Raw genomic sequence first — 288,358 nt, 5'->3', positions numbered from 1 at the left:
CACAGCTGGAGTTAGCTCCACGCGGCAGGCCGGGTTCACGTGGCTCCAGGCACGTCTCTTTTTCTGGGACCCAGGGGCCCGCCTGGAGTATGTTTTTCCCATAATGATGGACGATATGCAAAAGGACGACAAAACCGGGCAAACTCATTTCAGACTTGTATGTGTGGCAAGTCTTCTTCCATTGGCAAAGTGAGGCACGTTGCTGAGCCTCACTGAGGTCAGAAATTACACTCTGGCCACCGTGAGTTCAGAGCCAAGCCCAACATGGACAGAGCGGGGGAGTGTACTCCTCCCATGAAGGCTGGGGGCGGTGGAGAGAAGGCACTGTCGGGAGTGAATATTGGCCACGAATCTGACCTGCCACATTTAAAGTATGTGGAATCTGAGTCAAAGAGCATGAAGCAATTTGCCTTAGGCCACAGGGCAAGGGGTAGGCTGGGATGTGAACCTGAATGGTGTGGCTTGGGAGCCGGTGTTACACGGCATCCCTCCACACCGGTGTGCTGTATCCACACCCAGGCCGCCATACCCCACCGCGAGCTGTCTTAAGCCGCCTGTGGTGGCAAGTCTCCAAGAAGTCCCTGATGGTCCTCACCTCCTGGTGTTCACTGCCCTCCCTCACCTCCTCCATGTCAGCTACAACTGACCTTTGTGACTAGTAAAATACCGAGCAAGTGGTGGTGTGCCATTTTGGTTTTCTCTTTGGAGTCTTGGATTGCTCACTCCGGGGGAGCCGTCCTGTAGAAAGGCCCACGTGGAGAGGAGCTGAATCTTCCCCCCTTAGTCAACACCGACACACCTGCCATGTTGAGTGAGCCACCTTGGAAGTGGATCCTTCAGCGTCTGGTCTTCAGATGCTTCTTTTGAGTTTTCTAGAAGAAGCTCAATACTGTGGATGAAGGATAAGCTGTCCGTTCTGGATTGTGTGTCCTGTTTGGATTCTGGACCTGAAGAAACCCTGACATGGAACGAATGGTTGTTTCAAGTCACCACGTTTTGAAAGGATTTATTACACAGCAAGAGATAACATACAGCCTCTCCTCAGTACTGGAGATGCTACCCAACACTCAACGGCCGCGCTGAACTTGGAACTCCAATATTCTGACCTCTTACCCCGTGTTGTCTTACATTATGAACCAGGATGAGGACTCAGGTCTGTGAACTGCATGCTGGGAGCTGGGTAGTCAGTGCACGGTAGATCTGAAATTGGTAGGGAATCCTGAAAGGTGAACCAAGGCTTAAACACTGAAGGTTTAGAAACCATGGTTAGTAATAGAATCACAGCAACACTTTTGTTGTGTCTCCGGTGGAAGTCAAGACTTCCCCTAGAACACTTGCCTCTACAGGTTGCCTCCCAAGCCACGAGGGGCGTGGCAAACAGCTCACTCCTGACGATTCCCTTCCCTACCTGCAAGCTTACCTCCTAGACTCAGAGACAGTCCTGGCTCCCTTCATCCGTGTTGCCTTCAAATAGGATGTTCAGTTCCATCTTCCATTTTAATCTGTCCTTCACTTCACGGAAATAACTCTGTCCCTCATTAGCTCTTGAGCATATTCACAGTTACCCCTTAAAAAACAGTTCTTGGGGTGCCTGGGTAGCTCGGTGGGTTAAGCATCCCACTTCGGCTCAGGTCATGATCTCATGGTTCATGGATTCGAGCCCCGCATCGGGCTCTGTGCTGACAGCTCGGAGCCTGGAGCCTGCTTCGGATTCTGTGTGTCTCCTTGTCTCTCCGACCCTCCCCTGCTCATGCTCTGTCTCTCAAAAATAAATAAACGTTAAAAGAAATTAAAAAAAAAAAAAGACCGTTCTTGTCATTACAATCAATATCAGTCCATGTGGAAATGAGGAGACACCGGCTTCTGCCTCCACACAACCAAGAGAAAGATAAGAAAACCCCATTGGCTTTCTACAATTTTTAAGTAAGTAAACCAGTGCCTGCCCACAATAAAAGAGGAAGCCTGACAGCTTTGGCGGGGATGCTGGCAGCTGGGGAGGCAGACTGTTCTAAATATATCATCATTTAAAAAAGCAATCACTGCCAGACTTGCTCTCTCACAATTTACCTCTGTCCCCCCGTGATCGCTCTGATGTGGTACACGGGGCACATCTCATTAGAAGCGCTTATATATGCAGGACGAATGTTTTCCCCTTGAAGATGGCGCTGCTAAGCATTCCAGCAATTTGCTTGATTCAAGAGATCACGTTGGGGAAAGATCAATCTTGGCCACACGGTTCATTAGTGAGATCAGTCAGGGGCTTGATGACTTCCGGAAGAAATCTTTTAAATCAACAGAATGTCCTGTGTGTGATTTCTTCGGCCTCGAACACTCTGCAGGGGGTCAGGGGTTAGAACGTACAGTGTGATTCTCTGCCTCCCACACAATCGGCGGGGACACATGATCTCCACGTGTGTTCTTTTAACAGAGGAGGGAAAAATCTCCACAGCACACATGGTGCACACCTCCCCCCCCACATATGGGTAGAATGTTCTCTGTTTTAGATAAGCATTGCTGTGATAAACGTTTAACACGTTTTGGATTTAACAGAAGACACTGCAGGGAGTCCTAAATTAAATTCAGGAGGTCCCCAGGGGGGCACAGGTGAAAAACCCAACCTTAAAACCTTCGGATGTGAAACATCGGAAAATAAGCATATTACTATCTGGGTATTGTTTGGTGTGTTATTTTAACAATCATTTTAATCCTAAGCATAGGCCCTTGTTATGCAATCACATCATGAGTTTACACTCACGGACACTCGCTGTGAACTAAGAATTTTACATTCACTGACCGAGCTAATTCTCACCACTACCAGATAGTAGAGATACTAGCATGTGTACCTGCAGAAAGCTGATGTAACTTGCCTAATGCCACGCAACCAATAAAGGGCATAGCAGGAGCCCACCCTGAAAACGGTCCACCTCCAAAATCCGTGTTCTTCCACACTGCCTGACAGTCTCTTGCGGAGGCATACCCTTGTGCAAATTTGTATTACGCCTTAAAACGCATTGCAATAAATGTGTCTGAACTTGATCATGTCATGAGTCATTAGCAAATTACGGTTCCTGTCCTTCCTCATGGCAGTTCTATTTCCAGTTTATTTATTCTTCAAAACCCAGTTCAAATAGCACCGCCCGTCAGCTTTCCCCAACCCCCACCCAGGACTACGCTCTGGCCTTTATATTCTGCCCCTTATATTTCTCCTTATTGTTGGGTTCTGTTGTATTCATTTGCTTGTACAAACTCCTTTAGGACGGAACTAAAATCTCTTCAACTTTGTTCGTGTGCTGGAAATTTTAGATTCATTAAAAAAACTCAACGTATGGAGGTAAAATTAATATGCAATAAAACACATAGCTCTTAGGTATGAGCTAGGTGGGGGTTTACAAATGTACTCACCTATGTACCTAACATCCCAATCGAGATGAGGAACATTTCCATCACCCCATCTGCCCCTTGGCAACCAATGCCCTTCAAGCAACCGCAGATTGGAACCCCCATCTGCGTGCCGTAAAAACACTTCAGACCCATCTGTCTTCTTTAGTCTGCTTAATGCTACTGGAATCCTTCTGGCTCCTCAGGTTATAAAACCCAAAGCCTTTTTTTTTTTTTTTTTTTGTCATATCCTTTAGTTCCTCATATATCACATATATATATTTTTTGTCATATCCGTAGTTCCTCAACTAGCAAACTTCGCAGAGTATCTATATTCCAAGCCAAGGATCTTGGCCAAGGATTGAGTCATGAGCCAAAGCCAGTCAACGCCATATTCCCCTGGTTCTTTCTTCTATCCGCCTACTTCCCCCATACACTGTCCAGTTCATGTCCTCCTCATCTTTACGCTGCTACTCCCCAGCCGTGGGTTGGGTCTTGCCACCCTCCCTTCTTTGACTCCATCACCCACAGGGCTCCCGGCTGCTGTCATAAACATCCCATATCTCCCCACTCCAGACAAAACACAACATACAAAATAACGTCTCAACCCCTCGGCTCGCCTTCAGGAACTTTCGTAGTCTGGCTTCAGCCTGCCTCTCCAGCTCGTCTCCTTTGACCTGCTTCCACGAGACCTATACTCCAGCCGCTGCAGGCCCCTGGCCCGTTTCCAAAGATGTTTTGTTTCCCTCGAACTCTGTGTCTTCACTTAGGCTGTGCTTTCTGCTGAGAATGTCGTCCTTCGCGCCTCTGGAAGTCTTACCCATTTCCAGTGCCCTGTCCTGCAAGGTCTGTCGAGGGGCCCTTCCTCTATTCCTTGGCGTGCTACGTCTGTGTACCCACATGTTGCCCTCGCAGCCTGTGTCTCGCGTTCCTGAGGACTTTGTTTCCCTGTGTGTCTTCCAGCAACATCATTAGTTTCACACCACAGAGGAGTCCATGTTAGGAGAATAAGAGAAGAGAATGTTCTTTCCAGAAGAGTAGGCAGGGTTCTGATGTTTTGTTTGGTTTTTTTTTTCTGCATGTTTTTATACTGCGATACACGGGTGATATTATTTCTCTGTTCAGTTGGCGGCTGGGGAGCTGGGAGCTAAACATAATGCCCCCTTCGCCCAAACATAGAGCTTATAGGATAAATTCTGTATGCTGTGGTTACCCTTGGTTTCATCTCCCGTTCCTTATTTTCCTAACATAAGGAAACATCTCCCGTTTCTTATTTTCCTAGCATATTTCTTGTCGATTTTAAAAAAAATTGTTTTTAATCTGTATTTATTTTTGAGAGAGAGACAGAGTGTGAGCAGGGGAGGGGCAGAGAGAGAGGGAGACACAGAATCCAAAACAGGCTCCAGGGTCTGAGCTGTCAGCACAGAGCCCGACGCGGGGCTCGAACTCACGAACTGCGAGATCATGACCTGAGCCGAAGTTGGACGGTCAACCTACTGAGCTACCCAGGAGCCCCTCTTGTTGATTTTTATCCTCTGCATAGGTTTTACTGTTTCTGCTCATAGTAGGCACTCAGTTAATTTGTTCAGTGAAACAATTCATTGTTTTCATTGGCATGTGGCAGAGAAAAAACAATCACCAAAGCTCTTCAAGAGCGAATGGATGTTTGATTCATCTTTATACCGACCCCCACCCCCAACAGCCTAGCACAGGGCTTGGCCCTGAGTAAAAACTCAATAAATGTTAAATTTCACTGAATTAAAAAAACAAGAGAGGGCACCTGTAGAGCTCAAAATCATCAGTAAATGGTTATAGTAAAATCCCTGACGATAAATTTGTTTCTATTATAGGATTATTATAAAACTATGGAGACCCTGAACTCACATTAAGAAAAGAAGCATAGGGACACCTAGGTGGCTCAGGCAGTTAAGTGTCCGACTGTGGATTCCGGCTCAGTTCATGATCCCACATCCGGGATCGGGCTCTGAGCTGACCGTGGAGGCTTCTTAGGATTCTCTCTCTCCCTCTCCCTCTGCTCCTCCAGTGCTCCCACACCTGTGGGTGCACACGCTCTCACGAAGAGAAAGAAAGAAAGAAAGAAAGAAAGAAAGAAAGAAAGAAAGAAAGAAAAAGAAAGGAAGAGAATGAGGCACCGGCTGGCTCAGTCAGTGGAGTATATTCCTCTTGATTTTGGGGTTGTGACTTTGAGCCCCACCTTGGGCACAGAGCTTACTGGAAAAAAAAGAAGAGGAAGATTCTGGTCTTTAAGCACCGCATTTCATGCAGAGCATTATGGAGCCAGGCAAAAGCCCGCCGAAGAATGAGCTGCGACTACGGCACCGGAGCGTGTAAATGTGGGACGAAGGAGCGCGCGAACGTGCGGGAAGAAGGAGTGCCTGTAAATGCGGGATGAAGGAGTGTCTGGGGAATCTGTCAAAAGGCTGATGGCTTCTGCCACAACAAAACAAAAAGACAAGATGGAATTGGTGAGTCTTTATATGCCTCTTTATGTGCTTACATTAATCCTGTTGTATGGAAACTGAAGATTTACGCATTCATAAAGAAAACAGGTAAGAAGGAAAGCCAGAAAAAGTAAAGACTGATATAAACGTAAAATAAAAGGGGGGGGCACCTGGGTGGCTCAGTTGGTTGAGCATCCGACTCTTGATTTCAGCTCAGGTCGTGAGATCGAGCCCTGTGTCAGGCTCTGTTCTGGGCATAGAGCCTGCTTGGGATTCTCTCTCCCCCTCTCTCTCTCTCTCTCTGTCTCCTTCTGCCCCTCTCTCCATGTGCTCTCTTTCTAAAAATAAAAAATAAAAAATAAATTAAAATAAGAGGAAATTGTTTCTGTTGATTGTGGTGCTGGCTTTCATTTCCCGTCTCCCACTGGAAAGAGACCTTGGTCCCCATCCGCCGTGAACCGCTCTAACTCTGGGTCTCTGTGTGGGTCCCCCTGAGTCTATCAGATGCAGACACCCGCAACCCCCCTCTCCTGAGTCAGCAGGACATGATTTCACCACCATAGGCAGAGAAGTTCCTCGAGCGCCCATGCATCGGGAGCACACCACCCTTCTTGGAGAGGACAGAGGCTTGCCGGTCAGTTCCAGATCATGGGTGGAAAGCTGGAGGCGAGGGCATTCCTGAGAATGAGTCCCAGCTTGCTCTTCCCTGAGCCACGTGTCCCGTGGATCTCAGAAGCCACTTAGAGACACAGTGTGTCTCAACGGCCAGCCCATCTGTGCCGTCTTCACTCCTGCCATCCACGTATCCCCACTGATGACGTAGAATCTCCGAGAAGGACTCATGGCGTCCATTTGGGTGCCCAATCTTGGGACCTAAACTCATCTACCCTACCTCTCGGAGGGAGGTTCAGCCTCGTATCCATCCTGCAAACATAAACCAGGTCAGTGAAATGCATGGAAGCCCAGAAAAGCAGCGGAGGAAGGTAATCTAGAATCCTTGCATCATGGGGCAGCTTTACGAGGGGGCTCTGAAACGGGCCTGCAGCTTTCTGTATGCGCTTCACTTATGGTCACTCTGTGGGCAGCTAAATAACTTAGCTCTATCATCATGTGGTTTTTATTGCAGTAATTTTTTTTAACCTGAGAAATCGTGGTGGTTTTTTTCTTTTCTTTTTTTCCTGCAGAAAAACATCAAATATTCCAAACATAGAAACCTGCCTATGGGAGCTTGGTTTCCATCACTTTCCGTGGTGTCTTTGATATTCAATCCTTGCCCACCAAAGCTTGTAAATCAGAGTTTCTCCGGCTCGGCTCTATTGACATTGGGGCTGGATACTCTCTCTGGGCGGGGGGGGGCTGTACTGTGTTGCGGGGGGCGGGGGTTCAGCACACGTCTAGTCTCTGTCTTCTGCATGCCAGGAGCACGCTTCCTCCCCAGGAGTGACAACCAAAAATATCTCTGGACATTGTGGAATGCTCCCTGGGGAGCAAAGTGCCCCAGTTGAGAACTGGTGCTGGAGAGGACAGGAGCTGGGAGAGTCTGGGCCAGAATTGTCCTCTCGGGTGGTGGTTTCGGCCACAAGGCTTCACACCAAGGCACGACCGCATCCTCTTCCTGCTCACAATAGCCATCTCTTCGGCCTCTCCTAGGCCACCAGGGAGGCTGTGAGGCACCGAGCAGCAAGCTTCAACAGGGAGAGAGGCATTATTATTATTATTATTAGAGAGAGAGAGGACACAAGCGAGTGAAGGTGGAGAGAGAGAGAGAGAGAGAGAGAGAGAGGCAGGGCTCACCGGATGCAGGGCTCGAACTCATGAACTGGGTGATCATGGTCTGTGCCAAAGTCGGATGCTTAAGTGACGGAGGCATTTTTAAAAAAATGTTTATTTATTTTTGAAAGAGAGAGAGAGACAGAGTGTGAGTGGGGGAGGGGCAGAGGGAGAGAGGGAGACGCAGAATCCCAAGCAGGCTCCAGGCTCTGAGCTGTCAGCACAGAGCCCGACATGGGGCTTGAACTCCTGAACCGGAGACTATGACCTGAGCCGAAGTCAGAGGCTCAACCTTGACTGAGCCACCTTGGCGCCCCTGGACTTTTTTTTTTTTTTTTAATGTGACTTGCATTTATGGATCCTCAGGGAATTTTTGCAGACCTGAGGCCCGGAGGCAAGAGCTAGGAAGACACGAGTGGAGAAGGCAGGCCAGTTTTCACGTTCCCTTAGGCCAGGCTGACAATACTAGTGTGACCTGTAGAAAGCTGGGCCTTTGGCATCCACAGGAAATGCCGTTTCCCCACAAAGCCACATGCAAAAACATTAATCCGGTGCCTACTAAATAATAAAAGTAATTACAACTGTGCAGTTGCCCAAAGGGGGTTTTCACTCATAGCCCAGTGTAACAGAAGTTGTTAAACCCTCTCTCCTCCTTCTCTCTCTGTTACTATCACACACAGATGGCAAATGTCCTCATCGTCTCTTTCTCGCCATCCACCCACCCCTCCCCAGTTTGCTCTCAAGATGGCGCTCCTCACGGGCTCTTATTTCCTGCCCCATCCCCCTGTTCTTGCCCCCATTTCTCCCTTCTGTGGGGCTCCCTGTCTGGTGTCATTCCTGGTGGCTCTCACCATGATTAACACAACGAAAGCTTCGGGCTGATAGCAGACTGGAGGCTGCTGGCTCCTCCACTGGGGACTGGAGGTGATGGAGAACAGGTGGAGGAAGTGACACCTGTGTCTCTTAAGTGTGAGCATTTCTAAGACACTTGGTCATACACGACACAAACTACGCCCCACCCCGCCTGTTAATATGAGAATTAACTCTGTGGTCTTTTTATTAAATGACGATGTTGTTTTGAACCCTGCCTCGGTTTCTTTATTTTTTTATTTTTTAATGTTATTTTTGAGAGAGAGAGACAGAGAGAGAGTGTGAGAAGGGGAGGGGCAGAGAGAGAGGGAGCCACAGAATCTGATGCAGGCTCCAGGCTCTGAGCTGTCAGCACGGAGCCCAATACGGGGCTGGAACTCATGAACTGGGAGATCATGACCCGAGCAGAAGTCCAACGCTCAACCTACTGAGCCACGCAGGCTCCCCCCAAACCCTGCCTCGGTTTCTATTGCTATCCCTCAAATCACCACCAACTTCGCTTGCAGCCACACCCACTCATCAGCTCACCGTGGTCGGGGCAGAACAGGGCATGGTGTGGCCGTGGGCTCTGCTCAGGTCTCACCGGGCTGCAGTGGAAGTGTCAGCCTCACCCGGGCTCTGGGGCCGTGGTCGTCATCTGAAGGTCTGGTCCTTTCCTAGTGTGCTTGAGGCAGAATGCAGTTCTTTGCGACAGCAGACGCGAGGCCCCTGCTTCCCTGCCTGCGGTCAGCTGCAGGTTGCTTTTAGCTCCCGGAAACCATCCACATTCTTTGCCTTGTGGCTTCATCTCTGAATCCAGTAGCAAAGACTGGGCCTCACCAGATTCCCTGTTACCTTTCGAGTCTCTTTCCAGGAAAAACCTTGTCACCTTTAAGGTCTCACCTAATTAGGTCAGCCCCACCAAGGATAATCTCTCTTTCTTAAAGTCATTGATTTGGGATTTAATTGCAGCTGCAAAATCCCTTCACGGACCCACCTAGGTTAGTATGTGACTGAATAACTTGGAGAAGGCGTGTGTATGCCAGGGGTCAGGCATGTCAGAGGCATCTCGGAATTCTCCCTATTACAACCCCTAATATGAAAATGGTGGTCTCCCGCCACTTGAAAGTTACCACGTTAACAAGGAATCATTGACTGATTAATCGATTCGTTCATTCACTCATTCCTTCTGCTTAAACCAGCACGGAACATGCAATACTCCCTTAATTCATATTCACTTACCTAGTGTTTCTGAGAAGTGAACTAACTGATGCGAAAACTATTGATTATCAAGCGTATCTCAGACGCTAGGTGTAGACGAGACAACGACGAAGTGTCAGAGAAGAGTCCTGTTCCAGTGGGCGACTGAATGAACGCGCACTGCAGACTGTCTAGACTGCCAGGTCCTCCCTGGACTTGCTTTGCATTGAATAAACACTTATTAGTTGCTGACTTCTCATGATAAGGCCGAATCCTTAATTATTTGTTCCTCAATAGAAACAGAATTGTTCAAGGCAACTGATGAGACAGAATCTGTCTCAATCCAACAAACTTGCCGATTCCTCTGCTATGTTATCCTTCAGGTAAGTGGAAGCAAGTCTAGGCCGTGGGTATTAAATCCCTTTGTCTTGATTGAGTGGCGGTAAGAATAAGATGGTGGAGATATGAGGGTGGCTGGGGAGGTTCTAAGGTTCCTGGGCTGATCCCTATTGGAGACCCCAGTGCAGGGACTGGAGATCTGGAATAAAGAGCTTGGTGGGAGGTCCAATAATTCTTATAAGGGGGTCAGAAGTAGGTCTTATAGCCTGGGCTGGAGACAGGAACCCAAGAGCCAGGTCTTGGAGAAGAATGGCAGGGGGATGTATATTGTGAGGTGCAGCCATTATAATTTATTTCTCTTGGGTGGTAGGAGCAGATGGGTCCTTTGGTGGCTGGCTGGGCTTGAAGATGACATCTGGATACGCAGGGCCACATCCCTATCTCGAAACCCAGGGATTTCACTGGGGAGAGACTTTGTCCCCACACCCCCTCTGGGAACATTTGGCAACGTCCGGATACATTTTTGGGTGTCCGCAAACGTGGGTGAGGGTACATTGCAGCATCTAATGGGTAGAGGCCGGTGCACAGAGTGGCCCTGGGCAACAATTATCTGCCTCCAAATGTCAAGTGTGAACCCTGCCCTAGCCAGATCTGTTCCCAAGAGGGTGAACAGAAATTATAAAAGACTTTTGACTTCCCATTAGTCAAATAATTCCTGGTATATATAATTTGGAATATTTAGTTTTCATTTTTTTCTTATTTGTTTAACTTTTTTTAAAGAATCTTTTTTAAGTTTATTTATTTATTTTGAGAAAGAGCACAAGTCAGGGAGAAGCAGAGAGAGTCAAAGAGAGAGAGAGGTATACAGAGAAAAAATCCCAAGCAGTCTCTGCATTGTCAGCACAGAGCCCAACGTGGGGCTCGAACCCACCAACTGTAAGATCACGACCTGAGCTGAAGTCGGACACGTAACCGACTGAGCCATCAGGAGCCCCTTATTTGTTTAATTTTTATTCAGATCTACCTTTATTGCGAAGAAGGCACAATTTTAGGTTTCAAAGCAGAGTTAAACCTTGGGGAGTGAAGTGAATTTTCTGGTGTCCTTAGATTCTTCCTTGTTACAACCCTCTAAAAAATGTTTTTAGTCCTCCTCCTTCTGAAGCAAGGTCAGCATGCCGAGCCTAATTTAATTGTCCTTTGACTCTGGAACACGCATTGCCAGGGGCCAGGGGCCAGTGGGCTAAAAGTCCTCCCCTGTGCTCTCAAAGCTGATTTCCATTTATTGGCCCCCAAGATACACTCTGGAAGTTGTGTGTTCAGTGAAGTCCAAGATACTTTCTCCTGCTTCATCATTTACTTCTTTTCTGAAATCGGGTTTTGTAATGCATAATTTTGATTGGAGTATGTTCTGGCTTAGTGTTTCAGTGGCTGCCTGAAGGAAAGCACACTACAGACTTCCCAGTAGTTAAAAAAATTTTTTTTGAGGTTTAGGACAAATACTATCTCTTATTTAGGGAGAGGGTCAAAATGAAATACGGATGTTCACCCAACCTGGTGAGTACTTGGGTGGAGGCCCAACCTCCTTCAGCTTTAGAGGGAACGGTGTTGGATAGACAGCCCTCGATGGCTTTTCCTATACTTTATACACTTGCACTAATTAATCCTTCACCTCGGATGTGACACCCTAGAGGTGGTTTAGAAGTGATTTCCCAGGCTTAGAGAGGAGGTTGTGCGGTCCTGCGTGGGTATGATGGTGGGCATTGCATTTTGGAGGCTGCATGGCCAGAGCAGATAAGTGTTAGGGCCTCAGGGGTAATTTTTCTAATAGGAAAAAAAAAGTGCTTCAGGTAATCAGTCTCTTGTTTTCCTTTCCTTTTTCTGCTTTTATCCTTGGTCTGTTTGGCAGTTACCCAAGTTATAAGACTTGACAGTCATTCCTGTTTAATAATCTTGCTTTGAAACTCAAGAAGTACCCCGCATGCAGCCCTGTCAACAGGGAATCATTAACGCTGAGCAGAAAAAACGTATATACTTAATTGTTTTTATTGAAATAAATGCCCTATGTACCCCCTGCTATTTAATGAGCACACATAGGTTAACGAAGATGAGGACGCCTGTTACGGCTGCCATCTTTGATTACTTCGCGTTTGCATTTGAAAGTAGAAAAGAGGCTTGTTTTTATATGAGAAACAGGATTTCACCTTTTTGGTTTACTCCCCCCCCCCCACCGCCCCTGTCTCTACCCCAGCCTATTTCTCAAAGGGAAATGCAGTGGATTAACAGAGGAGGAACGAGGACATCCAAAACCTTCTTTGTGGGCATCTATTTATTCCCACTGGACAATTGGTGTTTCAAGCAAAGCTAAGATATTTGCAAAACTTTTCAGTGTTCTATTAGATTTTAGTCAGGCTGTGGTACATTCCTGTCCCATAGGAAAAACTGGGAATAAGATTTATATAGAATACAGAAGACTGTAACCAAGGGCCTGCTATTCCTATGTGAGAAGACAAAAATGATAGCCTAATTGTTAATACCCTAAATTTCACGACCTAAGGCCAATCTTCCCTTTCCTCCTCACTCTCTCCCTCCCTCTCTCCTTTTTTTTAGCGCTTTGCTTAAGTACCATGAGAATAGGGGTGCCTAAGCGGCTCAGTAGGTAAAGTGTCGGACTCTTGGTTTCGGTCAGGTTGTGATCTGATGTTTTGTGAGTTCGAGCCCTGCGTGGGGCTCCACACTGACAGTGCAGAGCCTTCTTGGAATTCTCTCTCTCCCTTGCTCTCTGCCCCTCCCCCACTCACTCTCTCTGTCTCTCTCAAAATGAATAAACTTAAAAAAAAAAAAACCACAAGAAATAGCCCTGTTTCCCCATTCTTGATTCTGAGATTAAAGGTTTCAGAGGGCGCCTCTTGCTAGCATGAGGCTCTCAGTTTTCCAACAAGATCATCACGGTTTATGAAGCTTCTCCAATCCATAGACCGCAAACTGAATTCTGCATCCTCCCCACCCAACTCTGCTCCTTTTCCATCTTGTTTATATAAATGGATCCATCCTCCAACCCGTCTGCCTGCCTAAAACCTTTAAAGCACTTTTTAACAAATTCATCGGTCTCTATACATACAGAAAGGTGCAAATACGAGAAGTCAGCGGCTCCCTGACTTTCACAACCTAAACGCTCCCATGGAACCAGCTCCAGATGAAGAAGCAAATCACTACCTTACTGTCCTGGTAAGTTGGACTCCTAGGAGTTAACTTCTTCCAGATATCATGAACTCCCTCTTCTCCATTTCATCCTGGAACCCTCACCCTCCTTCTGGTCCATTTCCTCATTGGTCTCCCAGGCCCCAACCACGGCCCTGCCCATCCATCCTCCCTCCCACTGCTAGCTTCAGGCTGGACCACAACCTGTCATGTCTGTTCTCTGTTTGAAAACATAGCCTTGCTCCCTAGTGCTCTGGTGTGAAAACTCAGTTTCTTCATCTAGAATCCAAGGTCCTTGGGACCCCATGAGAACATATTCCCGGTGCTAGTCCCTCCCCCACCCCGTTTTGCCTCATATGGCTTATGATTGAGCCAAATGGAAATATTCACCGTTCTGGTAATAGAAATAATAACAATGATAGTTGACTTGTCTTAAATATTTAACATACATGAGGCTCTTGATTAAGATGTAACAGATTTTGGGGCGCCTGGGTGGCTCAGGCAATTGAGCGTCCAACTTCAGGCTCAGGTCATGATCTCGCGGTTCGTGAGTTCAAGTCCCACATCAGGCTCGCTGCTGTCTGCCTGTCAGCGTGGATCCCGCTTTGGATCCTCTGTCCCCCTCTCTCTGCCCCTCCCCCGCTTGTGCTCTCCAAAAAATAAACAAATATTTAAAAAAAATTTTTTTAACGTTTATTCATTTTTGAGACAGAGAGAGACAGAGCATGAATGGGGGAAGGTCAGAGAGAGAGGGAGACACAGAATCTGAAACAGGCTCCAGGCTCCGAGCTGTCAGCACAGAGCCCGACGCGGGGCTCGAACTCACGGACCGCGAGATCGTGACCTGAGCCGAAGTCGGACGCCCAACCGACTAAGCCACCCGGGCGCCCCTAAACAAATATTTTTTAAAAAGTTGTAACAGATTTTAATCTTCACAGCGACCTTATGAGATAGATGGTATTATTAACCCGCTTCACTGGAAATTGAGTCACCTACCGGAGGTCACACCATGCATCCCATGTCTTAGAACTTGTAATTCTAAGACTTTGGGACTTGTGCTCTTGAGCAGGACAAGTGCCAAGGTTTTCTGCACGTATGATTTTGCTCACGCTATTCCACCCTGCCGGGCATGTATAATCAATTTTGTTTGTCCACACCTGACCGACTCTGTAAGACTCAGCTCCCATGTGTCATCTTGCAATGAATTCTTTCCCTTTCCTTCAACTAGAAGTTGTCTCTGAACATTCAGAGCATTTCACCTATGCCTCTTGTGACTCATTCATTCATTCATTCATTCATTAAAGGTATACAATTGATTTTCATTATTTGCAGTATTGATGTTCTATAGAATCTCCACGAACACTGAATAAGCAAATAGTGAACCTCTGCTCCCAGGGGACATATGGGGTCAGGTTCCTACAAGGCTCTGGTCATGACTTTCATCCACTTCTCAGTACCTAAACTTGTTTTATACATGTTTCTGTTCAAAGACATCTTATTTCATATCTATTATTGATTTGTTCACATTGAACCGATGGCCGAGAGCACTATGACCCATGACTGGAGGAAACTTATCTAAAACGTATTTTCTCCACGAGGCACCATCCAGCCTTCTCGTGCTGAGGAGCACCTGACAGCACATCAGCATTAGGGGGCCATTTTCGAAAGTGAAATCACCCACAGGAAGCACAAAAAAAGCAAAAAACGTGGCACCAGGTGGACTGTGAAAAAGAGGCTTGCTTACATTCTCAGAGCTGAAACAAGGCAGAGTGTTACTCTGAGCTCGGCTGGCAATGTACGTGTCAAGGGACTCAAAAATTTTCTCTGCTGTATACGTGTCCTTGAATGACTTTGAAACCACCATGCGTGTTGACTTCGGGGTTACAAAAAATGTTAGCGAGTAGGCAAATTTGCAGATTCAGAATCCGTGAATTGTGAGGACTGACTGCATTCATCTCAATCTCGTATAGGTGTTATTTAGTGAGTGCTTCTCTTTCCTGGTAAATTATAATTTCCTTGAGAGAATGAGCTTATGTTTTATTAATCTCTACACTTCCCCAATACTAGCCCAATGCCTTGTTCATATTAAGTGCTCAATAAATTATTTATTGCATTAATTACAGAGAAGAGGAGAAAGTACCTATTGGTTAAGGGGTCCATAATGTTATTTCTTCATTGCATCTGGCTTTCCTTCAGATATTTTTAGTTCACTTAGTGAATTTTTTTAATGTTTATTTATTTTTTATTTATTTATTTTTTTAATATATTTTTTTTAACGTTTATTTATTTTTGAGACAGAGAGAGACAGAGCATGAACGGGGGAGGGTCAGCGAGAGGGAGACACAGAATCTGAAACAGGCTCCAGGCTCTGAGCTGTCAGCCCAGAGCCCGACGCGGGGCTCGAACCCATGGACCGCGAGATCATGACCTGAGCCGAAGTCGGCCGCTTAACCGACTGAGCCACCCAGGCGCCCCAATGTTTATTTATTTTTAAGAGTGAGAAAGAGTGTAAGCAGGGGAAGGGCAGAGAGAGAGGGAGACACAGAATGAAAGCAGGCTTCAGGCTCTGAGGCATCAGCACAGAGCCGACGTGGGGCTCAAACTCACCGAATCATGAGATCATGACCTGAGCCGAAGTTGGATGCTTAACCAACTGAGCTACCCAGGTGCCCCTAGTTTTAAGATACGTTCAGTAATGTATAATGGTTGCCCCATCTCCAAAAGCATTTTTTTCTTATTTTAACACCAAAGATATTGGGGATGAAGGATGGGTATTTTTATCTCTTGAAAATGTGCTCCAAATACAAACAGCCTGGTAAGGACACAATCTGGTGAAGCTCTTCCAGCCCCCTGTGATTTAGAAAATCACGCCCCGAAAAAAAAAAAAAATTAAAAAAAAAAAAAAGGGGCGCCTGGGTGGCGCAGTCGGTTAAGCGTCCGACTTCAGCCAGGTCACGATCTCGCGGTCCGCGAGTTCGAGCCCCGCGTCGGGCTCTGGGCTGATGGCTCGGAGCCTGGAGCCTGTTTCCGATTCTGTGTCTCCCTCTCTCTCTGCCCCTCCCCAATTCATGCTCTGTCTCTCTCTGTCCCAAAAATAAATAAACGTTGAAAAAAAAAATTTAAAAAAAAAAGAAAATCACGCCCCGTGTGCTTAGTGGATCGATGATCCTGTAAAGTGGTGGGAGTGGGGTGCAGCTGAGGGGAGCTGGGGGGGGCCGGTCACAGGCTGTGAACCACAGGACATTTTTAGTTATGGCAGAAGCGTGGTTTTTGCCAGGGGTGATGCTACTGATTATCTTTTTCATTATTCTTGCTTTGTGCCTCTTATTCATGAATAAGAACTTAATGATTCTTTCCTACTTTTTTTCCCCTCCATTTAATAAGTTTGGCTTGCTTCTCCTCCCTCACCACTCTTTGCATTTTGAATGGAATACAAAAATAATGAGGCTGTTTTGTTCAACGTCAATGAGCTTTAGCTATGTAAACCTTATATCAAATCAAATTTTTTTCCATTGCCATAACGGCATTATCTATATAAAGATCATGTGATTTTCCACTGCCTCGGAGATGGATAATTGCTAAGCAACAAAACAGGTAGCTTTGGGAGTAACTTAAGAATCTGATGCTCAAGGTTATGTTTTGAGGACGGATATTTAGCCAGACTTTTCTTTTTAAAAGAATTTTTTAATGTTTATTTCTTTTTGAGAGAGAGAGTGACAGAGTGCGAGCCAGGGAAAGGCAGAGAGAGAGAGAGAGAGGGAGACACAGAATCTGAAACAGGCTCCAGGCTCTGAGCTGTCAGCACAGAGCCCGACACGGGGCTCGAACCCACGAACTGCAAGATCATGACCTGAGCTGAAGTTGGGTGCTTAACGACTGAGCCATCCAGCTGCCCCTAGCCAGACTTTTCAAAGCTCAACAATAATGTACATTCATGTATCGGGGCTTGTGTCAAATCAGAATCCAATGGGGCTCTCTGGTTTTCCACTCTTTTGCCCCATTATTTTCCATAGGGTTAAATTTTAATAACTACAATACAGGATAACGTGATTAGGCAAATAGAAATAAACGTACTGCAGATTGTAAGAATGGTCATGATCTTTCTGCCTGCTTGTACACACGCACCTTGGTAACATGGCTTTGCAACTATTTCCATCAATAGCTCAAATCTACTCTCCCTCCCTTTCACTCTAATCTGGCCTTGTGACTTGCTTTAGCCAATAGAATGTGATACTGAAGTGACAATATTGTCACTTCCGGGCCTAGATGTTAAGATATGTGCCTCTTCTCTCTCAGAGCTCTGCCCAGCCTTCTGGAGGATGACAGATTATACAGCACAGAGATCAAGCATTTTAGAAGCAGCCAATCTCCAGCTCACATGGAAGCCAACTACACATTCATGAGCCCAGCCAAAACTAGAAGATCCACTTGGCTGAGCCCAACCCAAATTTGTGACCAAAATGAATCGTAGTTGCTTTAGGTCATTAAGTTTGGGGAATGTTTGTTATGCAGAAAAGCTGACTGATACAACTATTCTAAAGAATCCAAATTTTAATCTAGTGAGCATACAAGACTTCTGACCTGAAAATTATTTTCTAACTACTCTAAAACAGCAGTGTTTTCAGAGATTTAAAAACTTTTAAAACTGCTTGATTTAAAAAAAAAAAGTTTGACTTAGGCAATTTCAGTAGTCTTTCTGCTGGACCAATCAGAATTGTTAACCCTTGCCCTGTAATAATGAAAGTCTATGCATTTCTTCCTTGTAGTTACCAACTGAATTGGACATACTGAAGAGGAGGGGGAGGAAACCTCTGAAAAGGACTTTTATTATCAGGAAATATTACAAAGGGAAACCAAACAACACACCCCAAACAACTTTGCTCCCTCCATGGGATTTGCAGTCTGTAAGCCAAATGGGAAGAAAGAGAAAGCTTGTGTGCAAGTTCTAGTGGGAGATTGTCCCTCAACAAGAATTGTGAACTTTTCATGAGAACCTCTCCACACATTTACCTGCTTGTGAACATTAGGTAAAATATATTTACCAGTCCCAATTAGAATGGCTTTTATAGCAAGAACCTTTCAAGTAGGAAAGGTGAAAACTCTTACAAAATTGTTTGAGTCATGAATTACATCAAAATCATTCTGAGATGTTTTAATACTATGTCTTCATGGAGACACATTTTGGTACCAATTACTCTGAAGGAGATCAAGAACTGTTAGCTGTGGAAAGTGGGGAGAGATTGATGGAAAGAAGCAGATATAATTGATTTTAGTGAAAGCGTATTCACACGAACTGACTCTGAGATGCCCTGCCTTTAATTCCCTCAGAAGACAAAAATCTGGTCTTCAATAGCACAGGCAACTTGACATTCATCTGTGAAAACGTTTATGTCTATTTTTGATGGTTATGTGCATTAAGCTTTCATTATTTTCCTAGTGATGATTTACAACAAAATTAGGGGCACCTGGCTGGCTCAGTTCGTTAAGCGTCTGATTTCAGCTCAGGTCATGATCTCCTGGTTTGTGAGTTCCAGCCCCACATCGGGCTCTTTGCTGACAGCATGCAGCCTGGAGCTTCAGATTCTGTATCTCCCTCTCTGTCTGCCCCTCCCCCTGCCTGTGCTCTGTCTCTTTCTCTCTCTCTCTCTCAAAAATAAATAAACATTAAAAAATTCTTTTTTAATAGTCATGCATGGTCATGGTATAAAATTACAAATATCCAAATAGTGAAAAGCAAGCCTCTTGCTCTCTCCAGTCTCTCAGACATCCATTTCCCCTCGCTCAAGGCAACCACTGTTTACATGCTTGAGTTTGTGTGCATTCTTATAGCGATTTTGTATGGTGGGGGCAGACATTTACAAGCATGTATGTGTGATAGACAATAGGATGTGCTCGGCAAGCCTCATGACTGGTTTTGTTTTTTCTGGCCATGAAACTAGGTGATGTTCCCAGCCTCCCTTGCAGTTGTATGAGGTCTTGGCCGGTCGTTGGGAAAGGTGCTCTATGCCACTCCCAGACTCTGCTCCTGGAACCCCCATCAGACCCTCCCCACATTCTTTCTTGTCTCCCCGCTTTCTGGAGACCCTGATAGGACTGTCTCATGACTGGTTTGGTTTGCTGTACTAGTGAAATTACTTCACTGGTTCTCAATTGGGAGTGCCGTAACCTCCCTGCAGGGCACATTTGACAATGTCTGGAGGCAATTTTAGTTGTCACAGCTCCGGGACATCTAGGCAGGGATACTGCTAACCATCTGACAAGACAGCCCCCCTGCCCCCAGCAGAAGATTCCTGCCCCATATGTCGCTAGTGCTGCCCTTCAGGGCCCCTGGCTTACCCTGTTTTGTATACATTCTCTTCACTTCTCAAATGGGAGCATTTTATGCTATTGATAGCATCCTGCTTTTTCCTCATGTTAACTTTTTTTCTCGTTTGCAAATATTTTCTCCCATTCCATACCTCATGTTAACTTCTTGAGCAAAACATTCAACTCTATACTCTTTTGTATTACTTCTCCCGCAAAGATGCCTTATTTCCTCTTGAAGCGTGCTCACTCAGGGGGGTAAGCAAGGAGAGCAGCTAATGGGGTCTGGGGGAGCATTTTGGAAATCCATTAACAGTAGTAACCATAATTATGTATTAGGAGGCACTGCGTATGCGTTCCAAATTATTTCTGGCCTCTGGGCCCAGGTTTCACAGCATCTGAGGACAAGAGGAAATCTGAACTGAGTCTGCCCAGCTAATCGGATGCAAAAATGGTGAATCTATTTAAACTAATATGCATAGCGATGGTCACCAACTTGCTCCCTTCAAGGCGTCTTGGGGAGACCCCTCTGAAAGGTGGCTCAGATCAGAGGTTGTTCTGGTTCTAGAAGTTTCTCTGGACATGATGAGTTAAGCAGGGGTGTCAGGTTCAGTGTCCCTCGGCCTTTTTACCTGCTTAGACATGATTGTGACACTTCTGACATGTACCTTGTAGCACACGACTCATGTCAGCTGCCTGAATGAAGCCACCCCACCTCCACGTCCTGGTAGATTAACATTCCTTCTCAAAAATCTTACTGTTGGGGCCATCTTGCCGGTTGGTCCCATATATGGTATTGTCGACCCCTACCTTATGTGGCTGGGCCCTGCCTTGCTGTACTTGGGATATTTCACGTTCATCTAAGTATGTCACAGATTTGAGAGTGTGAAGTGATCTTTAAAAAAACTTTTTTTTTTTTTAATTTTTTTTTTCAACGTTTATTTATTTTTGGGACAGAGAGAGACAGAGCATGAACGGGGGAGGGGCAGAGAGAGAGGGAGACACAGAATCTGAAACAGGCTCCAGGCTCTGAGCCATCAGCCCAGAGCCTGACGCGGGGCTCGAACTCCCGGACCGCGAGATCGTGACCTGGCTGAAGTCGGACGCTTAACCGACTGCGCCACCCAGGCGCCCCAAAAAAACTTTTTTTTAATGTTTATTTATTTTTGAGAGCAAGAGAGACAGAGCATGAGCACGGGAGGGGCAGAGAGTGAGGAAGACACAGAATCTGAAGCAGGCTCCAGGCTCTGAGCTGTCAGCCCAGAGCCCGACGTGGGGCTCAAACTCACGGACTGTGAGATCATGACTTCAGCCGAAGTTGGACACTTAGCCAACTGAGCCACCCAGGCGCCCCGATAATCTCCCTATCTTAAAGTCAGCTGGTTAGCAACTCAGCAGCTAGCAATGTGAATCCCCCTTTGCCAGGTAACACGTAACCTACCCACAGCTTGTGGTGGAAATCTCTGGGGAGTCATTATTCTCCCTTTTACAAAGTCTAAGAAGTAAGAGGGAGGGTGGTGGGGAATCGTACAGGAACTTGCAGGGGATACTTTATAGTTTTTTTCTTCTTCAGTTTATTTATTTATTTATTTATTTATTTATTTTAAGAGAGAGAGAGTGTGTGTGAGTAGGGTAGGGGCAGAGAGAGAAGCCCAAGCAGGCTCTGTACTGTCAGCACAGAGCCCAACGCAGGGCTTGAACTTGTGAGCCATGAGCTCATGATCTGAACTGAAATCAAGAGTCAGACACTTAACCGACTGAGCTACCCAGGTGCCCCTGCTCTGGATAATTTTGAGCAAAGGCACCATCTGACTTCTTCTTAAAAGGATCCTCTAGGCACTGTGCGGAGAATAGGCTCTAGGGGCCAGAGTGGAATCAGGAAGTCAAAGTAGGAGGTCCTCTCCAACCTTGTTGTCCAGACACAAAAAATGCTGGCTCCCACAGGGCGATACGCTGCAGGTGATGAAAAGCGGTTGGATTCTGAACACAAGGATAAGGGTGACGATAAGGACTGATGCAGATATCATCAAGGAGGGCCCCAAATGTTTCCACCAGGAAGCTGGAAGGACGGATCTACCAACAGCTGACCTTGTAAATAGTGTAAATTTTTACACATTGATTTATTGTTTTGCAATGCAGTGTGTGTGTGTGTGTGTGTGTGTGTGTTGTGGGCGGAGCTTCTAAAAAGAGTTATTGGGGCACCTGGGTGAGTTGGTTAAGCGTCTGACTTCGGTCCAGGTCATGATCTCTCAGTTTGTGGATTCGAGCCCCACATCAGTCTCTTTGCTGTCAGTGCGGAACCCTCTTCACAGATCCTGTGTCTCCCTCTCTTTCTGCCCCTCCCTTGCTTAAACTCTCTCAAAAATAAATGCACATTTTTTTTTAAAAGAAAGAGGTATTATTTATTAAGTCGTCCATTTTCTAGTCCAGGAACATCCTTGTATTGATGTTGAATAAATGTTTGGTTTATGCGGAACCCATGACACCTTCTTTCTGCGGCTTGCATTCACAGTGGAATTAGACCCTAAACTCTTAGCTGAGCTCACAGAAGCATCAGGCTTCCTCTGTGTTCTCTCCCCTTTCCTAGACATTCCTGCTCCCAAATGACTGGCACTTCCCAGAGCACACATGTTGGTTCTCCACCTGGAATACACCGTCCTAACAGTGAGTGCAGAGACTGGTTATGCTAGAATTTCCCAGGGAAGGTATTAAATAGACAGCTTTGGAACTTATTAAAATCCAGTGCACCAGAAGTCCTGGGAGTGAGTTCCAGGAACCTGCACAAGACAGGATCCCACCTTTCCGTCGCCGCGCGGGTGTGACCTCAGACCAGCAGCATTAGGCCGCTCCTCGCTTCTCACTGTGGGAATGTCATGCTTCACCTGCCAATCTCTCCCGGTCTGTCTTGTGCACCGAATCATGACCTCCTCCAGACCTGGTCTTTTGTGATCTTGCATGCGGCAGTGGGAGGAGTGTGTGGGTAAGGGGATGACATTACAAAAAAAATTCTTGTTTAACATTTATTCATTTTTGAGAGACTGAGTGAGCAAGGGTGGAGCAGAGAGAGAGAGAGAGAGAGAGAGAGAATACAAAACACGATCCAGGTTCTGAGTTGTCAGCACAGAGCCCAATGCGGGGCTCCAACTCAACAGACCGCAAGATCATGACCTGAGCTGAAGTCCCACATTTAACCCACTGAGCCACTCAGGCGTCCCAGGGGGTGGATGCCATTTAAAGGAGTCCCTTTGTCCTAGGGTGGTGCCCTCAGACTCCGAGGGGACCCTTAAGCCCTGACTGGCCCCAGATGCAAAAGAATTTTAAGCTCCCGATGTCTTCTTGTCTGCTGGATTTGTAAACTTGACGGGAAGGTGTTCAACCGTTGCCCCATGTATTGCTCTGTATCGGGAACTCTCTGCACCGCTGCTCACTGACTGTAGATCCCTCTCCGGAGTGACTGCTTGTCACTAGTATCCTCTCTGTCTCCCCTCCCTCCATGCCTAGCAGAATGCTTTGCTATGTAAGTGCTTCAACTTACATAGCAACTAAATAAAATCTACTCAACTAAATAAAATTTGAGAACCTAGGATGAACAATATCATATGTTTGAAGGCACTGACTTTATTCTCTTTTCTAATCAATGTTTTTTTAAATGTTTATTTTTGAGAAAGAAGGAGAGAGCAAGGAGGAGGATCCCAAGCAGGCTCCATGCTGTCAGTGCAGAGCCCGATGAGGGGCTTGAACTTACAAATAGTGAGATCATGCCCTGAGCTGAAATCAAGAGTCAGTCACTTAACCGACTGAGCCCCCCCCCTCCCCCGCCCCGCTGGGCACCCTGGCACTGACTTTCTCTGACAGAGTTGTGCCACAGACCCACTGGATGGTCTGCTGGGGTTTTCTCATTTCTTGACCACGTACCTTGTTGCTTTTGGAGGAAGTGGGGATAAGGGCAATTAATCCCCCAGCTTGATTTTTGTTGTCACTTTAGTGAACTCGATCCATTCACGGGGGTTCCCTGAGCCTGTGGAGCGGTGTGGACTGTATAAGAGATAAGCGTAATTCCTCAGACCCCAATATCTGTTTACATTGGCTTACTTTACAAGACAGGGCTGGGCTGGAAATGTAGACACAATGTTAGACTACTACAGCAGGGAAGTTTCTATTTGTATCTTTCCCAACAGGCGTGTTCGCATTTTGTAACCCAGAGTAGCCCACTGTTTGGCATAGATGGGTTAATTGGTGTGACACAGGTCCTTTTACGCTGGTCTTGCAATCTCTCTGCAGCCCTGGGAGTCAGCTATTTTTGGCGGCTGTCCTTGGCTGCGCGCCCCTGCACCTTACGAAAAGTGACTCTTTGCGAAGAGACATCCAGCTAATGCGTGCTCAAGGGTTTACTGGAGAGCCTCTGGGCTTCGCTACAAAACCAAGCCAAGCAAAACCTGGTCTGCCTGACCTTGAATTGGTTTACCATGTGTCTCTTTCTTATCCAGAGAATCTCCGAGGAGTCCTTCACTTTGAACAGTGCATCCTCAAATCAAACAAAGATTTCTTAATAAAAGGAACAGGCAAAATGTTGCCTTTTGCTTATCCACCCTATCACCAGCGTTCCTTAGGAGTCCCTTGACATTTCCTCCTGCTGACTCAAAATAATGATGAACGAGAAGCCAGAAGGATAAGAAAGAGAAGAAGAAAAGACCAGCCAGGCTGAGACTCTGGGGAAGAGCCAAGTTTTGCTTGCCCCCCCCCCCGTTTTTGGCTGTTGTTTCAAAGAAAGCTTTGTCCCATCAGACCTGCAAGGAAGTCTGGCTGGCGGGTGGCATTCAGGGAACTGGGGCTTCTCCATGAAATGTGTAGGTTACAAAATGGTTCTGAGGACCCTGAAGGCTTGTGGGACATTGCACAATGAGACATCGGGCCCGTTATGTGTGCGGTGGGTTTCACTTCCTGTGCATTTCTCTGAAACGCTTGCCAGGTTACCAACCGTTATCACCATCCTGCAGAATTTATGAAAGCTTCTAGGCAGTCATTTGGACCATGTCTTTATTTTCTTCCTATTTTGCCCGAAAATGTTTTCTTTTGCACTTGGGACTCCTTGCGCTCTTACATTTTAAAATGTATTCATCAGTCGGCTAAGAGTCCAACTTCGGCTCAGGTCATGATCTCACAGTTGGTGGGTTTGAGCCCCTTGTCAGGCTCTGTGCTGACAGCTCAGAGCCTGGAGCCTGCTTCGGATTCTGTCTCCTTCTCTCTCTGCCCCACCCCCGCTCACACTCTCTCTTTCTCTCTCTCAAAACTAAATAAACATTAACAAAATAAAAAATAAAATGTATTTATAGTTCAAATAACAAAACCGGGGCGCCTGGGTGGCTCAGTTGGTTAAGCGTCCGACTTCGGCTCAGGTCACGATCTCGCGGTCTGTGAGTTCGAGCCCCGCGTCGGGCTCTGTGCTGACCGCTCAGAGCCTGGAGCCTGTTTCAGATTCTGTGTCTCCCTCTCTCTCTGACCCTCCCCCGTTCATGCTCTGACTCTCTCTGTCTCAAAAATAAATAAACGTTAAAAAAAAAATAAAAAAATAAATAAGTAACAAAACCAACACGTCACCTGTGGCAAAATTAAAATTTCAGGGAAGGCCGACAGAGTTTTGCCAGATGGGATCCTTCACAACAATGTGCTGATAAAGCAAAGACCACATCTTTTTCTTGCTTTTCCTGGAGCTAATGAGTCACTACATATGCATGACTTGGTAGACAGAAGGACAGGAAAATGGTATTTTAGACAGTCAGAAATGGAAGAAAATGTGTATTGTGTTCAATGAAAAATAATTACCCCCCAAAGAAAGTTGTTTGCAATGACAGTGAAAGAGTTAGGTTTAAGAAAAAATTTGCCAGGGGCGCCTAGGTGGCTTAGTAGGGTGAGTGTCCCACTTCAGCTCAGGTCATGATCTCATGGTTCCTGGTTTCAAGCCCCGCGTCCGGCTCTGTGATGACAGCTCGGAGCCTGGAGCCTGCTTCAGATTCTGTGTCTCCTTCTCTTTCTGCCCCTCCCCCTCACACTCTGTCTTTCTCTGTGTCTCAAAAATAAATAAACATCAAAAAAAATTTTTTTTTTAAAGGAAAGAAAAAATTTACCAAATTAGCAGATTGCTGTCTCGAGACTATAACAACAACATTTTATATGGGAAGGATTTTTTTAAAGTTGGAAAATAGTCACTTCCTAAGAAAAGAGGGGCATGTGTTTCCTGAGCATAAGGTATTTGCATTCGCAGTTTTTGCTCCTACCTTGCAAACTGGGATTGTGCCAAGAGAGTGGAAAGGCAAGAACACAAAGGGCGATTGTATTTTTCAATATCTGGCTCTGGAGAGTGGAGAAGGCTAGGAAGAAGGAGGTGATTAAGTCCTACATGCAAACCTTCCATCCAGCATGGCCCCAGAGGTGAGTGTAGGGTCAGGAGACGGGTACCCACGCCCTCAGAATGCTGCTGCCTGACTCCACACATCCGAGGCAGGTGTGGACAGCTTCAGACAAGGCGTGTCTATGGCTCTGTGCCGTTTCGGCCGTGTGATGTGCGTGATGTGTAAAAGCAAGCCCAGCAGCTGGAACCAGATGGAGTTCATAGCGTTTCCGGAAGGAGCAGTGTTGTTCTCTACTGCCCAGGGACGGTCAGTCGGCGGGGGTGGGGGGGATACACTGGGCGGTGGTTCTCAATGGTTGGGTGTGTTGTGGCACCTGAGCTGTTTGTTCCTAACGCAGGTTCCCAAGATGTCACCCTGGAGTTCTGCTCTACAAAGCTGGACAAATGGGTGAAGGAGTGACAAACCTGGGGCCAATCTTTACCCATCATGCTTTGCCATTTACAATCTGTCCTGCTTTGGTCCTTTGCAACTCACCAGCAGGTGATTTCATTACCTTTCGAGCAAGGGACAACCTGGTTTTGGGGAATGCATGTTTCTTTGGCCGGGACAGAAATTATATCTCCTTAGTTCTCTTTGGCTGTTTTACAAATCGATAAAAAAAAAAAATGTACGGTAGGGGGGCACCTGGGTGAATCAGTTGGTGATATGCCTGACTTCGGCTCAGGTCATGGTCTCAGGGTTCTTGCAGTCGAGCCCTGCTTTGGGCTCTGTGCTAAGCCCTCAGAGTCTGGAACCTGCTTCGGATTCTGTGTCTCCCTTTCTCTGCCCCTCCCACGCTTGCACTCTGTCTCTCTCCCTCTCTCTCAAAAGTAAATAAACATTAAAAAAAATTAAGATAGGGTAATGGGGCACCTGGGTGGCTCAGTCAGTTGAGTGGCCAGCTTCGGCTCAGGTCATGATCTCCCGGTCCGTGAGTTCAAGCTCCTCGTCGGGCTCTGTGCTGACAGCTCAGAGCCTGGAGCCTGTTTCGGATTCTGTGTCTCCCTCTCTCTGACCCTCCCCTGTTCATACTCTGTCTCTCCCTGTCTCAAAAATAAATAAAACGTTAAAATAAATAAATAAATAAAGAAAGAAAGAATTGAGGGGAGCCTGGGTGGCTCAGTCGGTTGGTTAAGCGGGTTAAGCGTCTGACTTCCGGCTCAGGTCATGATCTCGAGGTCCGTGAGTTCGAGCCCCACGTTGGGCTCTGTGCTGACAGCTCAGAGCCTGGAGGCTGTTTCAGATTCTGTGTCTCCCTCTCTCTGACACTCCCCTGTTCATGCTCTGTCTCAAAAATAAATAAAATGTTAAAAAAAAATTAAAAACAAAACGAATAAAAGTTAAAAAAAATCGATCAAAAAATGTTTGGCAGGAGCAACAAAATGAACTATTTTTTTTTAAATATACACTGTATGTTTTTACTGTATAGATGTTAACAATGTAAAAAAAAAACATTGGCAATTGAGAAAAGCAAATGTGCTGAAAACGTGATTGTGCCCCTAAAAGAGTGAATTATTTGTGGAACTGATTATTGGGTCATCCTCATCACTTGGAAAATGTTGAATTTACCGTTTACTTTATAAAATATTGCTGATGCTGCAGTTTCAGGGCCTGGTGACACTTCCATCACGCGCGGCCCTGTATGCCCAGGTTGGACATCCTCTGCAGCCACCGTATTGAAATCCTTCGTAATTTTATGCTTGGCTTTGTGTTTGCAAAGTGCAGTTGCCTGGCCAATGGAGCAAGGAACCTGGGAGCTTGGTGGGTGCCGTGTCCAGCAGCTTCTCTGCCTCCCCACCGTGAGCGCTGTCTGCAGCTGGCTTCCCTGTGCCCACCAAGGTGCTGCTGCTACCCTGTGCCCCTGCGGGCATGAAGGGGGCATTGGGGTCCTCGGGCGTGTGCTCTACCTGCTGCCTCGTGGGACCCTGGGCACCTGTGTGGGTCCACACGGACCGTGGGAGGATCACAGTGCCCAAGGAAGTGCAGTGTGAAAAGCAAAAGATACCACGACCGGGCAACGAAACTGTGGGAGACAGTCTGCTTCTGCACTGAGGCCCCCGCATTGACAGTTTGCACCGTGCCCCCCGAATTATGTAGTAGATCTGAGCGGAAGTCGTATGTGGACACGTCATTACACGGCCGTAGACTGCTCGCAGGTCACAGCAACTAAAGAAGATGGTTCATTTCCCCACAAACAATTCAGAGGAAACAATTCAAAGGGCCAATTCCTTCTCTTGAATTCCTGACATAGTTCTATAAGGGTTGCGAGTTTTTTTTGTTTTTTGTTTTTTAATCCATCAATGATATTCTGTTTAATTTAAAATTTTTTTTTTTAAATTTTTTTTTTTTTCAACGTTTATTTATTTTTGGGACAGAGAGATACAGAGCATGAACGGGGGAGGGGCAGAGAGAGAGGGAGACACAGAATCGGAAACAGGCTCCAGGCTCTGAGCCATCAGCCCAGAGCCCGACGCGGGGCTCGAACTCACGGACCGCGAGATCGTGACCTGGCTGAAGTCGGACGCTTAACCGACTGCGCCACCCAGGCGCCCCTAAAATTTTTTTTTTTAACGTTTATTTATTTTTGAGACAGAGAGAGACAGAGCATGAACGGGGGAGGGTCAGAGAGAGAGAGGGAGACACAGAATCAGAAGCAGGCTCCAGGCTCTGAGCTGTCAGCACAGAGTCCAACACGGGGCTCGAACCCACGGACCGCGAGATCGTGACCTGAGCTGAAGTCGGACGCTTAACCGACTGAGCCACCCAGGCGCCCCAGCTGTTTAATTTTAAAAACCGCTAATCATCCTTTGTTTCCCCTGATAACGGCTCTGTGCAGGGGCAAACGGATGGAATTGTGCCTGCTGGTGCCCTGTTGCTCACAAGCCACAGACTGTCGCCGACCCAGCCACATCTCTTTCGTGACGTGCGGGCTTCTCTCCAGGTAGTTGAGGCTGTTTGAAGGTGCAGCTTCAGGGAGGGAAGGAAGCATGTGATCCCCAAAGTCAGGAATCTGCACTTATGTGGCAAGAAGAGAGGGACTCGGGAGGCGTCCGAGGCAGAGAGGGACTCAGGAGGTGCCCACGGTCTGGTCCCGTCAGCAGCAGGAGCTCCTGAAAAGGAGTCTCTTGAGCCGCAGTGGCCATGAGAAAAGAGGCCGCCAACACCTCAGCTTTGCTAATTTCATTGAACTCTTTGTCAGGCCTTGCCTCCAACTGAATTGTAAGCCTTGATCCAGTGGGTCTGCTATGGCCTTCCTCTGGGAGGACTGGGGAGCGTAGGCCTGGCGCTCTCTCCCACCCCAACAAAACAAAGTATAACTGGCACGAAGCAACTTTGGAAACTATTTTGAAAAAGTGTAAATTTTAATGTAGCTAAAAACCAGCAAAGCAGAAACATACCTCTGTATACTTTTAAATTAGCGTTTCTCAACTGGGAGTGATTTCCAAACCTGTGATGGTCGGACCACATCCCAGACTAAAGAAATCCCAGTCTCTGGCGGTGGGACCTGGGCGACCGGAGTTTTGAAAGCTTTGGGAGTGATTCCAACGTGAGGCCATGCTAGAGCGTCAGGGGACCTGGGATACAGTTGTTGGTGTGAGTGGAGTCAGAGATGGAAACCAAAGCCCACATCCCAGACACCCTCTGGATTCTTAATGAGACACAATGTGAGAGCAAAGCCAAGCAGGAAGAACTTTCCAAGGGGGCAGGACTCAGGGTTGGGGGGTGGGGAGCTGCATCGGGGAGGCCTGAGGCGGACACGGGTGGACAAAATGGCAGGAGGCAGGATGAACACGTGGACATTCACGGGGGCCAAGGTACATGGGGGGAGACAGGCCGTGTCATTCCCAGGCCGAGGCAAGAGGGCCCCAGCTGAGGCAGTGGCTGGCCTTCATTTCAGAACACTCGAAGCCCAAGTCAGAAGACCCTCAGGCCCAAGTAAGAAGGACCCACAATCCCCCGTCGACTAGCCATAGACTGAGAAAGAGGGTTCAGATTAGCGGGACTGCGCGTGGAGTCACAGGGCTATGGTACGTACTCCCCACAGGACTCATGTTGACGGGTGTGTGTGCAAGTCCACTGAGCACAAGTCGGCCTGCAGCTAAATGTTGATGACATTCTCAGAGCCACCGTCCCTGAGCTAATGTTGGCTGGGGACCTGAATTGTCTGCTTTGGGTTAATAATATAGAAGGGGAAGATATCAGGGAAGAAGAGGCAGGAGCATGTTACCCTTATGAATTATGGAGAGTTCTCTCCTTCCAGCTTATTTTATTTATTTACGTTTGCTTATTTATTTCTGAGACGGGGGAGGGGCAGAGAGAGAGAGAGAGAGAGAGAGGGAGACACAGAATCGGAAGCAGGCTCCAGGCTCTGAGCTGTGAGCACAGAGCCGGATGCAGGGCTCGAACTCATGAACTGTGAGATCATGACCTGAGCTGAAGTTGGACGCTTAACCAACTGAGCCCCCCAGGTACCCCTCCTTCCACCTTATTTCAGAGTTAGCTATGAGACCCGTTGAGTGGATGAGGACACTGGAAACATTCCTAACACTGAAATCAGAATTTCCCTGTCCTGGCACTGTTAGTGTTTGGGGGCAGATTGTCCTCTGCTGGGGGCCGTCTTGGGCACTGTAGGGAGTCGAGGAGCCGCCCTGGCCTCCACCCACTAGATGCCAGTCGTACCCCTCCCCCAGCCGTGACAATCAGAACTGTCTGCAGTCATTGCCTAATGTCCCCACCGGACTCATAGTTTTCAAACTGGGGAAGGAGGGATGGCTTCTCAAACAACTACTTGGGTGTGAATTTAGTGGGGTCGGTGATGATCAGCATCGAAAAATGACACGTAAGTGGAACAAGAAAAAATAGTATGTCACACGTGGCAAAGGTGAGGATGATGCAAACAGCTCAGCTAAGTTTGGTGAGCTCAGCTCGAGGAAATTCTAGCTTGAGGAATTGGGGGTTAACTGCATAAATCCGTCAAAGAGACAGATTTATGGATTATTTCACAGCATATGTGGGAAAAGCAGTGAAGCAAACCATTGCAAGGACTGCGCCCAAATGCTAACATAAAGTGAGGAGGACTTAGGTCCAGGTAGGCACAGGATCTCAGAGAAAAATCTCCAAGAAAAAGCCAGTATCTGGTACAGATTCACTGTAGCATGTGCTAGTCCTAGGGCGGCCTATTTGGAAGGTATTTTATCTTTAATAGGTCTGTGTCAGCGTCCCCTTTTCACTTAGAGACAGTGCCTGAACAAATTGTCTCTTAAAAATGCTTTTTAAAAGCATTAAAAAAAAAAAAACACTTTTATTGAGGGGTGCCTGGTGGCTCAGTCGGTTAAGTGTCTGACTTCAGCTCAGGTCACGAGCTTGCAGTTCACGAGTTTGAGCCCCGTGTCAGGCTCTGTGCTGACAGCTCGGAGCCTGGAGCCTGCATTCAATTCTATGTCTCCCTCTCTCTCTGCCCCTCCCCTGTTCATGCTCTCTCTCTCTCAAAAATAAATAAGCATTAAAAGAATTAAACTTTTAATTGAGATATAATTAATATGCTATAAAAATCCCCCACTGTAAGTACACAATTCAGTTTTGATTTTTTTTAATATAGAAGGTTGTACCATCATGACTATAATATAATTTTAGAACATTTCCATCGCCCCAAAATGAAACCCAGTACCCATCAGCTGTCACTCTCCACACAGCAACAACCATGAAGTTGCTTACTATCTCTCCAGTGGTTAATCTTTTCTGGACATTTTGTATGAACAGAATCATATGATAAGTAGCCTTTTGTGTCTCAGTGTAACATTTCTGAGGTTCAACTATGTAGCACACACCAGGAATTCGTTATTTTTTATGGCTGAATACCATTCCGTAATAGGGATAAGACTACAACTTGTGTGTTAACCTGTTGATAGACATTTGGGTTGTTTCCACTTTTGGCTTTTATGAATAATGTGGACATATGTTTTCTTTTCTCTTGAGTAGATACGTACAATTGATCATGTTCTAACACTGAAGTTGTTGATTAAAAGAACAAAACTCCAGGGCACCTGGGTGGCTCAGTCGGTTAAGTGTCCAAGTTCGGCTCAGGTCACGATCTCACGGTTCGTTGGTGCGAGCCCCACGTTGGACCCTGTGCTGACAGCTCGGAGCCTAGAGCCTGCTTCCGATTCTGTGTCCTCTGCTCATTCTCTCTCTCTCTCTCTCTCTCTCTCTCTCAAAAATAAACATTAAAAAAATAAAAGAATAAAAGAACCACCTCCCACTGTGTGTTTCAAAGGGGTAGGAGAATGGCTGTGGAATTCATTCTCATTCACTACACAGATAGGAGTGAGGTTGGTTAAAGGGAAGTCTATTGTTCTAGCATTTCTCCTTATCATATGCAATACTAAAACGTGGGGTGAAGTAAGTCAGGGAAACAATTTGCTCACACGGTTCACGTGATTGGCACAAAAAGAGGGAATCATTTAAGCCAATGACCCCACTGAGGGACCGCCGAATGTGATGCCTCCCAGGCCTGTGAAGTTTGTCATTAATGGGAGGTGACTGTATTCTTTGCAGGAGAGGCCTCCAGCTTGTCCCGGCACATTTAGATTTGTGCCTTTCAAGGCCTTCAATTTACACGGAATCGGTGAGAGCCACCATTCCCCTAAAATGTGCATGTGTATATAAATACAAAAGCTGTGTATTTAGCAGAGAATGTAGCAGAAGGGAAAATTTCCACTCCTTACCATAAACACTCAGGCTTTGCTGGATATCCCAGGGAACGTGGCACAGAGAGTTTCCCACCCAGGCTGCTTGCAAGACTGAGAGATCTGCATATCGTCCACACTCTCCAGGCACCCTAAGCATCCTTTCCACCCCCGCTAGGCTGCTCTCCTCTCTGATCTGAGGTCTCAAAGGACAAACAGCAGCCCTTGGCTTGGTCACTCGACCAATGCTTCCTTTCTGTAATACCCAGAAAGCTTCAAAGAGCAATTCCAAGCAACTCCAAAAGCAAGCAAAGTCAACACGCTTATCCACGGCAGGAGCGAAGTGTATTCCTTTCTTGCACTGAGACTCACAGTGGGAAAGGTTACTTACATAACTACGCGAGGCAAGGCGGTATAATTTAGCATCTATTTCTTCACGTTTAAACAAAAGGAACGTTCTCCAACAGGGAAATGGTTAATAAATGCTGGCATGTAACATTCCATGCTGTCAAATTTGAAGCCATCATTAAAAGCATGTCTTTGAACAATATTTAGTGACCTAGAAAAATATTTTTAAGGCTGGGTAACAAAATCACAACGCTAAGCCATTTCCATCCTGAGAGCCCTATTTTATTATTCACCTCCTTCCTCCCCCCAACTCGCATTTTTGGATGGAAAACTGTTCTGCCCAAAAAGGCATGTCGCGCTAACGCTAACGCTGGTTTTCTCCGCGAATTTCTACTTCCTGGGACAGAAAATTGGCCACGTTGTTATCTTCTGCGAGGAAGAGTGAACAACCGTCAGCACGTGCAACGGTGAGCCTACAGTGGGGTGACAAAGACTTCCTCCGGTGGCGGAAGAACTCGGCTCGTCCCCAGGTCCCCATGACCAGGCCAGGCTGTTCGGGGGCGATCTAGGGGAGCCCCCAGTCCAGCGCGCAGCAGTCTGGGGGGGGGAGGCAGTCTCCCGCGGGGGTCCCCCCCATTCCCAACGACCCCAGGCCAGGCTGCGCAGGGGCGTTCTGGGGGTGGGGGCAGCCCACCGCTGCACACAGCATTGTGTGTGTGTGTGTGGGGGGGCGCAGCCTCCCGCGGGGTTCCCCCTCCCCTGCGGGGGTTTAAGGCCGGGCCTGGGCAGTTGCCAGCGGCTCTCGGGCGAAAACAGCCCCCTCCTGACGTGCAGCAGAAACTGAGCCCCCCCCCCCCCCATGCCGGCTGAACCCGGGCGAACCCTTTGGGCCTGGCTTTCCCTTCCGTAGATGCTGCGCCTCCACCGTTCAGAACTCCCCCCTCCTCCAGGAGCTCCCCCTCTACCTCCTGTCCCACACGTGCACCCGCCCCCAGGCCCTCCTGCCAGCCCCCCACCCCCAACCTGGCGCATCCTCCGGGGGCCCCTTTCCTGTTTCTCAGCTTGCTTGGGACCGCAGTCCCCCCCCCCCCCCCGTCCTGGGACTTAGGATTCCACCCCCTCTTCCCCCCACCCCCAAACGGTGAGCCGTTTGGGGAGCACCGCACACTGTGAAAGCCCGGCAGGCAGGCGAGGGGGCGGGGTGCTGCGAGTGCGCTGCTCTTCGAAGGTCATCGGTAACTCCTTCGGCTCTGCTGGGCGCCTGCGTTGACCTCTTAACAAAGAACAGGTTCGGCTGCCGGCCCCCTCACCCCACCGGGAGGCCAAGGGGGCCACGTGACCTTTCTAAACCCGTCCGCCCACCGAGAGGCGATGAGGGAGGGGGTTGTGGGGGCGGGGAGGGGAGGAGAGGGAGGAGGAGGAAGCCTGTGCTTGCTTGGGGAAAGCTGAGAGAACTAGGGGAGGGCAGAGGGGGACTGAGGGGCAGGGAAGGGGCGCAGAAACCGAAGGAGGAGGGGGCACAGAGGTGGTGGAGGGAGGGGCATAGAAAGTGAAGGAGGGGATGGGAAGAGGAGGCAGGATGGACAGTGAAGGAGGACAGGTATGGGTAGAGGGGGTTGGGAGGTGGAGGAGGGGGATGGGAAGAGGAGGGGGATGGGAAGAGGAAGTGGAGGAAGAGGAGGGGGATGGAAGGTGGAGGGGGGGATGAGAGGCAGGGGAGGGGGATGGGAGGTGGAGGAGGGGGATGGGAAGAGGAAGTGGAGGAAGAGGAGGGGGATGGAAGGTGGAGGGGGGGATGAGAGGCAGGGGAGGGGGATGGGAGGTGGAGGAGGGGGATGGGAAGAGGAGGGGGATGGAAGGTGGAGGGGGGGATGAGAGGCAGGGGAGGGGGGATGGGGAGAGGAGGGGGATGGGAGGTAGAGGAGGGGGATGGGAAGGGGAAGTGGAGGAAGAGGAGGGTGATGGGAGGCAGGGGAGGGGGATGGGAGGTGGAGGAGGGGGATGGGAGGTGGAGGAGAGGGATGGAAAGTGGAGGAGGGGGATGGGAAGAGGAGGGGGATGGGAGGCAGGAGAGAGGGATGGGAGGCAGGAGAGGGGGATGGGAGGAGGGGGATGGGAGGTGCAGGGGGGGATGAGAGGCAGGGGAGGGGGATGGGGAGAGGAGGGTGATGGGAGGTAGAGAAGGGGGATGGGAGGCAGGATTGGGGGATGGGAGGAGGGGGATGGGAGGCAGGAGAGGGGGATGGGAGGAGAGGGATGGGAGGAGAGGGATGGGAGGTAGAGGAGGGGGATGGGAAGGGGAAGTGGAGGAAGAAGAGGGGGATGGGAGGAGGGGGATGGGAGGAGGGGGATGGGAGGAGGGGGATGGGAGGAAGGGGATGGGAGGAGGGGGAGGAGGGGGATGGGAAGAGGAGGGGGATGGGAAGGGGAAGTGGAGGAAGAAGAGGGGGATGGGAGGAGGGGGAGGGATAGGGTGGAAAGAGGAGAAGGAGGTGTATGGAAAGTGGAGGAAGAAGGGGACAGGAGGCCAGAGAGAAGGTTTGGGGCTCTGCCCAACCCCATTCCAGAGACTCATTAAGATGCAATTGCCAATTTTTTTTTAAAACCAGACTGTATAAATTTACAGTTTCCTTTTCAGCTGAAGCAGACAATGTTAAAACACATTAGATTTTCTGTTTCAGAATGCAAATTAAACATAGCGAGCTCTTGGAAGGCTTAATTAGGGCTTAAGAAAATATGAGATTTAAAACACGGATGCTTGAGTAAGGCCGATTCCAGCCTGGTAGAAATATGGTCTGTTTTTTTTTTTTTTGTTAACTTTAAGACAGAATTGCTTAATAATAAAACGGCCCCTGCCTTCCTCCAGCATAACAGGAAGTGCTGCTTAAAAAAACACTTTAAAAAAAAAAACCCCCAAAACAAAAAACAAGCACTTGTCCAGGGAAGGCGGTGGGTTTGAGGGGACTGGGCGTCCCCAGGGGCTGAGCTGCCTGCCGGGTCATCACAGTCCCTGAAACTCGCTCACCCAACAGCCTAAGCAGTTGGAATCCAGGGGTCCCCAAGCCCTACCCCTCCTCTCATCTACAAGTGATTTTCCTAAATACCTTCCTGTAAACTAGGTTCCCTGTGTGTTCTGTTCCCTCCCTTCAGCCCCAAAGCCAAAACAACAAAAACAACCAACCCAAAAAGCACTCCCCCCAACACAAAAAACAAACAGAAAACCCACCCAAACTGTGCCTCAGCTGTTCTTGATGATATTATGTGAGGTTCGGGGGCCATTTTCTGCTCTTTTCTCTCCCTGGAGAGATATTTAAGGCCTTTAAATGCCATTCTGTGCACACAGAACTTAAAAATGGTCTGGCACAGGGGGAAAATTGGCAAATGTATAGTTCACAATCTGTCACCGTCGCGTGAAGCCAGATTCGGTAAGCGCTCCATTGGCTTCTCCAAGCCAGGTCGTGCCGCGTCTCAGAAGGGTCTGGGGACTTGTCAGTGGAGGAAGAAGGGTCTGCGGACTCGGGCGCCCTGTGCGGGGCTGCTGGACAGGGGTGGTCCCGCACGCCTCCATTGCAGTCTGCAGGCCCAGAAGTCTCGTGCATTTTAACGGCCTGAGCTTTCAAAATTGGGAAGAAAAAAAAAAAAAAAAGGCATCCTGAGAGCCTGAGCGTTTCTGTAGGGTGTCTGAGTTTTGATAGTGGTAGATTGCGTTTGTACTGGTCTGCTAGGGCTGTTGTGTCGAAGTAACAGAGTGTGGGGGCGTAAACAATAGGAATTTATTCCCTCACAGTTCTCAAGACTGGAAGTCTGCGGTGGGGCTTTCCGGAAGCTTTGGCTTCTCCAGAGGCGGCTCTCCTTGGTTTGAGGATGGGCGACTGCTCCCTGTGTCCTCACATGGCCTTCCCTTTGTCCCTGTCTGTGTCTTCATGTCCTCTTTATACAAGGACACCAGCCAGATTAGAACCCACCCTAATCACCCCATTTTAATTTAATCACCTCCTTGAGGACTGAGTCCAAATGTGGTCCAATTCTAAGGTAGTGGGACTTAGGATTTCAACAAAGAATTTTGGGGGGACACAAGTCAGTCCCTAACAGGGTTGGGGAGGAGCCTTCAGAGGCTTGCTACAGGAGAGGCGGTGAGTGGGGAGGGAGCTCACATCCCTCCTCAGCCTGGGGTGCCCTGCGGGTCTGGTCCACAGAGAGAAGGGAGATGCGGAAGGGAGAGACCTTGTGGCCCAGGTGCCAGGGCAGACCTGGGCCATGAGCCCCGAATGACAGCTGCAGTTGTAATTCTCTCTTCTGGGAGATGAGAGATTTTTCAAAAAGAGATTACTTCTGTATTCCATGTTCACCACACCCTGAAGGGCATGTGCAAAGGCTGCCAGAGCCAAGTTTTTCCTGAGTAGTCTCTTTTTGGCAGGAGTTGTCTTACGAATGTTTGTGTCCCCAGAGTTTACTGTAGTGCTTGGCACCTAGGAGGGAACCAAGGTATGTTTGTGGAATAACCATGTGGGTTTTCAAGATGTTAATTTAATCTTCGGCGATCGGGTGTGACAGAAACCACAAAGCCTTTTGTTGTGAAATGGTAACGGGTAATTATTAAAAGGAGAGTTCTGTCTTTCTTAGCTGCTCTAACTGGGGAGACGATGTAGATGTTCTGATATGGTGCATTTCCTCAAGCTGTTCTCAGAAAGGAGATGTCCAGGGGCGCCTGGCTGGTTTGCTCGGTGGAGTGTGCGACTCTTGATCTTGGGGTTGTGAGTTTGAGCCCGACGTTGGGTGTAGAGATTACTTAAGAATAAAATCTTTTTTTTTCAACGTTTATTTATTTTTGGGACAGAGAGAGACAGAGCATGAATGGGGGAGGGGCAGAGAGAGAGGGAGACACAGAATCAGAAACAGGCTCCAGGCTCTGAGCCATCAGCCCAGAGCCCGACGCGGGGCTCGAACTCCCGGACCGCGAGATCGTGACCTGGCTGAAGTCGGACGCTTAACCGACTGCGCCACCCAGGCGCCCCAAGAATAAAATCTTGAAGGAGGAGGAGGAGGAGGGGGAGGAGGAAGGGGAGGAGGAGGAGGAGGGGGAGGAGGAGGAGGAGGGGGAGGAGGAAGGGAAGGAGGAGGAGGGGGGTAGGAAGGGAAGGAGGAGGAGGAGGGGGAGGAGGAAGGGGAGGAGGGGGAGGAGGAAGGGAAGGAGGAGGAGGAGGGGGGGGAGGAAGGGAAGGAAGAGGAGGAGGGGGAGGAGGAAGGGAAGGAGGAGGAGGAGGAGGGGGAGGAAGGGAAGGAGGAGGAGGAGGGGGAGGAGGAGGAGGGGGAGGAGGAAGGGAAGGAGGAGGAGGAAGGGGAGGAGGAAGGGAAGGAGGAGGAGGAGGGGGAGGAGGAAGGGAAGGAGGAGGAGGAGGGGGAGGAGGAAGGGAAGGAGGAGGAGGAGGAGGAGGAGTAAGGGAAGGAGGAGGAGGAGGGGGAGGAGGAAGGGGAGGAGGAGGAGGGGAGGAGGAAGGGGAGGAGGAGGAGGGGGAGGAGGAAGGGAAGGAGGAGGAGGAGGGGGGGGAGGAAGGGAAGGAGGAGGAGGAGGGGGGAGGAAGGGAAGGAGGAGGAGGAGGAGGGGGAGGAAGGAGAGGAGGAGGGGAGGAAGAGGAGGAGGGGGAGGGGGAGGAGGAGGAAGAGTGGGAGGAGAAGGAGAAGGAGAAAGGAGAGGTCCAGAGGCTAAAGTCTATTAGAGCTGTGGTTTCAACAGCCTTATTACCTTTGATTCCAGTGTGGGATGGCTGGAAAGAGTTGATCTCAGGATGCTTTCAGATTTCCCTGGGTCTGCCTTCACGTCCAGGGTTGCAGCACCTGCAGAAGCATAGGGGATTTGGTGAATGACAGATGTAATTAGGAGATGTTCTTGGTTGTGATTATCTTGGAGAGATCCTCGAGTACTGACTGGCATGGCCAGTTATGGGCAGAGTTTGTCCTTTCCCTCTGGGGCAAATCCATCTTGTCCCGGACCCTCCGGGCCCTCCGGACCCTCCGAGGGCATTCGTGATCTTCCTCCTTTACTTACGTTAAAGAGCTCACGGAGTTCCATTTGTCCCCAGAGGTTCCAGGACAGAATTTGCAGGTCACTGGGCAAAGGCTGAGGAAGTTGGGTCAATTTGGCACCCTTCACCGTGCTGCCAAGCACAATGTCACATTCTCTTCTACGGAACCATGCTGGCAGCAATCCATTACCAGTAAGTCGATAGAAATTATATAATTCTGTGTATAAGCTGTGGCCCAGATGTCCAGTGGGTAATTAACAAGAGGCCAGAGGTTGGGGAAAATGGCATCATTCACTCATTCTTTCAGTCTTCTTGTGTCTTTCTGAGTTCTTCGGTCTTTTTTGTTTGTCTTTGCTCTTTATTTGGTAAGTGGCTTGTTTGAAGTATAGGAGTGGGAAATGAAAGGAAATTACTGCTTGATGATGGCACCAGAGAAAGGTGGAAATACCTGTAGTGGACGTTGGAGGGTTTTGTCTGACTCCATGTTCATTACCTGTCTTCCGGTTAAAACAAGTAAAGTTTCTTTAGGGAACATTTGGCTGTCACTCTCAGACCCCGACAGAGCTCTGGGGGTGAATTTGGGGATCAGGTCTGGCCAAACAGCGTGTTACATCCCTTGGCTACAGTGACTGCTTAGGGAGGAGTCTGTTACTGATGATTATCTGGAAAGAGCCGGAGATGGGCTTTTGCTACAATTACTGACAAAGGGGTTTGTTTCTTTCTTTGGTTATTTGTTGGCTTGCTTGCTTGCTCAGCTGGTAACATGTAAACCTAGTTATGATAAAATTCATCTTCTTTATCAGTGCTTGAGACTGAAGACGACAGTGAGCACTGAGAAACATGGAGCCAAGGAACAGAGAGAGACCCTGTTAGGTAGCATTTGAGTGCCTAGATCTAGCCACACCTGAAGGCCACACACGGACTATTCAATTATATGAACCAACGTGTTCCTTTTTTGTTTGTTTGTTTTTCTTAGCCAAATCTGATTTGGGTTGCTAATGCTTGTCCCTAAAAAGTATTTCCTGGCTTATTAGAATGATACTCCCTATTTTGTAGAGAATTCAAATGGTAATTAAAGGTTATTAGTGTCACAGAGAGTTTACCTCTTTTCCTTTCATTTTTTATTATGACATATGACGTCTGGACATAAGGGAACATTCAAAATCTATACATTTTAATGAGTTATACAAAAAAGGACAACTAGTAATCACCTGAGTTGAGAAGGAGAATGTTGTTAGCTGCTTAGGAAACCCCCATGGTTACCAACCTGAAGTTTTATCACTTTTCAGACTTTGGGGACCCTCATCTCCTTGCTTTTCTCTGTAGTTTTACTCCGTGTATGCACCCCCAAACTGAATGAACTTTGTATTAATGGAACTGTGCTGCATGTATCTTGGGGGCGTCCTACATTTGTCCGCTGACATTATGTGGGTGATGTTCCTCTCTGCTGTAGCTATTGCCCACCCATCTTCAAGGCTATCGGAGCATTCACCATATGACTGTACCACAATGGATTCATCCATTAGGGAGTATTTTTGGTACCCGATGTTTATAGTAGAGAATTTATTGAAGTTGATCGGTCCAACAGAGCTCATATTGGAAACAAACTGAAATGCTATGTACCGCTCTTTGTGGAAGCCCGATCTTGAATCAGCCCAGCCATCTGCCGTCCTTGGTCCACATCCAGACTGCTGATGGCTGCTGAAGAAAAATTGCACAGCCGAGTGAATTCACGTTACTCCAGATCATGATCTTCAGCCCCAGCTGCGCCCTCGTGAGAGCCCGCGATTCCGCCAGTCTGCCTTCAGCTGCCCCCCCCACCCCCTCCAGACCCAGCCTCTTCAGGCTGGCGTGGTTTTCTCCCTGCTTTTCTCCACACACTTACAGTAGATGACCTTGACCAATGGAGGCCATCAGGTGTAACACTGTCCGTTTCTTAACTTGGCAACGATGAATCTCCTCTGCATCCATACCTACCTCCCCGGCCATCTCTGGGGCCCAGCTTCTTTTCCGGTAACAGCTGCACCTGTGCCCTCCCCCATCCTAGGAGCTGCTGTCCTTGGCTCCGTGAGCTCCCTCCGGCCCACACCTACCTCTGACAATGTCTGTGAAAGGCCTTTGCCTTTATAACCTTGCCTTCATTGGCCAGCGTCACGACTGGGTCTTTGAAGTTCTCACCCGGACTGTTGCCACAGTCTTCCTAGCTTGCACGTGCATCTTTTAGGTCCAGCCATCTTTCTCTATAGAAGCTGGAGTGCTATTTCTGCAATGCACACCTGATTAATGAATCTGTATTGATTTCCTTGGGCTGCCGCCACAAATGACCGTAAACTCGGGGTGAGGGGATGAAGGGGGGTTATAACTGCAGAAGTTTATTCTCCCGTTGTTCCGGAGGCCATGAGCCTAAGATCACGGTGTCTGCAGGAGGGGTTCCTCTGGAACCTGGTGGGGAGAATCCATGCCATGAGCTCTCTCAGCTTCTGGTAGCTACTAACAATCCTTGACTTGTAGACTCTGTTTTGTAGAGAATTCAAGTGATAATTGAATGTTATTACTGTCACCACTCCAATTTCGGCCCTGGTCTTTGAATGGCCTTTTTGGTCTCTGTGTCTCACGTCCCCCTGTCATTTCTGTTATAAGGACACACGTCCTTGGATTTAGGGCCCACCCCAAATCTGTGATGTCCTCATGTCAGTATCCTAACTTTATTAACATCTACAAAACCCCTTCTTTGGTTAGGTTCTGAGGTACCAAGGTAGCACTTGTTACCTATGCATACATTTGTATGTTTTTAAATTAAAAAAAGTTTTTTTGAAGTTTATTTATTTATTTGGAGAGAAGACAGACACAGTGCAAGTGAGGGAGGGGCAGAGAGAGGCAGTGCAGAGCGGGACGCAGGACTTGAACGCGTGAACCGTGAGATCGTGGCCCGAGCTGAAGTTGCACACTTAACCGTCTGAGGGACCCCGGTGCCTCTTGGCCCCGTGTATTTGAGGCTGCCGTGGAACCCACTACATGCCCCCTTGGTACGGATCTGCCGGTGTCACCCCTTTTCCCTTCCGGTCTCCTCCCTTTAGCTTGGAACACCTTCCCCAGCCCCCACAGACGTGTGCCTCCTCTGCCCTGCCCCGTGTTCCTCCCTGTGAAAGGATCTTGCTCACCAGTGCTCCCCTTTGTTTTCATTAAGTCTCAGCCCAGACATGCCCCCCCCCCCCGCCTCTGGACTACCCCATCTGCCTCCAGGTCCACAAAGGGCCCTGTGTGGACATCAAGAGGTCTCGCCACTAATGAATCACAAAACCATGAAAAACATCCCCAAAGCCAACCGAGGCAGGAAACGTGTGAAATTTTGTAAGGAATGCTTAATCATAGGGGAAAAAAGCACCAAAATACGCCTACTCATAAGTTGGCTGTTAGTAGGAAAAGATTTGTAAAATCCTCGTTAAAGAATTGGATTGCTTATGAAAATAACAACGCCAATTTCCCAGCATACAGAAATTGCTGAAGAGTGTCCACATAGGAGAAATGTGTGTGGCTATGGAATTTGAGGAGGTAACTGGTTGTTATGGTAATATTGAAGTGGAATTCTGTTTGTCTCCACCTTAGTCTACAATAACTGGATCGTGATGTGAATAGTCTAGATAATCGCATGTTTTTTTTTTTAATTTTTTTTCAACGTTTTTTATTTATTTTTGGGACAGAGAGAGACAGAGCATGAACGGGGGAGGGGCAGAGAGAGAGGGAGACACAGAATCGGAAGCAGGCTCCAGGCTCCGAGCCATCAGCCCAGAGCCCGACGCGGGGCTCGAACTCACGGACCGCGAGATCGTGACCTGAGCTGAAGTCGGACGCTCAACCGACTGAGCCACCCAGGCGCCCCAACAGCATATTGAAATTATAATCCTGTTCGGGGGCACCTGGGTAAGTCAGTCGGTTAAGCGTCTGACTCTCGGTTTTGGCTCAGGTCATGATCTCATGGTTCGTGAGTTCAACCCCTGCATCAGGCTCTGTGCTGGCAGTGCGGAGCCTGCTTGGGATTCTCTCTCTCCCTCTCTCTCCGCCCCTCCCCTACTCACACTGTCTCTGTCTCTCTCAAAATAAATAAGTAAACTTAAAAAAGTTTTTCTTAATGTTTATTTTTTGAGAGAGACACAGTGCGAGCAGGGGAGGGGCAGAGAGAGAGGGAGACACAGAATCCAAAGCAGGCTCCAGGTTCTGAGGTGTCAGCACAGAGCCCCACACAAGGCTCGAACTCATGAACCAGGAGATCATGACCTGAGCCAAAGTCGGATGTTCGACCGACACCCACCCAGGCGCCCCTTAACTTTTTTTAAGTATACACTTCCATGGTATTAAGTACATTCATGAGTGATTTTATTTCATCTTACTGAGGAATTCTAGAATGAATATAGCATAACTTAAAACTGTCTTGAAAGTGGAGATAGCAGGCAGGGTCCTTTTTTTTTTAGCCCACCAGAGAAAGAAATCTTCACGCCCGCTAACACATCTGAGAGTCTGACAGACTATCTTGCCCATGTTTTCCCAGCACAGAGAGACAAGGACACCTGTTTATAAACTCAGTGACGTGGCTGGCTGCAGTCGGTCGTTCCTGCAGTGCGTTTTTTGCTTTCTGGTTTGTGGGATGAGAGAATCTCCGGATGCGGTGGGCAAGCTGTCCGGAAAACAAGACTGCAAGAATGGTACTGACCCAATGGACAGCCTGATGACTGTCTGCAGAACCCTGGAGACTTTACAAGTCCTCCTAATGCCGTTCCTTGTAACTGACACTGTGAGAAAATATAGCTGAAATAACAGGAAAAACACACAGAAGTTTGCAGATTCGGGTGTCTCTGGTGGGGGTGGAGTTATTTCACCCTTCTCCTGGATTTTTTTTTTTAAATTTTTTTTTCAACATTTATTTATTTTTGGGACAGAGAGAGACAGAGCATGAACGGGGGAGGGGCAGAGAGAGAGGGAGACACAGAATCGGAAACAGGCTCCAGGCTCCGAGCCATCAGCCCAGAGCCCGACGTGGGGCTCGAACTCACGGACCGTGAGATCGTGACCTGGCTGAAGTCGGACGCTTAACCGACTGCGCCACCCAGGCGCCCCTTCTCCTGGATTTTAATACCCATTTGACCACCTAAATGTGTCCACAGTTAAAAAAAATAGTTTTTGTTCGACCTGAAAGATAACTCTTATCCTGCACAGAAACCTCTTTTGAGTGATCATTAAATAATGGATTGATGGGAGAGTGCTTCGAATCTTGAGCTCTGCAAGTAAATTAATTTGAAAGAGAATGACATAAAGGTTGTCTGTTCTTTCTGTGGAAAGTTTCTCCCAGATGATTTTTCAAGATGAGTAAAAGGAAAAGTGCATAACTGTAGCTGTCACCGGATCATTTTCTCCTTCATTTTCCGGGGTCCATTCTTCCTTGTTCAAACTGTGTTGACAGCTTTGATCACGCTGCAGTTGCCAAGTGGTTCGCTCATCTGCCGAGTCCCCTGACTGCCATACCCAACCGTTCGCTCACCCGACAACACTCTGTTGCACACGATCTGATTTTCATCCTCGGCTTTGAACTCTGTCAGAGTTGCCTGTGGAAGAGGACACATTGAGAAGGCTCCATGGTGGAGGATATTGAGTTGTATCACCAATCTTTTGAGTATAGGGAAGACAGACAACACACAGGGCTTGGTCTTGACAACTTGGATCTTTGTGTGGATTCCCAGACAGCTCTCAGGTGCTAACATTACTCCGGTCATCTCCATGCATTCCGTAGTTCTGCATGTCAAGGCTTCCAGAAGTGCTGGCCTACTTCCTTAGAAGCAAAAAGGAGACAGTGATTTTTTAAAATATTTTTTTCCATAGGAATAAAAAAGGTTGCTTGGAGTCCACTCTTACCGCGACTCCTCATGGTGCAGACTACTTTTTTTTTTTTTTAAGTTTATTTATTTATTAATTTTGAGAGAGAGAGAGAGTGAGAGAGCATGAGCCGGGAAGCAGGCTCCGTGCTGACAGTTGAGAGCCTGAAGTGGGGCTCAAACTCACGAGCTGTGACATCATGACCTGAGCTGAATTCAGATACTCAACCGACTAAGCCACCCAGGTGCCCTCAGACTCTTTCTTTTCTGTGCGAGGTATTCCTAGTGTCTTGGTAGGACAACATGCATTTTTTTTTTTAAAGGAAAACTGTCTGAAGAGGAAGACAGCATCTATATTCAAGTTTGTACACTCATGAGTTGATGGTGGCATTGTGGACTCGAACTAAGGGACGCAGCCTGCGCCTTCTGTGTGACACCTGGTGGAGCCTGGGCTGGATGAATTTGGCACTAATTGATCTCCAAGGCCAGGGAGTGCATGCACACCAGCAATTTTCAAAATCAATTAAATGCTGACTTGAGGAACCCAAGCAGACCAGAGGCCCTAGGAAAACATCCCCTGCATTCACTGCCTCCCTCTTGAACTTTAACTGAGCAGGAAGATTCAGCGGATGAGGCATACGTGGCCAGATAAAATCAGGACACCCAGTACCTGAATTTCAGGTACACAACGAATGGTGTTTCCTGTCTCAAATATTACTTGGGATATACTTAGAATGAGCACAAAGTCCATTATCTCACATTTCACCTGCATGAAGCTGGAGCCTTCGTTGAAAAATTCATTCTTTTTTCTTCCTTTTCTCCTTTCACTTAGCAAGCCCTTTTGAGCCACAGGGACCAGTGTGGTGGCCGCTAGTCTTAAGTGGCTATCAAGCTCTCAAACCGTGGCTAGTCTGAATTGTTATGTGAGGTACACTTTTCAGACTTTGTACGAAGAAAAAAAAAAGGACAATTTGTTAGTAATAGCTTAAGTATCGATCGCGTGCTGAAATGACACTATTTTGGTTATATTGGGCTAAATATATTAAAATTAATTTTACTTATTTCTTTTTAATTTTTAATATGAATACTATATAATTTGGAATTATGTATGTGGCCTCCATTATATTTCTGTTAAGACAGTACCTCTTTAAAATTAAAAAAAAATTTTTTTTAATGTTTATTTATTTTTGAGACAGAGAGACAGAGCATGAATGGGGGAGGGTCAGAGAGAGGGAGACAAAGAATCTGAAGCAGGCTCCAGGCTCCGAGCCGTCAGCACAGAGCCCGACACGGGCTCGAACTCACAGGCTGTGAGATCATGACCTGAGGCGAAGTCGGATGCTTAACCGACTGAGCCACCTAGGCGCCCCTTTAAAAATTTTTTTTAATGTTCATTTATTTCTGAGACAGAGAGAGACAGAGCATGAGTGGGGGAGGGGCAGAGAGAGAGGGAGACACAGAATCAGAAGCAGGCTCCAAGCTCTGAGCTGTCAGCACAAAGCCCGACATGAGGCTCGAACCCACAAACTGCGAGTTCATGACCTGAGCCGAAGTGGGACGCTTAACCAATTGAGCCACCCAGGTGCCCCAAGACAGAACCTCTTTAGAGCAGGGGTTGGCAAATGTTTTGTGTACAGGGCCAAATTGTAATTACTTTAGGCTTTGTGGGGGATTAAGTCTCTGTGGAATGTTTTCAGCTTGGTCCTTGTACCATAGGCCATTTGGAAACAAATGGGTGTGGCCAAGTGCCAATAAAACTTTATTGATAAAAACAGGCAGCACTTCATTTGGCCCATAAGTGTGGTTTGCTGATTTTGAGAGGTGTAGGATTTTTATTTTTCAATTAAATATCTACGTGTCTCTTAGCCTCATTGATTTGGACAGAGCAAGAACATATTCATAAGTGGACAATTTACCTTTCTCAAGATGGTTCAACTACTAACTAGGAAGGTATTGACAGGATATTGATTTTTTTTTTTTTTTTTTGTAAACAGAGGAGAAGAAAAAGCATGAATAGGGCCACTGGTGCATGACTCTTTACCTGCCACAAAGCCCCCTGGATACGTGCAGGGGGATGTGTAGGTGGGCTGTCCATCCATCCTTCAGAGGCAAAGAGAACCCAGGATACACATTTTGTCCTGAGTGCTTTAGAAATGTAAGGGTAGGCTTCACGCACAATCCGTTTGAAAACTAGCAACACCGTCTAACAGATGTTAAAGAGATGCATGAAGCAACAGTAACGGGGGCTTTGATGCTGAGAAAGTGAAAGGAATTTTTACAAAGAGCTGTTGGAGTAGTAAATCCCTTTTCTCACCCAATTAAAACGTTTTATCTACTGAGAGCAGGGAGTGACATAATTTAGAAGAATTGATTTCCATGTGATTGGAAACTGTCCTGAAATGTGAAAGCTGTTCAGGATCACATACAAAAAGAAAAAAAAAATAGCAGTGGCAGGTGCAGATATGTTTCTGAGAGGTGGGCTGGGGAATGAGACCCATCAGCCACGATCTGTAAATAAACGAAGTGCTTGTATGTTTCTTTTACTGATGAGGGAGGCTTAGAAGCGCTTCTGGAATAAAAAGATCACAAATGAAAGCATAATCCCAGGAAATTTCTAAATTAAACTTTGATTTATTACCTGTTTCATGCTTTTCTCTTCAGTGTTGAGGGAAACTGGAAACAATTTATGTCCCTTCAGTTTTGTGGTCCGAGAATTGTGCCTGAGTGTCAATGTTTAAGTTGAATTTCAATTTCCATTGTTACTTTTCCCTTCTGGCCCTGGCACATGTAAAGGTAATTGTGCTGTAACTAAAGTAATTGCTTAAGTAGCTGAGAACTCCTGTGGCATTAGATTAGGGCCGGTGATGGGGTGCACTTTTCAAACGTAAAAGTTTACAGCCTTTGGGATTGCAATGAATGGCTTGTTCACATGACTTCCATGTCTTGCTTTTCATTAACTTGTCCAAAGTCTAGATGTTCTACCTGAAGAAAAGTAAGTAAAATTTAGTGTATACTACTGTGCAATGGGAACTTTGTTCAGGACTTTACATACATCGTTTTACTTCACCATCAGAATTGCCCTTTGAATTGTACTAGAATACAAAACCTATGGTAATAGAAAACATACAAAATACTTGGTAATGTAAATTAATACATAAATAATAATATAAACAGCTATCCCATTTTATTCTCCAGTGAATCCCTCTGTCATTAAAACTGCTTCCCAAGCGATATACATCGAGGCACAAATGATCAGTCTGTTAATCTCCAAAACATTTGTTGCCTTTTAGAAATTGCTGGGGGCCTCTTCTACGCAATATGGCTACCATGGGCAAAGTGACGGCAGGATTTGATAGAAACGATTCCGTGAAGCTATTCCAGGGGTGCTATGCTCTTAACCTTGGGGTCAGCTCCCTCCCAAGCCCCGATTCATATGTTCATGCAATCTAACTACCAACATGGTGGGGCCTTTGGGGCGGTGACCAGGTCATGAGGGTAAGTCTTCAGAAGGGGATTAGTGCCCTTATACAAGAGACCCCAGAGAGCTCCATACCCCTTCTGCCACGTGAGGACACAGCGAGAAGGTGCCCTCTGTGAACCAGGAAGTGGCATCTGCGCAGACAGAATTGTTACCATTTAATTTGGCAAAGATTGACATCTCAGGCAATGTTGGCGTCAAATGGCGTTACTACTCTGGGTGTATCTGCCCTGGAGCGCACGGAAGTTTTATTTTGATAAAACGTGGTAGTAGTTTACCTATTTGAGTCAAAACTGGCTTAAAGCTGAACATTTACGACAGCAGAAGCACCCTGACCAAGTCCAGGAGGTTTTACATCAGCAAAGAAGACAATGCCCCAACTCTTACTGGTGTGGTGTGGAAGGAAAGGCATTTTTTGAAAAGTCGGAGCAGTACAGAAATTTCATTTAAAATTTGGTACAAATCCTTCCTGGGGTGTTGCTTCTGTGCGGGTGCATTGCTGCATTGTAGGCCTCGTGTGTAACCGTGTGTTTGCGCGCCTTGCCCTGAGGTGGGCGGGGTGTGTAATTGTGTGTTCGCGAACCTTGCCCCTGGGTTGGCGGGGTGTGTAACCGTGTGTTCGCGCACCTTGCCCCGAGGTAGGCAATGTGTGTAACCGTGTGTTCGCGCACTTGCCTTGTCATAGGCGGCGTGTGTAACCGTGTGCTCGCGCACTTTGCCCTGAGGTAGGCGGGGTGTGTAACCGTGTGTTTGCACACTTTGCCTCGTTGTAGGCGGTGTGTGTAACCGTGTGTTCGAGCGCCCTGGGTTGGCGGGGTGTGTAACCATGTGTTTGCGCGCCTTGCCCTGAGGTAGGCGGGGTGTGTAATTGTGTGTTCGCGCACCTTGCCCCTGGGTTGGCGGGGTGTGTAACCGTGTGTTCGAGCGCCCTGCCCCGAGGTAGGCGGGGTGTGTAACTGTGTGTTTGTGCACTGCTCCAGTGTGGATAGTGTGCATGCCCTTTTGTGTGTGTGCGAGTATGCATGTGCGCTTTGCCTCATTGTAGGGTACTTGAGCTCATGAGAAGCTGCTTGGGTTTGTATGACGATGGTCTCAATCTACGTTCTAAAAGTGATTTCACCCTTGTTGGTATCCCGTTCATGCACAAGATCACTGAAGGTGTTTGCCATCAACTCATATTGAAAAATGTTCTTCCTTTACTGTTACTTGAGGGGCTATTTCTTGACTTTTGCACACCCGTGACGCAACTAGAAGGCGTTCCTCCCCTCTGCCCTCATATGCACACTTCCCAAGCTGAGCCTGAATCTAATGAAATGATTTAAGTTAGCTTCCACGAGGCAAAAATCTTAGGTCTATACTCATGCTTAGAAGTGGAGTAAAAACAGATCTGGGAAAAATTACTAAGAGTTGCTTGTGTGGTTCCCATTACATTCTCCCTGACTGCTGAGATGGAGGGGGGAGGCTGTCTGGGGTGGAGGGGACCACGGAGTGGATAATGTATTACAGAAATGTGGCCTTGTTTGTGCTTGATTATGATGATAGCGGTGTAATTTAGTGCATAGTGTGAGCTCTGCTAGAAATGTTAAAGCTTCTGATCCAGCCAAGCTTTTCCCTTAGCTTGCTTGTTAATCAGCCTCAAAAAGCACTAGAACCTTTTGCTAAGTTAGTCAAATATCAAGAAGAATAATTACAGCGTGTAAAAATAGCAAGAGAATAGAACGGGAGTTAAAATGTGTTTTGCAAGCCAGGGCGTGTAATCTTCCTTTTCCTTCCAAACATTCCTCGTGGTGTCTTTTCCTGGGTTCTCACTGTACTAGTGAGGATGGGCTATGTAATGACACAGTAATGAACAAAGACCAGTGACTTTAAAACTTCGTTTATTTCTTGCTCTTGCTACATGTCACTGCATGTTGGCCTGGGGCCCGTGCTCATTGTAGTCACTTGGGGACTGACGTTGATAGAATGAGGAGATGGGGGGAAGTGACCACCACATTGTAAAATATCCCCTCGAAACATCATATTTCCCACCCTCATTGGTGACAACATGGTAACATATGAGTTCAGTTGAGGGAGGATGTTTAATCCTTCTTCAGGGAGGGTCCTTGAATATTGGTGACCAAAACTATAAGCTACCACACTAGTTATCAGGATCTAATACAGTAAAGTGTTTAAATATATGACTTAATCATGCCAACGGCACACCTAGTAAGTCTGGCTTAGTAGTAAATATGCTGTGCTAAGAAGCCAAAAATAATGTGCCCCAAGCCATAAAGTCACCCTGGAGTCTTTGCTCATTTTCTCCACGTGAGTGATCAAAAACTAGCAATGCTTTGAAAATATCTGAACGTCTAGGGGCGCCTGGGTGGTTCAGTCGGTTAAGCATCTGAGTTTGGCTCAGGTCATGATCTCATGGTTCGTGAGTTTGAGCCCTGCATCAGGATCCGCACTGATAGTGTGGAGACTCCTTGGGGGTGTTCTCTTTCTCCTTCTCTCTCTGCCCCTCCACTGTACACGCTCGATCTCTCTCTCTCTCTCTCTCTGTCTCTCTCTCTCTCTCAAAAAAAAAAAAAAGGACCTTAAAAAATTTCTTAAAAAACAATATCTTAATGTCTAGGTCCTAAATGTTTCACACTTGATTTCTTGTAAGAGTTTTCTTTGAAAGGCAAATTAATTAAAAAAATTTTTTTTAATGTTTATTTATTTTTGAGAGAGACAGAGACAGAATACAAGTGGGTTACGGGTAGAGAGAGAGGGAGACACAGAATCCGAAGCAGACACCAGGCTCCGAGCTGTCAGCACAGAGCCCAAGGCGGGGCTCGAACTCACGAGCTATGAGATCATGACCTGAGCCGAAGTCGGACGCTCGACTGACTGAGCCACCCAGGCACCCCGGCAAATTAATTTTTAATACAGAAGTAATATAATTTTTTTGGTAAGAATTTAGTAAAAAGAGAAAAGTATAAATGAAAGAGAACACAATTTGCTTATCTGTCCACTACCCTGAGATTGAGAATTTCAGTTCAAAGGATACACACACACACACACACACACACACACACACGCACAATAGATGCCACTGAATTAAAAAAAAAAGACATCCCATTTTAAAAGAATTTGTATTCCTTTGATAATGAAAAGGTTGAGCATTTTCTCAACAGATGTTTAGAATCATGTGCATCTATTCTCCTTTGTTTTGTTTGTTTCTTTCTGTGTAGAGCTATTTTGAGTGCAAGTGACAGAAACCCAATCTAAGTGGCCTTGGTGACAAAGAGCATTGGCTCACGTAGGTGAGGACGGAGGTGCAGCTGGTTACTGGAGTGACTGGAAACAGTGATTCCAAGGCCACCAGTTCTTACAGGGGTGCCCGTCCATCACCTCCCTTTTGAAACTGGCTTTATTCTCTGCCCCCGGAGCTGCTGCTTCTGACAAGCAGTGGATATGGTGGCCAGCATGTCCCAGGCATAGGTCTTCAGCTGTGCTGACTGGGAGGGATTCCATCAGACCCCAGGGACCCAGCTTGGACCCAGAGTGCACTTGTAGGACCAATCAATGGTGGATGCCTTTGTTTGAGCCCAATAGTTGGAATGGAGAGTGGGAGGTTCTAGAAGAGGGGCATTTGTTCCAGGAGAAGAAAGATCGGCCTGCCCTTCACCATTGCACCTTATAAAAACATATTCTACTTAAAGTAGATGTAAGTCCTACATTAATACATACTAGCTGCTGGATTTTCAAAGAATGTGTAGAAAGGACAGGTTCCCCTCGTACGTCACCTGCAAATTCTGCTCGCACATACCCACTACTGATTGGAAGATAAACTTCTCAACTATTTTCTGTGCATTTACAGATAAGTATGTGTACAAACCCTCTAGAAACGACTGGGTGTTAGGGGGGAGAAGTGATGGATTATGGATTTGTTTCTTAGGGCTGCCATAATAAAGTACCAAAATCTGGATGGCTTAATACAACTGAAATTGATTGTTGTGCAGTTTTACAGGCTGGAAGTCTAAAACCAAGATGTCATCAGGGCCATGGTCCCCATGAAGGTTCTAGGAGATGATCTTCCTTTCCTCTGCTAGCTTCTGCTGAGTGCTGTCCATCTTTGGCATTCCTTGGCTGGTACATGCCTCACTCCAGTCACATGGCCACCTTCTCCTTGTGTGTTTTCACACCGCCTGCCTTCTGTGTGTGTCCAAATTTCCCCTTCTTATAGGGACACCAGTCACGTTGGATGAAGACCCAACCTAATTACTCAATGTGGCTTGATTACCTCAGTAAAGATCCTGTTTCCAAACAGGCCACCTTCTGAGGTCCAGGAGCCTAGAATGGCAACATATCGTGTTTGCAGAACATGATTCTTCCTATAACAAATTGAAGATAATGATTTTTAAAAACTCAGTGGTATCTTCATGGATATATTGCTTTGCAAATCACTTCTTTTTGGGGTGACAATAATCTTGGACCACTTTCAACATTAGCACATTCACTTCTGCTTCGTGTACTGTATCGCTACACAGATTCTATAGTGTGGCTCTTTCAGAGTGTGTTTGACGTACAGTCTTGTGAACAAGGTCAAGTGTTTCGCTAGGGTGAACATCAAGAATTTTAATTGTGGGGTCAAAGGCCATGGTATTTAAACTTTCAATAGATGTTGTCAAATGACCTTCAAAATGTTCTTCCACAGTTGGGGCACAGGGTACCTCATCCACATGTTTTCACTAAGATCTGATACTACTGAATGTTTGACTCAATTTTTTGCCAATCTGAAATGATACTTCATTTCACTTTTAATTTGATTACTAGTTAGGGTGAGCATCTTTTCATATCTTTTTTAAAATTTATGTTTTGGTGGGGCGCCTGGGTGGCGCAGTCGGTTAAGCGTCCGACTTCGGCCAGGTCACGATCTCCCGGTCCGGGAGTTCGAGCCCCGCGTCAGGCTCTGGGCTGATGGCTCAGAGCCTGGAGCCTGTTTCCGATTCTGTGTCTCCCTCTCTCTCTGCCCCTCCCCCGTTCATGCTCTGTCTCTCTCTGTCCCAAAAATAAATAAACGTTGAAAAAAAAAATTTAAAAAAAAATTTATGTTTTGGTAATGTTTATTTTTGAGAGAGAGAGAGAGAGAGAGAGAGAGACAACGAACTAGCAGAGGAGGGGCAGAGAGAGGGGGAGACACAGAATCCGAAGCAGGCTCTAGGCTTTGAGCTGTCAGCACAGAGCCCAACGCGGGGCTCCAACTCGTGAACTGTGAGATCATGACCTGAGCCAAAGTCGGACACTTAAGTGACTAAGCCACCCAGGTGCCCCATCATCTTTTCATCTCTTTATCAGTTTTGTAGACTTCCTGTTCCGTAAAGTGGCAATTTGTATCCACTCCTTTTAGGTTCCTTCCATTGAGTGTTGCTACAGATTTGTGACAGTTCTTTAGAGAGTGAGCATATTAACCTCTTTGTAGTCTTTTTCTGCAATGCTTTTCCTTTTAATTTGGAATTAAAAAAACATTTAAATTAAATATAGTAAAATCTACCCATGTTTTCTCTGTGATTTCTTGTATTGCTTTCGTGCATGGCAATTCCTTCCACATCAGTCTTGGTTTGCATGACACCATGTTAACATTGAGCATTTTCATCTATCTGGCCCTTGTGTGGCTGAGTTCTAACTTTGGTGGTCTCAACTGACGAGAACAGGGGTGGGCAAACTTTTCTGGAATAGGGCCACATTGTAAATATTTTAGGTTTGAAGGCCATATGGTCTCTGTGGCAACTCCTTAACTCTGCTGTTGTTGCTGGAAAGTGACCATAGACAATATCTAAATGAATAGGCATTATCTGTGCACCAATAAACACTACCCCCCCCCTTTTTTTTTTACAGAAACAGGTGGCAGGCTGTAATTTGCCAATCCCTGGATTAGGCAACTGCCAAATTTCCTATTCAGGCAGATTATTTAGGCATACCAGTGCCTTTTACTTAGATATAAGCAATAAACACATAGTGTAATGGTAGCAAAATCAGATGACCCACAACAAATTAATGGCTTGGCGAGAAATGGTTTTTGTACACAAAGACTTAACGAATCATATACTTACGCAATTACTATCACATAACTAAATCCCTTCTAGGCATTTGGGTCTGATATTCCTTTACTTGTTGGAAGACAAATGGATGATTCCTGTGACAGGGGTTTTATAAATGCCTTACACTGTGTGAGATTCTATTTTGCAAAGAAAAACACCAATAGAGTTATTCTGCTGACGTGGGAAAACTGGTAGCTGCAGAGAAATAGGATTAGCTGTCATGTTAAGGAAATAAACATCTTAGTGACCCAATTAATGGAAAAGCAACCGTGGAATTGATGAAATTTAACTACAAATGCATCCTCTTCTCTTAAACATTTTGATTTGCTCATTGAATGGTTACAAATGGACTAGACAGCATCCAACACAGTCACTATGTCTAGACATTGATCCAGCCCAAATTATTCTTGGCGGGAGCCCTGAAGAGTCAATGGTGGTGAGGTTTCAGAACCTCTGGGTTAAGTGTCATTTGGAGGATTGGTTACACTGCACATTACTGCTTCTGCAGTTCAAGGTTTCCTCCTGGCTACAGGGGTGACAATATGATCCACTGAGTAAGTGAGTAAACTCGTGATCCCATGTTTGTGTCTGGAATCAAAAAGTCTCTGGGGAGTAGTGCCTGGGAATCTGCAATGAGATGAGAAGACTTTGTGATCCTTCTGAGGTATCTGTGTCGTTTAAGAGCTGCTTATATGAAGTTTCATCCCCAAATTAACTTGCAGTGAATCGAATCAATTGTAGGAGCTGTTCTCAACTTATCCATTTTATGTCCAGGGCAAAGAGTGTTGGGGATATTTATGTCTGATTGTAGGAAATGACTCACTGGAAAAAATGACTTTATGTTTTTTAACTTCACTTTATCTTCCCAGCTTGGTTGTTTCAACCATATCACAATTCTGTCTCTAAAACGTTCTGATGGTTACTGAGACCAGGATTGTTACTAAAATTAACTCCAACGGTCCCTTCCAGCTTTATTTTACTCCTGATTTCCTTTTGGTAATATTAATCTGAAGTCATTTAACAAAAATGAAACAAAACAGTCATGCAAAAAATGAGTAAAAATAAGCATTCTCTTGTATTGGCATTTTTTTAAAAAGAAAATGCTGCAGCACATGACTTAGCAGAAGGACGAAATGAATTTGTCCATTTTTCTCTTGTGTGACTCTTTTGATAATATTTTCCTTTTTTTTGGTAGTTTTATGGTTTTATTAACACAAATATGATGAACACACAAGCTGTCTATCCATTTTCTTTGCCACCCAGCCTGGCATTGGAATTGGTGACTCTGATTGTCAGAGGGGCTGCTCTTTCCACAGTGGCTTTGTGGTTCTTGGAGAAGACATGTGGAGTGACCTCTGCACAATGGGATGTGTTGTGCATCAGCAGCGCTCCAAGCTCCTTGACGTTGTGGACTAGGAACTTCCGGAAGCCACTGGGCAGCACGTGATTTGTTTTCTTGTTGCTCCCATATCCACTGTTGGTCATCAAGCTCTGTCCCTTGAATCTTCTGCACAGTCTAACGTCAATGTCAGTTGTGTGTGATTCTAACAGATTGGTCTGACTGGTATCTGATGAAGTTTTTGGTCCTTTTTTTCTTTTAATTTTTAAGTATTTTTATTTTTTAATTTTATTTTTTGAGGGAGGGAGGGAGAGAGAGAGACAAGGAGAGAGAGAGAGAGAGAGAGAGAGAGAGAATGGGAACAAGCTGGGGAGGGGTAGATAGAGAGGCAGGGACCGGGGATCTGAAGCGGGCTCTGCCCTGACAGCAGAGCCCAACGCGGGGCTCAAACTCATGAACCATGAGATCATGACCTGAGCTGAAGTCGGATGCTTAAGTGACTGAGCCACCCAGGTGCTCATTATTGGTCCTCTTTGTAATGATCTTGGTCTTTACCAGAGGTCTGAGGGCAGCCATGAGGCTGAGTAGGAGATGGCTGTCACCTCCACCAGGCGGCACCAAGGGACACAGTGATCATATTTTCTTATTAGCATTGCTTCAAAGAGAAATGACATTGCTTCCACGTTTTGACCTCACCTCTTACAAAATGAATTTGCCTGGACTTGTTAAAGTATTTAGAGATTCTGTGGTAATACAACACATTTTCTTAAATATTTGTGTTCTGGGTCTTCTTAGTTGGACTCTCAATGTTTAAGGGCAGCTCATGTGTTGTCTTCCTGGAGCTGTGCCTCTCACAGCATCTGCCCCTTAATACACATCCCCTGCAGGACTGACATTTGTGTATTGTAAGGGACGTCTTCATGAAAAATTCCAGCTGATCTGTACGTTAGCTACCTTTGATTTAAAAGCGTATTTTTTCGACTGAAAGATGAGATGAGCACTTTGATTTCTTCTTTCTTGTACATCTTTAAAAAATCCAGATGCTAGAGGCTGATTGTATATCTTTTATACAACCTGAATTTCCACACATACAGTAACACCCCCCCCCCATCACTTCGCTTACATCAAGTTTGGGTGTTTGAATGCCAGCTGATGAGTGCTGATTTTGAACTCTCCTACTTAAAATTTATTTATTTTTTTCCTGAGAGTGTTCACTTTCTGGTTCCCAGTAAGTTTGATTTCTCTTTCTATTCTGGTGGGCTAAAAGCCTCAGAGATTCTTTGTGCCATTGTTTAGAGAGGGGGAAGAATTGACTGGCTGTTATCTACAATCTATGTCTGATAGAGACTGCTTTGCCATAAAAGAAGCAAACAATAAAAAAACCCACAAGTGCAGGACGCTAAGTCTTAAAATATTCCCACTGAACCAAACCAGACCAAAGCAAAACAAGTCGGTTTAGAGTGTTGACAAGGGGCTCAGCCAGCTGTAGGTATCTTTTTCAAGGGCAGGGGTATGGTACTTGGCTTCTAGGTGAATTTTCCAACTGAGTTGGTGAAATAATCTTCAAAAGTCAAGTTTAAAATTCTCTGTTTAACTTTCTGTAAACCTTTCTGCTCATCTGTGGCACAATTATTGCCAACAATCTCTCTTACAAACAATAAAATAACTTTGTTCTCTTGATAATCTCTGCTTAAAATAAATGGAAGGAACTACGTTTTGTGTGTGTGTGTGTGTGTGTGTGTGTGTGTGTGTGTGTTTCCTGGAGTGGTTTTTTTTCTTTTCTGCTTTACTTTTTTTTTGGGGGGTTTGCTTATTGAGGTATAATGTATACGTGGTAAAATTCACTCTTTTTCAAATGTGGAGTTCAGAAGCCTTCAACCTACATACAGCTCATGGGTGCAATCTGGCGCACTGCAGACTTGAGTAGTTGCAACAGTTTTGATCTGCAAAGTCGAAAAGATTGACTATTTAGTCCTTTATATAGTCTGTGGACTTAGCAGTAGTCTTATGAATTATACCAATTTAAACAGTCATGTAACTATTACCACAATCAACATATAAAAAATTTCCATTGTCCTTAAAAATTGAGGAAGCTGTAATTTGAGGTAAGAAATGGTTTTAGAGAAGTAAACTTCTACTCTATATTTAATTTGACTTTAGGTTTTTAGCATCTTATGTCATTATGTACACATGATATATTGGACATTTGTAGTTGGTCTTTCCTGCAGTGGCTGGCCACTTCTCTGCTCGACAGAACCCTAATTTCCTCCTGAGGAATTTAGTCCTCCACCATTTTTGTATCATATGTGTGCGTGGGTTGGATCCCAGCCAAAGCTCCTTCCATCCCTGCTGGCTCCAGGGATGACTTCATGCATTCACATGTAGCAGAGTCAATGGGATGCAAGGACTTCTGGGAGAGAAAAGCCTCATTCACCCATGCATGCTGCCAGGAAAGAGTCTTTGCTTTGGACTTGAATGAGGAAGCACCTTGAATGGCTGACAGCCATTGGGGCCCATGACAGATAGGGTGACTTGGTGTAGAAGCGAAACTCAGGCTGCCTGGGCGGAGCTGAGAAGTGGAGAGAAAAACCCAATCCTGGTCATGCTGGCTTTTTGAGCCCAGATGCAACTTTTGCCTCTCGCTAGCCTTACTGCCAGGCACTCCAGTAAATTTCCTTGAGTGTGCAAGTTGGCTGAAAAAGGAATTTCTATCATCTGTAACTAAATGAGCTCCACTTGATGCCCATTCTGTAACACTTAGGGAATTACAAAATTACAAAAACACCCGATATAGACATTTATGCTATAGTTGAGGATTTGCTAATCCTCCTCAGCTCTCTGGGAACAGGAGCTGCCTTGGCATTTCTAAGTCTGTGAATGCAATTCTCACTCATTCCTTTCTTCACCTGATATTTGCTTGAGACCTGCAATGTGGCCAGAGAACCCCTAGTGACCAAAATGGACACAGCCTTTGTTGTAGTGGGTTAACAGCCAAAAAACCCAAATGTGCACCGGTCAGATGGTCATAGGTGCTATGAAGACAGATGGAAGATGGCATGCTACTATTTCATGGAGATGGCCAAACATGGTTTTCTCGAGAAGGCAACATTGGAACGGGGATGTGAACGAAGGGAGGGTGTCGGCTTGGAGACTCGAGGGGGGGAGCAAGTTCTAGCCAGAGAGAACAGCCGGGGCATGGCCCTAGATAGCAGTGTGTCAGTTTGACCAGAGAATATGCGGATGTGGCTGTGGGGCGACTGGGTGGGGCGGGAGAAGCGGTTGAAGATAGAGGTAGAGACTCACAATTAATGTTCAGGACTAATGGCTCCGTGTGGAATCACAAGCAGGAAGGCGAGCAGTTGGAGATGAGTATTTAGGGAAACTGTCTCAACCGAAGGGTAACTGACGCCTTGTGGATTAATTTAAGGTGCTGTGGCAAGCAAGGGGATGTCTGTTTGGGAAGGAAGGAAATTTTGGTAGCCCTCAAATAGGGTTACGTAGATTTGTTGATCGGGACAGCCTGGTGTGGGTTTCGCAGGTGAGTTAAGGATGTGTGGCCGGTTTAGGCTGGACGGACTGCAACTCTTCCTGCTCCCCACAGCGATGCGGGGGTGACAGAAGGGAGCCCTCCCCTGAACCACCTGCCGCCCAAGCAGCCACATCTCTGCTTTCACATCCAAATTGTCAGTTGTTTGCTCTGATATCTTCTTAACAAATGCTGCCTGGAAGACGTGCAGAGTCCCAGGACCTGTTTCACTGTAAATGCAGCAAAATGCACTGACAATCAAGTCCCCAGCTTTGTGGGGCAAACATGTCAATAAATGTAACAAGGCAATTCTAAGCCTGATGAGTGGGAGCTCCGAGCGAATGCCTGGTGATTGAGTCCAAGAGGGAATTCCCATTTTGGATGCTCTAAGGATTCATATCAAAGTCATGCACCTTTGCTATTCTTTGCTTGAAATATACTGAACAGAGACTCCCGGTCCAAATGTTCCATCTTACATTATGCATATTGAGTGCTTTCTCTGGCTGACGGTTCAAGAAAATGATAGTCTCTACCCGCAAGGAACTAGCATCTAATTGGGAGAGGCAGATAAAATTAGCCAATAATTTCTGGGAACTTGTTGGCCTGAAAAGATGTGAGCGAGGCGGCTATTAGCAGTCACTTCTGACTCCCCTCTGCCCCCAGCCCCTGGCAGCCACTAAGATACTTTCTGTGTCTAGACTTGCTATTCAGAATATTTCACATACGTGGAATCATACAATGTTTTGTGTATGCTGACGCTTTTGTGTTTGCTGCCTTTCCCGTAGCATAGAGTTTTTAAGGTTCATCCATGTAGCAACATGAACCAGTATTTCATTCCTTTTTACGGCTGAATAATGTGCTATTGGATGGGTATGCCATATTTCATGTATTCACTTATCAGCTGATGGCCATTTGGTTTGTGTCTGCATTTCGGCTGTTATGAATGTGCTGCTTGAACATTCGTGCACGAGATTTTGTGTGGACGTATACTTTGAGTTTTCTTGGTGGATGCCTAGTAGTGAAATTGCTGGGCTGAAAGGAGCTTTAAAGTTGAGTGGGATTAGGCATTTGTTTAAAGAGGAATATCTGGTCCAAGACTCGGAGACCTTGTTGAGCAGACTACCCTTCTGGACAATGGAGAGGTATGAAGCCCTGGGAAGGACTGTGCAGAGTCAGTCTCTCTTCCTCGGGTCCAAAGAGTAATACTTATGGGGTTGCCTGAACTGGTATGGAGAGGGAAAGCAAGACAGTTAGACAGAGACAGAGAGAGACAGAGGTACAGAGGAGGGATGGGAAGAGGGAGGGGGCATGTGTGCGACCAAGTTTTTGCTTTTAGTTCACTCCTTAGAACTGAGATGATAGATTTGACTATTTCTGGAAAGTTCTTTAATCCAAGAGTAAAGAGTTTTGTAGCTGCTACCAAGTGAAAAGTCATAGGTCACCTAACCCACAGTGTCCCAAACAGCTTTGGCCGGACTAGTTCTTGGATCTTGTGTAGTCCATGTTCCTTATCTAGCACTTGTGGCTCTGTGGAAGGTTGATAAGAGTCTTTTTAAAGAAAGTACTTGTTTGCTGTTTTCTCCTGCTTTCCTTCCAGGTGTCTGTAAATATGTCACACTACCCTTCTTCTGATGGCACCAAACTTCCGCCATGAAACTACAGGAATGGGGAGATGATTTCAACTGTTTATTTAGAGCAGAGGTGAAAGTTCTAAGGAAATCTGTAATCTCCCGTCTTTCTCTCATTTCTGCAAATCGGAGATTACTTTTCCCCTCTTTCTTGCAGGGCTGATGAAACCAAGCAAATAGAAGAACATTTCAAGAGGCCAGCCTCTTTCTGTGTGGCAGGCATTTGCTTGGAAGGAAAGGAGAAGTGAGGAACATGCTGTGAAGGGAAGGGTTCCCCTTTGATTAATCTGAGCTGGCGGAGTGTTTGTGGGTGAAAATCCTCCTGGGGCGGGGTACTCGCGAGGCTCCTAGAAATGACTGCTGTAATTTACGACTAGTCTGTGGATTCATACTTCTCCTTGGTTCTCATAGTTTACAAGTGACAGAATACGCATACTAATTAGACCGTCATTTGGAAACTCGGGAAAAAAAGGATTTACCATGAATTTTCAGACTCTGGATGTAGTACACTGTAATAGTTTTCATCACACTTTTGGGGAGCCTTTTCTTCTTCCCTTGATTACTTCTGATGCGTTTGCCCAGTACGGTGATGGGACTGCAATGGAATGAAATCATTTCTCTTGTGTGGGATTGTGAGAGTGAGTTCCATTAAGAGAAGGTTACACCACAGACTCTATGCAGCAACAGCTGCGTGGATGGAAAATTCCAGAGTCTTTTTTGTTGCAATGTTTTCCATTTTTATATGTGCAAGGAAATGTGTGCTTAACTGAACTCAGCTGTTTGAAAATTCACAGAAAGTATGAGATAATACCTGTCTTTGCCATTTATGCAATTTTAAATAATAGCACGAAAGATGTGCTTGGCTTACAAGAGTTTATGAAATACATATTTTGTGACCAGTGCTGTGCCAAACACCGAGGGAGGTTTAAAAAAGCACAGTGTTTAAATTCTGACTGATACGCTGAAACGCATGTGCCTGAAATAACGTGAGCTGTTTTTAATGATGAGAAAATGAAAGACCGCTGTAGGATACTTTCATGGTTCATGGAAGTGGTGAGTTTTGAGTTGTACTTTGAGGATGAATAGAGCTTTTAAAAAAAGTATTGAAGAATACATCCAGAGAAGCGTCTGCATGTGCCTTCAGGGTACGGCTTGTTGACCTCTTACAACTGAGTACACCCATCAAATCAACACTCAGGTGAAGGGCACTCTGGAGTTCCCTCTTCCCTCCCCTGTCCCCTTTCGGTCACCAGCACCTCCACCTCTTTGAACAGCATGAATGAAGTGGCTCATTTCTGTACTTTCTGTACACTGAATGATGCGAAATGCAGGAAGCCTCTGTTGACATGATAGAATGATGCTCTTTTGCGTTTAGCTGTTGTAGCCCAAACTGCTGTCTGACACACTGTTGGTGCCACATGTGCTTGCAAATCATCTGTTTGCACTGCTGTGTACTACTCTGCTATATACTATATTTCTCCATTGCATTGTTGTTGGCATTTGTGGGGTTTCCAGTTTTAGGGTACTCTGCATAATGTTGCTGTGGACGTCGCCGCGTATGTCTTTTGGTGAAAATCTGTACACGCTGGGTACGCATTTACCCAGGAGTAGGAGGGCTCAGTTTTAGTAGATCCCTAGAGACAAGTTTTCCAGGGTGGTTGTGTCAGTTCACACTCCTGCCAGCAGAGGGCAAGGTTCCAGTTGCTCTCCAGCCTGGCCCTGGACCATTTGACTGGGTTGTGCGGTCAGGGAGTCATGCAGAAAGCGGGAGAAGAGGACATCATCATAGACACCCAGTTGCCGGGATGCAGTGGTCAGATCTGTGTGGGGGAGACCTGAGAAATCAGGCCTCAGTGTAACAGGAGGAAGGCTGGAGCAGGGGCTGGCTACTGCTTCCTCAACAGATTGCAGACTTTGGACTTGCTCCCCAAGCAGAAGGAAATGATGAGAGGTAGCCAATGTGCTCACTGGGCATCTCAGGTAAGGACTCTCTGAGGCCTTTGTTGCATTCCAGTTAGACCTTCTTAGTGATTTAAACATGATTTCTATTCTAGGCAGCCCTTTACTTCACATTGCTGTCCCATTTCAGCCTAAAGGCATGTACTGGTGGTCTCTCTTTTAGAATGGACCCTCCTTCTATGTTGGGACAGGAACCTCGGTTGAAGAACTCGGGTGGGCTTCCTTCTTTGCTCTTTCCTGTCTCACTTCTCAGGTTGGGAGCTGATCATAAGAAACTCCAGAAAATAGGGGTAAACCCTGGGTGGTTCAGTCGGTTAAGCATCTGACTTTGACTCAGGTCATGATCTCGTCGTTTGTGAGTTCAAGCCCCGCATTGGGCTCTCTGCTCTCTCTCTCTGCCTCTCTTGCACTTAGGCTATCTCTCTCTCTCAAGAATAAATAAACATTAAAAAAAAAAAAACCCTCCAGAAAAGAGTGGAACACTAGGGCTCCCTGGCAGTATTTAAAAATAGATTGAGTTTTTTGAGTTTTGAGTTTCTTGCTGTCTTTGGCAAAATGTAATAATGGTGAACTTGTCTTAACCTAAGTTACTCCAGCAGCCTGAGAGAGCCTAAATCTCAAGAGTCTGTGGGAAATAGTTCTCAAGCAGTGCTGCCCACTACTGTAGCTTCTAGACACACGTGACTATTTACATTTAAATTAAAGTTGATGTCAGGGGCGCCTGGGTGGCTCAGTCGGTCGAGTGTCCGACTTCGGCTCAGGTCATGATCTCGCGGTGTGTGAGTTGGAGCCCCGCGTCGGGCTCTGTGCTGACAGCTCGGAGCCTGGAGCCCGCTTCAGATTCTGTGTCTCCCTCTCTCTCTGCCCCTCCCCTGCTCATGCTCTGTCTCTCTCGGTCTCAAAAATAATTTTATTTACATTAAAAAAATTTTTTTAAATTAAAGTTGATGTAATGATAATAATAAATTAACAATTAAAATGAGGTAAAATATTCAATTCTAAGTCATGCTAGCCAGCCACATTTCCAGTGCCCAGTAACCAACCACACGTGGCTAGTGGCTCCTGTGTTAGCTCAGAACATTTCCCTCATCGCAGAAAGATCAAATGGGCAGCACTTGTTGAGATGATAAAATGCCAAGGAAAGTAGTGAGGGCTGGATGGAAAATGTGCCCGTGATGTCACATCCTGTCTTCGTGGTTACTATAAAAATGTCTGGTCTTTGATCAAAGCTGGACTGCTGTTAGCAACATTATTTGTTCCTTAGATTTCTTATTTCAGTCATGTCTGAGAGAGGTTCCTGCATTTTGTTCCTCTCACACATTATCATTATTATTTTTTCCTGGCTGTGAAATAAAATCTGGGTGGTTAGGCTTTTCCCACAAAATCAAAAGCCATTGCAACTTAGTACTACATGTTGATTTACTGTTCATGTGTGAACAAATAACTTGGCCATTAAAATATTGTCTGTGACTGAAGGCTGCCCTCCCGCCTGTGCAGCTGAGTGTGGGATGAGGTCAGCGGCAGGCCCGGCCACTCCTGTCTGAGGCCCTGTTGCCCGAAACCTCCCATCGGTCTGGACAGGAAGTGAAAGAACTCGTGCAGGATTGAACAAGATGCTTTTGATTAGGAAAATATTCTTATTTTTACATGCCCTGGGGATGTTTGGATGCTGTTGAAAAATAATCATATATCCTGTGCTTCAAAGTATTTCCTTTATCAGAATACAACACACTTCTAACGGGGAGCTCGGATCAATAAAAAATCGTAACTCCAACAGAATCCCCTTTTCCCTCTTAGACACAGAATGTATTCCCCTTTGGTTCAAGATAAAATGAGAATCAAGTTCTGGTGGCAGATTGGTTCTATCATATGTGGATATTTACTCATCCAAAATATTCATTGAATACTCACTCCTTACTGAACACTAAATTTGGTCCTAGGATACACTGGTGACCAGAACTGATCTGTCTCCTGTTCTTGTGGCCCTATTGTCTTTAAGAGGAGACCAGTGCTTCAAGAATACAGGAAGTACTATAAATAGGCACAGGAAAAGGTGACATAATTGGCAAAGATTGAGCTGATTGGGAAATGTAATGTAAGTTCAGTGGGCTAGTATATTTTGATTTTGTGCAAGAAGTCATGGAAAAAGTAGTAGTGTGAAATAAAAGAGCACACCGGCTTTGTCAAGACCTCTGTGTTTATTTCCTGGTATATCAGTTATCTGTGGCTGCAGAATGACTCCCTAGTACCTTAAACAAGCTTCTATTATCTCATAGTTTCTGGGGGTAGGAATTTGGCAGCAGCTTAGCTGGGTGGTTCTGACTCAAGGTGTCTCATGAGATTGCAGTTAAGATTTCAACGCTGGCTGAAGTCATCTAAAGCCTTAATTGAGGCTGGAGGGTCTGCTCTCATGGCTTTTGGTAGATGGTGGCTGTTCTCTCTGCACTTTGGCAGAAAGCCTCTGCCCAAGTGGATGTGTTTCATGGGCCGCTTCGGTATCTTCACAACATGGCGGTTGCCTTCCCCCAGAGTGCGTGATCCAAGAGAGAGCAAGATGGATGCCATAGTGCCTTTCATGACTTTGTCTTGAATATCACATATGTTCATTTCACTCTTAATTGTATTTGTTGGAGGCAAGTCACACACTCAAGGGAAGGGGAACTAGCCTCCACCTTTTTTTTTTAATTTTTATTTTTTGACATGTATTTATTTTGGAGAGACAGAGCACAAGCAGGGGAGGGGCAGAGAGAGAGGGAGACAGAGAACCCGAAACAGGGTCGTGCAGGCTCTGAGCAGTCAGCACAGAGCCCAATGAGGGGCTCAAACCCATGAACTGTGAGATTATAACCTGAGCTGATGTCGGATGCTTAACCGACTGAGCCACCCAGGTGCCCCTAGGCTCCACCTTTTGAAGGGAGAAGTATCAAAAAAATTTGTGGACATATTTTAACACCATTGCACTCACCGTGGCTCTGTTCTTTTCTAGCTGTGGGATTGTAGGAAAGCTTCTATATTTCCCTGTGAATTTTAGTTTTCTCGTATGAGAAATAAGTTTAATGACAGCCATATCACAAGGCTGCTCAGAGGATTAAGTGAGACCATAAGTGAAGGAAACTTTGCAAGTTCTAAGGAGTTATGTAGAGGTTAGTCATTTAGGAAAGAGCAGAGAAACATGGAAACCCACACTTACAAATTCTCATTGATTCACTTTAAGAAATTTATTGAGCTCTGAAACATTTCTAGGATAATTCAGGAATGCTCTAAGCTATGAAAGACTTTCTTCACTTTTTCATTTCCTTTCTCTTCTGTTAGAATTCCAGTTTGATATGTGTTGGAACCCCTTGATATTCCTTTGCTTAAACTAATTTTTAACTCTAAGCTTCCTTGTTCTGGTAGATTCCTTGATGCAAACTTCTAACTGCAATTTCTTTTCTTGGCTGTGTTCAGCTGAGAGCCGTTTCTGTCTCTGAATTTCAATGACATTTTTTTTTTTTATCCCCAAGATGTCTAATTTATTTTTCCCATCCACCTGTTATTTTCCTTTATTCCCAACATGTGTTTCCATTCATAGATATTGCTGATGTCTGCACATTAGGAGCTTACCAATCGAAAGAGTTAGACCAACACAGACATGCGAGAAGGGATGCTAAAGAAAACAACTGGTGGGTGCCTGGGTGACTCAGTCGGTTAAGTGTCCTACGTCACCTCAGGTCATGATCTCACGGTGTGTGGGGTTGAGCCCCGTGTCGGGCTCTGCGCTGACAGCTCAGACCCTAGAGGCTGCTTCGATTCTGTGTCTCCCTCTCTCTCTGCCCCTCCCCTCCTCATGCCGTGTCTTCCTCTGTCTCTCAAAAATGAATACACGTTAAAAATTTAAAAAAAAAATCTAAAAAAAAAAAAAAAACCCAGCTGGTGACAAATGAAGGTATGACTTCTGTTAACAAAGAGCAACTATTGAGGCATCAACGTTACATGTATTCACTGTGCTGTTGAATTGTTGTGAGTGCTATTTTTAGCCTCATTTCTTCCTGTTTGTCTTTAATGTGGATGCCAATAATTAGTGATGCTCTGAGTTCCAGCTAGAATGGGCCTTTGTTTGTTTGTTTGTTTTTTAGTCTCTGCTTTCTGCATGTCTGCATTGGTCTAACTTTTTCAGTCTGCAAGGCCCCAATGTGCACAGATCAGCAATGTCTCTGATTAGGGCATTAGTCTGTGCTTCCTTTTCCGTCCACCTTTGAAATCTCATCTGCTGATCTTCCTAAATCCACGAATATGACTTCATTTCCATCAGAGTCCTTACTTGCCTGTTTTGGGTAGTTGTACCTCTCTGAATATTGGCCATTTTCACCTTTCCTTCTGCCCCTATTAGTCTCATTTCCCCCTCTCTCTTTCCTAAGGTCATTGTCAAAAAGGATGAGGAAAGTGCCTGCAGAATGACACAAACTTTCTTGACTCATTCAGGCAGTCTTCACTGAGCACATATTCTGGTCTTGGTAACTGACTACTATGCCACATGCTATCAGCTTGAAGACGAGGCATGGCTTTTACTTTTCCAGAACTCACTGTTAAGTGTTTCTGAAAATACCAGACTTGCTCATGGATGTTGGGATAATTTAGGCTTCTGTAATGGGAGCTATGGTGATGGTGCTTTGGCTCTATGCATTGCTATTAGGGATTATTAATACCGTCTGGTATTACCCAGACTGGTTACCCACTTGGGTGGACACAGGTACCTTTTGTTTTTTCTGTACAACTTTGACTTGAAGTGAGAAGATCTGGATCTAATATTAGCTTTGCCATTGACTAACAGTGATACAGCCTGTACAGGCTGAGTATAAACATTGTCAGCATGATTGCTGCCTTACATTGCATTTGCTGAGTGAATCAACAAAGACGTGAACAAAATGATGGTAGGACCTTGGGTAATTCAGGCAACTTGTCTAACCTCCAGATTCATCATTTAAAAAATCATATAACTGCATTAATGCTCTTTAAAGTCTGAACTATAACTCTTTAAAAATGTTTATTTTTGAGAGAGAGAGAGAGAGAGAGAGAGAGAGAATGAGAACACAAGCAGGGTGGGGGCAGAGAGAGAGGGAGATACAGAATCCGAAGCAGGCTCCAGGCTCTGAGATGTCAGCACAGAGCCTGACATGGGGCTCAAACCCACGAACTGTGAGATCATGACCTGAGCCGAAGTTAGACACTGAACTGACTGAGCCACCTAGGTTCCCCTATTTACTTTTTTTTTTTTTGAGAGAGAGAGAGAGAGAGAGAGATTCCCAAGCCTGATGCAGAGCTCAATCTTATTACCATGGGATCACGACCTGAGCCGAACTCAAGAGTTGGATGCTTAATCGACTGAGCCACCTACACGCTCCTTTAAGGTTTTAAAATAAATTTTTGCATACTGGACTAGATATCTTGGAAAAAAACCCAGACAGGTCAAAAGTCTACTGTAGTGTATATTATAGTTAAATATAATTCAGTGATGATTTCTCAGGAAGTAATTTTTTTCAAGAAATGTATATAGGGGCGCCTGGGTGGCGCAGTTGGTTAAGCATCCGACTTCAGCCAGGTCACGATCTTGCGGTCCGGGAGTTCGAGCCCCGCGTCGGGCTCTGGGCTGATGGCTCAGAGCCTGGAGCCTGTTTCCGATTCTGTGTCTCCCTCTCTCTCTGCCCCTCCCCCGTTCGTGCTCTGTCTCTCTCTGTCCCAAAAATAAATAAACGTTGAAAAAAAAATTTAAAAAAAAATAAAAAAAAAGAAATGTATATAAACCCTAGAAGATATTTTTATTACTATCATCATCATCATAATTGTTATTCACCTAAAGGTGCTTTACCTTGGCAAGCAGTTACGGGATTTGTCTATTTTATGCTTAGGTGTATTGATCTCATTCAGACTCCCTTATCCTTACAGCAGGTTGGTGATTTGACAGTTCCTCAGAGATCACTTTTTACTCCTTACATTTATTAGAATTCCTTTCTCTGTGAGTTTTCATAAATGTTTGTAGTGATGAATTGGTGAGTGTCTAGCACAAAAGCAAATGAACTTATTTTTCACTCTTCCACAGTTTCTAGAACATGGCTTGCCATTAGCAAAGTAAGGTCACTTTCCCGATGTTCAAATTGCTAAGTTTTCCCTAGTTACATATTTGCTATCGACTTCCATGGATTGATTTCTATTTTAGGAATTGATTCTAATTTTTTTATTTTTTATTTTTGAGAGAGAGACAGAGCAGAGCAGAGGAAAGAGACAGAAAGAGAGAGAGAAAGAGACAGAGAGAGCGAGAGTCCCAAGTAGGCTCCACACTCAGCACAGAGCCCAACGTGGGGCTTGATCCCATGACCCCAAGATCATGACCTGAGGTGAAATCAAGAGTTGCTCAACCAACTGAGCCACACAGGCACCCCTGATTATTTTTTTTTCAAAATTTTTAACATTTAATTACTTTTGAGAGAGAGACAGAGACAGAGAGAGAGAGAGAGAGAGAGAGAGACAGAGCGTGAGTGGGGGAGGGGCAAAGAGAGACAGGGAGACACAGAATCCAAAGCAGGTTCCAAGCTCTGAGCTGTCAGCACAGAGCCTGACATTGGGCTCGAACCCACAAACTGCAAGATTATGACCCGAGCCAAATTCGGACACTGACCCAGCGGAATAACCCAGGTGCCCCTAGGCACCCCTGATTCTAATTTTGCATTGGCTACTGTGTCTTTGACCTGAAAACTTTGAACTGAAAACAAGAATGTGCACAATGGAATACACAGGGCTGGAATACACAGGACTAAAACAGCTCACTCAGCCTGTCTTGATGCTGCTTGATTTCTTACCAATCCATCAGTCCAAATCTGTGACCACACACATTTCCTTAAAAGGCACTCTGCTTTGAGAATCTCTTGCAGTAGCTGAATTGGACAGGTACTTGGGTTTTCACTTATACTCTTGTAAGTCAGGAAACCCCCCTTTGGATGTACTTCTTTGTACATTAATCACGTGTGGTAGTGTCACTGCCATGTCTGTTGGGCTTCTGCGATGTCTGAGGGATGCGGAGTAAGGTATACAACACCTGTGCAGGGGAATCCCAGGTTTCTTGTGAATTCTACTTTGTTCCACCCCATCGAATAGATGATAAAATACCTGTTGATAAAGCTACTGATAACAGGTGCCTTTTTGTGTGTGTGAAAATGATCACGGATGCAGAGCAGTGGTTAAGGGTATAGGCTCTGGTCTCAGACCTCATGGTTCTGAATTCTTATCCTGCAGCAGACTAACTCTATGGGCTGGGCAGACTTCCTTTACTCTCTCTCAGTCTCAGTTTCCTAATAGTGAAAGGGGGGAATGGCCCACATGGTTACTGGGCATTGAATGAGTAATGCTAATGGAATAGTTGAATGCTTAGATCAGTAATCAGGTCTTAGAAAATGCTCAGTTAACGTGAAAAATAAAAGGCAAACAAAAAGCCAATTGGTGCCATTTCTTTCCCTGTGAGGTAAAGAATAAAATCTAGAAATACAAGGAAACAGAATAGCTATTGACTAAATTTACTTCCTTTTATCCCCCCCCCCCCCGGCCCCAGGATATTTCCTTGTAAAATTAGAGAGTGCGCTTGGGGATAAGAAGGTGATGGTTGTGGGCAGAGAAATGTCTGGGTGAAGAAAGGACTATTAAATAGACATTTTATATTTTGGGTAATTACCCAGAATACAGAAGGCAGTTTTCCATGCTTGGGAAATTCCCTGCTACAGTGGGGGAACCTTCTTAATTTTTGTTTTAAATTTTATTGTGCATGACAGGCTGTGTTCCCTTTAGAGGCCATCTGAATACTGGATTTGCCCATATAATTTCATGAACTGAGTTATTCCACTCATCTGTGAGCTCTCATACATTTGATTCCATGAATATAATTGGATACATTTGGCTAAAAGACGTTGGCTAACATGATAAGAATTTCATTTTGGTGTAGATGTAGCAAGATTGGAAACATGTAGCAAGGTACAGCAAGTCGGTTCATAGGATTTTATAAAGAAAGAAATAGTTTGTTTCTTAAAAATTAAGAGGGCTTGGCATATATCCAGTATAGTGTTATTCATAATGTACCTTTTAATATTCAGTCTGTTGCATACAAAGTAAAGAAAAAAAAATGAGTTTAACCCTTCTTCAATGCAAATATTTGATAGACCATTTAAAATTTTATCTCAATATTTCCCCTCCAATTCAATTAAGCTCTGAACCTTTCTTTTGTAGAAAAAAAAAATAAATCATACTCTAGTCTCAATTTAGTATTTTTTTGTCAATTAGATTACATATCATGTAATTTCATAACTGACCTAGGTTGTTGGCAACTGTATTTAGACAGTTATGGAAAATTTTGGAGAGCCATATAGACTATCTCTACACCCTTGATCAAAATACAATCAGAAAAAGGAACTTTGTAGCAAGAGGTACAGTAGTTGTAAGAAGAAAAAATTTAATTGATGTGCAAAATATCCATGTTTGGTTTTTGATGCTTTAAAGACTATATATATATAGTTTTTTTTTTAATTTTTCAAATGTTTATTTACTTTTGAGAGAGAAACAGAGCATGAGTGAGGGAGGGGCAGAGAGAGAGAGGGAGACACAGAATCTGAACAGGCTCTGAGGTGTCAGCACAGAGACTGATGTGGGACTCAAAACCATGAACTGTGAGATCATGACCTTAGCTGAAGTCAGACATCAAACTGACTGAGCCACCCAGGCCCCCCCACCCCCCCAAAAAATATATTTAAAAAAATTTTTTTTTCAACGTTTTATTTATTTTTGGGACAGAGAGAGACAGAGCATGAACGGGGGAGGGGCAGAGAGAGAGGGAGACACAGAATAGGAAACAGGCTCCAGGCTCTGAGCCATCAGCCCAGAGCCTGACGCGGGGCTCGAACTCACGGACCGTGAGATCGTGACCTGGCTGAAGTTGGACGCTTAACCGACTGCGCCACCCAGGCGCCCCCCAAAAAAATATTTTATGTGATCCACTGAATAATCTGCGGGAAGGGTTGATACCTTGAAAAAGTTTTTTTTCCTGTTGGAGTTGAGTCCTTTTCTGGGTAATCTGTGCTTGGTGTATATATGTGTGTGTGTGTGTGTGTGTGTGTGTGTGTGTTCAAATTAATAGAGCTGTGTAACATGTTACCCCCAAAATGTAGAGGCTTAAAACAATGGTCATAATTTCTTTCTTTTTTTTTAAAGTAGTCTGCTCCTTCCACCCTTTTTTTTTTTAATTTTTTTTACATGTATTTCTTTATTTTTGAGAGAGACAGAGCACAAGTGGGGGAGGGGCAGAGAGGGAGAAAGAGACACAGAATCCGAAGCAGGCTCCAGGCTCTGAGCTGTCGGCACAGAGCCCGATGCAGGGCTCGAACTCACAAAGGGTGAGATCATGACCTGAGCCGAAGCTGGACGCTTTAACCAACCAAGCCACCCAGGCACCCTGGTCATAATTCCTTATCTCTTGGGTTTCTGTGGGTCAGAAATTTGGGCTCAGGTGAGTGATTGTGGCTCTGATCTCTCAGGAGGTTGCAGTCAGTTGTTGACTGGAGCTGCAGGCACCTGAAGGCTTAACTAGAGCTGGGATCTCCTTTCCAGGCAGCTCCCTCAGTTGTCTGACATGTTAGTCCCTTTCTACATGGTGTCTTCACATGCTGCTTGAGTATCCTTGCAGCATGGTGGGTGGCGTTTGACAAATGGGTGTGTTGCAAAAGACCAAGGTGGAAGCTTTAATGCCTTTTATGGGCTCTGCTTGGAAATCATACAGTAGTATTTCTGCTGTGTTCTGTTGGTGCAAGGCTAGTCCTGGTTCGGTGTGGGAGTGGATTATGAGAGTATGAACTCCAGTTGGTTACCATCATTTGGGTCCATTTTGAAGGCTGGTTACCATGGTGCATGTACTTACATTACATGTTTTAACCCACATTTTAGAAGTTTTCAGTAAAATACCAGTATTGGACATGATCTACTTAAACATACTTAAACACAGGAACAGCAGAGAAAAATGATTGAAGGTTCAAAACAATGAATTCAAATACAGCCAGTTTGAGAAGTATGAATGTGTTCTGCCTTTGAATGAAAGAGCATTTTTATTTTTATTTATTTTTTTAATATTTAATATGCAATTTTATTACTACTTTTATAATACATGGCATGTATTTACTTAAAAAGTATACTCTAATTTTATAAAAATTAGTTATTTAATATATAACTTTGACTTGCCATCCTTTCACATTTATTGCTTTCTACTTAATAGCACTCTGTAATATATTTGCTGTGCCTTTATTTTTCTATGGAATGTCAACAATGTGACTTACAAGCAAAAATGTCAGTGTTTTCAGATGAAGATATCTTTATAAAGTTGTTTGTGGAATAGTTTTTTTTCTCATTTATTTTATTTTTATTATTTTTTAATATATGAAATTTATTGTCAAACTGGTTTCCACACAACACCCAGTGCTCATCCCAAAAGATGTCCTCTTCAATACCCATCCCCTACCTTCCCCTCCCTCCCACCCCCATCAACCCTCAGTTTGTTCTCAGTTTTTAAGAGTCTCTTATGCTTTGGCTCTCTCCCACTCTAACCTGGAAGAGCATTTTAAAAAAAGTTTTTAAATTTGCTTTGAGAGAGAGAGAGAGAGTGGGAGGGGCAGAGAGAGGGAGGGAGAGAGAGAATCCCAAGCAGGCTCCATGCTGTCAGCCCAGAGCCCGATGCAGGGCTTGAACTCATGAACTGTGAGATCATGTCCTGAGCTGAAATCAGGAGTTGGTCACTTAACTGACTGAGCCACCCAGTCACCCTGGAAGAGCAGTTTTCAAGAAATTTCCTCCTTAAATGGATAAAGATATGAAAATTTTATGTATGCAATTATTCTTAAGCTTGGAATGATCCTTTTTCTCCTTTGCTTGGCTGGAAATTATGCATACTTAAGGGCCTTAATGCCTGTAATGGCAATTCAAGTAAACAGGTCATTAGCTACAGAATACATTTGTATGTGCTACGGTTTGATAATGAACGTATTCACATGGAAAAGAATCTGGGAAATTCAGGATTTACAAGCAAGTTAGAGGACTCTACTGTGTATCTGACTCCATGAAGTCTCTCTAGCCTTGGGAGCTTTAAAAGGCGTATGTCGATGTTTTTAAAGATAGCAGAAAAACCCAAACTGCCTGCTCTGGAGTATTAGGAAATGCACTTAGTACAGCTTCATGAGAAGGGGCTTCAGAGTCTTGAGGTGGCTCTGCCACATGAAGCTTGGCCTCACGTCTCGTTAAAGTCATCGTTGGAACAGAACCCCGCATTCCTTGTGGAGGAGGGAAGAGGAACAACCTGGAGAAAGAGGTGGTTGGAGAAGAAGATTCATGGAAGGAAAGTAATACCCACAGGAGTCCAGGGTGTCTGTGATTGGCTTTCCTCACAGGTGTTTTATGTCACCAGATTTCATCAATGGTGTCATCCCTCTGGCTTTACACAACTGGGTGCAAATGTATCTTTTCAGGTTTTCTGTTTCCTTGTGTGTTTTGCTTGTTTTTTCTTTATTGAAACTGGCTTTCCTGAACATCCAAATTTGGAAAATGGAATAGTTGGGGCTGCTTTCCATCTCGCAGGATCTGCCGTGAAGAAACAAACAGAACAAAACAACATACGCCCCCGCTACCCACCCTCAACCTTACCACTGTGATAAGAAACTACAAAGACATAGGGGGTTATGATGAAGTTGGGCAATTTTTTTTTTTTTTAGTGTTTATTTTATTTTTCAGAGCAGGGGTGGGGAGGGGCGGAGAGAAAGGGAGACACAGAATCTGAAGCAGGCTCCGGGCTCTGAGCTGTCAGCACAGAGCCCAACACGGGGTTTGAACCCATGAACCGTGAGATCATGACCTGAGCTGGAGTTGGACGCTTAGCCGACTGAACCACCCAGGCACCCCTAAAGTTGGGCAATTCTTGGAAAAGATTTAATAATAATTTATCTTTAAGGGATCCAAAATAAGGTATGCAAGTGAGATGGTATATATTTTTAATTAGATTTTTTTTTTGGAGGGGATAGATTCTTGTCCAGGCTCCATTTGCTAGAGGCTTATTTTTATCTGGGTTCTTCCTTTTCTAAAACTGTCGGAGAGAATTATTTTCTCAGGACATCAGATTCTTGGCTCAAGCTGTAACTAGACCGGCTGTAGAATTTTTTTTTAAGTATCTTTTTCTTCTTGTTTCTCATCTTTTATTTCTCAAAATACATGTGCTTTTTATAGATATGAGAGCAATTTTCAGATTGGGCTCTCTGAAAATAGTTTGAATTGGAATATATTAGGGAAAAATCATAATTTACCCACAGAAGCACATCATGCTTTATTTTATTAAAAGCAGTACAGAGAGGCTGCATGTAGGAAAAGAAAATGAGGTGGAGATTTTTCACTATTATTTAAGCCACAGTATTCTTTATAGGAATAGTTTTTAATGTTAAATGGACACATTACAAATAAATTTAAGCACAACTTTCTCTTCTGTTTCGCTTTGTTTATATTTCTCCTCAAACATCCCCCTGGGGATTGAAGAGGACCACAGGGTCATATTTTACAAGGGTATCCTTTTCCAACTATGGAATTAACCCTGTAAGATTCCAAAGAACTTTGCCCCCTGGATCCAATTCTCTTGTCCACTCCCATTGACTCTCTTCTGTTCACTTCCTTTATCCTTCTCCTCATCATGACAGTATTGCTTGAACCTTTCATGTCCAGTTTAATTTCCATATTGCATGAAGTTGTTACTTTTCATATAGTAACATTCTGATTGCATCCTATCTGTCCAAAAGTTTGGGAATAGTTTTCATTACCATTAGGTGACGTCCAAAGCCCTCTAGCTCAAAAACCAGGTACCATGAAACATGCGAATATCATATAACCCAATCACTGCCATTGTGGGATTTTGTCCTAGACAGATGAGTTTATGTTCACACAAATATCCATACATCAACTTTATTTGTGATAGCTCCAATTTCTTGTGTCCTTCAACAGATGAATGATTAAGCCAATTGTGGTCCATCCATACAAAGGAATAATACTACGCAATAAAAAGGAACAGACTGTTTATAGTCACAGCAACATGGATGTATCTCCAAGGAAATAAGCTAAGTGGAAAAAGCCAATCAGTCATTAGGTGGAGGCTGTTCCCAAGGCAGAATAATTCCTCGGTATTTATAGCTCACTGCTCATAAGAGCCCAGTGGGATACTGTCGCCATAGAAAGTCCCCACTTGTTAGGTGTTGGCAGCTGGAAGACAGTCTTGGGGACATGAAAATGCATGTGTCAAGGGAATATGGATGAGCACAGAAAGAGCTTCCTACCGAAAATGAAATTAAGGAATATCCAGAAAGTAGAAGGAAAAAAAGACAATGGATAACAAGAAAGGATAAGAAAATTAGAGGACCATTTGAGGAAGCCCAATACATAAACAAAAGCAATTCCAGAACGAGAAAAAACAGGAGAGAGGGAATAAATCATACGTTATTTTTTTTTTCAGTCCAAAAAAGTGATTTCTGTTTCTGATAGGAGCACAGCAGAAGCTTAGTTCTGAACTGTCTCCTTCTGGAAAACTTACACAGTTACAAGGAAAAACAACAGCAACCTACAGGACACATTTTCAGTGAATCTGGGAAATAGAGAAGAACCTGGAGACTCCAAATTATAAGCACAGCTCCCAAAGTCAGAACCAGCAGGAAGCCTGAATGGAAAGTCATGGCAGTTTTATGTAATCATAGTATAAACATAGTATAATGTACCAGGGAAGGTTTGCATGGGAGTCATCCATGTGGAGGTGCTGTTTAAAGCCATTGGAATGACTGCTTTGCCAAAGAGAGGAGAAAGGGCTTATGTTGGTGTTGTTTTAACATGCTTACAGATCACCTTGTCATAGGGGATCTTGTTACAGCCTTGTCAGGACTGGGACCTGAAGTTCTGCGTTTCCAACAGGCCCCTGGGTGATGCTGATGCTATCTGCCCATGGACCCTGGGAATAACCAGATCTACAGAGCACACTTTGAATAACAAGGCTTTAGAGCAGGGTTCTCAGCTCTAGCTGCACTTTCTAAGCATCTGGGGAGCTATAAAAAGTCCTGTTTCTCAGGCCTCATCCCAGAGAAGTCCATCAAATCTGTGGGGACCCAGGCATCAGTGGTCAACTGCAGCTCTAAAGGCAGAATATGGGAATTAGGTGTTAAGCTAGATGCACTAGGGGCCACGAAGGTACCTTAAAGAGGGAAACAAGTCAGGTACAGTGGGGAGGAGCTAGCAGCCCCCCAGACCATGGCCATGTGGAAATGTGGGCCTAGTTGCTAGTAGATATTCCAGTTATTCAAGATGGCCAGGCATTTGGGTGCAATGCAGAATGGAAAACAATGCATTTTTATGCATTGCCACCCAATCCAGATTTTTCTGCAACACTGAGTGGATAGCATTGGGCAGACTAGAAAACCTGCTGGCTAACTTGATGGCAACTGCTGAATTAAGATGAGAGCTCGAAGTGTGCTGGAAATGTGTTTGTCATCCTAATGACTGAGGGTTGGAAGGTACACTTGGCAGGGTTCAGGGATGCCAAACACCTGTGGTGCTGGGGTAGCTCTGTACCATGAAGAACAATGGAAAAAAAAAAAAAAGAATAATGAAGACTTGTCCTGGCAAAATGGCAAATGTCCCTTCAGAGAAAGAGGCACATTAGGGCTTGGGGAAGACAGTTTGAAAAAGTGACTAGATAATCCAGGTTTCTCGACCTTGTTTCCTAGGATACAATTATCTGTATCTGTCCATCTCTATCTCTCTATCTATCCATCCATCATTATCTATCTATCTATCCATCCATCTATCATGAATCCATCCATCCATCCATCCATCCAACGTCTATCTAGTATGTATCACCATACACAGAAAAAAAATTTTTTTTTCTGGTAAAGAAGTATTTGAGGCAATGGGAAAAAATGAATAGTCAAATTGTATTATCATAAACTTTTTTTTTTCAGTTTGACATTGACTATATTACACATTCTAAAGCTGTGTTCATATTAAGCCATAAAAGATTCCACAAGCATCTTCACCCAGGCAGCCACTTCTCTACTTTCATGATAATATCTTTTATCCATTTGTTAGTCCTGCATAACATACACCTTTATACATTCCTGTTGAGACTGCCAGCATGGTGGCCATAATTCATCCCAGCTTTCTACTTTTACTTTTCATTCACGTAATTCTCTACTCTTGTTAAAGTTTTAAAAAAATGCCCAATGATATACAATGAAAATCATTCTTTTTCTCAGCCTGCTTAAGTAGGCTATATGTCTGGTGAGGCTTTATGGACTTGTACGGTAAAGATATAACTTTATATTATATAGAAGGAATATGGGAGAACTGTTGCTGATTAAAAGGCATCTTACTGGAGAGTGACCATGTGCACTGAAGAAGGAAAATGGAAGTAGGATTGGATTACAAGTATGAGGTTCTGTAATGGGAGATTCCGAATGCCAATTGGCCATTCATTCCTGGAATGGAATGCATACCAGCACCGCAGCTATCCAAGTTTGATTTAAGTTTTTACATGCTCACAGTTTTGTGAATAAAGTAAGATAAAAGTAAAATAAGAAAAAAGTAAAATGAAGAAGAACCTATAATGCGGTGTGTCTAAGGGCTGTCCTTGATCACCATCTGAAGTCATCTTATTCATTTCCATCTCAGCTCCCAGTACACCAGTCATCTTGGATTAGCCTCCCCAGCCCTCATATGGCCTCATCCTAACTTAAATAATTACACCTGAAATGGACTCATTTCCAAATAGAGTCATGTTCTGAGGTACTGGGGGTTAGGATTTCAACACATGAATTCTGGGGGGACGCAATTCAACCCATAACACGGATATGCAATACGTATGTATTGAATGAATGAAGAAAGGTAGGGAAAGGGCTTGCCTGGGCACCATTCTACTTCCAAGTGGTCAGGACACTGCATGTGTCTGATTACATCTACCCCAGGAGTCTGTATTCTGTAAAATGTATGAGTCAATGATTGTAACTGGATTCTTTATAAACACCAAAAGGTGATTCCTTGAGTGACATGAATGGTGACAGTATATACATTGCCAGTGGTTTAATAACAGATAAAGTGTAAACGTGTAAAGAATTTTAGGAAGACCATCCAGGTACAGCTAGAGAGTGGCTTTTGATGTGACCTGTTGGTTCCTGAGCTGAACCTGCAAGTTTGGACCTTGGGGACACTGCTCTCCAATGTTTGAAAACTCATACTAAAGCCCAAGTTCAGGAAATTGCCCCAAGCCCTACCTATGCTCTCTGCTTTGGATCCCCAGACTTTCCTGTCATTTGGCTCCTAGCATCACTCTGAGTTTCTGTTGTCATCTGACCTTTTCCGTCTTCTTAGTCATCCTGTATTTGTCCATCCCTGACTTGCCACTTACTTGTATCACAGGACATAAATGTGTGGCAGAATTCGTAGACATTTTGCATATAATTTCTCAAAAGTTCTAACTTTATTTTTTTTTTAACGTTTATTTATTTTTGAGACAGAGAGAGACAGAGCAAGAACGGGGGAGGGTCAGAGAGAGGGAGACACAGAATCCGAAACAGGCTCCAGGCTCTGAGCTGTCAGCACAGAGCCCGACGCGGGGCTCGAACTCACGGACTGCGAGATCATGACCTGAGCCGAAGTCAGCCGCTTAACCGACTGAGCCACCCAGGCGCCCCAAAAGTTCTAACTTTAAACAGGAACTTTCTGTTGTGTTTATAGAAATGTTGACACCTGCACATCTATTGTGCTTGCTCCTTCTGTTCCCAATCGCTATCGACAGATTTGTGTAATGCTGGAACTTCTGTAGTTGCTGAAAAATAAGCACCATGAGGGGAAGGAATCATGTGTGATTTTTTGACTGTTTTTTTGAGTTTTTGATTTTTTTTCCAACTGTATTCTCAGTTCCTGAATATCACTTGGCACATATTTGTTTTCTTACAGAGATTCCTTTCTTGCTGGGGACCTAAGTACTAATCGCTTCAGCCTTCAGCAGAATGATTGAAAATAACTAATGTGGACATTGTGGGAGGCATTTTATGTACTTTTATACTTTAGGCTGTGGGCTGTAAGCTGCTGGGAAAATGTTCCTCTATCTTGTCAAATATATTTCCTATATACTGTTTTCTGGGTCTGTAAATGAATATCTTCATTTTCAAGACAACCATGTGTCTACTCAGAGCCAGGTTCACATTCAGGTAGGATTTTCTTTAAAACGCTTCAAATGTGAGTTCTTCCTATGTGAAACTAATACTAAAAAATTAGCAACTTATCCAAAGTCACTTGGCTAGGGAGTGGCAGAAACAGTACTCAAACCAGGCTTTCTAACTCCAAGCTCCGTGTTCTCTCCAGGAAAATATTCAAGTGACGGTTTTCCTTAAAAGACAAAAAAAGGAAAGAGGAAATGCACACATTTTACAATTCATAGATCCAAAACTGGGAGCAATCACCCTATTCTATAGCTGGGGAAACTGAAGCCCAAAGACTCCCTCAAAAGGTCACAATACTGGGACAAGAGTGTCTAGAACACATGTAATAGAAATATAATGCTGGCCTTAATGCCAGCCATAGTGGTAATTTAAAATTTTCTAGCACTGTCATTAAAAAGTGATAAAAAGGGGCGCCTGGGTGGCTCAGTCAGTTGAGCATCCGACTTCGGCTCAGGTCATGATCACGTGTGGGGCTCTGGGCTGACAGCTCGGAGCCTGGAGCCTGCTTCGGGTTCTGTGTCTCCCTCACTCTCTCTGCCCCTCCCCCACTCACGCTCTCTCTCTGTCTCTCAAAAATAAACATTAAAAAAAATTTTTTTAAGTGATAAAAAACAGACAAAATTAATTTTAATAATACAGGCCACTGATCTAGTACATCACAAAAATATCATTTTAGCACATAATAAATACATGAATAAATAAATAAATAAATAAATAAATAAATAAAACTAAGTTTTTTAAGTTTATGTATTTATTTTGAGAGAGAGTGAGTGGGGAAGGGGCAGAGAGAGAGGGTGAGAGAGAATCTCAAGCAGCCTCTGAGCTGGTGCAGAGCCTGATGTGGGCTTCAATCCCATGAACCCATGATCCCATGAACCATGAGACAATGACCAGAGCTGAAATCATGAGATGCTTAACTGACTGAGCCACTTAGGTGCCCCAATAAATAAATTATTAATGGATATTTTGTATTCCTTTTCTCATACCAAATCTTCCAAATCCTGTGTGTATTTTATACTTACTGCATCTCTCAATTCAGGCTCGCCATGTTTCAAGTTCTCAAAAGCTGCACGTGGCCAGTGGCTACCCTCTTGGACAGCATAGCTCCAGGACAACCCTGAAGCCCTTATTTTCTTCTCAGCAAATGCACAGTGCCTCCCAGACTTACATGTCATTGGAATTCATCAAATAATAATCATAAAGAGCTGGTGCTTATTTTGAATTACTGTAGGTGGAAGAAGGCAGGAGCAGCAACCACCTGGGAAGTATATTTCATTCGTGGAAGATGTTTTAAGTTACAACTCCTGTGCTAGTAATGCAAATCAGTAATGAAAACTAGATTATAAATTTCACAGTGGGGCATAATATTGAAAATATTTGTGTTCTGAAGATAAAGATGAGTAATGTACTTTTGACGTAATGCTTCCAGGACTTCTGATTCTCATTCTTTGAGCTATTTTCAATTATGGTAACATTTCTATCAAAGCTCACTCCCTTCTCCCTGGTACCCCTTCCATGCACCCAAGGAGCAGCACATAGGCTCTCGAAACATCTTGGTAGAGGAGCTGCCCCCTTTTCCTCACTTAAATCCACTCTAATGCTACCAGTTCAGTCTTTCCCTAAAATATGCCCAACAGAACAACAATTCTGTGGAATGTGGTTAAGGATTCTACAAGGCAAAAGAGTTTCTGTGTCCAAATGAGTTTGGACAATACAGGACTAACCATATCTGTTATGACGGGATTTGGTTGGATATGACAAAGTCGACACACAGTTTTAACTAAGCAGGAATTGATTTCTTCTCACATTATAAAAGATCCAGACATAATCCAAGGCTGCTGCAGTGACTTCACACTCTCCCCAGTATCCCAGACTGTCTCCTTCCTCTCTCCAGCTTGAACTTTAAAAAAAAAAAAAAAAATTATGTTTGAGAGAGAGAGAGAGAGAGAGAGAGCGCGAGAGCGAGCACAAGCAGGGGAAGGGCAGAGAGAGAGGGCCACACAGAATTCGATGCAGGCTCCAGGCTCTGAGCTGTCAGCACAGAGTGCGACGCAGGGCTGGAACTCACAAACTGAGAGATCATGACCTGAGCCGAAGTTGGATACTCAACCCATTGAGCCACCCAGGCGCCCCATTCAGCTTGTACTTTTAATCCTCCTGCTCATTGCTTCCTACTTGCAAGATGGCTTCCCCAAAAGTATATGTTTTAGGCTCAAAGAAGAAAGGAGGGGTGGAGGGCAGGAGGGATGGAGGGATGAAAGGAAGAGGGTTAGGAAGGATGGAAGGAAGGAGGGATGGTGGAAGGAAAGATGTCTTCATCAGAAAGCTAAAACTTTCCCCACACTCTCTAGGAGTCTCCTAGTTAAGTTTCATTAGCTGGAATGATATCCCAAGGCTACCTACAGCTTCAAGAGAGTCTCGCAAGATGTATATATTTTAACAGAGCACATTATGGTGGTAAACTAAGTCACACGGCTCTTCTTAAGAATGAAGGAGGAAATGGAATCTGGGATGCTCAGCGTGTGCCACATGGAGTTTTCTTAGAGCCTGTTTTTTTTTTTTTGTTTTTTGTTTTGTTTTTGTAAGATTTTGCTTTGTACATATCAAATGGGGTGGGGGGCGGTATTAACCTGCTTTCTTGACCAAAGGGATCAAGGACCTGCACGCTGACCTCTTCCCTCTGCCTCCGCCTGGAACACAGATACCACTTCTGGAGTGACAGCGACCATGTGGCCGGAGCCAGTGCAAGTCCCCGAGAATTCCAGAACCGGCCGCCCTTCAGTGAACGCCAGCCACTACCTGCGAGCCGACTGCGCTTACGTGACAAACTGCAAGTCTCCATCAGCCCAGGTAGCAAGCCTCCCCGGCAAGCTGCGCTGAGAAACCAGCCTGCGACTGCAGCTGGCCCTCCTCGGCTCCCGGCAGCCTCAGCGGCCGGCCGGCGCGGGCTCTCCTGGGCTCCCGGCAGCCTCAGCGGCCGGCCGCGCGGGCCCTCCTCGGCTCCCGGCAGCCTCAGCGGCCTCAAGCTCTCTCTCCCTCAGAGCGTCCTGCGTCCAAGGTGGCGGCGCCGCTCTGGGGGTCACCGGCGCCCTCCCTGCCCCTTCTCGCCCCTCACAGCCCACGCAGCGGCCCTGCCACCCCAGGGCAAGCACTGCGGAGAGATGGGCCTGGCCCGGAAGTAGGGGACTCGGGGTCGCCGTAACCCACCCTCCGTCCTGGGGGCGGGGGCTCCAGCCTGGCGCCGCCCCCTGAGGGGCGGAGGCCTGGAGCCCCACGTGCTACGCCCCAACTTTCCAGACCTGCACCCGAGGGAGGAGCCCCGAACAGCTAGCTTTGAAGGCCGCCACAGACCTGGGCGATTACCCGCACAGTCCGCCTGTGGTGGAGCGTCGCCTGAGGGCAGGCTTCTGGTTTCACAGTGTGGCGGCGGCTGGATGCACTGCGGCCGGAGGCTGGCGGGCGCTGGCTGGCTTTCTTGTGAGAGCTCTAGATCCAGAGCGTTCCGTGGCAGGAAGCTTGCCTCCACGCAGGAACGGGCTGTGGCATTCGTGCAGGTGGGCCTCGCGCCGCAGCCAGTGTTGCGGGGAAGGCTCATGGCACCTGCGGGGCCACTGCGCGCAGCATTAGGCTCTGACGCGAGTGTGGGTTCCTGTTCGGCTCCCTCGTCCGCTTGACCGCCCGGAGACCTACCCTGAAGCGGTTCCTTTCTCGAGGGTGGGTTCTCCTTCCGGCTGCTGCCTGCAATTCTGCCCCAAGTGACCCGTTTGGAACGACTGTACTGCTGTTTGACTCCAAGCGTTTCTGACTGGGAATCTCTAGCTGGTTCCGCCACTGAAGGCTTGGACGGACGGCCTTCCATCTGTGATGTCTTCGTTATCGTGGACTCTCTGCCATGCACCTGTGGATGTTCACATTTGGGCTGGTGGCCATCCTGGTACCCCGTGAGCCAGTTTCTAAGCCCTAGACTCCTTCTTGACCCTGCTTTTTCCATCAAGGGTCCAGCATGACCATGGGTTTCTGGCAAATTTTCTCTTCGTTTTCTGGGAAACTGGGGTAGTCTGCCTCCGAGATGGCCCCCAGTAATTCTTCCCTCTTTTTTTTTTTTTAATTAAAAAATTGTTTTTTAATGTTTATCTTTGAGAGACGGAGCACAAGCAGGGGAGGGGCAGGGAGAGGCAGACACAGAATCTGAAGCGGGCTCCGGGCTCTGAGCTGTCAGCACAGATCCTGATGTGGGGCTTGAATCCACGAACCATGAGATCATGACCTGAGCTGAAATGAAGTTGGATGCTTAACCAACTGAGCCATGCAGGAGCCCCTTTAATTAAAAAACAATTTTTTTTACTGTTTATTTATTTTTGAGAGAAAGGGAGAGAGAAAGGGAGACAGAGCACAAGCAGGGGAGGGGCACGGAGAGGCAGACACAGAATCTGACGTGCCTCCAGGCTCCTCTGAGCTGACAGCACAGAGCCCAATGTTGCCAGAACTCACAAGCCGTGAGATTGTGACCTGAGCTGAAGTCCTGCGATTAACACCCGAGCCACCCAGGGGCCCTTAACTCTTCCCTCTTGATATTCGCATCCCGTGCGCTTTTCTCCACCTTGATGCACGCTGCCCAGTACGATATTATGACTGAGAGAACATGGAAACGACGAGGTGTTACTTTGGAGGCTAGGTCATAGAAGGCATTGCCAGTTGTGCCTTCCTCTGTCCTGGATCACTGGCTCTGGGGAAGACAGTTGTCACGAACACAGTTAAGCAGCCTCGTGAAGAGATCTTTGTGGTGAAGAACTGAGGCCTCCTGTCAACAGCCATCACCAGATTGCTAGCTCTGTCCACATTCCATTTTGGAATTGGCTCGTCCTGCCCCCACCAAGCCTTCAGATGAGCGCAGCCCTGGCGGACACGTCCCGGGAAACCCTGAGCCACAACTACCCAGGTAAGCTGTTCCCAAACCCGTGGTCCAGGGACACTGTGGCAGATACCTGTCATTGTTTTACGGTAAGTTTTCATGCAATTTGTGACAGGGCAGCAGAAAACTAGTACATAATCGCTCAGGGCCCAGCCATAACCTCCAGAAGCTCCCGCGGCGGCCCCTGCCCTTTTGCTGGGCCACAATCACATCTGTGCTACAAAAGTGCCCGCATGATATTTCCCATTTGGGACCTAAATAAGTACCTTTCAGCACTTTTTCAGTACTTCGGTCCTTACTAATTTGGGAAAATGAGAAGTGGTGTGCAAACTCAAAGAAAAAAGGCAAAATAATATTTTAAGATGTCATTGATGTAAAAAATATAATAGAATTTTTAAAGATGGGAAAGTTCAGCCTCGTCAAGGAGCCAAATGTTTCCCCCCTGAGGTTATGTGAGGCTCTGGAAGGGTGCCACGGCTGCCAATTTTTGGGAAGCCGTGGAGCCTGCTGGAATTGAGTATGAGGTCTCCTTCATTCCGCTGTGTACTTTGGAAGGTGAGGTGTGCTTCCTTTATACTTGCAAAGATACGCCATTAGAGCCCTGCCCAGGAACCAAAAGGGAGACACACAACTGTTAGGTGAGAAATTGTGTGTTTTCATCCACAAACAGTAACAGGTTTGCAGGTGTTATATATATACGTGGGTGAGGCAGGCTGAGTGGGTAAGCATCCGGCCTGGCTCTGTGGGGCCCTAGCATGTTCCTGATGTGCCACTCTGCTCCTTTGTGAGGTGCGAGATACAAGGTTATCAGAAGGGTTGAGTGAGAGTTCCATGGCACCTCCTCCATTCTCTTCTACTTTCATCCTGATCGTGATAGATGATTGTGTTGCATTATCAAACACGAATGCGGTTGTAAGGGACAGGTCGAACAGCACACGGTGCATTGCAAATAGAAACCGAGCCCCATGAACCTCCGCTGGCATTTAACCTAATCCGATCACAATGACAGCACGTTCCCTTAACATGATTACCACAGAAATGGGGCCAGGGACTACACCAGTGTTACTCTAAATTTTTACCTTGTTTGGTAAGTACAGACTATCTTTTCATTGTGATTATTGATTATTGTTAAAATGTAATGATCTCTTCCTTGGGCAGACAAGATGAAAGTGAAATATAATCTTTCCTGTCGTCCCTGAAATGAGAAAGTATAGAAACAGTGTGTTACCCCAGGGGATTTTGCACACGCACACACACACACACACACACACACATGCACATGCTCCCGTGATTTTGGAAACGCAATGCTTCCATATGTTGGCTTTTTTTCTTTTTTCTGTTGACGAAAGCTCACAACTTAATGTTAACCCCTAATGAACATCTCTATAGTTCATCTTGTTAACTTTTGACGATGTGGATCAAAAATGGTGTTAAAGTCAACTGGAAACCTCACAGAAGGATGGATGCTAGACAGCAGGACTAAGTGGATATAACTCTCTCACTGTCTCACTGGGTTAAAACCATACCAATAAACAGAAGGAAAATCTCTCATTTTCAACAGTTGGCTTTGAACATTAGGTTTCATTTATAAGCTGATTTGTCCAATTACTTAAACTTGTCTGATAGAAATAAGAAACAGAAGCCCGTCTGAAGCTCCTGCCCAGCTGTCTCCTTGGGGACCCTGCCTCACCCCTCCTCTCCTGTTTGGACCCTGCAGATGCGTATTGTAATAGGGATGTTAAAGATGTTTGCTGCAGCACCCAGACAACCGGGAGACCGCCGGCAGGTTCACCGGTGTCACTCTCCTGAGAGCACAGTTTGTCTCGGTAGTACACCTACGGAAGAGTAGAGACCTGAAGGGACAGGAGCAGCACAGTGTGCTTATGAGGGTTCTGATCCCCTCAGGCTTCCTGGAACTCTTGAATGACGATTTCTTCTTAAAATTTTTTTCAACGTTTTTTTTTTTTTTTTTTTTTTTTTATTTTTGCGACAGAGAGAGACAGAGCATGAACGGGGGAGGGGCAGAGAGAGAGGGAGACACAGAATCGGAAACAGGCTCCAGGCTCCGAGCCATCAGCCCAGAGCCTGACGCGGGGCTCGAACTCACGGACCGCGAGATCGTGACCTGGCTGAAGTCGGACGCTTAACCGACTGCGCCACCCAGGCGCCCCTTGAATGACGATTTCTTAGTTCACATCCAGTGGGGCTGACTCTGGCCTGCAGATGGGGAATTGGGTAATAGAATGTGCTGTCCTCCTTCTTCCCACTCTAACCCACACCTGGGCCCCACCTGGGCACCTGCCCACCTGCCAGGAGGACCTGCTTCCTGATGTCAAGGGCACACAGGAGGAGAGGAGGTACCCTTCACTGCTTTCTCAAGTGATGGAATTTTGTTTTCTTGTTCTAGTTTTGGCTCAGGGAGAGCAGGACTGGTCCCTTTGGTCCAGGAGCACACCTCGGAATACATGAGGTCTGGGTTTGCATGCTCAGTTACGGTCAGCACGTTAGTGGAAGGTTAATGTGGGAGATGCACACACCACTTTCCTCTGACTCGCTCTCCAGTTGTGGAAAGCTTCCTTGTGCATCGTAGCAGCTTGAGAAGTCCAGGCCCTCACTGGGATGAGAGAACACGTGACGTCTACCACCCCCCATGACTCATCACAGGGCAGTGATCAGTAACCAAGGAATACTGGAGGACCAAGTTCAAAGTCTCAGTCTTTAAAATGTTGTTACCTCAGCTCACTTTTATTTTATTTTATTTTATTATTTTATTTTATTTTATTTTAATTTTATTTTGTTTTTTAAAAGTTTATTTGAGGGACAGAACATGGGGAGGGGCAGAGAGAGAGGAGAGAGACAGAATCCCAAGCAAGCTCCATGCTGTCAGAACAGAGTCCGACTCAGGGCTTGAACCCACGAACTGTGAGATCATGACCTGAGCTGAAATCAAGAGTTGGACGCTTAGCTGTCTGAGCCACCCAGGCACCCGTTCCTCAATCAGTATGCTGTTTTTAAAGTTTATTTATATTGAAAGAGAGAGAGAGAGAGAGAGAATGAGTGAGCGAGCAGGAGTGGGGGAGGGGCAGAGAGAGAGGGGTAGAGGGAGAGAATCCCAAGCAGGCTCTGCATTGCCCCATGCAGAGCCCCATGCAGGGCTTGAACCCACGAACCATGAGATCATGACCTGAGCCAAAACCAAGAGTTGGATGCTTAACTGAGCCACCCAGGGGCCCCTTCAACTCACTATTTTAAACAGTGACCTCTGCCTTGCAAGAAGCCTGTGAAGTCTGTAGCCCATTCAATTGTCAGTTGTTGAGGAAGAGTTCACCATACTAATATGTGTGGTTGTATATGTACGTGTGTGTATATGAGTGTGTCTGTGTGTCTTGTGTATATGAATGTGTGCTTAAAAGATAAACTGAGAGGTGTTAAACATTTTAAGAGAGTATTTGAACAAAAAGCATTTCTAATCAAGTGTAGCACGCTGGAAGTAGTTAGGGCTCCACTGACAGGACCTCAGGGAGAGATTTTGGTTAAGAAAAGGCAGAAGTAAATCAAGGAAACTATTGATTGGCTATTGCTTCAAGCCTAGTTGGCAGTTTGTGATTGGTTGTTGATAGGTTGTTGTTACAAAATCAAAATTTTTTTTTTCAACGTTTATTTATTTTTGGGACAGAGAGAGACAGAGCATGAACGGGGGAGGGGCAGAGAGAGAGGGAGACACAGAATTGGAAACAGGCTCCAGGCTCTGAGCCATCAGCCCAGAGCCTGACGCGGGGCTCGAACTCACGGACCGCGAGATCGTGACTTGGCTGAAGTCGGACGCTTAACCAACTGCGCCACCCAGGCGCCCCATAAAATCAAAATTTTTTAACTTTGAGGCATTTACAAGCTGACATTTTGGTTTGCTTACTCAGGCTGCTAGGCCATTAGAGCCCCCTGAATCTGATGTCTCCCTTGTTTAATTAATTTAACTGTGTGTGCATGCACAGGCATGGGTGTGTTGCATGTTTGTATGCATGCGTGTGCTTGTGGGATTGCAGGTATGTACGTAGCGGTCCAGCACACGTGTATGTGCACACGTGTGGTGGTGTGGGCACACGTGCACATATAGGTGTGTGCACACATCTGTTTGTGTGTTCACGTTTACCCACCATACATAACCTGCGGTAACCACTCTTGTAGTTTGGGTTTTGTTTGTGTTCCCCCTGTCACTGTGACGTTTGTATATAATCACAGCATTTTGGAGTCTCCAAACACTAGACTCTTAGCTTCACAGTTAAAGGGTAGGGAGGAGCGTACTGATTATGGAGCGCAGAGGTTGTTTAAACTAAACGCCATAGACGAGGAGTGGCAGTTCTGGGATCAGGCTTGTCCCTGCTCTTAACAGGAGGCATCTGTTGCCTGGAGACCAGAGTGCAGGACTCAGCTATCAGATGTGCAGGGCTCCTGCGAAGGGCAGCGTGGGCACCCGACTGGGGCTCGTGGGAAGGGTGGCACGGGGAGCCCGTCCACGGCTTGTGGGAAGGGAGGTGCGGGGCACCGTTGGAGGTTCATGGCAAGGGCAGCAGCTCCCAGGATGGAGGTGCTCCTGACTCCGTGTATCTCTAGACCCTCAGGTGTCCTACTGCTGTTCAGACTGTGGGAACAAGGGCACATTGCTGTGTAGGACAGAACGTAACTGCTCAGACCAACTGAAGCTTTAAGGTAGTTTTTCTTTTTCCTTTGCTTCTCTCTGGTTCTTCTCCTTTCCTTCTTCCTCTCCATCCCCTTCGTTTCCTTTCTAGCTATCCCCCCACCCTTCCATCTGTGTTCTCTTCCTTCCTCCTTAATCTAATGGTTATGAATCCCTCTCACACAACCCGATGAAAACGTGGTATGGTATGAACCTGGATACGTAACTGTGTCTTTCGTATAGCTATAACATTTACTCTTTAGGTTTTTCTTATATTCCCATTAAAAATTTTTTTTCTTACTAAGTCGTCTTCTTAAATGTAAAACCATAATGTTCCCTCTGTTTCTGCTTAGCACTCTCTGGACCAAGAAGGCTCTAAACTATGTATGGGGCTGGTAGAGACAGCCATGGAAACACAGCCGAGGCTGATTTGAGTGCTTTAAGGAGCTAGAGTCCACGGAGGTCAGTTTATTAGAGTTGGTTATATAGATGAGTCATGGTACAGGCTGGGAAAGATGAGAATAGAAGCCCCCACAGTTTTTTGGTTGTTTCCTATACCAGGCAGTTTCACTGCTCTCCTTGCACCTTCACACTTCATTCTTAGCCCCCCCCCCCCCCGTGATGTCCTGATTCAGGTTCTCTCCATTCTTAGCCCCACCTTGATGTCCTTACTAAGGGTCTCTCTGTTTACTGAGGCTCAGAGAAGTTAAGACACTTCCTCTAGGCCACACAGTAACCGGGAAGCTGAGGTTCTAACCTAGGCAGACTGCCTCCCATCTGAATCTAAAATGTGTAGTAATCATACAGGTATTAAAGAAAATGTAGGGGCGCCTGGGTGGCTCAGTTGGTTAAGTGTCCGACTTCAGCTCAGGTCACGATCTCACGGTCCGTGAGTTCGAGCCCCGCGTCCGGCTCTGGGCTGATGATGGCCCAGAGCCTGGAGCCTGCTTCTGATTCTGTGTCTCCCTCTCTCTCTGACCCTCCCCCGTTCATGCTCTGCCTCTCTCTGTCTCAAAAATAAATAAAAAAACGTTAAAAAAAATTAAAAAAAAAAAAAAGAAAATGTGTAGCAAGAAAACACCAGAGAGTATGAATCAAAAGCTAGGGTCTGAAGGTGAGCTAGTAATCAGGATCACAGATCTTCCCACTGGCTGATTTAATTAAATCAGAGCTTTGGAAAGGTGGAAAGGGTGAAAGTTGTTAGAAATGTACATTGAGGGGTGCCTGTGTGGCTCCGTTGTGGTTTCAGCTCAGGTCATGATCTCATGGTTCTGTGGGTTCAAGCCACACATTGGGCTCAGTGCTGGCAGCGCGTAACCTGCTTGGGATTCTCTCTCTCTCAAAATAAGTTAGTAAACTTAAAAAAAAAAAAAAGACATTTTCAGACAAAGAAGGTCTTCAAAGACTTGTGTCTTTAAATACATTAAAAATTTGTCAGGGCACCCAGATGGTTCAATCAGTTAAGCTTCCAACCTCAGCTCAGGTCATGATCTCGTGGTTTGTGACTTGGAGCCCCCGGTCAGGCTCTGTGCTGACAGCTCAGAGCCTGGAGCCTGCTTCAGATTCTGTGTCCCCCTCTCTTTCTGTCCCTCCCCTGCTTGTGCGCTCTCTCTCTCTCAAAAAAAAAAAATAAACATTAAAAGAAAAAAGAACTGTACGTTGTGTCACGTGGGGCTGCCCTCTGTGTTTGGAGAGCTCTCCATGACTTGCCGATTCACGTTGGGCTAAAGTTGGGCTATGGCTCAAAGGCGACCTCTACACTCTTTGCAGACCCCGAGGCCTCTTCCTTTTCTCCTGCAGTATTATCCTAACCTGAGACCACAAGGTTGAGCAGGAGGAAAACTATATGTACTCAAGCTTGAGTGGAGGATATGCAGTAGAGTATCAGGATAGGCCCATTCATGTGATTATCAATGCTTCACCTCTCTGCCTTTGGGGTAAAGTCTTGCAGTTTACCACAGGGTAAAGTCAGGATTATAATTATTGATGATCACCTTTCTTTTGAGAATCAAAGCTTAGAAGATTTTACAAATGAATACTTTTAATTGTACTACAAACTCTAGACTTTTCCTACTCTCCCCCAGTGTGTCTCATCTCCCTGATTTGGGAAGCTCCTCAGCTATTGTATCTGCATTAGCTACTAAACCAGGAGGCCAGGAAGTAGGGCTCCTGTGTTCTCTTGTCTCATCTCAGGACTGCTCACTTGTTTTAGTTCCAGTAGTGGCCTTAAGTGAATTAATTTGGGGCACCCCATACTCCCCAGTGTGTTAACTTCAAAATGACCCAAACCTGCTGACATTCTGTGAGTTCTCTTAGGTTGTTCCACAGTCTAGTGGATTTCATGATTAGAAAATAATTTCATTCTCTAAAGCATCTTAAAGACCTAGCTATGCTGGGAGAACATTGTTTCAGTTGCTGCTGCCTCCCAGCTGAGACTTAAGAAAACAAAAGAAACAAATTTCACATGATAATATTAGCAAATGCCTCTTCTGTAAGCCCTGTCTTCACGCCCTTTGAATTGCATTATCTCCTCTCCGTATTGTTGACTTACTTGCATAAAGAATTTTGCTGTACAAAGCTGGGAAAATGATTTCACACTTGCTTTGATCAGAAATCTGTTGCGGTGGTTAAACTGTTCAGTATATTCAAATGTGGTTAGCTTTGCTAAGAGAAGGGAAAGACAATCAAATTGTTAGCATAAATCAAGAGGCCTAAGTGCTGTCTTGAATATTTTCAGATGGATTTAAAAGGTAGTTTAAATTTAAGAAGGTCAAAGATGCCAGGACTCTAAAGCATGCTCACTGTTCATTATTTCAGCAATTTTCTAATGTCACATCTCATATGCATCATCTGACATCTAGATTATGTAAAGCCAAAATGAGGTCACCATGACAACCATCTGTGCCATTAATTCATTGTTATAAGTTAACTTGGATTAGGTTTTTGGCTAAATTATGAAATGTGTGGTCTTTATTTTATGTGACGACCATTTGGTAGCTGTTTACATTACTTCCAGTTTCTGGATTTTAGCAGCTAATATTATGTTTTTTCTCTTTTTCTTCCCTCCCCACATGCCCACGAAAGGAGTAATCACTTCATAGTAGAATTTGTAACTTTATGTAATAGGAGTTGGCTCATGACTTTGCGGGGGGTGGGGGGGAGGCAGGGTAGTATATTTACTTAATAATAAATTTTTGTGGAAAATGCCTTGAAGCTTTGAGGATTGTATTTACTGTTTATATCAAGTAATTGCCCATTGTTGAATGGCACTGTGGAAATTTACAGAACTGAAAGATTAGTTTTTGGTAGACCCCTTGTAAATCATGGTTGGAAGAGCAAAAATGACCCAAAATTCATGAAGAATACGTGGCTTCATCCAATTATAGGCGGTTGCCAGTGACAGCAAAAGTTGCCCAGAGTATAGTTATGTAACTAGTTTGATATGGGAAGTTGAGTCGCCAGGCAGCCAGGAAGTTGTACCTGGCCTGTGATGGGTAACAATGGGCTGCAGAAACAAGCCCGGGGATCTGGGCAGCTTGGAGGGGTCTGCTGGGCAGGCTATGGGTTAAAACCAGTAAGGAAAAAAATATGATGAATTACAAAACTTCAGCTGATGTAAAGTTTTTATTAGTTGCAGCATTGTTGCATGTAATTATGTTCCCTATAAATAAGAGTAAATGGGAAACAAGGTTGAGTTTAGGAATTAAAGTCTGGATTTGATGAAAATTGCAGAGGGAAGTAGACCCTTTGGGCAGAGAAAAAGGATCCATGGATCAGAAAATGTAGCTTGGAACACGTAGATCTATATCCAGTGGTGTATCTAGATTCATGGCCTTTTTTCCTGGGGCAGAGAAAGTGCTGGAAAGATGGGCTAGTGGGAATTATTTCGGGCGTTGAGTTCAGACAGACTTGAGTAAATGCTGGCTTTGACTTTGTTATGACAGCCCTAGGAAGCTGATGTAGGGTGTGTATAAAATTGTGAAATGATAAATCGCCAGCAGAGAAGTAGTTTTGAATCCCAGCTGCTATCGCTGGGAGCAGTGGTGTTTATAAATGAGACGTAGAAAGTAGTCACGGAGGAAGGCGCTTGGAAGAAATGGTGGGAAATCTTCCAGATCACTCCGAGGGCTGAGGATTTCTTTTTCTGCTTGAAGCTTTGGAGGTATAGCAAAATCTTCCCAGTTCATGCATAGAAAAGCAGAGGGGGTTCCTATCCTCTTTGGTCACTGTAGCTGCTATAGACACTGAGATTGCTGTGTAGTGTGAAGTGATGAATAGGAACAGCAAAAGGAAGGGAAGTAGATGAAGAATTGGCAACCTGTTACTTGGTTTCGGCAGGAACCCTGAAAAGCTTGAACATCGAACATACTGCATCCTGCAAAGCAAAAACATTGTGTATTTGACAACAGTTTTTGACAGCAGAAAGTAGCCAGTTTGGCTTAGACCAGGGGTTGGTAAACTTTTACTGTAAAGGGCCGGATAGTAAATATTTTCAGCTTTGCGAGCCATACAGTCTGTTACAAGGTTTCAACTCTGCTGTTGTAGTGTGAAAGCAGCTACAGACAACATCTAAATAGAGGAACATGGCTGTGTTCCTATAAAACTTTATATATGGACAATGAAATTTGGATTTAATTTAATTTTAATGAGTCTTGATGTTTTATGATTCTTTTGATTTTGTTCAGCCCATTTGAAAATGTACAAGCCATTTATAGTTTGGGACCATACCAAAACAGGGTGTATCTGTGGGCTGTACTTTGCCACCCCCTGGCAATAAAGACAATGCTTGGAGAATAAAGATGTTAAAGGACAAAGTGGGTCTGAATCGATGCCAGATCAGGCATACTTGCTTAGGCACTTGGACCTAAAGTTTTCTTTTATACTTTTGTTTTTGATGGGATTGGCAGCTAACACTACATCTGTAGCTCCAATTCATCACAGTTCATCATGTTTCCTAGCGTGAGGTTAGCTGTTTTTAGTTTATTCTCCCAACATAATTATTTTATTGTTGTTTATAATTTTAAGCCCAGGGTTAAGACAATGGTGGTAGTTCTAAAGACATTCCCTAACTGGGTAAAACCATTTCTCAGAAGGTCTTTACCCCATGACTATTTTCTACCCGATCTACTTGTCTTTGTGGTCCCTACCTGGTAGTCTGTGACGGAGGCTCACTTCACCTGTGTCCCTTTCCTCCTGAGCACTCAGCTAGGCCACATTTCCTAGTTAGTTACCCTGGCATGTGGGATGGCCATATGCCTGAGTTCTGTCTAGTAGAATGTGGCTGAAATGACATATGTCACCTCCAGTCCTAGCCCCTAACAGTCTCATGTACAATGCTCCGTGATCTCTCTTTTTCCCCTTGGTGTATCCGGAAGGCAATTTTTTTGTAGCCCAGAATTTGGAAGATACACAAGGTGGAAAAGGGAGAGGTGCACAGGAGCACTGTCAGAACAGGAACTTCTACATTGGAATGTGGTGTGAGCAAGGAAGAAGTGTTTGTTGTGTGAAACCATCAGGACTGTTTGTTACAGCAGTTAGCCTACCCTGACTAATACACGTTCAGCTTGTGAAGATAGGATATACTTAACAAATTGTTGCCCGCAGAGTAACAATTCCTATTTTAGTGACCATTCAGTCACACTTGGCCCTGTGTATGTCTGGTCATCCAAAATCATTCCAGACCTCTGGCTTGTTGCTCATGGTTACTTTTGAGGACCTTCCTGAGCCAGCACATCTAGTGGTCTGTGCCCCAATCCTCATCTGCTGGTTGGTTGTTTCCCTTCTACACTGGGTTCTGTGTTTGAGAGCCATTCATGGTACTCAGATGAAGTCTCTGTCCAGTTTTCCTTGCATATTTTTTAACTTTCAAGTTAATGGATGACTAATAGCACCAAACACACTTAAAAGATATAAAGATAGATGGTGGGTGCATGTTTCTGTGACCTAAAGGGAAAGCTGGGGGTAGGTGAAGAATGTGAGCCAGTTCAAGAATGAGGTCATAATGTCCACTGAGGACAACTCCATGTTAGCCTGGGGCTTAAGAGAGCAGACTGGCTATGATGGGTCATGTATTAATTTGGGACCTGCATGCATTTTATGGTAATTTTTAAGGCTGTTGTATATACTAATAAAAAAAATTAATGATCATACAGATTATATATATATATATTTTATGATATGCATTATGATTATAGAATATAAATGTACATTATATAAAATACATAGTTATATATTATATAAGGTATATAATTATTTTCTATAATAGTGTAATGTGTGTTATAGAATATGTATAAATGTATGATCATTAACATTTTATATTGAAATTAATATTTATAGAATTCTATAACTATTACATGGAATATAATAGTATTATGTATTATAAGAATGTAAAATTTAATAAATGCAAAGATATGTATTTTATATATAATATATAATTTGTATATAAGTATGTTATATGGTTACCTATTATATAATTATATGATATATAACAATTTTATAATATACACGTATATACACACACACATGGTTATCGCATCTATTCTACTGAAGCAAAAACTGAGTTGTTTTTCTTTTTTTCTCAAGAGGTACCACTTTGTTTTTCCAGATGCCAATTGGTTTACTTCCTGATAGAAGGAACACAAGGTTGTGGTAACCTTCTTGAGGTCAAATCATGTGACTGCAGAGCAGCTAAGCAGTTTGTTTCATTATATGCACCTGACACTTAGTACGAAGCATTCTAGAGTCTCCCTAGAGTCCCTGCCACCACAAGCAGTCCCAAGGGTCTTTACGTGCAGTAATCAGGTGGCAGACTCCCACGTTTACAGGTTTGCACATGCATGCGTCATAGTGACTGTGATCCCTCTGTCAGCATACATAGAGCCGCTGTGAGAGAGGACACAGGGGCCACTTATCATGAGTGGAGACTCTTCTAGGGCAGAGCACACACACTTAACTCTAGCATTGTTGAGGGAACTCGGTTTTCTCTACCAGACTTGCCTTTCTTACTGCTTTTTCCATGTCAGCATGGAAACACCATTGTTCTAGTAGGGAGGGCCCAAAGCCTTGTGTCTGTCTTCCCCTGCATCCTACCCCAATCCATCAGGAAATCCTTTCCACCCTACCTGTGAGAATTGTGAATAAGAGGGCATGAAGTAGACCTAACTGGTCTCTTTATCAGTGGGGGAAGACAGAGGACACAGAAGGAAGTGCTTTTAGGGAGAAGAAAATCTTTGTTGGTTGGTGGAGATTAGGTTAGAAAATCCTGTGCAGGTCCCCACGTTGTGTCATTGTGCTTGACAGAGTCTTGCCCCTTGTAAGGGTCTGGCGATGGGGGTGAAGCATAGAACTGTCTTCTTAGGTGACTTGGAGGGAGCAGAGGATGGGTGCTGCCAGCTTTGTGTGGATGTAGAGGCTTTTTTGTTGAAGGCAAATAACAGAACTTCTGAATAATAGTCCATCGTGTATCTACACCACATCTTCTTTATTCATTCATCAGTCGATGGACACTTGGGCTGCTTCCATAATTTGCCTATTAAAAATCAATGAAATCTTGCCATTGGCAACAACATGCGTGGAGCTCAAGGGTATAATGCCAAGCAAAATAAGTTAGTCAGAGAAAGATGCCATATGATTTCACTCATATGTGGAATTTAAGAAGCAAAACAAATGAGCAGAGGGAAAAGACAGAGAGACAGAGAGAGAGAGAGAGGAAACCAAGAAACAGACTCTTAATTCTAGAGGACGCACTGATGGTTATCAGAGATGGGTTAAGTAGGTGATGGGGATTAAAGGGTGCTCTTGTTGTGATATGCACTGACTAATGTATACAATTGTTGAATCACTGTATTGTACACCTGAAGCTAACGTAACACTGTATGTTAACTAACTGGAATTAAAATGAAAATTTAATAAAAAATAACACAGCTGTTTGTAGAGGGGCATGGACTGCTTCTGGATAATGGGGATGCTTGGGGATTATGCTAAAATGCAGAATTGGATCCTGTAGTTCTGGGCGGGGCTGAGACCGTCTCTCCACTTCTAACAAGTGCCCAGGTAATGCTGATGCTGCTGGTCTCCACAGACTGTATTTCCAGTAGCCTGGGGCTACCCTTTCAGAGTTTCTTTACCTGGCAAAACTTCAAATCCCTCTGCTTGAATGCACCCGTAATGGGCCACCTGTGTGTCTTAATTGCTGTTTCCTTTATTTGATGTTGGGTAGATAAACTGCAACTATTTCTTTGCCTTTTGGTTCCTATATGCATAGGTTAGGGCACCTTATTCTTAGAATCCTGTATGTATGCACTTATTCTTAGAATCCTGTAAGAGGCATTTAAAAAGGTGACACAACATGAGATTTTATAGGTGTCTTGAATAGTTTCAACCCAAAAATGAAAACATAGATTCTTATAGGACAAAGACAATGTAGCAAAATCTATTTCATACCTTTTAAATCATGCATTAAAAAAAAAATGAACTTGGGATGCCTGGGTGGCTTGGTTGGTTAATGGTCTGACCTTGGCTCAGGTCATGATCTCATGGTTTGTGGGTTGGAGCCCCATGTCAGGCTCTGTGCTGACAGCTCAGAGCCTGGAGCTTGCTTTGGATTCTGTGTCTCCCTCTGTCTCTGCCCCTCTCCTGCTCATATTCTGTCTTTCTCTCAAAAATAAATAAACATTAAAAAAAATTTTAAAAATTGAGGTGAAATTCACATAAAAATAAAGCTAATCATTTTAAAGTGAACAGTTGGTATTTGGTATATTCTCAAGGTTGTGCAACCACCTTCTCTGTCTAGTTCTTTTTTTTTTTTTTTAATTTTTTTTCAACGTTTTTTTATTTATTTTTGGGACAGAGAGAGACAGAGCATGAACGGGGGAGGGGCAGAGAGAGAGGGAGACACAGAATCGGAAACAGGCTCCAGGCTCCAAGCCATCAGCCCAGAGCCTGATTCGGGGCTCGAACTCACGGACCGTGAGATCGTGACCTGGCTGAAGTCGGACGCTTAACCGACTGCGCCACCCAGGTGCCCCTTCTCTGTCTAGTTCTAAAACGTTTTCATCACTCCAAAATTAAATGCCATGGCTACATTTTCCCCTCCCTTCAAACCTGACAACTATCAATTTACAATTTACAATTCTGTCTCTATGGATTTGCCTCTTTTAAGTCTTTCATGTAAATGGAATCACACAATATTTATCTTTGTGTGTCTGGTTTCTCTCACTGAGCATCATGTTTTCAAGGTTCATCCACATGGTAGCCCGTATCAATATTTCATGCATTTCTATGGCTGGATAGTATTCTACTGTATATTTACACCATAGTTTGTGTATCCACTCATTCTTTAGAAGACATTTGGGGTGTTTCCACTTTTTGGGTATCGTGAATAGTGGCGCTGTCCACTTGTGTAAACCCCACATGTTTACTTTTTTGTATAGTTAAGGGAGTGATTCTTTCTGAAAGATGCAAGATGATTTTGAAGTTAGTGATATGAGGGGATTCATCAAAGGTTTGCCACTGTGATAGTCAAATTCAAAAACGAAACAAAGTTATTTTTTAAAGCCAACTTCAAGGTGTTCTAAATTGTTACAAGTGAGAAATGATCTCCTGTAAAAGAAGCTCTTCAGCTGTTTATTCAGGGACCCTGGGGTTTGTAGGAACAAAGGGGACTGTGAACACAGCCATGTGTATTGTCATGTCACAGGGGATCAGGAGCGCTTTCTCTCAGGATCTTTTTGAAGATCCACAGGACTTCAGAGACACACCTCTGTGCCCCATAGTGGAGCTTTCTACCTTCCTGCTAAGGGTAGAGTTTGCAAATTCTCTCTATTATCCTAAAGCTGTTAAGGTCAGAATCATGTGGAAGGTCATCCTACTGAAATGGAACATAAATATACATTCATCATTTCTGGGGTCCAGAGGGGCTTCTGTACTTTTCTGGGGGTTAGTTGGAAAGAGAAGTGTGTGTGTGTGTGTGTGTGTGTGTGTGTGTGTGTGTGTGTGTATGCACGTGTGTTGTTGTCATACTGGTTTTTTTTTTTTTTGTTTTTTGAAGCAACAGGGCTTATCTGCTCTAAGAGATCATCAGAGCGTACAGAAGCTGAAGTCTGAAAAGAGGACCATGCCAGTTCTGATCACTCCAGGCTGAAAGCCATGATGGAGATTTATCCTTGGGCAGCTGCATAGCCTCTTTTCCCATCTGTCCTGGCCTTGGCCTTGGGTGGCATGAGAGTGAGTGGTCCTCAGTTGCAGTGGTGATGGGTGATGCTGGGGGGGTAGATGCCAGACTCCTGCCCAGAATGTGTTGAGACTGGTCCAAAACAGCTTGTCAAGCAAATGGCTCAGTAAGTGATTTGGGGGAGATGAAACGAAGAGCCCAAATGAGTCAGAGAACCAGTGAACTTGACATTTGTGGAACAGGAGGCTGAGCCTGGACGCAGAGCTCCTGCACCACAAGCTGGCTCTTCTGCATTTTCCTAAGAGGGAGGCCCTTTGAGAGGAGCTGGGCTGGTGAACCATCCGGAGCATGGGAACTGCTGTCTTCTCCTGGCACAGAAGGTTTAAGGTGAGATTTGTCTGAAAGGGGAGGTTGAGTGTGCATTTGGGGATAAAGCCACATCGAGGTATTTGTACACCTTATTGAGCATTGCATATCTCTATTCTAGAGAGACCCGGGGACGCCATGTAAAGCCAAATGCATTTTGAGGGATGCATTCTTGATTTTACAACTTGGGTTCACTATACTTCTCTAATGGAGAACACTGAAGTCAGGAGTGATGGTTACAATAAAAATCAGGGGTAATTTGAGTTAGGTTATATGTGGAAGGGGTACGTGGTTGGCTTTCTTAATTTCAAGGTTGCCTGCCTAAACATAACCTCATCCTTCATTAGACATGGTCCTTCTCCTTCAGAGGACTTCTTCATTTTTTGGACTCTTAATGTATTCCTGTCTTTTGCTTTGCTTTGTGGTATTCCTTGTTCTTTTTTTTTTTTTAATTTTTTTTTTAACGTTTATTTATTTTTGAGACAGAGAGAGACAGAGCATGAACGGGGGAGGGGCAGAGAGAGAGGGAGACACAGAATCGGAAGCAGGCTCCAGGCTCTGAGCCGTCAGCCCAGAGCCTGACGTGGGGCTCGAACTCACGGACCACGAAATCGTGACCTGGCTGAAGTCGGACGCTTAACCGAGCCACCCAGGCGCCCCTCCTTGTTCTTTTTAACTTTACCTTGTTATACCAACAAAAGACACTGTGGGCTTCTTGATATAAATCTGAAATTGTCACCCGTTGTCACTAGCATTTTTCATTTATCTCATGGCTGAAACTCTAAATACACAGACATCTTTTCTGGAAGGCCATGAACTCACCTAACAAGGATGGATAAAACCCTGACTGGTTTGGCTACTCTGTAAGGTGGCGGGGAGGGAGAATTGGATCCAAGACAGAGACAACTCCAAGTATTTTTTAAAAAGGAGGGGGGCACATGGATGGCTCAGTGGGTTGTGTGTCTTACTCTTGATTTTGGCTTAGGTTGTAATTCCAGGGTTGTGGGATTGAGCCCCAGGTCGGGCTCTGTGCTGAGGGTGGAGCCTGCTTGAGATTCTCTGTCTCCTTCTGCTCCTCTCCCTGGCCCACACTCTCTTTCTAAAAAACAAACAAACAAAACAAAACAAAAACACAAAAACACAAACAGAAACAACCCTCCCCCTAAAAAAAACCCACCCAAAACAAAACTGTGGGAATAAGAGGTTCACCTATGGAAAACCCAACTGGAATTTCTCAAAGACTCATGTTTCAGGTTTTATAAAGATGGGAAGTGAAGCCACTGCCCAAACTCTGATAATCCAAACAATAAAATTGATCTGAAATAAACAAGCAAAGTAACTAAGGTATATGTTTGTATATGGGTATACATATATATAAACACACACAACGTGCACATATACTTTGTAATACGTATATACGTGTGTGTATGTGTGTGTGTGTGTGTATGTGTGTATACACACACAAATAACAAATGTAATCTTCACCTTTGAGTGCAGCATTACCATCAATTTTTCAGTACGTTGTACTGGAGTAGAATGCTTCACTCCCCGCTATTCTTCCAAATAATTTACAGTTAATATTACAGTTGTAATTTTTTTTACTATATTTCAAAAAAAGTATAAATTTACTCAACCAGCTTATATAATAATAATTACATGTCAGACATAAAAATAGGATTTTATTTTATTTTTTTCAACGTTTTTATTTATTTTTGGGACAGAGAGAGACAGAGCATGAACGGGGGAGGGGCAGAGAGAGAGGAAGACACAGAATCAGAAACAGGCTCCAGGCTCTGAGCCATCAGCCCAGAGCCCCATGCGGGGCTCGAACTCACGGACCGCGAGATCGTGACCTGGCTGAAGTCGGACGCTTAACCGACTGTGCCACCCAGGCGCCCCTAAAAATAGGATTTTAAGTAACTTTGTCATTGGAAAGCTTTGCTTTGCTTTAGTGGCAGATTTTAGCCTGCACACTTGATTATGTATCATGCTTTTTTTTTTTTTTTTTTTTTTTTTTTGTCTTTGATGCTGTTGACCCGGTCTAGCTGGCTCCGCTAAGGCAGTGGAGAAATGGCTCTGTTGCCTCAGACTTATAGTCTGATTCGCTCAGCAGTTCTTGAAGCATATGGGGGTGTGGGAGGAGGGTGGTAGAGAGATTTTTAACTGTGTTGAAAACTTCTGGCTTTTACTTTTTGCTTTCAACTGAAGTTGGAAACAGTTCAGAGTAAGGAGAGGTACAAAGATGCGTGACAAATACTAGAAAGCTGCGAAGACCCGTAATGTAGTCTCTGTCTTCAAGGAGCTTGTAATCAAGCTGAGGCATTTAAAACAGAACCATGAGAACAAGATATCTGGGAATGGAAGCGGTGAATTAGGGGAGTAGCTTTTAAGCACGAGAAATTTGTTTTGGTCAGGGCAGGTGATAGTCCAGACTGGCACAGGAAACAAGCTGCAGTTTGAAACACTGAGATTTTGCTTGCTTAAAAAAAAAATGAGATTTTGCAAGACAGGGAAGAGTAGGCAGGACACTGCAGGCAGAGAGAAGCAGGAAAATATGGGATCACTGTCTTCCCCCTCCAACATTTCGAAGATTGGTGATATTTTATGAGTTCCAAGAACTTGCTAAAACCTCTTTAGTATCAAAGGAATTCTAGATGTATGCTGTCATGTTTTGACGTTTTTCCTCCAACTATCCTCTGGCTGCTGTCACGTGAACTTCTGTTTTCGTGGGAATACCTATTGCTGATATGCACTCCAGAATAGAGCTATCCTAAAAATGCATTGTTCCAAATTCACAGTCACTGTAAGGGGTGGGGCCCCTTCCCATATAGATGTCAATTGGCCACTTTTATTAATCTGCTGATTTATCCTACTGAATCCTCCCTCCATGCCTAGACCAAGAACTGAGGACAAAAATCGTGAATATTTTTCTCAGAAAGTGTCATTATTTTCAGTGAGCTCAATAATCACATTAGACTCTTCAAACAACACTCATCTGTTGCTTCATTCCGTTGGCCAATGGGTATTTTCTGAGTGCTCATTGTGAGCTCAGTTTTATGGGGTTACAGGGCTGTGGCCTGAGGGAACTTCCGTTGTGGTCAGGAGCACAGATGGCAGAGAGGTAGCCATGACACAGGCTGGGTAATCCGCAAAGAGAGCAGAGAGCTGGAAAGGGAGAATTACGGGCAGGTGGATGGGAAAGGTCCCTCGGAGGACCGTCTTTGACTCTTCAAGGATTTTAATAGGTAAAGAAAAGTCAAGATTTTCAAGTTGAGGAGTGGCTTGAGCAAAGGCTCACTGTAGTGGAAATGCAGGGTGGATTTGGGTGAAAAGGGGTGGGGATGGAAAAGCTTCTGGGGGAGCCTTATGCATGAGGCTGAGACTAGCTTCCAGGAAGTTACCTTCCCAACACCTTGATGTTGGACTTTTGACCTCCAGAAATGTGAGAGTAAATTTCTTTCTTTCTTTTTCTTTTTCTCTTTTTTCTTTTTTAAGTCATCTAGCTTGTGCTACTTTGTTACAGTGGTCCCTGGAAACTAATACAATGACCTTGGAATTTCTCTGGCATTGTTGATAAATATTATCAACAATGTGATTCCTTTGTAAGAGAACTAAGCATTCTTCCTGATTTGTGGTTTTTACGGAGTGTTATTTATGTCTATCCATGTCTGTATTGGGAAACGGATATGAGGGTTTTTTTTTTTTTATGTTATTTTGCTTTAAATTTCACCTAGAATTTTATTCTAGAGTTAGTTTTTGCTGACTTCAAATTTTATAGCCAGGGGAGGAGAAGCAAAATTAGGAAGCACCTTAAAAAATATTGACCAGGCAGGAGGATTCCTTAATTCTGTTTAAAAGGGAATCATTTTTTTTTTTTTTTCAAAGTAAGCTCAGTGCTCTACGTGGGTCTTGAATTCATAACCCTGACATCAGGAATTGCATGCTCTACAGACTGAGACAGCTCCAGGAACAATTCTTGGTCATATTAAGGCCTTCTACTTTCTTTTGTACATATAACCTTTTTAAATTTGAAAATATAAATATAAGTCCACTGTCAGCAAAATGGGATTGTGCTTTACAATCAAAGACTACAAAAAAAAATCTACCCTCTCCAAATTGCAGTGAGTTACTTTTGAGAAAAGTCAGAATTTACAGAAGCTGAGATCCATTTGGGCCCCTTTTTCTCTTTTTTAAAGACATATATATGTTTTTAAAAATTATTAATGTTTATTTTTTTGTGGAGGAGAGAGAGAGAGAGAGACAGTGCATGAGCAGGGGAGGAGCAGAGAGAGAGGGAGACACAGAATGTGAAGCAGGCTCCAGGCTCTGAGCTGTCAGCACAGAGCCCGATGTGGGGCTGGAACCCGTGAACCGAGAGATCATGACCTGAGCTGAAGTCGGATGCTTAACCTAACTGTGCCATCCAGGTGCCCCACTTCTTTTCTCTTTTAGACACGGTTGTAAAGTATACCAAATTTTCATCATCAATTATTTCTCTGGGTAAAGAGGACATTTTTAAATGAAAAACAGAGAAAACAAAAGTGAGGGGAAAATGATCTACAGAACTAAAGTTTTGGTTTGTTTTGGTTGATTGGTTGGTTCTTCTTTGGCGCCCTAGGAATGGCGGGTACTGTCTCATGAGAAGGATTGCATGTTTTACTTAGTTTTTCTGCGCTCGCCGGGACTTCCTGCACCGTGTGGACACTGCAGCCGCATGGCCATCGTGCTCTGAGTCTCCAACTGCCCGAGGCGGCGTGTCTGAGGACGACACCCTGCAAGGGGGTCAGGCTTCCACGGCCCCTCCTGTGCAACCCCCCGGCTCCTGGTGGTGCCCTGGGTGGTGCTGGCAGGGAGGCGCTTTGCTTGGTGTGTGCTGGCTAAGCAGCAGCACTTTCTGCTTGCGTCCTGCATGAACACAAATCATCTCCGTTTCTGTCTTGTTTACCCAGTTCCAGGTCGTGAGCGCTGTGCTTTTGGATAGGAGTGTTTGACATTACATCCTGGGCATCTGCCTTATTATGAAGCTGCTCTAGACAAAACATCACCTAAATGAGATCTTCTCTCACGTATCTGGCGTGTAGGAGGAGGCCACAAATGAAACTGTGGATGTTTCAGATCTATCATGGAAAAGTACACAGCATGGCTGGATAATAGTATCCGGCAAACTCACCGATTAAACACATCTTGTTATAATAACCAGTGTTAAGGAGTAAGCATTTCTATTTTGAACTCTTATTGCAGAGGTGGGGTGAGCCATATAAATTTTCATAGCGGTGATTTGTTTATTTTATGATTTCCTTTCCTGACCTTCTGTTTCTCCAGCTCTCCAAGAGACAGGCTATTTGGCTTATTACTGGTTTATTTGAGCTTGTGCAATTCAAATCTGATTTTTTTCAAAATACAACTTGTCATGCATCCAGAGTTGCATTTGGCAAAGGCCTTTGGTATATGTAACTGTACAAGAGTCCAAATACAATGGTCTGAAAAGGAGTGTCTGTCTACAGGCCATGAAGGTTTTCTCTCACTTCTTTTTTTAATTTTTTTTAAGTCTTTATTTATTTTGAGAGAGAGAGACAGACTGTGAGCAGGGGAGGACCAGAGAGAGAGGGAGACACAGGATCTGAAGCAGGCTCCAGGCCCTGAGCTGTCAGCACCGAGTCCGATGCGGGACTCGAACTCACAAACCATGAGATCATGACCTGAGCCAAAGTCGGACGCTCAAACTGACTGAGCCGCCCAGGCACCCCTTATATCACTTCTTTCTTTACAGACTCCAAATGCAGCTTCCTATGAAGTGATTAAAACATTGATGCCAATATCTGGTGTAGGGTTTACTTGAGGCAGAGATGGAGGGCAAGGGATCTGTCTTAGTGCCCCCCAGCCTCCCTTTGTCTCTGTTTGCCTTCCACGAGGGACTTCACCTTCCTTTCCTCAGGCCAGTCTTCTAGTGACAGATAACAAAATTATGTCCATGTTAGTAAATGATGGAAAAGATTGATACACACACACACATTTAATATACTTTATTTTTTAGAGCAGTTTTAGGTTCACAGCAGTATTGAGCAGAAGGTACAGAAATTTTTCATACATCCCCTGCCCACACTCATGCATGACCTCCCCCATTATCAGTTATCTACAGGGTAGTACATTTGTTACAATTGATGAGCCTGTACTGAAACATAATCACCCCAAATCCATAGTTTACATTAGGGTTCACTCGATGTTGTACATTCTGTGGGTTTGCACAAATGTGTAATGACATGTACGCATCATTATTGTGTCACACAGAGTATTTTCACTAGTATTCTCATGTGTTGCCCTAAAAGTTCTCTGTGCTTTGCCTATTCATCCCTCCCTTTTCCCTCCAACCCTTGGCAACCACTGATCTTTTTCCTTTTCCAGAATGTCATAGAATTGGAATTATACAGTGTGTTGCCTTTTCAGATTGGCTTCTTTCACTTAGTAATGTGCAGTTAAGTTTCCTGCATGGCTTTTCATGGCTTGACATCTCATTTGTTTTGGACATTGGGTACCATTCTGTTGTCTGGATGGACCACAGTTTATTTACTCATTCACCTTTGGGCAATTACAAGTAAGGCTGCTGTAAGCATTGTGTGCATGGTTTTTTTTATGGACATAAGCCTTCAACTCATTTGAGAAAATACCAAGGATCACAACTGCTGGATCATATAACCTTGATATATTTTGGTATCTTCTAAAAGACTGAGAGTTTCACTGTGCAGCTATTCCAATGTAAAGGAGTGACAATCAGAAAATTTATGAGTTGGGCAGTGGTATTGGATGTGTTGGGGATGGTGGACCTATCTAGTCCCTTTGATTCCATTCTTGGTGAGTGGTAAGACGCTGTAGCCATGAGTAAGACTGGCCCATGGGCAAAAGTTGGCTTGAAGTCAGATTAAAAGGAAAGCCTAGTTCATTATTTAATGGAATTTTATCACAAGCTTGCTCAGAAAGAGACTCAACCTCTGAAATCTTGATGTCCCATTTTTGGCCTTTTCCAGTTCATCTTAGTACCACTGCTATTCAGGCTTGATGTCAATGGAGTGGAAGTTGCAAACTCCTACATCTTATTCTCTGAGCAACATGTCCTATGTTTTTTCTTCCTCAACCCCCTTGCCTACCTGCCAGTAAGAACTGAAGGCCCCAAGTGGTGCTCTTTCCTCTGTACTTCTGTACTTCTCCATCTGTCCCTGCAAATTGGCTTGCTTTCCCCAGTCTTTGCAAACATGCACATCAAATTCAACTTACAAAAGCTCCTCCTTAACATCTTATCTTCCTCCAGGCGCTACCCGGTTTCACCCTTTGTGAAAGGAATGACTAAATGTTCACCAAAATCCATACTTCCCCTTCCATTAGTGTAGAGATGTTGCTGAGAAGTGGGCATCTATTTTCAGACTATTTTGTCTTGAGATCGGGTGTAGTGACTAATCCCTGCTGATGGGACACAAGTGTCCCTTTGGGAAGAGGCAAGGGAGAGCAGAGTGACAAGGGGAACGAATTCTGGGTGTCCAGATCATCCTTGAAGACCCTCCAACAACTGCATTGGATTGTGGCAGAAGCAAGAGTAAACTTGTAAGGAGCTAGCGAGACCTGTGGGCTTATTCGTTATAGCAACTCATGTTACTCTAACTCAGGGTTCAACAGACTACAACCTGTGAGCCACGTTGGCACATTGCCCCATTACCTTTTTTTATAAATAGAGTTTCGTTGGAACACAGCCATGCTCATTCATTCACATAGTGTCTGTGACTGCTTTTGTGCTACAACAGCAGAATTGAGTTGTTGTGACCAAGACTGTATGGCTGTCATAGCTGAAAACGTTTACTGTCTGATTCTTTGAAGACAAAGTTTGCCGAGTGATGCTCTAAATAATATTTGAGCTTCAAATGTCTGCTGAGAAAGCAATACCAGGTGGATGAGAGACGGTCAGACATTGGAGGGCAGAGGGAGAGGACAAACACCCATGGATCTGGCCCTTCATTTGCTGATATGACATCCCCAAGAGCCTCCAAACTTTCTACACACACACACACACACACACACACACACACACACACACACACACACACACACACACACACACACACACACACACACACTAAGGGGACAATCAAAGGGAGGAACATGGTCTCTAATGCACCTTTGCGTACCTAAAGGGATTGTCTAATCAGTGGTGCTCAGACTTGAGTATGCATCAGAATCATCTGGAGGCCTTGTTAAACACAGACCGCAGGGCCTGCCCCTGGGGTTTCTGAGTCAGCAGGTGTGGGGTGGGGCCCGAGACTCTGCATTTCCCACCCCCTCCCAGGTGGTGCTTGGAACCACGTCTTGGGAATCACTGGCATAGATTACTGGATACGACTATTCTTTGCACTGGATTGGACACAAAGGTAATTTTTTGTTTGCTAATTCAGTGGGAGTTAGAGGAGAGAGCTTGTCATGAGAGGGAGGTGTGATTATTTATGGATAACCACCCAGAACTTTTGCCGCTCATCCAAGTTGTAGTGTGAGTTCTGTGACTCTGGTACTCTCAAAGTTTTAAAATTTAGAATTAAAATTATTTCTTTAGCACTTGTGATTTTTCTAAAGCAATGACTACTTGAGAATAACCAAAACCATACATTAGGATGGGTCATCTACAGTTTGCTGAAAGGCTGATCTCCCTGCAGATCAGTGGCATATAAGCAAAGACAGTGAAACCTTAGGGTAGCAGCAGGATCTCCAGGCTAAGTGTGGGCTGTGACGTTGGGTAGCGAGGTGCCTGGAAGACACCACGCATGTGGCTGTGCAATGGTCTCAGCCCCAGTGTTACTGGGATCTTCTCCTTAGGGCCCTCCCCCTTCATTTATCTCTCAGCTGCTGCTCTTCTAAGTAGGAGCCTGTGTGTTTTGCGTAGGCCAGGTTTCTTCTCTGAGAGTGATGTGGGGCAGGCCCTGGAGGTGGGACTCATTTTGAAAGTCTTCTCATTTCTGTCAAAACCGTAGGTGGCCTCTCATCAGAGGCCTTGCAGCCCAGGAATTGCAGGTGGTAGACTTTAAAATCAAGTGTTGGGCAAAGGCAGAGGGAGGGGAAAAGAATGAGGATGTGGAGAGATGGAATCTGCCCATCAAACATTCCTAAAGCAGCAGTGTCTGCTTTAGCTAAAAGCTCCCCACCTGCTATTTCACCAGGGGTCTCTATTTAACTCTTTCACATGTAGCTTAAACAAGCAGAATTCTGCATTAAAAATTGTGTCCTTCTGGGGCGCCTGGGTGGTGCAGTCGGTTAAGCGTCCGACTTCAGCCAGGTCACGATCTCGCGGTCCGTGAGTTCGAGCCCCGCGTCGGGCTCTGGGCTGATGGCTCGGAGCCTGGAGCCTGTTTCCGATTCTGTGTCTCCCTCTCTCTCTGCCCCTCACCCGTTCATGCTCTGTCTCTCTCTGTCCCAAAAATAAAAAATAAAAACGTTGAAAAAAAAATTAAAAAAAAAATTGTGTCCTTCTAATACATTCATGATTTATACAACTGGTGCCATGTTAGGTTCACACTAGCTACGTCTCTGCCTGTGAATTTCATAAGGACAGACACTGTGCTTCCATGGCAGGGTCCACAGGGCAAAAAATGGTGCTGTACATTGGTGAAGTTAACTTGAATGAGGTTTAGAAATTTCCCTGTTGATTTTCATTACCTGATGGGCCAAGCAGATCTCTTACCAAAACAAAACAAGACTGTCTCCGTTATTGTTATGATACCTTCCTGCTGTGGTTTTAGCAGGTATATGTGTCTAGCATCAGCACCTTTTCCACCAACAATAAAGGTTCAGATCGAGGCTCAGTAAGCATTTTCTGTAAAGCACCAGGGAGTACATATTTGCAACTGTTCAGTTCTGTCATTATAGTGTGAGAGCAAGCATAGACAAATTGATGGCTCTCGCTGTGTCTCAATAAAACTTTATTTACAAGAATAGGCAGGACCAGATTTGGTTTGCACACCCATAGTTTGCTGTCCAGTGGTTTAATCAGTGCATACAGATCACCCGGGGAACTTGTTAAAATGAAGTTTGTGGTTTTCAGAGGTGAGGGAGAGAGATTTTGCATTTCTAACAAGCTCCCAGGAGATGCTGCTGCTGTTCACCCTTACAGCACACGTTGAATATGGAGGATTTCGATAGCATCTGCTTTTTGTAAATAGCTTTGGCAATTGACATGAACTGGGGAAGGCTGGTGATGATTCCAATGAGCTGCACAATTTTATAGAATTTCAGAGAGAACCTGAAAAGCTATATGTAAACTCAGAAGCAGACTGTAGGAGTGATTCTTTATTTAGAAATATCTTCCAACCAACCAAACCTGTGAAACTTGCATATTCTTGCAATGCCTTCATTCTTGTGTAGCTTCCTGGAATCCATTTACTTTTGAAACCATCCAGGAAGGATCCAGGTAATTAAAAGGGAGCCTCGTTTTCTGCATGACCTTGGATCTGTTGCTCGACCTTCCAACACCTGGGGGCAACACAAATGTACTTATCAAATTGTGTCAAAACAAGATCTTACTGGAAAACAGATGTTGGGTCAGGATTTTCCCACATGTGGGAGAACTGAAATCCTACAGGTAGCTCAGACTCAACCTATTAATAATGATGCGTTTTCCAAATACCAGAGCTCAAATACAAAAGACTAATTACTCTCAGATTTGGGAGAGGTTAAAAAAAGCCCTTACACACAGAACACGAGCCAGAGCAAGAACCACCACAAAAACCCCGAACGTGTGGAACTACCTTTAAAGGATGAAATGAGCTTTCCCTGAGCTTTCCTTCAGGCACGTGGAGTGACTCCTGCTCTGATAACAGTTGACACTGCACGCTTGATTGCTTGATGGTGCAAACTGGTTCAGCTCGTCAGAATCCTCACCAGCCTTCCCTGCCTCCTCCCCACTTTCTCCATCTCTGCCCAGTTCCCGTAATTCTTTCCATATGGAAATGGACGTTGCCAGATTTGAGAGACCCCCTTCTTTGGCGGATTGTTGGAATCAATTCCACGTGTATAACTTATCTGGCAGTTTTTGCAACATGTGGCTGAGGGGTCTGGAATTATTTTAAGTTTCAGGTTTTAAAAATAACAGGCAATTTTGACCCTCTTGGAAGATTTGCTACTACTGGACTCTCTCCCGGGACATTCAGGTAGGGATCAGGTTTCCCGCCTGTCATTTCAAAGCACCCTCCTAAGGAAAAAGACTTTATGTTGGTGACTGTTTGTATAAGGCATTTGTTTTGGTTGACCTTTTGTCTGCTGTGTTAATGGTATGTCATGGGTTGGCCCTCTCTGTAAGGAGCTGCCTGGGTAAGAACATTCGAACTGTGGCTACTTCTAGGTGTGGGTCCCTTGGGAGGAAGTGTGGCCTCAGGGTTAGACCCAACAAGGGTCTCAACAGATAGACTCGTAGTCAGCTCTGTTTCTGATCGGCTTACCTCCATGTAGCCATTTTTATGTTTTGTAAAACGTAGGTAAAATGTTCCATCTTACAAGAGTGTGTTGGAGATAAAACTATGGTTATTTATTGTAGCGTGGCACCACCAGAAATACCTGGCTTGGGGATGTCCCTTAGAAGTTGACAGATTCCTGGGCTGCCTGGGTGGCTCAGTTGGTTGAGTATCTGACTCTTGATTTTTGCTCAGGTCATAATCCCCAGGTCGTGGGATCGAGCCCTGCGTCAGACTCTGTGCTGAGCATGGAGTCTGGTTGAGATTCTTTCTCTTCCTCTATCCCTCTCTCCCTGCTCGCTTGTGCTCTCTCTCTAAAATAAAATAAAATAAAAAAGAAGTTTACAGATTATCTTCAACGTTCACTTCCAAGAGCAGAGGGTGCAAAGGGGGTAAGCAGAATTCTCACGAAAGAGAGAGCAGTGCTATAAGATCCCTGAAAGAATAGAGATCACTATTTTGCTTTGACTTTCCACGGAGTTTCCTGTGTACTGGAATAAAAGACTTTTTTTTTAGGTACCACAAAAGATGTAAGGGTCACTTGTGCTTTTGGCTTTGCTGAAGTATTTTGTCTGTGGACACAGGCCAGTATCAGGCTTGGAGAATATTCAAATAGCTTTGTGCGCAAAAATTTTATGGGGGCGCCTGGGTGGTTCAATCGGTTGGGCGTTCAACTTTGGCTCAAGTCATGAGCTCATGGTTTGTGAGTTGAAGCCCTGCATCAGGCTCTGTGCTGACAGTCCCTAGCCTACTTGGAATTCTCTCTCTCTCCCCTCTCTCTGTCCCTCCCCGACTCGTGCTTTCTCTCTCTCTCAAAATTAACAACTAAACTTAAAAAAATTTCGTGCTATGGAAATCAGTGCTTTTTTATTTGCTGAATCTTGGCTGTAGTACCATCTGAGACTTATATTCACATCAGTAATATCAAGGTATTGAGTGGTTCTTTTGAGAAAGTACATATAGGTAGAAACATCTGTCATGCAGTTAGGTTCTAGTAAATGGCAGCCATTGTTTATAAGACATAATGAGTTAATCATGTATAGTACTTGGAGGATTTCTCCTGGTGATGAGGAGAAAAAAGTAGTGTTAGGGTGTTTTTTTTCTTTGAACTTTTGCCCAGTATGGCAATGGCGTTTCTTAAATGGATCTTTTATATAGTTGGCTATCTGGGCTAGAACATTCTGGCTGTAGCTACTGATAGTCCTTGGTAAATGTGGGAAATGCAGGACTCATGAAATGGCCTTGCACAATGGCATGTGAGTTTTGAGAGCTTCTGAGGAACTGGGGGGATGTGGGGTTAGATCCTTTTGAAGGGCACAGGTGAAGGGCCCAGTTATTCAAGAGGAGCAAAGCCTTAGATCTGGTAGGTATATGTTGATATGTTGTGTATACCACAAGAAGAAAAGCAGGGGAGACACAGAATCATATTTCCTGATGGTGCCCAGGCTTCTGCCCAGATTTTTCCAACATGGCCCAAGAATAGAAGACTGGCCACATTTTACCAAATCTAAAATGTACATTTTTGCAGGATTTCATATTTCTAAAATCAGAGTGCCTCTCACAATCCACATCTCATAATTATTGGTATCCTTTTCTCCTTCTTAGCATTACGTAAATGAAGAATGTATCTTACAGTTGATACCCTCCTATATTTGGTGAAATGTGATAGATTTGGGCTCGTGAAATTGGAATGAGAATGTGATAAAATGAAGTACTCCCATCTTCTAGAATCAGAGGGCCTGAGAGAGAAAACCATGAAACATTTATGTTTTCCCCAACCCTCATTTCTTTTTTTTTTTAAATTTTTTTTTTCAACGTTTATTTGTTTTTGGGACAGAGAGAGACAGAGCATGAACAGGGGAGGGGCAGAGAGAGAGGAAGACACAGAATCGGAAACAGGCTCCAGGCTCTGAGCCATCAGCCCAGAGCCTGACGTGGGGCTCGAACTCATGGACTGCGAGATCGTGACCTGGCTGAAGTCGGACGCTTAACCGACTGCGCCACCCAGGCGCCCCTCCAACCCTCATTTCTAAGGAAAGTTCTGGATTCCTTTACTGAGAGCCAGGATTCTCAAAGTGGTGCTTTCTAGTGGCATCAGCATCATCTGGTAACTAGTGAGTTGGAAATTCTGGGGGTCAGCCCCCCAGTGTGGGTTTGAAGAAACCTCCGGATGATCCTGATACAGGCTCAAGTTTGAGATCCACTGAGGGCTCCCACGTTGTTCTCCTGGACGGGTGTTGTCAAAGCGTCTGGTGTGGGATCTGCAGTGTCTCTCCCTCACTTCACCTCTCTCCGTGTGAAGCCATTCCCTCCTTTGTAATCAGTGGCCCACATGACAGCGTGTTCTGCTCTCTCACCTCACCTCGTCCGCAACTTGCTCTGCAGGCTCTCCTCCTGTCCGTGCCGCAGATGGTGTTCTTCTGCAGGTCTGGTCTGCATCACCTCCTCCTTTTTCTCTGTTCACTCTCTCCAGCCAGCCCTCTTGCTGCGAGTGGGTTCAGTGTACTTCTCTACCGGTGGCTCCTGAACTATTATCTGTAGTCTGAGGTGCGGACTGCATAATCCACATGTACCTCAAACACAGTGCCCTGGAATGCTACTCCTTGACTTTGTCTTCAGGCAGGTTTCTTCTTATGATTTCTTTCTTGGTGAGTGGTTCCACCATTTCACCTACACTTCAGGTGGAAATGTGCTGGTATTTCTGTACTATCTCACGACTCATTCACTACCCACCGCACATCATTCCTACCTCCTAATACTGCTCCAAGGCATTCCATGCTGTCCACTGCCCAGGGCCCTGACTGGGCCTGTTGTTCTCCTTTTTGGAATATTGCAAGGATCTCTTTCCCTATTTTTTTCTGCTTCCAGGTTTGCTCCATTCCATTTAATCCATCCGTGTTGGTCAGCTTAGAGTGACATTTCTCATGTGGAGATCTGACAGTGAAATTCCTTTATCTAAACGGTCTCTAATGTCTTTTCATTTGCTCAGCAATATTTCCCAGTCTGGATCCCTTTCAGAGCCCTCTTCTTATGAGATTGTTGCCTATTTGGGAATTGCTTCTCACAGTTTTTCTTTTTGGAAACTTATAACCACCTTTGGCATTTTAAATGTTGCAGGAAATCCGGAAGTCAAGAACTCATTTAGGTTTGACCTAGTATTTCCCATGGTCTCAGTTGACCCTGCACCTCTCACAAATCAGCCTTTAACCTCCCATGACATTTGTGCTCCCAGTGCATTCTGGGAAATCTATACTTTCCATGGGAGGCTTGTCACGAGTTGGCCCCAGTTTGCTCTTCTGTCTCATTTTCCACAAATCTCTTGACTGCATTTTCACTGACAGTGATTTTGAAGTTTAATTTCCTAAAAATGTCACGTTACCTTGTGCCCTTGGACTTTGAGCCTCTGTTTTCACCTCTGAATGAAATGCCTTCCATTCTTCTTGCCCCCCTGGAAAACTGTCTGCCGTCATTCAGGTCTCAGCTCAACTATCACTTTCTCCAGAAGCCCTCCCTGCTCTAGACATACTTGAGTGCATCCCTCTGGTGCCTTGTCATCTTTTTTTAAAAAGTGTTTATTTATTTTTGAGGGAGAGAGAGAGAGAGGCAAAGCGTGAGTAGGGGAAAGGCAGAGAGAGAGGGAGACACAGAATCGGAAACAGGCTCCAGGCTCCGAGCTGTCAGCACAGAGCCCGATGCAGGGCTCGAACTCCTGAACCACAAATCATGACCTGAGCTGAATTCGGACGGTTAGCCAACTGAGCCACCCAGGCTCCCCGTGGTGGCTTGTCTTGTTTACATTTTCGTCAACATCGTCTCCTTATGGGCTGTAACCTTCTTGGGAGCAGTGACAGTGGTTTAGCAGAATATCTGTAGAGAATGTTTGTAAATACTAGCTGATAGGAAATGAGAGCATGAAAAAGTGTGGGAGTCATGGTAGTTTCTGGCTATAATGATGTAAAGAGCTACTCCTTATAAATGCAGTTATTGTGAAGTAGCACTGTTTGAGATGTCCTAGCTGTGTTGACTCATGTAATCCTCATATTGCCTCTGTGAGGTAGGCGCAGGCATATCATCCCCATTGTTCAAATGTGGAAAATGTGAAGGGTCTGGGCACAGCCTGCCTGTGCCCCTGCAGGTCGAGACGAAGGGCAGCTCTCACCTCTGTGAGGGATGACACTTCTCTAGAGAAGTGGAATGATCTCTCCACGCCCACCCGTGTTGGGAAGGAAGAATTTCTTAACCTTCTCTAGGAATTAGAGTACTTTCTGCTAAGAAATTTTTTGGCTGCTGGGTGTTACTTGCAACTTGTTGGCAGATTTAACGGAGCCATTATTCTCACTGGTTATAGCAGCCCAAGCTGCTGGTTCCAAGGGTTTTCTTTTAAGCGGAGAGGGTCACTTTATAGTAGCGGCTGTCAACGGGGGGTGGTCACCCTGCCCAGGAGACATTTGGCGATGTCTGCAGAGATTCTTGGGTGGCGCAGCTGGGTGGAGGGCTGCTGCTGGCATCTAGTGAGCAGAGGCCATGGATACTGTTCACCAGCATACACGCACAGGATGGCATTTGATAGCACACGAGTATCTGGCCCCAAATATCAATAGTGAGGAGTTGAGAAACCCTACTTTATACTTACGGGTTCAGACTTACAGCAAAACATCTTAGAAATTAAACAGAAAACTTAAAGATTAAACATAACAATGTAAAGTGGCAAATAGGGCCTGTCAGGAGCTGACCATGGAGGCATCCCTGAGTTTGAAGGAGCACAGCACAATGAAGGTCATCAAACAAAACGGGAGGGCCAGAACCCCGACACTCCATTAAGTGACAAGAAAGGAAACTGAAAAAACTTCTAGCCTCGAAAGGGAGGACTAAAGGCATTACTTATGCGTAAGAGGCCTGCAGACTATTCACACTTGTTTCTCGAATCCCCGAAAAATATACTGAAGGATTTCCATTAAATGTTGTTCTTAAGGAAGTGTCCTAGAAATATCATTCCTTAAGAAATGTCCTAGAATGATAATAGCAGGGAGAAATAGATTGCTTTCAGTAAATGGAAAGATAAAGGGGAAAAGGCTAGTTCAATGCATGACTAATGCATGTCACATTTGATGGGTCCAACAAGATGTATAAGACGTGGCAAAGACATGGAATTTGTAGAAGATCTTGAAGTACATTCAGGAGAAGAAGCCAACCAGAATAGGGATCTCTACAGTGGATGGATATAAATCTCCAAAGAGGATGTTTATAGCAGCTTGTTGCACATGGGAAGAAAGTATTAGAACATTTTTTAAGAATAAAAAGTAAGTGGGGCGCCTGGGTGGCGCAGTCGGTTAAGCGTCCGACTTCAGCCAGGTCACGATCTTGCGGTCTGTGAGTTCGAGCCCCGCGTCGGGCTCTGGGCTGATGGCTCGGAGCCTGGAGCCTGTTTCCGATGCTGTGTCTCCCTCTCTCTCTGCCCCTCCCCCGTTCATGCTCTGTTTCTCTCTGTCCCAAAAAAAATAAATAAAAAAACGTTGAAAAAAAAATTAAAAAAAAAAAAAGAATAAAAAGTAAGTGTAAAAAAAAAAAAGGAATGAAAAGTAAATGTATCAGAAAGTCTTTAGCAGTATTGACATCTGTACAGATCAATACTGGAGCTCACATTCAACGTGTGTGGTACATATCCCGAGTCAGAAGCAGGGTGAGAGAGAATCTGACCGGAGAATAACCAAAACACTGGCATGGGTCACACCTCACCCACATGCGGGTAAGCAAATCTAGAGATTACGTTGTATCTAAAACTAACCCCAAAGCATATTTGAATAGCTTAAAAATACGTCTGAAAAGACAGCTACACACAACCTACCAAAGTCAAGAGTAATCCTTCATGCACAAGCGAACCACAAGAAAATGGTTAGCTCGTATTTGTTCTTTGACCCATTGTGACATCACAGCATTGTGCCCATCAGATCTGACAAGACTTGAGAAAAAAAGAAACGAGTTCAAAATTATCAAGAAAACTGTAGGAAATATGGTTTTATGTCCAAGTTCATTAATGACAGGTATTTTCCTAAGTACATTCTTGTGCTGTGAGACATTACTTAGAGACATGGGTACTGGTAGATCATTTGTAAATAAACAGACAAGCATATTGCGAGTGCAAGCTCTAGCTTGAATATTTGTGAGCCTTATGGCCTATGACAAGGTACTGGTGTTTCTATTGATTGATCAGTTATTTTCTATGCTAAGCTTTATCGATGTATATCGATATGCTAAGCTTACATCGATAAGTTGGGGAGTTTTGACAACCATGTGCAGCCATGTGATCACCATCACAATCCTGATAGACTAGTTCTGTCACCCCGCCCCCCCCCCCCTTTCCTTTGTACCCTTGCAGTCTGTGCTCCTCCCTATCCTAGTTTCTGGCAACCACTGATCTGATTTCTGTCCATAGTTTTGCCTTTTCCAAAATCTCATATAAACTAAATCATCTATTTGGAGGCTTTGGGGTCTGACTTCTTTCCCTTAGCACAGTGCCTTTGAGGTTCATCCCATCCTTTGTGTGCATCTGTGGTCCTTCCCTTTTTCTTGCTGGCTAGTGACATCCTCGTATGGAGGTACTTACCAGAGCTTCCATCACTGGAAGAACACTTGAGTGTTTCCAAGTTTGTGATTATGAATAATGTCCCTATATGCACTTGCAGCCACGCCTTTGTGTGGACGTGCATTTTCATCTCGCTTGTATACATATTGAGGAGTGTGATTGCTGCATCATATGGTCAGTGCATGTTCAACTTCATAAAAACTGCCAAACTGGTCTCCACAGTTGCTGTGCTGTTTTAGGTTCCTACCAGCAATGTGGGAGGGTCCCGGCTGTTCACACTGTTGCTAGCAGTGGGTATTGTCACCTAAAAAAATGTACCCAATTCATAGTGCATTTCCTTGTGATTTTTTCCTTTTTTTTTTTTTTTCATCGTGATTTTAATTTGTACCTCCCTCATGGCTAAAGATGCTGAGCATCTTTTCCTGTGTTTATTTGCTACCCTTGTTTTCTTGGGCAAAGACTGACCTTAGGGAGTATGAAAATCTGACAGACTGAATGGTGCTTTTCTCTCAGTTTTTCATGAACACTGGGGGGATGGAGCCCCATATTTAAAGATCATGGAAGGAGGAAGATTGGAAGGGGATAGGATCTGAAAACTCAGCTACAGAGATGGATGGCTACAGAATGTTCTGGAGAGCTGAGAAAGTTTGCCACACAAAGAAATAAGCTCCTATCCTGGGGGCAACAAGGAATTATTAAGAATGTGAAGATAGGGGTGCCTGGGTGGCTCAGTCGGTTAAGCGTCCGTCTTCAGCTCAGGTCACGATCTCGCGGTCCGTGAGTTCGAGCCCCGCGTCGGGTTCTGGGCTGATAGCTCAGGGCCTGGAGCCTGCTTCCGATTCTGTGTCTCCCTCTCTCTCTGCCCCTCCTCCGTTCATGCTCTGTCTCTCTCTCTCTCTCAAAAATAAATAAACGTTAAAAAAAATAAAAAAAAAAGAATGTGAAGATAAAGATGTTATCACTAGATCCAGAAACACAAACAGTCCTCTACCATTTGATTAATTTTGTTAGTATGTTCTTGACAATGCCTACACTATGAGCAGCATCCCGTTAAGTAGAGAAAGTTGTCATCTCAAAACCCAAAGAATATTGGAGGGTCAGCTCTACACTTGTACAGAAATGAATGATTGGGGTACCTGGGTGGCTCAGTTGGTTGAGTGTCCACCTCTTGATTTCGACTTAGGTCATGTCATGATCCCAGGGTTGTGGGATTGAGCCCCACATTGGGCTCTGTGAAGAGCATGGAGCCTGCTTGAGATTTTCTCTCTCTCTCTCTCTCTCTCTCTCTCTCTCTCTCTCTCTCTCTCTCCCCCTCTGCCTCACCCCCACTTGCATGCATTCTCTCTCTCTCTCTCAAATAAAAAAAAAGGAAAAGAGAAATGAATGATCATGCCAGGTGTAGCCATCTCTGTGGGGTTGATAAAAGGGTCCACTGATCCCAGATATTGTCTGCATGAAGGCAGTACAAGCATCTGTCCTTGAGATTTGACCTTGATCATTTTCACTCATTCATCTGTTGTTCTGCTATGTGGATGGAGGATGGCATATTTTCTTGATCTTAGTAGCAGTCTCTTTATTTCTCCTATTTCCTTTTTGCAGTCTTAGCTATCATAATTTCCCATGGGGACATGATTATATTCTGATTATAAGCAGCACTTCTAAATAGTAAATAGTAAATACTAAAATACATACACTAGGGGTTAAGCGTCTGACTTCGGCTCAGGTCATGATTTTGTGGTTCGTGAGTTCAAGCCCCGCGTCGGGCTCTGTGCTGACCGCTCAGAACCTGGAGCCTGTTTCAGATTCTGTGTCTCCCTCTCTCTCTCTGACCCTCCCACATTCATGCTCTCTCTATGTCTCAAAAATAAATAAATGTTAAAATTTTTTTTTTAAAATACGTACACTAAAAATGGGAAGTCTTCATGCATGTAACACATCTTGACTCAACACATCCTTCTGGAGCACCTATTGCCTGGAATTTCCAGGCCTGTGCTATCACTTGGGATAGATTTATCAGTGAGTAAAAGATACCGAGATCCTCCAGGATCGTGGATTTGTTTGCTAGCAGAGGGCGGAGGGAGAGAGCCCATGCATGGCAATAACTTAGAAGTACATCATATGCGATGTTAGAAGACTAAATGCTATGTTGAGGACTTCTTTAAAGATGTTTCCATGAGCTGCCATCCCTGATTAGCTCCACAGCCAGGGCCGTTTATGGCACATTTGGGATTTGGTCCTTTGAGAAAGGACTTTCATTGCTGTGAAGCTGTAATGACATAAGCAAGGGGTCCGTGGCAGGAAGAGGTGGGGGGCTCGGGGGCCTGCTTGCAGAGTGTTGGAGGTGCACAGCACAGCACTGTGGGTGAGGTAAAAAGGAGCCATTGTGCCTGGTATCAGGAAAGCTATTTGTATTCTCCTGATATCAGGGTTATTTCCTACTGAACTTTTTGGGGAGCAGGGTTTGGGAAAGATGAAGCAAACTCTCAGCTGTAAATACTGGCTATAATGGAAGTCTGATTGCTGTAGCTGTGAGCCCAGATCAATACCTTTTACAAGAAAAGTGAATGGCCCCTGATGAAGCCGAAGCATGAATTGATCTTTTTGTTTTGTTTTGTTTTGTTTTTAATTCCACCTACAGATAGAGTCTCTTGATGTGTTACATTTGGATCTTTCACAATTTAATTTTGTTGCACAAAATATTCTCTTGTTTTTCCTTTCTCTCTTGGTAACAAAATATGCCTGGCTGGTTTTTTTCAGGGACAGAACACTCTCTGTCCTGTTGCTTGCTTGAGCTTTGAATATTATTGAAGAGAGAGAGCTCACTTGGCAAGGCGTACGTTATGATGGTTGAAAAAAAGCTCCCCCCAAAACACATTAGTTTCTAGAATGTAAAACAGGCTCTGTTTGGCGACACAATTTTCATCTGACACTTAAAACAGGGTAGCAGTTTTTTTTTTCCTCACAAGCCGAATACAATCTTGTAATGCCACAAACCATCACATACTCCTTGCTTTCAAAGTTTGAATTACAACTCCTTTTCCTCTTGAAGCTAATGATTACATTAGGATGAAGATTTTCTGCATATAATAGATCTCTTTGCTCCTTTACAGAGTTTGAGAGGTGGGTAACTGAGACTTCAGTTAATTAGCTGTGGCTGATAGGGTATGTGCTTAGGAAGAGTCAGACACAAAATCCCACACCCGCCACCACCCCCATTTCACAGTGTGCACTGGTTTTGACCCATGGGCAAGGAGTTTGCTTATGCAGGGTGAAGATGATGAGAAACCATATAAAATGTCACTTGCAAGCCAAAACTTTAGAATCAAACGCAGCTGGGTTGGCATTCTCATGTTTCCATCATTCACTGCGTGATCTTGGGCAAGGAATTAACCTCTCTGTCTTATTTTGTTTGTTTGTCCTTGAAGACAGGGCAACAATGCTGACCTTACCAGGTTTTCTAAGGATTGAGAATCATAGTATATGTAAAGCATTTATCCTGGTTCCTGGCACATTATAAATGATGTCAATGGTAGAAAATAATAATGTTAAATTATTTAGAACTTTAAAATTTAAATATGAAATATTAAAGCCCACTTCCTTACTTTCCAATATCTTATTGTTCTTAGAACTTGTCTCTGAGTCTTCAGATATACAGACAGACAAGCAAATAAATGACACATCTACCCAGCCTGCCCCAGCTTTTCAGGGCGACTGATGCTCTATTTGGATGAGATAGCCAGTAATCAGTGTTAGAAGTCAGGTGCTCCGGGCAGGAACAAAATTTTCTCACATAAGGAATACAGTGCCGGTAAAGGAATCCTAGTTTATCAAGAAGCATTTTGTAACAATTTTCCAAGTCCTTTGCTTGTTTTACTGTGTGCCATCGTGGAGGAAGGTAGATATGTTCTCCCCCATGATTTGATGCAATCTAGTAACATAGCTGGGGGGATGAAATGCAACATGAGTCTCTAAATTGTTTCTCTTGTTTTTTAAGATTCAAAAATGAAACATGATGCTCAGACAATTACTAAAGTCTCTAGCCAAGTCTCTGCTGTGGGCATAAGGTCTTTGCTTTTAAGAGTGTTACAGAATAGAGCGTTACACAGTTTTCTCAACGTTAGGTTTAAAAAATGTACTTTGGTATTATTGACAAGTAAGAGTATTTTCTCCCAGCCAATGCACAAATTTAGTCCTAATTCAAAATCTTCAACCTTTTCCTCGACTGTTATTCTTTCACTGGCATGCATCCATTTCACTTGTACTTAAGAAAAGCAATTAATTACTTTATTTATTTTTATTTATTTATTTATTTTTCAATATATGAAATTTATTGTCAAATTGGTTTCCATACAACACCCAGTGCTCATCCCAAAAGGTGCCCTCCTCAATACCCATCACCCACCCTCCCCTCCCTCCCACCCCCCATCAACCCTCAGTTTGTTCTCAGTTTTTAAGAGTCTCTTAAAAAAAAGCAATTAATTTAAAAGATGTAGTTAACAAAATAGTAACAACATAAAAGCAGAAGGGCAAAGAGTTAAGAATTTACTGCTCTGTGGACACTGGGCCATAATCAGGGCTGGAAATTGCTGTGTCTCTTGTAGAATATGTCACTGGACTTTCCATCAAGAGCCTCATTCTGTTTGGTAACCAACTGCATTAAAATAGTTATGAAGGAATCCTTTATCATAATGAAATAGTATGTGGATATATGTTGTTTAATAACCTATGGGCTAGTGAAGAATTACAGTTTAAAGTGACTTAAGGGGCACCTGAGTGGCTCAGCTGGTTAAGCGTCCAACTCCTGATTTTGGCTCAGGTCATGATCTCACAGTTTCATGAGTTGAGAGCCCCATGCAGAGCTCTGCACTGACCCTGCAGAACCTGCTTGGGATTCTCTCTCTCTCTCTGCCCCTCCACTGCTTGTGCTCTGTCTCTCTGCAGATAAATAAATAAACTTAAAAATTATAAAGTTATTTGAAAGCCTGATCAATCAGCCAAATTTCAGATGAACAATGAAGTCATTTCGCCCTGAGTAGAGCCATGTTCCTGGGGTCTGAGATGAGCCCGTCTGTACTCATTTCCGCATTGACCAGGGAGCTCCGTATCTTTCCCCTCCAAGCTTCCCTGTTGGTTATCACCACTCTTTAGGACAGTCTCAACCCAAGGACTTTTGAAATGAAAATGCCAACCTCCTAGATTGTTTGCACGGGTTTCCTGCATGGTGGGAGTCCCTTCCTGCTCTCGCGTGGCATGGCAAGAAAGTCCAATTGGCAGCTCCTTGCTGGCAGAAGGATGGCCTCAGGATCATTTTCCCCGTGAGGTCTGCCTGGCTCGAGCCCCAAGTGGTAGTGAGTTTGGGAGGCACGATTTGCTCATTGTGATAGACTTGCCAGTACAGACCAGATGTGTTTTTTCCTTACCACCATCCACACAGCAGCCCCTTGTGTGTGCATTTCATTGGCTGCGTCTTGTTCCATTGCTGCCATAGTTCAGAGAACATGTTCTTTCCCTGTCTCCTCTTGACTTGTGATTGCCGTCACATTCAAAGAGAAGTCATGATGGGGCACCTGGGTGGCTCAGTCGGTTAAGCGTGTCACTTCGGCTCAGGTCATGATCTCATGGTTTGTGGGTTCAAGCCCCTCATCGGGCTCTGTGCTGACAGCTCAGAGCCTGGAGCCTGCTTTGGATTTTGTGTCTCCCCCTCTCTCTGCTCCTCCCTCACTCATGCTTTCTCTCTCTCTCAAAAATAAGTAAAACATTAAACAACAACAACAACAAACCAAAGAGAAATCATTAAAAGCATTAAGGAAATGCTCAATTCTTATTCATCCTTCAATAGTGAGCCTAGAGATCTCTGCCTCCAAAAAGCCTTCCTGGTCCTTCCGTCCACCTGTTTTGGTCTGGAGGCCCTCTTGGTTTCTCCCCCACAGGCTGTGCTTGCATCTCCAACAGGACCATTATGGTCCAGTAATTGCCTGTGGGTCTATTGCATTGGGGTTCTGTGCTTCTGTGGCTGGAATCAAGTCGGAACGTAACATATTTCTAAATGCATCCTCACAGAGCAGTCAGAAGTTTTGTGCATACTCTAAATCATTATTATTTGAGATAATCCATGTATAGTAGTCACACCATGGCAGGCACCAAATAAGTAGCTAGCTCGTTTTATATTAATTGGGATCATCTAGCTGAAGGCAATGGAAAACCCAACGGTCAGGGTATACACAGAGAGGGATGGTTTTTGCCTTGCTCGTCATGAAGACGGGGGGTAGGACATCATGATGGGCATGGTGGAACCACGGTTCCATGATGCCATCGGGGCAAAGGCATTTTCCATTCTTTTGCTCTACCTGGCACAGAAGGACGCCTTTGTCTTCATGGTTACATGGCCTTAGAATGACGACTACATCTCCTGGCTCAGGTCTCTGGGCAGGAAGAAGGAGAAAGGGACAGAGGGCCCAGTGGGCAGCTTTTCTAGAAGCCTCACTTGTCCTATGGCTTCCTCACTGGCCAGGATGGAGTTAATTACGGAGCCCAGGATGTGGAAGGGCAGGATCACCAACTCACAAGGTCTGTTAGAGTTGATTATTATACTCTGCCCTGGCCCTCTCAGTGGGCCAAGGTGGTGACAGATTCCCACAGTGTCCCCTGCCTCACCTTACATTGCCCTCCTGAATTCCCCCTCCATCTTTCCCTTCCTCCTGTTTTCATCCCTCTAGTCTTTCTCATCACAGCTCAGTTTGGTCAGCGGGTCAACATCAGCCTCCTCTGGGAGCTTGTTAGAGCTTCAGTCTCCGCTTTCACCCCCGACCTCCGGAATCAGAAACCGTGGCAGTGGGCCCAGTAATCTCTGTTGTAACGTGCACTGCAGGGGCTTCCCATGCGAGCTTGGGTTTATCTACCTCTGCTCTCTACTGTCTCTCTCTTTCCTCCCCTCTTTGCTCTCCCTTATTTTCTACCTCTTGCTTTGGTTCTTTCAGGTGACTGGTCACCCAATGGAACCAAAACACTCCAAAAATACTTGTATGCCTGAACGTTTTGTATTGTGTTCTTCAGTGAATTATCAGGTGTGTTTATATGTACAGCCCAGTTTTTAAAAATACCAGCTGATTGAGTGGCGTTTGGATTTGATGAGTTTTTAGTGTGCGTGGCCCTTGATTAGGGGTAAGAAAGGAATTTGTAGCTCTTGATCAGCATGCAGAAAACAGATTTGATTATTATTTTTTCTTTGTAGAAATACTTGATTATGTATTTGAACAGAGGTAGTGGGCATTTAACTCTCATGTCATGAAGACTGTGTGTACAAACATACACACGCACAGCTCGAGAATTTTGGGAGAGAATATTTCTAATTCTTTACTATGACTTCAGGTAAGGCAACAGTCCTGAAAAATAGCACTCATTAGGAAGAAACTGTTTATGGAATCAACTGTAGGCAACTTATTTTTAGAATGAACACCTTGTACTCGTAATAGGAAAAAAAAATGACTGTATGTCGTTGAGGTGTGAGATAAAATTAGCATGAGGAGGAGAGGAACAATGCCGATTGTGTGGGTGGGAATTTATTTTACTTTTGGGTTCCAAGAGTCACTGCTTATCAAACTAAAAATTGGCTCTCTTCAAGAAAAGTTTCATGCCAGCTTTGCTTTATTATGATTCTTTACGCTATTATTTTTGGCTTGTAGATAGCAGCTTTCTGCCACAAAGATTCAAAAACGGTTCTTCATGTTTGACGTCAGCATAACGTCTGTCAATTTCTGAACCTGCATATTTTGCAAAAATATCACGCGCCAGCGTCTTCACTGTAGCTTGGAACAGGTTCAGGAAAATGTCCTTGGCTCCAAAATAGCTTTAAATACGTTTTGGATGCTTTGGGAGGTAGGTTTCGCTCCACCCTCCCATCCCTTTGCCACTTGCAGGTAAGGACGGAGATCTGTGAGCATTAGTGCCTTCAAAGATCTGGGCCTATAGATAGAGGAAGCTTTCTTTTTTCATGCTATCTGGCCCTGAACCTTTTACACAGAGATGCATTGTTTGAAAGTAATGTTAGAAAGTCAAACGTAAAGAGCAAGAAAAAGAGAGCGAGGAAAAACAACGTCTGTTGCGACTGGAGGGAGTCTCACTCAACCAAGAGCTTTTCCCTTGGCCAAAGTTTAGAGCCCTGTGCACTCATGTTTATGGGCTGCCTCGAGTGGGCTTTAGGAACCTGTGCACTCCAGAGATAAAACAGGAGGCTGGCTTCCTCCTGGGGTTTGTGCAGCTTCCTGAGTCAGCCTACCCAGGAATTGTGTCTGAGTCCTTCCGTGATGATATGTGTGTGTACATCCACTGGTGATGTATAGCACATCCCTTGGCCTACCACACCCAGAGTTATGGAGACGCCGACTGTCTGTCATATACTGTTCTCTTCTCTCAACGTGAGCAAGCACCATGCCTTTCTCTTGGTTCCTCAGGCTCGCCATGCTTATTCCACTCCTCAAGCCTTTGCACTCGCAGTGTCCTTGACTTGGAACTCTTTCCACCAGATGTTCACACAGCTCTTTATTTTCCCCACAGGACTTTCCTGGCCACTATAGCTCAGGTAGCCTCTCTCTGCAGTCTCTCTCCCCTTCCTGTGCTTTCTTTCTCTTCCAGCACTCATCTCAACTTGTCATAATATATATTTTTATTCAGTTCTCTGTCTTCTCCATTAGAATGTAATTTTGATGGAACAGGGAATTGGTTTTGCTTCTTGCTTTTAGACCTGGGGCACTCTTGAGTGTTTAAATGAATATATGCTATGTAACTTCATGAATGAATGCGTGAATGTTCCTAATATAATAATTTTGATTGGGGTGGTGGGTCAGCCTTTTATTAGTTGGGTGTGACTCTTCCCAAGAATTTTATCTGACTCTTCCAATGATAATATGCATACATACATGCAGTGCTCATCCATTCATCCATCCATCCATCCATCCATCATCATCATCTACTTTATTTATCTATCTATCTATCTATCTATCTATCTATCTATCTATCATCTATCATATCCATATATCTACTCAGTAATGCAATTACTGGATCATATGATAACTCTATTTTTATTTTTTTGAGGCACTTCCATACTTTTTTCCACAGTGGCTGTACCAGTTTTCATACCCACCAACAGTGCATGGGGGTTCCCCTTTCTCCATATCCTTACCAACACTGGTTTCTTCTGTTTTTGATTTTAGTTATTCTCACAGGTGTAAGGTGCTATTTCATTGTGGTTTTGATTTGCATTTCCCTGATGATAAGTGACGTTGAGCATCTTTTCATGTGTCTGTTGGCCATCTATATGTGTACTTGGAACAATGTCTGTTTATGTCTTCTGCCCATTTTAATTGGATTATTTGTGGTTTTTTTCTGGTGTTGAGTTGTGTCAGTTCTTTATATATTTTGGATTCTAACCCTTTATCAGGTATGTCATTTGGAAATATCTTCTCCCATTCACTAGGTTGCCTTTTAGTTTTATTGTTTCCTTTGCTTCATGGGAGCTGTTTATTTTATGTAGCCCCAATAGTTTATTTTTGCCTTTCTTTCCCTTGCCTCAGGAGCTATATCCAGAAAACTGGTATTAGGGCCAGTGTCAGAGAAATTACCTTCCTGTGCTCTCCCAGGATTTTTATGGCTTCAGGTCTCACATTTAGGTCTTTAATTTATTTTGGGTTTATATTTGTGCATGATGTGAGAAAGTGGTCCAGTTTCATTCTTTTCGCATGTAGCTGTCCAGGTTTCCCAAAACCATTTGTTGAAGACTGTCTTTTTACCTCTGCATATTCTTGCCTCCTTTACTGAAGATTAATTGTGAGTTTATTTCTGGATCTACTGTTCTGTTCCATTGATTTATGTGTCTGTTTTTGTACTAGTACCTTACTGTTTTGATACTATAGCTTTTTAGTATATCTTGACATCTAGGATTGTGATACCTCCAGTTTTATCCTTCTTTTTCAAGATTTATTTGGCTATTTGGGGTCTTTTGTGGTTCCATACAAATCTTAGAATTATTTGTTCTAGTTCTGTGAAAAATGCTGTTGATAGGGATTGCATTGAATCTGTAGAGCGCTTTAGGTAGTATAGACATTTTAACAATGCTTGTTTTCCCAATCCATGAGCATGGAATATCTTTCCATTCCTTTGTGTTGTCTTTAATTTCTTTCATCAGTGTTTTACAGTTTTAGAGTACAAATCTCTTACTTCCTTGGTTAAGTTTATTCCTAGGTATTTTATTATTTTTGGTGCAATTGTAAATGGGATTGTTTTCTTATTTCTCTTTGTGCTACTTTGTTATAGTGTACAGAAGTGCAATGGATTTCTGTATATTGATTTTTGTATCCTGCAATTGTACTGAATTCATTTATCACTTCTAGTGGTTTTTTTGGTGGAGTCTTTTTTTTTCTATATAAACCCAATGACTGATGTCATCTTCTTCAGTATAATGTCATCTGCAATTAGAAGCAAATAGGGTTTTACTTCTTCCTTACCAATTTGGATGCCTTAAAAAATTTTTTTTATTCTTTACTTATTTTTGAGAGAGACAGGGAAACAGAGTGCAAGTGGGGGAGGAGCAGAAAGAGAGGGAGACATAGAATCTGAAGCAGGTTCCAGGCTCTGAGCCGTCAGCACAGAGCCAAACATGGGGCTTGAACTCACAAACTGGGAATTCATGACCTGAGCCGAAGTTGGATGTTCAACTGACTAAGCCACCTAGGAGCCCCAAAGATTCCTTTTATTTCTTTTTTGTTGTCTGATTACTGTAGCTGGGACTTACAGTAGTATGTTGAATAAAAGGGGTGAGAGTGGACATCTTTGTCTTATTTGTAATTTTAGGGGCCAAAACTCTGTTTTCCACCATTGAATATGATGTTAGATGTGGGTTTTTCATTTATGGGCTTCATTGAGGTATGTTCCCTCTAAACCTACTTTGCTCTGGGTTTTTATAATGAATGTATGTTGTACTTTGTCGTATGCTTTTTCTGCATCTATTGAAATAATCATATGGTTTTTATCTTTTCCCTTATTGATGTGATGTATCATGTTGATTGATTTGCAATTATTGAACCACCCTTTCATGCCAGGAATACTCTCACTTGATTGTGGTGAATGATTTTTTATTTTTGTATTGTTGGATTCAGTTTGCTAATATTTGGTTAAGAACTTTTGCATCTATGTTCATCAGAGATATTGGCCTCAGTTCTCTTTTTTTGTGGTGTCTTTATCTCGTTTCAGTATCAGGACAATGCTGGCCTCATAGAATGAATTTGGAATCTTTCTCTTCCATTTTTTGGAATACTTTGAGAAGAATATGTATTAACTATTCTTTAAATGTTTGGTAAAATTCACCTGTGAAGCCATTTGGTCCCTGAGTTTTGTTTGTTTTGAGTGTTTTGATTAGTGATTTGATTTCAATGCTGGTAACTGGTCTGTTCAGATTTTCTATTTCTTCCTGATTCAGTTTTGGGAGGCTGTGTGTTTCTAGGAATTTATCCATTCTCTTCTAGGTGTTTCAATTTCTTGGCATATAATTTTTCATAATACTCTCATAATTCTTTGTATTTTGTGGTGTTGGTTGTTATTTCTCCTCTTTCATTTCTGATATTGTTTACTTGAGTCCTCTCTCTCTTTCTCTTTTTCTTTTTTGATGAGTCTGGCTAGAGATTTATCAATTTTGTTGATTTTTTTTTCAAAGAATCAGCTTGTGGTTTCATTGATCTGTTCTAATGTTTTTTTTTTTTTTTAGTTTATATTTTCTGTATTTTTGCTGTAATTTTTATTATTTTCTCCTTTCTACTGGATTTGGATTTGTTTCTTCTTCTTTTTCTGGCTTCTTTAAGTGTAAGGTTATGTTGCTTATTTGCAATTTTTCTTGGTTCTTGAGTTCGGCCTGTATTGCTATAAACTTCCTTCTTAGAACGGCTTTGGCTGCATCCCAGAGATTTTGGATGATTGTGTTTTCATTTCCATTTGTCTCTATGTATTTTTAAATTTCTTCTTTGATTTCTTAGTTGACACATTCATTGTTTAGTAGCATGTTATTTTAATCTCCACGTATTTGTGCCCTTTCCAGATTTTTTCTTGTGGTTGATTTTTAGTTTCATAGTGTTATGGTCAGAAAAGATGCATAGTTATGACTTCAATCTTTTTTAATTTGTTGAGACTTGTTTTGTGGCCGAATGTATGACTTATTTTGGAGAATGTTCCATGTGTGCACTTGAAAATAATGTGTATTCTGCTGTTTTAGGATGGAATGTTCTGAATAAATATGTTAGATCTATCTGGTACAATGTGTTATTCAAAGCCACTGTTTCCTTGTTGATTTTCTGTTTGGATAATCTGTCCATTGATGTAAGTAGGCTGTTAAAGCCTCATACTATTATTATATTAACATTGATTACTTCCTTTATGTTTGTTATTAGTTGCTTTATTATTTGGGTGCCCCCATGTTGGTTGCATATATTTACAGTTGTTATATCTTCTTGTTGGATTAGATAGTGTTCTTTTTGTCTCCTGTTAGAGTCTTTGTTTTAAACTCTATTTTGTCTGATAAAAGCATTGCTACCCCAGCTCTCTTTTCACATTAATCTGCATAATAAATGCTTTTCCATCCCTTCACCTTCAATCTGCATGTATTTCTAGGTCTGAAATGAGTCTCTTGTAGCACCATATAGATGGGTATTGCTTTTTAAAAAAATCCATTTCATTGCCCTGTGTCTTGATTAGGCAGTTAGTCCATTTACATTAAAAAATTACAAAGTAATTTTTAGGGGCACCTGGGTGGCTCAGTCAGTTAAGTGGCCAACTTTGACCCAGGTCATCATCTCATGGTTCATGTTTGAGCCCTGTGTTGGGCTTTGTGCTGACAGCTCAGAACCTGGAGCCTGCTTCAGATTCTGTGTCTCCCTCTCTCTCTTCCCCTCCCCTGCTTGCAATCTGTCTCTCTCTCTCTCAAAAATAAACATTAAAAAAATAAAAAAGTAATTATTGATAGGTATATACTTATTGCCATTTTGTTACTTGTTTTATGGTTGCTTTTGTAGTTCTTTTCTCTTCCTTTTCTTGCTCCATTCTCTCACAGTTTGCTGTATTTCTTTAGTGATATACTTGGATTCCTTGCTCTTTTTTTTCATATTTATTTCTAGTTTTGATTTGTGGTTACCATTATGTTTGTATATAACACATGCATATCACAGTCTATATTAAATTGATGGTCGCTTATGTTTGAACCCATTTTTTACTCCTCCATCCCTGCATGTTTTAGGTATATGGTGTCATACTTTACATCGTTTTAATTTGTTAATCCCTTGACTGATTTTTATAGATACAGTCAATTTTACTGCCTTTGTGCTCCCTATTTTTTTTTTTAACTCCTGCTGTGGTCTTTCCTTTCTACTCAGAGAGTCCCCTTTAATATTTCTTGTAGGGCTGGTTTAGTGGTCATGAATTCCTTTATCTGTTGTTTGGGAAATGCTTTATCTCTTCTTCTATTTTGAATGATAGCTTTGTTCGATGGAGTATTCTTGGCTGAAGGTCTTTTTCCTTTCGGCACTTTGAATATATCATTCTATTCCCTTCTGCCCTGCAAAATTTCTGCTGAAATATCAGCGATAGCCTTATGGGGTTTCCCTTGTATGAAACTGTTTTCTTTTGCTGTTTTTAAAATTCTCTCTTTATCACTACTTTTTACCATTGAATACTGTATATCTTGCTGTGTAACTCCTTGGGTTGATTTTGTTGGGAGATCTCTGTGCCTCCTGGATCTGAATTTCTGTTTTCTTCCCCAGTTTTGGGTTGTTTTCAGCTATTATTTCTTCAAATAAATTTTCTACCCCTTTTTCCTTCTCTTCCTTTTCTGGGATCCTTATAATGCAAAAGTCATTACACTTGATGGTGTCATTGAGTTCCCTAAGTCTATTTCCATTTATTATTATTATTATTTTCCTTCTCATGTTCTGCTTGATTTCTTTCCATTACTCTGTCCTCCAGATTGCTGATCTGTTCTTGTGCTTCCTTTAGTTTACTCTTTATTCCATCTAGTGTATTTTAAGTTTCAGTTGAGTACTTCATCTCTGGTTCTTTTTTGTGGTTCTATCTTTGTTGACGGTCTCACTGATGTCTTCTGTTCTGAAGTCCAGTGAGTATCTTTATGACCATTACCTTAAATTCTCTATTAGAATTATAATTTAAATTCTCTATTGTCTTATCTCCCTTTTGTTTAGCCCTCCTTGTGTGATTTTGTTGTCTTCTTTCATATGGGTCATATCCCTCTGTCTCCTCATTTTATCTAACTCTCTGTGTTTATTGTTGTGTGTGTGTGTGTGTGTGTGTGTGTGTGTGTGTTAGGAATGTCAGCTACATTTCCTGTTCTTAACATTAGTGGCCTTTTGAAGAAGAGGTTCTGTAGTGTCCTGCAGTGTGATGTGCCCTGTTAACCAGGACCTGACACTTAAGGGGTGTCTTCTCTGTGCATTGCATGCACCCTACTGTTGTGGCTGAGCTGCGTTTGCCTTTAATGCAGTCATCTTCAGTGGCTCTCTTGCCTGTTGTGCATAGCATTTGGTCCCTGTGTTGTTCGTAGGCCAGTGTGGGGCCGCCTTGGGCTTGAGTTGAGTTAGACCATGTAGTCGCACTGAACTGCAGGGTGCTTTCCCTGTGTTGTTCCCTGATTTGCTTTTGTTGTTGAATGGGGCCTGCAATCAGATCAGATGTCTGCCCCAGCCTGCTTCTTGGGCAACAGTTAGACTGGTGTGTGTCATTATCTTCCCCTTTTACAGGGGCATGAGTCATTTTGGAGTGGTGCTAGTCCCTGTAGAGGCTGCTTACACACTGACAGGCTTATGGTACCGCTTTGGATGGGCTCTGGCCAAGGGCATATTGGACAGAGTAGGTGTGCAGGAGAATATGGGACCAGGGCAGGTAGAGTTAGCAAGTTACACACCGAGTGTTGGTGGTCTGCTGGTTCTTACAGGTGTTTGTGTCTAGGCTCAGGGGCGGGGGATGGAAATGGCATCCTCCAGTTCTTTTGTTCCAGGGGAAGTCTCCCAAAGATCCTTGCCCCTTCAGCTTATCTCTAAGATTAGTAAACAAACCTCCCTTTTGTATACCCCAGGTGTTTTTCAGACTGCTGCTTCTATGCTATAACTCCAAGGGGCTGTTTGGTGTGCTGTCTCCTTAAGGGTGGGCATTCAGTTTCCTCTTACCCTCCCAGCTCTCCCAGAGCTGAGACTACTGATTTTTAAAGTTACAGGTGGTAAGTCCAGCTGATTGTAAGAACCCATAAAATTATGCCCCTCTGGTTTTCAAAGCCATATGTTATAGGGATTTGTTTTCCTCATGCAGGATCCCTGGTGTGAGAGTATTTCTCTCCTCTCTCTGTCCCAAGCCATTCCTCCCTTCCTTACATAGTCCCTCATCCCTTGGGTCTGTGTAGCTCCTGACCATGTCTCATCCCTTCCTACCTTCTTTGATGTGGCCTCTTCTCTACATATAGCTGTGGTCAGTCTGTTCTGCCAGTCTTTTGGTTGTTTGCTGGGTTATTTACACTTCTAGTCTAGTTGTATCCATGGGATGAAGTGAGCTTAGGGTCCTCCTACTCCACCATCCCCTGCAGAAGTCCTTGCCTCCATCACTCCTTAATTTTTGGTACTACCTGATGTTCCTAGAATATCTTATTCACTAGTTCAGTTTCACAATAAGCTGTCTCTCCAAGGAGCCCTGGTTTCTTTTACCGGAGAATGGATTTAGAAACCAAGTTCTGCCTGCTAGGTGTACTCATTGCTACCATTGCTTCTTAGCCCTCTGAAAGAACAGAGGTATTTCCTAGTACATATATGAATATGCACACATAGACATACATTCATCCATGTCAGCAGCCATCTATTTATATGCTAAGGACCCTGAGTTTATACTGACATGTCTGATTCAAGTCTAATATCACAGTGTTCATTTTCTTCTTCCTGATTTGTAACTTCCTTCTCCAACAGTGGAAAACTTGTTTGTCATTATTTACAACATGTTTACTAATTTGCTCAAATATTCAAAATTACTAGCACATACCTCTTGAACAGAAAATGTACTGAGTAGAATACAATATATGTGCACCTTTCTTTTTTATCTTTTAGCCTTAGAGCATTTAGTCACAATGCTGTTTTCCAACTTTACTTAGGTAACTTCTTTCCTTTTTTCTGTGTGTCTACATTATTGTTTGTCATAGAGTGAAAGCTTATTTGGTACTGCTTGAATTCCAGTTTGGGTTCCTGCCCCAACATCGCCACCACTGTCTTGGTTGATTTTAGCTATTTATTAATTTTTTTGAGTAAGTGAAACACTAACCTAGTTCTAAAAGTCAAAACTATACAAAAAGATATATACAGAGAAATGTTGCTCCCCCCAACTCTTCTACCCCATTTCCATTCACCTCCTTTTTCCATGCCCACCCACCCCTGGTAGGTAGCCAGTCACATTAAATTACTGTTTATCTGACCTGCGTTTCTTTTGCATCCAAGAATAAATACGTGAATATCTTCTTACATCCCCTTCTCTCCGCAATGAGAGATAACGTACTACAGATATTACTTTACATTTCACTTTTTCGCTGAACAGTGTATTCTGGAACTATCAGTGCATAGAGTCTGCCTTCATTCAGTATTCTTTATGTTTTCCACTATGATACAACATGTACACGATAAAGTACACAGGTTGTAAGTGTATATATAGCCTTATGGCCTTTTCTGTGTCTGAACCTGTGTAAACACCCCCAAGATGACATTATGGAATATTTCCAGTACGCTGGAACATTCCTTCATGCCCTTTTCTCAGTCATATTCCTGAAATCAAGGTAACTATTTTTCTGATTTTTGTTACCATTGGTTAGTGTTACCTGTTTTGAACCACATAAACAGAATCATACAGCACATGCTATTTTTCTTCTGGTTTTGTTTGTTTGACATTGTGTTTTATTCACATTCATTTAACCTGATAGAGCTCCAGCCAGGTAAGCCTTGGATCTGAAAGCTTCCTCTTCTTCCATTATCCTGCAGCAGGATTGATGTAGGAAGACAGCCTGCAGGTGTTCTAGCATTCTGCTCGTTGCTTTGCAAGAGATTACATCTTGTTAAAAAAAATAGATATTCTATAAAAGATTTTTAAAACTGGAACTGACTCCAGCAGTCCTTGGGTCTTTACATTGAAACCAACTTGAGAGAAAATTCTGCCAAGCAATTTGAACACAAGTTACAGCCAATTGGTTTGAAATAAATATTCATACACTTGATCTCTGTTTCCATAAATAACTTTAAGCAGAAACTACGTAATTCTACTGAAATGTATGTTCCATGAGGCAGGGCTGATGCCCACTTTCTCTATCACTGTATGCAGATCTTCCTCAACTTGCAATGGGGTTATATCCTGATACACCCATTGTAAGTTGAAAATATCCTAAGTTGAAAATACATTAAAAAAATTTTAATGTTTATTTATTTTTTTTATTTTTTATTTTTTTATTTATTTTTTTAATTTTTTTTTTCAACGTTTATTTATTTTTGGGACAGAGAGAGACAGAGCATGAACGGGGGAGGGGCAGAGAGAGAGGGAGACACAGAATCGGAAACAGGCTCCAGGCTCTGAGCTATCAGCCCAGAGCCCGACGCGGGGCTCGAACTCACGGACCGCGAGATCGTGACCTGGCTGAAGTCGGATGCTTAACCGACTGCGCCACCCAGGCGCCCCTATTTATTTTTGAGAAAGGGAGAGAGAGAGAGCAAGTGAGCCCAAGCGGGGGAGGGGCAGAGAGAGAGAGAGAGAGAGAGAGAGATAGACAGACAGAATCTGAAGCAGGGTCGAGGCTCTGAGCTGTCAGCACAGAGCTCGATACAGGGCTTAAACTTATGGAACAAGAGACCATGACCTGAGCCAAAGTTGGACGCTTAACCAACTGAGCCACCCAGGTGCCCCAAAAATACATTAAAAAAAAAGTTTATTCATCTTGAGAGAGAGAGAGTGAGATAGAGCAGGGGTGGGGCACAGAGAGAGAGAGAGAGAGAGAGAGAGAATCCTAAGCAGGTTCTGAGCTGTCAGTGCAGGACCTGATGTGGGGCTTGATCCCATGAACTGCAAAATCATGACCTGAGCCAAAATCAGGAGTTAGATACTTAACTGACTGAGCAACCTAGGTGCCCTGAAAATGCATTTAATATGCCTAACCTATTGAACAGTATAGCTTAGCCTAACCTACCTTAAACATGCTCACAAGATTTACATTGGCCTGCAGTTGGGCAAAATCATCTAATACAAACCTATTTTATAACAAAGTGTTGACCATTTCATGTAATTTATTGAATGGCTATATGGATACAGAATGGTGGTCCGTGTGTTGGTTATTTACCCTCACGATCTCATGGCTGACAAGCTGGAACTCGCTGCCACCACCCAGCATTATGAGAGAGGATCGTATTGCATATTGCTAGCCTGGAGAGGGATCCAAATTCAAAATTCCAAGTATGGCTTCTATGGAATGTAGATCTCTTTTGCACCATCATGCAGTAGAAAAAAATGTTATGTCAATCCATCGCAAGTTGGGGACTATTTGTAATCACCTAGTACATAGTTGGGGAATGAGTGAATAGTTGCATTCCAAAACAGTTGCTTAAAAAAAAAATCAGACCACAGTGGCAACCATTTATTCACTACTTATTAATTCTCTGGGAAGTTTTTAAATTATTATCATGTTATGGATTGATAGTTTGGCTGGGTATAGTCCAAGTTTAGCATTGCATGCACACACATATATGAATGTACACTCATCCTAATATATTTCTGCCTTACCATCTGCCTTCATGGGACCCTGCAGTTTCTGCCCTCAGATGTTGTGTGATGCCAATGAATTGGCTTGGCTTCGCTCCTTCCCTTCTTTTTCCTCCTCTCCTTCTCCTTCTCTTGAATCAATGAACTCTGAATTGACTAACAACTCAGTGGGCTTCAGAGCCCACCAGAGGTGATGATTGGGGCTGAGAACATGCAGGCCAAGGGTTATTTGGTTTCTACAAATGGACTGAAGCTGTCTTACTCATCCTTTTGCTCTAACTGGGGTTTTCAAGGAGAAGTGCTGCTATGCCTTCAAGAGCAGAAAGAAGACCTGGTAGATATCTAGATTGAACGTTACCTGAGCAGCCTGCTAAGTGGCCCATTCTGGGAGTGAACACGTGGCTAATTCTTTCTTGGTTGTGATCTCAGCATGGTCTACAGCTTGGCACACAGGAAAGAAACCCTGAAATCTTACCCTAAGCTGTTTTGGCTTGGTAGAATGTGGTAGTATGATGAGAAAAAGACATTTGTACCAGTATTTTGTCCAGTCTACTCTAGTGAACAGTTCCACTTAACACATATCCCTACATATCCCAGGGTACATATCCCTACATAATCATAGATAGTTATACTTTTTATTCTACACCCCACTCAGCAGAAACAAACCCAGCCAACACTCTGCTTTCTATTTTAAAGTCCTCATTCTGAAAACTGGAGTTACCTGCTGAAGGAAATTCCATAGCTCAGTGGTGATAATCTCCTACAGGCAATTTCAACTAATTAGGGGAGAGATGTCCTAATTTACAAGGGAAAAGACAGTTGTCTTGAGAATAATTATTTCCACTATGAAAAATGCATATATTAGTATGGTTACCTTCAATAATTAATTACCTTTGTCTTTGACTATTCGTCTTTTCTGGGATGTTGCTTACTGCAAAATGTAATTAAAATATTTAGCACATAACAAATCAAAAATCATTGCTCTAGTGCTTTAATGTGAGCATGCAAGAAAGGAAATACTGGTTTGTAAACAAACTGCAATGTCTCATTTTAATTTCTTTGGACAAGGACATTGGACATACCTTGGGAGATAACAATATCTGTTTTCATGCTAAGTTTTCTACTGAATCTGAGATTGAATTGCCTTGTGATAATGCTGAGGGTGGTAAAGAAAAAAATAACATTTTTTTCCCCTCACGGGGCTCCTTTACTCTTATGATTTGTGGGTGCTAAGGGAGCTTTGGATGATGTTTATATCTCTTTTGGTGGCTCCACAATTGTCTCCAAGTACTTGTGTCTTGGAGATGCAATAGAATGTTCTAGATAACCACCCTCCCTGTGAGTTGGCAAAGTGGAGACTATGGATTCTAGCAAGTTTTCTGGTCCCATATGCTCTTCTGTAACCTTGCCATTCCTCATCAGGGGGTGGTATCTATTTCTTCTCCCCTGAAGATGAGCAGGGCTTTATGACCACCTCAGAAAATAGACTGTGGTCAAGGGGCTCCCGGGTGGCTCAGTTGGTTGAGTGTCTGACTTTAGCTCAGGTCATGATCTCATGGTTCGTGGGTTCGAGCCCCGCATCGGGCTCTGTGCTGACAGCTCGGAGCCTGCAGCCTGCTTCAGATTCTGTCTCCGGCTCTCTCTGCCCCTCCTCCACTTGTGCTCTGTCTCTCTGTCTCTAAAATAAATAAACATTAAAAAAATTAAACAAAAAAAGAAAATAGACTTGTCGAAATGACGCTGTGTGACTTTCTAGGCTAAACCATAAAATCCAACATGGTTCCCACCTGTTTTTCTGAACATTCGCTCCTAGAGCTCAGCCACCATGTTTGAGGAACCCCATGCCACATGAAGAGACCAGGTCTAAGTTGTGCAACCAAGAGTCCTAGCTGAGATCTTTGCCGATAGCCAGAATTTATCTACAAACATAGGAGTAAGATTCCAGAGGATTCCAGTCCCCAGCCTTTGAGTTGCCCCAGCAAAAACCAGGAGGGGCAGAAATGAGCTGTCTCCATCAACCCCTGTTCAAACTACAGATTTGTGAACAAATTTGGGATAATTTGTTATGCTACCTTAGTAACTGTAACAGAAGATAAGACTTATGATGAAAAGAATACTTTTGAGGGAAAATCATTTGTCACATTAAATTAATGTTTTTGGAAGAAAATGTTTTGTGCAATAAGGATCAGTTAGATAGTCCATAACAGAGTAAGTTTAAATGGCTGCCAACGCATGTGTGCACACACCTACATGTGCATGCACATATATGAATACACACTCATTCTAATAATATACTTCAACCTTACCATCTGCCTTCTGCTAAAATGCGATGCGTCTAACCTTCTTAGATTATTCATAGGTCTGCTCTACACCAACTGGAACGTAGGGAAATCTCGCTTTCTCTCTTATTTCTCACACACATTTTTCCTCAAAGGCATAAAGAATATTTATAATTTTTCCCCTTGCCTTGGTTTCAAGGTCTGCTGGTGCCAGTCTTCAGAGGCTGACAGGCCTGCTCACCCTTCTTCTGGGGACTATAAAATGCTATCTATGTGACTTGAATTGTCATGAATCCAAAGAATGAGGAGATGAGCCTTGAATGGAAATATGTTCAGTTATAGCTCCTTTTCCCCCATCACTGGAGCTGGCACTATAGCAACTCCGTGATTTCAAAAATAAAACACATGTCAGCCCTTTGCACCCTCACATTCTTTAGAAATCTGTGAAACAAGGAAAATAACAACTTTCCGCCCACCTACCTCACAGTCGTATGGGGTGGAGTAATGAGTTTGTGCTTGTAGAGTGCTTTGTGATGCGGAGGGGCAAGGCTGCATCGAATGTATTGCTAACAACGTCAGATAATTTGGAAATGCCATCAGAATATGCCACTGAAGTTGCTGCTTCAATCTTGGCATCAATTCACAAAAGCTTACCTGATGAAAAAGCACTCCTCTGCTCAAGCACTAAAAATTGCTTTTGGAATTGTGTTTAAGCAATTGGCAGTGCAGTTTCCTTCCTGATGGCTTCCATCATTGGCACTAACGGAAATTCATTTATACCACTGTCCGTGGCTCTTCTCGCTGACAGGAATGTATGTCGCCCTGGGGATCACCCTGTGGCTTTCAGCAGGAAGTTTGCTCTGCCAATTTGAATGCAGACCCTTCCATTTCTTTGCCAGATATAGCTAAGGCATTCTTCACAGCCCTGAGAATGATTTGTTTTTTTTTTCCAGGTGTTGATTGTTCTTTGGAGTTAACAACAGAGTTTCTTTTTATTTCCCAAGCATATGCTGACTGCAAGGATTCTGTAGGTATTAGGGCTGGTGGTCATCTTATATATAAAACTTCCAGAAAAGGGAGCCAGAAATTCAGTGAGGTATGATGAAGCCATTTAGCTGCAAAGCAGATTTTTAGAGGCCAACAATGCTTATTAAGATCTCCTGTACAGGAGACTACATTTTCCCTCTCAGCATCCCCCCCACCCCAGGGCCTCTCAGGGTTGGGGGCTGACACAGCATCCACACAGAAGGCAACAATTCCAGTGGGTCCTTGGAACACGTGGACTTATCCAGCGAGATGACAAGCTGAGCTTTTCATATCTCACAGAAGCTTTGGCACACGTGGCTGTAGTTGAACCTCCTGAAATAGGGAGTGAAGGGGAGTGAGTGTAAATTTGGCCAGCACGTTCTTCCTTATGCGTCTACCTTCTTTATATTCTGTTTTTGTTGTTGTTGTTGTTGTTGTTGTTATTTCCTGTTGCTTAGAAGGCTTTCTGCCAGTCACCCACGGGGGCAGCAACAACTAGCTAGCTGATCACAATGGCCTCTTCTTCCTGGGAACCCCATTTCCCAGCCTCTCTTGCATTTGGCTGTGATCACATGACTGAGTTTCCATCATCGGAATGTGAATACAAGTCACGTATACATGGGACTGATAGATGAAGTCCTCCTGTGACCTTGCCTGTTTGGTTGTATCTAGATAAGCATGGCAACTCCCGAAGTTACATGCTGAAGATGGCCAAGCCATAGATTGTAGGCACTCCAAGTCACCCAGAGAAGAGCTGGCCCTAGGACATTCCATGAATGAGAAATAAACCATCATGGTGTTAAACCACTGAGATTAGGATTTAGTATTACTAGAAGTAATAGTCCCACCTGAGGGAGTAAATCTCCAGTAAGTATAGAAATGAGATTTGTCACTGTCGCTAAAATCTTCCACCAGACTGACCACAATGTTCCGTGCGAAGCCCCTGCCTCAGAGAGGGTGTGTGCTAGCTGCCTTCAACGACCCCCAGGAACTCAGTTTATGTTTAGTACTGATACATTCCTTGTTGCTCATCTTTTTAGAAGGGCACAGTCATCTCTTATTCACCCCTCTGGTCTGTGTGTGGATGAACAACCTAGAGGATTCTTTTGTTACCAGTCTTCAAATTTGAGAAATGTAGGCAGTTTCTTTGTTGTGTGTGGTGGACAGAATAATGCGTCCCCCAAAGATGTCCATGTCCTGATTCTCTGGACCTGTGAATAGGGAACTTTGCAGATGTGGTGAAGTTAAGGATTTTGACGTAGAGAAGATTATCCTGGAGAATCTGGGTGGGCCTAATGGAATTACAAGGGTCCTTACAGGAAAGCGACCGAGTTAGTCAGTGAAGGTGACACAACGGTGGAAGCAGATTCAGAGAGGCAGCTGAAGATGCTGTACCGCTGCTTGAAGCTGGGGGAAGGAGCCCTGAGCCCACTCTGTAGGCAGTCTGCGCAAGTTGGGAAACACAAGGGAGTGGATTCTCAGAGCCTCCAGAAGGAACTAGCTTTGTTGACATCTTGATTTCAGGACTTCTGATTTCCAGAACTACAGGTGATAAATTTGTGTTGCTGTAAGCCACTAAATTTGCAATAACTTGTAACAGAAGCAGTAGGAAACTTATACAGAATTATCTGCGGTTTGTACTGTAATTTCAGAGTCTTTAAAATCACTACATTTTCCTGTAGCCTCTTTGTACATATACTATAGGAGGGGAAGGAAACCAAGAGTAAGTCTTTCTGTCCCAGGATAAGCCTGCATGGGGGCTGACAGCATTGCAGCTAAAGGTGAACAAAGAAATTATAGGTCAGCTTGTAACCACAGTTGCCAAATCCTCCACCAATGGGCAATGTCAGGTGTTTATGTGGAACGATGCTGCAAACCCTTGACCTTTCATGGAAAATTCCAACGTCTTCTCATTTGAAATGAGGAGTAGGTAATAACAGGACTAGTGTAGGTTCTTTGTGGCTTTGTTGTGGTCGCCATTTTCATTCAGGCAAGTGAAAAACTGCTATCCCTCCCATTGACAATGAGGAATATTAGGAGTCTGTCATCTCAGCCAGCCTTTTTCTTTCTGGTTTCACATGAGCTAGCTCTCCTAAAATATTTGAGTATATTCTATTTGGGAAAGAAAACAATTCAATCATGAAACCAAAATATGGTCTTTTTTCTTTCTCTTTCTCTCTCTCTTTTTGATATATGAAATTATTCTCCCAAACCCACATGAAGCAGAAATCATTTCTGGTAGAAGAACCTCATGTTTCTTTCAGAGACAACCCTTGCTCCTGTGTTTTCTTGCCTTTCTTGGCAAGAAAATGCCATGGCAAACACTATGTTACTATGATGAAGATCAGTCAGTTTTCAACCAGTGATAAATCATTGGCAATGAACGTAATCACCCATTGAGGATTTTTTTCACTCTATTTCACATTTTTTATTGGATTCTGTATACCACTACAGAAATAGAAGAATTAAATCCTCCAGATTTGCTCCTAACTCTAAACTGTGCGGATAAACAGTCCTGTGCCCATAGCATCAACAGCTGCTATGGGGCAGGGTGATTTCTAACAAGGGAAAATCAGGCTGTGTGAAGCTCACTTTTCTATTGAGAGAAGGACAAAATTCCCCAGGGTTTTCCCCGTACTTGTCTGTTGGTGATATGTGTACCTGAACTCTTAGAGAAATTCAATTAATTTCCCTGGATTTGGGGGTATAATACATCTCAAAGTGAGCCACATAAAAGTGCATGGAGATAAATAACATCAAGGATCATCATTAAACATTTACTGAGTTCCCACAGGGCCTCGCATGCTGTCCTGCCGAGTTTATGATGTCTCCTCTCTTCAAGGGCAGAATAACCACTTATTTCACCTCCTGGATCACAGTATCATACTTCCCTAACAGTTTTGAGAGGCAGCACAGACTTCTTAGTGTGGGAAGCCCAGTGCCTGTGGCCCATGAAAATGTTTTAATTTCTTTTGAAACCGGCAGAAAAGGCATGACAGTAGTCCAGCATAGATTAGGTTAATCTTTATATAAAGGATCATAAAAATATAGAAATCAATATATTTAATATAGGTATATAAATTTGTATGATGTGTAAATGTATGTGAATAATTATATATTAAAATGTGAATAAATACAAACATATATAAACTTATAATTTATAATTTTCAATAATTATGTTATACAATTATATTATAGTAAGACTTATAATATTGTATATGTATATAATTATATGTTACATGCATAATATATGATATTTACACACACGTAATATATATGTGATATACACGCTATGTGATTTAGATACTATTTCTATGTTATATATATATTATATATTTATTATAATATTCTTGTTATATAATTATAAAGAATGATCTAAGGTATATGTTATATATTTATTATTACCTTATAAATATATGTATTTTTATAAATATAAATATAAAATGCCACAACAAAGTTCCAAACCTTTCACCTCTGCTGAAAGAAGCATCTAGAAACAAAATGCTCACTCAAGGGTTCTCTTCAGAATCTAAGAGGGAAGGTAAGTTAGCTGGGGACAAGGAAAGTCTCAGGTATAAGTGAGAGGTGCTGCAGGGCAGGGATGTGCAGGATCTAGGAGCCAGAAGACACTAGAAGCTGGCAGGGAGAGAATTGTGTGGCCTGGGCTTCGGGCCTGCTCATTGGCAGCTTGGGGAGTGTGGTGCAGTGGCTCCCTGCCCCTGGGTTGGTCCACATCCTTGGACGGAAGGAGATGGTGGCTGTCAGGCATGCTGGGATTCCTTCCTTTACTGTGACTGAACACAGAGGCAAATTGAGTCACCATCTGTGAGTCAGCGCTTTCAAGGCTCCTTTTCCTGACTTGCTCTTGGATATGGCAAGTTCTGGAAACCAAGTCAGCTGCTCTATGCCCTTTCATACTGGGGACAGGACTGTGTTCACACTCAATGTTGGCAAGGAAGAGGCAGCACAGTTCTCTACTAGAGATATTTGCCTTTTTGTGTGTGTGAAATTTTAATACACTTCTCTTCATACCTGAAAGAATAAGTAGACAAAACATCAGAAACAGAGAACACTTAAACATGTTTAACACACTTGTCTTAATTGACATATATAAAACACTATAGCTCAAACTGCAAAATATACAATTATTTTCAAAGTGCACATAGAAAATTTACCAAAATCAACCATACACTGACTCATAAAGTACCAACAAATTTAGAAGAGTAAAATCTCACTGAGTATATTACTTGACTACTATGGAAGTGTGTTAGAAATCAACAACCAAAAGGCAACTAGAAACTTCCCAATTTAGAAATTAGGCAGTAGGGGTGCCTGGGTGGCTCAGTCGGTTAAGCGTCCGACTTTGGCTCAGGTCGTGATCTCGCGGTTTGTGTGTTTGAGCCCTGCATCAGGCTCTGTGCTGACAGCTCAGAGCCTGGAGCTTGCTTCGAATTCTGTGTCTCCCTCTCTCTGTGCCCCTCTCTCGCTCACGCGCCGTCTCTCTCTTTCGCACAAAAAATAAGTAAACATTTAAAAAAATTAAAAAAAAAGAAATTAAGCAGTAGACTTCTAAACAGTCCATAAGTTAAAATAAAAGTTGGAATGGAACTTGGAACATATTTGAGTGGCAGTGAAAACATGCCATATCCAAAGATATGGCATTGGGTAAGAGCCATGAACAGAAGACCATGTTTGCTGTTACATGCACGCATGGGAAAAGGTGAAATGCCACGAATCAAGGATCTAAACATCATCTCCAGAAGTTCACACAGCAAATTACCTCAAAGGGGAAGAAAAGAATAAAGATAAGAACAGAAATGAATAAAGTGGAAAACAGAAGCATGACAGAAAAATCAAGAAAGCCAAAGTTGAAAAGCAAAGCTTGCTCTTTGAAAGCACTTATAAGGTTTATAAATCCCTGGGAAAACTAATCATGAAAAGAAAAGGAGTCAGAAGAAACCAAGTTCAGGAATGAGAAAGAGGATAGAACTAAACCTCTGCCCTGCATTAAAAATAAAACAAGTGGAAATAATAACCTTTTGCCAATATATGTCAATACTTAGTTGAAAAGGATGAATTTCTAAGAATACACAAAAAGAAATAGGAAATTTGAATTGTACTATATGTTTTTAAGAAATGAAATCCACAGGTGAACACTTTTCCTCAAAGAAAACTCCAGGTCCAGTTAAGTGTGCTGGTGAATTTTTCCAAACATTTAAAGAAGAAACCAGTTATACCTAACCTGAAGTTTTCCTTTTATGTAGTGAATTTTTTCACAAACACCCTCCTTTCTGTAGTGGTTGAATAGTGGCCCCCCCAAATTCATGTCTACCCGGAACCTCAGAATGTGACTTCCTTTGGAAACAGGCTCTTTGCACATGTAATTCAGGTTTTAAGGTAAGGATTGAGACGCAGTTATGCAGGTAAGGGTGGGCCTTACCCCCAGGGAGAGTGTCCTTACAACAGGCAGACAAGATCGGGCAGCTGCAGAGAAGGCCATGTGGAACCACCGCCTGTTAGCAGCTTGGCCTGTGAAAAAATGAACAGAAGCTCCTGTTTAAATTTTTCTATACGGGAACCATACACCCATCTCCCACAGAATGGAAGTTCTTCCAAAGAACTAACCCTACAATTGGAAGCTACCTCCCCCCCCCCCCAACATATGTTCCTGATGTAATTCCTGTGAGAAGCTTCTTTTAGGAGAAAAGTGAAGAAGCTCTACATTTTCAAGGTGGCATTTCAGCATCACTGTCTTCTCCCTCTCACACAGACGCCACCAGGCTGGGTTTCTCAGCCCATTCGTGGAGCCTTTTGCGATTGCTGTAAGACAACGCTCCTAACTGCTCCTTCGTATTCCCTTCTCGGGAAACAGCCTGCTAACGAGCAGACCATCCACCGACTTGTCCCTGTCACAAGCCCAAGAAGAGTGAAGCGTTCAGCAGAGGACTTTCCCCTCAGGGCAGGGCTGTGAAGGTGACCGTGTATTCTCTGCAGATGGCTGGGTTCAGTGCGTTTCTCTCCTTCTCCCATGGCCCTGCTCTCCCTCCCCCCGTCTTTTCTTACGAGGCAGTCAGCAAATCGAAAAGGGTTTATCGCATCTGTGATACAGGAGATATGCTATTTGCAGACCCTAGTAGGGATCCTCCAAACACTCCTCTAACCTGAGGCTTTCTCTAAAGACCCATGGGCAATTTCTACTCGCTCGGAAACTTTGAGGTGCATTTTGTGACACCTGGCCCCATAGTTGTTGATCTCCTCTCCAGACATTGAAACCTGTAGTCCTCCTTTTCAGCACAAGAATCCCCAAGGGAGCTTGCTAAACATGCATATTCTCTGGCCCCTGCCCGAGAGTCACATTCAGCAGGTCAGTCACATCAGAACAAGCTCCCAGGTGATCCTGTGCCAGGTGGGCCATCCTCCCCTGGGCCAGCGAGAAACAGGCTGACTATTGGCACTTTGGACGCCTTGTCCACATGACCTGGGATTGCCCTCTTTAGGTGGAAAGAGGACAATTCATTTCTACCAGTTTTAAAAATGAAGAAAACCGATTCATTTAGCAAAGAAAAGCAGATAGATACCCGTTCATTTGTATTTGATGCACAGGTGCATTTTGTGCCAGGTAGGTAGAACCACCCAGTGTGGTGCAATTCCAGATAGTTCAGGGAAGGAACAGAAGTTAAAAAGTTGAGGAAGTACTCCGGTATTATTTCCTGAATGTTCCCCATTTTCTACCCCAGCCCTGTTTTTTTTTAAACACCCAAACTGGGAATCTACCTTTCTGAAGTCTGCCCTGATATTTTCTGCAGTGTTCCTTAAAACAAGAAACAAACAGCATCTGTGGGTCTCTGTCCTATAACCAGGCTCTTACTCACATACACTCTCACAGGATTTGCTCTGGGGTATGGGTTTTGCTCTTAAAAATTTGTTGAGTGTAGAGAGTGCGTCGCTTCCTTTTTTCCCCACCAGCCCTGGCCCAGGGTCAGCAGCATGGTCTGTATGGCAGAGCCTGGTTCACTCTTGTGTTTTGTTGCTATATTAAACAAATGTATGCTGCTTGGTCCTGAAACTACATTGCCTTTCAGAACCTGGTTTCAAAGCCTTGCCGTTAAGGTGAACATCTAACAGGATTCACAGAGAGCTAACTATCTGGTGGCAGGGAGTGAGGAGGAAATTGAGAAAAGAAAAAACAAAGGTGCTGTATGGAGTGGTGGGCACATGGTGAGGAAATCGCCCGCTTGGAGATTCTGAGAAGTGCCCATGCTTCAGCTGGCTGGGATACAGAGATGCCCCACAACTTCAAGAGTCAGAAGGGGCAGCAAATGAACCAGCCACCCAAACAGCCAAGTTGTACACGAGGGCATATTGGCCCATTGCCTTAATTAACCGGGGTGCACCTCACTCCTCTCCATAATGGAGGGTCATTGTGAACACTTCAGGGCAGTTTGACACCACGCCTATCAACGAGTTTGCAGCTAGAACCACTGGGGTGCTCCAATTCAAGAGAATTCAGGACGAGAAGGAGAAAAGCATTGCAATCATTTCAGCGTTTCATTAGGCTCTGATCAACACACCAGAGACGAGTGAGACAGATCAAATGATCTGTGGGTAGTTTTTGAAGAAAGCTCCGTCTTAATGCTCTGTCACTTTGGAAGATGGTGTATTAAATGTGATTATGGAATATTATCGAGTTATTATGTTTGTGAAGTTTCTGATAAAAAGAATACAGCATTTTATATGACAAGAAACACAACAAACCTGTGCATGTAGCAAAGGTCTGGAATAAAATATTTAAAAAGTTCAGTAGCAATTAGGTTTAAATGATGTAGCTGTGGCTTCATTTTGTTCTGTGTTTTCCCCCAGATTTTCTTTAATAAATAAGATATTTTAGAGTAAAAACTTCACAAAAATTTGGTGATTTGTGGGAATTATTTTGATAATTTTATCACACTTTCCAAATATTTGAACTTTAAATACTGATACAGATGATTATCTTGAATTTAAAGATAGGTGCTTACTTCTTCTAGATAATAAACATGCCGTTCTCATCCCCTGAAAAAGAAGAAAAGAAATATCAGTCAGAGTAGGTGAGCAGTAAGGCACTTCTATTCTCAAATACTCTTTTATTTTATTTTATTATTTTTTTTTCAACGTTTATTTTATTTTTGGGACAGAGAGAGACAGAGCATGAACGGGGGAGGGGCAGAGAGAGAGGGAGACACAGAATCGGAAACAGGCTCCAGGCTCTGAGCCGTCAGTCCAGAGCCTGACGCGGGGCTCGAACTCGCGGACCGCAAGATCGTGACCTGGCTGAAGTCGGACGCTTAACCGACTGCGCCACCCAGGCGCCCCTCAAATACTCTTTTAAAATCACACATCCACTACAGAAGGATCAGCAACTTAACATATGTGTATTAAAAAAAAGCCAGTTTTTAAGCACCACTTTATCGAAAAGAGGAATTCCAATTCTCTGTTTCTCTATCTGTAGATTTAACTTCCTCCAGTGACCCTGTACTTTAGATGTGGGCCAGGGGTGGCCTGAGGGAGCAGCCCCTGGAACCTCGTTAGCAGTGTAGATGCTCAGGCCCTGCCCAGACCTCCAGATTTGGAAGCTGCATTTTAGGGATGCCCTGAGGGGAATGGTATGTCCATTAAAATGTAGGACTGCTCTAATGAGCTGTTAGCATAGTAGAACATCTGTGAGTGAAATTTGTGTTTACATTTAGGAAATGGTTGTTAGTCATGTGTCCAGAATGCCTTTTGTTATTGTATGTTACCTAGAATAGTCTCCCCACCTTTCACCCTTCATTTTTAGTTGTCTATTTTTCATGACATTGACCATCATGATTGGGCAGACCAGTTTTCTTATATGAGTGGTTCTTAACCAGGTAAAAGTGTGAGGGAGAGAGACAGATGTGCCCCTCCTCCTAGCTGCAGGGGACATTTGGCAATGTCTGGATATATTTTTGGTTGCCATGCCTGGGGGGGGGGGATGCCAGATGGTGGGGAGAGGTCAGGGATGCTGTTCAATGTCCTATGGTGCACAGGACGTCCCTCTTTCCTCTGCAGATGTTTTCTACAAGTCCCCCCATACAATCTCATTTGTACTGTTTCTCTGCATTGTCTCCAGTCCAAGGTAATTGTTGACTCCACCACTGTGGAAATGATCAGATTCATATGTTCACATATCAACCACTTGAAGCTTAGTGCTTTGCATTTATTTACCCCTCCCACCTTTATACCACAGAAGTCAAGTGCCCTTCCCCTCCTACCATATCAGGGGTCCATCATGTCCACAGCAGTCATCGTTAGTGATGTTGACCTTGTTCCCTTGTTTAGCAAGTACTTCTGAGCTGTGAAGTTACGGTGCCTTCCCTTCCCATACTCTGTTCTTTGGACTTGAGTCACTATGTCCAGTGTGACCATTAATTTTGAACACCTTTTTTGGCCCCAAGGGCAGCCTGAGCTTGCACCTATAAATTACAATATGGGTTCAGTCTCCTTGAAGCTCATAACCACCACTTTAACTATGAAACAGAGCCGTAAAAGAGGCATTTAAGATAGGAAAGGAATTTTCTTTAATTGGTGCAGATGTCATTGACCTTTGCTTTGAGCTGCAGTTAAATTCTTTTGTGTGTTAAGTTACAACACAAAACGGGAACACATGGATAAATTTTTGTTGTCTATGTGTAGCATCAGGGAAGTCCTCTGTGTCATTTAATCCATACTACAAGGTACTGCTCCCATCTTGCAGATAAGAAGACTGAAGCTTGCAGACCTTCAGTCATTTGTGTCACACAGTGAGCGGTTGAAGTGTGCTTTATAAATAGGCTGCTCGGCTCCAAAGCCCTGATGCCTTCTATAATATGTGATCTTTGTGATAAAAAGAAAGGTAAATAGAATAGGATGCTTTAAAAATCATCTTTCATTATCCTCAAATGCATTTAACATATCAGCTAGTAATTGGCATTCCAGGCAAACCAGCTTTCCATGTGACTCCTCCATTCCTGCCTTCCAGCCTTTCTACATGCTGGTCCCCTGTGTCTGGAGCCACAACACATTCTTTCTCTTCTATAAAACACTGCTCAAGGGGCGCCTGGGTGGCTTAGTCGGTTAAGCGTCCAACTTCAGCTCAGGTCACGATCTCGCGGTCCGTGAGTTCGAGCCCCGCGTCGGGCTCTGGGCTGATGGCTCAGAGCCTGGAGCCTGCTTCCGATTCTGTGTCTCCCTCTCTCTCTGCCCCTCCCCCGTTCATGCTGTGTCTCCCTCTGTCTCAAAAATAAATAAACGTTTTATAAATTTTTTTTTTCAACGTTTATTTATTTTTGGGACAGAGAGAGACAGAGCATGAACAGGGGAGGGGCAGAGAGAGAGGGAGACACAGAATCGGAAACAGGCTCCAGGCTCTGAGCCATCAGCCCAGAGCCCGACGCGGGGCTCGAACTCACGGACCGCGAGATCGTGACCTGGCTGAAGCCGGACGCTCAACCGACTGCGCCACCCAGGCGCCCCAAAAATAAATAAACGTTTTAAAAAAATAAAACACTGCTCAAAATACCTCCTTCATCTAATCTTAGATAAGCTCCACCTGACCGCAAACCCGGTCCAGTCTTCCCCACAACGGCCCAAGCTTAATTGGGTCTTAGGTTAGGCACTCATCATACACATGCGTGTGCACCAGATGGGTACTTTTAAGAGGGTTACTTTGTGCAGACCACTCAGTTAAGTTCTGGGAGAATGTGGGGTAGAAAAGGCTCACTGTCTACCCTCAGGGAACTCATAGTAGCAGGGAGGGGAGAGGGCATGCACATAAGTAGATGACAAATACCAAAACGGAAGTCAAAGCAGAGTGTGTAGGGAGGGAGTATCAAGTTGGCTTCTGGGAAAAAGCGTGGTCTGTGAAGACTGAGAAGGATTTGCCCATTTGGAGAGGTCTAAAGGCAACACGGAAGGCCGATGTGGAAATACCATGGTGGCAGGCAGAGGTGCAAACTCTGGCGGGACTTGCAGGACAACTGATGGTCAAATGGCCTTGGAGACCAAGGGGTGTGTATGTTGGGGAAGAGTTGCACAAGAAAAGTGGTGGTGACATGGTTGGGCCACGTGGAAGAAGGCTGAGAATTCTATGTGGACAATGCAGTTTTATTCTACAGGCAGTGGGAGTCTGTTGTTGATTCCTGAGAAGGAAAGATCTCCTTGGCAATGATGTGATGGATACAGTAGATGGGGAGGAAGTGGATGTATATTTCTGTGGTGCTTTTATTTGCACTTTTCTTCCATTTATGATGAAGCCCCTGAGGGCTGGCATCGCAATTACCATGTTCCTTGCTGGCAGTGTCTGCCTGCTACCGCCTGTAGGGCATTTCCCACTGGCCTGCAGAGAATGCTCTGTACCTGTTTATGTCGGACAGTTGTCTGAGACTGACACTGAAAAGTTTCATAACTTGTGCAGCCAATTTAAAAGGGTTCCACGAAAGGAATGAACCACGTAGAGTGTTCTAGACCATGTTTGCCGGGCAACTTTCTTGGCTAGTGTGCTGACAACTGTGTTGTGGTGATCACCCCCACTCACCCCCAAATGATTGTCTTCAGTAGTCCTAGCAGACGGCTAACATTGCTGATCTGCGGAGTAGGGTGCCTTCAAACACACCACACATCACTCCTCTAGTTGCACCCGGAATAGCTGGTGAAACTCTGGTTATTGTATCTGTGAAAGGCCTCGTCTCAGTCTGACTTTCCAGCAGCTATGAAAGAGAGCAGAAAAAAAAATCTTCCCCCTGTACAGACCTGGCTAATTACATCTCTGCACCATGAAAATTGTTATTTTAAGAAGTAAAACTGCGCTCAGAAGCAAAGCAAGTGTACCGTTAGCTTTTGTAGAAGTTGCCACAGCAACGTGAGCTGGAGTGCTTCCCCCACTTCCTAGCCTCCCCTAAAATATGCTTTAACAAATTGTCCTAGAAAAATACTGAGCTGGGAAATGGTATCGTTTGCTCGCTAAGAATGTCATTATCTTTGATCAGTATGAGTGGAGACCCAAAATGAGATGCAAAGAGCGTTGCTTTTAAGAAATAATATAGCAGAAAGAATAAAAATGATCAAAGTGGAGTTCTCAACCAGCCAAACAGGATTCTGAAACCAAAAACACACCTCCTCCACTCCTTGCTTATAGGGGAAGAAATGAAACCAAGCCCTGGCTGGCCCTGGGAATGCATTTCCTAGAGACCATGGTACCTGAGCTAAGAGTTGTTGAGTGCCGAGCTTATTTCTTACTGACCTTGACACTGATTTGGAAAAACAAGGTAGGAAAACTCATCATTTGTTGCTGTGTTCTTGTACCACAGTCTTTGGAGAGCTTCTGTATTTCATCAAATAAGACTATTTCCAAAAATGGCAAAACAGGTCAGACAACATGGTTGTCTGAACATAAGGCCAAATACCCAAGGAGTAGTCAATGAGTTACGCTCTTACACTGGGACACACTGACGAATGGAAAGTGTCAGAATTCTGGTGTCGGAAGCCATGATTTTCACTTTGAATAGAGAGATGCACTCAACACTGGTACAGCATTCAGTGAATTGAGTTGAATTTGGATCCTGTCTGACCTCATTGGTCCCATGCAGACAGAGATACATCTGTGAGGTAAAGAATTTATGGGATCCTAGAATCTCAGCTCTGGAGAGAATCTTGAATTTTATCTTCACCAAGATCTTTGTTCTATTGATGAGTAAAATGAGCCCAAGAGGAGTTGAGCATTTGACAAGATCACCCAGTGAATTGACCATGAAGGCTAGTGGCCTCCTGACTGGTAGGTTTTGCATTAAACCATGCTTTAGAAGGAGATGTTCTGGCCTTCTGCAAATGGCATTTTGGGTTGTTGCCTTCAATTTCAGGAAATTCTTGTTCTTAAATTCATGTGGGTACCTATATTCACTTGCTTTGTGTCTGCATCGGAGACAAGTAGCACCATGTCATAAACTGTCCTTTATAACCTTTTTCGTGCCTCCCCGGTGACAGTGAAAGGACCAGTGGGTACCACTGAGTTATTGCAAACTCACCCCTTTTATAAGGAGTCACAGCAAAGGTTGGGGTGTTGGCCATGGCAATGAAACTCATTCCTGGCTGCCATGTACCTCATTCCAAGTCAGTTTCTGTCTTTCTGGTTTAGATGTATGGATGCCTTTATGGGTAAGAATGCGACTCTTGGAGAATGATAAAGAGATGGTTCACCTTCCTTTTGTACCTGTTGCCTGGTAGACCTGAGCTAATTTGCATGCCTGTTTTAGCTTTTACTGCCATCTGCTGGAGCCCCCTCATGTGCACCTCCCTCATACCTCTGCCCTTGGAGTTGACCTTCAGTGAACTTCTTACCCTCCTCTTACCTGCAGGTTAGAAGGTAAGGAGAGATGTAGCTGCATACATCTAGTTGGGCCCCGGCATCCTCATCAAGCTTGCCACTTTCCCTCTAGCCCTCATGGCCACCCACTCTAAGTCATGTATCTTAGTGTCTTTTAAAAATGCTCCTCATGTCTTGGACTTTTTCTGACTTGTGAGTTCACTTTGGAGCGATTTTTGTCCCTTGGGCTTTTGATGTAGACACTGATATTGGAGATCTACAAAGCAGTACCAGTATTTGTCACCCATGGTCAAAGAGAAGACAGTTGGAGGGACTCCATATTTAGAGTGAAGAGTGTTGCCTTGTGTTTTCCCATTGGTACTATGGGTAGAAGGAATTAGTTCTGATGTGCAAATATAGGCATGATGGTGGCATATCTTAGCCACTTTCTCTGAGCAAAATCACAATTTGATAAATGTAACACCCTTGATTTTTGTAAGAAAAAGGGAACATGTAAGATCAACTTTTGACTTTTATTTTGGATAAATTAAGAATGGATCTTTTAAACTATAAAACAGTTAACTGTTCAATGAAGAGCATTTAAAAAATAAAAACAAAGGAGGAAAATGAAAACCAAAATCTTAACACCTTGTGATAATGACTAATAACATTATGCTCATAAGTTTTGAACAGGATATATGCAAATATTTTATATAACTATAAATACTAATTTATTCATTTATCACTGTGTCCTCAGCATTTTCCGGTGTAATCATATATTCTTCAAAAATATGATAATTAATGGAGATATACAATTCTACTTTAAGGATGTACCGTGTTTTAATTAATTACTGTTCTGTTACCTATCTTTTAGGTGACTTCTAATTTTCGTAAACGCATCTGAAGGAGTTTAAAAGAACACTTAATTTGCTAAATGACTATTTAACTAAAATTTGAGGATTGTTGTTTTAACTTTTGACACAATTCTAATTTCATGAATCACTGATGGAGACCAACAATTTGACACATATGATCAACATGGGCATCTGAGGTTGGTGATATAGTTCTAATTCCAGCAAATATCAGGTTGGAGAGATAGGTTGAGTAGGTTTATGGTCTTGATAAATATTGGCTTATTTGTGCACAGCACAGGCAAGGAAACAAATTGGGCTACAATTCTGTATACTTGAATCCTTCCAACAAACCCATGTGTGTGCAGGCTCTTTCTGGACTTGAAAGACGCTGATCATCTAAGTCTGTGAATCTCGCTGGGGTGGGTTGGATCAGATGATTTTGCCTCCTCACTGACCCCCTCACACCCAGAGGACATTCAACAATGGGCATTTTTGGATGTCACAGCTGGGGCGGGGGATTGCCATTGGCATCTAGTGGGTAGATACCAGGGATGGTGCAGAAGACCCTACGGTGCGCAGACAGCAGCCCCCACAACAAATGTCTGTAGTGTAAATCAACTCATTAGTTGAATGCAAATGTTTCTAGGGAATGCTTTCCTCATTCACGGGTCTAAATCTTGGTTTTCTTTTCTTTACATCATTTCCTTCCTTATAGCATCAGGAAAATAATGCTTGTTCTGTAAATGCCAAGGGGTGTTGTAATGATCATATAAGTAGTCCTCGCCTTTCATTGATTTGGTATTCCTAAACATCATGTGTTTTTGCAGATTATACTTGGACATTCTTAAAGTTTCTTTTAGATACTGCATTTTGTTTATGTCAGCTGAGGAATGGAAGTTTCTGGTTGTAACGAGGGGGTGCCCCTTGCTGCTGCTGGTTCCTTTTCAGCACGTTGGCTGTCTTGGTGTAGAAGTGTATTTTGGTATGTTTATTTTTCTGTTTATATTGCATTCTTTGTTTTCTCTGTAAATGTAAATGGAAGAAAAAGGAAGTTCTAGCACTATGATAAGAGGCATAGGTTTCATGAACATGATATGTAAACATAAACTTGCAACCAAAATGAAAGTATTTAGGCATGTCAGAAGTAGTGAATCGTTAACCCCCATCAGATGCTCATCAGATTTAGGCTGGTGGAATATATGATCAATTATGAAAGAAAATCAATTTAATGAACATGTACGACATACTGAAAATATGTTGCTAAAGATCGTGTCAGCAGGATAAAGTTTAACAGTACTTTATGAATTCACCTCTAAAGAATAGAGGTTGTTTTGTATATGCTGTGTAGGACTGCTGTTCACTTGTTCACTTTTGGCATATGACCTTTGGTATACATTTTCAGGACTGTGATATGTATAAAAATAGAGACCAGCTTCCTGTGGAAAGGCTTTACCACCTTCCTTGGCTAAAGACCATCTCCAGTATGTGAAGCAAGGAAGAAAGATTAAGAAATACAGCATTTCTGCTTTGATCCCCAAAGCTAATTGCCTTTTCAAAAAATATTATTTATATTTGAGAGAGAGAGAGAGAGAGAGAGAGAGAGACAGAGCACAAGCAAGGGAGGGACAGAGAGAGGGAGACACAGAATTGGAAGCAGGCTCCAGGCTCTGAGCTGTCAGCACAGAGGCTGACAAGGGGCTTGGACCCCCGAATCGTGAGATATAATGACCTGAACTGAAGTCGGAAGACTTAACCTACTGAGCCACCCAGGTGCCCCTAATTGCCTTTTTTTATTTAAAAAAAATTTTTTTTTAACGTTTATTTATTTTTGAGACAGAGAGAGACAGAGCATGAACAGGGGAGGGGCAGAGAGAGAGGGAGACACAGAACTGGAAGCAGGCTCCAGGCTCTGAGCCATCAGCCCAGAGCCCGACGCGGGGCTCGAACTCACGGACTGTGAGATCGTGACCTGAGCTGAAGTCGGACGCTTAACCGACTGAGCCACCCAGGCGCCCCAAATTGCCTTTTTTTTAAAAAAGGTATCTGCTTTTATTTCAAATATTAATGACCGTTAAATGAAACTATATGTTTTGCATCTTACCAGTGCAAATTAACTGCATGTATTTCATTTCACAACACAGAAAGTACTTCCATCTCCCAACTATTTGAAGTCTAGACATTATTTAAACAAATGTTTAACCTTGAGAATAAAATCGCAAAGAGATCCCAAATGCAAGGGTATATTTCCCTGCTCTGGGTACAAATACACATTTGATTATTTTTTCTCTCTACTCCATTTTTCTCACTTTTCATGTTTTTTTTTTTTTAATTAAAAAATAGTGTTTCTTAAAAGAGTTGCCTTAACTCCTTTTGGGAGTAACCGCGAGAGCAAGGTGGGAAAGGACAGGCTGGCTTTTGACTCTTGTGGTTAAGGCTGTGGATTGTGGAATCATATCAAACTGAGTATTCATTTGGCTTCTACAAGTTGCTGGCAGTCTGTGTGGCCTAGGGCAGATCATTTAATTTCTTTGTGCATTAATTTCCTCAACTGAAACATGGAAATAGTGGTACGTTGTAAGTTACAGCGTCATTAGAGGGCTGAATGAGACAGTTCCCCGGACGTGCTCAGCATACTGTCTGGCTTCATAAATGGTCACCATCGTCATTATCATCCTTTCCCACTCACCTCCCTGCCTCGCCAGGTGCACTGGTCCCAAGTTGCTGCCTTTCTGCCCAGGACATACATTACTTTCCTTTTGTTGATGAGAAAACAGGCCTCGGTGAGTGCCTGCTGATCTTCTCACAGATCCCTGGAGATATTCTGCCCAGTTTGCCAGAGAGGCTTCCCCGAGGCACTGAAAGAACTTCTCAGAATATCAAAACATTGTCACTGCTGGCCCTGCCCGGGATCAAACAGTGACAGATGTCCAAAGTGGGGGGCCCTGGTCATTTGTTCCTTCTTTGCAGGACTTGTAGAAATTGCCTCTCATCCCTGCTTTTCTCTCATTACAGAAACATCCGTCAATGGCTGATTTGCGGCAGTTTGGATGGTAACAAATTTCACCAAGTATACAAATTTGCTCTTTGGAGATTACAACGCTAGTAAATTAGTCATAAGGATTTATATTACTTGATAAAAGAGCTCTTTGCTTTCCTCAGTCCTTCATGTTACTCCTTGTGAGACGAAACAGCTTGCCTCCTTAACCTTCCAAGCTCTGAGACACACTCTTTAGGGGGAGTATCGTGAGCTGTCCCTTCTGCACAGCAGTGTTGAGAATGAAAGTTTCCTAGGCCTTACTTTCCCTAGATGTGTCTTCCTCATAAGTCATGAGTTTAAATGGAGAGATAGAGGTGATGCTAAAGTCCTAGACAATTCAGTTAAAAAGCCAGGCAGCTTTTCTTTCCACATCCTGTGGATTCAGCAGTGCTCTACAGGCCCTCCTTCCTACCTCCCCAAAGAGTCAGTCCATCTTAAAGACTTGTTTTGGTGTTAGGTGCAGCAAGCTTCAGTACCACTGAGCTCAGCTGAAGCTCAGTGCTGGTATTTTTACCAAAAAAGATACAGCACCTTTAGGACCAAATAGACAGACAAAGTCATTTCAGGTTGTGTTTCTGAGTATAAATTGCTCAGGATTAAAGGATTCCCACCCACAGGACTTTTAGAAGAACAAAAATTAATTACATTTTGTCCTCACCTGTTCAGATTAGAGTTTCAGATTAGACTTGGGCAATTTCCTTGCACTTCAAAAGAATCTATACATTAAAATAAAGTAAGACATCTTTGCTTAATTTTCACAGTTGATGTATTAGGGTGGCAGAGAACTGAACTGGAGGGTGATAAGTTCGATTTTTAAGTGAAACAAGATAGTCCTCGGCAGCGGTAACCCATCCACTCACCTCCATGCATGCTACGATCCACTACAGGCCTTTGGCGTCTCCTCCAGGAGATGTAGCTTTGCATCACTGCATGTTTGGAGGTTTTGTTTTGCCATTGATCCCAGCTCTATTTTTCTAAATGAATAAATGAATAAATGAATGAATGAATGAATGAATAATTTAAATTTTAGTTAATATACAGTGCAATATTGGTTTCAGGAATAGAATTCAGGGACTCATCACTTATGTACAACACCCAGTGCTCATCACAACAAGTGCCCTCCTCAATACCCATCACCCATCTCCCATCCACCTCCCTCCATCCCACTCTCAGTTCGTTCTCTGTTAAGAGTCTCTTATGGTTTGTTTCTCTCTCTCCTCTGCCCTCCCTTCCCATATGTTCATTTGTACTATTTCTTAAGTTCCACATATGATTGAAATCATATGGTATTTGTCTTTCTCTGACCAACTTATTTCACTTAGCATAATACATTCTGGCTCCATCCACGTTGTTGCAAATGGCAAGATTTCATTCTTTTTGGTGGCTGAGTAATATTTCACAGTATATATATCTCAAATATCCTTCTTTATCCATTCATCAGTCGATGGACATTTGGGCTCTCTCCATAGTTTGGCTGTTGTTGATAATGCTTCTATAAACATTGGGGTGCTTGTATCCCTTTGAATCTGTATTTTTGTATCCTTTGGGTAAATTCCTAATAGTGCAATTGCTAGGCTATAGGGTAATTCTACTTTTAGTTTTTTGAGGAACCTCCATACTGTTCTCCAGAGTGGCTGTACCAGTTTGCATTCCCACCAGCAGTGCAACAGGGTTACCTTTTCTCCACAGCCTCGCCAACACCTACTGTTTCTTGTGTTATTAATTTTAGCCATTTTGACAGGTGCAAGGTGGTATCTCATTGTGGTTTTGATTTGTATTTCCCTGATGATGAGTGATGTTGAACATCTTTTCATGTGTCCATTACCCCATTCTTTGGAAAAGTGTCTATTCGTGTCTTCTGCCCATTTCTTAACTGGGTTATTTGCTTTTTGGGTTTGATAAGTTCTTTATAGATTTTGGATACTGACCGTTTATCAGATATGTCATTTACAAATACCTTCTCCCATTCCGTAGGCTGTCTTTTAGTTTTGTTGATTGTTTCCTTCACTGTGCAGAAGCTTTTTATGTTGGTGAGGTCCTAATAGTTCATGTTTGCTTTTGTTTCCCTTGCCTCCGGCGACATATCTAGTAAGAAGTTGCTACGGCTGAGGTCAAAGAGGTTGCTGCATGTTTTCTCTAGGATTTTGATGGTTTCCTGTCTCACATTTAGGTCTTCCATTCATTTTTAATTTATTTTTGTGTAGGATCCCAGCTCTGTTTTGTTGGGCTGTGTTTAGAAGAAACCAGAAAGCTGGACGAGCTCTGTGAGCAGATTTAGTGTCATTAAATCAGCGAGTTCTGGCTCAACACCCAGATCTATGATCTGGATGAATTTTCAGGGGGTGGAGGGTGTTTTATTCCATTCAGGCTGCTGTAACAGAATACTCTAGTTTGCATGGCTTGAAAGCAGTGGACATTTATTTCTCACAGTTCTGGAGGGTGGAAGTCCAAGATCAAGGTGCTCAGAGATTCTATGTTTGGAGAGGTCCCACTTTATGCTTCATAGATGGTCGTCTCCTTGCTGTGTCCTCGCATGATGGAAGAGGCAAGGGAGGTTCTGGGGTCTCTTTTATAGGGGCACTAATCCCATTCCTGATTTCTAAGCCAGTGCCATCCTCATGACCTAATCACCTCCCAAAGGCCAACCTTCTAGTTCCCTCCAGCTGGGGATTAAGCTTCAACATGGGAATTTTGAGGGCACAGGAACATTCAGTCTATAGCGGGGTGGGGGTGTGGGCATGGAAAAGGTTGTCATTTCACCTCTCTGTGTCTTAGTTTGCTCATTGTACAATGAGAGAGAGAACCTTTTTCAGCTAATAACATGTTGGTATTCTAGAATTCTTTAGGGGAATGTGTGGTTGGGGTCGTCCTCTAGCTTAGTGGTTCTCAGAGTTTGCTATCTGGAATAGCAGCATAGGAAGCAGCTGGAAACTTGTTAGAAATGCAACTTCTTGGGCCCCACCCCAGACCCGCTCACTTGCACTGCTCAGAAGTCTGTGTTCTGACAAGCCCTCCAGATGGTTCTGATGCATGCTTGGATTTGAGAACCAGAAGTGGTTCTATAGATACTTGGCTGTATCTGGAGAGCTTCAAAGAATACTGAGATATTTTGCCCCCAAGATATTCTCATTCAGTTGGTCTGGGGTGTGGCTTGGGCATTAGGAAGTTAAACAAAAATTCTCCCGGTGGTTCTATATGCAGCCACAACTGAGAAACACTGATGTGCAGACCTGACCAGATAAATCAGAATCTTGATGCTAGTGTAGGGGCCAAGGCCCAAGACTCTGAATTTTAAGAAGCTCCTGTGTCAGTGTCGGTCCTTCAAGAAGCACATACCAGAATAGGCTTAGACCCACAAGTCGTTATTGGAGGACGTATCTGTGCTCATTTCCTACGGCTACTGTAACAAATTACTACAAACTCAGTGGCTTAAATTATTCCCTCTTAATTCTAAAGAGCAGAAGTCTGAGGTCCGATGTCAGCAGGTTGTGTTGACTCCTCAGGCTCTAAGGGAAACATACTTCCTTGCTTCTTGTAGCCGCAGGGGGATCCAGCTTGTGGCAGCATCACTACAGTCTGTACTTCTGTCTTCTTATGCCTCCTCTGGGTCTCTCTGTGCTCTGCTCCTCTTATAAGGACACCGGTCATGCTGCATCTCTGAGGATTGCATCTCAAGATGCAATCTTGATGCAAGATGCAAAGGGGTCTTTGCATAACATCTTATCCTTAATAACATCTGCAAAGACCCCGTTTTTTCCAGATAAAGTCATATTTGCAGATCCGAGGTAGACATGTCTGTCCACCATTGGGATCCATTATACCAGTGAAGGAGAAAGGGCTAGGGTGCTGCGGAGGGTAGGGCGAGACTTTAGACGGAGATGCAGGTCTGAGTCTCGTGAGAGGGGAGAATGAGGCTTTGTATAAGAAGAGTTTCAGCCCACTGTAGATCTAAGAAAATTTTAGCCAGGCTGTTGGGAGTCCCTCAAAATTCCTGAGTTGAAATGAATCCCCATTGTGTTGGTATTAGGAGGTGGGGCCTCTGGGAAGTGATGATGTCGTGAAGGTGGAGCCATTAGGAATGACGTTAATGTCCTTATGAAAGAGGTCCCAGAGAGCTCCCTCATCCTTCCACCTTGTGAGGACACAGCAAGAACCAGGAAGTGGCCCCCAGCAGACACCAAATCTGCTGATGCCTTCATCTTGAACTCTCCAGTCTCCAGAACTGTGAAAAATAAATCTGTTGATTATAAGTCACTCAGTCTGTAAGACTTTGTGGTGTGGTATTGTGTTGAACCCAGGTGCAATATGTAGGTGTTAACTGTCACATGTGCTTGCTCCCAGCAGCACGTTCTCTTGAAGGGACATGAGCTCTGTGCACTCCATGCCTACCATGGACGACTCTTATGTCCACTGGGTATCTGAATGGTACAGCTATTGCCTAAGATCTGTGTTTCAAAGCTTAGAGCTAAGAGGGATTAATTTCGAGAAGCTTCAAGGAACACATTCTTGTCTTGAAGCTTCTAAATGCACCTGAGCCTATTTAACACTCAGAAAGTCGGCAGTAGAGACATGCACTTAATTTTGTTTGCATCTCCCCAAATTATCTGACCACAGATCCCTTTATCTGGGGTAATACCTGTTGACGCCTGCAGAACACATGAATTTTGGGAATCACTTCTGCGGATCAAGGGATAAACTGCGTTGTTTGCAACTTGGGCTAATGGACCTGTCAGGCCAGCCCCAGGAGGAAGGAGGCCTCCTGGGTCCCCTGAGCAGCTTGCTTAGTGCAACAGCCTCGCCTGGGCAGTTAAAAAATCTCACTGCTTTAATAGAGAAGATGGATGTGTGTGCAACCTGTTCCTGGAAATACTTAGTATTTGGCACTTAGAGCTTCATGTGAATGCTGTTTTCAGAGTCTTCCCTGAGGTAACATTTCCACAGGGGGAGAAAGCCTGAGGGCATGGATTCCTGAGGGCGGTGCTGGGCAGGTCCCTGGCACTAGGGGAGGAAATGAAAAAGAGGCAGAAAGATACATTCTGCTTCCTTCTCAGATGTAGCCAAGCGCTCATGTGCCCAACACACACACATTTACATGCTAAGCTATTATGTTCAGATGCTGATGCATCAGAGATGTGTTTTGAGTCTAGATTAAACAAAAGCCTATCCCCCCCACCCCCTGTGAAACACATTGAGTGTGACTTAACATGGTTCCTGTGGCTTTTTGGAGGGGGCACCAGGCACAAATTGCCTTATAATGAAGTTCTTTTTTAACCTTCATAATCAAATTCTTTTGGGGGATTCATGAAGCATTCAGAAATAACCTGAACTTTTGCTCAAACATAAATAATATTTTAGCATCACACACACACACACACATACACACACACATACATGTGCACACACGATGAGCACCATGTGTGGCCGTGGATGTTTATCAGGTCATACGAGGGACCATAGTCCCAGCTGCGCATGGCGCTGAGGCCCTGTGCTTTATACAGAGGTGCTTAGCTGGGCAGTGCTGAGCAGGTGCACGTTGTGGGGGGCTCCACAACTCTGCAGCTCTACAGATGTAGAGGGAGATGGGAGGGCTGACGTTACTCATGGGAGCCCCCCATAACAGTGCGCTGTTGGAAAGCACAGCTTCCATACCTTCCGCCTGCCTTTCTGCTGAGGCTTCTCTGCTAAGCTACCCAAAGTGGTGAGACATTTGAGTTTCTCTCTCTTCTTAGGTTTCCAAGGGTTTTCACTCATGCTTGGATTCTGAATTGCCTGAAACACATCACGTAGACTTCCATTATTAACTGGTTTTAGATTTTATTTAGCTCAGAGTCCTTTCAGACTCATGCTGGCTTATTATCCAAGTGCCACACGTTGGTTTGGATTTGACAGCCATGCAGAGCCATCCTTTCTGGGTTCTGTGGAAGTCAGCAATTCTCGCTTGTTCCAGGAGAGCAACAGAAATACAACCCTGACAGAAATACAACCGTGACTCAGCACCTTGTGGGAAATACACCCTTTCTGCCACATTGGAGGAAAATTTCAGTTTTGTTGATAACAGATATAAATTGAAATTGAATTTTATTCACAGGTACTGGGCATCTTGTGAACTTTCCAAAAGTAGAGCATTTTCATATGAAGATTAACCAAGAATTTACCAGAAAGAAAAGCAACTTATTTGCTGTAAGTTTCAGAACAGAATTTTTGTGTACAAGCAGAAAAGGCAAGAAAATGGATTCATCCAGGATCTCAGAATTATTTTCTAGGGTACAATTCAAATATCTGTAGAAGCAAGGGTGGTGATAGAGACCTTGAAATAGGCTTTCAAATAGTGAAAACAAAGCCCATACTCAAACCACTCACTAAAGACTTTTCCTTCTGGACTCTTATATGATGCTCCCGCAGCTGCCTATGACCATGTTTATATGTAGCAGGAAGCAAGTTGGGTAGACATTTACTGGCTGAGTGGGTTGTCATAGATGGACAACATGAATAAATCATGTCAAAGATGCCTTTGCTTTCTGGTTTACATCATTTGAGCAGTACTGGGAATAGAATAGAAAAGGCTACAGAAAAAAGAAAACAAAACAAGTCATGACTTGATTCCTTGTATTAAAAGAATACATCCTTGTTATAAATATTCATACAGAAACTGGCAAAGGCTAAAATAAAAATCTACCCAGAATCCCCACCAAGTAGACATAAATATTATCCCTGTTGGATAGCTATCACTTTTTTTTTTCAACGTTTATTTATTTTTGGGACAGAGAGAGACAGAGCATGAACGGGGGAGGGGCAGAGAGAGAGGGAGACACAGAATCGGAAACAGGCTCCAGGCTCTGAGCCATCAGCCCAGAGCCCGACGCGGGGCTCGAACTCACGGACCGCGAGATCGTGACCTGGCTGAAGTCGGACGCTTAACCGACTGCGCCACCCAGGCGCCCCGGATAGCTATCACTTTAATACACCTTTCAAAGTACATCTCCAGAAAGGATTGAAGATGGACAGATAGTTGTACCAAAATATGTGTTCATTTCTAATTTTGTGAAAGTATTAAAATTAACTTCACTTAATTTAGCAAGAAGGAATGAAACTGATTTGGAACCAGAAATACTAAACTTTAAATATGTTTGTGCGTGTGTGTGTGTGTGTGTGTGTGTGTGTTTCCTGCGAAAGATTATTATATTGATCTGAGATTAAGGAAGTAGATTATGAATAACATGAAGCTATTGAAGACATTGTGTATCTTTGAATTACAGTTTTCAATTTTAGATAATATTGACTGCTTGCTATGAAATTTGAGGACATTGGTAATTTCATATGTTTCCCATTTTCCCTTCTGATTTTCTCCATTTATATTATATTATATTATATTATATTATATTATATTATATTATATTATATTATATTCATGCTGTGATTATTTATAACAGTGACATTATGCTCTGTGACCATGCTTTTCACAATTGCTTGACATTAGTTCTGTTTAAATGGATTCTCTGCTCATCGTCCATTGTTTGGCCAAAGGTTCTCCATTCTTCAGGTTTTAGTTTTGTCTCTTATTTGTCATCTTTAGGTAGTTTTATCAAAAGGCCTCATGGGTTTCTGTGTTTTCTGAGCTCTTTCATGCTGGAGAATATCTCTATTGCCTCTTTGCTTGAGTAGTCTCATGACTAGATTTTGTGTGGATCTCCCGTTTTTTCCTTGAAAACATCCTCTTGTTGCTCTTTATTGTCTGGCTTTCAGTGTTGTTACAGAGAAATAGAAAACTTGGGTTTTTTTTTTTTTTCTATTTGGTAGGTCACTTGCCTTTTCTTCCTGTGTGTTTGAAGTATGTTTTATTTTTCCTTGAGGTCTTGATGATGTCAAGTACTGTGGAACTTTTTTTTTTTTTCAACGTTTTTTATTTATTTTGGGACAGAGAGAGACAGAGCATGAATGGGGAGGGGCAGAGAGAGAGGGAGACACAGAATCGGAAACAGGCTCCAGGCTCCGAGCCATCAGCCCAGAGCCTGACGCGGGGCTCGAACTCACGGACCGCGAGATCGTGACCTGGCCGAAGCCGGACGCTTAACCGACTGCGCCACCCAGGCGCCCCAAGTACTGTGGAACTTTTTAAAGAAAAACCCAGTGTTATTTCTGCTGATCTCATAGAGAAAGTGATAATCAGTATATATGAGTCGAGAACTATTTGTTTTTATTGTGAAATCTATAGAATAATCACAAAAACTTCCATTTATTGTATTCTCTGTGCCAAACCAGGCACTGTTCTAGATGTTTTAGGAATATCTCAATTCTTCACAAACCTTTGGAGCAGGAGTTAATATCCCCATTTTATAGATGAGGAAACTGAGTTTCCGAGATAACAGGTATCTTGCTGACAGTTGCATAGCTAAGCTACTCGGTCAGGCTTAGGTAAAATGGGATAATTTTTGGGGCATCTGACTGGCTCAGTTGGTGGAGCGTATGACTCTTGATCTCCGGATTGTGAGTTTAAGCCCCATGTTGGGTATAGAGAGTACTTAAAAATAAAATCTTAAAAAAAAAAAAGACATAGTTTTCCCTTTTGCTTTGTTCATGTCCTGTTTTGATATTGCACTATAGTTATATAAGATGTCACCATTGGGTGCAGGTGGCTGAAACATACACGGGACTCTATAAACTATTTTGCACCTTTCTGTGATTATATGTGAAAATGACAAGAAAAAAAAAAAACAGAACAACAGTTGAGCTAACTTATAGCCGATGCTGGTCTAGTAGGATATTGAGAATCAGGACAGAAACAGAGGCAGAGGGTAATGACTGATGTCACCTGCAGTTATCCAAAGGCTCAACTGGGGCTGAGAAATCGATTTCCAAGATGACTCCCTCACAGCTGGGTGCTGGCAAATTGGTCCCTTTTTAGATATGATTTCCATGTGGACGCTTGAGTGTGTCCTCATGACATGTGTCTGGCTACCTCCAGGAAAAGCAATTCAAGAGCTCACAGTGAGGGGCGCCTGGGTGGCGCAGTCGGTTAAGCGTCCGACTTCAGCCAGGTCACGATCTCGCGGTCTGTGAGTTCGAGCCCCGCGTCAGGCTCTGGGCTGATGGCTCGGAGCCTGGAGCCTGTTTCCGATTCTGTGTCTCCCTCTCTCTCTGCCCCTCACCCGTTCATGCTCTGTTTCTCTCTGTCCCAAAAATAAATAAAAAACGTTGAAAAAAAATTAAAAAAAAAAAAAAAAAAGAGCTCACAGTGAAAGCAGCCCTGGCTTTGGAACATGGCTGCACTATTGAACTGGTCAGTCAAGTCCGTCCTGATTTAACGTGGAAAGGGGCTGCTCTAGGTTGTGACTACCAGGAAGACCACTGGGGGCAATCTTGGAGGCTGGCTACCACAATCCTGGAGACCTTTCATGGAAAAAAAAATTCTGCAGGACTATCTCTGACTCTGTGGACTTGGCAGATAATTGAAGGTCTTGGAGCCTGGTCGTCAAAAGGATAGAGGTGCAGTAGTTATAGGCTGGAAGGCAGCTGGCATTGAGAACGTGGGTTATGGCTTTAAGTATGTTGACTCTGAGATGATGTGTAGGCCGATCTTTCTAGGCTGACCTACAACTCATCCCTGGTTTTCAGTCCCACACCTGCCTCCTGATATCTGGCGCTTGAAATATAACACTTTGTGTTATATATCAGAGGTCTTGTCTCTGGACCTTTCTGGGATTATGACGTAGGAACTGGCTTGATCATTCCTCGTCCCCACTCTTCTTAGGCATTCAACTTACTCAGCCCTGCTAACCACTCATGTATGCTTTCCAGCTTCCAAACCTTTGTTGGCATCTCTTCTCTGATATTGTCTCTTCTGTTCTTTAAATCCTTGTGACAGTTTTTTCTATTTTTTTATTTCTCTCTCTCTCTCTCTCTCTCTCTTTTTTAAATATTAATTCCAGTATGGTTAACATACAGTGTCGTATTAGTTTCTGGTGCACAATTTAGTGATTCAACAATTCTCTACGTTAGCCTTCTCCATGGTAAGTGCACTTGTTAATAATCCTCATCATCCATTTCTCCCATCCCTCCACCCACCTCCATCAGTGTGTTCTATATAGCTAAGAGTCTTTTTCTTGGCTTGCCTCTGCTTTTTTCCCTTTGTTCATTTGTTTTGTTTCTTAAATTCCACATATAAGTGAAATAATATGGTATTTAAAAATTTATTCTCATTTTAATAAGCTTTGGGAAAGGGCAGATATAAATGCACGGGTTAAATTTTAAATATTTAACTAGAACTTAAGTCCTATCTTAATTTTTTTTAATGTTTATTTATTTTTGAGAGAGAGAGAGCATGAGTAGGGGGAGGAGCAGAAAGAGAGGGAGACACAGAATTCAAAGCAGGCTCCAGGCTCCGAGTTGTCAGCACAGAGCATGACGTGGGGCTCGAACTCACAAACTGTGAGATCATGACCTGACCTGAAGTTGGACGCTTAACCGACTGAGCCACCCACGTGCCCCAGAAGTTAAGTCATATTTTAAAAATTAGATGGAGTCCATTTGATATAGAAATTTATTTAATCAATGAAAAAAATTTGAAACACATATTTTGGATATGAAGTAGGTAAAACAATTTAAAAAGTGATTTTTCACTGTGTATTTATTATCTTCTGGAGACATATTCAACATTTATTGGTCTTTTCACTGCTTTTGTGAAGTTAATAGTGCAAGCTCTATGACTTTTATGAGAAATTATAATAATAAATAGCAGGTGTGCATCATGAGACTTTTTTCCTACACAAATTTCTCTTGGGATATTAGATGAGGTATTAAATCAAACCAAAGAGGTATTATGCGTCTGGTGAAATAAAACTAAGAATACTAGAGCAGAACTCTTATATAATTATATTTTCTCTTGGGAATATTAGGATTTTTGTGAATACTTTAAATGATTATTATCATTATTTTGTTCTGCATGCATAGCAGTTTTTGAAATTCTTTGATGAAGAATAACAACTGTTAGCAGGCCGACCAGATAAACATTTCGATGAAGAAAAATCACGACTCATTCTAGGCTAGCGCTTACTATGAAAACGCCTAGCATCTTGACAATGTATAGTTATCTTTTCAAAGACTTCATTAACCCCAGATTAGACAGCTCTTTCCAGCCTTTCAAAATGTGTTGTCTGGCATACAGGTGGCCACTGGCTCTCTGAAAAGCATCCTCTCTCTGATGATTGCTTCTCGGTGTAGCTTGATTCATTCAGTGCCAAAGATACCTGAGACATCTCTTCGGGGAACGCGGCCCAGATGGCTGCTTTGGAAAAGCTGGTGTTGCAAACATTTCATAGCTAAGATGGAACATGATTTCTCCCCAGAAAGCTGAGATCATCAGTGAGTCCCAAAGAGGATCCCTCAGCTTCCTTCCTACCCCCTGCCCCTGCCCTAATCCTGGAGGCATCAGTGATGTTCATGTGAATGCGTCATGGTCCTTGGCCCACTGCAGTGATGGGATGTGTAATTTCTCATTTTTTTTTTTAAAGACAAGCATAATGGTATTTTATTATTATTTCATTGCTGAGAATTTACAGGAGATATTATTTTATAGCCTTCATCCACAGTATTCCATCTATTTATCTCTGTTTTTAATTAAAAAATTGTGCTTAATTACATACAACATAAAATTTACCATTTTAACCATTTTGATGTGTGCAGTTCTGTGGTATTAAGTACATTCACATTGTGTACAAGTGTCATCACCGTCCTCTCCAGAACTTTTTCATCCTCTCAAGGGGAAACTCTGTACCCTTTAAACAAAATCTCCCCATTCCTATCTCTCTGATCCCTCGCATCCATAATTCTACCTTTGTGTCTCTATGAATTTGGCTACTCTGGGTGCTTCAGTAAGTGCAGTCACACAGTATTTGTTGTTTTGTGTCTGGCTTATTTCACTCAGCATAACGTCCTCAAGGTTCATCCATGTTGTAGCAGGTGTCAGAACGTCCTTCCTTTTTGAGGCTGAAGCACATTTCCCTGTATGGATAGACCACTGTTCGTTTATCCACTCAGCTGTTGAAGGACATTTGGGTTACTTTCACCTTTTCACGATACATGTATCTGTTTGAGACCCTGCCTTCAATTCCTCTGGGAATCCTCTCAGAAGTGAAATTGCTAGATCATGTAGTAATTCTATGTTTCATTTTTTGAGGAGCTCCCATACCGTTTTTCACAGTGGCTGCACCATTTTGTATTCTCATTATCTTGTTATTTTGCTAAGATAGCTTTTATTCATTGTTTATGTGCTAGTGACACTGATAAGGTCTATGTTTGTGGATTTTTTTTATTTAAGAAGTTGAGGGGCACCTGGGTGGCGCAGTCGGTTAAGCGTCCGACTTCAGGCAGGTCGTGATCTCGCGGTCCGTGAGTTCGAGCCCCGCGTCAGGCTCTGGGCTGATGGCTCAGAGCCTGGAGCCTGTTTCCGATTCTGTGTCTCCCTCTCTCTCTGCCCCTCCCCCGTTCATTCTCTGTCTCTCTCTGTCCCCCCCCCAAAAAAAATAAATAAACGTTGAAAAATAAAAAAAAGAAAGAAGTTGAGGTACAATTTACATACCATAAGATTTACTCCTTTAAAAGGTATAATTCAGTTGTTTTTAGTATATCCACAGGGTTTTGCAAAATTTTCACAATCTAATTCTGGAATATTTCCATTAAAAGTCACTTTCATTCCCCTTTCTTCTCAGCCCCTGGCAGTCACTAACTGACTTCCTGTCTATGGATTTGCCTGTTCTGGACAGTTATACAATGGAAGCATATGATATGTGAGTCGTTTGTGACTTGTTTCCTACACTCAGTGTTCTGTTTTCAAGGTTCATCCGTGATGTAGTAAGTATCACTGTTTTATTCTTTTTTTATGGCTGAACTGAATTCCATTGCATGAATAGACCTCATTTTGTTTATCCAGTTATGGATTAATGGACATTTGAGTTGTTTCCATGTTTTGACTCTTATGAATAATGCTTCTATGAATATCCATATGTAGTTTTTTTGTGTAGACATCTGTTTTCCATTCTCTTGAGTCTGTTCCTTGGTCATATGTTTCACCTTTCGTGGAACTATCAAACCATTCCCATTTTACATTCCTATCAACTATGTATGAGGATGCCAGTTTCTCTACATCCTTACCAACACTTATTCTTATCTGTTGTTTTGTTACAGTCATTCTGTAGGTGTGAAGTGCTATCTCATTGTGGTTTTGGTTTGTAGTTTCCTCACGCCTAATGATGCTGAGCATCTTTCCATGTGTTTGTTAGTCATGTGTATATCTTCATTGGAGCAATGTTTATTCAGATCCTTTGGACATATTTAATTGGGTTGTGGTGCCTGAGTTACTTAATCCTCACTATGGATAGTGCTGTATTGTCACCCTTGTGTAGATGAGAAGAAATGAGACTTACAGAGGCTGACCAGTAGGAAAGCTGGGATTCCACTCCAGGTTTGTGAGATGCCAGCCGCACAACTTCTAACCACCAGTCAGTTGCTTCTAACTTGGACTCCTGCCCCTGTGAGACTGTCACATGACTGTTTTGTGTCACTGCAGTCCCAGCAGCAAGGATTTTCCAATTAAATGGTACTTAGGGGTCAACATCAGGGTACACTTACATACAGTTCATTAGATGAGTAGCTGACCTTCTGTTCTTAAAATCATCAGACTGACCAAGAGTTTTCATTCTCCACTGGCTGGGCTGATCCTAAGGTAGGAATTTATATATGGCTTCCTTGAGAGTTCCTTATTGGTTGTAGATGCTCTGTTGATGTGTGTCATAAGGCTAAAGCATAACTCCTGTCACCTGGGTCTGACCATATTTGTTTAGGGCTCCAGTCCTCTGTAACCTTGACCTTCTGATCTTTGTGTGTTTGGGAAGTCTTGATCTCCTTTAGATGTCATAGGACTCTTTTCTCATAGTCAAGATCACTGTGAGTACTTTGTATACTCTTCATTTTTATTTATTTTTTATAATATAATTATAAATAATATAATATATATAAATATATAAAAATATATAAATAATATAAATAAATAATACAATTTATTGTCAAATTGGTTTCCATACAATACCCAGTGGGTATCAAATAGGTGCCCTCTTCAATGTCCATCACCCACTTTCCCCTCTCCCCCACCCCTCATCAGCCCTCAGTTTGTTCTCAGTATCCAAAGGTTCTTATGGTTTGCCTCCCTCCCTCTCTGTAACTTTTTTTCCCCCCTTCTCCTCCCCCATGGTCTTCTGTTAAGTTTTCAGGATCCACATATGAGTGAAATCATATGGTATTTGTCTTTCTCTGACTGACTTATTTCACTCAGCATAATACCCTCCAGGTCCATCCACGTTGCTGCAAATGGCAGGATTTCATTCTTTCTCATTGCCAAGTCATATTCCATTGTATATATAAACCACATCTTCTTTATCCATTTGTCAGTTGATGGACATTTAGGCTCTTTCCATAATTTGGCTATTGTTGAAAGTGCTGCTCTAAACATTGGGTTACAAGTGCCCCTATGCATCAGCACTCCTGTATCCCTTGGGTAAATTCCTAGCAGTGCTATTGCTGGGTCATAGGATAGATCTATTTTTAATTTTTTGAGGAACCTCCACACTGTTTTCCAGAGCAGCTGCACCAGTTTGCTTTCCCACCAACAGTGCAAGAGGGTTCCCGTTTCTCCACACCCTTGCCAGCATCTATAGTCTCCTGATTTGTTCATTTTAGCCACTCTGACCGGTGTGAGGTGGTATCTCAGTGTGGTTTTCATTTGTATTTCCCTGATGAGGAGTGACGTTGAGCATCTTTTCATGTGTCCTTCGGCCATCTGGATGTCTTCTTTGGAAAAGTGTCTATTCATGTTTTCTGCCCATTTCTTCACTGGACTATTTGTTTTTTCAGGTGTGGAGTTTGGTGAGTTCTTGGATACTAGACCTTTATCTGATATGTCTAGTCTTCATTTTTATAGGAAAAAACCCAAACACATAGGGTAAGCTAACACAGTGCTTCGTGAACCTGAGTGAACACCTGAGTTACCCAGAGAAGTTGTTAAAACAGACTGTGGCACCCCCACCCCCACCCCAGAAATTCTAGTTTAGTAGGTCTGGGGTGGGGAGCCTGAGGATTTATGTGTCTTACAAGTCTTACAGGCCCTACTTTGAATAGCACCAGGTTGGTAGTTGCATTCCTGAGGCTCCTGGAATTATATCCACTTCCTGCCTAGCTTCAAGTTCATCTAAAAGTTGATCTCACCCATTTTATACAAACTCTGTCCTCATTACTTACAAATTCCTATCAACTAAGGGCAACTATTTTACTCTTCTCTGAACAGAAATGGACCTATACATGTAATTGCCCTTGTATTCCCCTCTCCCAGGACCCCCATATGTATGGTAGGCAGAATTCTAAGATGGCCTCCAATATTCTGCTTTCCTAGTGTGCAGCCTCCCATATGATTGCCTCTATTTGAGTATGAGCAGAGCTGTGGGTCTTATATGATGTCACTTCTGCTATTTAGCCGCTAATCTATTGACACTGAGTTAAATCAGAGACTGTCGTGGTGGGCCTGACCTAATCAGGCGATAGCTTAAAAGGAATTGGACCCTCCCTGAAGTCGGAATGATTGGGAGTGTGAGGTGGGGCTTGTTCAGGGTCATGTAGCAAGAAATTGTGGGCAGTTATAGGATCTTTGAGTGGTCACTAGCTGACAGCCAGCTGAGAATGGAGCCTCAGTTCTGCGATCACAAGGAACTGAATTCTGCCAACAATCTGAGCCTCAGATGAAACCACAGCCTGGCTCACATCTTGACTGTGGCTTGGTAAAACCCTGAGCCCAGGGCTCAGGTCCCCTGTGTCTGTACGCCTGAGCCATGGAAACTGTAAGATAATGAGCTTGTGTTGTGTTGCGTCACTTTGTTTATGGTAACTTGTTACATGGCAATAGAAAAGGAATGCATTATAGACAATACTTGACTTTGCCATGCCAAGCCCCACATGCTCACTGCTTCAGTAGACAGAACAGAGCAATCCCCAGACTCTTCCTGTTAGTAGGGTTGGGCCCACATTTGGATAACCCTCCTTCCTTATCCCTCCAAACACACCCATTGGCCAGCATCCTAAAGAGAACATCATCATGCTATGTGTACTTTTTAGCACCAAAAACAACTCTCGGAAGCTTTGAAGTTGCATTTTTTCTTTGTTTTGGAGCAGATCAAAATTTTTATGGGGCTCTTCTTGCTAACAGAACAAATAAATCTAAGTGACTGAGAACTTACTTTCCATGTATGTTCTGTATCTCAAAGGTAATTGTTCCTTACTTTTGTGTATTTCGGCGTTATCTTTCCCCGACTGACTGTTTACTCCTTAGGACCGAGGACCAGCTGTTCATCTTGTTTGTATGATGTAGCATCCTTGGCAAACAATTGAGCTCATAGAATATGCATAACGCAATATATGTAGCACACGGACTTGACTGCACCACCTTTATTCCTTACCTGGGGCACTGCTCAGTCTTGGTTTTGTGTATCTAGATGAATATAGTCAGTAAAAAGGACATACTCACATCTAGTTTGAAAGGGAAGGGGCCTCGTAGACCACCCAGTTCATTTCCCTCATGCTACAGATAAGCAGCGGGAACTCAGCAAGTGTTTTTTTCTTAAATGGTTCATTGAAATATACTTTTAAAAATTAAACGTATCTAGAGAACCTAGCAATGCCGCAATTGAGAAGAATAACGATCTAAAAAGTCTTTTTGAAATTCAATAATTTTTGGCCCCGGGAAATATCTGCAGTGTGATAACCAGCAGCCAAGAGACTTCAGGGAAAGAAAAACAGCTCCTGAGGTGATTTCTTCCTTATTATGTCAGAATCTTTGGTTGGCTGGGCACTTGCCCACGCACCGGGAAGGCTTATGCCACTTGGAACGGTGGGGTAAATAACACAAGGAGAAATCTTTTAATTTAAAACAGAGCTCACTGGGTGCTGAATTTCTACCCATTTGCAGTTTAATAGAATGAAGTGCAGTCCCTTAAAGCTTTTAAACACAGTGCTTTTCCCATATATACTTCTGTTCTGTTAGACCCTCTCAGAACAACAGAAGGCAGTTTGTTTACGTCATTCCGGGGAATCAGGAGCTAACCAAAGAGTGATTCTCGTGTTCCTAAAACCTGCACAGGTTTTATCCCAGTCCATTCAAATTATTGGTGGCTTCATAATGTTAAAACAAATGGAAAACAAAGTGAAATTGCCTCCCCATCCTCCATTCCAACCTCTCCCTTGAGTGGCTGTTTTATGTAAGTGAAATTGCAGTGTGTTTCAGGTAGCACAGTATGGCAGGTGGAAAATCTGGATTCCAGTTATGCCCTGGCTCCTAAGGGGCCATACAGTCTGAGCTAGTCCAACAGTTCCCGTGGCCTCTGTCTGTTTTCTTGTGAAGTTAAGCGTTTTACCTTGTCAGGTAGATCCTGTTTGTAATTTGCCGGGAAAATCAGCGTTGACTAAATGGAGACCAGTTAGGTCATCAGCTGTGATAAAACATGAGCTTGATTATTGTTTATTGCAGGGGTCAGCAAAGCATTCCTGTCAAGGGCCAGATACTGAATTATTTTTGGCTATGTGATGACTACTTAGTTCTGCTGTGTGGCACAGAAGCCATAAATGAAAGGGCCACTTCCAATACAGTTTTATTCCTTTTTATTTTTATTTTTTTCCCCACAGTAGGTTATGGCAGGATTTGGCCCACATGCTCCAGTGTACTGACCCATGTTCCACGGGTTACTTCCCAAGGAACTGGGATTGTACAAAATTAAGGAACAGAGACCTAGAGAGAGGGTCTGGTCGGGGGGTCTTGTGGATCCTTCTGTGATAGGATGAGCCACATGTGGGTGTTAAGGCTCCTACTGAAGAGTGTGAGCTCAGGCCAGTCACTTCTCCGGCCTTAAGCTTCTGTACCCCCAGCCAGGGGTGAGTAAGTCACTTTCCACGCGCAGTCACCATCGGAAGTCCTCACTGTCTAATTTACTCCTCACCACAGCTCTACGAGGCAACCAGTCTTACGCTTCGCTGCCCACGAAGAGCCATTGGGGAGCTTATAAATGTCCCAGTGTCCAGGTCCCACTCTTTACTATTACATCAGAATCCCTAAGGGGAGGTCGGGGGATGGGGGGAGTTGGGGGAGGATGGGCCTCCGCATTTGGAAAGCTGCATGGCTGCATACCTTGGTTTTGCCAAGTTTGAGAACCAGTATTATCAGGAAGGTATTCTCATCTCTGTTGTACAGAGTTCACAGGGGTAAGTTTCCAAAAGGATTCACAGCAAGAAAGCAGGCAATGCACAATTCAAACTTAGGTCCCTAAAATTTCACTGCTTGTGTTTTTACTCGCTATGTTATTTTCATTCTACAACTGAATGAGATTGGAATTGTGAGCCAGTGAAAAAAACCAAGAAGTTTAGTGTGAGTACTTTATAAACACTGAAGTACAATATATTATTGTTATCATCATCATTATTGTCATTATTATTATTATTATTATTGGGTATTTGCTAGAGCTGGTGTGTTGTCTGTGCTGCATAATATATTAGTAGAAACTTAGTAGCTTAAAACAATACCCATTTATTGTTTCTTTCTTTCTTTCTTTCTTTCTTTCTTTCTTTCTTTCTTTCTTTCGGTCAGAAGTCTGAGGAAGGCTTACCTGGGCTCTTTGCTCAGGGTGTGACAGGGTCTCACTTTCTTTTTTTTTTTTTTAATTTTTTTTTAATTTTTAAAAATTTTTTATTTTTTTCAATATATGAAATTTATTGTCAAATTGGTTTTTTTTTTTAGAGAGAGCCCGGTGGCTTTTTTTTTTTTTCAACGTTTATTTATTTTTTGGGACAGAGAGAGACAGAGCATGAATGGGGGAGGGGCAGAGAGAGAGGGAGACACAGAATTCGAAACAGGCTCCAGGCTCTGAGCCATCAGCCCAGAGCCCGACGCGGGGCTCGAACTCACGGACTGCGAGATCGTGACCTGGCTGAAGTCGGACGCTTAACCGACTGCGCCACCCAGGCGCCCCGTCAAATTGGTTTCCATACAACACCCAGTGCTCATCCCAACAGGTGCCCTCCTCAATACCCATCACCCACCCTCCCCTCCCTTCCACCCCCCATCAACCCTCTGTTTGTTCTCAGTTGTTAAGAGTCTCTTATGCTTTGGCTCTCTTCCACTCTAACCTCTTTTTTTTTTCTTCCCCTCCCCCATGGGTTTCTGTTAAGTTTCTCAGGATCCACATAAGAGTGAAAACATATGGTATCTGTCTTTCTCTGTATGGCTTATTTCACTTAGCATAACACTCTCCAGTTCCATCCACATTGCTACAAAGGGCCATATTTCATTCTTTCTCATTGCCACGTAGTACTCCATTGTGTATATAAACCACAATTTCTTTATCCATTCATCAGTTGATGGACATTTAGGCTCTTTCCATAATTTGGCTATTGTTGAGAGTGCTGCTCTAAACATTGGGGTACAAGTGCCCCTGTGCATCAGTACTCCTGTATCCCTTGGGTAAATTCCTAGCAGTGCTATTGCTGGGTCATAGGGTAGATGTATTTTTAATTTTTTGAAGAACCTCCACACTGTTTTCCAGAGCGGCTGCACCAATTTGCATTCCCACCAACAGTGCAAGAGGGTTCCCGTTTCTCCACATCCTCTCCAGCATCTATAGTCTCCTGATTTGTTCATTTTGGCCACTCTGACTGGCGTGAGGTGATATCTGAGTGTGGTTTTGATTTGTATTTCCCTGAGGAGGAGCGACATTGAGCATCCTTTCATGGGCCTGTTGGCCATCCGGATGTCTTCTTTAGAGAAGTGTCTATTCATGTTTTCTGCCCATTTCTTCACTGGGTTATTTGTTTTTTGGTTGTGGAGTTTGGTGAGCTCTTTATAGATTTTGGATACTAGCCCTTTGTCCGATATGTCATTTGCAAATATCTTTTCCCATTCCGTTGGTTGCCTTTTAGTTTCGTTGGTTGTTTCCTTTGCTGTGCAGAAGCTTTTTATCTTCATAAGGTCCCAGTAGTTCATTTTTGCTTTTAACTCCCTTGCCTTTGGGGATGTGTCAAGTAAGAAATTGTTACGACTGAGGTCAGAGAAGTCTTTTCCTGCTTTCTCCTCTAGGGGGGTCTCACTTTCTAAACAAGGTGTTGGCTGGTTGTGTTCTCATCTGGAGACTGGACTATGGAAGGATCTTTTGCCACACTCCCCCAAGTTGTTGGTAGAATTCATTTCTTCGTAGAATTAATGAGATACCCATGACATTTTGTTTCTTCAAGGTCAGCAAAAAACATCACTGTAGCCAGAAGTCTCTGCTTTCAGGAAAAGCTAAGGCCTTCTTTGTAAGGCTAGCCAGATTAGGTGAGGTCTGCCAATGATTACCTCCTTTAAAAAAAAAATAGATTGCATTTTTTAGAGAAATTTTAAGTACATAGAAAAAATGAGGGGAAAGTACAGAGATTTCCTTTATGTCCCCTGCCTCCACACATGCATAGCCTCCCCTACTGTCAACATCCCACATGAGAGTGGTACTTTTGTTACAAGTGACACGCCATCACCCAAAGTCCATAGTTTACATTAGGGTTCACTCTTGTATTATACCTTCTGTGGGTCTTGACAAATGTACAGTGACATGTGTCCACCATTAAGTATCGTGCAGATAGCCCACTACCCTAAAAATCCTCTGTGCTCTGTCTGTTCATCCTTCCCTCTCCCAAAACCCCTGGCAACCACCGATCTTTATAATTTTTCCATAATGTTGTCTTCTCTAGAATGTCACATAGTTGGAATTGTATAGTATGTAGCCTTTTCTAGACTGGCTTCCTTCACGTAGTGATGTGCGTTTTTGACTCCTTCGTATCTTTTCATGGCTTGATTATTTTATCTCCCTTTTTATTAACTCAGAGTCAGCTGATTAGGGATTTTTAAATCTTGCAGTGTCCCTTCAGTTTTGCCATGTAATGAGACATGACCTACTCATGGGGATGATATCCCATGGTAGTATCAGAGGGAGGAGATTATATAGGGCTGTACAAAAGGGCAGTGGGAGTCTTGGGGACCATCTCAGAATTCTGTCTCTTCCACTGGGGAAGCAGAGCAGAGTCTCTTCCACTGGGGGAAGCCCGTGACTGGCAACGCTTTCCAAGATGGAAGACCACAGGAGCTCACAGGGGCTCCAGGACCACTGTTTGCAGTTCATGAGCCAACCCACAGTGTTGCACCAGTCATTCCATTACTCTGCAGATAGCAGCAGCACTTGACCAGTGTTGGGATATGAGGCCCCTACTCAGTGGTTTTTCTTTTAGCCTATTTAAGGGGCAGAATAAGCACAGCATGATTTTCCAGTTCAAAAAAAGTTTGGAGAACCCCCAAGTACTTTTTCGAGTGTGGTCAGCGCAGTGAACCACTTTGGGCAAAATGGAAGGAAAAAATGCCTCTAGCAGGATGAAACGTGAAGAGAGGGATGTTGCAGGAGCAGGCCTGTTCTAACCACACCTCCGTGTGATTGGCTGAAGATACTCTTGTTGGAAGAAATGTGTTTGGACGAGGCTGGGTGTAGGTGTGCATCCCTTGAGAGGATCTCAGGGTCCATCCATCACTGAATAGTATGACCTGTAGCAACTGCCTTTGAACTTGGCCATCCTGACTGAAGCCTCAACACTCACCATCGCTGACAGCAGGGCTTGGGGCCCTTGGGAAAGTGGTGGTGATGGCAAGCCATAGAGACAGAGAGGAGAGACAGAGAAAGGGGAATCATTTTATAATGCCAGTGTGGATTTTGCTTTCGGCAGTAGCTTCCCATTTTGTCTGTCCAGTCTGTGAATCCATTCTCCAAGTTGCCAGTGATATACAAAAAGGCCCAAGTCCCAGACACCCTCCCAAATGATCATATCCTTTTGTATTTGTTCTCAATGAAACAAGCTTTAGAAAGCTTCCTTCTGTCTGCACTGGGAAGCACTCTGTCAGTTCTGACTAAAGTGAGGAAATGGCATTCAATGAGAATGCACTGGGCATCTTAGATACTGAGCAGAGCCCCAGGGCTCAGGGAGCTCTGCCCTCAAGGAGCTGGCTATACACTGGATGGGGCCCTGGCCACAGAAATGCACAAAGGTGGTGGGAATGGAGGGAAAGGAACATTTCACACTTCTGTAGACACAAACCATAAGAGACTCTTTTATTTTTAAGTTTATTCACTTTTTTTTTTTTTTTAAATTTTTTTTTTTTTTTCAACGTTTATTTATTTTTGGGACAGAGAGAGAGACAGAGCATGAATGGGGGAGGGCCAGAGAGAGAGGGAGACACAGAATGGGAAACAGGCTCCAGGCTCTGAGCCATCAGCCCAGAGCCTGACGCGGGGCTCGAACTCACAGACCGCGAGATCGTGACCTGGCTGAAGTCGGACGCTTAACCGACTGCGCCACCCAGGCGCCCCGTATTCACTTTTTTTTTAATGTTTATTTATTTTTGAGACAGAGAGAGACAGAGCATGAATGGGGGAGGGGCAGAGAGAGACGGAGACACAGAATCGGAAGCAGGCTCCAGGCTCTGAGCCATCAGCCCAGAGCCCGACGCGGGGCTCGAACTCACGGACCGTGAGATCGTGACCTGAGCCAAAGTCGGTCGCTCAACCGACTGAGCCACCCAGGCGCCCCAAGTTTATTCACTTTTGAGAGAGAGAGAGAACAGGCATGAGGGGCAGAGAGAGAGAGGAACAGAGAGAATCCCAAGCAGGCTTCGTGCTGTGAGTGTGGAACCCAACGTGGGGCTCAAACACACGAACTGTGAGATCATGACCTGACCCCAAATCAAGAGCCAGATGCTTAACCACAGACTCTTAAATACAGAGAACAAACTGAGGGTTGCTGGAGGGGAGGTGTGTGTGGGGGGGGGATGGGCTAAATGGGTGATGGGCATTAAGGAGGGAGCTTAGTGGGATGAGCACTGGGTGTTGGGGCTCACTGGGTGTATGTGGCCACCTGCTCCTATTATCCAGAGGGGATTATGCGTAAGTGTTGGTTGTCTAACATCAACATGTGAACCTTAAATCCCTGGTAAGAATCTGGTTTCCTGTACCATGAGTTCATTTAACAGCTTCAGTCTTTGGGCTTGCAGAGAACTTTCCATGGTAATTTGCACTTTGGGGATAGGAATTTAAAGAAAGATCTGGAAGGTACCTTTTCAAGCTTAAGAACCCCCCGAAGAAATTCTTTAGGCCAGGGGTTGGCAAACTGCACCCCTCCTGTTGCCTGTGGTGGTATGGCCCACAGCTTAAGAATGGAGTTGGCATTTTGAAATGGTTGAAAAAACCAAAAGAAAATACTATATAAAGATCGTATGTGAAAATTATATAAAAGTCAGATTTCATCGTCTAAAAAGTAAAGTTTTGGGGCACCTGGGTGGCTCAGTTGGTTGACTCTTTAAAACAATTTTTTTTAAATGTTTCTTTTTGAGAGACAGAGAGAGACAAAGCACAAGTGGGGAAGGAGCAGAGAGAGAGGGGGAGACACAGAATCCAAAGCAGGCTCCAGGCTCTGAGCTGTCAGCACAGAGCACGACGTGGGGCTCGAACTCATGAACTGTGAGATCACAACCTGAGCCGAAGTCGGCGCTTAACCGACTGAGCCATCCAGGCACCCCAATTGACTCTTTTTTAAAGTCTATTTGTTTCTTTTGAGAGAGGGCACAAGGTGGGGGAGAGGCAGAGAAAGGGGGAGAGACAGAGAATCCCAAGCAGGCCCCACACTGTCAGCAGAGAGCCCGATGCGGGGCTCGAACTCATGATCCATGAGATCATGACATGAGCTGAAATCAAGAGTCAGACGCTTACAGACTGAGCCATCCAGGTGCCCCTCAGTTGGTTGACTCTTGATTTGGGCTCAGGTCGTGATCCTGGGGTTGGGGGATCCAGCCCCTATGCTGGACTCTGCACTGGGCATAAAGCCTGCTTGAGATTCTCTTTGTCACTCCTTCTGCCCCTCTCCCCCACTGTGTAAAATAAAGTTTTATTGGCACGCAGCCACCCCCACTTGTTTTTATATTGCCTGTGGCTGCATTGGGAGAGCAGCAGTGGGGTTGAGTAGTTGCTACAGTGACAGTGTTAACCTGCAGAACCTAAGATATTTACTGCCTGTTCCTTTACCAAACAACTTTGGCAACCTCTGCCTTAGATCATGGAGTAAAACAAGTGGAACAAAAACATACACAGCTTGTAAAATAAGTAGGAGACATTCTGCCAATCTGTATAAGAAGTACAACAAAACATACACCACTGTACGGACGGCTTGCAAAGCCTGCTTGGTAACCGATGATGGAAACATTGGCAGGAGGTTGGGAAACGTGACTACATTTAAAATAAAATCAATTTCCACATTTACATGTACCGGTGCCAGTTCAAATACAAAGAAAAAAAAAACCATAATGCTTCTCATTCTGGCAAGATTTCAGGGTAATTGGGGGCATTGGATGTGTTATCTGATTACACCCAAGCATGCTTCTTCTGGAAATTCTGTGGATATGATAAAGGAATGGCCTGCAAGTTTGAAAGGAATAATGAGGCTCAGTTTCACCCTGAAAACAAATTGACTTGGGTGCTGAGCCATTTGAACATTCAAGATCTATTTTTCTCTCCTTGTCCTCTAACCCTCCTGCCTTTATATCTTGATCAATCTGTTTGCATTCCAGTTTATTCATGTAATCAAATATTTATCACTCACCTGCTGTTTGTCAAGCACTGCGCTCAGCACTTGTCATTTACCTGGGAACAGTTCAAATTCTTGTCCATATGGAGCTTAGAGTTTAGCAGGGAAGTCAGAAAAATCCACAAGGTATTATGTGACTTGTGCCTTTTTATAAACAACAATAAGTAAACCCGGCAGCATGTTAGATAGGAAAGAGAAGCAAGAAGAAAGTAAGGTGGGTGAGGGGACAGTGGACTCGCGTACAGGCTGGGCTATGTTGCAATTTAAAAAATTTTTTTTTTCAACGTTTTTATTTATTTTTGGGACAGAGAGAGACAGAGCATGAACGGGGGAGGGGCAGAGAGAGAGGGAGACACAGAATCGGAAACAGGCTCCAGGCTCCGAGCCATCAGCCCAGAGCCCGACGCGGGGCTCGAACTCACGGACCGCGAGATCGTGACCTGGCTGAAGTCGGACGCTTAACCGACTGCGCCACCCAGGCGCCCCTATGTTGCAATTTTAGACAAAGGGACCAGTGTTGCTGTGAGGCTCACAAGAGAGGTCTTACTAGTTGACCTGAATGATCAGTCCTGGCATCAATAAACATCTGAGGGTATCTGAGTGTCCCCAGGCAGGCCAGCAACTAGCTTGACCACACAGGAACAATAAGATGGTGTGGAAATGACCAGAAGGCACTGGAAAAGCTCTTTGATTCCTACCCCACTAAGTTCAAATTGAAGATAATTCTACAAGCCTGCTGGAAACACAACTTCTCAAGTGAATTAGTATGATTGAATGAGTCCCGGCAGCATTAAATGACCAATGAAATGGACACAGCCTGGCTGTGAGATCTATTTCTGTATTCTGCGCTGTTGTCTGGTGGTGAAGACAGTTCATGCGTCCACTGGGAGTGCTACTTACCCTGGTCCAGATAGGCCTTGCCTGAGCCATACTAGAACCTTCCCCCACACAGTGGGATTTAGATGGATTTAATAAGCAGGCTCAGTAAATAACTGTGAAACTCTGCAAAATTGAGCTTTCTTAAGTACTTAGTGTTAACTTGTTTTGTACCGGATACAACGCTCCATCATCATCTTGAGATAATAGATTAAATTAAGGTTCAATTAGCTTTGTCCCTGATCCCAAAGTAATCCCCTGAGTTCAAATGTTCAATTTCATTGCTTGGAATCACTTTGAACATGTGAAATGTGTACCAGTGTACCCACATAAACATAGCTACATAAATATAATGATATATTAAAAATACAAAGTGTAAAAGTATAGTTAATGTATTATATGTATAGATACATAATGTACACAATTACATATATATGTTACCCAGTTACACCCAGATAACTAGGTAACTTATTTGTGGTATATCTTTTTCAACTAGATACATAGAAATATCATATACAATGTATAAATATGTATTAAATTATTTTTTATTAAATATAGGGGGATGGGGTAGATATATAATGAGGATATAGTTATGAGAAGTGTCTCCCTGGTTTGTTTTGGAAAGATTTTTTTAAAGCTGAGCACAGAACTAGAATTTAATTTATTTCTGGAAAGGAGTTGATGGAATTTGAATCGAAAAAATAAGCAGACTTTCCGATTGGGTTTGAAATGTAATTTGTAATGTAAATTTTGGGGAAAATGGTTATTTTTCTTTTCTAGCAACCTAAACCATTTTTAGAGGCGCTCTCTGTTCTCTTTAGAAAACTAATAGAGATAACACAGTCATTCATAGGAAACATAGAAGTTCAAAACAAGCCAGTTCCATAAATAGAAACATCCTCCTAAGAGGTGGCTGGGTGGCATGGGGAGGGCCCCCATTTGAGCAATGACTCCTTTCTGATGCTCAGTGATGCCTTTGTACAAATAACAAAGGGCAGAAAGCTCTTGTGGAAATCTTTGCTCTAGGCCAAGAAACAAAATGAAATCTCTCTTTTTAGTAAGTGCTATTTGTGTGTAATACTCCTATAACCAAAATTTAAAACTTGCATTGTCGTACATAGAGATAACTGATTTTGTTCTCCTAACTTCACTGTAAATGAAAACCATCTGGAAATTTGCCAGCTCTTTCCCAGTTATTATCTCTGTATTTGTTTTATTCTTCCCAAGTTTCTGGGTGATGATAGCTTAGAGTCATTTTAGGGAGCGTGGTCCCTATCCCTGCCTGCCCAGAGATTATGATGTTATGGTCTGGGATGTGGCATAGGCATCAGGATTTTTACCCTGCCCACCAGGATCCTAACATTCTGGCGTTCTCACTTTGTAGGAGAATTACAGTCATCCAAGGCTTGTCAGGGCCTCAGCCAAGGCATGGAGTCTTTGTAATTCTCACCCCATTGATGAAAAGAAGTGACTCCCTTTACAAATGACAAAGTAATCAGTGCCTGTGTTAATTGGAGCCTTACATCCTTGAACATGTACTGTTTAGACATTTCTGTGGAGAATCCAAGGTCTCCGAAAGCCACGGAATGCACATTTGTCATGTGCGTGAAAGCCACGGAATGCACATTTGTCATGCGAGACGTGAGTGAGAGAGAGAGAGATGCTTTGCCAGTGCAAAGAGGTGAGGGGGAATTCTATTTACTGTTTCCCTTCCCATTCAATTTTGGGTTTGGGTTCCTGGCCACCTCTGATTGAGAGAAGGTGCCAGGCAGCCAGGACAGCCCTGGGTACCGCTGGAATTGCCCAGAATATTGCCAGGGAGTTGGGTGAAGTGGGGACCTACAAGCTGACTTTCTCCCTGTCCCAGTTGCTGTAGGGCAGATAAGAAAATGGGCTGGAGCAGCAGGTAACTCAGCCAGAAAGGCCGTCTTCAAAAAGATCTAACCTGTCATTCCCTAACCAGTGTCTTGGCTTTCCCAGCTCAAGCATAAAGAGATGCTGAGAGTCCCTGCCTCTGTGTAGCAAGAATAAATGAATTCACAAACGAAAGCACTTAACAGCATGTGGGGTATGCAGTAATTGCTCAATAAGTGCAAAGATTATTACTATTTTGGTACAACCCTTTATTTATTTTTTTTTTTTCTGGCAGTGATACAGCTTCTTTTAGGATGTTAAGATTCTTTTTTTCCCCCTCTCTTTCAAAGGAAAGTGAGGATATGGAGATAAAATAAAAACAAATACATGTGAAGTATAGGTGTTAATGGGAGTAAGACATCTTCAGAGAATTACTTCATACCGAGCTCGGTAGACAGTTCCAAGTGCTGGCATTACATCGTTGTGGGAGTGTTCCAGTGTTCAGCCTGATGATTCTTGAATGGTGAACTTCTTACCTGTTATTTCCTTCCTTCTCAGCCTCCCACCCACCATCCTTCCTCTTCGCGGCTTTTCCTCCAGGGCTAAGACACTGCTCAGGACCCTTTGTTTTGCTGTAGGTGCTTGGACTTCCATCCCTTCTTTATCCTTGTTTTCTTCCCTCTTAACTACTCTGTTAAACTCTGTTTCTGGGGTGCCTGGGTGGCTCAGTCGGTTAAGCGTCTGACTTCGACTCAGGTCATGATCTCACGGTTCGTGAGTTCGAGCGTCGCGTTGGGCTCTGTGCTGACAGCTCAGAGCCTGGAGCCTGCTTCGGATTCTGTGTCTCCCTCTCTCTGACCCTCCCCCGTTCATGCTCTGTCTCAAAAATAAATAAATGTTAAAAAAAAAATTAAAAAAAAAACTCTGTTTCTGATTCTGTGTCTTTCTTTCTTTCTTTCTTTCTTTTTTTTTTTAAGGTTCATTTATTGATTTATTTATTTTGAGAGAGAGAGAGAGAGAGAGAGAGAATGAATCCCAAGCAGGCTCCACACTACAGTGGCAGAGCCTGACAGGGGGCTTGAGCTCAAACCATGAGATCATGACCTGAGCTGAAACCAAGAGTCGGACGCTTAACCAACTGAGCCGCCCAGGCGCCCCTGATTCTGTTTCTTTCTAAGTGTAGGGACACCCTTTACAGGAAATGTCGTGTCCATCTTTTGTCACATTTACGCAGGATTCAAGTGAGGAATCAGGCATGCTGTGATCACTGGTCCGTGTGTGGCCTTAGCTCTGGTTTATTCCATTCCCTAAATAATACATCGAGCAGCCACTGAACCCAAGACTTAGCACATTGTTAATCACTTACACCACTTGTGCTTCCTTATCTTTTCTGCCTCCTCGCCCTTCAAATACCTAAAAGTCTGATGTTTGGGTTTTTCATTCCCTCGCTTTGACTTTCTCACTGTTTTTATCACACACATCTGTATGCCTAAATATGTAGTTTACTTTTGCTTTTTTTTTTTTAAATATATTTTATACAAAGAATATCCTATGGGGACTTGGTTTTTTCACTCAACCTTTATTTCTGAGGTGTTTGTAAGATGTCGTTCGTTCACTCAGTTTGACTCCCATAACGTATCTCTTTGGGGAGCTATGTCATGATAATTTACCCATTTTCCTGTCTTAGGACATCAGGGTTGTTTTTAGACTTTGGGTTTTATAAACAATGCTGCTGAGGACGTATTCTCAGTCAGGAATCCTTGCACACCTGTGCAAAGCTTCTCTTGGATCACAGTCAAGGTTGGAAGAGCTGGGCGAGTGATGGCACCAAATTGTTTTCCTAGGAGGGGATACCAGTTTATATGCTTACTGGCAAGGTGTTTCTCCCTTTTGGTCCCTTAAAGTGGAGGGGTAGACTCCTGTCCTAAGTCAGATAATATTCACTACTACTGCTAGGATGCCCCTACCCCAAACCATATCCACTGCTTGGGGCACAGACTGCACTCTTTGTATGTGTATGTGTTTTTTTTTTTTTTAAATGTTTACTTGTTTATTTTGAGAGAGAGAGAGAGCAAGTGTGAGAGGGGGAAGGGCAGAGAGAGAGGGGGAAAGAGAGGATCCCAGGCACTGTCTGTGTGGTCAGCATGGAGCATGATGCCGGGCTTGATCCCATGAACCGTGAGGTCATGACCCATGCAAAAATCAAGAGTCAGATGCTCCACCGACCGAGCCACCCAGGTGCCCCTACACTGCATTCTTTGTACTAACAATGACTTTGTAAGGCAGGTATCGTTCTCATATTGCTAATGACTGAAATGTAATCAAGGGTTGACAGTTGACCCAGAGTAAGTAGATCCCAGACTTTAGGCCCATTCTAATCCTTTGATGGTCTCCTTTGAGGAAGCCAAGAGGACATTTCCAAGGTTAAGTCAACATTTTGCAGAATAACTTTTCCTATCTTTCTGAATATCCATCTGGTGCCTGCCTTTCTGGGATTGCAAGATTTGAAGGGTAGAAGCAACTGGGGTGGTTTTCAGCTGAAAGCACATCTACAGCTAGAGACCTAGTCAAGAAATCACTGGACTTGTATTTCCTAGGTTTTCCCCACCTATCTGTCACTTTCAGGTAGTGGGTGAGGCCTAGAGAGGAGGACAGGAAGGGATGAATTATGTACGGATGTCTTAACCTCAATGGGTCCTCCTTTTTATAATGAAACCTGTTTAGACATCTATGTGATTCCCAAACCACCCCTTATGTTACATGTATTTTACCAGAGTATTTCTAGGCTGTCAGGACCATTTCTTAATGTGTGTGATGTGCTCTACAAGATGGCCTAGTAAAATAGTATCACTATATCTATCTGTTAGTAGCAAATCCAGGAGAGACTCGGCAATGCTTCACATCTGGAGTATATCAACCAGATTAAGAACTTGAGGGTGACAAATAGCATTACTGTTTTATCTTTGTGTTAGCCACTTATAGACTGGTCCTGCCTTAATGTGTGTTTAAAGTATATTTTTCATTAAAAAAGCAATACCTCGGGGCACGTGGGTGGTTCAGTCAGTTAAGGGTCTGACTTCAGCTCTGGTCATGAGCTCACAGTTCATGGGTTCCAACCCTGAGTTGGGCTCTGTGCTGACAGCTCAGAGCCTGGAGCCTGCTTCAGGTTCTCTGTCTCCCTCTCTCTCTGCTCCTACCCTGCTCATGCTCTGTCTCTCTCTCTCAAAAACAGATAAAAACATTAAATAATAAGGGTTAAAAGAAAAAAAGCAATACCTCTCATCGTGTTATGATCAAAACAATGAAAACCAGACACGGTAAAAAGAGGGGTGAAACACAATCGTTTGTTGTTTCTACCGCCCAGAGACATTGACTACTAACATTTTAGTGACTGTCTTTCCCGTCCTTTTAAAAATGTATAACCTAAGAGTGTGATTACGGTAAATATGTAATTCTGTATTCTGCATTTAATATTATAATGTATTTCTTCATATTTTTACACATTCCTCTCAAATACTATATTTAATGGCAGCATAATTTCCTAAATAATTTTTCCTACCTTTCCTCTTAATATTTCCTTCTTTTTTGGTCTGCTTCAAGGATTTAGTAAATTATGGCCTATGAAGTTAATGCATTTAAATAGGGTCTTGGATAATATGGTCTATATTTCTGTGATGCGAATGCATCTACACGGTACTAGAAATGAAATGTCTCTGTATTCAATGATGAGAGAGGTAGCTAATTACTGACATGAATGAGGGCATGGGAGGTTTTGTGGTGTAGGGCCCAAACAACCCGGACCAGTGGTGCTCAGACCTGTGCCTCAACCTCGCCTGGCCAGCTTATTAACGCCTGGACACCCCCTCCCGTGGACTCTGATCCTGCACATCTGTTGTGGAGCCCGTGGGTGTGCATTTCTAGCAGGCTTCCAGCTTGTGTGGCTGCAGCTGGCCCGCTGAGTTGCTCTGATACATAAAGCCGTATCTTCTGGGGCACAGTAATAATTTTACACACTCACCAAACTGCTGTTGGTAATAATGGAGGCAAACCAGTTAGTAAGCCTCGTATAAGGGTCTCAGAGCTTACTGGTCATTACGTGGCATTTATTGTGGGAGAGACCCTACTGGTCGTTACATGGCATTTATTGTGTACCATGTTATTGTACAGGTTAGTTAACATTAAAAATTGAGGCTTGGCACAAAAACAGACACACAGACCAATGGAATAGAATAGAAACCCCAGAACTAGACCCACAAACATATGGCCAACTCATCTTTGACAAAGCAGGAAAGAACATCCAATGGAAAAAAGACAGCCTCTTTAACAAATGGTGCTGGGAGAACTGGACAGCAACATGCAGAAGGTTGAAACTAGACCACTTTCTCACACCATTTACAAAAATAAACTCAAAATGGATAAAGGACCTAAATGTGAGACAGGAAACCATCAGAACCTTAGAGGAGAAAGCAGGAAAAGACCTCTCTGACCTCAGCCGTAGCAATCTCTTACTCGACACATCCCCAAAGGCAAGGGAATTAAAAGCAAAAGTGAATTACTGGGACCTTATGAAGATAAAAAGCTTCTGCACAGCAAAGGAAACAACCAACAAAACTAAAAGGCAACCAACGGAATGGGAAAAGATATTTGCAAATGACATATCGGACAAAGGGCTAGTATCTAAAATCTATAAAGAGCTCACCAAACTCCACACACGAAAAACAAATAACCCAGTGAAGAAATGGGCAGAAAACATGAATAGACACTTCTCTAAAGAAGACATCCAGATGGCCAACAGGCACATGAAAAGATATTCAGCGTCGCTCCTCATCAGGGAAATACAAATCAAAACCACACTCAGGTATCACCTCACGCCAGTCAGAGTGGCCAAAATGAACAAATCAGGAGACTATAGATGCTGGAGAGGATGTGGAGAAACGGGAACCCTCTTGCACTGTTGGTGGGAATGCAAATTGGTGCAGCCGCTCTGGAAAGCAGTGTGGAGGTTCCTCAGAAAATTAAAAATAGACCTACCCTATGACCCAGCAATAGCACTGCTAGGAATTTACCCAAGGGATACAGGAGTACTGATGCATAGGGGCACTTGTACCCCAATGTTCATAGCAGCACTCTCAACAATAGCCAAATTATGGAAAGAGCCTAAATGCCCATCAACTGATGAATGGATAAAGAAATTGTGGTTTATATACACAATGGAATACTACGTGGCAATGAGAAAAAATGAAATATGGCCTTTTGTAGCAACGTGGATGGAACTGGAGAGTGTGATGCTAAGTGAAATAAGCCATACAGAGAAAGACAGATACCATATGGTTTCACTCTTATGTGGATCCTGAGAAACTTAACAGGAACCCATGGGGGAGGGGAAGGAAAAAAAAAAAAGAGGTTAGAGTGGGAGAGAGCCAAAGCATAAGAGACTGTTAAAAACTGAGAACAAACTGAGGGTTGATGGGGGGTGGGAGGGAGGGGCGGGTGGGTGATGGGTATTGAGGAGGGCACCTTTTGGGATGAGCACTGGGTGTTGTATGGAAACCAATTTGTCAATAAACTTCATATAAAAAAAAAAAATTGAGGCTAAACTTTCAGGTCCCCTTTGCACTAATTTTCCTGCTTCCCTGTGAATCAAGGTAAAGTTTTTTTCTCAATCATTTCTAACCCCCAAATCAATGATTACTGTTTTGCCATCACCAGTTGGGGTTCTTGGGGTCTCTTTGCCATGCTTTCTTGGATGTCACACTAAGCAGAAGGCAGAAAGTCTTTCAAGGCCTGCCTTCCTTGAGCATCTGGGCCTCCTTCTTAACTGTGCGCAAAAATCCTCTCATTGAGCATTATGCAGGAGTGAATTTGAAGCTGGGTGTGGACCGTGCCCATTCCCCTAGCGGCAGCTGTGGGTTCCAGAGAATGAAAAACAGCATTTCATAAACGAATTATGCAAATATGATGTGGGTTGGGGGTGGAATACGATTGTCTGCAAAAGCAGAATGCAAATTACTTGTTTGTCCGCAGCCAGTTTCTGTTCTGGGCACAGTCGCCTTCCTGGTACAAAATGTGCTACTGGCGATTTACCCTCCACCTAAGCAAGCAAACCCATGATCCACAAACACAGTATTTCACAAGTTCTTTTTTTTTTTTTAATTTTTTTTCAACGTTTATTTATTTTTGGGACAGAGAGAGACAGAGCATGAACGGGGGAGGGGCAGAGAGAGGGAGACACAGAATCGGAAACAGGCTCCAGGCTCTGAGCCATCAGCCCAGAGCCTGACGCGGGGCTCGAACTCACAGACCACGAGATCGTGACCTGGCTGAAGTCGGACGCTTAACCGACTGCGCCACCCAGGCGCCCCTCACAAGTTCTTTTAAGTGTGTTCTCTCCTGTAGTGGCATGTAGGCTGCATACGCTGAGGCATGATGTTTTCCAAGACCCCCGAGGATATGAACACCGTGGGCAGTTTCCCCCTCTGCTTGCAGATTCTCTTTTATGTTTTCAGGAAGAAAGCCCCATGGAACTGAACATAATTATTTTTTATTTTGTCTTCATCACACAAGGGGTTCTTTCAGTACGGCTTTCAGTCCGATGGGGCAGAGTGGATCTTTTCGCTTCCCTTGAGTTTTATGGGCCCAAATGACAGAATAACCCTTTATAAAACAGTCATTTTGTTTTTTTAAGGCAAACTTTGCGGACCCCTCCATTTGGTGCCGGCTGACCGTGGAAGTGCAAAGCGAAAATTCAGCCCGGCATGTTTTGGACTAGCTTGGGATATTATAATGTCCTCGGAGACTGAGTAGCCGGTGTAAAGCTCTCTGCAGGGAAGACACAGATTTCATTCGAAGAAAGAGGGGAAGGAAGGTTGCATCCTAGCTCTTTTGAGATTCTAGGATTATCCCTACCAAGAAAAAGTCGTCTCCCTGGCAACAAGAGATAAGAGAAAATGCCCATAATTTCCCCCCACCTACTCATTTAAAAAAATGCAGTGAAGCAGATGGTTTGGATAATGCAGGTATTCCAGAGTCTAATTTACTCAGTGTCGATAGAAGGAGCATAAATATTGAAGTGTTTGTGCTCTGCAGTTTGCAAAACTGCAGCTTGACAACTCTTTCAAAGATGAGAGCTTTCCAAAGATCCAGCCTCTCTATCAATAATCCAAACAGGATGTTGGCAAAGAGAAAGCATCAGAAGACCAAAATCCCTTGGCATGTGCAAAGGGGATGAATAGGCAGGGCAAAAAATTCAGCATGGTTGGGCAACACAAGATAAAAGAGAGCAAGGCTGACAGAAGGATAGCTAGAAAGAAACAAAGATCCAGCGTTCAGAATTGTAAACCATTGGGTATCGACAAGAAATCTTTACACAATCCGTTTGTTTTATGTAGCCATCCAATTTTGCATTGGACAATGTACTCTGCTTTCAAATGATGTTGCTTATTGAAGCTCTGTCTACATATTTCACCAGCTTGGTGGCTTTTCTTGGCCAAACCCAGCTACATTAATGGTGGAGATGTGTTTCTTGGCTTTACAACTGATGCTTACCTCTCACATGTATGTCAAGGTGCATGAGAAGGAAGGAGAGCTTAGGATCTGAGGTGGGAAAGGGCTAATAGATGAGAATTTCTACTGAGAGAAATGGAAAAGCTCTTTGTTCCTTGCATTGTAAATTATTAAAAATGATTTCTGGCTTGTGTTGGTGCAGAATGAAAATTTTGGTTCCTTTAATATTTATCTGATGCCTAGAATCTAGATTCACACTGTGTTCAGACAAATATGTGATGTATGGATAAATTATTTTAAATTAAGCAAAAAAAGAGAGTCAAGTTTGGAAACTTTTTTAAATGCTTATTTATTTTTGAGAGAGAGAAAGAGCACAAGCAGGGCAGGGGCAGAGAGAGAGGGAGACACAGAATTCAAAGCAGGTTCCAGGCTCTGAACTGTCAGCCCAGAGTGCGATATGGGGCTTGAACTCACGGACTGTGAGATCATGACCTGAGCCGAGGTCAGATGCTCAACTGACTAAGCCACTCAGGTGCCCCAAAGTTGGAAACTTTAATGTGAAATTTGGAAACATTTATCTCTGTCTTTATCTGTCTCTGTCATCTCTATTTATCTGTATTGGTGGGATATCCACCCGGATTGTATATATCTCTTTCTAAGATATTCAGATTTATTTTCCCTTTATGTGCATTAAAGGCAATATATTTAAACCCATTCCTTAGTTTATTCCAGGTAAACAACACAGGAAGATATCAGATAATCCTATGTCTATAATGAGATAGATTAGATAGTTTAGAGGCAGACTGGCTCTGTTTCAGCTCTTGTTGCCCCAAATACAGTGGTTTTTGTTGTTGTTGTTGTTTGTTTGTTTTTGGCTGAAGTTCTTATTGTTTGGTGCATACAAGGAGGCTTTGACTGAGATTTGCTGTAACTGGAGTATTTCCAGATAATTGTCAAGTGTGACTGATAAAAAAAATTTAATTTCCTCTGTTTAAAAAATAGTTGAATGTATGCCGATAGGTCAAAAATGTGTCAATTTTCTATTTTTTGAGGGCTGCGAAGTTCATCTTGGTTGGCCTCTCAGGGGATTCTTACCTTCTCACTCATCTCAGGCACATCTCAGGAGCCCTCTGTGCTCTCCTTGCAGGACTTTGATCAGTCATGCTTGTTTATTAGGCAGGATGATTCAAGTGGTGGAGAGCATGGAAAAAGAATCCTCCAGATGGCGAGCTTTCCAGTGCACCTTCGTGAAGGCTTTTGGGAAGCCTCCAACTTCTATTTTATGTTATGTTATGTTATGTTATGTTATGTTATGTTATGTTATGTTATGTTATGTTATGTTATTGTTAAAGAGATCAACTTCTACTATTTCATGGATGATATGAGACTTTGCACCAAAGATAAACTAATTTACTGCAACTCTTAGCGGCCATAATAGATGGTTGAGGGCATTGGGATTACCCTAAAATCTCTTTAAGTTGATAGCTAATGGATGATTGCTTTTTTGGCTGTGAAAAAATTATTGTATCAAAAATGTGATTTATATTTGCAGCTTGGATTTTGGGACGCTCATATAATATGCCTGATGTTAGATAGATGTTCAGGCCGGCATGTAAATATTAGGCATGTAAATGTAAATTGTGTATGCCTCCCTGGGATAGTGTTGTTCCAGGATAACAATGTATATGCAAAATGCTTGTATGACAAGGATTCAGTTGTTCAGGCTAAAGATGTACATTTACGTGGGGTCTCTAAAAATCTTTTTCCAATATACACATTTTGTTTCCATTCAGAAATATGTGCCTTGCTTGAGTATTACAAATGTTTTCCAGCCGTGATTTTTGACATACTTTTGAGACAGGATGATCAAAAAATTCACCTGAAAGATGTGTGAGCCCTTGTCATTCCATGGAGCCAAGTAATAATTAGAGGAGTTTGGACCAGTGTTATTTGTTTTTTTTTTTTAATTTTTTTTTCAACGTTTATTTATTTTTGGGACAGAGAGAGACAGAGCATGAACGGGGGACGGGCAGAGAGAGAGGGAGACACAGAATCGGAAACAGGATCCAGGCTCTGAGCCATCAGCCCAGAGCCTGACGCGGGGCTCGAACTCCCGGACCGCGAGATCGTGACCTGGCTGAAGTCGGACGTTTAACCGACTGCGCCACCCAGGCGCCCCTGGACCAGTGTTATTTGAACGAGTCTTTCAGAAATTATCAGGAAAGAATCAAGGTTGTGATGAGTTGCATGAATTGGTTCTCCTTCAGTTTTGCTTTATGACATCCTATTTTAAAATACATGACAAGTCGGTATTTGCAGTCCAGTGAGTATTTTTTAAATGTAATTTATTGTCAAATTGGTTTCCATACAACACCCGGTAGCTCATCCCAATAGGTGGCTTCCTCAATGCCCATCACCCACTTTCCCCTCTCCCCCAACCCGCATCAACCCTCAGTTCGTTCTCAGTATTTAAGAGTCTCTTATGGTTTGCCTCCTTCCCTCTCTGTAACTTTCCCACCCCCCCCCCATGGTCTTCTGTTAAGTTTCTCAGGATCCACATAAGAGTGAAAACATACGGTCTCTGTCTTTCTCTGCCTGACTTATTTCACTCAGCATCACACTCTCCAGTTCCATCCACGTTGCTACAAATGGCCAGATTCCATTCTTTCTCATTGCCACGTAGTACTCCATTGTATATATAAACCACATCTTCTTTATCCATTCATCAGTTGATGGACATTTAGGCTCTTTCCGTAATTTGGCTATTGTTGAAAGTGCTACTATAAACACTGGGGTACAAGCGCCCCTATGCATCAGCGCTCCCGTATCCGTTGGGTAAACTCCTAGCAGTGCTATTACTGGGTTGTAGGGTAGATCTAGTTTTCATTTTTTGAGGAACCTCCACACTGTTTTCCAGAGCGTGCAGTCCAGTCAATATTTAGGGTTACATGTCTTCATGCAGAATTTAGCCCTGACAGGCAATTATGCCCCTCTCCTGGATGCACGTGTGGCTCCATCACTTTGTAACTTATTTTTACAGAGATGTGTCCATATTCTTTGAAATTGTATGTCCCCTCCTGATTATTCCCTTATCTATCCTATTGCACGTTGCCTCTGTGAGGTTCTTGTGAGCAGCTTTGCCTCAGTGCACAAAGCGGAAAATAACTAGAAGGTTTCTTCTTGGCTTTGGTTGTCAGGAGCCAAACATCCTAGGGAAGATAGAGGATGCTTTCTAGACAGAAAATTTAGGGAAGTTTGTGGCTTGAGGGGAGATGGTTCTCCCAAGAAACTAGAAAATATTTGATGGTGCCCGAGAGGGAGAGAAAAGGAGGTGTGCATACGAGTGCTTTCCAGGAGGGACCCGTCTCCGCCTGCCCAGACCTCCCAGAGAGGCATATGGCTGAGCGGGGAGGCTGGTGGAGGGAACCTTTGAAGGCTCTGTACAAACTTTGGTGACCTGCCAACATCAAGAAGACCAAGAACATCTGGCAAAATACCTCCTTCAGCTATGGCCATTGTTAGGTCTCTAGGCAAGGTTCTGACACCAGGGAGCGAGGCAGCTTCTGGGATCCCAGAGTGCTGGAGGGACTTGGGGTTTTAAGATTTTCATGCGGGTCTTGGTAGACATCCCCCACTCTGTCTCAGAGTCCCATTCTTTTCTCATTAAAGGTCTGTCTCTGACTTTGATGTCAGGCTGCGTGTTCAGTGTCTTTTGCATCTCTACCATTTGAAACATGAAAACTTGGACTCTATTTTCTATATAATCTGCCCTGTGGTTGTTGAAGATGTACCTTAAATTGGTGGATGGCTACCCTGAGCATATTTCTTGCAAAGCTTCTGATGCCATCCAGAGAATTCCTCCTGCACTTATTCCTTGTCACCACTCTTGTCATCTTCCCAAACCTCACTTTCCACCTATGCCTCCCCGTCATTAACCACAGGTGCAGTGTGAGTCGCTGTGATGCCCGCACATCCCAGGAACAACCACTATCCTATGTGTGGCCAGTGATCAGGCCCCTGTTTCTCTGAGGGTCTGCTTTCTGGGGCCCACTGTTGGTACCAACCATCTTAGGTCAGATTGTCTAGGAAGTACAGACTAGCAAATCGCTTATGAGAAAAATTTTGTTAGGAGAGAAATCCTAGGGGCACAGAGACCAGGGAAAGTGGAATGTGGGGGCAGAATAATGGCCTCCTCAGAGATGCCCTGAAACTGTGAATATGTTTATCTTACATGGCAAAGGGGAATTAAGGATGCCCCATGCAGCATGAGGCAAGGCAAACTGTGCTCATAGGAAGTGAGCCGGAGACTGCCCCCCACCCCCCATTGGTCACTGCAGTGGTGGCCACACCAGTAAATGGCTGACAGCCTTAGGGACAGATGAGGCCAAGAGGGCCTGAGCTCATAAGGCATGCCATCTGTATCCAGAAGAGGAAAGGGAAGATGTTAGATGTTGTAGACCAGGTCTGTAAATGATGTTAATCTTGGGTCCCTCGAGGGGAGTTTTCACAAGCATGTGCTTCAGGGAAAAACAATCACTGTTCTCTTTAAAAACACCTTAATTTCTGAAGAATTCTTTTCTTTTTAAAATTGCTTTTATATTTACAGCCTCCCTCTTTTCCATAAATACTGGTGTGGCAGTGGATGAGGTGGAGCCGTAATTTTAAGACTTTCTTCTGTGTTCTTTTTCTCCAACTTGCCTTCCTTCAGCTGGTGATTTGTAGCTCTGGCTCGGTCCCCAGGGAGCTGAATCATGGTGCTTTTGCTAACGATGCCTCATGCGGATACCACGTGCTCCCTCTTCACCCAGAATGCCTACCTCGGGATTTGGGATCTCCGACTACACTGGACAACCTTGCCCATAACTCCGTGGCCCCTGACCCTGGCCTCCAGATGCGGGACCTCCGTGTTCTTCACCATCTGCTTTTACTCCAGATCTTCAGGTATTCCGCTGCGTTCCAACCTCTGTATGATTGCTCCTTTTCTGGATCATTTGGGCCATTATTGTGATGATTATTTTTTCTTTTTAACTAAACTTCTCGCTGTAAAATGAGACATATGTACAGAAAACCACACAAAAAGTGCACACACAAGATTATATGGCAAGCGCCCTTATAAATATGACACATGTCATAGAACATCCAGGGGCACTAACAGCTCTGGTATGTGTCCCTTCCCACTTATACCCGTTCTGTTCCCCCCCTCCATGGATGGATGCATGGTGCTAACTTTTATAGTGATTACTGTCTTCAATTTCTGTCTAGTTCTGTCCCCCCAGATATGTATCCTTAGACATGACAATTCTTGTCTACTTTTATAATTTGATGTCTTTTAAATTGCTTTTAATCTACAATTTTCTCCTCTACTCCTTTTTGCCATTGCTGTTCCTTACACTCTACCTGCCAGGGAACCTGGGTTGTTGGATCCGTTGCATTTCCCAAAGTCTGGATGTGGCTGATAGCTTTACTCATAGTGAAGATTAGTATTTTCCTCCATTGTCTGTATTTCCTGCAGCTGGATACAGAGACTGATCAGACCCACATTTGGTCTGTTTGGCAAGACTATATGTGCTATTGAGTTCTATTCTCAGAAGCCACAATGATATCTGACTTTGATTGATTTCGTGTGTGTGTGTGTGTGTGTGTGTGTGTGTGTGTGTGTGTGTGAGAGGCGGGGGGAGGTGGAAGCAGATGTTAACATGCCAAGTCCGTTCATTTTTTCATTTATTGCCCATAGAAACATCATAAAGAGTGCCTTGTTCTCATCTGTCCTCTGATTGCACAGCAGTATAGCTCATATAGGAAGGGCAGGATAAATGCTCGATTCTTCAGCTTTATCAGTTTTCAAGGTCATGGATTGCTTTCTTAAAACCATCAGAAAGTGATCAATTAATTTTTAAAAATTTAACTGTGAACTCCTGGTTTGAAACAGATAGGTTTCCATCCTTTGCCATCTTCATTCTTACTCTGGTTCATGTTGTCTCATTTATGGCTGGTGAGAGCCTCTTCCTGTTGACTCTTGCCTCACCTTGACCTCCCTCACTGTCATCGATGGCTTTCTTGATATTGGCTGTCATATGAGATCTTTGAAGTCATATTGTAAGGTTTGCTCTCTCCCTTTCAACTCTCAACATGTTTTTGTAGAGAAGGAATTCTGTATTGAGGGGCACCTGGGTGGCTCAGTCGGTTAAGTGTCTGACTTGGGCTCAGGTCATGATCTCATGGTTCGTGGGTTCGAGCCCTGTGTCGGGCTCTAGGCTGACAGTTGGGAGCCTGAAGCCTGTTTCGGCTTCTGTGTCTCCCTCTCTGTCTGCCCCTCCCCCTCTTACTCTCTGTCTCTGTCTCTCAAAAATAAATAAACATTAAAAAAAAAAGAAAGAAATTCTCTATTGAATGTTTACCAGCAGCCTTATGTTGATATCAGCTTTGGTGATCTTCCTTGAGTATCTTAATTCTATTACTCTAGTTTTATTGGAATAAAGCCTTGCTGTCAAAGTCTGTTTTTATTTCCATTATATGTCACTTTCTGTTTTATTTTTCCTGTAAACCTATAGGATTCTTTTCTTTTTCTTCAAAATACAGCAATTTTATAGGATAGTATCTTCAGTTGGTTATTCAGAGTCAGTATTTTCAGGGATATTCCTTGCTGTTTTGATATGTCATTTCAAATCTTTATTGTGAAAAATTTCCTTCAATTATGATTTCTAGTATTTGTTGCCTTGTTTTGGCTTTCTTCTTTAGGGGTTTTTATTGTCAACATTGTTGGATCTTCTTTGCTATTTAAATATTTGTCACATTCGGTCAAATCCTTTTACCTCTTCAAATTTTTTGAGTTTGAAAATTTCATTTTTATCCTTTATTTCTTACAAGTCATTAATTATTTGTTTATTCTCTTGTGTTTTTTCCATTTTTTTCTTTACTTCTGAAAAATTTTTTCTTATTGGTAGTTGTCTTGAGTTCTGTCATCTGCTTTCTGAGAGGTTTTGTTTCTGACTTGTGTTGTATTTTCATGTTTTGTTAGTGTCTTCTAGCTCTTTGTCAGATAGCAAATTGTAGTTTTCAAGTGTTTATAAGGACGTATTTGCTGTCCTGCTTTGCTTGTCTGTGGGAATGTTATTCTCCATATTCTCCTTCCTTATAATCAATTTAAATCAAATTTACTTATGATCCTTTTTTGTTATTCATTTTCACATGAAATTAGTTTTCCTCAACTTTTAAAAGTAGCTGTATTCAGAATAGTTTATAACTTCATAGATCTCCCTGTCCTGTTGTTTTTATGTCAATTAAAGAAAATTATGAGTTAGCTGGTCACTCTTTTCTGTCTCTATTATCCCTGTCCTGCTGAATTTGGAGTCCACTCCCTGTGTGGGGGCCCTGGCCTGAAGGGAGGGAACCTGGTGGGTCAGCTTCAAGAGTGTGTGTGGGCCAGGCTGCCCCAGCCCCTTCACACTTGCATGGAGATCTTGCACTCATTTGTTACCGAGTTGAACAGCACTTTTCTCAATTCCAGCTGCTTTTCTCAAATTGGCCCACCATGCTTGCTAGGGAAAATCTACTGGCTCTGTTGGGTTTCTTCTGTTTCTAGGTCTGCCAGAATCCCTGATGTTTTCCTTGGCTTCCTCCCACAAAGACAGCGATGCTCAAGCCTTGTAGTTTGTGGTTCATGGATATATGGTGTCCCTGGAGTTTGCAGTGAATACATGCGTGGTTTTGCTGTCTGGTTGTTCTGTCCATTTTTACGTACAGATTTGGGGAAATTCAGTAATTACGCCACTGCGGCAACCTCTTCCCCCAAATGTGATCGGGACGTTATTAAGTAGGTGACTGTGCATGGATTTAATGAACAAGGTCAGTCACAGAACCTTAACAAAATGAGTTCAACCCTTACCCCCAGGCAGGCATTGCAGTCCCTCGTTACAATCTAGGAAAAGCAAGCCCTGAACACAGGCAAGGTAAGAATAGCTAGAGCAGGCAGTGACCTCAGTGTTTGTGTAAATGAGTGTAGAAGAAGGGGCGTGTGGGGGCCTTCAACTGATTAACAAACACAACGCTTAAAGAAAGAAACAATCCAGGAGCGCAGACTCGGCTCAGCACTGTCCTGGAAGCCAGAGCCGAATGGATGAAGAACTCAAGGTTTATGCCTGCCATGCGCTGTCAGTCTGAAGAGAGAAGAGAATCTGGAGTCAGAAGGAGTCATCAATGTTAAGCAATAGAAGAAACTATTTTCTCCAGATTACAATGGGGAAAAACAATAGAAAACAAAAAACAAAAACAACCCAGAGGCCTGTGCTGGGAATTTAATTAAATCCTTACCGGAGCTGTATTTTTCAGTGTTTCTCTTGGTGTGATGAAAGGTAGAGGGTTTAAGGGACTTGTGGCTCAGAAGTTGACACCCTTTTTCTTTCCAGCCAGCCCAGACAGGCGGGAAAGGAAGAAAACTATGCACTGTGGTCTACAAAACTGCTCCTGGAAATGATTCTTCCTTTCATTGTTGGCTCACACCCTGTTTCAGAAAATGAAATGCGCTTGTGTGCATGTGTGGGTATGTGTTTCTGGCGGTGGTATTTGGTGTAATTGTCCATAGGAGAATCTTGGAAAATAAGTTGCCATAGCCTGTCCCACATGAATGGGTAGGTTGGGGATCTCAGACAGTCTGTGGAGGTGACTTTCATGCAGAGATGCAATGAACTAAAGAGTTGGTCTGGGTGACCTGCCTCTGTTATTTCAGAGAGGGTGTGGTGCAGGGCCGAGCTGGTGCTTCTCCTCCAGGTGTGCTTTGTGGGTGATTGGCATTTAGGGGAGCATGGATCAAAGTATAGAAGGAGTCTTGAATTTGGTATCTCGGCATGGTCGTTCAGAGTCCATTCTCTTAGCTATGCAAGACTGCAACATTTAGCACAAATACATCCCGTGGACTTGCTTGGCACTGAAAAATATTCATTTGGCAAAGTTTTCAGCGTTTGGGTGTTCCTGTGCTTAGGTAAGAGTAATTGCCTATCTACTCTTAGCCTTCTGCCTTAGCTCCTATTTCTCTAGGTAGATAAACAGGGGAAGAAACGACATGAGGGCAGAAGGGGAATGAGAGAAAGAAGGGAAATGACATGATTGATGACATTGGTGGGGAAAACCTTTCCCCAAAGACTCATTTTTATGGCTAGTTTAAGTGATATGTGGAAGGTTTACTCAAAAGACAGTTTTACTTAGGGAATGAGATTCTCCCTCTGTTATCTAATTAGCCAGGTTATACACCATCTGTTTTTTGTGGAGCTGGTTGCATTAAAAATCAGCCAGTTTTTTTTTTTTAAACTCTTTAACCTGTTTCAGAGGAACAAACATTAGAACAAAACATTTAGGGAAAACATAGATGAAAAGTTAATGCTTGAGATTTGGCAAACTTGGATGCACTTTATATAGCCTGAGTGTAACAATACAGAATAAATAAAGAAATGCTCACTGAACTATGTGCACACTTATTTGCTCATTTACAGATTTGCAGATTGTCCTTATAACCTTTTTGAAGAAGGGAAAGATACATGTAGGTAGTGTTCAGGTATCGATAAAGTCGAAGGCTTGGTATGATCTGACAACATTCAATACATTACAAAAAGTGCAAACACTTTACAAGGTTGCTTTGGATTTATGTATTTGTTGAAATGTGTGTGTGTGTGTGTGTGTGTGTGTGTGTGTGTGTGTGTGTGTGTTGTTCTAGGCTAGCATACTCTGGGCCTGCATTTTAATAACGAAGTTTGGGGCACCTGGGTGGCTCAGTCAGTTGACCATCCGACTTCGGCTCAGGTCATGATCTCGCAGTTTGTGGGTTCGAGCCCCGCATCGGGGTCTGTGCTGACAGCTCAGAGCCTGGAGCCTGTTTCAGATTCTGTGTCTCCCTGTCTCTCTGCCCCTTCCCCCCTCATTCTCTGTCTCTGTCTCTCAAAAATGAATAAACGTTAAAAAAATTTAAAAAAATAATGAAGTTTTCTATTTAGGTGGAAACTGCCATTCAAGTATCTAGAGCTGTTTTCAGGATCATGTGGCTGTCCTGAAGGCAGTGGGAAACATCTATTTTATATACAGGAAAGATAGAGGCGAGGAGACGGTGAGGTTAGAAGTATGCATGGCTTGCGTTTTCTCTCTGAAAGAACGGTGTCAGCAAGTTTTCTAAAGATCATTTTAAAACCACTTTTTACTGGACACCTATGATGTGCCAGGGACTATACTATATTCTCAACTGCTATCGATCTGCTCTCGCATAACCCCTCGGAAACGAGGAATCGGGAGAATGTTCTGGGAAGGAGATTGCTTTAGAGGAAATATTCCCTCAAACAGTGCTCCAGTCGTCATTTGGAAATGCTGTTTCCCAAGCAAAAGAACACATAGTCCTACAGGGAATGCTTTGCACAGTTAGTGGGAACAATACATCATTGTTCTTGAGTTGTTCCTATGTGAGAGGCCCAATGACTTTCATGCATAACGAGGCCTTATTGCTCAATTACGTAGAACTAATTATGTGGAATCCATTCCACTACCACACTCCAGTGTTATGCAGCACAGTGTTGGGGAGAACAAGAGTTAAATTGAGAGAGAAGTATTTTATAATGGCAACAGAATGAGGGAGAGGTGGTTTCTGACCAATTATACTGAGATCAGTCATCAGATCATGAGAATAAACATTTCACTAGCATTCATGCTTCTTTCCCTCGCTTGGGGAAGGTTGTAGGAAAGTCACATTTTTAAATGCTACAAGGATAAATATATTGACTTGAAAACAATTCCTGTGTGATCTAACTGAAACTGTTACTGGATTCTGGGGCACTTTACTCAAATTCAGTTTAAAATATGGGAGGTCCACGGGGCACCTGGGTGGCTCAGTTGGGTAAGCAACCAACTCTTGGTTTTGGTTAGGTCATGATCTCGTGGTTCATGGGTTTGAGCCCTGCGTCTGGCTCTGTGCTGACAGTGCACAGCCCGCTTGGGATTCTTTCTCCCTCTCTTTCTGCACCCCCCCCTCCCCAAATAAATAAATAAATGTTACAAAAAATAAAATATGTGAGGTCCAGCAAGACAGTCTTTTTAGGGGAGAGAGGGCAAGGTGATGTCCTGGAAGACTTCTGCCAGTAGGATTTGATTTCAGTGTTTTTGCTAAAATGCCTCATTTTTGTTTCTGTTACTGACCTTTCCACAAAGCTCCCTGGGAGAGCCCTACAGCTGACTGTCAAGGGTGAAGTTAACTTATTGGAGATAATGGTTATTATGGCTTCACACTGGCTACGAGGACCCTTCTCCCCACTGTCTCAGATTCTGCCTTCTTTCCCCTTCCTCTGCCTTTGATCTTATGGAGAAGCTTTGAAGCTGCTGTCATCTTTGATTTTGACGTGCTGTTCTTGAGTCATTTTTTGATTCCTTGGAAAAGGCAAAAAGGCTTGTGTTCTTTTGTGCCTGTTTTTCTTTTCTTCTGGAAAGTTTACATCCAGTTGTCTTAATGCTGATCTCTCCCACACAGCATGGGGAAAGCTCACTTTGAAGGTTGTGTGAGCCCCATGTGCGAGGGGGATTCATGGATGTGTGAAAGAAATTGGGCCCCATGTGAGTTCTTTCTCCATAGGTTTGATCTCTCTGTCTCTCGTCTCCATGTCTTTCATCTCTCTTTGTTTTTCTCTGTCTCTGTGTCTCTCCCTTCCTAGTGGCCTCCCTTGCCCCCAACACTGTTTTTTTTTTTTTTTGGTATTAAAAAAAATATCCCAATCCACTTTAAAAATGCAAGCATCAATTACCATATTATCTCAGGAGACTGAAGAATGTTCTGTTGTGGTAGCAGATATGTGACAGATTGAAACCAGTTTGGAAAGAGGTGCTAACATGAGGCTTCTAAGTGGTCAGGTAGGTTGGCATTTGGGGTGTGGGCAGCTCTGTGTTACATTGATTTCATTTTCGGAGTAGTAGAACTTATAATGTGGGTTATTATCAAAGACCTACAAATAGTGTTCTGAGGCAAATCCTATTTTCTAAACAACATAGTTTTTCTTGAAATCTAACTGTGTACACAAGCCGGGAGAATAAACCCTGCTAACCCTCGGTCATATTTGGACCATGGGCCCCACTCTGTTGATCCACACTAAGGGAAACTATACTTGGAGGGCAGGGGATTATTATTCATAGTAGTAAATATAATAATAATAATTATTATAAGGGTAATAATTATTGAAATAATATTATATTGTGACATTATTTTAATAACCTTTATAGTGCTAATCACATGCCATGTATTATTATAAGCATTTGACATTCATTATTTAGAGAGTTAATCAACCATCACCATAATCTACTTTTAGAACAATTTTATCATCCCTAAGATAGAAACTGCATACCCATTAGCCATCACCTCCCCCATCTCTCCATTCTTCTAGGCCCCTGGCAACCACTAATCTACTTTCCGTCTCTCTGGATTTGACTGTTCTGCACATTTTGTATAAACAGAATCATATAATCTTTGTTCCTTTGTGTCTGGCTTCTTCCCTCAGCATCGTGTTTCCAAGGTTCATCCGTGTTGTAGCTTTTCAGCACCTTACTCCTGTTTCTTAACGACTAGCATTCCATTGTGTGGACAGACCCCATTTTGTTTATCCATTCAGTAGTTGATGACTGTTTGGTCGGCCCTTATGAATCATGCAGCCGTGAGCATTTGCGTTCGAGCTCTTGTGTGCACATGTTTTCATTGTTCTTGGGTGTGTACCTCGGAGTGGGATTGTTGGGTCACATGGTAACTCTGTGTCTGACTTTTTGTGGAGCTGCCAGACCGTTTTCCGTAGCAGCTGCACCCTTCTACATTCGCACCGGTAGCAATACAGGAGGGCTCCGATTTCTACACATCTTCGCCAACACGTAGCCTCATGAGGTGCTCGTTGGTTTGAGAATATGTGACAGGTGACTGAGTTGGAGGGGGAATTCAGTCAAGTGTTTGTTTCAGTGTTCCTCAGGGAAGGAGTGGTGGCTTTGGCAGATAAAAGGACACCGTGGGCTGGGACCCGAATCACACGTACGCTTGCAGTGAACCCTAACCTCTTAGCATCTGTAGCCGTTGTATAAAGGATTATGTGTAAACGTAAGCTCTGCCTAAAAGGATTAAAGTTATGTTCCCTCAAAGCTCCTAGGTACATATTTTGGGGAGTGTAAGCCTTCTTTTCATTTGTATCATTTTATGTAATTACAGATAGAATAAAATAAGATGCAGTGGCCCACATTATTAAAATTTAAGAACGAGGAGCGCCTGGGTGGCTCCGTCGGTTGAGCATCCAACTTCAGCTCAGGTCATGATCTTGCAGTTCGTGAGTTCGAGCCCCACGTCCGGCTCTGCACGTTGGGCTGTGTGCTGACAGCTCAGAGCCTGGAGCCTGCTTCAGATTCTGTGTCTCCCTCTCTCTCTCTCTGCCCCTTCCCCGCCCATGCTCTGTCTCTCTCTGTCTCTCAAAAATGAATAAAGTTAAAAAATTTTTTTAAATTTAAGAATGAATATAATAAAGCTGACCAATAATGGGGAATTTTTAGGAGAAACTGAATATAACATGGTGAGCATGAATAAGACAAAAGTCAGTTGTCAGGACAGCAGAGTTCTGCCTGCAGCCTGGCCTCTATTACTTTATAATCCTGGGTTGGTCAGTGATTTTTCCTGCCTCTGCTTTCCTGTCTGTAAATAGGGTACCAGCTTCTTTCCTTTCCTATTCTTCAGAGTTATTGGTTGGAACATGAGACAGCGTATCTGGATGTACTTTCGGAAAGGTGTGGAAGTTTGAAAGTGCCCTGTGAAATCAGATAGATGCTAACAGTCGTCTAACCACCCTCTGTTTTCTATTCTACGCTGACCCTTCTTTTGTGTGACTGTTGTTCTTGTGACTTAGCCACATGTGACTCTAAGACACACTGGGCAGTGTAGTCTGACTGTATCTGCAGAGAGAAGAGTGAATAGCTTTAGGGACCAGGCAGCCTTAGAGACGACAAAGACACGCATGGATGGAACAGTGGAAGCGTCTGGCTAGGAACTCTCCTACACCACCAAGTTCAAAAGCAGCTCATCAGTGACAGTTTCAGAGTACAGGGAGAAAATGTGGATGGGTTGGCCAAAGGCATGATCTGGGGTGCCCTAACACCGTGATGGAGGCTGTGAATGTCACGGTGGGCAGAGGGAGCGAAAGCTTTCCTCCTGGCATCCGGGAAGTGTTGGGTGGTTTTGCCTGGCCAAAGCTCTCTCCACCCGTCACCCCCTCCACACACTCGCATTTATGAGATGGAAGGGCCAGGGCAAGGCCATCATAGGAGGCTCACAGCTGGAAATGAGAACTTCCAGACTCAGGCTGACACAGTCCCGCTAGTGGTGTGGCACCAGGGAACATCTTCTCTATGTTTGGGGCTTGTAACCCACTCCCAGACAGTCTTGCTCTGAGATTGTGGGAGATTTCTTTCCCCTTAAGTGAGCTCAGATGTGACGCTCACGCTGAGACTTAATTACCCTTTACCTTTCAAATTCCTTAAAATAGTCACTATTTGCAGAGTGCACCCACGTTCTGTTAAACGCACTGATCATTCTCTCCAGCAAGCCTAATACGAGTGTGGTCTCTTTCTTTGTAGCTCTCACGTGGCCCACCTGGTTCCAGTCCTCACTGTCTCTGGTCCTGTTGTGGTGCTCAGGATGGATCTGGGTCTGAAGGATTTTGGTTTCACACACTGGGGCCTCTGACTCATGGAGTCACACTTTAACTGACCTGTTCTTAAACTGAACTTCCTGACTGTAACAGTAATAGTGCGGTAGGTGCTCGTCTATTTTCCCGCTGCTTTCTGTGTCTTCTTGGATTACCTGACGCTAGTTACTTGATCTCTAGGGTCTTGGCAAGGAAGACTTTCCTTTTCCTGTTACTTTAGTTTCTCCTTTGGGACGAACACAACAAGAGTGTCTGCATAAGTCAACAGGATAAGATAACTGGGCTCTTTGTCAAGGTCCCCTCCCATAGCCGTTTTGCAACAGGTTATGTGGTCAAGTGGCATGAATCCTGCCAGGTCCCCGGGCAGCTGCAAGGGAAGGATTCAGGGGTTATGTTCCATGCTCTATTCTGAGAATGGATTCTGTGTTGCATTCCATGGTGGAAACAGCCTTTTGGACTGGTGCCAATCTACTTGTGATGGGGAAGGACTGAGCTCTGTGCCCAGAGTAATGGCAGATGCTCTTGTTGCCTTGTTGTCATGCCTTTCAAACATTTAATGCTGTTTTTCATTCTGAGGCTGCTCTTACTCTCCCAGTACAGTGGCTCTGTCCTAAATGCCCAAAGGACTTTGACTCCTCTCATACCTTACTGGGGACCACCACATGCTAGTTAACCTGACCCTTTTAATCGTTACAAGCCAGGAACCCATACATTTTGACCATCAGGAAAACAAGTCAGCACTTCATGGCATCATGATAGGGGATGGGGGACATTTTCTCAATCTGAATTTGATGTCATCATAAAGCCCAGGGTTATGTATGAGGATGTACCGGGAGCAGGAGAAGTCCCTGGCAAAGAGCCAGTTGGCCTTGTCAACCTTTCCTGTAGCACTTGAGTGCCATGAAGAGAATTCTTGAAGTGTCTCCAATCTTGTTGCATTCCACAGAGGACTGCCGGAAGGGCACCTCTAAGTCATTGCCAAGATGCTTGGAAGCATTTCAGGTGTATTCTGGGGCCAAGTGCCTCTTCTCAACTAGAGATATTCCTGTGACTTTCACATATAGATTCATTTGGTTCCATATTTTATTCTAGTGATATCATAATTAAATATGATTATTTTATTCTTTAGAAACATAAGGATGATTTTTAAATATTTATGATATTATTGGAGTTGGTGCCTCATAATAAATATGACAGTGGTTTTGACTGAAAGCTGTATGTCAATGAATATTTAATATTTTCAAGGTGTGATTCAAGAATGGTCATTTGTTGATGCCCTTTTGGTTTGTGTTCCCTTGGAAAGTGACCCTGAGATGAAGATTTATTGCAAGTAGATTATTGGGGGGCTGGTACTCTCAGAAAACGATGGAAGGGCATGAAGAAGCAAGAGAGAGAGTGGAGGGCACCCACAAAATGGTGTCATGAAGCCAGGTTGTACTGAGGGTAACTGGAGCTTAATGCCCCATTGGAATTCCAGGAGGCAGTGTAGGACATGCATCTACCTGAGGAGCAAGGGAGTTGGGGTATTTATACACCACCTTGCACCCCTCATTGGTGGTGGGCTATTGGGAGTGGAACTTGACTTCTCTAGCACTTCAGGTTTCCAGATGCATACTCCAGTCACTCCCTCAGGAAGTGACCAGTTAGGTTGATCTATACCCAGAATGCTCAGGGGGCTATAGGTGGGGCCCCACCAGCGTCTACGGCAACCCCCTACAGTATATTCCTGAACTTGGAGTTGAGAAAAAAATAGGTGGGATGAGTATTGAATTTTATTGGAGCAGTTAGAAAATTAAAGAATGGCTTGTTTTTATGACACAGACCACAAATAGAAGAGGGGATTCTGAGAAATTTATAATGCTGGAGTATTTGGAAAAAGCTCTTCAAGGAAGGGGTTATTTAACTTGTGCTTGAATGAAGCAAGGTCTTTGAATCTCTGGAGGGAAGAAGAGGAAAATCTCAGGCAGGAGATTTAGCAAGAGCAAGAGCAAAAAAAGGGAAGCAAGTGGAGATTTATCAAGGTATGTCTCAATGGGAAACAACTCTGGAGGGGTCAGTTGTATTTCTCCATGTTCTGCGAGTGAGGCACAGGGTGCTCTTTTATTCCAGACTATCTTTTCAAGGGTATTTGTGTAGAGAACACCTTGGAAGACAGAAATAACATCTCCCTCTGGGGCATAAGGCAAATTAACTTACCCTCCAGTGTTACAAAGATAATGTCTCCCTCCAGGACACAGATCAGGCAGGATTCTGCCCATTATAAAAGATCAGGTTCCCTAAGCTCTGGTTTCCCCTCCTGTAATGCAGCTCAATGCGTTATGTGTTGTCAGGCCTTTGCATCACCTGGTAGAAGTTGGGGCATGGGGAATGGGCTCAATCAATGACACTCTGGGTGCTAGTGTTGCTGTGAGTAATAGAGTCCTTTGTCTCTGCCCCAGGAGTTTCGTATCTTAGGTCGGCATCCTTGAACCTGTGGTGAGTGTGCCTGTTTGCTTGCAAGTCGGTAAAATTGAGACCCTTCATGGTTTGGGATACTTCTAAGCACTGTGTTCAACTAAATGATGTGACTCAAGTCTCACATCATCCCCACAAAGTAGGGATTATTATTTTTGTCCACATTTTACATGTAAGGAATCCGAGACTCAGAGAGATTAAATAATGTGTCCCAGGTCACTCAGCTTGTAGAGGAAGAAGCCAGTGTCCAAACTTAGGGTGCTAAGTTTCAGAACTGTGTTCTTTTCACTGCACTAGCAGCTACCTGGTGATACCTTTGTGGGCTTCACCACGGTGCAGGTGAGGGTGGGTGATGTGGCAGCAAGGCGAACACTGCCCCTGGTGGGAAGTCTTGAGGAGGGGGTGGCCTGGGAAGGAGACTGTTGGTGCAGTGGGCCAGATCCTGGAGAACTTGCAGTGATGGCATCTTATCTAACGTAGAGCACAGAGAGGCAGGAAGTTAATTAGTGAAATTACGTAATTTGAAAGAAGTGCTGTAACTTAATCTTATTTCCAAGTTGGCACAGTATTTATCTCCACGACTTCTTACTCCAGGATTTGAACGATAACTGCACTCTGAGCATGTGGGAGTGAAGAGGGAGGGCATTTCGGGTCAGGTAAACAACATCAGGAAGAACAAAGTGGTTTGGATCTTTCAGTCTGCAAATCTCTCTCTCTTTCTGTCTCTGTCTCTCTCTCCGTCCCTGTGTCTGTATATCTCTCTGTTACTGTTTTTATGTATATCCCCTATCTGTCTGTCTATCATCTATCTAATCATCTATCTATCCATATATATGTGAAATATTTAAAGGGAATCTAGCCTTCTCTTTCAAATTAAAATCAATCTGAGGGGCGCCTGGGTGGTTCAGTCAGTTGGGCGTCGGACTCTTGATTTTGGCTCAGGTCATGATCTTGTGGTTTGTGGGATCGAGTCCATTGGGCACTGCGCTGACAGCATGGAGCCTGCTTGGGATTCTCTCTCTCTTCCCCCTCCACCACCCCCGTCCCATCCCTCCCCTGTTCACACACTGTCTCTCAAAAGAAATAAATAAACTTTAAAAAAGTCAATTTGAGTCAAACTGTGGGAAGGCCCACTGATGCTGTTTTTCCTCTGCCTGCTCTATAGGCTTATTTTGCTGCACATGAACAAACTAGAAATATTTATTTAAAAAAAAAATTTTTTTTTTCAACGTTTATTTATTTTTTGGGACAGAGAGAGACAGAGCATGAACGGGGGAGGGGCAGAGAGAGAGGGAGACACAGAATCGGAAACAGGCTCCAGGCTCTGAGCCATCAGCCCAGAGCCCGACGCGGGGCTCGAACTCACGGACCGCGAGATCGTGACCTGGCTGAAGTCGGACGCTTAACCGACTGCGCCACCCAGGCGCCCCCAAACTAGAAATATTTATCAGCTGTTCATCCATGTGTTCTTTCCTTTATACAGTTGAGCAGGCACTCAGGTTTGCGTGAACCACATACCATGTGGTTCAACGTGAGTGTTTACTTGTAAACTATAAAAAGTATTTGGTGAGTCAGAGGAGTATTAACTGGGTATTATGTTCTCCAACTTCGGGCCTACTGGGAAGTAACACCCCACCCTGCTTTCTGTTGACCCTCAGGCAAGGAACTGACCTTACTATTTGTTTTTTCAACTTGTTTTGTGTATTGAGCAGCTTCCCAGGAAAGCAGAAATTGAGACCAGCTTTGTCAGAACCAAGGAAACTAGAACAAAGTTTGGTCTTGGGTGAGGAGTGGGCTTGCTCAGTCCAGAGCAGAATCATGTACCTGGAGCATACGATGTAGGGGGAAGTAGGAGATGAGGAAGGAGAACCTTTGGACTGAACTGTCAAGATGTCCCTTCCTTGCATGCCTGGCGGTATCTCCAGTGGTAGCTTTCTTTGGGCAAACGAGTTCCTCTCTTACAATGCTTATATCCCTGGGAGGGTAAAAGAACTTGACTGATAACATGCTACACATTTGTTTCACCAGATTGCTTTTCTCCAAATACCTCCTTCAGCTGCTGCACAGAAGGAAGGGAAATTTAATTTTGTTTGGAAAGCATGGGACATCATGGTGGGAATGGTAGGCAGAGTTAGAGCTCTGGCCTTTGGGGATCAGGGGTGGAGTTAACATTTATTGAGCACCTACTGTGACCTGGTACTTGGTTGGGCTCTTTGGAAGAGGTTAATCATGCTGATTTTCCCAGTCGCCCCTCTGGGGCCGGTATTCTTCCTGCCAGTGTACACGTGGACAGATGAGCTCAAGCAAATTGAGTTACTTCCTCAAGGCACTCTGGCCCTCCTTTTAATTGGAAAGATGTCTTTTCCTTAAATCTAAGAGGACACAGAACTTCTAAGAGGTGGGAAATAAAAGCAGAGTATGGCATGGCTCTTACCCAGTGAAGAGGAAGGAGGAAAGAGCTTTCATTAAGCACTTAACTATATTCCAAGCCCCCCTGAGTACTTTGCATCTCTATTTAATCCTTATGACAAGTCAATGATACAGTATTTCTATTTATATATGAGAACACACACTTTCTGAGAGGGTAAAGAATTTCTTCAAGGTCACAAAAATGAAAAGCACTTGAGCTGTGATGAGAATAAAGATTTTCTGACTCTCGGCAGAATGATGTTGGCTGATGAGTGCCCAGGGCTGGCATCTGAGAGAGGGACAGGACATCATAGGAGTGGGTAAAGAGTCCAATAATAGGTTTAAATAGCCATTCAGACCCAATGATAGAAAAGAGGTAGCTATAAATGGAACCCCCATAAGTAAAACAGATTGATTTTTGCCACAAAGAGCAGACACTTATTTGTCCTGGAAGTTGTATAAAATATTGGAAACATATGCCTGCACTGTTTTCTCTAACTTGCACTCATGCAGGCCCAAATGGTCACATCACCAAGGATTCAATTAATGTGGCCCCAAAATGCATGGGGCTAATGGCCATGGAACCTGCTTTTGTGAGGTCAGGGGCCCTGGAAGGACTAGGAGTTGCTCGAAAGGCAGGACCCTGCTCTGGGGTGGAGCAAGCAATGGGACCCAAAGATGTGGGTAATGCAGCAGGAAATGGGAAATTCCAGCCAGTTCCAGGTGTTCAGTGTTTAGAGCATAAGCATAGCACAGCAGAGGAGTATGCGTGGGGAGGATTTGAAGAAATAAGGAAGGAGTGAACATACAAACGTCACTGCCAATGTCTGTGGACATATAAAAGCCACTGCCAATGTCTGTGACCATCACTGCCTTTTTAGGCCCTCTTATCCCTTGGTGAGGCAGGAAATTGTCCCTCTGTGACTTCCTGATCCACACTATGGCCACACACATCAAAAGGCCCTGGGGATGGTGTTCTAAAGCGCAGGTCCCTGGGTTCCATGTACAATTACCAAATGAAACTTCTAATACAGTCAGGAACCACATTTTAACAAGCCTAATAATCAGTTCTTTCACATATTACAGTTTGAGAAAACCTTGCTTAGGAGTATACATTGGTCCTTTAGAAAGTGCTCTCATATTAATGTTGGTATGTGTAACCAGGAACATAAAAATACCATTTATTGAACTCCAGTAATGTGCTAGGCCCTGAAGTAGGCGTTTCAGCTATGTTATTTTATATATGATTTTAGAAATAAAACCATGTTGTCAGAATGGTTATTAATATTCCACATTAATGAGTCTGCATTCAAGAAGTTAGGTAGATTGCAAGATTAACTAGCAAGTGGTACAGCCAGGATATAAGCCCAGATCTCCTAGACCTAAGGAGAGAAAAAGGCTGGCATTAGGGACAGATTTGTGGGGTCTGCAATACTTGCCTGGGTCAAACTGGACAGCAGCCCCTGGAAAAAATGGAAGGCACATCTTAGAACTTTAATAGAATCTGGTTTTTAAGATAATGCCTGAGACCAAAGGGTTGAGCTAGGGCATTGGGATTTATGATTTGGTTTAACCAATGAGCACAGCAGAATCCAAGTTCTAGAAATGAGATCATTTCTAAGATAGATAAGCAATACAATTGACTTGCCTTTTCTTGAACTACTAATTGTTGTGAAATCCCCCGACAATTTGAAGGGATAGAATGATCATGAACCCACATCAGGTCTGACTGAAATAGGCAGATGAGGCATAGAGAGTGGAAACGTGGGGGCAAAACTTCAGGCACCTCCAGCAAACTAAGGGATTTCTGGGGTTTTTCTCTACTGCTGATATTGTAAGTGCAACTAGACTAACATGGATGGGCTCACAGAATATTAACTTCAGTGTTGCTTCTCTTGTACTAGCTTTCCCCAGAGATGGAGATCCATGGGAATCAGGACGTGCACAGGTCTAGAGAGGCTCATGAATCTCAACTTTGGGACGGGCAGCCTGGATAGATCCATTCAACGCTGGGCTATCTGATGGTGTTCAAGAACTCGGTTGAAATATAATCACAGAGAGACAGAGGCTCAAATCTAGAGAGGGCACAACCTTGTGCAGATAATTTATCAGACCATGGTAGGAGCCCAGGAAGAGAGGTCTGTGAACAAATTGGCCACAGGATGCAAATAAGGAGGTTCCAGCTAAATGCTTCAGTTGATGGTAGGATTGTGTGTAATTTTGGATGACTTCTGTCTTATGTTGTTTATACAGTCATGACATGTTTCAGCAGAGAGAGAGGCAGAGCGTGAGCAGGGGAGGGGCAGACAGATAGGGAGACAGGGAGACACAGAATCTGAAGCAGGCTCCAGGCTCTGAGCTGTCAGCACAGAGGCCGACACGGGGCTCGAACTCATGAACGGTGAGATCATGACTTGAGCCAAAGTAGGATGCTCAACCAATTGAGTCACTCAGGTATGTCACCCTCCCCCCCCACCATGACATGTTTCAACAGACTGTCTTTATTTTTCTTCCCTCTCCCACAATGCCATTCTTCTTCTTTGTTGTATGAGTGTGATACTGGAACATCAGGTCAAAGAAAGAAAAAAAAAACAGTTAAACAGATTAGTTTTGTCTGTGGCACCAAACGTATGGATAAGTGGAACTGATCATTAAGAGGTTGGGCATTATGTGGATAAGGAATTAAGCCACGATGGATGTGTACTAAAAGGTAAATTCCTCCAATTTAAATGCCTCAAACACCTGCTAACATTTGAGAATTCAGTACTGAAGACATAACTTTCTGAAAACTACTGGAAATGTTTGTGACTAACACAAATACTTCAAATCTAGTGTTAAGGAATCATTTTCTATATTTAAAAAAAGCTAAAAGAGAAGTGTGATCAAATATATTCAATGATGCTTTGAAAAGTCTGGTTTAATTTAAAATTAAAAAAATTTTTTTAATGTTTATTTATTTTTGAGAGAGAGGGAGAGAGACAGAGTGCAGGCAGGGGAGGGGCAGAGAGAGAGAGGGGAGACACAGAATCCAAAGTAGGTTCCGGGCTCTGAGCACAGAGGCTGACACAGGGCTCGAACTCACGAATGGCGAGATCATGACCTGAGCCAAAGTAGGACGCTCAACCGACTGAGCCACCCAGGTGCCCCCCCCCACAATTTTTTTTTAATGTTTATTCTTTAGAGAGAGAGAGAGAGAGAGAGGAGAGAGAGAGAGAGAGAGAGAGAGAGAGAGAGAGAGAGAGAGCACGAGTGGGGGAGGGGCAGAGAGAGAGGGAGGCACAGAATCTGAAGCAGGCTCCAGGCTCTGAGCCGTCAGCACAGAGTCCGACGCAGGGCTCTAACTCACCAACTGTGAGATCATGACCTGAACTGAAGTCGGACACTTACCTGACTGAGCCACCCGGGTGTCCCAAGTCTGATTTAATTTAAATTAAAACACATAAATAAACATAATTCTCTACTTAAATATCAACATAGCTTGTGATTTTCCAAAGTCAAGCTTATATTGCCAGTATAGATATAGATACAGATGGGAAATGTATCTAAGGGTTGTACCTACAATTTAACTGAATGTCACTGACATTTTTAGGCCATTTATGCACATTTATGCTTACTGATAATCATTATGTCTTAATCATGTCTTGTGTGATAAGCCATTTAATGACTTTTATTCAAATATCTCTTGATTAATTACTTCTGAGTGACCTAAAGCCACTGATTTTCATCAGCCAGTTTGTCTTCCTTGCAAGAAAAAACTATTCTTAACACTTTTGAAGGCTATTTAAAATTTGATTCAAGTTTAAAAGCCAGCCAAATAACACATGAAGTTTTTCAAGTAGTTCAAGTATAGTGTTATTAATTTGCACTTTTAGAATTATCAATTAAATTATTAAAAATTGGGTGTTTAAAGCTGGCTATATGATATAGATACTTAGATTTAATCAAAGCAAAGAACTAAGTTGACTTTTTTCATATTCCTACCCCCATTTGCTGAGTCATCTTATTAGCCAGTAGACATAGAGTAATCATTGTGATAAAAAATTTTAAAAGATTGAATGTAAAATTTCCCTTTGGTCACACCAGAGAAATATTTTTGAGCTCCTCCCTGTGCCCAGTGCTAAACTAGGTGAATGAAAAATAAAATGATTCTGGGGGTGCCTGGGTGGCTAAGTCAGTTGAGCATCTGACTCTTGATATTGGCTCAGGTTGTGGTCTTAGTGGTTGTGTGATATAGCCCTGAGTCAGGCTCTGTGCTGAGTATGGAGTCTGCTTGGGATTCTCTCTCTCCTCCACTCTCTCTCTGCCTCTCCTCTGCTTTCTCTCTCTTAATTTTTTTTAATGTTTTTATTTATTTTTGAGACAGAGCATGAGCAGGGGAGGGGCAGAGAGAGAGGGAGATACAGAATCCGAAGTAGGCTCCAGGCTCTGAGCTGTCAACACAGAGCCCAATGTGGGGCTCGAACTCACAGACTGTGAGATCATGACCTGAGCTGAAGTCAGATGCTCAACTGACTGAGCACCCCATGCTTTCTCTCTCTTAAAATAAAAAAAAAAGGTTAAAAATAAATTGAATGATTCTGAAGTGGATTTATTAACAGTGGAATAATAGGACAATAATACTCACTGTACTGTGGTGCTAATTTATGCAATTTGGCCTCTCAGATTAAAATAAGATATTACAGTTTAGTTACATAGTGACAGAGAAACAAGTGTATGTCAAGGTTATCCGGGAGCCCTTGACAGATTAGAGGTACTTCTAGGGGATTTTCAAAGTGTGTATATGTTTGTCTAACACAGTAATCTCAACCAAAAGCCATTTTACCTCTCAGTAGTTACTTGGAAATATCTGGAGACAGCTTTGGTCTAAAGACACAACTGGGCAGAGTGCCACTCATAATAAGCTGCCATGAGTGAGAATCAGCAGAAGTCACTAATGGCAGAGTCAGACTCAGGAAGCTTTTGGTATTGGAATAATTAAATTATAAGTATAGTGAATTTAATAAATAGAAAAGTGAATCAGTAAGGAGGAGCAGATGAATATAATCGGCCTTGCAGATATAAAGATAATGAAACATATATTCTAGAAATGAAATAAAACAACTGAAATTAAAAACATCAAAAGCAGAGTAAATAGATTAGATGCAGCTAAAGAGAGAATGAGTGAGCTAGAAGGCAGAAGTATAAAAAATCACTCAGAGGGCAATTCAGAGTTTAGATGTATGGAAAATATATGGAAGGACAGGGAAGATAAATTGAAATGGTTATATCATAAATTTATTTAAAGTTCCAGAAGGAAGGAAGAGTGAGAATGAGGGAGAAAACATGTTAAAAAAGGAATTAAGTATATAGTTGATTAAATAGGAGCAAAGGACAGGGAAATTTAAAAATTCTGAAGCTGAAGCTTTGCTGTTGTTAACCAATGGGGCTATCAAGAAAGAAATGTTTTTGTAGGACTGTGGAAGGTTTGGCTTTGAAATATCGAGTTTGAGGTGATGAGATAGTTGGGATATATGGGCATGAGCTTTAGGGATCATGGAAGTATTGAAGCAGAAATTTGGGAGACCAAGGAGGAAATTTGGGTGGCTACGAGGAAGGTAAATTTCTTCAAGAAATACATATGAAGGGAAAATCAAGGAGATCAGAAGGGCTACACCTAATTTTAGAGACCAGTGTCTTAGAATTTAGAGACTGGGGAAAGAGAAAGCCAGACAAACATATAACAGGGTCATTAAAGCTGAGACATGAAAGAGAAAGTCAGTTAATGACAAAAACTGTGAGCGGTTCTGAACAAAATGATTATCAAGACAATTCCTTTGAAGTGGAATTTGGTGACGTCAGAGTGGAGGGATTCAAGGACAAGTGGATGGATGGTGCAGAGAATCGACAGCATGGAATTTTGGCCCTGGCACTAACAACCAACACCCAAGACTCTGTTCTGGGTCTGTAGGGAGGTTTCTTCCCTAGGCAGGTCACTGGGTAGGCTTTGTGATATTCATATCAGAGTCTTGGTTTGAGTCTGGTGCAGTCTTGGGTGAGTAGTTAGCTGGAGTGCCTGACCCTGGCCGCTGGCAATTTAGTTCCTCTCCAGTGCCAGGTGAGGCAAAGCATTTTGGAACAAGACAGTGTGAGGAGCGTGTTCCCCATCTTCCAGGTCTGGGAGGTTTAAACCTTCTCCTTGGATGAATCCATGAGGAGCTTCTTACTTGGTGTTCAGGATGATGGGGAAGTGTAGCAGACAGAAAGAAGATGGGCTTTGCTTGGAGTTTGGCAGCTCAGAGACACTGGAGTCGTGTGGATCTTGGTCCAGGTGCCAACCTTCTGAGCCCCAGTGCAGTAGAGCCTCTGCCATGCAGAGAGACCTGCTACACCTGCGTCTCAGAGGAGTAAGAGTTGGACATAATCAAGGTTGGGCAAAATACCTGGAAAGTTTCTGGTAAAGCTGGGCAAAATACCTGGAAGGTTGTGAGGCTCTTAAAAGCTGACTGACATATCTCCTAAAATCCCACAAACACTGGAACCAGGGATGGTGATTAGACCAAGATTTAATCATGGCCATGGCTAAGGAAAGTATTAAAAGGAGTTTATAAGTTTTTATTTGTGTATTTCTCTATATGGATGTACTTATACATAGATGTGTGTGCATATATATAAGTACGCATATGTGTGTGTGTGTATATGCATGTGTGTGTGTGTGTGTGTGTGTATATATATATATCTGTATATACGTATATATATAGTAACAATCACGTAAGGCAGTTTCCATCCCAAGTCACAATGTGTAGGCTGGAGATGTTTTCTCTGCAGTAGAGATAAGGTTGAACTCAGCTCCAGTTCTCATACTGAAGTTTGAGTCACAGGACTGGTAGAAGCTGTGGACTGCAGTTCTGCTAATCTGACCTTGAATATTTTAAGATAAATGATCAGTGGGCACTTTACGCACAATAGCTGCTTCTGTGGAACCCACAGATTATGTAGATTGAATTATGGTCAGGAGAACGATCACCTGATGATTCCCTTTCTCTCTCTGTCTCTCTCTCTTTGTTTTTTATTTCACTGAATCATCAGGCTGAAAGAATCAAATCATCTTCCAGAAATTAGTTCATGTAATTGCTTGGAAAAGAGCATTAACAAAAGCTGCTGGTCACGAAGTGTGCGATTCTCCTTTAGAAACTCCTGTTTCCTCTGCCTCTTTGCCCTGTGTGGCAGATGGTGCTGATTGCATTTAGTGCTCCCCACACGTCCTAAGGACACTGGGACTTTGCTGTGCTTGTTTAATCAGGCCGTTGTTTTCCTGACGAGTTGGGAGCTTGGTAAGAGTAGGGCGGTGTGATGGATTGGAGAGGGTTACACTGTTTTTCAGAGAAATGGCAAACATATTTTACAACCAGAAGATAAAAATGGTAATAGCCAGACAGAAAAGAAGAAAATAGCCTATTCAGGGGAAATCATTTTTAAAAAGCTTACAATAATATAAATAAATGCCTTTGTATTTTCCCCCTAGCATTTTTTATGCCTCAGCAATAAAAAGGTTTGGCTTATCGCCGGGGGTAGCGGGGATATAGTGTAATGACATGAAAATAATACCTTACATTTCTACAATGAGCTAAGGCTTCCAGAGCTCTCTGAGTGATGGAGAAGAGATGTCTAACCATCAGGGAAGCTGAAGTCCACTCTTCATACTTCCTACCCTATGACCACAGCCTTGTCAGCCTCTTGGGAACCTGACCTCCTGAAGTATACAGGAAGGCAGGATTTGAACCCAGGATTCCCCACAGGAGCCTATGCTCTACATGCCTGGAATCCTGCAGTGCACAGGACTCAGGGAGTCCTTGAGCCCCTGACATTGTAACTACGATTGTGTGTGTAGGGGTAATTATGGACTTGGGGTAAGTCCCTGCAAATATGGTCAGAGCTTCAGTTAGATTCTCAAAGGGGTACACAACCCTAAAAAGGTAAGAAACAGTTCATGAGGGGGCATTTTGCTTGAAGCTCATGGAACGAAAGAGCAGAACTAAACAAGAAATTACTCGAAGGATGGCATCTCTCTGGACACTCCGGAGTCACAGGAACACGCTTTGAGAGACGCAAAAGGATATGTAGAGGCAATTCTTGACTTTGCTCAACCAATGATTCCACCTTTATATAAAAATAAATTTTGGGGGCGCCTGGGTGGCTTAGTCGGTTGAGCGTACGACTTCGGCTCAGATCAGATCTTGCCGTTCATGAGTTTGAACCCTGCATCAGGGTCTCTGCTGTCAGCACGGAGCCCACTTCAGATCTTCTGTCCACCTCGTCTGCCCCTCCCCCGCTGTGCTCTCTCTCTCAAAAAATAAATAGACATTAAACAAAGGACTTTGCAAATACGATAGCAAACTTTAAATGGTGAAATTTGGGAATACTTTTCTATTTGTGTAGTGTTCCAAGTGAGATGAAGTTCTCAACCATTGTTTTCACGTCCTTTCCTGGGCTTCCTGTTTCTCCGCGATGTCATTGCTCTTTGAATTTCATACTTATTCTGGTTTTCTTTTGTCAAAAGAAAAATGATTAGAATTTTTTTTTGTCACATGTAATACAAACCCCTACTAGTCTTTGGGAGTAAATTGTTACCCTTCTGACAGTGAAAGAAGCTTTGTCTTTAGAGATGGAAAGAGCCATAGAGATGAGGTGCATCAAGACTCCATTTTAAAAAGTTTATTTTTAAACTTACAGTAAAATCTGTTCTTTGTGGTATACGATTCTGTGGATTTTGACAAATGCATAGGTGTTGACATCTACCACCACAATCACGAGACACAGCAGTCCGAGGGCACCCTAAATTTCCTCCTGCTCCCCCTATTAGCCTCTCCCCCTGCCAGCACTTCTGGGAACCACCCATCTCTTCTCCATTCCTCTAATGTTGCCTTTTCCAGAACGGCCTATGAATGGGATGTAGCTGTGTGACATTGGCTGCTTCCTCTCACCATTATACCTTTGAGATGCATCCAGGCTGTTGCATGTATCAATAGTTTGTTCCTTTTAGGGCTACGTAGGATTCCTTTATGTGGATGTACGGTAATTGAAGGATATTTGGATTCTTCCTGTAGCTTTTTGGTGATAAGACTGCTGTAAACATGTTTGTACAGGTTTTTGAGTTAATGTTTAACTTTATAAGAAATTGGGGGCTCCTGGGTGGCTCAGTCAGTTAAACGTCTGACTTCAGCTTAGGTCATGGTCTCACAGTTCATGAGTTTCAGTCCCGCATCAGGCTCTGTGCCGACAGCCTGGAGCCTGGAGCCTGCTTCGGATTCTGTGTCTCCGCCTCTCTCTGCCCCTTCCCTGCTCACACTCTTACTCTGTCTCAAAAATAAATAAACATTAAAAAAAAAAAGAAACTGCCCAACTGTTTTTTAAAGTGTTGTACCTTTTGCATTTTGTATACAGGCAATGTGTAAGGATTCAAATTGCGCCATATTCTTTCCATTGTCTGGTGTAATTTTTTTTTTTTTTAAGTTTTAGCCATTCCAAAAATGCATAGTGGAATCTTCCTGTGGTTTTTAATTTTCATTTCCCTGCTGGCTAAAGATGTTGGGCATCTTTTTAGGTGCTTGTTTTCTTGTTGGATTTGGAGAGTTGTTTATATACTCTGGACCCAAGTCCTTTCTCACTTGTGTGCCTTGCAGATATTATTCCCCAGCATACATGGCTTGTCTCTTCATCTCTTAATGGCAGAATTCCCATCTCAAACAAGAAGAAATGGGCATATTGACAGCTTTTGTGGCTCTGCCATAAACTGACAGCATGTGACATTGCTAAGCCATGCAATTTATTTTGCGTTTCTGTTTTCTATTCTATAGAATAAGAGGAGGGATGAGACTCTTTCTGAGATTCTTTGCAGCCAGAAGGAAGAGTCAATGATTCTAAGAGACTGGCCCAAGTTCACACTGTTAATTAGTGGCAGAGTTTGGCTAAAACCCACGCTGTCTCCCACTCATACTTTGTTTGCAGTAGAATTCTTTTTACTTTTCTAAGTCTCATTTTTTTAGTAGGTAGTTCAACTACATGATTAAAGATTCAAAAAGTATAAAGAGTTTACTGTGAAAAAAATCTCCCCGTCATTCTGAACAACATCCATATTGTTATTTCTGTGTTCCTTTCTGGAGCTTTAAAAAATATGTACAAACACATTTTTATATGTGTTGTTATATATGTGTGTATGTGCTTCTCTCCTTTTGAAAGTGAATTATACACTGTACAGTGTTCTTTTTTCACTTCTGATAGAAATGCAAATTAGAACTACACAAAGATACATTTTTTTTAATTACTATATTTGAGGTTGAGGATATTTTCATGGGATAAAAGCCGTTTGTCTTTCCTTTTCTATGAATTCTCTGTTCATATCATCTCCCTGTGTTTTTGTTTTTGTTTTTCCTCTTGGGTTGCTGAAATTATATCTGTGAACTACTTATTTATTGGAGCAATTAACTGTGTGATATATTACAGTTTCCTTCCATCATGTCATCTGTCTTTGAGTTTGTTTATTATAGTTTTGCCCTAAGCATGCTTTTATGTGGTTGAATTCATTAGTATTGTTATTACTTTTGACATTTGGTCATAATTGGAAAGGACTTTTTCCCTCTGGTGTTAAAGAAGAATTATCCTATGGTTTTTTTAGTTTATTACTTTCTTCTACATTTTATATATATTTAAATATTTCATCTGTTTGCAAGTTACCCTGGCACAGGGTATGAGGCATAGGTCCAAATATATTGTTCCAGAGGCAGCCCATTTGTTGCAATGCTATTTATTAAATAATCCACCTTTTCTCTGCTGATTTAAGTTGTCACCTGTAACATATATTACATTTCCATAATTGCTTGATTGTGTAAGAACACCTAACATGAGATCTACCCTCTTAACACGTTTGTAAGTGTGCAGTGTTTTACAACAGATCTCTTGAACCTGTTCATCTTGTGGAACTGAAAGTTTATACCCCTTGAAAAGCACTAAATTTTCATATTTAGGGGGTTCTATTTCTGAATAGAAATTTTTTCTATTTATTCTTAAACTAAATATGAAATATAAATAAGTTTTAGCATGCTACAGGGCTAGTCTTCCTCACTCTTTTCGTTTCTGTACATTTTTTTTTTAACATTTCTTAAAAAGGTTTTCAACCAGGGGCGCCTGGGTGGCTCAGTTGGTTAAGCATCTGATTTTGGCTCAGGTCATGATCTCATGGTTTGTGAGTTCAAGCCCCACATCTGTGCTGTCAGCATAGTGCCTGTTTCGAATCCTCTGTCCCCCTCTCTTTTGGCCCCTCCCCCGCTAGCTCGCTCTCTTTCTCTCAAAATAAATAAATAAAAACTTAAAAAATAAGATTTTCAACCATGTGGCAAGGTTGAGATTATTTTACAGTGAACACCCATTACGCACCACACGGATTCTCCCATTAATGTTTACTAACCTTGTTTTAACACATATCTATCCATCTATTCTGCACACTAATTCATCATATTTTTTGATGTATTTAAAGGAAACTGGAGATATCAGTATACTTTCCCCAAATAGTTTAGCATTGCCTCATTAATACGTAGGGTTTAGTATTTGTTTATAGTATCTTTTTTTATTTTGAGCTAAAATTTACATACAGTGAATAGGGTTTTGACACATGCTTATGCTTATGTAACCCAAACTCTTATCAAGACACAGGACATTACCATCAGCCCCCAAATTCCTTCGTGCCTCGTGCTAGTCAGTCCCCATCCCCACTCCCATAGAGCCCACTGCTATTCTGACTCCACGAAGCGTGCATTCTTTTGGGGAAGGTTTCTTTCAGGAGCATGATGCTTTTTTTTTTTTTTTTAAATTTTTTTTTCAACGTTTTTTATTTATTTTGGGACAGAGAGAGACAGAGCATGAACGGGGGAGGGGCAGAGAGAGAGGGAGACACAGAATCGGAAACAGGCTCCAGGCTCCGAGCCATCAGCCCAGAGCCTGACGCGGGGCTCGAACTCACGGACCGCGAGATCGTGACCTGGCTGAAGTCGGACGCTTAACCGACTGCGCCACCCAGGCGCCCCAGGAGCATGATGCTTTTGAGACTTGAACTGTGTTGTTTCATGTATCTGTAGCTCGTTTCTTTTTCTTGATGTCTGGTGTCCCACTGTGTGAATATGGCACATTTGGTTTATTTATTCACCTATTAGCCAAGACCAGGGCTGTTTTGAACATTATCGCACAGTTCATTTTGTCGCCCATATGTTCTCTTTTCGTTTTTTTGTGGGGACGGGACAAATATGTGTGGGAAATGGTTCAGCTATAGGGTGGGTTTAAGCTCTTTAAGAAGCTCCTACCCTATGCTTTCTCCAAGGTGGTTGTACTCTTCGACACTGCCACCGACATGTGTGAGAGTTCTGCTTGTTCTAATCTTCAGCATCATTTGGTGATCAGTCTTTTTAATGTTTGGCATACTGGGTGGGTATATGTGGTATCACGTGGTGGTTTTATTTTGCATTTTACTGATGATTAATGAGGCTGATACTTTTTCATGTTCTTATTCTCCATTTTTAATATCTTTTATCAAGTATTTGTTAAAATCTTTGCCCATTCTGTATTGAGTTGCTTTCATCTTATAATTCATTTACTTTATTTTTTTTCTTGGCTATTCTTTTTTCTTTTTCTTTTTCTTTTTTTTAGGTAGGCTTCATGCCCAGTACAGAGCCCACTGTGGGGCTTGAAATCATGATCCTGAGCTCAAGACCTGAGCTGAGATCAAAAGTCAGACGCTTAACTGACTGAGCCACCCAGGGGCTCCTTTAGTGACTATTTTTACTTACCTATGGTTCCTGTAAAATTAGGGTCAACATACCAGATTCCTAAAATGAATTGGTTGGGTTCTATTTTAGACAGATTCAGAGACAATTATATTTTGATGTTGATTCTTTGTACTCAGCAACTTGGAATGCCTTTCGTATGTTTACATTTTCTTCTCCCCTCCCCTGGAAGAACTTAAAAATATTCCTCCAAAAGTTCTTACATATTTACTTATAGACGTTTTATATTTATTATTGCTATTTTAAATGGTGCCTTGTCTGCAATTATATCTTCTAATTTATGTTATTTACATATAAGAGAGCTGTTGATTTCTACTTCTGTATGCATTTTATGTTTTATTTCTGGATGTTTTTGTGGGAAGAAGGCAAGATGATGTGCCAGGATATCTGATGTGTACATTTATTTATGCTTTACTTCTCAGCAAGTGACAAAGGCTGATTTTTAAAAAATTTCTTTGTTAACAATTTAAGTTTCTTTTTCCCACTGCCATTGAGACAGAACAATGCCAGAAAATATATTTTGTCCATGTGATCCTTCCTTTAATCCACTTTTTCTGCTTCTGGAAGCTGATTTGGTACAGGAAGCTCTCGCTGCCTCCTGGTTTACTCTTACTTCTCTTCTTGCAAACAGATGATCCAAGTCCTGTGCTTTGGTTGTGCCTCTGGTGTTTGTGAAGTGTGCTTTTCCTGGCTCGTTGGCACATCTCTAGCTACTGCATGATCCCTGTGGTTTGGTTTGCTCCTATCTATCTTCTCTAACACACTCTGATCAATCTTCAGTGACATTGGCAGCTGTTTTGACACTTTAAAGTCTGGGGTTTAACTTTCTTCCTATTTTATACAAATTGATTTTTTTTTTTTTTTTTTTTAGCTACCCAAGCGCCCTGTTAAGATGGCTATTTTTTAAGATTAATTTAGGGGCGCCTGGGTGGCTCAGTCGGTTAAGTGTCCGACTTCAGCTCAGGTCACGATCTCGCGGTCCGTGAGTTCGAGCCCCGCGTCAGGCTCTGTGCTGACCGCTCAGAGCCTGGAGCCTGTTTCAGATGCTGTGTCTCCCTCTCTCTCTGACCCTCCCCCATTCATGCTCTGTCTCTCTCTGTCTCAAAAATAAATAAACGTTAAAAAAAAATTAAAAAAAATAAAGTTAATTTATTTATTGTTTAATTTATATCCACGTTAGCATATAATGCAACAGTGATTTTGGGAGTAGATTCCTTAATGTCCCTTACCCATTTAGCCCATCCCCCCTCCCACAACCCCTATAGCAACCCTCTGTTCTCCATATTTAAGTGTCTCTTATGTTTTGTCCCCTTCCTTGTTTTTATATGACTTTTGCTTCCCTTCCCTTAGGTTCATCTGTTTTGTATCTTAAATTCCTCATATGAGTGAAGTCATATGATATTTGTCTTTCTCTGACTGGCTAATTTCGCTTAGCATAATACCCTCCACTTCCATCTGCATAGTTGCAAATGGCAAGATTTCATTCTTTTTGATTGCTGAGTAATACTCTGTGGTGTGTGTGTGTGTGTGTGTATATATACACACACACACACACACACACACACACGTATATATACATGTATATATATATACATGTATATATATGTATATATACATATATACGTATACATATACATATATAATATACATACATACATACACATACCACATACCACATCTTCTTTTTTTTTTTTTAATTTTTTTTTTCAATGTTTATTTATTTTTGGGACAGAGAGAGACAGAGCATGAACGGGGGAGGGGCAGAGAGAGAGGGAGACACAGAATCGGAAACAGGCTCCAGGCTCTGAGCCATCAGCCCAGAGCCTGACGCGGGGCTTGAACTCACGGACCGCGAGATCGTGACCTGGCTGAAGTCGGACGCTTAACCGACTGCGCCACCCAGGCGCCCCACCACATCTTCTTTATCCATTCATCCATCAATGGACATTTGGGCTCTTTCCATACTTTGGCTATTGTCGATAATGCTGCTCTAAATATTGGGGTGCATGTGGCCCTTTAAAACAGCACACCTGTATCCCTGGGATAAATGCCTAGTAGGCAATTGCTGGGTCGTAGGGTAGTTCTATTTTTAATTTTTTGAGGAACGTTCATACTGTTTTCCAGTGTGGCTGCACCAGTTTGCATTCCCGCCAGCAGTGCAAAAAGAGATCCTCTTTCTCCGCATCCTTGCCAACATTGGTTGTTGCCTGAGTTGTTAATGTTAGCTGTTCTGACAGGTGTGAGGTGGTATCCTCCTTGTGGTTTTGATTTGTATTTCCCTGATGATGAGTGATGTTGAGCATTTTTTCATGTGTCAGTTGGCCATCTGGATGTCTTCTTTGGAGAAGTGTCTATTCATATTTTTTGCCCATTTCTTCACTGGATTATTCATTTTTTGGGTGTTGAGTTTGATAAGTTCTTTATAGATTTTGGATACTAACCCTTTATTTGATCTGTCCCTTGCAAATATCTTCTCCCATTTTGTCAGTTGCCTCTTAGTTTTGCTGATTGTTTCCTTTGCTGTGCAGAAGCCTTTTATTTTGATGAGGTCCCAATAGTCCTTTTTTACTTTTGTTTCCCTTGCCTCCAGAGACGTGTTGAATAAGAAGTTGCTGCAGCCAAGGTTACAGAGGTTTTTGTCTGGTTTCTCCTCGAGGATTTTGATGGCTTCCTGTCTTACATTTAGGTCTTTAATCCACTTTGAGTTTATTTTTGTGTACAGTGTAAGAAAGTGGTCCAGGTTCATTCTTCTGCATGTCGCTGTCCAGTTTTCCCAGCACCACTTGCTGAAGAGACTGTCTTTATTCCACTGGATATTCTTTCTTGCTTTGTCAAAGATTAGTTGGCCATACATTTGTGGGTCCATTTCTGGGTTCTCTGTTCTGTTCCATTGATCTGAGTGTCTGTTTTTGTGCCAGTACCGTACTGTCTTGATGATTACAGCTTTGTAATACAGCTTGAAATCCGGGATTGTGATGCCTCCAGCTTTGGTTTTCTTTTTCAAGGTTTCTTTGGCTATTTGGGGCCTTTTCTGGTTCCATACAAATTTTAGGATTGTTTGTTTCAGCTCTGTGAAGAATGCTTGTGTTATTTTAATAGGGATTGCTGACTTTTTTTTTTTTTAACTCATTCTTCTTCTTCATGTTTTGTATTTCCACAAAGGAAATGGTGGAAATACTGAACTTCCATGTCATGTGAAAGCTTGCATACTACTCTGAACATATTGGACTTTTAGAAAGTTTTTAATAATATTCAGAAAAAGTTATTGTCTCTGATTATCTTTAGTTTTTAATTAGTTGTTCTTTGTCCAAGGAAGATAAACTTCCTACTGTCTCCTAATTAGATTGGCTTCACTCTTGGCCTCAGGGTCTTTGAAGATTAGGGAATAGGGTATTTTGTAACAAAATATTAAGTACCCTTACCAGGTATCATTTTGGTGCTTAGTAATTCTTAGGCATCATTGTTGGCATACTTATTTTAAAATGCTAAATATACCATTGCTTAGTGTTTTATTGACAATAAATAATAGACCAATAAAACAGTCTCCTTTATGTGTGCAGGTGGATGGAGTCTTACAGCCGTGGTGTTAGGATGAGCAGATGATGTCATGTGACATACCCAATTTCAGAAGCTAGAGAGGAAATATTCATTAAACTTCAAGGTAAGTGTGTGAAACCCATTACCTATTTATTTCCTATATGAAAGCTTTGACACCCGTTAGAATGGCTGTTGTCAAAAAGACAGCAATATCAAATGTTGGCAAAGGTCTGGTGAAATGGGAACATTTGTGCCATATTGGTGGGGATGTAAATTGTACGGTCACTATGGAAAATGTGTGGGAAACAACACTGCACATTATGGGCTGATGACACGTCCTTCTGCCATATCTTCCCTCTCCATTCCATCCCATGTGCAAACCTGCAATATTGTTCTTCTTACACCGTCTCTCTCATTCCATAGCTTTCCCTGTCTCCCCATTGCCTGTAGAATAAAGTTCTAAATTCTCTTCCTAGTCGTTAAGACAAAGAAGTTTGTCTCATTGCTGAACTCTTGCCAAAATTAATGCAAAGCCTTAGTGAGGGAGCTCTTGTTCTTGTCCCAGTTGCAAACCTCATGCCTATTTCAGCTCTGAGCTTCAGCTCACTCTGCTTTTCTGGAGTCTCCTCCATGAAACTGTTGGTCTGTTTTGATGGCCTAAATTCTGCCCTTACTTCCACATCCAAGTCCTACCCTCCATGGTGCTGATTTTCACTCTGAACTCTCCTTTGGAGTACTCTCATTCATTGTCATGACCTGTTATTGAATATTTCCATTTGTTTGCCCTGTGTCTTTGAGTGGATCCTTAAGAAGGGAACCATGGCTTCTACTGTACAGCACTGTCCTTGTGGTATTATTTATAGAAGATTTCAGGTCTGATGACCAGTTTAACAAATTTGTCTAATTTTTCTGCTCTTCTCAGGGTCATTCTTTTTAATAAGCTGGATGCTGTGCTTTCCTTTCAGAAATATTTGCCTGTGGTCAAATGTTTCTTTACCTTCTAGTTTTTTAAACTATTGGCCCAATAGTGGAATCACTGATGCTATGATATTTCTATTTTCAGTTTTTTGAGGAGCCTCCATACTGTTTTCCAGAGTGGCTGCACCAGTTTGCCTTCCCACCAATGGAGCAAGAGCGTTCCCCTTTCTCCACATCCTCACCAACACTTGTTTCTTGTGTTTCTGATTTTAGCCATTCTGACAGGTATGAGGTGATAGCTGTTTGTGCTTTTGATTTGCATTTTCCTGATGAGTGATGTTGAGCATCTTTTCATGTGCCTGTTGGCCACCTGGATATCTTCTTCGGAGAAATGTCTGTTCATGTCTTCTGCCCATTTTTAGTTGGATTATTTGTTCTTTGGGTGTTGAGTTGTATACATTCTTTATACATTTTGGCTCCTAAACCAAATCAGATGTGTCATTTGCAAATATCTTACCAATCCCATAGGTTGCCTTTTAGTTTTGTTGATTGTTTCCTTTGCTCTGCAGAAGCTTTTCATTTTGATGTGGTCCCAATAGATTGCTTTTGCTTTTGTTTCCCTTTTTTTCAGGAGGCATATCTAGAAAACTGTTGCTATGGCTAGTGTCAGAGAAATTACTTCCTGTGCTCTCTTCCAGGATTTTTATGTTTTCAGGTCTCACTTTGAGGTCTTTAATCCAAGTTGAGTTAATTTTTGTGTTTGGTGTTAGAGAGTGGTCCAGTTTCATTCTTTCATTTGTATCTGTCTGGTTTTCCTAACACTATTTGTTGGAGAGACTTTCCTATTGCATATTGTTTCCTGCTGTGTTGAAGATTAATTGACCATATAGTTGTGGGTTTATTTTTAGATTTTCTACTCTGTTCTATTGATCTATGTATTTGTTTTTGTGCCAGTACCATGCTGTTTTGATTACTATATCTTTGTAGTATATCTTGAAGTCTGGGATTGTGATACCTCCAGTTTTGTTCTTTTTTTTTTTCTCAAGATTGCTTTGGCTGTTTGGGGTCTTTTGTTGTTGTATGCAAATTTTAAGATCATTTGTTCTAGTTCTGTGAAAAACACTGTTGTATTTTGATAGGGATTGCATTAAATCTGTAGATTGCTTGGGTAGTATGGACATTTTAACAGTCTTTGTTCTTCCAATCCATGGGCATGGAATATCTATTTGTTTTTGCTGTCTTCTATTTCTTTCATAAATGTTTTATAGTTTTCAGAGTATAAGTCTTTAACCTCTTTGGTTGCGTTTATTCCTAGGTATTTTATTCTTTTTGGTGAAATTGTAAATGGGACTGTTTTCTTAATTTTTCCTTCTGCTACTTCATTATTAAGTGTGTAGAAATGCAGCAATTTCTATATATTGATTTTCTATCCTGCAACCTCATTGAATTTATTTATTACTTCCAGAAGTTTTTTGGTGGAGTCTTTAGTGTTTTGTATATGTAGTGTCATGTCATCTGTGAATAATGAAAGTTTTACTTCTTCATTACCAGTCTGGATGCCTTTTATTTCTTTTTGTTGTCTGATTGCTGTGGCTAGGACTTCCAGTACTGTGTTGAATAACAGTGGTGAGAGTGGACATCCTTTTCTTGTTCCTGACCTTAAGGGAAGCTTTCAGTTTTTCACCACTGAATATGATGTTAGCCATGATGTTTTTCCTAATTGGCCTTTATTATGTTGAAATATGTAATACGTTCCCTCTAAATGTATTTTGCTGAGGGTTTTTTTTTTTATCATGAATAGATGTTGTACTTTGTTGCATGCTTTCTGTCCATCTATTGAAATAATCGTGTGTGTTTTTCCCTTTTTCTTGTTGATGTGATGTATCAAGTTGATTGATTTGCAAGTATTGAGCTGCCCTTGCATCCCAGGAATAAATTCCACTTGATCGTGGTGAATTCTTTTTTTCTTTTTTTAAAGATTATTAATTTTTGAGAGGGAGAGAGCACAAGTGGGGAAAGGGCAAAGAGAGAGTGGGGGACCAAGGATCCAAAGTGGGCTCTGTGCTGACAGCAGCGAGCCTGATGCGGGGTTTATACTCACAACTGTGAGATCATGACCCAAGCTAGAGTCGGACACTCAACTGACTGAGCCACCCAGGGGCCTGGAATGATTTTTAAATGTGTTGTCAGATTTGGTTTGCTCATATTTTGTTGAGGACTTTTGCATCTATGTTCGTTGGAGATACTGGCCTGGTTCTCTTTTTTTTTTTTTTTTTTTTGTGGTGTCTTTATCTGGTTTCGGTATGAGGACAATGCTGGTCTCATAGAATGAATTTGGAAGCTTTCCTTCCTCTTCTATTTTTTGGAATACTTTGAGAAGAATAGGTATTAACTATTCTTTAAATGTTTGGTGGAATTCACCTGTGAAGCCATCTGGTCCTGGAGTTTTGTTTGTGGTGAGTGTTTTGATTAGTGATTTGATTCCACTGCTTGTAACTGGTCTGTTCAGATTTTCTATTTCTTCCTGATTCAGTTTTGGGAGGTTATATGTTTCTAGGAATTCATCCATTCCTTCTAGGTATTTCAATTTGCTGGCATATAAATTTTCATAACTTACTCTCTTATAATCCTTTGTCTCACTGTGGTGGTAGTTATTTCTCCTCTTTCACTTAGGATATTATTTATTTGAGTCCTCACTCTCTTTTTTTCCCTTTTTTGGCAAGTCTGATTAAAAGTGTATGAATTTTGTTTTCAGTTGTCTCCAAGTATATTTTGATTTCCTCTTTGATTTCTTGATTGACCTATTCATTGTTTAGTAGCATGGGAGTTGACTTCCGTGTATTTCCAAAGTCTTTCAGGATTTTTCCTTGTGGCTGATTTCTAGTTTCACAGCATTGTGGTCAGAAAAAAATGTATGATATGACTTCAGTCTTTTTTAATTTGTTGAGACTTATTTTGTGTCCTAATTAGTGATCTATTCTGGAAAATGTTTGATGTGTACTTGAAAAGAATGTATATTTTGCTGTTTTAGGATGGGATGTTCTGAATATATCTGTTAAATCTATCTGGTCCAACATGGTATTCAAAGCCATTGTTTCCTTCTTGATACTGTTTGAATGATCTTTCCATTGATGTAAGTGGGGTGTTAAAGTCCCCTAATATTATTGTATTACTATTGATTATTTCCTTTATGTTGGTTATTAGTTGCTTTACGTATTTGGGTGCTTCCATGCTGGGTGCATAAATATTTAGTATTGTCATATCTTCTTGTTGGATTGTTCCCTTCATGGTTAGAAGTGTCTTTTGTTACTGCCTTCTGTCCCATGTAAGTATTGCTATTTTGGCTTTGTTTTCACTTCCATCTGTATGATAAATGCCTTTCCATCCCTTTACTTTCAATCTGCAGGTGTCTTTAGGTCTGAAATGAGCCTCTTATAGGCAGCATATATATGGGTCTTGTTTTTCATCCATTCTGTCACCGTGTGTCTTCTGATTGAAGTGTTTAGTCCAATTTCATTAAAAGTAAGTATTGAGATGTCATTTTGTTACTTGTTTTATGGTTATTTTTACATATCTTTATTTCACATAGTTGTCTTGCTGTGATTTTGTTTTCTTTCATTTGAGACATATTCCTTTGTCTCTTTGTTTTGTATAGCTCTGCCCCCGTTTCTTTGTGTTTGGCAAGTCAGGTACATCTCCTGCTCTTGAAAGTAGTATCCTTGTGAAGAAAAGATCCTGTGGTGGCCTCCAAGGCAGCGTCCCCTGTTTACCAGGACCCGACACTTCTGATGTGTCTCCTGTGTCTGTTGCCTGCGCCCTACTGTTATGGCTGAGCTGCATTTGCCTTCAGTGCCATCTTCTGCAATGGCTCTCTTTGCCTGTTGTGGGAAGGGCTTGGTCTCTGTGTTGTTAGTGGGCCAGTCTGGGGCCACCTTGAGCTTGAGTTGAGGCAGGCTCTATGTTTGCCAGAGATGCAGTAGCACTGACCTGCAGTACTCTGTCCGTGTGTACCCTGAGAAGCTTTCGTCAGTGGGCACGGCTTGCAGGGAGACCCCCCTCTCCCTGGGGCAGGAGTCACTTTGGTGTGGTGCTGGTCCCTGTAGGGGCCGCTCGCACAGTGCCAGGCTGGTGGCACCGCTTTCGATGGGCTCTAGCCAAGGAGGGCACAGGTCCTCAGGAGAACGGGCTGCAGGCTGTGGTGCCAGCAAGGCCCACGCTGGTCTGCTGCAGGAGGGGTCTGTCTCTTTAAGGGCAGTGACTCAGCTTCCTGTAACCCTCCTGTCTCTCCCAGAGCTGGGCCTGCTTATTAGAATTCCAGGCTGTCAGTCCCACTGGTTGTGAGAATTTGGTGTCTTCATTTGCAAAGCCAAATGGGATGGGATTCCTCTTCCCCCTGCAGGTTCCCTGTTGTGATAGTCTGCTTCTCACCCCGTCCATGTGTCTGGCTCCCTCCCTCAGGTGGCCACACCTGGGCTTAGCTCCCCACCGCATCGCCACTTTCTTACTATCTTCAATGTGGCCTCTTCTACATTTAGTTGTGGCGTTTGTTCTGCGGGCTTGGGGTCATTTACACTGATGTGGGGGTTCTCTGGTTGTATCTGTGGCACGAACTGAGCTTAGGATCTTCCTACTGTGCCGTCTTCCCCTGAAGTCTGACCTGGGGGACCTTTTGCTACTGAATAATTTCTAACCATTTGGGCATAAAGAAAAAACGCACAGCCCCTTGACTCTGTTCTTTCATCTGTGACCAGTTTTGTAAATCAATATATATAGGGAAACTTCATCTTGCCGCCCATGTATCTCTGATCTGATAAAATACTTTGGCATTTCTATTAATCTTATATGGACACAGCAACTGGATGCTTTTTTTATTGAAGTTTACTTTGAGAGTCCAGTATTGAAATGTGCATTTCATGGGTAGAGACAGCGTGTTATCAAGGAAACAGAAGGAATTCCTAGCCTACTGCTGTCTAAAAAGAAGTATAACAAGAGCCACACATGTAATTTTACATTTTTCTTTTTATTTTTTTAAAAGATTATTTATTACTCCTGTATCCCTTGGGTAAATTCCTAGCAGTGCTATTGCTGGGTCATAGGGTAGGTCTATTTTTAATTTTTTGAGGAACCCCCACACTGTTTTCCAGAGTGGCTGCACCAATTTGCATTCCCACCGACAGTGCAAGAGGGTTCCTGTTTCTCCACATCCTCTCCAGCATCTATAGTCTCCTGTACCCCAATGTTTATAGCAGCACTCTCAACAATAGCCGAATTATGGAAAGAGCCTAAATGTCCATCAACTGATGCATGGATAAAGAAATTGTGGTTTATATACACAATGGAGTACTACGTGGCAATGAGAAAGAATGAAATATGGCCCTTTGTAGCAACATGGATGGAACTGGAGAGTGTTATGCTAAGTGAAATAAGCCATACAGAGAAAGACAGATACCATATGGTTTCACTCTTATGTGGATACTGAGAAATTTAACAGAAACCCATGAGGGAGGGGAAGGAAAAAGAAAAAGAGGTTAGAGTGGGAGAGAGCCAAAGCATAAGAGACTCTTAAAAACTGAGAACAAACTGAGGGTTGATGGGGGGTGGGAGGGAGGGGAGGGTGGGTGATGGGTATTGAGGAGGGCACCTTTTGGGATGAGCACTGGGTGTTGTATGGAAACCAATTTGACAATAAATTTCATATATTGAAAAAAAAAAAAAGGCCATAGTCAAGGACATGGGTTGGCAAACTATGGCCAGTAGGCTAAATCTGGCTTACCATCTGTTTTTGCAAATAAAGTTTTATTGGAACACAGCAAAAAATAAAATAAAATAAAATAAAATAAAATAAAATAAAATAGTATTTATTTATTTTGAGAGAAAGAGAGAGAGTGCAAGCAGGAGAGGGGGAGAGAGAGAAGGAGAGAGAATCCCAAGCAGGCTCCACACTGTCAGTGCAGAACCCGATGGAGGGCTCAAACTCACGAATCGTGAGATCATGACCTGAGTGAAGTCAAGAGTTGGATGCTTAACTGACCGGGTCACCCACGCACCCTTTACATTTTCTAATAGACATTTGTAAAAGTAAAAAGCATGAGGTGAAATTAATTTTAACACTGTATTTTCTTTAGCCTGATATAATCAAAATATTATCATTTCAGTATCTAATCATAAAAATATTAAGATATTCTACATTCTTTCTTTCATACTATGTCTTTGAAATCTGGAGTATATTTTTCACTTACAGCACATCTCAGTTTGGAATTGCCATATTTCAAGGTCTCAAGAGTTACAAGTGGTTAGTGGCTGCTGTACTTGGGCCACACAGTTCTACAGTTCTAGAATTTGCATCTATTAACTTTTTATAAGACAAGGTTTCCCAGTCTCAGCACTATTGACATATGGGCGGAATAGTGTTTGTTGTGTGTGGGGGAGATACTGTCCTGTGCATTGCAGGATGTTAAACGGTATCCCTCACCACTACCCAGTAGATACCAGTATCACTGTCCTTCCATGATATGACCACCAAACATGGCTCTGGACATCATCAAATTAGAACCAAAGCTACAAGAAATAGTCACTGCACCATGAAAAGTTGTCTCAAGTTGCTCTTGCTACAAGTCCTTGATAATTTCTCCCAGCCATTCACAAGTGGTTTTCTAAAGAGCTAAGCGAGCATATGGAGACGCTGCACTAGACATTCCATTCCATGGATGCTTTTGTGGCTCTGTGCTCTGAAGAAGCCATTTGGTAGCGATGAATTAGTTATTGATTAGAAGGCACAGTGGATTGTTGAAATCCAGTTAACAGTCCCTCTCAAAGGGTTCTGGATCATCATATTGTAAGTCTAAGTAAACACTTGGCAGAATATACTGCTGAATGTTCTGAGAATCACTGTCCCTGTGAATTTTTTATTTTTATTTTTATTTAAAAAAAATTTTTTTTAACGTTTATTTATTTTTGAGGCAGAGAGAGACAGAGCATGAACGGGGGAGGGTCAGAGAGAGAGGGAGACACAGAATCTGAAACAGGCTCCAGGCTCTGAGCAGTCAGCACAGAGCCCGACGCGGGGCTCGAACTCACATACCGCGAGATCGTGACCTGAGCCGAAGTCGGACGCTTAACCGACTGAGCCACCCAGGCACCCCTGTCCCTGTGAATTTAATGTTCATTGAACTTATTGTGAAGTATTGGGAAAATGGATACATTCTAGTGGAGAGACGCAATTGGTTTAGGTTTTGATGAATGGATTTATGATGAAGTGATTATTTTCAGCAGTGATGCTAAATATATAAACCCTTCAAATGTAGTCTAGAAGCCTGTAAATTTGCATGAGAAGCTCATATTTTTACAAAGGACTGTGAAAGACAAATGTAAACTGTATTTATATTAGCAGAAAACCATTTATTTGCTACAAGCAATTAGTTATTTAAGCATTCAGTCATTGGGGAGACATTTTGCTTTAGGGGTTTTGTTAGGTATGAGCTTCAGAGGAGGAAAGTTACTTGAATAAAGCTGAGAGTTCCAATTTGGAGTAGTCAATCTCTCCATGTAATGAGAATATTTTAAAATATAAAAATATACTGCGATCCACAGAGGACTCAAACTATAACATCTAGCTTAGTTTTGGTCCAAATACTTCATTTTTTTGTGTGTTATGAAAATTCCATTGAACATCATATTATCTATGGATGAATGGGACACATTGCTCATATTGAGTCAGAGTTCATGTATTTGAATTATAGTTCTCCATCAGCAGAGCCTAAAATGATTTTTATTTTTTAAGTATAATAAGAAAAGTATATGTAAAGAGAAAATGTCGGTGGGTAGTACTTTTTGTGTAGTATGGTCAGTGTTTGTGTTTCACAAAGGATGAGTCATTATATCCAAATTACTCATCCAATAAACCTTTATTGAGTGTTTGATGCATATCAGATGCTAATCTAGGGACTGGGGTCACAGAGATGAATAAGGATGGAGTCTGCCTTTAGACATTTTCGTACTCAAGAGGAGAGAGAAATAGGCAATTTTCAAACATTTGGTAGGTGCCAAATGGAGATATATGGAAAGATCTGGGGTTGGTAACTTTCTTGGATTCTGGAGTCTAGAGATGCTTCTAGAATAGAATAGTTTGGAAGAATGAGTAGGCCTTAGCCAGGCAATGATAGAGACGAACTTGTGGCAAAGGAGGAGAGGAAAGTGTGGCAGATTATTCCAGGCAGAGGGATAGCACGTGTAAGAGGCTGGAGGTTACAGAGAGTATGATGTTTTAGAAAGATCGAAGTTCACTTCTGTAGTTCACAAGTGGGAAAAAGCTAGGAGCCAGTTCGTGTGTTGCTGGAGTGTGATAGGTTAGATTATTTTTCTAGACATATTCGTTCTCTCCCTTTGCTTTCATTGGGGGGAACATACCTGCCCATGCTCTTGGCATTGGGATTGGCCTATGACTTCTTTGGCCAATGGAATAATGGCAGACGTGATGTAATGAGGCTTGAAAGACAAGCTCAAGCTAGCTCACTCCCAGATTTGTAAACATGCCCAGCTGAAATCAGCAGAGGCACCTTCCTGAATCCAGTCTAGATCAGCCGAACTCCAGCCAACCCACAGACTTGTGAGCTAGTAAATGCTTATTATCGCATGCTGCTGAAATCTTGTGTTTGCTTGTTATATAGGAGAAGCTGACTAGAATATCTGAACACTGATTTGTAATTCAGGCAGTCACTTGGTTATTTGTTTTCCATTAACATATTAAATTCCATACTGTAAAGATAACATATTTAATATCATCTATAAATGACATAATGAATGATGGTAGAATGAATAATGTATTGACAAAAGGGAAAAATGAGTACATTAATATAATATGCTGAAGTTGTAATGCAAGTAACCACAAATAATACCGTTAGAATGCAAAATAAGACTTTTATTCATTGGTGTATTCATTCAACATTAATTGATAAAAAAAGTACCATGTATCCAACACTGTTGGGATCTAGGAAGACAGCAGTGGGGAAAACATTTTCCTGTTTTCATGAAGATTATAATAGAGGATCCAGAGGTTTGTAGTGAGAATTTTGTAGGGATTGAAGGAAATTTCTCCAAATAAAAACTCAGTGGATTGGACTCTCCTCTCTGGCCCCGTGCTCTCTTGCCCATGTGTTCCCACTACCATGCTTTTTAGGAATGACCAGTTGTTCTTACTTTTCCACAGATTGAGACAAGAAAAAAATATGAAGAGAGAGATTTTGGGTGCCCCAAATTATATTCTCATGTCTAGAAGTATCCTGAGATTCTGGAAGCAATTTCCAATGGAAGCTGTGAAAATTTCTTTCTGGGAGATATTTAGGCAATGGGTATGAAAATTATCTTGGGGAAAGGTTTTATGTTTAGCTCTACCACATAGGGCTTGGAGAGCAGAACCGAATGACTCCACAGCCTCAAGATTTTCTCATTGGTCTTTGCAAAATGACTATCTATGGGCAGGATTTTGTTTTCCATTTTTAGTGCAGCTGGCTCTAAATTGGAGGTCATTAATGCATTGTTTAATGTGTATTCCATTGTGGCAGCTAGTCTGCTTTCAGAAATAAGCTGAAAAAATAATCAATTTCTAAAAATATCCTCTAAGCCCAATTGCTTTTGGCATGTCGGCTCCAGGCAGGCTTTCTTATGGAAAGTTGAACGAGCTGCTGGATATTTTTGTAGAGCTGTTCTCGGTTGTAGTCATCACCGCACTGACAACCGTCTGTGTCAATCTGTTTATTCTTTCCCATTTTGTTCAAGGGGAATGAAAATAAATGGGCAGAACCAGCTCATTCTAGGGAAGTAGAAATGAAATGCAGTAGAGACATAGATCTTCAAGAATGAGTCATGACATGCAAGCCACTCTTTTTTTACAAAGTCAGTGAGTTGTCTGTTTCACAACATGGGCAAAAAGCAACATTAATGAACCTGATTAAAAGAAAATTCTTACTTATTAAAAAAATATTTTTAATGTTTATTTTTGAGAGAGATGGACAGAGCGCGAGCAGGGGAGAGGCAGAGAGAGGGAGACACAGAATATGAAGCAGGCTCCAGGCTCTGAGCTGTCAGTACAGAGCCTGATGCGGGGCTCAACCCACAAACTGTGAGATCATGACCTGAGCCGAAGTCTTAACCGACTGACCCACCCAGGTGCCCCCAAAATTCTTATTTTTTTATCACCACCAACTGTGGGACAAATGCCAGGTTGATTCTGATGTCACGCCCTGAGAAGGACACAGCTTTACTTCTTTGACATTTCTGCTGAAACGTGTGCAACCTGAATTAATCACGAGGAAGCATCAGGCCAACCCAAATTGAGAGCATCCTAAAAAACAACAGTCCTGTACTTTTGGAAAATGCCAATGCCATTCAAGGCAAATAAAATAGACATGAAAAGTAAACACAATGTAGATCAGAGAAAAAAAATTTCCATACAGAATACTATTGGGAAAATTGCAGAAATCTGAATATGGCAATAATAATATATCAGTATTAAATTTCTTCAATTTGATAATCATGCTCTTCTCAGAAAACACACTTTGAAGTGTTTAGGGACAGGGGTAGGGTCAGCAAATTACTTTCAAACAGATGATTCAGAAAACATGCAGATAATAAGCAAATGGGGCAAAATGTTTTCATCTGGTGAATTTCCTCAGGTTATATGGAAATACTTTCTAGACTTCCTGTGATTCTTCTGTAAGTTTGAAAGTCTTTTAGAAAAGAAGTTAAGAATTACTTAGCAAAAATTCTTAATGTTTCAAAAGGCTGTGACAGCATAAGTGACTAAGAAATCCTTTACCCCACAGTCTGATATGTAATCAGGATGAACTTTAATTCTGTTGGCGTGAAGTCACTGGTAAAAATGACCTTAAAAAAAGAACTTTCTTAATAAATAATTGCCTAACCTTAGTTAATATTTAACATTTTACATTTATTTATTTTTGAGAAACAGAGTGAGACAAAGCGTGAGCGGGGGAGGGGCAGAGAGAGAAGGAGACACAGAATCCGAAGCAGGCTTCAGGCTTTGAGCAAGCGGTCGACACAGAGCCCGATGCAGGGCTCGAACCCACGAACTGTGACATCATGACCTGAGCCGAAGTCGGACGCTCAACTGACTGAGCCACCCAGGCGCCCCCCCCCCAATTTTTTTAATGTTTATTTATTTTTTAGAGAGACAGAATATGAGCAGGGGAGGGGCAGAGAGAGAGACACACACAGAATCGGAAGCAGGCTCCAGGCTCTGAGCTGTCAGCATAGAGCCCGACGCGGGGCTCAAACTCACCAACTGCGAGATCATGACCTGAGCCAAAGTCAGAGCTTAACTGACCAAGCCATCCAGGCACTCCAACCTTAGTTAATATTTAAGAAATGTTTTGTCTGGACAATAATGATTTTAAATTTAAAAAAATCAAACAATTAAAATAAGTAATAGCTAATATTAGTTTTTAAAAAATCAATTTTATTTTCAACTAAGAGTAATAAGATTGATGATGAGTTGGTCAATGTCTAGATGGTTGGAATTCCTAATGTGGCAGACGATCTTAACCAGTAACATCCCCATCTTTCCCTTCTGTTTACACTTGACTTGGCTGTTACCGGATTGTTCTTTTTCTGTTGTTGAAATGATTGCATTTTTAAAAAAGTTGTTTTGACTAAATTAATTAACTATTAGCCAATTTAGTAATCTTCAAGTTAGTAATATGTATGAATTTCCTATGCATTTAGTCATGACTGGAGACATTATGTCTTTTTAAAAAATCAAATGTATCTTTTTAGGTAAAAGAGAACCTTAAGGTTTTTAAAACACATCCATAAATATTTCTTCTTTACAACACTTAAACCAACCACGTTGGAAATGATGATGCAGAAGGACAAACATATTGTAAAGGAATGCCTACTTGAATGGGGTCATTCTTTTACAAAATAGAGATAAATAAAATCTTTTCTGTCAATCTTGATGCCAGAAAGTCTCAAAGGCGAATGTCATTTGCCTCCAAGAAAGGGTAATGCTGATGCTTCGCGGTATTTACCAGAACAAACTTCCCAGGTTGTTAAATTACTGAAGCATCTCTGGATGAGTTGGTAATAGCCACTGTTCCGGCTCTCAGGTGCCCTCCCTACTTCACACCTTGCCCTGGTGTCTTCTCAGGGTGCCTCAGACTACCTAAAATCTAACCACTGAAGAGTTGCAGCTGGGCATAACAGCCAACCCCCAAGACCGAAGTGGCATCCAATCTAATGGGTTGGTGCCACTGTTAAATATCTTGAATGTGATGCCTGTCTACAGTGAGTCCCTATTCACCTCGGGAAATGGAGCAAGATGAGAAATAAACTGTCAGAAGGGAAGAGTTAAATTAAAGCTTTAACTTAAATATTTGAATGACACAGGTCTCCAAGAGACTTTTTTTCTTTAGAACCAGCGTGGAGGATGGATTGTTGACAGCCAGTGGATTTAGACAGTCGGAGACCCAGTGTCTCCTTAGGGGTGGGTAGGGCAATATTATTATCAAGAAAGAGAAAAGCAGCCACTGCAGCTGGCAATCAGCCTGACATTCACAGCTGAGTCCTGGTATGCTTTTGTTGAACAGAAACAATTTCATAGAATACCAGCATAAGACAAGGCCACTCCACAAACGCAATGGTCAAGAAAATACAAAAACAAAAAAAAGACTACTCTGCCATCAGGTCTGAACATAGGCAAAAATATATTCTTTGAATCACAAAAAGAATCAAACATCCCACTTTCTTGGTTAATATGAGCGACCACTTATTTTTATTTTTATTTTTTTTACTAATTACAGTTTCAATCTCACGTCCTGTCTTCTAGATGAGATTCATCAAGATACCCAAGTTCCTCTGCTGACAGCATCTAATTCAAAGCAAAGCCCCACTTTCTTGAATCCTCCCCCAAATCTCTTACCACAGTCCAGTATTCTATAATGCCTTTTCTAACACCTTCTTACTGAGATGTACATGGGTTCCCAAGATGTATGTTCTTTCTGGTTGTTATGAATCCATAAACCCAACTGAATTATCTACAGTTGTGCTCCTCTCCGGTCTTTGGAAGACATTGATGGTATCATGGTCCTGTAATGCCTCAGAACACTTTCTTAGAGACCTTTTGGGGGGAAAAATCAAGTATAAAAATTATTTTCCAATCACCATGTGACTAAGAGATTCTTTTTTTTTTTTTAATTTTTTTTTCAACGTTTTTTATTTATTTTTGGGACAGAGAGAGACAGAGCATGAACGGGGGAGGGGCAGAGAGAGAGGGAGACGCAGAATCGGAAACAGGCTCCAGGCTCCGAGCCGTCAGCCCAGAGCCCAACGCGGGGCTCGAACTCACGGACCGCGAGATCGTGACCTGGCTGAAGTCGGACGCTCAACCGACTGCGCCACCCAGGCGCCCCAAGTGATTCTTAAGAGAATGGCTTCTAGCCACTGAGAATCAGAAAAAATGAAGTTCGCTGACCACTGGCTTATAAGTGTGGCTTAGGCAATATAGAGGATTTGGGGATTTCTGATCCCTCTAGGCTGTTACTCCAGGTGGTTGTAGGGAAACAAAAGATATGGATTCTTTCCCTACCTCTTTATTATTTACATTATTTTAGCCAATAAATAATGGTAGAAATTAGATATATAAGAAACAAGTTTTGATTTCTTATGAACGTTATAGAAAAATACACACCAAACAATATTAAAAAGTAGTAATTGGTGACATTCTGCTGGGTGTTTGGTGTGCAAACAAATCATTTTCGTAGTATTTATGTAAGCATAAACGCACTAAGAAGACATAGTAGAAATAACATTTGAAGTTTATCTAAAGAGACTAAATCCGAAGTTAGTTTACATGAAAACATTGTAATAAAAATGCAAACAAGCAAACCTGGGAAATTAGGCTGACGCTTTGAAATGATAATTGTATAATGCTCTTAACTAGTCATTAACGCGGAGCATTTTGGAACAACTACTTGCGTTAAAAATATCCTGCTTACCCTACATATTTAGAAAATAATGAAGTTGCGGTCGATGGCATTTTAAAATGGGAAGCAACCTAAGCATGCCCTAGTATTGCAAATTATAAACTGAGGCATGGATAGATCTGCTAGACGAGACCCTGGGGTCTACTCTACTGGTCTTTCCGCTTTGCCAGTGTGCAAACATTTCCTTGAAAGGATGTGTTTCACTAATTCACATGGATCTTTTCCTCAGTTGGCCCACACTGTCAAAACTTCTGATATATTTGACTTTAATATGAATTGATTGTCTAGACCAGACTTTCTCAACCTTGGCAGTACAAATTCTCCCTCATGATGCTGATGGGGGTGGGGGTCGGGGGTGTGAGCCACAGCTCCCAGTCAGCCACATGATCATGAGCATCAACAACAGATCACTTAAAACCATTCTGTACCTGGGGTGCCCGGGTGGCTCAGTCAGCTGGGCGACCGACTTCGGCTCAAGTCATGATCCCACGGTTTGTGGGTTCGAGCCCCGCGTCGGGCTCTGTGCTGGTGGCTCAGAGCCTGAAGCCTGCTTCACATTCTGTGTCTCCCTCTCTCTCTGCCCCTCCCCTGCTCACGCTCTGGGCCTGTCTCTCAATAATAAATTAATGTTAAAAAAAATAAAAAAAAAAATTCTGTACTCAAGTAGCCATTCTGTTTTTCACATTAGGTACACTACTGAATACATTACACAACATAAACCATACTTTACTATAAAATAAGCTTTGTGTGAGATGATCTTTCACAACTGTAGGCTAATTTAAGTGTTCTCAGCAGTTTAAGGTAGGCCGGGTAAGCTGTGATGTTCAATGGTTTAGGTATATTATATGTATTATTGACCTAGGATATTTTTGACTTATGATGGGCTTATTGGGACTTAACCCCCACTGTAAGTTGAGGAAGACCTGTATTGATGTGTCGGGCTGGATCATTCTTTGTTGGGAAGGGGATGCTGTTGTGCGCGTTATATGATGTTTAGTAGGGTCCACACTCTAGATGCCAGGAGTAGCCCCAAATGTCCCCTGGTTGGGTGGGGAACCCAACAAAGTGTCTAGACTATCTCCACATCACACACCTCAGTGCAGTTATGTCCCCAGGACTTCGGCCTTCCATGAAGGCTTGCAGGGGGGAAAATTGGTTGTGTGTTCATAGCTTTTCTTCAGACTCTTGTAAAAGAGTCTTCCTGGTCTCATTCTCCTCAATCATTCCATTTTGGAGGCAAGCGTGGAAGACCTGTTTGTCGGATTTGTGGATGACACAAAGGTGAGACATACACAGGGTAGCAGAATCAGGCTACAGACTGCTTCCTGTGGCAGCTAGGTGATCCTAGTCTTGGCTGCTAAGGGATCTTGGCGTCTTAGTCAACAACAATGCATCTGTAAAATGTTGGTAAATTTAGCCCCTACCGCATGGGGTTGTTACAGAGATCAAGCGATTTAATACTTGTGACAGGCTCAGTACCTGTCCCTGAAGAAGTACTATACAAAAATTTGCTAAACTAGAAAAAAATCCTCAAATAATTGGCAAAAACCTGATGAAATGTAACAGGGAAATGCAGGTTTCCTACTGAGTTTAAACATAGAACATGTTCAGGGAGTGTTGGGTTAATAGAGAAGGTCATGAGAAAAGGACCTGAGGAATTCAGTTGTGCTTACACCTAAGATAGTCTGTCCTCTAGGCAAATCTAGTGGGTCGTTGTCCCACTTTTTCTGCCCGTATCAAGCCATTCATGGGGTGCTGTGGGGTCCACTTTAAAGTCAGACACTACTAAGCTAAGAAATGCTGAGGGGTGGTAGATGTTGCCGAAAGGAACCCGAGCACTGTGTCATCTGGAGAAGTGCTGAATGGATTGGGGCTTTTAATCTAAAGAATATGTAGCGGGACCAGTGACAGATGTTGTCCATGATTTGAAAGGCTGACATTTGGCTATAAGAGGAGATGTAGTCCTTGTGGCTCCAGGAGGGTCAACTGGGAGTTTTGCTTGAAAGTTACATGGAGCCAAAGCATAAGAGACTCTTAAAAACTGAGAACAAACTGAGGGTTGATGGGGGGTGGGAGGGAGGGGAGGGTGGGTGATGGGTATTGAGGAGGGCACCTTTTGGGATGAGCACTGGGTGTTGTATGGAAACCAATTTGTCAATAAATTTCATATATAAAAAAAAATAAATGTTTGGTAGAATTTTCCTGTGGGGGAAAAAAAAAAAAAGAAAGTTACATGGATACATTTTTTTTGGATTCATCATAAGGAGACTTTCTAACAATGAGCTTCATCTCAGTAGAATAGGCTGTGTTGTGGGATGGAATGTGTACCCAGCCACAATCATATGGGAGAAAGGGTTGGGAGTTGAGATTATATAGATTCCTGTTTTGACTGGGTCCTAGGATATCTGCCAATAGTAGGATCCAATTGATCTATAAATGCTAAATTAAAAAGTAGAATTTTTATATGGTCAAAATGTCAGAGTTTATAGTGAAACAATATAGTCCTTAACTCTGGTCCTCCCTATTCACAGGCCCATTCTTAATTATTTCTGCTTTTACTACCTAATTACTCTGTGTCTAAAACAATAGTTTTAGATTCCTCCTTCAACACATAGGAAATTTAGACACTGTCTGCTGGCTTTTTTCTGTGAGGGTTGATAATATACTTCACCTTCTCCCTGTCCTCACTACTTCTTGTACATCTTCCCAATTCTGGTACATCTTTCTTGTACGTCAGTTCTTGTACATCTTTTCAATTCTTCACTAATCTTAGTTTGTTGTATTAGTTATCTAGATAATCTAGTGCTGTTTAACAAATTACCACAAACTCTGCATCTTATTAAAAGCACACATATATTAAGGCTTCCTACTGGAAGACCCCAACCCAATTTGGATAAAATGCAGCTTCTTGTTCATAGTTCTGGTATGGGGCTAGAAAACCACACTTGTAGCAAGTTCCTGGAAGTTGCTATGTTTTTTTTTTTAATGTTTATTTATTTTTGACAGAGAGAGATGGAGGATGGGCGGGGGAGGGGCAGAGAGAGAGAGGGAGACACAGAATCTGAAGCAGGCTCCAGGCTCCGAGCCGTCAGCACAGAGACTGATGCGGGGCTCGAACCCACAGACTGCGAGATCATGACCTGAGCCGAAGTCGGACGCTCAACCAACTAAGCCACCCAGGCGCCCCTGGAAGTTGCTATGGTTTGAACAGCAAGGCCTTGTAGTAAAGAGGAGGGCACAGACATGTGTGAGTGGACCTGGGAGCAAGTAGACAAGTGACAGAACAGTCTTTATGCTCTGTCATGTAGCTGGTTTGTTGGATGAATTGGTTTCAGAAGGATGCTCATAGAATCCAACTTCATTTATCTCTGGTTCTTGCCTTTCAACTGTCCCGTGTTGAGTCTCTTCTCATTCCTGATGATCCTATCGCTCTTCATTGAGCAGATATAAATTCAGGCATTACAGTCGAGTAGCAAAATTGTAATCTCTCAGCTGAATGAAAGCATCCTCTCAACCCCAGCCTGATATTGAGTAGACTCAGCCTGCCTCAGCTTGCCGCACAGGGGCAGTGGGTTAGGGTCTCCTACATTACTGGTTCCAGCTTTTACCTTCCCCCTCATTGTCCATCACTCTGGCCTTCTCAGACCTCATCACGTCCATAGGCTCTTCTTTCTACCGGGAGAGACCCCCTGTTTGTTCTCACTCCATCCTTCTGCCTCAGCCAGTTGATCCCTTGCTAGGATAAAAGTCCCAGTGTCCCCCTGGAACTTCCTTTCTTCTTATGAGTAGGTGCCATTGTTTCTTGGATCTTAACTTTTTTTTCTTCTTGGTTCACTGACATATTTTGTGATAGCTAATCCCTGGTTAAGAAGGGTTGCATGGGGGCACCTGAGTGGCTCAGCCGGTTGAGTGTCAGCTGAGCCACCAGTTCAGCTCAGATCATGACCTCACGGTTTGTGAGTTTGAGCCCCGCATTGGGCTTTCCACTGTCAGTGGGAAGCCCGCTTTGGATCCCCTGTCTCCCTCTCTCTCTGCCTCTCCCCTGTCTCTATCTCTCAAAAATAAATAAACATTTCAAAAATTAAAAAAAAATAAGGTTTGCAAGGGTGATAAATTATCTGTGTTCTTGCAAGTCTGAAATTTCTTGTTTTTACACTTCATCACTAGTTTGCATAAATATTAGGTTTTTAGTCAGAACTTTGAAGACATTACTCCTTGTTTTTAACATGCCATATTAGATCATCACTTCTAGAATTTCTCATAGAAGTGCAGGATGATCATTTTATTCAATCTCTTCAGTACTGCATGGGCCCCTTCAATTCTGGGAAACTTTAGAAAATTACTTCTTTGAAATATTCTCCTATTTTCTCTGTTATTTGTTAGGAATTTCTATTAGTTTCATCTTCTGGATTGATCTTATCATTTTGGCTATCATGTTTTTAATTTTCCAGCATTCTCCTGTTTTCTGATTTTAAAAAAACGTGTTTCTTTCTTATGGGAAGGATTTTGATTTTTTGTTTTGGATGCAATGTCTTCTTAAATGTGTTTCAGCATGTTAATTTGATATTTTTCTGTTTAATACCCCCCCCCCCACTTATCCCCATTTCTGTTGTGTCCAGTGTTTCTGTTGATCTTAGTGTTTCTGTTTCACAATCCAGGCTTTCCTTAAATGCTTCATGATTCTTCCTCAACCCCTTATGCAATAGAAAGGAGGTTGAAGGCTTCATGCCTTGAAGAGACTTACTGGCTGACAGGCCTTAATTTGGGTTCGTAGGTGTTCCAGTGCTAGAGTTTTGATACTTTTCCTAGCTGATCGAATTCTTTGTTTATTCAATTTTGTTGGAGGAGAACTCTCTCTCTCTCTTACCTCAGAAATGATATGTTTGGCTACATACTGCTCTGACCATAGAGTGTGTGTATGTGTGTGTGTGGTATATGTGAGAGGGAAAAGGTGAGTGTCTGCACAAGCATGTGTGTGCGTGTGTGCACGTGCAAGCATATGTGCACGTATATACATGTATGAGAGAATGTGTGTGCGCATGTGAGAGTACGTGCATGTTCTTATTCTACTGTTCTGCCTACAGACCTTCCCAGTCTGTACAGAACATTCCAGCGTTCCTGCTTTTCCCTGCTTCTGGACTTGCATCTTCAGCTGCACCGTAGCATCCCTGTTGGGACTGTCCTCACTGCTATGGCTGTGGCTCGCCTGTCTCCTGCATTATCATGCCATCTACAGATGTCAGCTCTGTCTTCTACCTTGTCTGTGTGGCTAAATGTGCTGTCTATATTTAGAGCAGTGGTTCTTAACCAGGGGCAGGGGTGCCCTAGGGGATACTTGACAGTGTCTGGAGAGATTTTTGGATTGTTCTAATTGAGGGTGAGGGGAAGGTGCTCCTGGCATGTCGTGGGTGGAGGTCAGGGGTGCTGCTATACGTCCCGAAAGGCACAGGTCAGCCCCACGATGTAGAATTACCCAGCCCCAGCTGTCAGTGGTGCTGTGCTGGAGAAACCCTCATCTAGAATCTTGTTGAAATTGCACATCTGTTAATAACTTCATGCCATAAAATTTTTGTTGTCATGGATTTGTTATTTTAATCACTCATTTACCATCAAGTTAAAAAGCCTTAAGAGAGAGATGATATAAAATATGTGCTAAGTGTGCACTCTTGAACTGGACGCCTATGAGCTATGTTGTTAATTATTCTTGTTTATATTTCTAAAAAGAGGCTCAGAGTTCCCAAAGATTACAAGTAATATAGTGGCTTTGTCTTAAATATATTTAATGGACCAAGAAAGACTTGGTAAATTGCTGTTTTCCAAAAATTCCTTATTTCCATTCTCGTTCTTCTTACTCACATGGTATAAGGCTGAGACTTCTTGTGTATATCAGTATGGAAAACGACAGTGTGAAGTATGTCAGATAGAAAACTCATTTGAAATGCATTGTAGCCAGGCCACCCAAGGGGAAAAAAGTACCTTTGCAAAAATATACTTATTCCAAACAACATTTCGCGTATTTTTTTCATTTCCATGAAGAAATTTGAACACGATCACATAGCATTTGTAATTGGAGGCATTTGACCTGTAATTTCCTTTTTTTATTTAACTGCCAAGCTGTATATTTTTTTCATTCCATGTTACTCCACAGAGATCAACTTAGCCCTACATTTTTCACGTGCACTAAGCTCTTGCTGCATTGTACATTCAGGGCTCAGAATGATACAACCGCAAGCAAAGTGGAGTTCTGAGAGCCTCGTTGTCACAGTTGCTGGAAGGGAAATTCCCTCTGTGATGTCTCCTGTTTGGAACATCTGTTTCATGTTTCTCTGGCATTTGGCAAGATAACATAATAAGGTGGCAGGAGGCAGGAAAAATATGCCGCAATAAAAACGTCCTAAAAAGACACTTAGTTCTATTTATTGCTTCACAGAACATGGCTGAAGGCAGGAAGAGAAGTTAAGATTAGTGTCGATGCAAAAGGTCAGAGCAGGACAGTAAGACTGGTTTACTTACTGCTGTTTGAATTTGGTTTTGTGCCGTGGACGGAGTGAAGTGTGGGAAGACGGCACACTTGTAGTTTGTTTGAAGTTTTCACTGTACCACAAAGTGGTTAACGAACGGAGAGGGGGTGCCTGGGTGGCTCCGTTGGCTGAGCGCCCGACTTGGCTCAGGTCATGATCTGCCGGTTCAGGAGTTTGAGCCCCACCTTGGGCTCGGCTACCGTCAGCCTGTCAGCGCAGAGCCTGTTTCAGATCCTCTGTCCCCCTCTCTCTACCCCTCCCCAGCTTGTGCTCTCCCCCACAAAATAAATATTAAAAAAAGAAGAAGAAGAAGAAGAAGAAGAAGAAGAAGAAGACGACGACGACGAAGAAGACGAAGACGAAGACGAACACAGAGAGAAGGAGTCCAGACCAGGAGCTTTGTTTCTGTGGCAGGTCAATTTCTGCATTTCTGCCTCTGGGTCCCAGAAGTGAAGTCGAGGCCCACAGTCAGTTGACTCTTGTCACCGTGGTGGGTATACGTCCAGAAGTATGGCCATACGCTCATCACTGGGAGGAGAGAGACAAAGCAGGTATCCACTCTAATAAAAGACTCGCTGACAGGCATGAATTATTATTATTTTTCCAGGTTTCCTGAGATACCATTAACATGTAACACTGTGTAAGTGTAAGGTGTACAAACTTAAATTGATTTGATGCACTTACGTGTTGCAGTCTGATAACCCCCGTAGTGTTAACAAACATCTCCATCGTTACCATTTCTTGTTGGTGCTGAGAACTTTTAAGACCTACTCTCTTAGCAAGTATAGTTAACTTTGGTAACAGTGCCCAACAGGCCTAAGTTAAAAAGAACCATCATAAATTAAAATGTCCAGAAATGATAGGTATGTTTTAACTAGTCAGCTTGGGTCGTTTGAGCAAAGCTGAGACAGGTTTGCTGATCACTCACAGTGAGGGCACTCTGGGTGAGTGCTTTGGAAGAAAACTAGGTCTTCAGGGGGAAAAGTGTCACTGCCATAAGTAGGAAATGGTGCACAAAAATGCATAGCAACAGAGCACCTTGATTTACTGATTTTTCTGAGACAAACTGTGGCTTTTTCAGTTATGAAAGAAGCCTCTTCCAGAATATCTGGGCCTGGAAATGTGAAACTGGTTATGAAGTCTCTTCTGGCTTACATTTCACAAAGAATGAGCCTGAGATGCAGGGTTATGTACATGCAGTGGGTCCGAGTCACCACAGAGGAGCCCTGAACGTACGAAACCCAAATCTTTTATAATGACCAGTAAGCTAGTCTGCCCAGACTTTGCTCCACAGGGAAACCCAATCTTTGTCTTCTGAGGCTGTTCACGGTGCAACACCCTTGAGCAGAGAGTCCAGAACAAAAGCTGTCAGTGCTGATGCTGGCAGGATGTGCCGAAATTTGAGAGAGACCCATGCAGAACTGTGTCCCATTCCAATTTGCTTGTTGGCACACTTGTGGTTTGTTTGAAGTTTTCACTGTTCCACAAAGTGGTTAACGAACAATTTTCTGTATGTTTCATTGCATGCATTTCTCTATGGTGTATACTCAGGGATGGAAATGCTGAGTTCCATGTGCACACATTTTCTTCAGCTTTGCTAGATAATGCCGCTTATCCTCCAAGGTAGTTGTAACATTTTGTCTTCCTGCCAATGGGATATGAAAAGTCCGTTTATTCACAGTTGCTGAAAATGCAAAGCAACCAACCTATTTTTCAGTAGGTGAGTAGGTACATAAACTGGTTCATCGACACAATGGAATATTATTCAGCGATACAAAGAAATGAGCTACGAAGCCAGAAAAGACACAGAGGGAGCTTCAGTGCATATTGCGAAGTGAAAGCTGATCTGAAAAGACTGCGTGATTCCAACTGCCTGACATTCTGCAAAAGGCAAAACTACAGAGACATTAAAAAGTCAGTAGTTGCCAGGGGTGGGGCGGGGGAAGGGATGGATAGGTGGATCGCAGAGCAATGTCAGGGCAGCAAAACTATTCTGTGTGATATTATAATGGTGAATATGTGACACTGCATTTGTCAAAACTCATAGAATGTACACCACAAAGAGTGAACTCTAGTGTAAACTACAAAATTTCATTAAGGGGAGTCTGGGTGACTCAGTCGGTTAATCATCCGACTTCAGCTCAGGTCATGATCTGACAGTTTGTGTCTTTGAGCCCGTGTGGGGCTCTGTGCTGATAGCTCCCTGGAGCCTGCTTCCGATTCTGTGTCTCCCTCTCTCTGTCTGCCCCTCCTTTGCTTGTGCTCTGTCTCTCTCCCTGTCTCTCAAAAATAAATAAACATTAAAAAAAATTAAAAACAAAAACCAATTCCCTTGGTCAGCCTCAGAGGGACATCTAGCTTGCTTACGGTGTTGGGCTTCTACCCCTGCATTCCAGGGGGGCTTTGTGCATTCACCGAGGTAAGTATGCAGAAGTCCTCAGCCCTGTGACAGGTGCATAGTAAAGCTTTAGAATGCCTACCATTATTGTTAGATTTTTGTTGATCATTCTCCTCCTCTTCTTCTTCCTGTGTTGTCTTTTCACAGTGAATTCTAGTGCCTCGCCTATCCCATAAGAGGAATGGACAAATGAAGGTGGTTTGAAATCTGTCTGTCCTCTCATGTACAGAGAACAAACCAAGGAGAACACACATACGTTTCTCAGTGGGTCTCTCCTCTATCACTCGGTTTACACCCTGCTCCTTTCTATGATGCCTGGGTTGATTGTACCTGGAGGCATGTCCCACGGGCTAACAATAAGACAATTATAATTATTCACCTAAACCTTCTTACCCTGAGGGGGATGGAGACGGCAAAGAATATCTGGAGAAGCAGTGTCTCCTGGGTAGCCCCTGTGAGGACTGGAGGAGGGTCGGGGTAGAAAGCCATGCTGTTCCTCTTAGGAGCTCTCCAGTGAGACGATGCTTCTCCAGCCCTCTGTGCTGAAGGAACGGGATTTACTTGTTGGTTTTCTTTTTCACTTTCCAATCCACCTCATGACCTCCCCTCAAAGACTGATAACATTTGGACTGGTGTGCACACTGTTCAAGGAGACAAGAACGCATGATGGGATGTTGTGACAATGTCCATTCCTGTAAAATACTCTAAACATTTACTGCCACTTTCTATGTTTGCCTCATCGTGGCCTGGGAAAAAACATTTGTGGGCAGCTTTTAGACCAGACTCTTTGAGTAGCAGTGTGCTAAATGGCGAACATAATCACCAAGTCCTGGCTATTCCTTGACCTAGTTCACTGATGTGATGACCTAGAATGTTTATGCACCCACCTGTTCATACAACAAACACTTATCGACAACTCACTATATTACTATCATTGCGATTGTATAAGCTTGGAGACAGAATGAACAATTCTGAAGAAAAATCCCTGCTTTGGTGACCTTTAGTGCCAAGCCCTGCAGGAGAGAGTTTATAAAGTATTATATGAAGTTCAAGGTGAGAGTGACCACAGCATTGTCGTTCAGCAAATGTGGAGGGTCCACTCTGTGCTAAGCACCACGGGGACAAGACGCTGTTGTGCTCTCTGCCGTGAGGGAATTTAACTTCTAATGGGGTCAGTGGGTTGAGGGTGGGTCTGTCCCTGAGGGCAGAACTGGGTAAGTTCTGTAAATACTGAGAGCTGCAGTTACATAGAGCACTGAAGGTTTCTGCCATGTTACTAACGTGGAGAATGGAGATGTTTGATCTGCTATCTCAGAGATAACAAGGGAGATGTCAGCCCCAATGCCAAATGGGCCGGGGACAGTAGGGAGAGATTCTGGACCCCAGGGAAGAATGGCACTGGAAGGAGAAGATGGCAAGTACACAGTATGTTTTGGAAATGGATGGAGTGCCCGTGTGGCCAGAATTGGGTAAATGGCAGTACGGAGCATGGTGTTGGGAAGTGGGATGGGCTGATACTCTGGGTTCAGATGTGGGTGAGCCTGAAAGCCGTGGGCTGTGTTGTATCATCCACGACAGCCAGACCTGGTTCTTGAGCATATGAAGTGAGAGCGACAAGGGTGCTGATGCCCAGGCTGTTGTGTCTTCCAAGAGGATGGTGAGGGCCAGCGGGAAGGCGGAGGAGGTGATGAGGAAGAACTGGCAGGGCCCCCCTGGGAGAGGACTTTCCCGGTGTTCTCCAGTTTGAAGAACAGCTTCTCAAGAATGCAGCTGGCAGACCAGACGTTCGGGGAGAGATTTTGAATAGAAGCGATGGTACCGATGGGCATTTGGGAATGGGTCAGTGACTCAGTAGAACAGTGAAAAGTGGCACCGCTGGCTGTGGTGTTACAGTCCTGCCCTGTCATTCATAAGAGCTGTGCTGCAAAAAGCAAGGAGGGCAGTGCTGATCAGCTGCGGGCTGGAGACCCATAGCAGCCTAAGTCCTCAATGTGAAATCACAGGACTTTATACATGAGCACGACCCGAGACCCTCTTCCAACAATAAACAGGGAGGAGGAGTCTGCTGATGCCCTAGGAGGCAAGGGCAGACCTTGAGACATTTGGGTGACACCACGCAAATGCTCCCGTGCGTCTGAAACAGCTTTCCTTAACCCTTTTCCTGCTTCCCTTAACCCTCCTCACACCTCTGCTTATACTCACCTCGTTAGTTAAACTCTTTGAAGTTACCCCTTCAAATATGTCTCTCTCCTGCTGCTATCCTGACCACAGCCTTAGCCTGCTCAGCAGTCAGTCTGGCTTGCTCTGCATGAGATCACAATGCCTTTAAATGACATCCCCTGCTTTTATTTCGTGTTGTTTATTTTATTTTTTAATCGCTTCTCGGCCTTTTGGCTAAGATCAAGTGTATTTTATTTTTTTCCAAGAAATACCAATCTAGCACTCCTAACTTTATTTATTTATTTATTTTTTAATTGACATCCAAGTCCGTTAGCATATAGTGCAATAATGATTTCAGGAGTAGATTCCTCAATGCCCCTTACCCATTTAGCCCATCCCCGACCCCCCATCCAGCAACACTCAGTTTGTTCTCTATATTTAAGAGTCTCCTTTGTTTTGTCCCTCTCCTTGTTTTTATATTCTTTTTGCTTCCCTTCCCTTATGTTCACCTGTTTTGTATCTTAATGTCCTCATATGAGTGAAATCATATATTTGTCTTTCTCTGTCGAAATTCACTTAGCATAATACCCTCTAGTTCCATCCACATACTTGCAAATAGCATGATTTCATTTTTTTGATTGCTGAGTAATACTCCATTGTGTGTGTGTGTGTGTGTGTGTGTGTGTGTGTGTGTGTACACAGACACATACATACACATACATACCACATCTTCTTTATCCGTTCATCCATCGATGGACATTTGGGCTCTTTCCATACTTTGGCTATCATTGATAGTGCTGTTCTACACATTGGGGTGCATGTGGCCCTTCGAAACAGCACACCTGTATCCTTTGGGTAAATAGTAGTGCAATTGCTGGGTCGTAGGGTAGTTCTGTTTTTAATTTTTTGAGGGACGTCCATACTGTTTTCCAGAGTGGCTGCACCAGCTTGCGTTCCCACCAACAATGCAAAAGAGATCCTCTTTCTCCGCATCCTCGCCAACACCTGTTTTTGCCTGAGTTGTTAACGTTAGCCGTTCTGACAGGTGTGAGGTGGTATCTCATTGTGGTTTTGATTTGTATTTCCCTGATGATGAGTGATGTTGAGCATTTTTTCATGTGTTGGTTGGCCATCTGGATGTCTTCTTTGGAGAAGTGTCTGTTCGTTTCTTTGCCCATTTCTTCACTGGATTATTTGTTTTTGGTGTGTTGAGTTGTATAAGTTCTTTTTTTTTTTTAATGTTTGTTTGTTTGTTTATTTTTGAGAGAGAGAGAACACAAGCAGGGGAGGGCAGAGAGAGAAACACAGAATGTGAAACAGGCTCCAGGCTCTGAGCTGTCAGCACAGAGCCCAATGTGGGGCTTGAACTCACAAGCCATGAGATCATGACCTAAGTCAAAGTCAGCTGCTAAACTGACCAAGCCACCCAGGCAGCCCCATTAAGTTCTTTATAGATTTTGGATACTGACCCTTTATCTGATATGTCATTTGCAAATATCTTCTCCCATTCCATTAGCTGCCTTTTAGTTTTGCTGATTGTTTCCTTTTCTGTGCAGAAGGTTTTTATTTTGATGACGTCCCAATAGTCCATTTTTACTTTGGTTTCCCTTGCCTCTAGAGATGTATTGAATAAGAAGTTGCTGTGGCCGAGGTGAAAGAGGTTTTTGCCTGCTTTCTCCTCTAGAATTTGGATGGCTTCCTGTCTTACGTTTAGGTCTTTCATCCATTTTGAGTTTATTTTTGTGTGTGGGGTAAGAAAGTGGTCCAGGTTCATTCTTCTGCATGTCGTTGTCCAGTTTTCCCAGCACCACTTGCTGAAGAGACTGTCTTTATTCCACTGAATATTCTTTCCTTCTTTGTCAAAGATAAGTTGGCCATACACTTGTGGGTCCTTTTCTGGGTTGTCTATTCTGTTACATTGATCTATGTGTCTGTTTTTGTGCCAGTACCATGCTGTCTTGATGATTACAGCGTTGTAATACGGTTTGAAGTCCAAGATTGTGATGCCTCCAGCTTCGGGTTTCTTTTTCAGAACTCCTTTGGCTATTTGGGTTTTTTTCTGGTTCCACACAAATTTTAGGATTGTTTGTTCTAGCTCTGTGAAGAATGCTGGTATTATTTTGATAGGGATTACATTGACTATGTAGATTGCTTTGGGTAGTATTGACATTTTAACAATATTTGTTCTTCCTATCCAGGAGCATGGAATATTCTTCCATTTTTTTTGTGTGTGTCTTCTTCAATTTCTTTCGTAAGCTTTCTATAATTTTCAGTGTACAGATTTTTTACCTCTTTGGTTAGGTTTATTTCTAGGTATTTTATGGTTTGGGGTGTAATTGTAAATGGGATCAATTCCTTGATTTCTCTTTCTGTCGCTTCATTGTTGGTGTATACGAATGCAATCGATTTCTGTGCATTGATTTTATATCCTGTGACTTTGCTGAATTCATGGATCAGTTTTAGCAGTTATTTTGTGGAATCTTTTGGGTTTTCCATATAGAGTATCATGTCATCTGTGAAGAGTGAAAGTTTGACTTCCTGCTTGCTGATTTGGATGCCTTTTATTCCTTTGTGTTGTTTTATTGCTGAGGTTAAAACTTCCAATACTGTGGTGAATAACAGTGGCGAGAGTCTGTTATCCCTGTCTTGTTCTTGACCTCAGGGGGAAAACTCTCTCTTTTTCCTCATTGGGGATGATGTTAGGGTGGGTCTTTTCATATATGGCTTTTATGATCTCGAAGTATGATCCTTCTATCTCTACTTTCTTAAGAGTTTTTATCAAGAAACAATGCTATATTTTGTCAAATGCTTTCTCTGCATCTATTGAGAGGATCATATGGTTCTTGTCTTTTCTTTTATTGATGTGATGTATCACATTGATTGTTTTGCAGATGTTGAACCAGCCCTGCATCCCAGGTTTAAATCCCACTTGGTCGTGGTGAGTAATTCTTTTAATGTATTGTTGGATCCGATTGGCTGGTATCTTGTTGAGGATTTTTGCATCCATGTTCATCAGGGAAATTGGTCTGTAGTTCTCCTTTTTAGTGTGGTCTTTGTCTGGTTTTGGAATCAAGGTAATGCTGGCTTCATAGAAAGAATTTGGAAGTTTTCCTTCCATTTCTATTTTTTAGAACAGCTTCAAAAGAATAGGTGTTATTTGGTAAATGTTTGGTAGAATTCCCCTGGAAAGACATCTGGTCTTGGACTCTTGTTTTTTGGGAGATTTTTGATTACTAATTTGATTTCTTTACTGATTATGGGTCTGTTCAAATTTTCTATTTCTTTTTTTTTCCTTTTTTCCTGTTTCAGTTTTGGTAGTGTATATGTTTCTAGGAATTTGTCCGTTTCTTCCAGATTGCCCGATTTGTTGGTGTATAATTGCTCATAATATTCTCTTATTTTTGTTTGTATTTCTGCAGTATTGATTGTGATCTCTCCTCTTTCATTCTTGATTTTATTTATTTGGATCCTTTCCTTTTTCTTTTTGATCAAACTGGCTAGGAGTTTATCAATTTTTTAAATTCTTTCAAAGAACCAGCTCCTTGTTTCATTGATCTTTTGTACTGGTGTTTTTTCGTTTTTTTTTTTTTTTTTGTTTGTTTGTTTTTTTCCTGATAGCATTGATTTCTGCTCTCATCTTTATTATTTCCTGCCTTCTGCTGGTTTGGGGTTTTATTTGCTGTTATTTTTCCAGGTCTTTAATTTTATTTATTTATTTAGTTTTGAGAGCGAGAGAGAGAGAGAGAGACAGACAGACAGACAGACAGACAGACACAGAGCGTGAACAGGGGAGGGGCAGAGAGAGAGGGAGACACAGAATCTGAAGCAGGCTCCAGGCTCTGAGCTGTCAGCACAGAGCCCAACGTGGGTCTTAAACCCACAAACTATGAGATCATGAGGTGAGCTGAAATCAGATGCTTAACTGACTGAATCACCAGGTGCACCTTTCCAGCTCTTTAAGGGGTAAGGTTAGGTGGTGCATCTGAGACCTTTCTTCCTTCTCTAGGGAGGCCTGGATTGCTATATACTTCCCTGTTATGACCACCTTTGTTATGTCCCAAAGGTTTTAGGCTGTTGTGACATCACCTGCTTTTAAAGGTGAGTAGAGGAGGACTCATTATCATGGTTGAGAAGGACTTTTGAGGAAGGTAGGAGGGAGTCCAGGCAGGTATGATCTTGTAGTCCTGGTAAAAGTGAGCTAGAAGAGGTTTGAACACTAAGGTAAAGAAGTGATCCTATTAGAATAGGTATCTAAGCCCCAGCACTTATGTGGCCTTTCTTGTGTCAGGCACTGTTGTAAGTAGTTTACATGTTTACACTCCTTAAATCTCCATGAGATAGGTGACAGTACTATGCCCATATTACTGAGAGAACTGAAAAACAACAGAGAGGTTGTATGGTTGCCCAAGATCACACAGGTAGGCAGTGGCAGAGCAGGAGTTTAAATCTGCTGTTTATTCTGGCGTCCCATTGCTCAATTTAAGCGACATTAAACTTCTCGGCAGAAAATGTCTAATATTGGGGTGCCTGGGTGGCTCAGTCGGTTGAGCGTCTGACTTCAGCTCAGTTGATGATCTCATGGCTCGTGAGTTTGAGCCCCGCGTTGGGCTTTGTGCTGATGGCTCGGAGCCTGGGGCCTGCTTCAGATTCTGTGTCTCCCTCTCTCTCTGCCCCTAACCCACTCACATTCTGTCTCTGTCTCTCTCAAAAATAAATAAACATTAAAAAAAAAAAAAGAAAATGTCTAATATTAATCAAGTATAATTTTTTTTAATAGGAAAAGAAATGATAGGGAATGGTAGGGCAGAATGAAAGTTTAAGAGTGAGAACAGAAAATTTTGGAGGAATTTGAATTAAAACTGCGTTTATCATTTCTGGTTAGTTCCTGAGTGTTATGCAATGTCTTCACAAGTAGAACAGGACCTTGACCTCTAAAAAATAAGAGCTTATAGAGTTTAACCAGGTATGGGTGTTTTATTGACCTACTGGGACTTCACTTGGAAGGAATAGCCACATTCCTTCTACTCTGCTTCTCAGAATCTGGGTTCCATGGAGACCTAGTTTTCCAGTGTGCCACTTTTCTGGGACGAGGTAATGTCTGCACACTAGAACCAAAAAGCATAAATCAGTAGAACTTGAGGTTTAACAAATCACACATCCCCTTTCTACTCCTACTTTGGGATGTGGCAGTTGTGACTGTAACATGAGATTCGTAGGTGCTAAGGTTTGGGTGAGTGGAGGGGCAGGAAGTCTGCAGAGGTGACAAGGCTGATCTTGTGAATTTCAGCAGGCGTTATAAAGAGTTTCTAGAATGCTGCAGTCATTAACAATACATTTGGTTAATGTTAGCCTTCATGGGGAGAGGTTGAATGTAGGCAAATCTTGAATTCTTTTTCTTTATTTTTTCAGTGTGAATTGACACAGGCATCAAAGGAAATAGCACGTAAAAGAAACAGCACAGAGTTCCCCACTGATTTTCTACAACAGTAAGTAGTATGGTGTAGTTTCTCAGAGCCCAGAAGAATTGTGTCTTTGTTGAAGAGTTGTTCTTCACCATGACGCCCTTGCTATGGGTCGTTAAGAATATGACATACAAACTGAGCAGTCAGGAGATGTTGTGTTCTCAACCTCGAGAAGATTTTCTGAGAGAAAAGTCAGTACTTGGGTATGCATGTGTCTGTATAAAAAGAACCATTTTGTTCTTATTCTTTTTTTTTCTTACTAGCATATTATATTCATTTTTCTTATTGTCTATTTTATATACAGACACTAGCTGTGAACAAAATGGCTTCTATTATACGTATAATATCTATATTATCATTTGTTATTTGAGAAGTCTGGATGTAATCTGGATTTAAATGGAAGGCGTTGTACAGATGAAATTGTAAGTCAAGCCCTGGAAAACTTCAGCTATGCAAAAGAAATTCATATAATTGTCTTTTCAAATTATGCTTAAATTTGATTAACAGCTCTCTAAAAATGTATTCTATTTTAGAACCACATCAGACAAGCTCTTTTACGATGTATCTGAGCTTACAAAGCATAAATCAGATTGTAGACCACTTGAGCACGTGGGTATATGGGAGTAAAATGTAAACTGTTTCCCTTGAACAATGGATGGATGAGTCCAAAACTAGTTAACAGTGACCTTGGCCAGCCTTCAGATATGTTAGTCTAGAAAAGTTTTCCTGATGTTTCCCCTCTTGTTAACTTCTTAGTGTATTCCGTCACTATTCATTTTCTATTATATCAGCCTTTATTTATTTATAAGAACATTTCCACCTAAGTTTTATGTCATCCAAGGATGATAAAGAAGAATCTTGGGTCAAATGAAGTTCATGTAAGTTTGAGCCCCCAAACCTAGAACCAGTTTTCCTTTGCTACAGAATGTCTGGTAGTAACTTCAGGACTTTAAAAACTGTAGTAACTTTCTTGGACCATGAAAGGTCGTAAATCTAGTAAAAATTAGTTTATTTACTTTTTAAATGTTTTATTTTTTATTTTTGAGAGAGAGAGCACAAACAGGGGAGGGGTAGAGAGAGAGGGAGACACAAAATCCAAAGCAGGCTCCAGGCTCTTGCTGACATGGGGCTCGAACTCACAAACCTGTGAGATCATGACCTGAGTGGAAATCAGTCGCTAAACTGACTCAGCCACCCAGGCACCCCAGTACAAATTAGTTTAAAGGTACTGGGCACTGCATACTTGAAGATATAAAAGATCCATGATGAAATAGTTACCGTGGGTGAACCTAAATGTTATTTGGGGAACTAAAAATATACACATCAATGTTGAATAACTAAAAGTAAATATAATATTACAATATAGGAGACAATTGGAAATCTTACCTACTATCCGTTGGATAAGGGCAAGGTTAAATATGTGAAAAAATACAATGCAATGTAATAAACATCTGAAAGGACAAAAATGGGAATTGCTTGGCTCTGTAAGAAAAAAGGATACTGAAAAGGGCAGATAAAAATTGGGACATAGCAAAGGGTGAATAAAATAAATGTAGATCTGTGAAAATTGATATAGAAATATGAGTAGTAGATGAAACAAACATCTATTTTTTCCTGAAAAGTGGTTTAAAAGAACTCTTACTAGTAGGTGAACTACAGATAAATGCTGGCATGAGATATGTAATCTGGATTTAAATGGAAAGGTTTAAATGCTCGGTGAGTCTACTTGTGCTGAAGAAATTTCCAGTCAGGAAAAATCACTTTGGGGCAGAAATAAGATGTGGCTGGAAGATGGGTTGTGTCTTTTATAGAAAATACAAGGACTTGAAGGAGATATCAGCATCGTAGGCATGCTGAAGGGGGACGGGACATTTTAGGCGAGCGAGATGGTGAGACACAAGGGCTGGGGACGGGAATTATCTGAATAAACCAATATGAAGCATACATTGGAAAGGTTTTGTAAGGCTCTTTCCCAGAAGCTGAAAAGGTATCTGGCAAAGAACACAAAAGAAAATGGAGTAGAGGGCTCTTTTGAAGTATTTCAGCCCCCCAAATTGAATGGCTTGATCTCAGGTTCTCGTGTATCGGGAATCTGGAGGTGACTCACCTGTCCTCTTTGCTTCAGGTGCTCTCACAGATTACAACTGTGATTTTGGCTAGGACTGCAGTCACTTCCGGGCTTGACTCTAGAAGGGTCTGCTCCTAGCTCACTGGTGTGGTTGTGGGACAGATTCACTTACTCACAGGCTTATAAGATTTAGGGCCTTTTCGCCTTGCTGGTTGTTGTTCAGACGGGGCCTCCAGTTCCTGGCCCTTTGGGCTTCGCCACAGGGCAACTCACAGCATGACAGCTTGTGTCACCAGGGTGAGCAAGTGAGAAGATCCAGAGAGAGCGTAAGCAAGATAGAAGTCATAGTTTTTTTTTTTTTTTTTTTTTTTTTTTTGCGGGGGCGGGGGTTCCCACTTTATTAAGATATAATTTACAGGGGTGCCTGGGTGGCTCAGTCGGTTAAGCATCCGACTATTGATTTTGGCTCAGGTCATGATCTCATGGTTTGTGAGTTTTTGAGCCCCGCATCAGGCTCCACACTGACAGTGCAGGGCCTGCTTGGGATTCTCTTTCTCCCTCTCTCTGCCCCTCCCTCCCTCTCTCCTTCTCCCTTTCTCTCAAAATAAATGAACTTAAAAAAATACGATATAATTTATATACCATTAAGTTCACCCATTCAATTTGTATAGTTCAATAGATTTTAGTATATTTGCAGATTTGTGCAGCTATCACCACAATCAGTTTTAGAACGTTTTACCACCCTCCAAACCAACCCCATACCTTTTAGCTGTCATCCCTCAACCTCCAGCCTTCTAGCTCTATGGAATCAGATAATCTATCTTCAGTCTCTGTGTATTAGTCACAGACTTTTCTAACCTGTTTTCAGGAGTGCTGTGCTGTTACTTTTGCCATATTCAATTGTTTAATTGAGTCAGTAGGTCTCACCATAAGGCATAAGGCATAAGAGGATTCCATGGACTTCTGTGGCTCGTAAGACTGTCTTGTGAGCAAGGCAACTTGAAACCAGATATGGTGACACAGGAAGAGGCATGACTCTTCTGCACGCACCCCCTACCTCATCTGACTTTTCCCTCGTAGGTGTGCTGTTGTTGGTCAGCATAACTGAACTTGCCAGGCTGCGAGATTTGAATTGAGCAGTCCAGAAGTCTAGTGTCCAGGGAAGATGACATTTTGACTCTTAGTTTTTAGAATATAGACATTGCACGTTAATTAGGACAGCCAGAGGCTGTGGTGATTCACTTTTTCCCTGAGATTTTCCAGAATCTAGTTGTATGAGATTCTCTGTAAAAGTATCATCTAATCTTAGATATTCAAAATACGCAGTGACATATGGAAGGCTCATAGTAAGGAAGCTTAACTGTATTTGACTGTGTCTTTTCCACACATACTTGGCTGTGAGACACTTTTCCGCACCACATACCATCTATGGGACACGGTGATGATACAGAGAATGTTCTTTGAGGGGTAAATAAGCTATTGTAACTCTCTGTAGACTATGTGCCCTCCCTGTTGGTGCTTATTAATACTGTGCATTGAGTCAACTAGAACTGTGAGTGTTTGTCACAGGATGGTGGTAAGCCACGGATTCCTTACGTTGCAGTTATCTGCTGGGGTTTTGACGTATGTGGAGTTCGATTTGATCTCTGGTAAATATCATTGGGTTAAAGATATTGATGTTCAACTGAATCACTGTTGCCCACTGGTTAAGCCTATTGCAATGATGTTAAATTTCCACTCTTTTATATCATGGACCAGTGCTCCCAAAGTAGGCAATCCATAAACACTTCAAAATATTAGTTTTTTTCAAAAATATGTGCTTATTGTTGAGAGAGACAGAGTGCAAGCAGGGGAGGGGCAGAGATAGAGGGAGACTCAGAATCTGAAGCAGGATCCAGGCTCTGAGCTGTCAGCACAGGCCCGACATGGGGCTTGAACCCATGAACCACGAGATCATAACCTGAGCCCAAGTTGGACACTTAGCCAACTGAGCCACTCAGGCGCCCCCAAGATATTAGTGTTAATATCGAAGAGGCCAGTGCTAAGTGTTTCATCTCACTGCAAAATGTCATTATGCTGATTAACATCCTTCTCATTTTGGTTGACCCACTTCTGAGTATCACAATTAAAAAAAAAGCATATTATTTCAGATGGCATTTCTTCTTTCTCCCTATAAGAAACACCTCTGTGAACTAGCTTATAGTCAATGGGGACCGTATTTTCAACATTTTCTCTAAATAGCTCTGTCAAAGGAATGGGTTAGACTGAAGGGAATGGATTTGGTGAGTCAGTACTAATTGTTGGTAATCAACACAACATTTTTTAGGAGCTTACAAATCTGTGTGTTGTGTTTTAGATTTGGGGAGAGAATTAATAATTAACTCATGAGTCTTTGGTTTTGAGTCTACTTGGTTTCCTTTTTTAGGGTTGGCCAACTCTAGACTTTTAGAAACTAGAGTTTATTGCAGGATCAGAAAGAGGGGTTCTTTGTGGTTCCTTTGGTACAGTCTTTCAGTAAACAGTTATGGACCTAGAATAGTCACCTGAGTCTGGAATGTTGAACTAAGTTTAAACTATCTCTTTTACCATCCTTCATTTTGGTGCCATCTCAGTTATGTTATATCTTTCTGTTTAGGTGTGATAGTGTAATGCCCTCTGAATGTGGGTGGGACCTGGGGATATGATGCATTCCATTTCTGTAGTCAAGTTACCTTATGGCAAAGATGATGGAATGTACCCATGATTGTGCCGCGTAAGACTCCATTGGAGCAGACTGGGGAGAGCTTCTTTGCAGCCAGTGAAGAAATAAACTGCTGTGTTTTGAGAGGGTCAAAATGGTGGTGACCAAGGACAGGCTCCAGAAGCTGACAGCCAGTGAGAAACCTGGGACCTCAGTCCTGCAGCTGCCAGAAGCTGAATTCTATCCACTACGTGAGCTTGGGAGGGGGCTCCTAGCTCCAGGGAGCACAGTCCACCAGCTCCCTGAGAAGCAGCTTTGTGGCAGTCTGAGCACTGGGTGCAGTTAAGCACTGGGTGCCTGGACTCCCGAGCCACAGAAGCTGTGTACTAATGTGTACTGTTTGAAGGCACTAAGTTTGCGGTTATTTGTTATAGAGCAGAAGAATACCTCATACACCAGCTTAAAGACATTGTCCTTAATACCAAACACTTCCTCACTCATAGGTAAGTGTCACATGCTGTCTGTACCATGCAAGGGCATCTGTTCCGATTGGTTCCAACTCTTTGATGCCCATACTTAGCCAGGTCTTGTTAGATTGATTTGGGTACATTTTATAGCCTTAGCTCCTGTGGTCTTACTCTTCTTAATTCAATTCACAGTCTCCTCCTCCTAGCTTTTCACATTTCTTTAAAATTGGAGCTTATTAAGGAGTTATCTCTCCAACCACAGCTGGAGGAGGGGGTGTTACCCTTTCTTTTTGTGAAGATCATTTGCAATACTGCTATCAATTTGAAAGGCTCCTTAGAGGCAGCCACGCCCAGCTTTCTTCCCTGTGTTAGGATTTGCAATCTTGGAGAATGGTCCTAAGGTGTTGTAATTTTTTTAGTAGCTGCTACAGCTCAGCAAAGGTGTAGAGGTTTGCTGTGAGGGAAGTGCCTGGATGGACTAAGGCAGTGTGTGATCCCACCCCCTACATGCACACTGCCCCCGAATCTGGGGAGCTCAGGAATGGCAGAGAGGGACTTGATGCAGGTGAGTTAAGGGGATGTTTTCTTCTTCTTCTTCTTCTTCTTCTTCTTCTTCTTCTTCTTCTTCTTCTTTTTTAACTTTAGAGAGCACTTGAGCTGGAGAGAGGGGCAGAGAGAGAGAGAGAGAGAGAGAGAGAGAGAATCTAAAACAGGCCCCATGCTCAATACAGAGCCCAACATGGGGCTTGATCCCACAACCCTGGGATCATGACCCAAACCTAAGTCAAGAGTGGGACATTCAACCAACTGAGCTACCCAGGCGTCCTAGGGTTGTATTTTCTAAGGAGAATCACAGATGACCTCAGGAGGCTTCAGCAGTGAGGAAGTAGGCCTGAGACCCCACGTGTATGAAGCTGCCTTCCATTGAATGTCAGTATTCTGTTCTTAAAAATCAAAGGTCTGTATGAAAATGCTAAAAGGAGCCTAAAACACAACAAAAATAGTCTTCACAAATGTGCACATTCTCTGAAGTTTGGGTACGAAAGGTTAACAGGCATCTACTGGGAAAATGTTAACCATGAAGACATCTGCTGGGTATGCCTGCATTACGCTCGCTTTGTGACTGAGATGGTGTAAAATACACATTCTCTATATGCATCTGGTCTTGTTAGAGGAGAAGGGAAATCCAAGTTCTTCCTTTCAAGTCAGAATGCGGTTTCCATACCCAGAAAGGAATACTTAAGAGGGAAGAGCAGATACTCAAAAGACTTGGAAGAGTCAATGAGTTATCAGCACTTGTGCAGTGGTGATGACCAGAAGACAATTGCACATAAGTGCCCCATCAGGGGGCATAAAAACGCATCATCAGGTACACGTCCATATATGCTGAAAAGTCATCCAAGTCTAGCAGTGAATATGTGCAGGCACTTGTAGATATAAGGACACCTGGTACCAGCTGCTAAAGGAAGATGGCCCTGTTTAGGAATCCTTGCTGGGGCTGCCCATGTGATCTTTTTTTTTTTTAATTAAAAAAAAATTTTTTTTTTAATTTTTTTTTTCAACGTTTATTTATTTTTGGGACAGAGAGAGACAGAGCATGAACGGGGGAGGGGCAGAGAGAGAGGGAGACACAGAATCGGAAACAGGCTCCAGGCTCTGAGCCATCAGCCCAGAGCCTGACGCGGGGCTCGAACTCACGGAACGCGAGATCGTGACCTGGCTGAAGTCGGACGCTTAACTGACTGCGCCACCCAGGTGCCCCTAAAAAATTTTTTTTTAATGTTTATTTTTTGAGAGAGAGACAGAGACAGAGTGTGAGCAGAGGAGGGGCAGAGAGAGAGGGAGACACAGAATCCAAAGCAGACTCCAGGCTCTGAGCTGTCAGCACAGAGCCTGACACGGGGCTTGAGCCCACAAACCATGAGATCATGACCTGAGCTGAAGTCGGATGCTTAACCGGCTGAGCCACTCAGACACCCCTGCCCATGTGATCTTAATCCAGGTTTGATATAAAATAGAGCAGTTTCCTAATCCACTTTCTTTAAAACATAAGCCCCTTAGATGATACCTTGGAAAGGCAAAATAAGGCTTAAGACATGATGCCTACCAACCCGCATACAGTAGCAAGTCCAAGAAAAAGTTCAGCATGTTTTCTTCCATAGCAAGTAGTTTCTTACATAGTACACATTATAAATTGTTACTGTTTTATTTATTGGTTTACTCTTCTGGGTGGTGGGCAGGCTTCTCACTATAATGTAATCTCCATGAGGCCGTGTGGTGTGTTTCACTTGTCTGACATGGTGACCCAGTTTGTGGCTCAATAGCTTTTCCTTAAACATGTGTCCATGAACAGAGAGAGGAGAAACTTGCTTGCTTGTTTGTTTATTTATTTATCTGTTTGTTTTTTGGAGAGAGAGCATGAGCGTGAGCAGAAGAGGGACAGAGGGAGAAAGAATCTTAAGCAGGCTCTGTGCCCAGTGCAGAGCTTGGGGTGTGGGGCTTAATCCCACAACCCTGGGATCCTGACCTGAGCCAAAGTCAAGGGTCGGATGCTTAACCAATTGAGCCACCCAGGTGCCCTGAAATTTGCTTGTTTAGAAAGGGTTTTTAAATTTCACTTTTGGTTGTCCAGTGGAATGCCGTTGGAAAGTCCTGTGACAGAGTCTACCAGAAGCTTCTGCACCCCAGCATCTTCCCATTTCCGCTGATTCAGGTGGACTCAGATGACATTACCAGAAGAGATCTGTAATGCATCACTTGTGACTTTGAATTTCTGCCAAGGGCACTAAAGGGCTTGGTGCCAGACTTCTTTGTTTTCTATTTGGATATTGTGGTTGTTAGAAGAAAGTGGAAGTTCGTGGGCAGAATTCTAAAATGGTCACAGAGATTCCCAACCCCTTCTCTATAAACCTTGTGTAATTCCCTACCTTTGAGCATGGGCAGAGCCTTTGAATATGATGAGTCATCAGTCCCATAATTACATTATTACTCAGCTGGCCATGAGTCAATCACAAGTTGGGTTGAGATAGGATGGTTCTACCCATTCTAGTGGGTATCTGCCCAGGTGGGGTCCTGGGAAACTCTTGATAAAGAAAAGAGAGACTCTACAAAATGTCCTTCCCTTTCTTGATGCCTGGATGTATGCCAACCATAGTGACTATGAGGCTACATTGGTGATGGGCCAAGAACAAGATGTTGAGGGTGGTGATGCAGATCTTGAAAGAGCACAGGTCCCTGACAGCAATCAGTGAGCAGAATAACCATCTTTTGGCCACCCACTTCCTGACTTGTTATGTGAGAAAAATAACCCCTTCTTGTTCAGACTATTACTTTCTCATCTTGTAGATTCTCATCCAAATACAGACCTACTGGAGACTACTATATGCCTGTACTATATACTATATAGACTACTATATATCCCTACTCAGGGAACAAAGTGGATGGTTGCTAACTCTCTAGAAATAATGAATAACAGCAAAAAAAGTCATTCAAGATATAGCATTTATCAAAACAAGAAAAACAGAATGTGTTGCTTTTCTAAGAAAGGTCGTTTTGAGGGAGTCATACTGTGTTTCTTAAAAAAATAAGGATTATGATTTGTTTTTCTTTCTTAACTCAGCTGCTGGTATCTCATGTATGATCAAACCTCTATTTGCTGTGCTGGGTTGAAATCAATTGCTTTTATTTGTGTTTTTTTGTGAACATAACATTAGGGATTATAAATGTGCCACTTATAAGGGAATTTTATACTATATAAGTGATAGCTAATTAGTAATACACGCTCTTGTCAAGAAAACCACAAAGAGATAAATAAAGCTGTCCATGTTCCTGAATTTTAAGGAGTATAGTCAACCTGGGCTATTATTTTCATTTCTGTCAGCAAAAAGTAACTCTAAAATACTTCTCTGGGATGATTTTGTGATCTGCTTCAGGACTACCATATCTTATAGAAAGAAATCAGTGAGATTAAAAGAGATATCATAAATATTTTAGATCCTTTAGTAGCTGAAAGACACAATTTGGAGAGAGTTCAATGGAAAGATTTAGAAATAATGAAATCAATTCAAGGACTGACGGATAATGGAAGATCAAAAAGATACACTCAATGTGTTTTGGTGGACCTGTTACTCAGTGTGATACAACAATCTATAATTACGTGAGAGGCAACACCTGGGAGAGACAGAACTTTTCAAAGCACTGTATTTGGTTTTGATGGGTCTGGGCAAAACCCTCATTTCTTCAATAAATATTTATCGAGTGCCTAGTGTGGGAAGGCATTGCTTTAACCATCAAAGATACAGAGAAGAAAAGACTCAATCCTTGCCCGGAAGGTGTCTGTGATCTGGTGAATGAGTCAGAGTAATGAATAGGCAGGAGGAATACACAAGGTGCTGAAGGAGGCGGAGGGGCAGGCAGCGAATGCAGCCTGGCGGTGGGAGAGGACCACAGAGGGAGATGATGCTCGGTGGGGTCCTGACAAACTGGCAGGAATTAGCTAGAGGAGAGAAGGGAATTGTCCGGGTACGTGAAATAATTCACACGATTGTACCAAGGAGCGTGGTGCTTTAGGGAAACCGTGAGGAGCTCAGAAATGCTGGAGAAGCATGCTTGTGGGTGGTAGCAGGAGATGTGCTCAGGAAAGGCAAAGGGAAAATTGTCCAAACTTACCAAGAAAGTCTCCATGAGAAGACAAGGCAATTTTGAGTTAAACTCTGACATGTGGAATTTGAGAAGAGCATAGGATAGAAATAAATAGGTCCGGTCAAGCCCTGCTCTCTGTTGCAGTCTTTTAAAAGACATGGATATTGGGGCACCTGGGTGGCTTGGTTGGTTGAGCGTCAGACTCTTGTTTTCAGCTCATGTCGTGGTTTCACGGTTCGTGAGTTTGAGCCCCGCGTCGGGCTCCATGCTGACAGTGCAGAGCCTGCTTGGGATTCTCTCTCCCTCTCTCTCTGCCCCTCTCCAGCTTGTGTGAACTTTCTCTCTCTCAAAAATAAATAAACTTGAAAATATATAAATAATAAATAAATAAATAAATAAATAAATAAATAAATAAATAAATAAGAGAAATGGATATTTGTGAATATGTTCTGTAGACCAGTCCTCTGCAGGCTCCTTCGCCTACTGCCTGTGGATCTCAGTAGCCTCACCTTTCCTTCCCTTGAATGGACTGTGCCCCTTCTCACTGTGTTGTTCACCTTGAGGGGGTCTTCAAGTCTGTAGGGCTCTTGAGACCAGCCAGGGGGAAGCATTCACGGACTGCCTGCCCGTTTGCCATCAGAATGCATCTGTCTTGGGGCGCCTGGGTGGCGCAGTCGGTTAAGCGTCCGACTTCAGCCAGGTCACGATCTCGCGGTCCGGGAGTTCGAGCCCCGCATCGGGCTCTGGGCTGATGGCTCAGAGCCTGGAGCCTGTTTCCGATTCTGTGTCTCCCTCTCTCTCTGCCCCTCCCCCGTTCATGCTCTGTCTCTCTCTGTCCCCCAAAAAATAAACAAAACGTTGAAAAAAAAAATTAAAAAAAAAAAAAAGAATGCATCTGTCTTACCTCTTCCTGGTGCTGACCAGGGAAAGGAAACTTGAGGGGTAGAAAGTCAGCCTGTGCATTCTGTTGTGATGGAGTTTGATTGTCAGGAAGATTTGAGAGTCTTCAACTTAGAAACTTGGGCTTTGAGCCCCGACTCTGCCCACTGTCTAGCATCCTTGTAAGAACTAAACAGTGCTTTAAAAAGCATGGGACATGTTTCCTGCAGCCGGCCCTGCAGAGTTGCTTCTCTGAACCTTTTTCTGACACCACTGTGATGCTTTTCAAGTATGTTGGTAATTTAAGAGTCATGACCCAATATTTAATTTCTGTGTTTTAAAATGCTAAATGTTGACTTTCATCTTTTTTTTGTTTGTTTATTTATTTTGAGAGAGAGACAGAGTGAGTGAGCGGGGAGGGGCAAAGAGAGAAAGACAAAGAGAGGGAGAGAGAGAGAATTCTAAGGGCTCGAACCCACAAACTGTGAGATCATGACCTGAGCCAAAACCAAGAGTTGGATGCTTAACTGACTGAGCCCCCTGGGCGCCCCAACTCTTCATCTTTCTAAACTCAGTTGAGTGATCTGTTTTTCTCTAGTTTTTAGCATGCTAAGAAATTTGCATTCCTGGAACACATCCTTGGGAGTGTTTATGGACAATTGACCACTACTATATTCCTGCTTGTTTTCTTATACTGAGCAACACAGGTGATTACCTTCTGGAAAAATAAAGGAAACTCTAGGTGACACATGATTTAACAAACTAAAAATGATCCCTGAAAGTATAGTCTTAAGTGACAGATTATTTAAAAAGATAGAACAGGGAGACAGCAACTCTGTGTCAGCTGCAGATAGATCATAGGAAATGGCCACACCAAGTTGATGCAAGGAAGGCAGCACTGCAAGGGAACGAGGAACTTGGAAAATAGTCCCAGAGCGTTCGGCTTTGCTCCTGCTTTTAACTATTTTACTCACTAACATTTTATTAAAATCTTAGCATGTAGAATTGAGAAGGAGTAGGCAACCTAGTGGCAGCAATTGGTCTGGGCAACTGAAAACAGTAGTCTCCAAACGTTGGTTATGCGCCCTATTAGTAAATGAGATAAAGAGATGTGTCAATATTATATGATGAAGAGTGTATATGTGTATTTTTGATCTTTGAGTATAATTTAACTGGCACCTAGGTTGATTCAAATGAAAGCTTTAGCAGATATCAAGAACAGAGTAGCAAATGGATTTTATTTATGAATCTTTAATCATTCCACTGCTGTTGTTATTACAGCTGCATGAACTGCCCCAGAGATTTATGTCCTCATTCAACATTTATTGATCCAGAATTAGACAGTGTAGATTTAGAGTTTTCAACATTTATAACAGAGTGAGGGAGTCACTTGCAGTCGGGATCTTCCTTTAGTTAGAAAGGGTCGGCACTGATGGCCAGCTCAGAAAATGCAGCTGAGGCAGCGTTAGGTGGGACGAGGGTTCTCCAAGTTTCTTCTCCTAATTGCTGTGTACCCAAGGCCTGACTCTGTAGGGCAGGGCAGGCATGGTAAGCGGGTGACAGTATCTTTTCAGATCTTGCCTGTTGTTTCTATCATTAATCAAACGTGAATGGGCTAGAACACCTCTGAATGGGGACTTTCTTTCTTAGACCTGGAGTCGTTCCACTGAGACTTCCAACAGCCGCATAACTCACTGCAAACAAGGCACACTGCTCGTACAGTCAGGGGCAGGAAGCCTGGAAGAGGCAGACTGTGTGGCCTGGTGGCTCAGATGGGCTTGTAACTTTCACAGAAGCTGGTGTCGGAAGAACAAGCCAGGTCAGTGAGAAAAGTAGGAGTCTGTGCCTGGAAACTTTTGAGGCAAGGAGAAGAGTCAGGAAGAAAAGGGAGTTAGGAGAAAAGCAAAGAAAAAAATGCACATAGGAACAGTTAGGGGTAACAAATCTCAAGCAGGTTTGGTAAAGGAATGATTTTTATAGAGAGGCGTGTTTGCTTCTTTTCATACTTTGGAATTTGGGTCACATTAGACCACTTCAGTGAGAGTATGGACGTATCATGGCAATATTTGTCCTTCTAGGACTGGCTCGTTTCACTTTGTGTAATATCCTTAATATCTGTCTGTGTTGTTGCTTCTTGCATATGGCAGAATTTCGTTCTTTTTTTAAGGCTGAATAATATTTTGTTCTATGTACATACCACCTTTTCTTTACTCATGTGTCGATGGGCAGTTAGGTTATTTCCACATCTTGGTTATCGTGGGCAGTACTGCAGTGCAAACAGGAATGCTATCTCTTGGAGATCCAATTTCAATTCATTTGGATAAAAACCCAGTGGTGGGATTGTCAGATCTTTGTTTTTTTATGTTTATTCGTTTTTGAGAGAGAGAGATAGAGCGTGAGCAGGGGAGGGGCAGAGAGAGAGGGAGACACAGAATCCAAAGCAGGCTCCAGGCTCTGAGCTGTCAGCACCAAGCCTGACACAGAGCTTGAACTCATGAATCACGAGATCATGACCTGGGCCAAAGTTGGACACTCAACCGACTGAGACACCCAGGTGCCCCAAGATTGCCAGATCTAATCAGTGGGCATGAAGTTACAGTTAGGCAAGGTGAGTAAGTTCTGGAGATCTGCTGAACAACATGGTATATGGTATGGTTAACAATACTGCGCTGAACACTTAAATATTTAAGGGGGTAGATCTCATGTTGAATGTTCTTACCACAATAAAATTGTAAACATTGTATTTGAGGCTTCTTACATGCTGTGTGTTTGAATGCTTTGTTTACTCTAGGCTCCCAGGACATAAGTTTTCTTATATCCATTTAGTAGATACAGAAGCACAGGCTCACAGAGGATGACCATTTAGTTGAGGTCACACGGCACACACGAAAATCGAACCCGGGACTGGCCCCAAAGTCCATGTTTCTGGCCAGCTGGAAATAAGTGGAGAGGGACCCTGGGAATAAACTAAGCAGCTTTCGGAGAGGCAGTGTGATAAACTGTTGGTGTAGAGATGATTTGCCAGCTGAACTTTCAGAAAATTGTCATTTTCACCCTAATGCTTTAAAATGGATGCCATTAGACTGTGTTGAAACCATTTTCTTGACTTCTTTTGAATTTGCTTGACATTTAAAATTTTTTCCTGTCAGTACTCGCTGCCTTTAGAATGTAGCACCAGGCTTGTGTCCTGCAGACAACCCAGAGAGGATATTTGTGGTAAACGGCTTCCATGCATTCTTAGAATCTCTACTTCATACTTTTCCTGCTTTCCTGGCTTGTTCATCTGTACCTTCAACAGCCAGCTCAGGGAGGACCGTGGGTGGCCCATGGGGCCTCACCAGAGAAGTCTGTTTGCTACTTCTGACAACAGTCTATTCCATGCAATCCACGTTTCATTCCAACTTGGAGGCTGAAAAAGGTTTACATTATGACCCCAGAAAATGTCTGAAACAAAACAGCAAAGACATTGGTATTCCTAGATCTAGATCTTTCGCTGAAGAAGAAGAAGGAAGGGGAAGAGGAGGAGGACAATGAGGGGGAAGGGAGATAGGGAGGAGCAGAAATAATAATAATAATAACAATAATAATAATAATGGATCCTAGAATATGAGTACCAAACTGATAGGTATAAAGATGAATCTGTTATCTAGGCCATCTGTTTTGTAGGCAAATTTCAGACTCTAGTGTCATTTTCCAGTCTAATAACTGAGATGCAAGTTACTCTCATCTTCCTGTGGCAACATGACAAGTGGTAGAGTTATAAAGACACAGGAAAACACCATAAGTGAGCCCATTTGTGGTGGATCCATGAGACTTATCTGGTGTAGGTCCTTTGGATGAAGGGGGCTGTGGTCTTAGCTGCCCTAAGTGAATTCTCAGAGACATATCCAGATCGGATGGGCCAGCTCCTGGGATGGGCACCATTGGCATCATCTGGGAGCTTCTAGAGATGCAAAGTTTTAATCCCTAACCTAAAGCTAATGAATCAGAAGCTCCAGAGATAGAGCCTGGGGATCTGGGTTTGAAAAAGCCTATCGGATGATGCTAACACTTGCTGACTTTTGAGGACCACCACTCTGACAGATCCAAGCCCAAGTGGGTTTCCAGTGTAGAGAAGAACTTTCTATCTAACAAAGATGTCAGGACCTGTGAAGCACCCAAGGCCCCCATATTTGTGCAATACTTAATTCCCTTATGCTGTGCAAACTCAGGTGCGACCTTTCATAGGGACACTTAGACCCTGGCCTCAAGAGATTGGCATTAAGAGCAGACTCCTCTCTCTCTTCTGCACATAATTTCAAATTCGCAGGTAATTTAGGGTAGTAACCCAGTTGCCTTCAGTTTTATCAAATCCATATTCACCTTAAAAAAAAACCCAAACCACTGTTCTGTGGTGTTAATGAGCTGTAGGTACCTCCTATGTGCTGTTCTAGTTGATAGATTTTGAAAAGATAGATCCACACGTGTCCATTAGTCTCCTTGGCTGTGCCTGACACAGGGAGTAAAATGCAGCTGTCTTTGTGAATCATATCACAGTAAGCCTTTGTTCAAGCTGCTGACTCCAGGCTCTGAAGTGCCTCACGCCACAATGGAGGCGATGCGTTGGTGACCTTTTCAGACGAGTATCCATTGGTCCCCAGGGATAAGGATCCATGATACCCCCTAGGATGTTTGTTATACAGGACGTTGTTTCTAAATGGCAGCCATGCACAGAGGGTTTGTACTAATGTTCCCGGTGGTTAGCTGCTCTGCCTCCTTTCACTTTTACTAGCCTCTCATCCATAAACAAGGCTACAGTAATATTTTTACCCAGTTTGAAACGTCACCATCATAGAATGGGAAATATACCTGGGTGTTCTCTTGAGAAAGATTGGTAACGCTCTCTGGTACATGTAGAAAAAAATATATTGTGCTTTTTTTCTAGGGTCAGAATAGAAGAGATTCTTTTGTGTTATTTTTGGTGACAGTATCTTACATTATTTGAAAGCAACTGGAAATTTTTTACCTAGGTGATAACTTATCAATAGTAAAGGAGATGTAGCGTACCAATCTTGTGCACAGTGTGATGTGTTTGGCATTTGTCAACCTGTGTGAGGAGCACAAGATCGAGATCCAGCTCATGTCCAGTATCCACTGTCCCCTTCCTGCCCCTGCCAATCTCGGTGTCTACACCCATCTGTATGTCTTCTGATTTCTGTCACCAAACATTAGTGTCACATGTCCTTGAAACGTCAAGCAAGAGGAGGCTGGTAGTGTGAACTCGTCTGTCTGGCGTTTGCCGTCAACATGGTGTCTCTGATATCCATCCATGTTGATGCATGGACAGACACTAGCTTATTCCTTTTTACTGGAAAGTGCTGTTCATTTTCATCTTGATAAGGGAAGTGGAGAGAAAATAAATCAGTCTCAGTGGCCTTTGATGTGAAAGCAAAGTCTCTAGACAAGTTAATCCTAGGTTTTTGGGTGTGGAAGTAAGTCCCTGAAGTGGGAGAATACGCCTGGCTCCCTGATTCCGTAGTGTTCTCTTTCTCCTGCTTTTTTGTTTCCTAGGGTCTCTTGCTTGAAGGGTAATTGATCCCATTAGGGGAGTGACTAGTGTGAGCTGCAGGAAATTCTAGACATGTGGACAACTAAGACACTTCTCAGAGAAAGGGACTGAGGACGTGTTCTGAGGCAAGCATTAAAAGGGATAGGCAAGGAGGTGGAGGTTAGCTGAGGCCCCTCTCATCTGCTCAGCACCCACAAAGCACCGTTGACTTAAAGTCATCTTTGACTCATCTTGGGGCCTGGGCCACATTCCACAACAACATCAAAAAGGCTTCATGGAAAGCAGCACGTATCGCCTTGGAATCTGGGTGTAATCCAGTACTTTCTGTGCGTTAATTCCGTGCTCTGTGATTCTTGGACATGGTGACTGTGGACCCAGCCTACTTGAACGTGGATTATCTAACTACGCCTTTCTGACTCCCAGAAAGGCAGTCCTGTTTCATGCCCAGATATTCTGCACCCGACAGATCCCTTCTGCTGTAGCTCAGTCCTCCTGAATCTCCTCCCTCAGCTTTCCTGGCATGCAGACACCATCTCCTGTCAACCCTGGTTGCTTCTCCTGCATCATCACCTCCACACGTCAAATCCTTTGCGCTAAGTTGTATGCCTGGGTGACCATGACTCTTTAGGGAGAGGGTAAGCAGTCTCCAAGCATTGTTCATACCCTCAGTCACATCCTTGGGGCATCCTCACGCTGGTTTCTAATCAAGGGCTCTGAGCTTCACCCTGGATGAGTACTTTCTCTAAAGATTACACTGGAGGGATCTGAGGAGCCCTTTCCCCATTGTTTATGTGGCAGGTGGTGTCACTGGGGTGTGTGTGTGTGTGTGTGTGTGTGTGTGTGTGTGTGTGTGTGTGATTTTGCTTCCTCTTCCTAGGGATGTTTGACAATATCAGGAACTACAATGGGGCGGGGGGTGGTGGTGCTGGCTACTGCATCTAGTAGTCGGGGGCCGTGCAGGCTGCCCACATTCCTGGGATGCACAGGATGGACCCTGACAGTAAAGAATTATCTGGCCTCCGATGCCAGTGGTGAGAGGTTTAAGGGACCCTGAGGGAAAAACAGCTCGGGATATAAGCTTTTGGTGAAAATGAAGGATAGTAGAGGTAGATGCAGAGAGTGATAAAGGTGAATTATCATATCAAGAAGATAGAAACTAAAGTGATAGGTGAGAAGTACTCTCAAGTGTGCATTGAAGACATATTAGATTGGGTAAATGTAGACAAGGGTAAACATATACAATTTTAAAAGTTATGTAAGCAGCATAAGTTCTAGAATGATGCTTGAGGGATTTTGAGCAAACAAAAGCTATTGATATGGCATTTCTGCAAGCAGCTAATCTTTATAAGGAAAAAAGAAAAAACACTACAATGTACGGAGAGCCTGGGACTTGGAGGAATCCCGGTGATCGACAAAGATAGTCACTTATATGTACTTCATATTGGCAGACGTTGCTGTAGGACAGGAGCAAGTGCACTTGTGATTCTAAATTAGCTTATAAAAGTGTAGGCAAGACTTACACACCCTTCCTTGTACTGCATTAAAAGGAAGAGAGAACCTTCTCAGTTATCAGCTATGCAGCATTAAAGGAAGCTAAGAGGGGACCAGAAGGAAAGCAACTACATGAAACGGTTTCCTCCTGTTGGCCCAGAGTGTTGCCTAGTTCCCGACTGCTCTGAGTGGGAGTTATAATTTGTGACTTTGTGGTTATCCCTTGTTTCAGTCATAGGATGATTCCCCGTAAAGAAGCTCAAACCTCCCTCCTCTGCCTTCAGTATCTAAGACTGAATGTAATTGAGACTGTACTTGAAAGGAAAAGTAAACATGAGTACTAGTATTCTGCACCAAGAAAATGGCATGACATTAGAAGTCAGATCATGGAGAGTTTTTGGATCATTTACATCACTGCTTGCTTTTGTTGGCAAGGTTAGCTGAGAGCAAGCAAAGTGCTTTGAAGTATGTTATGTAGAGGGGAGGAATGAGGGATTCAGTCTTTGAGTTGGAAAGGACTTCAGAGGTTTGCACCCAGGTCTCCCACCCAACGGAAGAATTCTCTTCCAGTCACTGTTGGCCCTCCAACTTGGCCCAGTGTCCTGATGTCCCAGTGTTCCTGCCGTTCGTGGGGCAGTGCTCTGTTTGGCAGTTCTGGTCATTAGAAAGGGTTTTTTTTCCCCATGGTTTCAGCTTCTTCACTTTTGCTCTGGGTTTTCTCTGTGAGCAGGAAGAGTGGCCGCATCCAGGCACTGATAACTCCGCATGCAGAAGTTAAGGAAGGGTCTTGGGTAGGATGGAGGGTTCCCAATTTACTGAGGATGAGCATGAAACTATTTTCATTTTCTCTAATAACAAACTACCACAGTGACCTGTGGAATCCTCTCACCCGTTTGATGCTAAAATCTTTTAAGGATCTCTTTTTTATGGTATCTTCTTCAGTTTCTATTATTGGAAGAGTCCTATTTGGTTATTAAGACATAGGGCTGTGCATCTTGAACTTAAGTATCTTTCCCAGTCAAAAACTCTTGCCTCTTGCCCAACCCCCATGATGGCTCGAATTGGGGTCTCAGTGCATCTCTCACCTTAACTACCCTGACCTGGGTGCAAAGATGTGAAGGGAAGAAGGGAAAGTACAAGACACGTCTCTGCCTGACTGCCCACAGTCCAGTGTTTTCAACGTTTTTCATTGTCTTGGTACTACAGACCTTCAAATATTTCAGAACAACTTTCATTTATTCTGCCCTTCCATTGCTTCTCATACAACAAGTTCTCACATACTTTATTTATTTTTATTTTAGAGAGAGAGAGTGCAGGGGCAAGGAGGAGAGGGAGATGGAAGGGGGAGTGGGAGGGAGGGAGGGAGAGAAAAAGAGAGAGAGAGAGAGAGAGAGAGAGAGAGAGAGAGAATCCTAAGCAGGCTGCATGCTCAGTGTGAAGCCGGACGTGGTGCTTGATCCCACGACCGTAGAACCTGATCCCACGACCATGGGACCATGACCTGAGCTGAAATCAAGAGTTGGATGCTCAACCAACTGAGCCACCCAGGCGCCCCTCACGTGCCTTAAATTTAGTTTCCCTAAGATTAAAGACTCCATCTACTAGTTTTTAAAAGAGAATAATGTGAAGTATTGGTATTTATAAGTATATCAGCACTTCCCAAAGTGTGTTTCACCTCATAAAAACAGAACAAAGTGTAACTGCTCAAATGGATTCTGTGGTGAAACATGTTTAGGGAAATGCTTTCTTCTGTGTTTCGCACCTCACCTTCTGCTGAGGATTTCCGTTGCAGATTAGCATATTAAAATCTCCAATCAACTTGCTTAACTTTGATGAACCCAGCTTGTCTTACATTTAATTGACCATGGAACCATTTCTATCACATCAAATGCATCACACACATTGCACAGCCCTCTGGTACATATTTTTATAAATGCATTAACAAAAATTGTATGACTGAACAGTTTGAACAAATTATACTGTTACCAATATCAATTGTCTTCATTCTAGACAAAATTACCACTCTGTTAAAAATCTTGAGTCTGGCTGAATATGTGCATCGTCCGGGGTCCCACAAATATTTCCGGGTTGAGCGTCTGTCTTTTCAAGTTCTAGACCACTTGAGGGGTTAACCCCCAACTTGAGTCATTGCAAATTCAGAATTTCAACTTACTTTTGTAAGGAGACTATTTTTTTCCTTTTACAAATATTTCCCCTTGTGTATCATTTTCCATTTTAGTCTCTCTCCACTGTCTAATTTCAAACGCACATAAGAACCATACAGTATGTTGCCCCAGGATAGGAGAAAACCCAGTAAGAGGCTCAGTGTACTTGGAACTCAGCCTGGAGTGCCCACCCCCTGGAGTGCAGGAAGCACTAGTGAGGAGACAGCAGAAAGGAAAGTAAACCCCTAATCCCAGAGGCTATCTATATTTACTGAAAGATCCTCACCATTTTTGTCTGGCCAATTTGGCTTAGGTCAGTTTGCAGTGTTTGGTGCCCTGAGCAGAGTGGTATATGGCTCAGGAACAATTCACACACGCTCTAATTTGCTAGTGGGAGCATTCAGAATTTCAGCAGAGGAAATCAATAGGTTACTAATCCTTTAGGAAATCCTGATATATTTAAAAGGGCTGAAAATTTAGATATCAAGGATTTTGGTAATTTGCTACATTTGCAATAAAAACCAAGCTAAAATTACAAACAGTTGGGTTTTCAAGGAATTTGACATGCCTGCTACTACAGAAAAAGAGTATTTTTCTTTCTTAGTAATAAAGCCCGTGAGTTTTAGCTGGCCACCAGGATGAAGACTGCATTCACCCTTGCAGGTTGTTGAGGTCATGTGGCTACACTCTGGCCAATAGGTCTGAGTAGCCATGATGTGAAAAACTGGCCTTAAAAGGAATCTGCCTCCTGCCATGATATAGTGGTGATTAGAGGTTCGAATTGGCAATGAAATTCAAAAGATGCAGTATGCTGTAAGCTAGTACTGTATTTAATTTTTAAAATTTCTTTATTTAAAAATAGTAATATGGGGTGCCTGGGTGGTTCAGTTGGTTAAGCATCCGACTTTGGCTCAGGTCATGATTTCGTAGTTCACGAGTTCGAGCCCCGCATCGGGCTCTGTGCTGATGGCTCAGAGCCTGGAGCCTGCTTCGGATTCTGTGTCTCCCTCTCTCTCTGTGCCTCCCCTGCTCACACTCTGTCTCTCTCTCTCAAAAATAAATACACATTTTAAAAAATTAGAAAAAAATAGATTCACAAGAAACGGCAAGAAAAATTAAAATCTTACAGAGAAGTCCCATGTAGCCTTCATGTAGCTTACCCCATGGCAACATCTTGTATAATAGTTATAGGACAGTGTCAAAAACAGGAAATTGACATTGGTGCCATCCACAGACCTTATTCAGATTTCATGTTTTTCATATACTCATGTGTAAATTCCTGTTACCACCATGATTAAGACAGAACTGTTCCCTCACTTTAAGGTTCCCTCATGCTACCCTTTTGTAGCCTCACCCACCATCCGTAAACCCTGACAACCCTGATCTGCTCTCCCTCTCTGAATTTTGTCATTTCTAGAATGTTATATAAACGGGGCCATAGAGTATTTAACCTTTTGAGGTTGGCCTTTATATCCTGCCAGTCAGCATGGTTCACTCAGATGGTTCTGAGAACCATCAAAGTTGTGTCTGTCGATAGTTTGGTTACTTTTATAAAATCACGTGGGGCAGGATCTATAGCTGGAAGAGCATTTGTATCTCCTCTGGAGGCTTAGCAGCTACCCAGGTTCATGGCTTCTCTTGTCTCTGTGGCCGCATGGAATGCACATGGCTCCCACCCATGGAAACCAAGATCTTGATACAGAAAAGCCACAGTGTCACTTTTTCACCAGTAGAAGGAACTTCAATTCCTGGTGACTTTAGGCAACAAGGCCACTGTGCCAGCCTGGAATTGGTGCGGGACAGCAAATAAAGATGAAACAACTTTTATCTTGTTTTATCTTGTTTAAGCCATTAATAACGTCAATCTCTTTTGGAACACTGTAGTCTACTGTATATTTAAATGTCCACTCAGGTGGACAAGATTAAGGGCATGTGAAGGTCCTCCTTAGATCTTTATGTAGTCCATTATATTGGTGATACTCTCACTAGAAGAAATTTTTGGGAAGTTGAAATAATTTTGATACCATTCAGGACTAAAAATTAGGGGATGGAATCTTACATAGAAGAAGGTAAAAGGAACTCACAATTGATTAGAATATATTAGGTATACTCTGGAGCTCTGAGGCAATGCAAATTGCAAAAGGAATTAAGGAATAAAATGGCCAGGTGAATAGATCCTCCACTTTTCCTCCGAAAGGAAACCAGAGCAGCTCTCAGTAGGATTATATGGCCAGTACATGTCTGTTTTTAATATGGTGGTGCCAATTACACAGTTTACAAAGTAAGTTGGGGAAATAAGAATTTTACCTGGAGTTAGTTTATTACTTACAAATAGCTGCACAGAAAGAGTGTCTTTGGTGCGCTGATCTTACCTGAATCCACTCGTAACGTGTCAGTCAACAAAGTCTTTGTGTCTTGAAGTAGGTGGATGATACCTTCCAGGTTGGCAAAGATGAGTTGCAATTTGCCAGCTCAAGTTTCAGGGGCTCTAAGCAAACTATCCTACCTTAGAAAAACAATGACTGTCTGAAACCAGAGCCCATTGGGGTAAGTGTTACAATTGTACAAATGGGCCATCTGGGTATGCAGGGGTCTGATTAAATGCAGTGTGTACGTATGGGTCAACTTTGCCCAGTTTGAAAGCCGATGAGACATTCAGGAGAGTCTAAAGAGGCCCAGGAGGTGTGCCTGCACTTTACAAAGGGGTAAGCAGTCAACGCCTGCCCTGTCCATGACTCCAGGCAGTAAGGGACCAAAACAAGTGATTATTAAGTGGACAACCTCATTAAAGCTCTAACGACTCCATGTAAAAAGGAAGGGCCAAGGCAATGGCAGGTACCCCATCACTGGATCCTTTCACAGAGGGGTTAGAAAGTGGAGCTTACCAGAAATCTGTGTACTTGCACTTTTGATTTTAGCCTTCTAAGCAAGTAGAGAGCAAACAAACAAAAACAAACATAAGATTTTTTAAAAGAAAGAAAAAAAAGGGAGGGTTTTTTTTTTTTTGCCATAAAAAGGATTTTTATTTTTATATAGGTAAAGTCAATCACGTTTTATTTTATGTCTTCTTGATTTATATCTGAGTGAAAAGGCCTCCTCTGCTCTCAGTTTATCTTATTCTTGAGAGAGAGAGAGAGAACAAGAATGAGTGGGGGAGGGGCAGAGAGAGAGGGAGACACAGAATGTGAAGCAGGCCCTAGTCTCTGAGCTGTCAGCACAGAGCCCCATGTGGGGCTCGAACTCGTGAACCATGAGATCATGACCTGATCTGAAGTTGGACACTTAAGTGACTGAGCCACCCAGGCACCCCACCTGGTCTCAGTTTATGAAGATACTGAGTCATTTTTTCCTCTAGAACTTTTATGGTTTAGTTTTCTAGAAGCAAATCTCTGGTCCCCTTGAATCTGTTCTCTTGTACAGTGTGACGTTTAGATCCAATACCTAAGGGCTAGTGCATGTCTCCGTGTTGTTTATCGATGGGTTCATTTTCCCCTATTAATTCAAAGTGTCACCTTTGTCATGTACTGAATCCCCGAATGTACTGAGTCTATATGGGGACTTTCTTTTTTCGGTTCCATCAATCAGTCTCTCCATAAGCCAGTACTACTTTGTTTTCATTTCTGTGGCTTCACAATGTTTTCATATCTGAGAGGGTTGGGTCCCTTTGTTTTTCTGGATTAAAGTTTTCTTGACTATTCTGTTTATTTTCCCACACCTCCATCAGAATCATCTTGCCTGATTACTCTCCACCACTCCGTGCCCCCCTCCCCGCCAAAATTAGTGTTTTTACTGAAATGTAAAATTTGTGAACACCGGAGGATGGACTTAACATCTTTACCGTGTTGACTCTTCCTAGCCAAGAGCACATGTGTTATTTCTATTTGTTCAGGCCCTTTTTGTGTCTGTCAGTGGAGCTTTAAAGTTTCTTTCTAATAAGTGTTCACACTTCTCTGTGTTCCTAGATATTTTACCCTTTATTGCTACAGAGTGATTGTTTCAGCCAATATTTCTTCCAAGTTGCTGTTTTACATATGTGAAAACTATTGATTTCTGACTGTTAACTTTGTAATCTGTGGCACTAAGCTCTCTTTTAGTGTGGGTAGCTTTCCAGTTAATTTTCATACCTTTTCCTGGTATATAATTGTGTGTGCAAATAAGGATGATGTTACTTTTATTCTTTAACCTTATGCCTAGCATTTTTTTCTCTTATATAATTGAATTGGTTAATATTGCCAATAAAATATTATATAGTAGTGCTGGCAGGGGTAGATGTGTCTTTTCCATCCATTAATATTCAGACTAAGTTTATTACGTTCTATCAAGTTAAGGAATACCTTTCTATTTTATTGGGTTCTTTTGATAAAGAATGATGTTTGAATTTTGGAATATGTCCTTTCAAGTGTCTATAGAGATGATCATTTACTTTTTCCTACTTAGATCCATAATATGAGGAATTACATGCTTCACATTTAATTATCCTTTTATTTCTGGAAAAAAATATGTTTGATCGTATTGTATTATTATATTGATACATGATATTATTTCATTAGTATTGGATTCTGGTGCTAATACTTTACTGGAATTTTTGTATTACTATGTATAAATAATAGTATATGAAGACAGATAATTTGCTGTCTTTCTCAGACTTTGGAGTCAATATTATATTTACTTCCTAAAAATAATTGTGAAGTTTTCCTTCTGTTTCTATGTCCCAGAACAATTCAAAGAACTTTTGGATTTTTTTTAAAGAAAATTTTGGATTGTCTTTTTTTAAGATTTGGCAGAATTTGTCTGTTAAAGCCTCTGCCTATTATTTTTTTAGTGACTAGCTCTGGCTATTTTCAATTATTACTTTACATCTAAATGATCTGCTTTTCTATCTTTTATCAATTTTGACATTTTATATTTGGCTAGAAATTGCTCATTTTATCAAAGCTTTAAAATTTATTTACATAGAGGTAAGAAATATTATACTCTTATGATTAATCTACTCTGAACCTGTTATCATACTCAGTATTTTTTTTTAGTTTTACATATTCTCCTGTTGAAATGAACTGAATAGTTTGTCTTTTAATTAAAAAACATTCAAATTTATTTATTAGTTGTAGTGTTTTGTGTTTGCAACTAATTTAATTTCCCTCTTTATTAGTTTTCTCCGATTTCTTTAATTATTCTCTAAGTGTTAGAACATGATGTTTAAATTATTTTTCATTCTTTATTAAGAACAAATATTTTAGAACAAATAAATATTTAAGATTATAGATTTTCTTCTTCTTTTTTAAATGTTTATTTTTGAGAGAGAGTGAGACACAAAATCTGAAGCAGGGTCCAGGCTCTGAGCTGTCAGCACAGAGCCCGATGCAGGGCTCGAACTCAGGAACCGTGAGATCATGACCTGAGCCGGAGTCGGACGCTTACCCGACTGAGTCACCCAGGCCCCCCCAAAAGACTAGATTTTCTTCTAATATCACCTTGAGTGTGTCCTATAGGGTCTTATAAATAGTGGCTTTATTATCTTTGTTTTCTAGACATTCTGCATTTCCATTTTGAATTTCCTTTGTGACTAAACAAAGTTGTTTTAAAATTTTTAGCCACAGAGCTTTTTTTTTTGAATTTATTATCCTTTTATTCACATTGTAATTATAGAATGTTTTTTATACTATTTCTATTTTAAAAAATAAATTGAGGGGGCGCCTGGGTGGCTCGGTCGGTTAAGCGTCCGACTTCAGCTCAGGTCACGATCTCACGGTCCGTGAGTTCGAGCCCCGCGTCGGGCTCTGGGCTGATGGCTGGGAGCCTGGAGCCTGCTTCGGATTCTGTGTCTCCCTCTCTCTCTCTGCCCCTCCCCTGTTCATGCTCTGTCTCTCTCTGTCTCAAAAATAAATAAACGTTAAAAAAAAATTAAAAAGAAAATAAATTGAGGTCTTATTAATTAATAGGCTAGTTGTGGTGGTTTTGGGGACTGCACACAGGCAGTTGAAAGGGTGGTGTTTACCAGTCTTAGGTTGCCGGTTTGATGTCTTTTAGTCAGGTCTACCTTTTAAATCATGCTAATGAGGTCTTTAAAGATACATAGTTGCTCTTTCATGAAGAGGAAATGAGTTATCTCTCACTCCTTGCATGTGTTTGTTACCTGTAGTTTGTTTTATGAAAGGTACTTATTTGATATATTTATATTTAGTTATTACGCATTTCTTAAGAACTTTATAGTGTCCTTCTTTGTTTTATTTATGTCTCTTTGCCAAATTCTATCCTATTCATTCAGTTGGCGAGTTACACTTTCTTTTTGTTGGCCTATATCTGGCATCTTGACCATTCTTTTGTGTTTAACCGCTCCCCCCTTAAATGTTTATTTATTTTTGAGGGAGAGAGAGGCAGACCGAGTGTGAGCAGGGGAGGGGCAGAAAGAGAGGGAGACACAGAATCGGAAACAAGCTCCAGTCTCTGAGCTGTCGGCACAGAGCCCAATGTGGGTCTTGAACCCATGAACTGTGAGATCATGACCTGAGCTGAAGTCGGGCTCTTACCCGAATGAGCCACCCAGGTGCCTCCTGTGTTTAACCTCTTTGAAACATATCGAGTCATGTGTGTGGTTGTTAGTACGTGACCCTGTCAATGAACCTTGCCCCCTGATCCCTTTCCCTTGATTCTGGTCGTGCACTGGTACCTGCCTTTGTTCAGTAGAATGTGGTAGAGGTTATGCTGCATGACTTCCAAAGCCAGGTCAAGAGAAGCTTGCCACTTTCACCTACTTAGAACAGTTTCTCTGGAGAAGCCAGCTCCCACAGAAGAAGATTGTTCTGGGAGCACCATGTTGTGAGGAATGCCAACCTGAGCTCGTGGCAAGGCTCTTGGAAGGAGAGAGATGCCTGAGCAGTCCTTAAGTGTTCAGACTTCCAGCTGAGGAGGAAGACAGATGGAGAGAAACCCTCTGAGCTCTAGCCACAGCTTGACTGCAGCCACATGACGGACCCCAGCGGAGCCTGGTCTACCTACAGAACTACGAGTAATAATTTTTTTAATGTTTATTTATTTTTGAGACAGAGAGAAACAGAGCATGAGTTGGGGAAGGGCAGAGAGAGAGGGAGACACAGAATCCAAAGCAGGCTCCAGGTTCTGAGCTGTCAGCACAGAGCCTGATGCGGGGTTTGAACCCACCAACCTTGAAGACATGACCTGAGCCGAAGTTGAATGCTTAACTGACTGAGCCACCCAGCGCCCCTGAACTATGAGTAATAATAATAACAACACATTTAAAACTGCTAAGTTATGGTGTTAAGGCACAAGTTTGGAGTTGGTGCTATGCAGCAGTAGATTTTAGAGAGTTTGATTTTAAGTGTTTAAGCATTGATTGCACTTATATTTATTAATGAGTGTTGCTTAGTGTTCTCTCAAATTGTCTTAGGTTTCATATGTTAATAGCCTTTTTAAAAAAGTCTTTCACCCTCTGGTCTTTGCACTTTGCTTTTGGTATATATTTCTTACCTTCAGAAGTGTGTAGTTTAAAAAAAATTTTTTTTAATGTTTTATTTTTGAGACAGAGAGAGACAGAGCATGAGCAGGGAGGGGCAGAGAGAGAGAGAGAGGAAGACACAGATTCCGAAGCAGGTTCCGGGCTCTGTCAGCACAGATCCCAACGCGGGGCTTGAACCCACAAACTGTGAGATCATGACCTGAGCTGAAGTTGGATGCTTAACCAACTGAACCACCCAGGCGCCCCAAAAATGTGTAGTTTTGTTTTCATGATTCCATTACAGAATACATTTAATCCTTTGTTGCTTTAAACATCATTTACGATTTTTTCTACTTTAATGAGAAAACTGCAGGTTTCTCTTCCTTTCCCTTCTTTTTCTTCTACCTTCTGATTTCACCTAATGATGTAATATAATCTCTTAGTGTTTCTCTCTGTCCTTTCCTCTATGACCGTCCTTGTATGCTTTCTGTACTATATGGCATGTCATTTTGACACAGTCATACTTTGAAGGCAGAACCAGACTGCCTGATAGCAGAGCCTGATGACTAGAGGTTTCTCCTTAATGTTAACTGATGGAAGAGTGATGACATTCACACCTTGAGCCCTTCTCTGAAACAGTTCTGACCAGCTTGCTAATTTTCACACATCCTCGTACCTAAATACATATATTGAAGAATACTCCTGTCTTTAATTAATATGCCTCATAGTGTCCATCTCAACAATATTTGAAGTATCCAAAAGCTACCTCCAAAGTGTGAATTCCTGATTATGCTAAGTAGCCTCCTGTAGTGCATAGATTAAAGTTTACCAAGACACTTGTGCATATACATTGCCACTGTCTTATACTGAACTAGTTTATTCTGTTTTTTTTTAAGTGTATTTATTTATTTTGAAAGTGAGAGAGCAAGAAGGGAAGGGGAGAAAGAGAGAGACAGAGAGACAGAGACAGAGAATCCCAAGCAGGCCCCACATTGTCAGCGCAGAGCTCGACACAGGGCTTGATCCCATGA

At 43.1% G+C, this 288,358-nt stretch overlaps 1 long non-coding RNA gene across 2 annotated transcripts; it reads left to right on the top strand.

Annotated features, from left to right (window-relative positions):
* Positions 1 to 84,589: 84,589 nt before the first annotated feature.
* LOC124509634 (uncharacterized) lies at positions 84,590 to 259,959 on the top strand. Of its 2 annotated transcripts, none has more exons than XR_006961470.1 (4): positions 84,590 to 85,034; positions 197,292 to 197,524; positions 228,503 to 228,603; positions 259,883 to 259,959. It is a non-coding gene; the product is annotated as an uncharacterized LOC124509634 (long non-coding RNA). The 2 variants fall into 2 exon arrangements; XR_006961471.1 differs by lacking the exon at positions 84,590 to 85,034 and adding an exon at positions 170,354 to 170,467.
* The last annotated feature ends 28,399 nt before the right edge of the window (positions 259,960 to 288,358 follow it).

Source organism: Lynx rufus, unplaced genomic scaffold (assembly GCF_022079265.1).
Source record: "Lynx rufus isolate CCGP_SWC_20201006 ecotype Redwood Valley unplaced genomic scaffold, mLynRuf1.p SCAF_14, whole genome shotgun sequence".
In the NCBI taxonomy this organism is placed as follows: domain Eukaryota; kingdom Metazoa; phylum Chordata; class Mammalia; order Carnivora; family Felidae; genus Lynx; species Lynx rufus.
This window is presented reverse-complemented; position numbering and strand designations above follow the sequence as displayed.